The sequence below is a fragment of the Puma concolor genome, chromosome E4 (genome assembly GCF_028749965.1).
Source record: "Puma concolor isolate L17-30 chromosome E4, mPumCon1.1.hap2, whole genome shotgun sequence".
Classification (NCBI taxonomy): domain Eukaryota; kingdom Metazoa; phylum Chordata; class Mammalia; order Carnivora; family Felidae; genus Puma; species Puma concolor.
The window spans coordinates 33,313,121-33,587,635 of NC_141683.1; the positions used below are offsets into that span (position 1 = coordinate 33,313,121).

The 274,515-nt window shown below is 37.9% G+C and overlaps 1 protein-coding gene and 1 long non-coding RNA gene across 2 annotated transcripts; one reads left to right on the top strand and one right to left on the bottom strand.

Moving 5' to 3' along the window:
* Positions 1–750: 750 nt before the first annotated feature.
* On the bottom strand, positions 751–215,825 carry CRB1 (crumbs cell polarity complex component 1). The gene is made up of 12 exons (XM_086694610.1): positions 215,590–215,825; positions 151,265–151,846; positions 130,733–130,928; positions 127,483–127,622; positions 120,274–120,456; positions 54,480–55,436; positions 50,067–50,614; positions 48,475–48,640; positions 42,494–43,400; positions 39,764–39,892; positions 35,319–35,439; positions 751–1,549 (listed from the first exon to the last, which is right to left on the bottom strand). Exons 1-12 carry the CDS (start codon positions 215,657–215,659, stop codon positions 1,334–1,336), a joined length of 4,215 nt encoding a protein of 1,404 aa, XP_086550736.1. The 5' UTR covers positions 215,660–215,825; the 3' UTR covers positions 751–1,333.
* On the top strand, positions 141,656–159,380 carry LOC147572561 (uncharacterized). Its single transcript, XR_015246387.1, has 3 exons — positions 141,656–141,866; positions 143,849–143,939; positions 158,827–159,380. It is a non-coding gene; the product is annotated as an uncharacterized LOC147572561 (long non-coding RNA).
* Positions 215,826–274,515: the final 58,690 nt, after the last annotated feature.

The window sequence follows — 274,515 nt, forward strand, 5'->3', positions numbered from 1 at the left end:
CAGGAATGATCCAGCTCGGTGGAAAAACATGACATGGAAGAGAGAGGGGCAATTTCTGGAATGATGTCCTTCAGTAGCTGAGAAGGATGGATTGCTCTAGAGCAGATTTTAAAATATTCATGTTATTGAATTTTTTGAGCATATACCCCAGATATATATATATATATATATATTCCATATATATATGGAAATAAACATGTTTATTATAACTTTTATTTATATGCTATTTTACTACATACAAACTGTTATCTGTATGCTACTTTAATGTTTTAATTTCAAAACATACATAAAATTCTAACCAAATCGTCGGGGAAAAATATAGAGAGAAATAAAAGGCCTAGTATTTTCCCTCCATACCCCACAGATAGTCTTACACACGTACCCCTTAAAGTGCATACACCTCACTTTGGGGTTCTTTCTTACCTGTAGACAATGTCACTATTTGACACTGACTCTGACTTATTAAAGAACAGTTGGAAAGAAAAAGCTTGATCTTTTAGGTTTGAGAATTCGTGTTTTCCTCTTGTTTTCTGTCTAGGGAAGTGTGTTGACCTTCAGCTATCCCTTATAGAGAGCCATGACTTCAAAAGTAATGCTTGATATGATCTAGTTAAAAGATCTAATTCACAAGAGGATTCTTCAAATGCACCTTGAGGCTACTTTGTGTCACATGTAGTATCACAAAATGCAAAAAAAAAAAAAAACAAAAACAAAAAACAAAACAACCCAACAAACAAACAACTCAGAAAGGAGATTAGCCACATTTCCATTTTTATTAGCTGACGTTAGGTCACTTTTTAAACATAGGTTATTCCCATGGCTTTCTTGAACCCATGATTAAACGGGAAAAGTATACATCTCATTGTAGGTATACATACAACTAAAATCTTTCACCATAGGATAGGAAGAGTGAGAAATGTATTTTGTCATTTTTGTGTTAAAAAAAAAATGCGGTTTCCAGCTAATGAGCAAACTAAGGAAGGTGTCCCCAGGATGTAAGGGGTAAAAAGTTTAAGTGATAGGCACTTAACTATCCAGACACTAAGTGACTGGAGCTTTTCCCAGAAGACACTGCTCTGGAAGATACTTTTGCTAATTATGAGGCTGAGATCACTGGCATGAAAACATTGCTCTGTCACTGGTTAATATAATAAAACAATGATGTCAGGTTGAGCCACCATGAAAGTCTTTAAGGTGGCCAGAGGAATCTTTCCCACTGTTTCAATGAGACCCCAGTTGTAAATTGATATGTTCAGGTATGTCGGAAAGACGCTCAGATACAGTCATCACGTTCACGAGTGTGTAGATCTCTTTCTCGAGGAGACAGATGCTCCTAAATCAGCCTCTCCACTGCAGGGGGTGGCATCATGCTCCACATTTCCACTCGAGAGCCTTCCTTTTCCTGACGGCTGGGGCTGTAGGTTCCCTGAGTTGCCCTTTTGTTGGAGGCAATAACGGAAGCGACCACCGCCAGAAAGAGGATCAACAACAAGGCTGACGTCACTGAGCCGACGGCGGTGAAAATGTCCGAGACCAGGTCATCTGCCAACTGGAAGGATTGAAATAATTGTGATGTGAATGATAGAGAAGAGGTAAGTGTTCAGAGTGATGGAACCACCCTGGAATGAAAACCAACCAGAATGCTGGTGCCGCTCAGTTCTGTAAAAAGACCAAGGTACTAAAGGGAAGTCAGATTTTCTTATTCCCAGGTCCTATGAAAATGACTATATAGGGGCGCCTGGGTGGCGCAGTCGGTTAAGCGTCCGACTTCAGCCAGGTCACAATCTCGCGGTCCGTGAGTTCGAGCCCCGCATCGGGCTCTGGGCGGATGGCTCAGAGCCTGGAGCCTGTTTCCGATTCTGTGTCTCCCTCTCTCTCTGCCCCTCCCCCATTCATGCTCTGTCTCTCTCTGTCCCAAAAATAAACGTTGAAAAAAAAAAAATTAAAAAAAAAAAAAAGAAAAGAAAATGACTATATAGGTAACACCTAAGGTCTAGAGTCAGAAAGTGTGGCATGAAATACCTCCTCTATTCTGCTTCTTAATGTCTGTGACTGAGATCATTCGTAGGACATCAAAGGCAAAAGATAACCACACATATTTGTAGTCATTCTATAGCTATACAAACATTCATAGTATCTTCCCTCCCTTGCCAGAAGCTCTGGTTTTGGATCGAAGAAATAGTTGTTTCACAGCCTTTTGGGGGAAAAGAAGCAAATTAAATCAGTTGGGTCTCATGGGAAAGACCCCGAGACAGAGGAGGAACTGCAATGTGCTAGTCTTGCAGGCAGTTACCAGTCGTCACTTTGATTTGGATTCGATGTGACAATTGAATGGTTGTAAAAACACATGAGCTCGATGTGGAACCAAACACCTAGAAACAGAAAACTGCGCGTAGAGCCCTGTCAGGAGGCGCTGGATCCGGGGCTCTCGGGGGTGTTACTTGTACACAGGGGTGTATTTAACGTTCATTCCACTGTGTTTGCCAAACACTTTTTAGCAGTCGGTAACCCAAGGCTGTGATTTAGTTGCAGAGCAATATGACGGGTAGGAAGCAGTCACTATATGAATTTTTTAACTGATTTTCAAAGAAATATGCCTGTCAGTAAAAGCAGCGTTACACAAGTTTAGCTTTCCATTTAGCTTTCTCTGTGACCCACCGCCCCCCACCCCCCACCCCGTTACCAGACCAAGCTACTGTTATATATGGAGCCTTTGTTTATTTGAACCTCCTAGGGAATTTTAAATATCTTCAGTCTTCTTAGCCTTTTTTGGTTCACTGTGCCTGAGTTTCAACTATCATACAATTATATAATATTGTACATCTTCACAGTGTCGTCTTAGCTGTACTGAATGTCATTCCTGCTCAAATGGGGTTCACTAGCTCGTTTGTTCATTCAACAATATTTATGGACCATCTACTGTGAACCTTTTATTGAGCTAGGAAATAAAAATACAAAGAGAATTCGAAGTTTGGGATCTGGAGCTCAGGTTCTGGTGATGGGAGAAGGCAAGGGGACACACACACACACACACACATGCACAAATGCTCAACAAATGCTCATAATACAATATAAATAAAGATTATGATAGTGTCATAAATGAACTCTATTGGGGTGTAGTTGGAGGAATATTGGAATGAAGCATGTGATTATGCTTTGAAAGGTGAGAAGGCATTCAAATATTTGAAGCAGGAAATTCTGCTTGGACAAAACAATTTGAAATAAGAAGGGCAAAGGGACATAAAAGTCCTTAGAGTTTGGGGCAAGGGTAAGAAATCCAATGTGACCAAAGATAATGTCCAAGAATGTGTGTTTGAATTGGGAAAGATTTTAAAGTTGGTAAGAGATAGAACTATAAAGTAGGTTAATCTTACAAGAAACTTAAGTTTCTTGTCAGTGGGGGGTGGGGGGCACCGAAGGAGTTTAAGCAGTAGAATGATGTGATCCGATCCGTGTTTTATTAATCTGGTTCTGGTTACAGGGTGATGGATGGTCATGGTGACGGTGGGGGAGAAGATGGAGATAGATAAAATAGGAGTGTATCTTATAAGTCATGACAAGCCATGACCTAGGTCTAGATTTACCAACGGAATGAGAATTGAAGGAGAAGAATGGTTGAGGGAGACTTTCGAGGTAGAGTGGCTCCCTCTTAGATTGTGCAAGGCTGGGCAGCAGCAGAGGAGTGATAAGGATGGCTGGTGATTCCACATTAGATGGTTGCGTGGATGGGAGATCCTCAACTGTGACGGGGTACACAGGAGGAAAGAACAGTTTTGTGCAGGAAGACTATGAGTTCAGTTTGAAAAAGCTAGTTTTGGTGCCTGGCAAACATTCAGGCATGTGGTGCTAACAGATACAAATAATTCCTCCCCTCTTTCCACTTTTCACATTGCTCCAAAAAAAAACTCTGGGTTATAAGAGCTTAGGAGTAAAGTCTATAGAGAATTCAAAACCACCGAAGTCTAGTTTTGTTGTGGTTGTTTTTATATTTTTTTTTAACATTTATTTATTTTTGAGAGACAGAGTGTGAGCGGGGGAGGGGCAGAGAGAGAGGGAGACACAGAATCCGAAGCAAGCTCCAGGCTCTAGGCTCCAGGCTCCGAGTTGTCAGCACAGAGCCCAACATGGGGCATAGAACCCACAAACTGGGAGATCACGACCTGAGCCGATGTGACGCTTAACTGACGGAGCCACCCAAGCACCCCCAGAAGCCTAGTTTTTGAGCAAAATAGTTTACCTCCACTACAGGGCAAGTTCTCCTGCCATACTGTGTGGCCATCCTTTTGTGAGTCCTTACAGCTTTTGTCTGCAAAGATAACCATGTGCTGGGAAACATGACTAGAGCCATAGACTTGGCCTTGAAAGGTCAAAAGTCTGAGAAAGACAGAACCCAACCAGCAAAAACCCTTGGTATTATGTAGGGAACTTGAGATAATGTACACTCTTGTTCCTAGATGTTGGCTTAATCTTAATCTGTCCGGTAAATTGTGTCATCTTCAGGAGGAAATGACTGCGCTCCTGCACGAGTGAGTTGGGAGTGTCTACACCCAAACAGAGAAGAGACAAGGCTTTTGATTTGCTTCTCTTGTATGAACTTTTCTGGGCCCTTCTCATTCACCCCAAGTCTGATTACACTGGGGAAGCGAAAGCAACCGAGATCCTCTCATCTGCTGCCTTGCAGGGAAAGAGGGGGAGGGAATTATGGGGCGTAGCCTGAGGCCTTGTGAGAACCACAGTTCTGGCTGAACCAGAGGGCTGATCTACCTCACATACCTTGTGACCCACAAGGAAGCAAAGACCCTTGTCCACAGTGGCTTCACTGTTCTCAGAAATGTAAGAACGCAAGCACAAATTCAAGGCTTGAGATGCCTGTCACCACCTGCTATGGGACGCATGGTTAAGGCTCCAGCTTAGAGAGGCATGTCCCGCGCTTGAGGCTCAGTGTGTGTGAACACTCGCCAGTCACTTCGCCTCTCAGAGACTCATCTGCACCACCTATAAAATTGGAGATTATATGTCAAAGGGTGGGAATAAGGAAAGAAACTGAATGCAAAAGACACAAAGCATGGCCTATGGTAGGTTCTCAACACATAAAAATAAGAGTGGCCTTTCCTATGTCATTTATCAACCTCGCCGGTTCTATGTACTTGTCAAAGGTAAACCAGCACTCCGCAGTACCTTGCAGTATGGCCAAGGGAGCCAACCTACGAACCTAATATTGCAATTCCAAGCTCCAGATAAAGGTTTTGATGAAACAGTTCGCCTAACTATATCAAATAGAGCATGTCATTAAGCTTTGGAATAAAGCTGAATGAGTAGGGTTTTGAAATCGCCTCTTGAGGGCCCTTTGCTTTTGAATTCCCATGGTTGAAAGGCCCTTTTTTGCCCAGCTATTCTTCAACTGTGCTTAAAATATACAGCACTGCAATGGGTCTTTTGATAACTGAGGCTGCTGTGACTGACACACGAGCTGACGGGGGCCTCCAGGTGCCGGACTGTCCTGAAAAGCAGCACGGATGTCAGGCCAGACCTGCCCCGATGGGCTGTGCGCTCACACTGCACCTGTGAAAAACCTTGTTCTGAAAAGACCTACCCCTAATTAATTACACATTTCATGGAAGGTTCTTTGGTTAGTGACATGATGCAATCTGTATTCAGTGATCATGTTAATATCCTTTTTAAATGTATATTTTATATGTGATAATTTAAACTGGAATTACTTTATATTCTGTATTTGCAGAATAAAATAAAGAAGTGTTCTTTTTTTCTTTTTCTTTTTCTTCCCCCAAAGAGGATTCATTCTGAAACACTGACTGGTTGTGGCCTACATATGACCCAAGGCAAGGTGACACTCTGGAATTCTAAGGTGAAACTGTCAAACCTTATTTTGATTCTTCCCACTTGAGAGTATGCTGGAATATGCTGGAACCATACGTTTTTGGCTTTTGTGTGTGTGTGTTTTTTTAATTCTTGAAAAGGAATTTAATACTGTGTTTCTTCTGAAGTAAGACCAGACACAACAGGAACTTGCTAACAAACCAAAATGGGTTTAAATGCAGTGTGGCCACTGGTGTGGCATACATCTATATGCTAAGTGTCCCCACCTGTAGAGTGGGGACAGGAATTACCAGGTCTCCAAATTGTTCTGTACTGTAGCATTCAGGCACGCAGAGAGCTGCTCACAGGGCGTGGACGCAGAAGGAGAACTCATTCTTTGTGGGGAATCTTATTTATTATTACCCAGAGTGAGCATTCCCAGGCTGGTTTCCCTGGTCCTGCTCGGGTTTCAGGACTCTTCCCGTCCACAAACCGTTGTGAAATGTCAGCACCCAGGCCGAGCTCCAGGGTGCTGATGGGGAGCCGGCAGAAGGCTGTGCAATCTGGCCCATTGGGATCCACTGGGCCCTCACTGATTGCTGAACAGCTCACCTAATTTTGAAAACACAAAATGAGCTGGCCTGCCTGGAAAGAGTAAGAAATGAGACCATTTCTGTCCGCAGCCTCAGGATCTGCCTGTCACAATATTTAGGGCTGGTGAGAGCATTTGGAAGAATGTGAGAACAATACACACATTGGAAGGAGCCTGGGAAAAAGATGAAGCATTCTAGAATTTCCCAGGGAAACTCAACCTCACATTTCCAAGCGAAAACATTAAAGCTTTGACTTCAAGTGAGGACAGTCAAGGACTCATGTGACAGTTACCACCTGTTCGAACTTCTTTCTCTCAGGCCTGGGTTCCATAAAAATCAGCAAAAGTAGGTTTGTGGTTAAACAGTGGTGATGCTTGTGGCTTAAAACTGGTTCCTGGAAAACACTATAGGGGTGTGAACTGCTTCAGATCCTTCCTGGAACTCGATTATATAGATTATGTAAACATACATGGAGGCAATTTAAGATGGGAAATTACAATGTTTGAACATGCCTGTTGGATCATGGGTTACATTCCAGCTTCAATATGTGAGTTTTTGAAACTGGTTTGTGGTGTGTGTTTTGTGTTACATGAGGAGCCAAGTAAGACCATTATGTACTATTATGAGAATCTGTGATTAATGTAAAAATTACTTTAAAGATGTGTTTTTTTTAAAGCCAGTTATAATAGTTATCTCCTATCTATATAGCCAAAGCAAAGTGAGGACATGTCTTTAACTCTCATCCCACAAATTCACACACACACAAAAGAGAGAGAGAGAGAGAGAAGAACATTCCATATGTAAGACTGAGGAGAGCAGTTCCTATTAAATATTATTGCAACAAGTAGGTCTTCAATTTGGTGGATGTGAGAAACCTCCCACACAGACTTGAGTCCTTGAACTTTATCACTTATCAGGGAAATGCTGGAAACAGTCATTTCCATAGTAATATTGAATATATGCCAGAACTCTGTTTTTAAAATTAAACTCGCTACAGCAGCCAATTTTCAACCATAAATACACGCACTGTCCACTTTACAGTTGTAAGGGGGGAAATAGGGTCCTGGAAAAGCCAAGAGAGGACTTAGAAAGTGTCCTGGAACAATGAGGGAGTGATTCAGTCAGACGCTCCTTTCCCTGAATAAAAGGCTTAGTGATTGAAGAAAGTGTAGACATCACAGAGTGACTGACCTTTCCCTCAAAGTGGCAGGCAGGCAGGTGGCAGGGCACCGAGGAGGGGCAGAGTGTCCAAACTGCAAGCCGAGTAGCATTTTTCCCCTTGGCATTGCCCTGTCTCTTCTGCTCTGCTGCTCCCAGAAACACTCATGTTCTCCCTGGGATTGCTGGGGACAGAACAATGGTGAGCCCCAGCTCCCTCCAAGGACTGTGGAAGATTGCCCTTGGCGTGTGAAGCCCCTCACTAGAGAAAGGAATCCTGTATAAGGTCTTTCTCATTAATTCTCAGCAAGTAATCACACTCCTTTTGGACCATACTGATTGGAGTTGTCACCAGAGTCTGGGGATGGAAAAACCAGGCTGAGAGGAGAGTTCAGCCAACCACAGCACTGGAAGGTGCTATCCTGGGAACCTTCCCAAGTGATTTCCATACCCCGTCCGTTGAAAAGTCTGGAGTAGCTACTGTGGAAATCTGGTGTGGATACATGGGAGATAAATGAGAAACCGGAACTGGATCCAGCATAAGGCTGCACGTTTGATGTTCTAGCTCTACTTGAAAGCATCAACGTCTTTTATGCCTTAGCCCAAGCACGGCACGGGTCCTCCTGTGGACCTTCAGAGAAAGAGCTCAATTTTTCTGAGCTGTGAAATGCGCTGTGACATTGATCACAAAAGGACACATTTATTCCTGCATTCAACAAATAATTATCAAGCACGTACTCTGTACAAACACAATGCTGGTGAGAAATACACTAGGTGGATGAAACTCTGGCCCTGCTGGTTGAGGCACGGGGTCTCTAATTCTTGCTCTGATGTCTCAAACCTCTTTCTTGCTTAAGACGTCAGATTTTAGGCAGGGGCAGAGAGGCAGTTGTAAGTTTGGAGACATTGCTTTCATATTTTTCTCTCCTTAGGCGGGTGATATAAGTCATAGAATTGTTTTTCTAGGAACACAGGCTTTAAGAATAACACTTCTCTCTCCCTCCCTCTCTCTCTCTCCCTCTCTGTCTCATACAAGAACTAAATCCCAACAGCCCAAAGTCAAGGTTTTATTGTGTTTTTTTGTAAGTTTATTGTTTACAGATAATAGCTACCATTTCTGCCGGCCCTGGGTCAGGGGTTTACCAGATGTTGTGCACACAGAAACCATTTTAATTCTCTTAACAACCCAACTTGTGTGTGTGTGGGTGGGGGGAGATGATCATTTCCCGTCACTTTCTCAGGGAGGCCTTCCCCATCACCCTCTATTTGCAATCGGCTTTATTTCTCTCCATCACATAATGCCTTGTGACATCTAGGTAGTTCATGTGTGTCTCCCTCACTAGACTGGAAGCTCCATCAAGGTGCACGTGCTTGTCTTCTTTGCTCCCATCTGTCTCCCTAGTGCCTGGAACAGAGTGTGTCCCACAGAGACACTGCAATGAGTGCCATTTGACAGAAGGGAGTTAAAAGCGGAAGAGCTTGTCCAGCTGCACGCAGTGAGCTGGAGATTTCGTCTGCACAGAACTTCTCCCTCTTGGGGTTCTTGCCAAATGCAAACCTTAGCATGTGTCTCACCGAGGAACTGAAGGGGCCCGCTCTCACACTCCCGCTAGAGGGTAGGTACCATCCCTGGGGTGCTACTGGCCAACACTGGTGGGGCAGATAAGGAACGACGGAACCCAGGAGCCAGGTGGGCATGAAGCCAGATATTGGACACCATTCCTTTCTGTGAAATTAGCCACAAATAATCTGTTTTTACCTTTTCCTGCCTCTTAGAGCCAGGATGAAATTATCATCCGGGGGCACAAGCAGGGGCCGTTACAGAGGATTTAAAATAAAAAATCCAACCAGCAGCCAGTTATCCTTTTGGACACATGAAACGTTCTTTTTGTCTCTGTCACGTGAACCACTGGACTTTATCCTGGCCTATTTTTGGTCTCAGTCAAACTGAGTGGACAGTCACATTCGCCTTCCCTTTTTCTTCTATTTCTTTCTTCATTCCAGAAAGCAGTGGCTGTTAAGTACGGACTCAGCATGAAAATCACACAGTGTCATGAGCTGCTAACATTTACAGTTTTTCAGTCCCGATGCACTTGAGTGCTGCGTCAGTCCACACCCAGACCTGCTCAGAACCAAGTCCCCTACTGCTCTATTTCTCTTTTCTGCATCCCCAGTCACAGTCTGGTTAATAACCTAATTTTCTTTTACCTGGGCAATTAAACTGTCCTCTAGCCATGGCGTTCCCCCCCCCGCCCACAATCTACATCATCCAGCCAGCCCTATAAACAATAAATTATCAATCAATCAATCACCTTGCTTAGCTGCCTTGGAACCCGATGGAAGTTTACTGCAGCAAACCTTGCCAGTGTCAAACCTAAGTGGCTAAGTTTTAAGTCAAAGTCCTTTATTAACGTCCCCTGTCTCCTCGTGAAGGACAGAATCAGTTACAGCCTAACTAGCACCCTGCATTCTGCCCAGCAACGCTCTCTACCCCTTCGCAACTAGGAATCATCTGCTCCTGCCAATGCCACATCTTCATGTTGAGACGTGCCATCTATCCAATCCCACTCTCCTCTTTTTATTTTATTCACTTATTTTCAAAGTTTACTTATTTATTTTGAGAAAGAGAGAGTGAGAGAGAGAGCGGGTGCACGAGCGGGGGAGGGGCAGAGAGAGGGGGAGAATTCCAAACGGGGTCCAAGCTGTCAGTGAGGAGCCCGAGGCTGGGCTCGATCTCAAGAACCACACAGTGAGATCGTGACCTGAGCCACAATCAAGAGTCGGATCCTCAACTGACTGAGCCACCCCGGTGCCCCCTACTTCTCTTTTTAGAACACCATTGGAAGTTTCTCTGCGACTTGCAAAGCCTCCCCAGGAAGCCCATGTGTCTCTACTCCCAGAGTCTCTTACATAGCAACGCCCAGGGCTCACCATACATGTGAGGAGAGCCGTACCTGGGCCCACACGGCATGTAGCATGCACTTGAATGTGCTATCGCTCGTGGTGGGTTAGGCCACATTCCACACCTCCCCTTAGGACTGTAAGGAATGAGTATCTATTTCCTCTGCAACTTTTCAATAATACAAAGTACAATGCTTTGCACAAAGGGGCTGATTGTTACTGACTCCCACACTTGTAATGCTTGTTGCTCTGTTTAACGCATTATTAAATTCTTTTCAGTCAGTCATAGGAAGAGTTCTATATAACAGCCCAGAAAGTTTACTGGTAGTGAAATTCATTCCCTCATTTTTTCATGCATTCATTCACTCACTCACATAAGTTTTACTGAATGCTTTCAAAGTTTCAGGACCTTAGGTCCTGGACATAAGGTATTCAAAGGCGTAGTTATTGTCTTTAAAAACCCACTATTTAGTGGTAGTGCCTGGGGGTTGGGGTAGCTATACAAGCAACCACAGTTCCATAAGAGAGGTGTTATGTTACAGGTGAGTACAGGGAAAAGAAAACGGGGAAGGAAGTAGACTCCATGATGTCCCTCAAGTTTCTCAAAGGAAGTCAACGGGAGAATAAGGTAAAGAAAGTGTTTAAGGCAGAAGGAAACGCCATGATCCAGTGGTAGGGAGAGCAAGAAGCATGGCTGGGGAGCTGGGACATTTCCTGCTTCCCTGGGGAGATTTAGGGAGGGCTAAGTGCTTACGCAGAGCCACACATGGGGGCAAAATAGAATGAGGAGTAGCAGCTCATTTGTCAGGAAAGTCTTTACCCAACCTGGGCATGGAACCCCCCCTACACACCATTCCACGGAACTGTATTTCCTCTCCCTCAGTGGAGTTAGGAGCCAGAATCACATTAGCAGTGTCATGTATTTTCTCTGCTGGTTCTTCCCTAGCACATATGACTTGTACCCCCTTATTAAAAATGTATCAGCTTCGGGGCACCTGGGTGGCTCAGTTGGTTGAGTGACCAACTTCGGCTCAAGGCATGATCTCACGGTTGGTGAGTTCGAAACCCACAATCAGGCTAGCTGCTGTCTGCCTGTCAGTGCAAAGCCCACTTCCGATCCTCTGTCCCCCTCTCTCTGCCCCTCTCCCACTTGCGCTCTCCCAAAAATACATACATATTTTTAAAAACTATCAGCTTCGGGGCGCCTGGGTGGCGCAGTCGGTTAGGCATCCGACTTCAGCCAGGTCACGATCTCGCGGTCCGGGAGTTCGAGCCCCGCGTCGGGCTCTGGGCTGATGGCTCAGAGCCTGGAGCCTGTTTCCGATTCTGTGTCTCCCTCTCTCTGCCCCTCCCCCATCCATGCTCTGTCTCTCTCTGTCCCAAAAATAAATAAACGTTGAAAAAAAAAATTAAAAAAAAAAAATAAAAAAAAAAATAAAAACTATCAGCTTCAAATGTCTAATTCTCTATTTTTATGCCAAGAGACCTTTACCAGCCTGGGGTTTGTAAGGCAGAAAAATATTTCAGTTTCTTTATACCCCATCTCTGCCATCGTGCAGTTTTTATTTATTTATTTATTTTTAATTTTTTAACATTTATTTATTATTGAGAGACAGAAAGAGACAGAGCAGATCGTGCATAGTTTTTAGAAGGTGATCGATAAATATGCTAATTGATTTTATACGTCATTTCAAAAGCAAGAGAATAGCAAATGAGTTAAATGGCAGATGGACTTTTGAGACTAAAAGATACTAAAAAGACATGATAACTAGCAACTAAAGGCAATTGTTTGCATCCTGAATTAAAAAAAAAAAAAAAAGTCTATAGAAGACTTTATTGAGACAATTGGAGAAACCTGAACATGGGATGATAACTTTCTTGAATGTGATACCAGGATTGTGGTTGTAGAAGGAAGTCTTTTTCTTTGGAGAGAGTTGCCGAAATATTTAGTGATAATGTATTACAACCTATCTTTCTAAAGTCTGCAACCTACTTTCTAAATAGACAGAAAAAAAAAATGTGTGTGTATATACAGAGAGGTAAACAAAGATAGCCAAATGTTAAAAAAAAAACAAAAACTGGTGAAGCTGGGTGAAGGGTATACATGTGCTCATTATACTATTTTTTTTTTCTGATTTTCTTTAGGTTTCAATTTCTCCTACCCCCCCCCACCAAAAAAAAAAAAAAAAAACCCTCTTGGAACAAGAATATTTTAAAGTCATTCCTCCAAACCCCAAATTTGTAGATCTTGCTTCTTCCACTGTCCCTTCCTCTCCTGTTCCAGATCTTGTTGATCTCTCTCTTCTCTATGCGTTTATTACCCAGTAAATCTTGCTCCCAGTGATGGTCTTATCTCCCCTACTAGACACTAAGATATTCATGGATTGCATCAAATGTTAGTTTCCTCATACATCTGGCCCTAGCCCTGCTTCCAGTACCTCGCACAGTGCCAGGCACACGGTGGGTGTTCATGGACCTCCCCACGACCCCCTGGCATCCTCATTCCTGACCTAAAAGCTGTACTTTGGCTCTTTTCTCTATCAGAGTTCTTCCTTCTTTCCAACTGTCTTCAGCTGGTCAGAAAGCTGCTACTAATTCACTCACATTCACATTATGCAGGAAAAAGAGTGCCGAATCCCTGACATCCTTCTGGCTTATCACATCCCCTGTTGGCAAAGGTAATCGAGTCCGTGTCATCGTATTTATAGCCCCCAAATCAAAACCAGTTGCCAAAGTAATGAAGGCCTATTGGTTTGTGTTGACTTAATCCATGTCATAGGAGCTGTAGGAGCATATAAGGATAATTTGACCAGCAAAGGGAAAGCCATAAAAATGATCAAAAAGCCAACAGATATGCTGAGAACACCAAGCTTATTTTACTGAGGATTTATGGCCAACTTATCAGAAAATTATTTGGTCCAAGTCTACATTCAAGTAAGTCCCTCAGTAATTCAGCAAAGATTCCAGCCTCAGGAAAAAAAAAAATCGCCTCCTATAATGAGACGCCCCAGTCACCCCTAACTGGCAGCACATGTAGTTTAATTTTCAACAGTTGTGAGACTGCAGTAAATCCAGCTTTGGAATACCTAGTTCCACTTAAACCTCGGACCTGCACCGAATTAGCAGAGCAGGAAGGCCCGGCTGCACCATCCCTCCTGACATACCTGCACGAGTGTTTATTAGTCAAATAGAACCGAAACGTCCGACATCCCCCAGATGGGCAGCCGGGCCAGCTCCTGCTGTGTCCCGGCAGAAGTGGATGCCAAATCACCAGGCTCTGCCACACTGTCAGCTGTGTCCCAGGCCCGACTCTGGAGGTTGTATTTTATTGACCAAACTAAAATTGGCTTCCCCTCGTGTAGGTGATAAAGTGTGGCTTGAAGTCACCCATGGAAAATATATTACTTTAACTTGGACAGCTTGTCATTGAGGTCCTTGTTTATATAATCTATTGTGCCATTTACTCTATTCTTATTTTAAAAAGCAAACGCAGAAATAAAAACCCTTTCTTCCAGTGTTTCATTGATGGATGTCTACACCCTGCACCTTCTCTTAAATAATCTCAGAAGTAGCAATTTCGATTGTCATTGTCTGTTTACATCAAATGATTGGACTTTCAGTTTCAAAGTCTGTCTTGTGTAAGATGAAAAACACAGAGCATGCTTTAATGGGAGTCCTTTCACTGCACGGCCTTCTCTGTCCAAAATAGTTTGAGACTTGGTATGTCTAAATAGAGACAGATCCTGCAAAACCGAGATTGGTCAGATCCCAAGTGAACACTGCTAAAATTTATGAGCTGGTGGCAACTTAAAACACCAAGGTATCTTACAACCAGCAAAGATAGGAATCTTCACAGTGTGAGGATGTATGTTAAAACAGTTATTTAGTTTCAGAAATAGAGAATCCTTTCAGGAGTCAGGCTTTCAAATTCCAAATAAGCCATTTGGTAAAAGTCTATAGGTTTTTAAATTGGCAAGATTAAAACACATACACACACACACACACACACACACACACACACACACACAGAAAAACCTTATGTTTGACTTTGTTAACAGTTCACCTAAATGTCCAAGAACACAACTGGGGAAAAGGATATGTTTACATTAGTATGAGGAATATAAAGCAATCTTTTTTGGAGGGACAGAAATAAGGTCTAACGCCATTTTCCTATTAGTTTAAAAATATCGCCAAACTAAAATTACCCTATCTCCAGGTGTAAATTTAGCACAGAATTTAACAGCTTATTATAAAATTAGATCAGACAATGTAGCTGAGATGGTTATATTATGTCTTTGGATCTCTAAGTATATACATAATTATAATATTAAAAATGTCTGCATTATCTTTTGAAATAATAGTTTAGGAGATCCTTGCCGAGAAAAGACAGGACTTAGAAGTATTCTGTTCCTTTCCTACAAAAGGTTCAAACGACAAATCACATGAAGATTCTTCTCCTTTTGCCACTGATTTTTAGTGATTTTTTTAGTATTTTAGTAAAAAAAGATCAGATTTTCTGTGTCCTACCCAGTTCATAGGCCTCTTTAAGAAGAAATGACATAACCATAACCCAGTTAAAGCGTTTGATTATATTTTACTTCCATAATTTGCTATAAATATTCTAAAACTGTAAAGGTTTTTTTTTTTCCAGGATAATCTTTGCAGATTACTGCATTTTTCTCATATTCTGTGACATGGACACTGGAATTACATACATTTTTCTCCCTGGGTTTTGAAGTAATTGCTAAAAGAATATTCCTCTTATTAACTCAAATAATCTGAATCAAAGGGAAATTTTGTTTTCTAAACTCCCAAAGAGACTTAGAACTGAGAATTCAAACTATAAATGAAGCTTCTTCAACCTTGTGATGCGGTACATCTCTTTCTTCTTTTTCCCATACCCCAGAATAGCACTTCTCTTCCCCTTTACAAAAAAAATATATATATATTTCCCTTGGGTCTGTAACTTTTCTATTCAATCTACCATTTAGATTAGTTGTCCTCAGGGATATGACTGTGTGAAGAGCCTCAGGAAGAAAACCGTGATTAGTCACTAGGCTTGAAGAACCCTCCCCAGTTCTGTTTACAAGGACAGATGCCAATTCTCCAAACGTGCTCAGTACTCATGTTCTTTTCTGGGTCATTCTGCTTGCACAGCACAGATTAAACACACAGCCTCGGTATTTTCAGTGTTGTAAGGAGACGCATTTACATTCCACTGACAGCGCCCGGTGTAAAAGGAAGCCATCTGCTGCGATTTCACAACACGAGGAGGAGCAGCTACAAGTTGGGGAAGAGAAAAGGAGCCACGACATAGCTCCACTCAGCAAGCACTCCTCCTCGTGCGGGAGACCCTAAGACAAACCACCTCCATGTTAGAAGGTGTCTTTGTTCTTAAGTGGGTCATAGAAGTCGGTCCTCTATCAGATGGTTCCGTTGTTATCTTTTACTGACATTTGTTTGCTACTATTTTTTAGGGCTCTTTTCCTAGTTCCAGGAACCTAGAATGAATACATAATTCCACCGCGTGGATAACAACCAGGTCTTGGATTATTTGTGCATTCCACCCGAGCAATCGATCTTCTCGATACCTAGTTCATTTTCCACAATGGGATTACCTATAAAATACTTGGGATCTAGAATGTGGTACATGGGGGGGGGGGGGGAGGGGGAAGGAAAAGTAATTAAAATCAGAGGATTTAATATGTTCCTCGCATTTTACATGCATCTCATCTTAAATCTTCACAGAAATCTAACAATGCCGAGATGATTTCCCTTATTTAAATTTTTTAATGTTTATTTCTGAGAGAGAGAGAGAGAGAGACAGAGAGAGAGAGAGACAACGCATGAGCAGGGGAGGGGCAGAGAGAGGGGGAGACGCAGAATCTGAAGCAGGCTCCAGGCTCTGAGCTGTCAGCACAGAGCCCGACGTGGGGCTCAAACTCACGAACCATGGGATCATGACCTGAACCGAAGCTGGACACTCAACCGACTGAGCTACCCAGGTGCCCCGATGATTTCCCTCATTCAAAAGATGATTTAAGCAATTTGTCCAAAGTCACACAGCTAACAAGCAGCGGACCTGGCATCCAAACTGTCAGACCTTGTTCAGGGATGCACAGATGCATCCTAGGTCGAGTGCTGTACAGATGCAACCTCCAATCTACCCTCAATTTCCACTGTGGTACCTTTAGTTGACATATTTACACACAGAGAGTAGAATAATAATGGTTATTTTATCTTCCAGGTCTCTTACTATGTATAATGCATATATAACCAGCCATGCGCCCCTGCTTTTCAAAGTTTAATTTTGTTTTTCTTTGAAGACTTTGCATGTGAAAATAAGCCTCAACAGGTGGAGGACTTTGTTTGCGAGCTCTAGGAAGGTGCCTAGCACACAGTAGGTGTCTGGGAGGTAAGCTGTATCTATAAACAGTGCCTGCACAGACCCTGAAAAAATCAGCAGGAGAACAAAGAAAAGGACCCATAATTCACAACTCTCAGTCCTATGCTTTTAACACCCCAGCATGTCTATGAAGAAGTAAACTAACGAAACAATACAGAAAATCTCCCAGGGTTGCGGCTTGTATAAAACAGCCATGTGCTACCCTCCAGTTCCAACACAATGTTATCAGGCGATGATTAAGAAGGTAGCTGTTTCAGTGCTTCACAGGGTCAGGAATCAAGGTATCAAGCCAACAACTCCCTTTTAGGGGCAGCACTTAGATTGCAGCCATGTATTGCTTCCAACTGTAAATATTAACGGTTGGGAAAAGAAAAAGATCTTCATTGGCTCTGAGCTGCCTGAGCTCAGCATATTACATGGCATTATCTGCTGAGATGTAGATAATTGTACTTCTTGTTAACAAGTTTCCATGTATTTTCAACTCCATCAGCAGGTTCTTGAATCAATGCCTAGATTAGGTTTGACTAACATCAGCACAATTTGACTTTGATAGAAAGTTTGAAATTTATGCATAATTAAAAATTATACATCCATTTGCTAACTTCCAAGTAAAAGCAGCTAATCCTTTTGGATGCCACAACATTTATACTTGGTTCTCAAAACACGTTGGTCCCCTTGCCTCTGACTGAATGAAGGAGTCCATAATGTTTTTAAGACGCTGCAGAACATTTAGCAGCAAAGTAAGGGAACCTTTCACATTTCACCCATTGCCTAAGGATTTAAGGTTCCCACAAGCATGGGAGAACTGGAGAGTTGTTTTTACACTGCTTCTGAGACGCTAAGTTTCAAAACGATTTTATGGGAGTTCTTATTTTTTGTAGATATAAAAATGGCCTCAACATTATTTATATGAAAACATGCCCACATATTTCACTATATATAAAGCATTATTTATAGTCCCTGAATTCAATAAATGCCAGTTGATGAAGATGGTGAAACACTAGTCCCTGAAATGCACTTAAGCCGTCTCATTGCAATGGCAACATTACCACCCATATAAAAATTCTGATGCAAAAAGGTTATCCAACACCATCACTAGAAAATCAAGGAAGACAGAGTTGTATATGTATAAAATGTTATAAAATCTAACTACTTTTATTTGTAAGAACACACTTTTATTTTGGATAGAAAAATTCTAATTGGCATATTCTCTGCCATGGATGTCTACAATTCATGGCATACTACACTTCTGCTTTAATGTATAATTTCAAGATCAATACCGTTCTATATTTGGAAAAGTATATGCAAACAGAATATATTGTCTTTCTCTCCTCTGTCAACTTCAAGGGTCACGACATATCATACGTGCTCAAGTTTTTTTGAGCCAACCTGATAAATTAAATGGTATAAAATAAATAAATGTGACACGAATGCAAAACAAACGCAAAAACAGACCCCTCAACACAAACGATGAGCGGCTCGTGATCTATCCAGGTGGTAATCGGTATATTCGCCAGGCAGAGAGGAAAGCTCTATCTAGATCCGTGCATTAAGCCCAATCTGGCTCACGCTTGGAACTAAAATGGTAGTAGCAACTTGTGATTCTGATTCCAATCTGTGTTCCCAGGAATGAATAAATCAGTGAACAAATCCTTAAAAGAGAATTGAACCAAGGCTGGTGTCCTTGGGATGTCCTGCTCTGGTCAACTGCGTTCTGTAAGTCAGTATGCAACACACAGCCTACGCTTTTCTCACAGAGTATTTTCTCCTAACAGGTAGCCACTTAGACGTTTAGCCCTCATGTATATGCACCTTCATGGTTCTCATAATGCATCCGGGCTCTTCACATGGCAGAATGCCTCTTTACAAAGGTGCACACTTTCTCGCTCCAAGGAGCAGTGGCCTGTAGTCCCCAGCCATGGCAGGGATTCTGTGAAATACACCACCATTTCTGTCTCAAGGCAGAAGACAAATTAGACACAGTTCTACAGAACCTGTACCTCTTCAGCTCACCCCACCAGGTTGAATGTGAAGCTCTCTGCTATTATTAAGGTTTGCAAATAAATATTTAATTCAAGGTGCTTATGTTGGTTTCTGTAATTCAAGAGCATTTATAATGGTGATTAAGTGGCAATGGAGCTATATCGGCCCAAATGCACACAACCTTTCACCTCAAGAAGCAGCAAATTAGTATAATTTACATACTGCCAGCTGTTAATATCTTTAGCATCCACAGGACTTAATGGCAAAAATAAATAGATACCGGATCCTACTGGGGGCACAGAACACATTTACAGTCTCTTTCCTCATTTGCTCCCCAAGAACTATTCTTCAAAAGATTCCACAGAGTTCCCTGGGTATAACTGGTTTCATGAAAAACTTGTGTGTTTGTAAATCATTTGTAATGGTCCTTATTTTAACACTCATTTTATGATTAAGAAATATTAACATTTCTAAAATTTTCAGGTAGGGCAGTCTGCTCGAAAACAGTCTCTTAAGTGTTTAGATTTTACAGATTAGGAAAGGAAATAAGATTGTGTATCAGAGAGAAAGATGAGGCTTTGGGTTTAGGAAACTGCATGACTCCTCTTTAGTTAATGATTCATTAATTTGTTTAGGCCTTAGTTTTTGCATCTGTGAATTGGAAATTACACCACTACCAGGGGTTAGGATTAAATGAGGCATCGCGTGCTGGATACTTTTGGTTACTCTGAGAGAAGGCACAACAGGTAGCAGAAGAATCCTGGTCACCTGAGGCCTGAGCAGGGGGGTTTCCCGTGCACTCAGCTGCTGACTCCCTGTGGGCAGTGAATGGGTCACTTTCAGAGTCTTCTGGCTTCCTTAGCTTTAAAAATGGATTGCCTTAGTCACAAAAATGTTCAGTCCACTTACTGCTAGGTATAGCATGCATCTTCTGTGGATCTGCTCAGTGAGGCAGTGCTTTAGGTGAGTAAATGTGTTTCTTGATTTTATATACTTAAAGACAATGAAAAAAATAACAGCATCAATATCTTGCCCCAAAGACTCCTTTTCAGTGCTGTTGGACTAGGGAATCTGCTCCATTTTCAGTGAAGGGAGACTTAATCTGATTATACTTGAACCTCCTCAGACCAAAACATCACAGGCCTGAAAATCCTCAATTAATGAATAAGAACTTTAGAAAGATTCAAATGAAGTTGGGGGGGAAGGCGCTTTAAAGCAAGACTTAGGAACAAAACTATGCCTACAGAAAACTTTTAATAAGCAGAAACACAAAATTGGGCTAAAGCATATCTGTCTTTTTATAAACTAGTTTAAAAAAAACAACCTCCACCACTGCCCCCCAAAATCTGCTCAAGGAAAACTCCCTGTCTGTACAGCATTAAAAAATAAAAAGAATTTCTAGAACAAGGAATAATTCATATCCAATAGGGAAGAGTAAGTCTAAGAGTATCTTTGGGGAGCTTCCATTAATTAAATAAAACCATCACTGAAGAAAGCTGCTTTTTCTTATGGTGTAAGGTCCCTTCTAGTGAAAAGGTGGGTGCCGACTCACATGCAATCCCAAATGATAGGAAATAGCTCAGAGGAAACCATGGTGCAGGCCGAACTCGCAGAATTATGGGATGACTCTTCCTTTTCCGGCTGGATTTGAGCAGACACCTGGGCGATTTAATCTACAATCTAGCCCTACCCTTCATTCATCCAGTTTTATATCCCATTATTTCCCAGCACTGTCTCCCTGTTCTAGGCAGGCCTCTCTACTCTCTGTACTTCATGTAATCCAAGCTTTTTCCCACTAGCACATCTTTACTCATGACCTTTGTCTCTCTTGAATGCTCTCCCATTTTCTGTCCTCCAAATAATCTGTCCCATATTTCATGGGCTCTCTTCATTCCCGTATGTTCCAGGAAAACTTCCCCTCTTATAACAGCTCATAGTGACCAAAATTATGTGAATTCATACTGTGCTTTTCACTCAGGAACGACATTAGGGATTAATGGTCTCCAGTATGTCTTATTTTTCCCTCTGAAACTAGATTGTAGTTTCCTTGAAATGATTGCAGTTGGGATTATATATTACATTGACCTGATTCCCTGCTCTGGCCCTCTCTCCCTGTGTCCTACCCATTGTCAGACACGTTGTTGAAACAAATGTGTGGGCGGAGTGGTTACTTTGGGAAGATATTCTCCTTCTTACAGTTGCAGGGGATGGGTGGAAGGGGTTGACGCAGGCAGCTCTAGGCGCCACCATGGGACTTGTGAAGACCGAATACTGGAGAGGCCCAGAACATGGGCTCATCCCACAGGACAGTTAGTGCAGGGAAGGTGGCTTAGCAGGAGGATGAATTGGCAAGGAGGAGGTGGGAGTGGACAGCACAAATCCTTCAGGCTCAGTTGAATTTCGAAAAGGGAGAACATTTGGAGACGTCTTTGTAAGGCTTTTCTGACAAGAGGTTTTATAAAAAAAAAAAAAAAAAAAAAAAAAAAGGTAAGTTTTGGTCTCATTGATGGTGCTCTTGGGGAAAATACCATTTAATTCTGTCTACCTCCCTATGCTCCTGTGGCTGCCGCAGGGCTCTTTCTACTTATAAACTCTTCTAGCTCTTTCCTGGATCCTCCTTTTTCTCCTGGCACCAATTTTTCCTAAGCATATTTTCGTCTCTCATTGCTTAGGGCCTCTTCAACAACCTGGGTGATGTTGATTATCTTTTTGGGGCCAGTGCCATCAATTTCCTCCCATCTCTCCTGTCTCCAAGCCTTGCTCACTGGTCCCTATGGAAGTGTATGTCCTGACAGTGGTTTTCCAGGTTTCCTTTTCAAATATAAAAACTCAGTTGTGTAAAGAACGAATAATCAACCAAAGCAGTGGACAATTATATACGTAATGTGGTATTTATAGTAGGAATAAGAACCTGGGCATTCGGAGCTCTCTTTGCTAACAGGCACACAACTTTATCTGTGACTTAATTTCTTCAGTGAAAATCAATATAATTAACAATTTGGTAACAAACAAACAAAACAAAACACAACAAAAACACATCAAGGGAAAATGTGTGTTTTGTTTTGCCAAGAAAATTGCTGCTTATTCTTTAAGACTTGGATCGTGAATACTTTTTTAATGTTTATTTATTTATTTGGGGGGGGGAACAAACAGGAAAGGGGCAGAGAGAGAGAGAGAGAGAGAGGGAGAGAGAATCCCAAGCAAGCTCCATGCTGAGCCTGGCTCAGGGCTGGATCTCACGAGAGCAAGATCACATCCTGTGACGATATCCAGAGTTGGAGGCTTAACTGACTGAGCCACCCAGGAGCCCCTGAGGATCATATATCTTCTGTGTGAAACTTCTTTTCTCCCCACCCCTGGCAACACCAGAGTTTCTCTGTTTGTGCACACTACATACCGTTCATCCATCCATTTACTCCTTCAGTAAATACTGAAGCACCTGCTCTATCAGGCACTGAAATTACAAAGTTAAACGAGACATTCTGTCCACCTTTCTGTAGTTCCCAGGATGGAGGACAAGGTGACAAGTAAATAAAGACTTTTGCCATATTGCTTACTGGTCAGAGGTACACATACCCCACCAATGTGAATTCGTGTCCTTCAACTTCTGAACTGGATATTCTTGGGAAACGTACTTGACCGCTCCCTGACTCTGTGCTCTCATCAGTAACATGGAAAATACGATTTCCTAAGTCTTGGGACTTTTGTGAATGATAAAGAAGACAATGTGTGTAATGAATGACCTGTAATGAATGACATAATGCCTGGCTCAGAGTGAGCCCTCCACAAGTATGAAGCGTTATGATAGAGGTGTGCTTAGGATGGTGTAGAAACATGAAGACACTCCCAGCACTGACTGGGTAGGGGAGAGAAGCAAGGAATGCTTCCCTGGCGAGTTTTCAGAACATATACATTTGACCAGGCAAAGAGGAATGAAATAAGGATTTAAGGCTCCAAAAGAAATGAGCAACATATCCTTTAAAATGTCTTTTTTTCAGGGCTTCTGAATGGCTCAGTCGGTGAAGCATTTGACTCTGGATTTCAGCTCAGGTCACGATCTCATGGGTATGAGTTTGAGCCCTGCATCAGGCTTCATGTTGACAGTGCTGAGCCTGCTTACTTAGGATTCTCTCTCTCTTCCTCTCTCCTTGCGTCCCCCTCCTCTTCTTCTCTCTCTTAATAAACTTAAGGAAAATAAATAAAATGTCATTTTTTCAAAATTGCAACAGTGGTGGGCTCTTACTTGCTTTAGAGAAAATGAATTAACAGGACATGATTTTAATAATTCAACCGTATCTATCTTTGAAGAGAAATGACGCTTCTCTTCTCAGTCGCTTAGATCTTGAGGGGCTCTGTCCATCTGATAGAATGTAATGCTTTTCTAAATGCAAAAAGAAGTCAAATTAAATATATCCCTGCGGGCTGCTCTGAGAGCGTCCTTGGGTGTCCAGATGATTATGTTACAGGTGTAAGTCCATGTCTTTATGGATCTAAACTTCCTCGGGGCGCCTGGGTGTCTCAGTCGGTTGAGCCGCCGACTTCAGCTCAGGTCATGATCTCGCGGTCTGTGAGTTGGAGTCCCGCGTCGGGCTCTGTGCCGGCAGCTCAGAGCCTGGAACCTGTTTCGGATTCTGTGTCTCCCTCTCTCTGACCCTCACCCATACATGCTCTGTCTCTCTCTGTCTCAAAAATAAATAAATGTTAAAAAACAAAAAAACAAAAAAAACCTTCCTCTGGGATTGGCTCAGGAAAGAGCCGATCTGTATCAAATTCCACTTCAGCATAAATAATAGGGCCTCTGCGCATTTGATTCTTGGATGGAAATGTTCCCCTAATGGAGAGTGTGGCTCACTTATCCTTAAGACGATCTCATTACCAAAGTTCTTACTAATGACCAAGACTTGCCTTTTTCATTTTGCAAAATTGGTTGGAAAAAATGGGCCAACTTTCTGTATGTACCATGTACTATCACTTTCATTAATTTCAATAACTATGGGACAGGTTGAATATATACCCCCACACACAATTCTCTAAGTGAGAAATTGCCACTTTGAACTTACCTCAAAAGCACTTTGCTCATTATATCGGTAAGTTAGTGAATATTTATTTAGTATCTATTATATACGTAACATGATGCTGGCTGTTAAAAAATTCAAAGCAACATTTTAGTTTTAAAACATAACTTTTGGGGCACTTGGGTGGCTCAGTTGGTTAAGCATCTGACTTTGGCTCAGGTCATGATTTCCCAGTTCATGGGTTTGGGCCCCACATTGGGGTCTGTGCTGACAGCTCAGAGCCTGGAGCCTGCTTTGAGTTCTGTGTCTCCCTCTCTCTCTGTCCCTCCCTCGCTCACACTCTGTCTCTCTCTCTCTCTCTCTCAAAATAAACATTAAAAATTTTTTTAATTAAAAAAATGTAATTTTTCCTGTTAGATATCAACTAGTGATTTCAGTCATTTATCAGGCATTAAGATGTATTTTGCAACTTTTAATAACAAATATACTGGTACCTCAGTTTTCTTTTACAACATAATCTTGCTATCTGCATAGGATTATCAAAGAAATATTACAGGAAATGGGTGTAAGGAATACATATTCAGAGCCACATGTGGAACTAACTTACACTCAGGGAGACAATGAGACAATCATGAATGTGCTTTCCAAATGATCAAATATACTTTACTGTAAATAGCCTATTTGTTTTTGGATGAGTTGTATTTAATATATTGCTTCTTTTCTGTATATGATTAGTTTCTGATAGATTTCTACAGTTTACATGAAACACTCTGTGATTCAGAAATTATCACTGTGAGTAAAAGATAACTTTATGCCCTTTAGAAATAAAGAATTCTTCTTGTCTTCATGAAAGTTAAGAAAATAATCTGCATATATCCATAAATATATATTATGAGTCATGAAAGTTTTAAGTAGAAATAATATATTAAAAAATTACTAATTTTAAGTCAGTTTTCTTGATATTTAAATTTCTTCATATATTAAATTCCCCAGAGTGTACCTAGTTTTCTACAAGTCATTCCATTTAGTCTTACAGAAAAGATCAGCAATGGATTCAACTAGCCGAAGTCTCATTTCCTAATGACAATATAAGTCATTCAAGAAGAAAAGCCATATTATATAAGAATATACATGCCCCATTAATGAAAATGAAGAAATAGGAAAAATTAAATTTGTGCCACGTTCAACTAGACAACAGCATGGTATTCAATTGCATACCAGAAATTTTCAGTTTGGTTGATCACTACTCTTTTTTTTTTTTTTTTAACTTTTTTTAATGTTTATTTATTTTTGAGACAGAGCGTGAGCTGGGAGGGGCAGAGAGAGGGAGACACAGAATCCGAGGCAGGTTCTAAGCTGTCAGCACAGAGCCCGACGTAGGGCTGAAACTTACAAACCATGAGATCATGATCTGAGCCAAGGACGCTCAACTGACTGAGCCACCCAGGCACCCCATTCTTTTCTTAATATATCGAGCCAATGCCAGAGTTCTTCTTGAGTATAGAACAATGGAGAATATTCAAGAAAATGATAACTAACAAGATGCAATTGACTTCATTGTTTGCTTTGAGTCACTTGGCCAACTAATTGGTTGTACCATGTACACGTAATTTCTGAAATTACCTATCATAAATTTCAACTACATTTTGAAGAGAATGGAAATGTATCCAGTGAAACATAATGCATTCCCCACTGGGCAATAACTAGGATATAACTCAGTTTGCACAGAACAATATCAGTTTAGGTTGTTGTCCCAGCATGATTATTAATAGTTCTTGCTTTCACTCTCATAATACTCCAGTCAAATAATAAATAATGCAGTCACCCTTGTCATAACCAACATACATCATTAAAGGAACATGTCAAGTATCTTCATGATCTACAAAATTATAAAACTATATGGGCGGAGCTACACACGGAAGTCAGTTCTCCTGCCTAAGCTCTTGGAGAGCAAGAACACAGCTTTTGTGTACATTTTTGGTTGCTCCCCATGCTCGCTCAGAGCCTTGCCTAGAGTGGACTCTTGATAAATAGTGGACAAATGGATAACTAAATATTTTAAACACCAATTTCCACAAAGTCCAGTATTATAGCAATGCAGTGATCCCATCAGGGAGATTTAAAAGATGATGAGATTAATTTGACAGGTACCTAAAAAAGCTGTTTGATTTGGTTAGCTAGTCAATTCAGTGACAAACTTCAGCCTGGTTGTTTCTCACAGTTGTCTGTGGCTTAACCAATCCAGTTGTACTTCTCATCCCGGAGCCCCACTCTCCATCACCTGTTTCTGTTTTATTTTGGACACATGAAGAAATGTGCGCTGAAGGTGAAAGTCTATGTTACATGAATTCTGTGAAGCTGGTGGTGATGACCTCACATTAAGAAATGAAGAGCATTAATTATACTTGGTGAAGCAGAAGTCTTAATAATGTGTGAAAAGATGAAAGGAAAACAGATTAGTGAACTGAATCAGACCTGATTTCAGTGATTGAAATACATCAAAATAACATTCCAGAACCGTTTTTTATGTTAATGCTATATTTACTCCTTCCTGAATGCTAATTAGTGGAAACTCAGCGATAAGTGACAGTGCTTTTTAAAATAATAATTTGTAGAGAATGGCGTTCTGGGTACCTCTTTCCTGAAGGCCAAATTGAGAGCACAAAGAAACTGCTAGAGAGAGGAAGCCTCCTGTGCCACTGGCCAGTGCTCTGTTCTTACAGAAGCCTGAGGATGTGGGCCAGTTGGCATCATCCTTGACATCAGCCTTTATGATCAAGCACGGCTCTCACCCTCTCAGAAACCATCTGTGACTCTGTCATTCACAAATGACTCCAAATCCCTGCTGAGTTTATTTTTACTTTCTGCTTTCCTCTCTTAGTTTAATGAGTTCTATAAATTTTGTAGTGTGAAGGGGAATTTCCTATTACTTGCTAGACTTACAAGGTCTCAATGAATGCTTCCCATCCCGGAATTCTGGGACTTTTTGAACAGGTTCCTTCAATCAGGCCCTCCATCAGTTTGCACTTATATTCAGACCCTTCACTTAGCCGAGATAAAGAGTAACTTTAACGATTAGACATGTCTGCTCGCTCCTCAAATCTTCTCTCTCTGGGTATTCTAGTTATTCTCACTATCGTCTCTATTTGTGACAGTTCCTTCGAGAGATGTGGCAACAAGCTATAGGCACCAAAAATTTAGGGTCGTATTGGAAAGGAGTTGTTACTTGGTTTTCCAAACCATTCTTGACGACGGCTAACATATTTTTTTGACCAGTTTGGACCACAATAACAGGGAAATTCCTGCTAATTGCCACAACATCCCTTTCTTGGCTCCTCACTCAGAGACCTCAAGCCTTTCTTTAGCATTAGACTTGGAAACAAATAGTGTGGATACACCCCAGTTCTGATGCTTCTCGGATACTTGGTCCAGACAAATTCAGGTGACCACTTTAAATCTCTATTCATTTATCTTTAAAATAAAGATAATAATGCCTCTCAGAGTTATCATGAGGGGGAAAAACTGGACTTACAAATATGAGAGCCTCTAAAATTGAAAGCTGTGCAAGTGCGTCTCATTATTAACAATTTCAACAGTATCATCTATTCCTTTTCTACCTTTCACAACAATTATTGGGGTGGTAGAAATGTGGTAACTTAACCTCCCAACAAAGAAAGCCCAGGACCAGATGGCCTCCCTGGTAAATTCTACCAAACATTTTTTTTAATATGAAATTTATTGTCAAATTGGTTTCCATACAACACCCAGTGCTCATCCCAACAGGCGCCCTCCTCAATGCCCATCACCCACTTTCCTCTCCCTCTCACCCCCCATCAACCCTCAGTTTATTTTCAGTTTTTAAGAGTCTCTTATGGTTTGGCTCCCTCCCTTTCTAACTTTTTTCTTCCTTCCCCTCCCCCATGGTCTTCTGTTAGGTTTCTCAGGATCCACATAAGAGGGAAAACATATGTATTCTAACAAACATTTAAAGAAAAATTAACTGCAATCCTTCTCAAACATTTCAAAAAAAAGTGAAGTGGAGACAAATACCCAAACTCGTTTTATAAGGTCAACATTACCCTGACACAAAAGCCAAAGACATCCCAAGAAAAGAGAACCATAGGCCAATATCCTTGATGAACATAGATGCAAAAATCTTAGAAAAATACTAGAAAAGAAAATTAATAGCATACTGAGAGGAATATATACCACGATACAGTGGAACTTACCCTTGGGATGCAAGGACAGTTCAACATATAAAAATTAATCAATGTAGGATGTATGGACGCCTGGGTGGCTCAGTCATTTTAAGTGTCCAACTCTTGATTTCGGCTTAGATCATGATTTCATGATTGGTGAGATCAAGCATGAACTGGGCTCTCTAAATGAATAACTGGTGTAATACATCACATTAGCAGACTGAAAGATAAAAGCACTCAATTGATTGTTTCTTTTGCTGTGCAGAAAATATGAAGTTTGAGGTAGTTCTAGATATATATTCTTGCTTTTGTTATCTGTACTTTTGGTGCCATACCCATGAAGTCATTGCCAAGACCAATATCATAAAACTCTTTCCTTATGTTTACTTCTAGGGGTTTACAACATACAAAAAGCAGCTGTGCTTCTATATACCAACAACAAACTATCCGAAATTAACAAATAATCCTATTTACAATAATATCAAAAGTAATAAAACACTTAGGGATAAATTTAACCAAGGAGGTAAAAGACCTGTACACTAAACACTATGAAATATGAATGAAACAAAGTGAAGAAGATACAAGTAATGGGAAGATATTCTGTGCTCATGAATTGGAAGAATTTATTTTGTTCAAATGTCAAGCCTAAAGCAATCTACAGATTCAATGCAATCCCTATCAAAATTTCAATGACATTTTTCGTAGAAATAGAACAAACAATCCTAAAGTTTATATGGAACCACAAAAGACCCTGAACAGCCAAAGCAATCTTGAGAAGAGAGAACAAAGCTGGAGGCGGCATACTTCCTGATGTCAAACACAATGGGCTTGGCATAAAAACAGACACATAGACACATGAAAAAGAATCCAGGGCCCAGAAATAAATCCACCCTTATATGGCCAATTAATTTCTGACAAAGAAGCCAAAAATAAGGATTATTTTTTGAATAAGTGGTGTCGGGAAAACTGGATAGCCACACACCAAAGTATAAAACTGGATTCCTTTCACACACCATATAGAAAAATCAACTCAAAATGGATCAAGACTTGAGTGTAAGACCTGACACTGTGAAATTCCTTGACAAAAACCTATGGTGTAAGTTCCTTGATATTGGTCTTGGCAATGATTTTTTTGGATTTGATACCAAAAGTAAAGGCAATAAAAGCAAAAGTATTCAAGTGGGACTACATGAAGCTAAAAAGCTTCCACACAGCAAAGGAAACCACCCATGAAATGAAAGTCAACCTATGGAATGGAAGAGAATACTTGCAAATCATATCTGATTGGGGGTTAATATCCAAAATGTATAAAGAACTCATACAACTTAATGGCAAAATACCCCTGATCTGAGTTAAAAATGGGCAGAGAAACAGAATGGACATTTTCCCAAAGAAGACACATCAATGGCTAACAGGCACATGAAAAGGTGTTCAACATCACTAATCATCATGGAAATATAAATCAAAACTATAGTGACAATGTCACCTGTCACAATGGCTGTCATCAAAAAGACAAGACATAACAAGTGTTGGGGAGGAGGTAGAGAAAGGGTGACCCTGATGCATGCTGGTGGGAATGTACATTGGTGCAGACACTATGGAAACTAGTATGGAGATTCTTTAAAAAATTAAAAATAGAACTACCGTATGATTCAGCTATTCCATTTCTGGGTATATATATCCAAAGGAAATGAAACCCTTATCTCAAAGACATAGCTGCACTCCCATGTTTATTGCAGAATTATTTGCAATAGCCAAGGTATGAAAACAACCTTTATGTTTACTAACAGATGAATGAATAAAGAAGATCTGGTATGTAAGTGTAATAGAACACTATTCCACACAAGAAATAATTAAATCCTGCCATTTGGATCTTGAGGGTATTGGGCTAAGTGAAATAAGTCAGACAAAAAATAAAAAGGACTGTATGATCCCACTAGTATGTACAATCTAAAAACACCAAACAAAACACAGAAGCAGAGAGTAGAATGGTGGCTAGGTGCTGAGGGTGAGGAATGGGGAGATGCTGGTCAAAGGGTACAAACTTTCAGTTATACGATGAGTGACTTCTGGGAATCTAATATTCAGCATGGCATCTAATAGTGCATAATACTACTGTACTGCATACTTAAAAGTTGCTAAGAGGGGCATCTGGGTGGCTCCGTCAGTTAAGTGTCTGACTCTTGATTTTGGCTCAGGTCATAGTCTCATGCTTTGTGGGATCCAGCCCCTCATGGGGCTCTGTGCTGACAGCGCAGAGCCTGTTTGGGACTCTCTCTCTCTCTCTCTCTCTCTCTCCCTTTCTCTCTGTCCCTTCCCTGCTCACACATAAGCTCTCTCTCTCAAAATACATAAATAAACTTTAAAAAGTTGCTAACAGATGGTAAATGTTCTCACCACACACACACACACACAAACACACAAAAGAAAAAAATGGTAATTATGTGATGAGATGGAAGTGTTAGCAAAGGCTATGGTGGTAGTCATTTTGCAACATGTAAGTGTGTCAAATCGGCAACTTGCACATTCTAAACTTACACATGTTCTATGTCATTTATATCTCAGTAAAACTGGAAAAAATACTAAGAAAAAAATGCAAGTGCATTATAGATATGGAGAATGGAATACAAAAGGTCAACAGATCTATAATATGACTCCCAAATTTATACACCCAACTCAGCTATATCTCTTGAACTCCAGACTGGAATATTCACACTGATTAATAACTGTACTTGGATAGCCCACTGAACCTTATACATATTCATTTATTAAATTAACAAATATTTTTACTTTTTTATTTTTTTAAAAAGTGTATTTATTTTTGAGACAGAAAGAGAGACGGAGTGTAAGTGGGGGAGGGGCAGAGAGGGAAGGACACAGAATCCGAAGCAGGCTCCAGGCTCTGCGCTGTCAGCACAGAGCCCGATGTGGGGCTCGAATCCACGAACCATGAGATCATAACCTGGTCCAAAGACAGACACTTAACTGACTGAGCCACCCAGGGGTCCCTTAAGTCAACAAATATTTTTAAATAATATTCACAAAATTTAACTGGAGTATCCCCTCAGAACTACACCTTCTCCGAACAATCATGAGGTAGGTCTTATAGATTCAAATTTTGTTAATCTACCCCTCTTCTACATTGCCTTTGTGTTTACTGCAACAGCCTCCTAAATGTGTCTTTTTGGGCCCAGTCTTGCATTTCTTTTAACTCATCTACACAGAAGCCCGGCTGATGTTTCTAAAGTGCAAGTATGATCATGCTACTTTTCTGATCAAACCCTATTAAGGACTCCCCACTAATTTTAGAGAAATGCCACAGTGAGTGATTTGACTTCCAAGGACTCACTTCTTCTATAGCCTCAGTTTTACTGTGTTCCCACTGCACTTCAGGCTCCAGCCACCCTACGCTCTCTGCAGCCCCTTCTGCCAGAAACAAGTCTCTACTGTTCCATCCCTCCTGCCACACCTTGACACTTGTTTACCTTTGAATCCCAGCTTAGGTTTTAGGCTTTCTTTGACCTTCCACATCCACCTGTAAGACTGGGCAAAAAAGCCCCTCCTAAGTGCTCCTTTACAGCTGGTGCTTAGTTTCATCCCAACGCTGATGCAGGAACTCTCCTTCACTGTTTGTCCACAAGCTCAACCAGACCTTCAATTTGTTGTGAGCAAGCACTGTGTCTAATTTACATGTGTATTCTCAGTACCTAATCCAGAGCATCACACATGGGAGGTATTCGTTAAGTTATTGTTGCATCGATTAAAAAAATAGAGAAGTGAAATAGTCCATATTAGTAATAATTTTGGTAATTGAACAACACAGATTTCTTTTCTTCACTGGTTTCCCACCTACATCACTAAACTCAAGTTTTATGTCTCACCATTTCCAAAAAAGACTCCATTTTCGTTCTGCAAAATTAAGCTGAATAACTTCTATTTTAAAACTCAGAAATGGCAAAAGGATCTTTAAGCACAATTTGGTGAAGATTTTGGAAGGTGGGAGATTTTGATTGTCCTCAGTGTTACCTGAATTTAATTATTTCTTCATGTTGCCAAAATGCTAATTTCTGCAAACGTTCCTATTTTCCCTACTTCCCTACTCCCTAAAAAGGAGGGTAATAAAAACCATTCTTCAGGCACACACACAAAGAAGGAAGAGGCACGGCCAAAAACAGAGACAGAGCCTTGTTTAGTTCTGATATCAAATCTTAAAAATAAGGAAAAAGAAATTATCTGTTATTCAACTAAATACAGGTTCTGTTTCAGAAACTTGTTGTAGAGGAGTTTGTGTGAATTTCTATCATTTAGGTGAGATAGCCCCTCCTGGGACCCAGGTTGAACCAAGTCTACTATGGGGGCAAAGTAAACCAATAGTAAAAATAAGTAGGGATATGATCAATTCTAAAATGTCAACTAGAGGAATACTAACCAGACAGGGAAAGTACATGGGACCTTGATTTTGATGGCTGAAGGTATTTACTTGCAGGGACACGTGTGGGGGAGGAAACCTAAATTCTGTGTTCATTATGTGATGTGTGTGTGTGTGTGTGTGTGTGTGTGTGTGTGCGCGCGCGCACAAACACACATATGCGCATGCCTGGCTTGTGGACATCTTTCCATGCAAGACACAGTCAAGGAAAATGAAGACAGTTGTCAGAGGATGAGAAGCAGAGCTACAGGAACCAGTTTTATTTTTCTGTGTAAATATGTAAAAGCCATAATCACACACAATGCAATTAAAAACACAAAAGAATAACAAGATAAAGGAAGGTATTTTTGTTTTAAGTCAGAATCTCATGACAAGACATTTGGAAAATAGAAAAGCAATTGACAGTTACAGTGACAACAGAGATCAGAATTTTACAGAGAGTTTGTGAATGACTCAAATATACTTGGAAGGTAACAAATCACATTGTAATGGCCTATAAGTACATCCTTACAGGAATGTCCAAAAGGAGTCAATGTGAAAACTGTATGTATGGGTTTTGGCCATAATCTACTTTATGTTTACTTCAAATATTTGGGAATGCAAATATTGATAAAGGTTTTCCCCAAGTCTCTTGTCACAAAGTCTAACTTTGGAACAGATCCATCTGAGACAGCAGTCTGCATGCTGCCTGAATGTGAGGGAAAGGCATAGGGATTAAGGAAAGACTTCAAAATCAGTTGCTTCTAGTTTGAAATGACTGCCAGTATTCTACAGGATAGGAATTTTCTGCATAAAACGTTCTATTGCTATTGAAAAATAAAATTGAACACATCTCATTTGCTTTTAGAGTATACCATTTTGGCTTTTTTGTTTTGATTTGTTTTGAGTAGTATATTTAGGTTTTCCTTGGTCATTTCCACAGAAAAACAACTTTTTTTAAAAAAAACAATTGGGAATAAATGAGTATTGGCTATCACCCGATGGCTAAATCACCCTCATGTTTTCAAACCAGGGCAGCTCCTAAAGACATAGACACATTTACACAATTATATTTATCCGGTCACTGTTACTGTAGTCGCTTTCTAAATTAATTCGTAGGGTCAAACCACTTTCCCTTTAAATGAACACAATGTCTCCTTTGGAAGGGGACATCCATACAAAGATATTTAGCAGAAATGCTAACATGCCAGTGGAAGCAATTAAAAATATCAAATAAAGCATTTTCTAAATTACTATTTTATTTACTCTATGAAAGCTAATAAATAAATAATTTTTGCATATGTCATTAGTTAATTTACTAACTTCGTAGACTTAGTAGATCCATCATTTCAGGTATATATTTACAAAACATAATGCCAAATATATTCTAATTATGGAAGGTACTTTCCACACCTTCCATATGCTTTTATTATTTTTTCAGAAAGATACTCAAAGATGACACATTTACTTGTAAATTTTAGAAAAACATGCCTCCAAGAAATCAAGTTTTATAGTATATATTTTTGGTGTATGGATATACAATAGTACTTTTTAAAATTAAATATGCCTTGAAAAACAATTCGAGTCAGTCCATTTGATAGAAATGTCAGCAAGCTCATAGATTTATAAGCAATTAGCAGAAAGTTACTCTATTTGAATAGAAAGTATTGTAGGAAAAAGAATTTATGCATCATTCTATTGGAGGAGAGGTTTTGGGGAATCAGAAATCATACTGGTGAGCTATCACTTGAGTTTTGATACCAATTATACCAGAAAAATTTTATTTCTATATTTTAGGGATTTCGTGTGATTTCCTTCTTTCTATATATATATATATATATATATATATACATTTTTTTTTAACTTACCAGAGGGTTGGCAACATTTCATTAAAAAAAATTTTTTTTCATGTTTATTTATTTTTCAGAGGGAGAGAGGCAGGGAGTGAGTGGGGGAGGGGGCAGAGAGAGAGAGAGGGAGACATAGCATCCGAAGCAGTATTTGAATAACAACATACTAAAACATAGACGGGTATGAAAAGCAGTTTAATCGGTAATTTTAAAACTGTCAGGTCATGAATAATAGATGGGAATGAAAGAATATAAATGACTTAGGATCAGGGTGAATGAGGCAACTAACATTACAGAAGTCCACACAGCAGTGGAATGGGGGAGAAAATGTGGTCTTAGTGTAGTGGTCATTCACATATGGAAGCACTCAGAATCATAATGTATCTTACTGAGTACACTCAATGATGAGATGTTTCTGGTTATATTAAGAACAATATTTTTGGGGCGCTTGGGTGGCCCAGTCAGTTAAGAGCCCAACTCTTGGTTTTGGCTCAGGTCATGATCTCACAATTTGTGGGTTCAAGCCCTGAGTTAGGCTCTACACTGACAGCACAGAGCCTGCTTGGGATTCTCCCTCTCCCTTTCTCTCTGCCCCTCCCTTCCCAACACTCTCTCTCTCTCTCAAAATGAATAAAATAAACTTTAAAAAAAGAAAAATTTTTACATGTATAGCTGAAATAGGTAAACACTTGCTATTCTCATATTATGCTCGTGATCGCTTAATTAGCCCTTGAATTTATTTTGATTTTCAAGGTAGTTAGTTTTTTATTTTCTTTTTCAGAATCTAAAATGAGTCAAGGCATTTCTTGAAATTCAATTTCTTGAAATTTTAAGTTTGGGAATGTCCAGATGAATGTTAATAATCTTCCGGTTCACCCCACTCAATAACTGCCTCATCATTCATGCGCAGAATGAGGTAAGAAAGAAGCTGAAAGAGATTCTGCCAGAGTAAGAGAGAGACATAAAAGGAGAGTCCGCTCACATCTACCTCACAGCGTTCACCAGCAAAGGCGACATCACAGAGGCACTGGAACTTGTTGACCAGGTCCTGGCACAGACCTCCATTGAAGCAGGGATCAGAGGCACACTCATCGATGTCCTTTTCACACCTTGAAAATAAACAGAACCAGCAGAAGCCTTGGTCTTTGTTGAACAAACTGGCTGTGAAATGGGGAAAGGAAAAAACTCGCCTCACCTACTTGGAACAGTGCAGTCTCATTTACCAGTCGCCACACAACTTACATATTCCTAATAATGGGGGAGATATTCCTTAAAATTCCCGTAACAAATTTTGTTTTTAAGGGAAACGATTTGTAGACACACACACACACACACACACACACACACACAATTAGAATGAGAAAACAGGTGCAAATATTTAGAAACCAAGAAAAAACTGAAGAAACCAGTTTGTCCCTGAAGAGCATTAGGGTCTTTGCCACTTGTGGGTCAGTTTATTGGGGGCACATAGGAACCATGGGTGAGGCTGAATTTGCCAACCTGGAGGATACAGAGCAGGCCCAGGCTCCGGCTGCCAGGATGCTAATGAATCCAGCCCTTCAGGCTGTGGGGAGAAAGAAAGTCCTTCAAAAATAGGGGGGAAATTGGTTTATTCTGGGAGATTTTGGATTATTTTCCTTTGGAATCCCATTGTTTTTTTTTAACAAAAAGCAAAAGTAGATATTTAGAAAATTTCAGTTGCTAATAAATATGTTTCATAGCTAAGTGTCATTTTTAAATAGTCAGAATGACTCAAAAGCCAAGTTTTCCCAAACAAGTGATATAGTCACTCTAAAAAGTGTATTGAAATTTTCCTCTTCCCTGGGATGCTGTCATCTTTCACCTACTCTTGTTATTTATGGAACAACTTGTTCTTCCGTATATTCACCGATTAATTCGCCAGCCACTCATGCAGTCATTCAGTAGATATGTATTTAGCATTTGCCATTCGCCAAACACGCTGTTAGGCCTCAGGATAGAGCAGTAAGTAAGGCATCTCTTTTACTTTGGGAAATTCATATCAAATGTTAGCTTCAAGGATCCCTAAAGAGAAGCTTACAATGTCGAAGCGTAATGTCAACAATTTTTCATTCCCCACCTCCCAAAAGGTACCACTTGCATGCATGAATCATCCGCTAATCACTAGGCTTAAAATGAAGAGAAATGAAGGGGTGAGTGGGGAAGCCGAACCCAAGGTATAAAGGAAAAAAGAAAAAGATTTCTTCCCAGAAAAACAGCTCCTTATCCCGTTGGATACCAAGCATAGCTGAGACATTCTGTTTTCCCTTTTTGGCTCCAGCTTCTGGCCTGGAAGGAGACTTCTCCGATTAGATCTGAACAAAAGCTGACAACTTGTGAGAGCCTGCCAAGCACATCCTGGGTGGACCAGAGTGTCCACACCATTCATCATTTACAACCTGCCAGGATGACACTATAAAGTTGGGGGTTTAGCCAGGCAGAAGAGGAGGCAATTTGCAGGAAGACAGCTTTTCAATATCTTTTGGCGTTATGGAAGTCACATTCCCCTAGGCCTTCAGAGATTGTCTAGTATTTTCCAGACCTCTTCCAGCTACTCTTTCTCCATTTCTTATCTATTTCTCTTTGGAACTAAACGGTGTATCACACATGCACATTCCTTATAAACATTATCGGAGCTTTCATTAGAGGTTAATTAATACATGAAAAATCAAAATAAATAAATCCATTAACATGCAACGAATTAACTAACGATGCCTAAGGACTTTGAAAAGTACAGAAGCTATTGAGCACGTGTTCACTCTTTTAGAAACCCATTTGCCACAGAGAAGTTTATCCAGATGAAAGAGTCTCGGGAGAGGAAGGAAAACTTGGAGCTTCCTTTTCTTACCACATTTTAAACAAATACTTTGCATTTATTTATTTATTTATTTATTTATTTATTTATATACAGAGACAGTGTGCACTGTGTGTGTGTGAGCAGGAGAGGGGCAGAGGGAGAGGGAGAGAGAGAGTCTTGGATAGCCCAACACAAGAGTTTGATCTCATGACCATGAGACATGACCAGAGCCGAAATCAAGAATTGGATGCTGAACTGACTGAGCCACCCAGGCACCCCAATAATTTGCATTTAAATGCAAGATTTTTTTTTTAATTTTTTAGTGTTTATTTTTGAGAGAGAGAGACAGAGCATGAGCAGAGGAGGGGGAAGGGGAGAGAGAGAAGGAGAAACAGAATCTGAAGCAGGCTCCAGGCTCTGAGCTGTCAGCACAGAGCCTGATGTGGGGTTCAAACCCACAAATCGTGAGACCATGACCTGAGCCGAAGTCAGATGCTTAACCGACTGAGTCACCCAGGTGCCCCATTATTATTTAATGTTTATTTATTTATTTTGAGAGAAAGAGAGCATGAGTAGGGGAGGGGCAGAGACAGAGGAGAGAGAGAATCCCAAGCAGGCTCCGTGCTGTCAGTGCAGAGTTCAATGTGGGGCTCGATCCCACGGCCCTGGGATCATGACCTGAGCCAAAATCAAGACTTGGATACTTAGCTGACTGAGCCACTCAGGTGTTCTCTCCCCGCCCCATTTTTAAAGATTATTCTTTTAAACAAATGTGGGAGGAAAAGAAAATGTTTGTTGTAAATAGGCATAATGTGTGAATAGCAGAGGAAAATCATCCAAGGCTTTGGATGAGTCTATGCATTGTGCCATTGAACATTAATGTGACATTAAGTTGTGACACTGAGGCAGGGAATAACCAGCACTTAAATATAGTGAAAGAATTCTTCAAAATTTAGGATAAGGAAATATTTGCACTATTTCAGAGGTGTATGGAATTGGAGGCCAATTGAATGGTCTCTGTGTTAGCAATATGTGGCATGGTAAAAATTGGTGCCATAAAAAGTAGAATATGATCCAAGGTTATGTCTTTCGATGCACATATATGCTTGGACTGCCCATGCCATCGAGAGCCAACCACTGGAAGCAGGCCGTAAAGGCAGGAACTCGATTTGTCATTGAACGCTGAAAGGGCAAAATGTAAGTATATCCTAGACTGCCTGCTGTTTTGTAAAAAGACAAAAGAGCTGAATCTGTGTAGTGCCCAAAGAGCCAGCTGGAAAAGAGAAAATTCAAAACTGTAATTGTCACGGAGCACAAATATATCTATTATTTTATTAACTACTCTTTTGAGAAAAATTAATCGGTCAAAATCTCATTGTCAAGTGCTTTGTATTCTAATTTATGCAATCTGTTCAATGCAGGAATTCTGGTCAGAAATTACTATCTTATCCTGAATGGCATATGAGATGAAGGAGCACTTTTTCCATTTTCTGTTAATTGTTGCAAACATAGATTTATTCATTTAGGTGAGCACATTCAAAAGATGAGCACAGGCTTTGAAGGCAGCTCAACCCTTCTGCAGCATATACCTGGATACGCCTGACCTGTAACTTAATCTCTCAGCCTCAGTTTATGTAAAGGAAAAGTGGAAATAATAACACCTAGAGATAGAAGTGCTTAGGTGGCTCAGTCAGTTGAGCATCTGACTCTTGATTTCGGCTAAGCTCATGATCCCAGGGTCGTGGGATTGAGTCCTGCATTGGTCTCTGTGCTGTGCATGGAGGCTGCTTAAGATTCTCTCTCTCTCTCTCTCTCTCTCTGCCCTTCTACCCCACTCACGTGCTCTCTCTCTCTCTCTCTCTCTAAAATAAAAATAAATAAATAACAAGTAGGGATAACACTTATAAGATGCACGACTTAGTGCTCAACAAATGGTTAATTATTATCTGCTTCTATAGAGGTCTGCATCTATATCCTATAGAACCCTGGTTTATAATCATTTTGGGGACACTGATCCTTTTGAGAATCTGATAAAAGCTGTGAAGTATGTCCCTTTTTCTTATCTTTGACCTCATCTTCAGCTAGTCAAACACATATCTAAATTTGCCTACATTTTCAGCCAGCCACAGACTGTCTAAAGCCATTGTCCAACTCCGTATCACCAATCCTTGTATTATGTGAAGAACTGTTGAAGGGTTTCTCTGGGAAAGACAGACTCTTATGGGTAAGGTATATATACTTGTAGGGTTCTAGGTAATTCTATGAGGCAATCTTTCAGGTATATTTTTACTTTACTTCAACAACAACTATATTTGCATCATGTATGAGAGGTAGTGGGAAAGAAACATGAATCCAGAAGTACTTATCAGAAAGAAAAATACCACATTTTTTCAAAGACATATTTTCCTATTTGAAGTTGTGGCTAATAAAGTGTTCTTTACTTTGACCTAAACTGTAATTTTTCTTTTTTTTTTTAATTATTTGACTCTGGTTGGACCCATATTTCAGCATGGATTTTCCTATGGGAACTGAGATGAAAAATTAGAGAAATCAACTTTGAATAATCCCCCTGTTCTTCAGCCCAGAATTTTCTTCTATGAAGTTCTAATGTGACTCACCATTCCCCAGTAAAACCTGGTGGGCACAGACATTTTAATTCACCCTGGAACTCTGAGCAGTTGCCTCCGCTGTAGCAAGTGAGATTTGTCTTCTCATTCCCACAGACTGTTGAGGGTAATCTGGTGTGTCTAGAGAGATAAAAGTAACAGCCACAGCTGTTCATCTTGTTCATTTCATTCAAGAAAACTTTTTGGAAAAGTTCATATATGGAGTCAATGCCAAACTAATTAAGTGCTCAGGCTGGCTGAGCTACAGATGCTTAATGGTGCTACATTATACCCAAATCTCTTTCTTTTAGTAAACAGCTCCTGCTGGAGGGTGCTAGAACAAGCATAGCTATATATCTTCCATTTCTACACAGTTTTCATTGGTGAGATAAGATCTGTGCTGTGGGGTGGCAATAAATTTAGGAGTGGGAAGAAACTTGCTCTAGCTTGTTTTGCTGCTGCTTTGCTAATAAATCAACACAGGCCAAAGGAAAACTGCATCTCTGTAAAGGCCAGGAAAGCCAGGACAGCAGTCTGGTACCCACGCACTCATGCGATTTCTCTGTAGGCTTTCAGAGCTGAACTCCTGTTGCCCTGCCAACACTTGCTGTTCCCTATATAATGATTCATAGCTTAGTGGAACGCAAGCCAAATCCATCTGGGAGGATTGTGTATGGCACTCAGTGGCAACTACATGCGAATGCAGAGTGTGGCTCTTTTGTATAACCACAAAGCTGTACCTGTTAAGGAATCCTTATGAAAGGCAGAACAAATTGTTAGAAGCTAAGCAGAACTTGACGGCAAGGCACAAGATCCACGGATGTGAAGGGATTGATTAAAAAGATTTTAAGGGTATTGTGCTGGTCCTTTGACCCACTGTGCATGGTATCTGATACATAATTAATGTTCAGGAGATATAAGATGAATTTAATTTTGTCGTGTTGTGTGTGCGGCAGCTAATATGGAGAAATTAGCCTGTATGACGGTAAGTGTGTCTCTTCCCATAAGAGCTAATCAATTCGACTTTAAAAAGAAAATATCATAAGGACTTTTCAAAAGAACCAAAAATGTCAACCAGCTTTGAAAGAGGTCAATTAGCAATGCAAATGTGAAGCTTTGTATACATCTTACATTTAATAAAAAAGGTTTGAATCTCATTAGAAGGTACTTTTGAGAACTTTAATCTTTGAGAACTTGACTTTGATAAATTAGGCAGGAAAAACGTACTGGAGAACTAGTTACTGGGGCATGTATGTTTACTTTACTTATCCGAAGTCACTGTGGCAATACTATTAATTTTGATCCTGAATGTCTTTTGCTTTTAAGCAGGCAGTTTGCCTGTTGGCAAATGAGTCCTTGTTAACTCATGGGAAGTGACATATAACTGGAATGTCAACACTTCACACCTAATACAGTGCCTTGCCTTCACAGGTTCTGAACAACAATAAATGTTGTGGAGATAGATACATTTTCTTACAGGTACGGCTACATGTTCTGTCTGCTAGGAGATTCATCCCATTAGGGTACCACCTCTGAGTTAGTGTAATGCCTACAGGCTGCCAACCCACTCCAGGTGTTCTTGCCAAAGTCTGGGAATGTATTACTTGTTATTAACAACCTTCTCACCTCCCCATAATGACTCAATTGTTTAGTGAATTTAAAAGCAGTATGAGTTAGAAAAACAATAATGAAGTCTACTTACGTGGAAATATTGAAGCAATGTGACTTAGCTGGAAAATATTGATTCTTTTTTCTATTTATGTAACATGAAATGGAGGTAGTTACTAGAATTAAAACACCGCTTTTGTAGTTTTAGAAGAAATTGTGAAATACGTCGAAATGGGCAAAAGATATTACTGAGTATTCTTTCAGTGGAGTGTTGGGCGTTATATAAAGGACCCTCTAACTTTCTTTGATTTTATAGTCTATATGTCTTAGATTTTCTTTACTAAACTATTTTACAGCTCTGTAAGCTGCAGAAAATGACATTAGTACAAATGGATCTTGGTCATTGAAATGCAAATGAATTTGTCTGTAGTGCTACAATTGTCACAATATAGAAAAGATAGTTTCAAATATTAATTGTATTGCCCTATAGGAGATTAGTTTTGCATTTATTAGTAACTTCATTTCCTCCTCTCTATTTATACACATATTTATGTTTATGTGGATTATAATAATATATATAATTATTATATATGTAAATAATTAGGTTGTCATTTGACCCGGTTTTTATATCTTACTGGTTTTCCTTATTAATTAATGACTTAAAAACACGAAGACATGTTCATTTACATTTGAGAGTCATGATTTCACCTTCTCGAAATGATAATTTAGCATAGTCTTTTCAAGATCATACAAGGTTTTCCTGCCTGAAACAGCCAAGGGCATTGTTTCAGGGGTAGGAGTCCTGCTTCCTCAAATAATACTAAAACTGAACTTTTGGATTTATTGTAAAAAATATTTGCTCCTTGAGGCCTTAAGGCAGCCAAACTCTGAGGCTGCAGTTCATGAAACATATTCTAACAAAGATGTCTGGTCAAAACACTACCATTCTTCCTCGTAGAACATCCCGGCATGTGAGATCCTGTCTACATGACCAAATTGTGATGGAAAGGACTCATGTCATTCCTGCTCAGCACAGCCTACATATGCACAGCTGAGGAAAGAGCTTTCCAATTTGACGAGGAAAATGTAGAGCATAGCTCCGAAGGCCAAGCCTTCTATGAACTTCATGCTCACCTGCAAAATTTTCCTGTGAAGTTTCCAAAACAACGGCAAGAATAGCCATTGGTGTCGCTGATGCAGGTGGCCCCATTTGCACACTGGTGACTCTGGCAATTGTCTATATCCATTTCACAGTTCACACCGGTGAATCCAGGCTCACACCTGCAGTGATAGGCTGCCACTCTGTCGGAGCAGTTGCCATGGATACAGGGGTTTGAAAAGCATTCATCGATGTTGAGTTCACAGCGTGTCCCTGACCATCCCAAGGGACATAAGCAGTGATAAGAGCTATAGATGTCTTCACAATTTCCTCCATGCAAACAGGGGTTGGAGTTGCAGGCATTTAACTGCAAACAGCCAGTAACCACTGAATTTATAGAGATTTTGAGAAACTGCTCTTCTTGGGGTTTATTAGTGAAACCATGAACATTTTCAAAGTAAGAGAGATAAATGCCACTGATTTCTATTGTACTGAGACACCCTTTCAGGCCCTGTGTATTGCCAACAGCTCGGTCACCCACATAAATGTCTGTATCATCCTTCAGGAAGTTGAGGCTTCCAGTAGCAACTGCACTGGTCACAAAAGGTGCTTGGTTATCCACTTCCATTTGCCACCTGGAGGCCTGGGCCAGTGGGTCTGTCATGGAAAGAGTCACTTGGTGCCATATGCCATCATTCACGGACTGCATACTTGTAAGACTCAACATATAAAAACTGTTGTCACTTTGCAATTGAAATAACAGTCTGGAATCTTGAATGCTAATATTAAGAAATCCAGGCTCCTTCTCTGCGTGCAATATGACCACATTTGCATCCCTTGTTCTGAAACCAAATGTGATATTGGTGAGTTCTCTGGTAATATTCCCATTGCTCCTGAATAATATTTCACTGCTTTGTGCATTAAAAACAGCATTTGCAATACCTAAAGAGAGAAGGCAACACCAATCAGCAACTTTATAAAATCTGTCATGTTGGCTTCATTACCTTTATTAATATTAATGATCATCCTGTTACTACCATCATGTATTGATTTCTTGATATGTGCTAGGCACTGTGCTGGTTCTTTTTATATTATTTCTAATACAGAATTCTGGAGCAAAAGTTTATTATCATCATCATCATCATCATCACCCTCATTTTATAAAAGGAGATATTGAGACTCATAGAAGTTAAATAATCTTTTCATAGTCATGTGGCTAATAAATAAGAAGACCAGAACGCCAGAACTGGACGGTTTGATACCGAAACCCAAAACTACATTTCTTTTCCATCGAAAAGAGGCTACATGTTGAAACAATGTCTAAGAAAGGTGACAATGAATGGGACCCAATGCGCAACGAGAAGTGGACCTTGGATGGGGTGTTGGAAAAACCTACCCTTGTTCACTTGAGTAGAGAAAACCCAGTTCTCCACCTCCTGGGTGGTCTCCTTTCCTCTCACATGACCTCCACATTCACAGCACTTCTGACATCAGATGTGTGGGGCTTTCCCCCCACCAAGAGATTCTGTGCCTCATCATTTTCCCTCCCTTTTGGTTGTTTCCCATCAGCATGGAAATACACTGTAACTGCTCCAATCTTACAAAATAAAAAATTATGCAAGACCCAAAAGCACTACTCACCTCCCCCTCACCCCACTGTTTCTTTAATTCCCTATCCCTTTCCCAGCACATCTTCTCCAAATAGTTCTATATTCTCATTGTCTCCATTTTCTCATCTCCTGTTTTCTTTTTAGTTACATGCCACTTGGCTTTTGGTGCCAGTCACTTCACTGAAGCCACTCTTGTCAAAGTCACAATGACCTCTGGGTTACTCAATGTAGTGGTCAATTCTTGATTCTCACTTTCTGGCGCTCTTTGGTAAAGATTGACCTTAAAATGCTGTCTTTGCCTCAATTGTGGGGCACCACAGCCAACTGCCAACTTTTTTGATATAGACTATTCCTTTTGTTTGTTTGTTTGTTTGTTTGTTTGTTTATTGAGACAGAGAGAGAGGGAGAGAGAGAAACCTTGAGCGAAAAATGGGCCTCGATCTTGATCTCACAAACTGTGAGATTACGACCTGAAACAAAGTCTAGAGTTGGATGCTTCATCGACTGAGCCATCCAGGAACCCCAGATTTAGGCTATTCGAATTACTTCTCTGTGTCTATGCTTCTACATTCTGCAGATCAATAGAGCAATCACTCCTTAGCTCAAGACCTCCTTTGGTTACCATCGCATCTAGAAAGACATCCTAAATCCTAAACGTGGCCTGCAAGAGTGTCTGTGATCTGACTCTTGATTAACTATTCAATTCCATTTGCTAGCACCCTCTTCCTTATTCACGTGCTACAGCCACAAAAACTTCTTGCCATTCTTTGAAGACATCAAACTTGTTCCCAAATCAGGCTTTTTACTTGCTGTTACATATACTTGGAGTATTCCTTCCCCAGATCTTCCCATACATGGCTTTTCCTCAACATATGTGCTCAAATTTCACCTCCTCTGGGAAGCTTTCCCTGACTGTCCACCTTAAAATAGCTCCTTCCCTGTAGTCACCCTGTTCCATTAACTCCTACTTTATTTTCTTCACAGCATTTATAACTATTTGAAATTATGTTGTTCATTTGCCTACTTGTTCTTTGACTTTCTTTCGGAACTAGAACATGAGCTTTATGAGATCAGGGACCTTCTCTATTTAGATTATCACTAAATCTCAATGCCTAGAACATTTGCCAGATATATAGTAGGTAAATTGTACCAAATAAATAATCTGTAAAAATAACTCCTTCATCCTCCATTCTGTAAAGTGAGATAATGATTAGAAATGACTGCAGGAGAAAATTCAAGTGTTACCATTCAAGTGTACAATTCAAATATATTATTTGGATTAAAATTTCACTTGGTTTTATAACTTTTGACTGTTGTGTTTTTCCCACCAACAAAGTTTGGGGTTGGGATTAGGGAGTAAAGGAGCAACAAGTGTCTTATTCCATGTTTTTAAATAAATATTAAAATAACAAATCTCATTAGCTCTCCAACTCCTACAGGACGAATACTGTCTACAATGCTAAAGAAATTCATTTTACTAACACCGTGGAGCACACTGAAATCACTCCTCATCTGGGTGAAATCACAATACACATAACAATATTTGTATTTCACGTTTTTTTTGGGGGGGGAACTTTATCATAAGAACACACACCTGTATATAAGATGGGTTGTAAATTTTAAAGTCTTGGTTTTTTTGATAGGATGCCCTACAGGCAAACTCAGGGTGATGCATGAGCTATGCTCTCCAGAGTATGTTATTCTATTAGGCCTAATCTTCTCAATATATCTTACTTGAAAGAAAATACAATAGGGTCATAAGATCACATAAAATTAAAATTACATAAAGTAGCAGAAGCATGTTCTAGGGTTCACACCTGTCAATTAGTAAAAACTCACCCCTCCTATTGATTTACATTTTCTTCCTTCATTAAGGTAAGTCATGCTTTTAAAACATGTTGAGACTTTTTGGGAAATCAGAGGCAAACTTTCTACTCTTTCTGTAGTGGGCATGCAGTAGCAATGAAGATTCACTTCACTCCTTTCTGATGCAGCGTGTCCAAATCCTAAACTGCTTTACATCAAAACGAAGACAATATACACCAGGGGTATGGTTCTTGGTCTGCACTGTTTTTAGCAATCCTATTCTTTTTTCCCTGTGAAAATACTCCAAACGATTCAAACCCTTTTGTAGAACATAACTGGGTCCAAGACCTTTAATATTTCTATCAAACAATTAACAATAAAATTCATAATACATTATTTTAAATAAGCAGTTCAGAGATAGAACAATGGAAAGGTTGCATTTAAACTTTGGTGTCATGGGGCGCCTGGGTGGCTCAGTCGGTTGAGCGTCCGACTTCGGCTCAGGTCATGATCTCACGGTTTGTGGGTTCAAGCCCCGCGTCGGGCTCTGTGCCAACAGCCTGGGGCCTGCTTCGGATTCTGTGTCTCCCTGTCTCTCTGCCCCTCCCCTGCTCATGCTCTGTCTCTCTCTGTCTCAAAAATAAATAAAACATTAAAAAAATTAAAAAGAAATAAATAAACTTTGGTGTCATATTAGAAACCAAATAGCATTCTTTATGCCAACTCATCATACTTTATATAGCATATATATCTGCCTTACTATACCATAATTCAGTTATGTATATTTAAAATATGAAACATGTAACTATATTTATTCTAGAAAACTTTCCCAAGTATATACATATAGTATAACACATTTCATATATTCTTTAAATATGTCTTGACAATACAGAAACAGGGGCGCCTGGGTGGCTCAGTTGGCTGAGCGTTGGGCTCTTGACTTTGGCTCAGGTTGTGATCCCATGGTTGTGGGATAAACCCCGTGTTGGGACTAAAGGTTCTCTCTCTCTCCCTCTGCTCCTCTCCCCTGCTCACGCTCTCTCTCTCTAAAATAAAAAATAATGATAAAAAAAGAAAGAAAGAAATACAGAAACAGAAAAGTAAACATATTCTCTTTTCCTCAGTTGCTGCAGCTCAGTCTAAACAGACTGTTGTTGAAATAAATTTGAGGTCAAACTATTCTCTGGTTCCATTCCATTATTTTAGTGCAATGTTTTCCAAGGTGATATATATCACTTAAAGTCTGGAGCATTTAAGTGAAATACTGAGTCCACTTGAAGAAAAATAATGTCCTTTTATTCATTTAGCAAATACTTATTGACAACATCCTATATGTTTGGCACTCTTCTAAGTGCTGAGAATAATGTGAGAAGCCAGATAGGAAATTTCCTTCCCTTGAAATGTATATTCCAGTGAGGAAAGGGATGATGAACAAGTAAACAAGTACATATACAACAGAACATGAAAGAATCATAAGAGATATGAAGAAAAATAAAGCCAGATAGGAGGACATTTGGGTTGGAACCTGACTGAAATGATGAAGACCACCTTCCCAAGCTCTGAGTTGAGCGAATTCAAGACACGGGTAGGGTGTGATGGCCCCTGATGGAATGGGGTAGAAGAATAAACGGGGTAAGACATCAGAGGCAGATTGAGGACACCTCTTTCAAGAGTTTATCATGTTATAAAAGGAAGCAAAAAATGGGATGGTAGCTGGTGGCGATGGAGGGTGGCCAAGGGAAATTTGTTGTAATGAGGAAATTTGGCAGTGTGTTTATACGCTGACAGAGATGTTAATGGTGCTGAAGAGCAAGGGAAAAATTCCAGAAGCAAAATCTTCAGATAAAGGGAAGAGACTAGAATTCAGTGCAAACACGAAGATTTGCTGTTACTGATTAGACCGCATTATTTGATGTAGGAAAGGAGAGAAAATATAAATAATAGTGTGGTGAGTATGTAGAAATGTCAAAATCGTGAATATAGTATTCAAATTCGGTAACATTTGGAAAACCATGGTCTTTAGTACTGAAGATGGTCAAGAAAACATTTCAGATGGAGGAAAATACTCAGAAAACAACAGAATGCCTACTGTGTTTCATTGTTTATACTTAAGGTTAAAAATCATCACATACACACACACACACACACACACACACACACACACACACAAACTTTTAGATGTTTTATCCCCATTTTACAGAGAAAGCTTTAGATTAGGGAGATCGGGTCAACTGCCTGAGGCCTCATAGTTAACAAAAGTCCATGAGCTTGCACTAGGACTTTATTCTGTATTCCCAATAAGGAAAGGAGAGCCAAATATTACTTGGTTAATTTCTTCAGAAATTAGCCTTAAATCATCAAGTACCTAGGTTTGGTGTTGCTCTGACCTCCATTTACTCCCCACCCCTCCCCTCCCTGCCCTCAGGGGCAGGATGGGGCATGAAGCCAATCTGGATATTATTATTATATTAGGTTTATTGTACTACTCAAGTCAGGGAGAAAGAGCCACAGGTTTCCTTGAGAAGCAGGTTCTTTTCCTGGGTTGCCTCGTGGAAGTGAAATACCCAATTGGATGGATGATAACTTTAAGCTCTACCTACATTCAAATCCTCGAGGCACCAACTGGCACTGGGCTTTGGGAGGACACGGGCTGAGCTGACACCACTGAACTTCCTCGCAGGCTTTCCCAGCTGTGTTCGCAGGGCAGGAACATGAGAAGTCATCCCACAGGGAATAGCAAACACCTCCATTGTGACAGGGGTTGGACTGAGGAGACAAGAAATCAAAGGTATAAAAAACTCTGGCAACTAAATATGGAAACGGTAAAGGCAAGACCCCATAGCTGTTATTTTTACATCTTCACATCGTGAAGTTTTTATATTCATTGGGTTATCAAATGGAATAAAACTTACTGCTACCATTGCCAACTCTTTTCTGAAGGAGAAATGGGGAGAGAAAGAAACAGAAGGAGATGAAATGAGAACTAGAAACGACATGGCACTGGTTTTCTACAACACAAAGAGGATTTTAAAAGGTATAATAACATTCTATGGAATTTCCAAATTACCAGGCATTTTCAATCACACCAATTACCATTTGAGGTAGAGGTTATTACTTCTCTTTTTACTAATGAGGAAAACACCTTCCTGTTACTCAAGATTTTAGTAAGAAGTGAAACTTGGTACCTAGATCCTCTGGGTCCAGATACAGTGACCTCTTCAGTTGCCCTGCCTCTCAATCAAAAACATACTATTATTATTTGAGTTCTTAAACGATTTCTCATAAAATACTCAAAGTTAAAGTATTTAAGAGAGAATTTCTAAGAGCTGAGACTATATTTATCCCATTCCCACTGTTAAGATGTGATTTTGGCTAGTTACATAGGCTATCTAAACTTCAGTTTCCTTATCTGTAAATAACATAAATGGGGCTAACACAGCAGTCCTTCCACAGAATTAAGTGGGTTCATCTATGTAAAATAGTACCTGGCATTTTGGAAGTGCTCGTCTAGTAATGTTAAGATGATTCATTTTTTTACATTTAGAAGTAAGCCCAGTGCATGGCAATAGTCAAGCTCAATAAACGTTCAACAGATATAAATGTGTTTCCTTCTTTTTCTTTGAAAGGTCATGTAGAGCTGACAAGTTCATATATTTAAATAGCTTTTGGAAGAGCATACAAAATACAAAGGAAGTAAAACATAGGTTCTGGGAAAATCGATTTCAGAGAATTTCAAATCCAACTACCAGAAGGAAACTACCTACCACTCAGGGTTTGTGTTGTTGTTGCTGTTGACTTAATAGTAGTTCCAAACAATGGTTGTTGGGCATTTAATATAAAGTTAATGATCTCTTCCACAATGAGTTAATCCAGTTAAACTTCTGGGATGCCATTAAGAGTTTGGGAATTAAAATACTGTTATCCTTAGGTAGTTTGGTTGTTGTGGTAGTAGAAGCACGTGTCTAGAGTTATTTTGGATGATTAAATAGACCATGATGCCAACAAGGTCAAGGTGATTTTTTTAATGGCTCAATATAAATCCCCAGTATTGCTGAAAAAATATTTATGAAGTTTTATTCTGTGGCTGGTGAGTCAGTAACATTATCTTCACATGCAAAGAATGGTTATAATAAATTATTTAATGAAACAATTTAGCACACAATATAGACATAGTTGGTTTGAATAATCCTACCTTGCACATGTTGTCTCCAGGACAGCCTTGGGTCACATTGACAAGAACTGGATTGTGGGATGCATTGTTTGTTGAATTTGGGAAGAATTCAAGATTTTGGTTGTTTAATCTTATATCTTGGATACAGCCTTTGAAGAAACCACCTTTAGCTTCAGTCTCTTGTATGTCAGGCAGGCCACCAATGTAGATGACATCTCCTTTTTGGATTTTCCATGTAGGGGCAGAAATAAATCCTAGGTTTCGTGAAGACTGGTATAGTTCAATTTTATTTGGCTTGATTTTCAAAGATATCAAGTGGGCATTTCCATCACTAAGAACAAATTTTACTACTAATTTGGAAGAACCTGGATGTAGCATTGCTAGTCTGCCATGCTCTAGCCAAACACGGATGTATTGATAAGTCCTGTTTTCCAAAGCTAGAAGTAAGCCTGATGGTCGATGTGTTCGAACAAACATGGAGATGGTGAAGTTGTCTCCATAACTCTTGTCAAGATTAAAAACAGCATATCCAGTGGAATCATCCTGGCCAAATCTGCCTGCTACATACTCTTCAGTGTCAAAATAGAGGAGGAGAAACAAAGAAGAAACATTTTAAGACTCACAAGTAAGAAGGGCCAGAAGATGAAAATACACACACACAAACACATACATATTTTTTACAATTTGACCCCTTTTCTGGAAACTTCCAAATTTACTGAAATTTACTGAGTTTACTGAGTTTTCTAAAAATAACTACATTTTGGTTTGGAGTTTATAGCCAAGGCCCATTGATTACAGAAGAGAAAGATCTCTGTGACAATAAACCTAAGAACCTCTCCTTTACTGCCTTAAAATGCTGGGGCTTAATGGTAGAATTTCAGATACTACTATCTTCCAACTTGGTGGAAGAAATTCAGAGAAAATGAGCTCTTCCTGTAACATCTCTAAGCAGACTGTTCAGGAGGCTATCATCTTTGCTATTTGAGGACATACTGAAGCAAATGTCATTAAATCGAATCAATCTTTCTAAAGAAAGAAATCAAGAATTAGATTCACAAATCCTCCTTGGGAATGATACTCCAAATAATAATAAAAGGCAAAGGAGTTGAACAGAGAAGTCTTCCTTCTATGGTCCTGGTTGGCAGAGGCATGGGAGATAGACAAGTAGGGGGCAAAGCTGAGCACTGAACTCACCAAGAATTTCATGTGGTCAAAGAAGTTATTAATGCACGAATGTGTCAATATTATTGGTGTACATCAAATGAAGCAAACTCTTGAGATGTATAAAAATGAACCCTTACCTGCCAAAATATTGATATTTAGGCACTAAAGTCCCTGTCTTCTTAAAGCCTAGTTGGCAGTTGCAGACCAGACACAGATAAAGAAACAAACGATATGGTATGTCAGATAAATAAATAAATATAAATCAGGTAAGGACAGGGAATAGGGAGTGCTGGGGGTAGGAGCAGAACTGGAATTTTTTAATAGAGTAGTCAGAGAAGTACTCTCTTAGAAGATAACATTTGAACAAAACCTCCAAGAATGTAGAGATATTTTTGCAGAAATTCAAGAGAGAATTAATGGTGGCTTGGGTCAGTGGTAATGGTGAAGGTGATGAGAAGTAGTCGGATTTTGGAAATATTTTGAAGGTAGAATCAACCTGATTTTCTAAGGCAAGTTCATCTCCAAGGTTTTTTTGCCTAACCAACTAGAAGCATTAAATTTCCATTCGCGCAATGAAAAGAAAACAGGAGGAGGGCACCTGTATGGCTTAGTTGAGTGGCCAACTCTAGATTTCCGCTCAGGTCATGATCCCAGGGTCATGGGACTGAGCCCTGCATCAGACTCTGCGTGGAGCATGGAGCCTGCTTAAGTTTCTCTCTGTCTTTCTCTCTCCCTCTGCCCCTCTCCCCAGCTCATGCTCTCTCTTTCTCAAATAAAATTTTGTAAAAAAAAAAAAAAAGGAAAAAAAGAAAACAGGAGGAACATATTTGGGAGAAGAGTGGGAGTCTATATTAAATTTGAGATGTCCTATTGATATCCAGGTGAAAATGTCTACTAAGCAGTTAGATATAGAGGTGCAAGGGAGACATTCTGGGATAACTATAATAATTTTTGGATTTGTCAGTGTAATTAATGCTATTTTAAGCCACAGGACTAGATGAGATCACCAAGAAACAGTAAGAAACAACTTGGGGCAGTTTCTGGCAAGACGGAGTAAATGAGTTCTTCATTCCTAAACATGTGTAAGCAGGAGTTAGACCACTACCCTTGGCAGACACAAGAATTTAAAATATAGTCACTGAATAAAGTCCCTTCTATATCTAAGAAATTGCAATTCTAACAGGAGAAGATATTCAAAGTCCAGATGTATGGCTGAAGACACAACATATGTACATTGCCTCTACAAATCAAATATTCTGTAGAAGGCAAGAGGCCTTCATTCCGAACAATATCTTGGAAGCTCCATGTTCTTATACACAGCCAGCACAAGATATGCTGAGGCAACCTTCTATACAGTTCTGAGAACTAAGCTTTGAGAAACCCTTTCCAGAACTTCCCTTACTGAGACATTTAATTATTTTTAAAAGATCAATATGAAAATATTGGAAATCTCCATGTCATTCATGTTTAGTCAGCCGATTAAATCTATCCATTTCTGCTTGTTCATTGCAATGTGTACCATGATTGGGAAACATGGAAACAAGATCACGAACTGAATGAAGTTTGCCTTTGTAATTTTTAGCACCTCTCCTCCCTCTTGTACATATATGCACGATGATAGAAAGACTCCATGTTCTCATTACAGCTTGTAAGCCTCTTTTGTAACAAGAATAAGCTCCCCAGCAAATATCACAGATAACAGCAAATACAGAGTATTTTAGTTTTATGACTGAGGTGATATGAAAAATATAACTTTTCTTAAACTTATACCAAGAATCTGAAGAAAGAGAAGATTTTACAGAATTCCCTCCTTACGAAGACAATTTTTGAAGCCAAGCATTTTCATGAGGGTTAAACAGTTTCAAATAATGTAGGGGAATCAGGAAGCTGGGGGAGGTGGGGCAGGTAACCAATTCAGGAATTTGGTTTAAAAACATCATAACTTTCCAAGTTGGAAAAAATAAACTAAAGAAAGCCAGAACCCACTGGCTTGGCATCCCTTGAAACTATTTACCAGGACAGTTAGCATCACCATGGTCAGTATTAACCTCATGGGTCGCTGCATTTGGAAGCCAGTCAAAACGAGTCAGCATCTGTTTGTTATTTTGTATATGTAGTAAAAATATTGCCTTGGGTCAATTAATTTTTTCTTCAAAAAGTGAACATTGCCTCAGCATAATATCTCCTTTTCTCCTTAAAAAAATTCACAAAACAACTTGCCATTCTACTTAAAATATTACATCGAGCTAGTAGATGCCATACCTCATTGTCAAACAGGTCCATGATTTGTAATGAATATTGTGGTTAGGGGGGAGACCCATGAATAGTTTCTAATAACTCTTAGCCATTCATACATGGAATAGGGTAGAGGCTAAGACTGGTTTTAATTTTACTTCATATAAAGCAGAGAAGACTATTTACCAGATGTTGTCCTATTTCAAGCTGCTCTACAATCTTAGGGTAAATTACAGCTAAACTTCAAAGCAGTCTGTTGCAATTACCTCTCAGACATTTTCAAGGCATGATAATAATAATAAAAAGAAACAGGTATGTATTGATCACTATCAACAGCAGTCTTTGGAACGATGTTGGAAGTTAAGGAGTTTGAAATAATTTCAAGGTGTGATTTGGTAGAAAATTTAGATCAATTAGTGTATGGTCTCTCTAAAATTTCACTGTTGTTACCATCCACATCCACATTTTTCCCCCTTAGGATGCCTAGGCAGAATATCAGTTTTCTCCAATGCAGCCCTGGAAAATATACCTCCGAAAAAAACTGGTGGTCTATACAAATGCTAAGTGGTAGCATTATTTTGGAGCAAGTGTGAATCGAACAGAAAGGATAGTAAGGGAGTAAATATTTCCTAAGAGTCTACTATGCACAAGACATTGACTAGTTCCATGTCTAATGGTTTTTTCCCCCAAAAAGATTGTTTCTCTTTCAAATAGGTTTATAATAAATTTCTGACATGTAGCAAATGGTAAAATTGTAATAGCACTTTGTAAACTCATCAAGATGAAAACTCATTTAGATAGGAGCTCTCAGCTTATTTTTTTTTACTTCTCTGCATGAGTGCCCTGGCATCTAAAGAATTCACTCAAAATTAATTAATGCACATTACTAGCCTCTTCGTTTTTCTCATCAGTAGGCAACCAGAAGCAGAAGTACTGAGGGGTCATTATGTTTCCTAACAGGAGAAGCAGACTGGGTATTTTTGTTACTGCTCTGCTCTCAGGCATAGCATTCCTGGGTGCCCAGCCATCTCTCACCTCTCAGGCAATTCAGGCCTTTGTAGGGTCGGTAGCAATCACATTGGTAATTAAGCCACAAGTTGATGCAGCGTCCTCTATTTTGACAAGGTTGTCTTTCACACCAATCCTTTCTCACGCAGCCTGTCTTGACATTTAATGATGAGCTAGATGAAATGTTCCCTGGAGTAATATGATTTGAATCAATTTTAATGTCTTGGAGACAGCCTACAAATGAAGGTGTGGATGGTATATTATAGATGTTAAGCAGAGCAAGGCCATTGCTGCTCGTTTCCACCGGTAAACCACCCAAAAAGGAGTTTTGAAAAGCACATGTTGATTGATCGTTTTCAAATGGAGAAGGAGCTTTACTGATGCACTTCTCCTTACAAGAGTTGTCAAGTAAAGTAAGGGTCACAGCCTCTGCAAACATCACCTCCACTGAGTGCCATTCTCCATCACTGGTGTTATGGGAAATGTACAGGAGCACCTTTGACTGATTATTGGCTTGAATTGACAAGTGAACATAGCCACTTAGCAACTCCAGCATTATAAACATGTCCCCGTTGCCTCGGAAAAGTAGAAGTGCCATTGGCTGAACAGTCTGAAACTTGAGGGCTATGTTACAAACGAAGCCCTTGGCTGTAACTGGGCCACTTGTGATCCACAGGAAGCCATTGCCCTCAAAAGAAAGTGTGGTGACAATTTCACACAGCGATCCGGTAAAGCCAGAAGGACATAGGCAGCTGAATCCATGCTGGCCATTTTGGAAGTGAGGGATACATATTCCATTATTTAGACATTGGTGATGGGTACAGCCCAGGAAAAGATCAGAACAGTTCCTTCCTCCGTAAAATGTTCCTGACTGGTTATCAAATGGGCAATGGCAAGTATAATCGCCAGGCAAATTCTCACAAGTACCACCATTTTGGCAAGGGTTTGAAGAGCATTCATCAATGTCTTCTTCACAGTGGATTCCTGTTAAATAACAAAGAATACGTTGAAATTCCATATATTCAGATCAGAAATAGAAGTTTCACATAATGTTCATGTATAATCTCTGGAAGTGGAGAGCTAGTTTAGGCTTTTGACGTTAATGGAATAAAATGTGAATAGTTATTGAGGAAGCTAAAATTGATTATATCGTTCTGTGTACATTGTGCAGAGAAGTGCAGTCATGGGAGATCTTGAATTCTTCCTCCAGAAATAAGTTATTTGCCAAGTATAGTGGTTGACTCAAACCATTATTGTCAGACATTTTTGTGGAACTCAATATCATAAAAATGATAAAAGAGGAAAAGGTTGTTCTTGGCAGTGATGCTTGGTTCATACTATTTATTTGGGGACTCTATTCTCTGATATTGTTTATCCTGTCCTAGGCTGCTGATTTTACTCTATTGTACTTGAAATTGGTGATTTTGCCTTTTATCTTGTTTTTACCTCTTCATAATCCCTAAAACCAAAGTTTGCCAGATATATAGAAAGTCTAGACAACTCTCACCATGGGTAGTTTCTAAGGTGAACAGAAGCCCCCATTTCCTCCTTTCCATAAGTCTAGTATAAACCATGAAATACTTCCCATAACACTCTGTCTCATAGTTTTAACTTCACTTTCTTTTACTTTTTTCTGATTCCAAGTCAAAGAAAGATAATTAGAGAATTCTTAGAATTCATGTAATCAAAGTAGCAAGAAGAAATACACCTTTCAAGAGTGATGGCTATTGCTTTTCCTGTGAGGTTCAAATGAACAAACAGGTTAACAAAAATTGACGTGTGTGTATAGCACAGTATGGTTTCCCCAACACCTTCATCCACATAACGTATCTGTGCCTACCACGGTCTTCTGAGGTTTTCAGTGCAGATATTCTTAGCTCTCTTTCACAGAGGATACTGAGGCTTAGAAAGACTGAAGTCTAAACTCCAAAGCACTCCCAAATCTGGTTTCTGGGTTTTTAAAATCTAATCTGACACACTCCATTCTTTCACTGATAATTTAGTGTATTCTCATTTACTGTTATTACTAATGTGTGTTCTTATTTTCCCACTTAATTCCATGCCTAAATGTATGTGTTAAGAGTACAAAAATGTAAGATAACTTAAAATATTAAATATTAAAATTAAATTATAAAAATTTAATCAAAGACTCCTATATTGACAGGGTTAAAGATCTGAATCCCAGCTATGCTGTGAACAGGTTACATTTACTTTTGTGTCTCCATTTTCTCATCTACAAAATGGTGTTAATAGTAGTGCTTACCTCAGAGGGCTTTTAAATGATTGAATTCATCTCACATCATATAGGATGATCATATAACATGATCATAAGATGATCATAATATCGCTTGATATATAAGATGATCATAACATTCCTTGATATATAATACATTCTCAATAAGTGTTGGTTGTTATTAGAAAGTAATAAACAAAAGAAATACCCTCTAATGACAAAATTCAAAGAGTACTATAGTCATTGAGAGAGACTGTTTGGAAGGTGTGGGTATAGGGAGTGACCCACAAATTGCATAACTTTCCATAATGAGCATATTAGGCTAGAATCTCATTATATTGTGTTCTTCACAAAGGAAGGGATAATGTCTGTTTTATTCACCAAAATACATCTAAACCACAGCATAGTGCCTTGCTCACATTTGATACCTGGTACTTAATTTTTGAATCATTTAATTAATGATGACCTTTGTAGGGTGATTAAAGTATTTATAATGCATTTAATCTAATCCACTCCAAACCCTAAGGTGTTTTTTTTTTGGGCATATTTTCAGATGAATATATCCAATGTTTATCTTTGCCCACCGCCATTATGTATGCAATTTAGACTCTTGAAAGGATCCTGTTGTACTTACATTTTACACTACTTGGATTGCTTTCACACAATCTTTGTTAATCCAAATATATTTCAAGCTCCATAAAAAGAGTGAACGTCTTATAAACTCAATTAGAACCAGCCACCGCACTTTACAATGCTGAGCACATATGCGTTATGAAAAGCTTGATGAGCAGAAAAAATAAAACCAAATTGAACTGATTTGTTATGTCCTCATCCTTAGAGGTAAAAAAAAAACTGATATAGGAGATACATCCTAAAAGAGTGTTCTGATGCAAATTTAATTTAACTGAATTTATGAAGAGTCTAAACTTTTATATTAGAAGATATTTGACTTAAATTTGATTTTCACAGGATTTTGAGAACAAAAAAAAAATTCATCAGTAATCATTAATTAAGGAGACTATTGAACAAGTCATGGGTTATAATCAAAGCAAAATACTTTGTTTTTTTTTCCCCCACAGTGCCTTTAAACATTTAATTGAGGGAAGACTTTTCCTCCTTTGCTCTGTTCCTCCACCTGATGCACCAGAGACCCTGGGGGAAGCAGGCATTACCTCTCCTTTGACCAGCAGCTCCCACACTGCCGGTCCCCAACCCCTTCACTCTTGGTTTACTGAGACTGACTCCTTTATCAACTCTCTCCATTGGGGTTCCTTCACCTTCTGACAGAAGCCTATAGGACAGGATCTCTTTCATACTGACCACTGACTGATATTCCTACCATGATTTCCATGTGGGCCTTACAATTTGTGTGCCTTTGACCTGTGGTTGGAGGCGGGCACATTTACTTTCCAGTACAACAGGGCAGCACTTCTTTCTTTCTCTTTCCTGCTGCCTTAGGTGAAGAGTCACACCCTTTCTTCTGTAGATTCCTCAGAGAGCTGGAGAATCCAGTCTAAGTTGACCATTCTTGTGACCCCTTCTCCACATTTAGGTGAGACCAGATTTCTTCTTGAAGCGCCTCACTCTGCTTGGGGTTAAAATATAGCTTCCAACCCCCAAAACTGAGTGGTGGGGTACAAGTCACAGCACAGCAGCAAGACTCTCCAAAAAAGTCTCTTCACAGACTCATTCTTTTAAACTACCTCTCAAGAACTTTCACATATGCTTAAAATGCATAAACATTTCAAAGCCTGAAGCCTAGTATTTATTTTGACATTCTGCATTAGAGTCTTTCTCATAATTCACTTCAGTACCTCACAGAGACCGTATCTTGACCTCTTATTTGAAACTTCAATTTGTTGTTTTGTCAAATTTACAAATATCTACTCCGTGCCCTATCCTCACATAGGACTGCAAAGTAGAGGAGACAGACATGGCCTCGATATGCCTACAGTGATAATATTACATTATAATTACATTATAATAGCAGTACATATTTATGAAAATACATTGTACATAGTAGGTTCCCAATGAATGGTTAACATGTGAGGCTCAAATTCAGGCGACAGCAGAGAAGATCTATAAAGTTTTAGGGGAAATGCATTGAATCAGAAATAATCATAAGTCTTTAGCTATGAAAACTCAACATTGAACATAGTGATTACATATCTACCATATGTAAAATACTGTAGATAACATGAGGTAGTAACTTGTTCCTGTCCTCAATGAGTTTACTGAAGAAAACTTTGTAAAAAATGAAATGATAGTGTAAGACAACACTGAAGGGATTTCACTAAACAGTATATGATGAATTCCAAGTGAATTGTGTAAGCAGTAACTTAACAGTGATGATTCTCCCGAGGGAGATTTCTCCTCAGGCTAGGCTGGGCTAGGCAGGCTTGAAGGAGAAAGGATTTAATACAAGTTTTCAAGTATGGATCAGACTGACAAAAAGGTATGTGGAAATAACTGAATAAACAATAATTTATCATTGGAAAAGTATTTAGAGGTGATGGTGGATTTGTCAATCTAGTTGGCATGGAGAATTTATGTATAAAAAATTAAGTCAGAAAGATTAAAGATAGACTAGAGAAGCCCTGGGGATATATCATTTTTATTGTTTTGCTTTATTTATTTATGTGCTTGTTCATTTATTTTCCAAATGCAGTGGAGAAAAATGGGGAATTGTTGAATGAAACACCAACATGGTTTCTCATAAAGATCAGTGACACAAGGATTTGTCACAGAGTAAAACAAGAAGAAACCAGATACAAGAAGACACATAGACAGCTACTAAATTTGTCCACACCTAAGATTATCAGGGTCTGCTACAAGACATTTCAGTTCTTACAATTTACTGTCTTACCTTTTCATTTATCCTTGGTTAGCAAGTAAGTACAAATGTTAGTCCTTTCTTTTGTTGCTTATTGTACTTCTTTTTATGAGTCCTAAAGTTTACACATTTGATCTTCCGTACAATAACTACCAATAACATTTTTTTCCTTTAAATACAAGCAGAGAAGCTAGTTTCACATTTTACTATCATGAAAAATCCCCAAAAACAAGATAGGAGAGGAAACTTGTGTTAAGGTCAATAGTCTAAAGGAAATAAACAGAATTAGATATTAAAAGCAGAATAATGAGCAGTAGTCTATGCTTTTTGCCCTGTTTAAAATCAGTTCTATTAACATCTCCAATGTAAAATAAGATCGGAAATATTTATTGGATGAGCCCAACACAGTGAAAGTGGAAAAAAGATGGAAGCTTCTTTTATTGGCTACTGGACCACTGGCAAAGAACGAGATCTGCTGTCAATCAAGATAAAAGGATTAGGGATTACCTGTGTCATTCAGTCTTCCTAATTGGGTTTTAGTTGACAATGAATTGGTTATTTATGTCCATGTATTTATAGTATGAGATGGCTTGCTTGAAGTTTACTGTTATTTTGTTTATGTGAAGGCAGTTTATTTAATTAACTAAAACCTGTCACTTCATTTTATTTTTCTAAAGTCCTTTTAGTTTAGTGTCTAGCTCTATGATAAGACTGTATTTCAATGATATTCATGATAGGGAAACTTTTTACTACCTGTTATATCCCATATTTTCATCAGAACATATAATATTAATGGATCAAAGAGACACAGAGTTTGTTTAAGAAAAATATCTTTGACTATTAAAATGACTTTCGCTTTCATTCCCCTTTATTGAAAGTCACAGATAACGAAATATCTAATGAAAAATTATTTCTACAAAAAGTATAGACAAATAAGTAAGTTTCATCTTTCTCTATTGTAATTGACTTAGATTTTTTAATTTTAATAAATAGAAATCCAAGAAAAAATTAAGTATAAAGACGAAGGGCTCAGTGCATAAACATTTCCTTTACTCATTGTTTTAAGTAACTTTCTCTTACTCAAAAGTTCTAATTTTCATTTGATAGTAATATCTGTTATAGCATTAACATAAGTTTTTAAATAAACACCTTAAAGACTCTAACAATGACACCAATTAGCTCATACAAGTAACAAGAAAAGAGGGGGTTACCTATGAGCATCGCCATTAAAATGTGAAAGCCTTGTGTCTTGGATCCAAACATTTTTCTGGACCAAAAGAGAGATCCATCCAAACACCTACTGGGTTGACAAAGCCAGTTCCTGAAGATCTCATACCATTTGCAAAAGTGGGGGCATGTGTTTCAATGTCACCTTCTTTCTCTCAGGTGGAGTGTGAGGACTTAATCTTGACTAATTTCCTCCCCAAGCTGGATCACTGGGGCTTAGTGTAAGACCCATTTGTGCTGCTTACCAAGTAGATTTGTTGTATTTTTAGAGACTGTTTCTACTCAACACATGGTACCTCCCCTTTTTAAGTCACACTAGTGAATGTTAATCTGTTCCTCCACTGAATATTGACACTATTATCATGGAAAAATTAGTTTTGGGGAATCTAAATACAGATGGGTGTTTTTGGTAACTTATTATTATGGAAACTTAGAGCTTGATTTCAGTTTTCTTTACAACAATGGAAATGCTGGTGGGTTTTTGGTTGTTGTTTTTTTTTTAAAGTTTTTCCTCTCGTGCTTTTAAATGAGTAGTTAAGAAATTCATGGCAACTTCAAATCTATTGAATATCTATGCAGGGAATGGAAAAGAAAAATTAAGAAAACAGCAGGAGTTTTCAGTAGACTTCACTGATATTGTGCCAAGAGTTATTTGTGTGGTGCTCTCCGACTTAAATTCCACCCCCTATGAAAGAATAACTAGTTTCTATTAGTCTTAAATATAATGGTATTCGATTTTTATAAAGCAGGATAATTTGAATAGGTAAGGTGTTTGGGACATAGAGTAATTGGTTGTTGACTTTTTTTCTTTTTTTTATTTTTATTTTTTACATTTTCTGAGAGGGGAACCTGAGGACTGCCAGAAGTTTCACCTGGGCAGTACAGGCTGAGAGGCCACTGAGTCCCACAGACTACCACAGTGCCTGAACTTTTTACCATTAGAGCAATTTCTTTAGGTTGAGACCTCATCTTTCGGAAGCCTTAGAAAAGATGCAAGTACTACCTGAGAGGGGTGGTGACTATATCAAGAGGCAGTCACTGGTGCTTTATCATGGACTAGCATCTCAGCTTAAACATCTGCCCTGCAACTGAGGTCAGGTAAGTTGTGATGGAAACCAGATGATAAGGCAGGAAAGATGTAAAGCAGAAGGCACTGCGACAGTGTGTTTCTTCATTCATGTATTACTCATTCATCCTTTTAACAGGTGCTGGAGCTGCAGATAGGATGGGGAGTGAAACTACACATAGTCCTGCTTCATGCGGCCTGCAGTTTTGCAAGTGTACGGTCATAGGGGATCTTGGGCAAACAGGGACCTTGGGGACTGAAGGAGGAAGTTAATCCACAGGGAGGCCAGCTGTTGAGGGTGGGGTAGGGAGGAGAGGAAACATATTCAGAGCTCTTATTAATAGATCATCTTGCAGAGAGTTTCTAGTAGTTCTCAGGAAGCCAGAATGAAGTAGAATAAACATGGACCAAGGGTCACACACACAAAATAATGTGTTTCAAATCCCAGCTTTAATGCTCACAAGGCTATGAGAATTTGGGCAAATAGCTTTCTTTAAGCTGCAGTTTCTTCATCTATGAAGTGGACATAATAAAGCACATTTTTTAGCGTGTATTTAGTTTTGAAACAGAAAGAGAGAGAGAGAAAGAGAGAGCATGAGCAGGGGAGGTGCAGAGAGAGAGAGGGAGACAGACAATCCGAAGCAGGCTCTGCACTGTCAGTGCAAAGCCTGACATGGAGCTCAAACCCACAAACCATGAGATCATGACCTAAGCCTAAGTAGGACACTCAACTGACTGAGCTACCTAGGTGCTCCAAAAGCACATTAAACAGTTATTTTTATGTAAATGTATTTTGTGGAATGCTTGGAGCATAGTAGTCACTCCAAATAATTTCAACAGTTTGTTTGTTTGGGAGTGAGCGTGAATACAAACTATTTGGATTAAAATATAAAAGGCTTGCTTACCAAATTTGTAGGCAACATGAACTTGTTGAAGATCATGACTACCCTGAAGCAGAAATGATGGTTACCTACCCAGCAGTCTTTTCCCCAACCCATCCTACCTCCCTTCCTTATGGGCAGAACATGCCTCCTACTACAAAGGGTGAAAATGACAAATATGTGTTTTCATAACCTCCTTTACCAGCTGGGCCATGGGCAAGTGATTCAGTTCTGGTCAATAGGATCCTAGAGGAGTTCTGTTAGGGGAGTCTGGGAAAAGCTTTATTCCTAATATAAGAAAGATATGCACTTTTAGCCTGATATTGTCTTGTACAGATGTGTTCCTGGAACTGCATTAGCTATGCTACAGCCCTAGAGGTATAAGTTTAAAAATCATGCAAGATACTGAGAATGGGATCTTTGTTAAGTAAGATAATAGATTTTCCTCCTATGTAAGCTAGTTTCAGGTGTGGATTTTCTTTGTGATCCAGAAGCATCCTAACTGATGATGTTATGGTTATCAGGATCAAGAAAGGTCTTTATAGGCTTCAATGATGCACTCTTAAAGGAATTTTATCAAAGAAAAAATTTAAATTTGTACATTTTGTCCTTAAATTTTATTAGAATTTAAACAAACTTGGAGAGAGTACATAAAAATTGGGTAGGACATGAGGGCATGGATTAAAAAAAAAAGGTAGGATGTACAACCTGGAAATGTATACTGCAATTAGAAACAGACAGGGACGGGTCGCCTGGGTGGCGCAGTCGGTTAAGCGTCCGACTTCAGCCAGGTCATGATCTCGCGGTCCGGGAGTTCGAGCCCCGCGTCAGGCTCTGGGCTGATGGCTCAGAGCCTGGAGCCTATTTCCGATTCTGTGTCTCCCTCTCTCTCTGCCCCTCCCCCGTTCATGCTCTGTCTCTCTCTGTCCCAAAAATAAATAAAAAAAAAAAAAAATTAAAAAAAAAAAAAAGAAAAGAAACAGACAGGGGCACCTGGGTGGCTCATTCGGTTGAGCATCTGACTTCAGCTCAGGTCAGGATCTCATGGCTTGTGGTTTTGAGCCCCGCATTAGGCTCTGTGCTGACAGCTCAAAGCCTGGAGCCTGCTTCAGATTCCATGCCTCCCTCTCTCTTTGCCCCTCCCCCACTCACGCTCTGTCTCTGTCTCTCAAAAATAATAAATAAACATTAAAAAAATAAAAAAGCTAAAGAAAAAAACAAACAGATGTATACCCAGCACCATGGATAGAGCTAAATAACATGATGCCAAATGAAAAACAGAAGAAAATGAGAACTTTAACACAATACATATGTATTAACAACACAATAATTTATATGAATACATGCATATTGAAGTATACATATTTAATATATTACTGAGGTTTCCAAAAAGAGGAGAAAATATGAATGGGGGATTAAGGAAATGAATAGAAAAGAATAGAAATAAACAGGTAAGCCAAAATTCTCACTTGAACTAAACAAGACTGTTTTCCATAACCTGAGAAGACTTAATGTTTTTCACTTGAGATGAAGCAACCACAAAACTGGATGGAGACAGTTTATCAGTTAAAGGCACATGAGTTTCAGTTGACAATAAACTTAATTAACAACCAATAATAATTAGCATTAACATTTGTAGAATGTATTAGTTTATAGGTTACTTCCATGTCTATTATCCCAATTTACCTTTGAAGTGTGGATCCATGTTGATGTTCCCCCATGGGGAACATCATGGAGAATAATGGCATCAAGGGTAAAGGATTCCATCATGGGGAATAATGGCATCAAGGGTAAAGGAAATGATAATCCCTCTGTTACTCTAGTCTTGATCTCAAGATATTCTTATTAAGTTTTGAGTCCTTTAAGAGGACAAGATGCACACTCCAATAAGGAAAGCTAATATTATACTAACCTTCCTGAAATCATGTCATTAAAGAAATTCTTGAAGAAAATGAAGAGGTTTAACCTGGAGAAAAGCAAATACCGGAGCACATCAGAGGGGTCTTCACGTAGCTGAAAGCCCATCCCATGACATCTCATGTTTTATTTGGTCCTGCCAGGGAAAACAAGCATCAATGGTAAGATGCCATAGGATTTATATTTATGCTCACTTGGCAGAATCTTCTCTTAATTGATGCTGATCAAGCATAGAATCAGCTGTCTTGGGAGACAGGAAGTTTCTTGCCATTGAAGATGTGCAAATTCAGAAAGGATGTTACAGACGACATTTAAGAAAGGGTGGGTTGGGGCGCCTGGGTGGCGCAGTCGGTTAAGCGTCCGACTTCAGCCAGGTCGCGATCTCGCGGTCCGTGGGTTCGAGCCCCGCGTCAGGCTCTGGGCTGATGGCTCGGAGCCTGGAGCCTGTTTCCGATTCTGTGTCTCCCTCTCTCTCTGCTCCTCCCCCGTTCATGCTCTGTCTCTCTCTGTCCCAAAAATAAATAAACGTTGAAAAAAAAAAAAAAATTAAAAAAAAAAAAGAAAGGGTGGGTTGTTGGGCGCCTGGGTGGCACAGTCGGTTAAGCGTCCGACTTCAGTCAGGTCACGATCTCGCGGTCCCTGAGTTCGAGCCCCGCGTCAGGCTCTGGGCTGATGGCTCAGAGCCTGGAGCCTGTTTCCGATTCTGTGTCCCCCTCTCTCTCTGCCCCTCCCCCGTTCATGCTCTGTCTCTCTCTGTCCCAAAAATAAATAAACGTTGAAAAAAATTAAAAAAAAAAAAAAAAAAAAAAAGAAAGGGTGGGTTGTAGAGTTCAATGGCCTCTACTGATTCTTGCGGTCCTAAGATTCGGTCATCATTTCTAAGTAAAGAATATGCTGTATGCATCATTTCTAAGTAGATAATAGAAGCAGAGACTTTCTAAGTGGAGAATATGCAGAATATAATAAGCTCCACCATCTTCCTAACTTTGTCACAGTTTTAGAAATCTATGAAAAGGGGAAGGCACTAAGCTCCTCCAAGGACTGCTGTAAGGTTTCAATGAGGAGACTGTTCAAAGCATGTAGTTTCGGGTCTCTGTAAATGCTTATCAAACACCACCTATCTTGCCATAATTTCCTACCTCCATTTTTAATTGCTTAAGAGGACAGTTAGGTTTCATGACACTCCTAAAGTTTCTCCATGTTGATTACAGTTAAATTTCACTTTTTTCCAGAGGTCAATGTTAGTGATCTCAACTATCCAGGACATAATCAAGAATAGATAAATCCTAAAAGTTTCTGTGTTTAAAAATAGAAATTGCAGGGCGCCTGGGTAGCTCAGTCAGTTAAGCTTTGGACTTGGGCTCAGGTCATGATCTCGTGGTTCATGAACTCGAGCCCCGTGTTGGGCTCTGTGTTGACATCTCAGAGCCTGGAGCATGCTTTGGATTCTGTGTCTCTGTCTCTCTCTGCTCCTCCCCTGCTCACACTCTGTCTCTCTGTCTCTCAAAAATAAATAAACCTTAAAAAATTAGAGATTGCAAAATCTATTAACTACTTCTTCAGGCCCTAGTTCATCATTTGTTATTATTTTAGACACAACTAATATAAGCTTGATTACCAAATATCAGAGCTTGCAACGAAATAGAATCAGTAAAGGAAAGGGAAAAGGGGGAGCGACCATGTATATTTTCAAGCAACAGGAAATGATGGTTGAAAGATAGTTGAAAGTGAATGTGAGTAGATGGAACTAACACTTACTGAGTCCTAAATCTGTGTCGAGCACTATGTTAAGGACTTCATCCTTGTGGTCATTTAATCACTTCAATAAATGATAAAGAGTATGTTGCTACCTTCATTTCACAGATGATGAAACTGAGCCAAGTTGCAATCGGTGCCCCAGTCTATTAACTCCTGCGATGAGCCATTGTATTTTTCCTACAACACACTGTCTCCAAGGGAAACAATAGCTGGCATAAAATAATATTAGAAAGTATAACAGTTTGAAGATATTGACAAGAGAAGCAAATCAATGTCTATTTTACAGCCCCATTGCAAAACAACATAGGACGACATAAGTTAATAATGTAAGTCATCAATTAAATACAAATTGCATGTAATATTTTTTAATCCAGAAATGCAAGAAAATTTGAGACATATTTCTGAGGTATTTTAATACAAAATTATTAAAAGAAAACAAATTTTCCCACAAGAATTATAAAAATGTACTCTTTCAAAAGCTCTTTTATGTGGGCCACTCCCAACCTGAATGATATCAGAAAAATGTGGTATGATTGGTGATTTGTTTTGTTTATTAAGATTGTGTATGTGTGCAGCATAAGCAAGAGATTGTTTCTTCCATATCCAGTCTTTTGTTCTATTTTGTTATTACACTATTTTAAAGTTATGATTCCAGAGACACACACACACACTCTCCAGACCTGACATTTGTTCAGAACCATATGGTAGCTCAGATAAAAAATTCTGAGCCCAGAGGAAGATTTGATTCAGTCTATTGTGTGAAAAGTATTCTGAGATCTTCAAACGAAAGACAAAATAGCTGCAACAAAGCTTTGCATTTCAGTTCTACGTTGTACTTGATTTTGCACTTCAAAAGTCACACTTTGAAGCTCAGTGTATATAGGTAAGTGATTTTTAGCTTTTTTTTTTTTTTTTTTCCGCACTAACAAGTAGAAAATACAGCACGGCACAGGCTCACTCTTGTTGTCTTTACTTTGAAAAGTAATTTCAGAGAAACTCAATCCAGTTCAACCAGAGCTATCCTAATTGGCTTTGATCAGTAAATCATCAGAAACGGCTCTGCTCTTGCTTGGTCCTTTTTTTCCCTCTTCTTGTCAAAAGTGAATGATTAAACACTGGAGTTATGGTGAATTACAAAAACCTGCTTTGTATTGGGTTGGATGTGTTGCTGTTCCACGCAATGTTTGCTTTCTCTCTGCCACGGTAAGAACTGGCTTTACATTCTTTAGCAGAACTGACTGTCATTTCTCACAAATTTATTAATATTTTTGCTCTGCACAGCCACAAAAATAATGTCAAAGGCCAAGTAAATTACTGACCTGGTAAGACCTGACGTTCAAGGCTCTCTACAATCTGGCTTTTATTTATTCCTCTTCCCCACCCCGCTCCCGGCCCCTACCAGCACTATTTTCCCCACTGTTCACTACATAAATGGTCTGTATTAAAATATTTTTAGAAAAGTAAAAATTAAAGCACTTTCAAAGTTCTCTCCCTCTCTTGACTTATTCAAAACCCAACTTTCTTTCAGGGTTCAGCATGGTTGGCACTTAACTCTGTGGAATGCCTTCCCTGATAACTGTCAGACACGCTCTGTCCTCAAACATCTGAGGCTTGTCCAAATGGAACTCAGCATAGACTACATTGTATTGCTATTTATTGTTTAATATTTGTGATGTGCTTTTCTTTAACAGTATTATAAGGTTTGTAAGTGTAAATGCCTCTTTCTAGCTTTACTTTCTAATATACTTATTATTGAATACAACACTGCATACTATAAACTGTACTGTAGAATAGTACAATGTGTATATGTTTGAAGTGTAGGCAATACTGTCATGGGTTTCCAAAATTCAAGCAAATATGCATCCAGTCTCCTCCTGCACAGAAGTAGAGTCTAAGGCATTAGAAGACAATTCTAGTTTATGAGTAAGGGTTTTGGACCTGACATTCATAGATGTCGAAAGCATCCACAAATGGACATTACAGATCTATTAATCCCTTGAAAATATATGAAATATTTTGTGATTTGTTGTTACTGTATTTTCCATATTTTCTGGGTACAGAATTTATAGTAGTGACTCTCTAATAAGAAATGCTTAGTGGAGATATGTTAAAAAATGTGGATTCCTAAACTACATCTCCAGAAACTGATTCTATAAATCGGGATTAAGCCTATGTGATAAATCACCCGATATGTGAATTATCAGGTAATTCTGATAATGATGCTCCTCAGACATGGTCTAAAATTCCAACAAAATTTCAAAGGGATATTTTATCCCCAAAGGCCCAAGAAACTCTGTTTGAAAGAAACAAATTGTATCTACCCATTAAAATGTATCAATTTGGGTAAACTGGCTTTGAGTTGACATTTTATTTATTTATTTATTTACTTACTTACTTACTTACTTACTTATTGGGGGGTTGACATTTTAAACTGTCCTTAATCAATGACAGTGATTTTCAGAACAAATAAGTTGATAAAGGTTTCTTGTTAAAAAATCTGGAACTACTTCACCAAAATATTTCTTTAAAATTACTATTTAGCCAAAACTCAAAGTCTTTAACATTCCATGGACCATCCATATGCTGCTTGTTAACTGATTACATCTCATTACATCCTTCATATGATAAACAGAACATATTCAATATGCACCAGGGCATTTCCCTCCACATTTTGTCTTTTTCCTCTAATCCTTTTTCCATTTCATACTTAGGACATTCTTAAAATTAAAAAAAAAAAAAGTTTTTGTCAAAAAAGCTATTCGTACAAGTGGACATAATTTCTTAGCTGTTTTACATATATTAATGACTAGACTATTCAGCAAATAAAGAAGAGGAAGGAGGTGTTTGGGGTCAAGTGTTTTAGTAATGGCTCTATTTAATGTGCATTCTACAGGAGATCATTTAGTTGCTTTGAGTCTCAGCTTTGTCAATAGCAAAGGGGAAGTGAGCTCATTGTACTGCTTACCTCTACACGTTGTTGTGAGAATCAAATGAGCAACTAATACGTAAATATTTTGGAAAATATAAAGTACCATACAACTGCAGGGTAACATGTTTCTCTAAATGCTTTAAATTTGTTGCTTGGTTAAAAAAACAGAAATCCCATTTTTTTAATGTTTTTTTTGTTTTGTTTTGTTTTTGAAGGAGAGACAGAGATAGAGCGTGAGTGGGGGAGGGGCAGAGAGAGAGGGAGACACAGAATCTGAAGCAGGTTCCAGGCTCTGAGTTGTTAGCACAAAGCCTGACGCGGGGCTGGAACTCACAAGCCATGAGATCATGACCTGAGCTGAAGTTTTGGATGCTTAAGAGCCGCCCAGGCGCCCAGAAATCTCATTATTTTAAAAATTAAACTAACAAAATAACTATTTGAAATGTTAAACTTATGTTAGAAATAGGTTTTATAAATATAAATTCTAAAAGCTATTTAATTAAAATATGCAGCATACTGAACACACTATTAGCAATGCCTACTATACTATGTTCAGATCATTGTGCTCAGTGTTTAAAGATTACTTATTTATAAGAAAAAAACACTGGCTATTTCTCACAACCTCATAGTGAGATAAGTATTATGAAGCTGCATAAACTGCATATGAAACTGAGCTTATACATTTTTCAAGATCACTGAATTAGCAAGGGGCAGAGCCAGAATTTAAAGTCAGATCTGGCAGTGTCCAAAGACCATCTCATTAACTAGGATGTAATTTTGTCTCTCAAAGTTTTCTTTCTTTACACTTTCCATATATCTGTCATACATTTAACTGTATATTGATCGCAAGAAATTAGTTTTAAAACTGTAAACACCCATGACAGTAATCAACAATTATAACAATATGGCATTTTTTAGCAGGTGTACCATCTGTATATCATCTGTCTAATAGCTCCTATCCATGTCCCACTAAAATATATATGAAGACATGAAAAATATGGGGACTAACAAATTACTAAAAAATAAAATTAAAAGATAACCTACTGTCTGAACTGGGAAGAATTCCTAACTACAAAACAAAGGAGTGGAATTCAACAAGGCCAATATAATATATAAATATTAAACAAAACAGAAAAGTAGCAACCGAACTGATAACTGACCTTATTTCATAAGCCCCATCACCCGAAGGGACAGTGAGAAGACACAGTTCTCCTCTGTGGTCTGTCCTAATGAGAAAACCAGGCAAACGCCACCCAGCTGCTTTTTCAAGGTAGCCGGAGGACTATTTCCCTCTTCCAGTCTTATATTTTGTCTTCCTACGTGCCGTCAGAAATTACAACTTGCAGAGAAGATAAGGCAACAGTAAAGACAGACAACCATACTTTATGTATGCCTCCCACAAGTGCCATTGGTATGCCCGCCTGAGAGAGAAAAACTCTGGCTGGAATTGGAACTTTGCCTATATTCCACTGGTCTAAGGGATCTCTGTCAGGTAGGTAAAAATCCCTCTTCAGCAGTCTCGCAACAGAGGAGTACCAGCTACCTGAAATTGAGCAGGATCTGTCTTCCTACTGCCATCTGAGGTGGAGCTTTGACTGTTACCCAAGGTAGTCAATGAACATGTGCCATGATGGCTCACAAATGTATTCTGTAGGCAAACACTGGGTGTAGCTGTTGCTAGCCCTTGTTATCTATCCTTGCTAAGGAAGGAGGAGGGGAGAGGAGGGGGAGTGGAGGTAGGTGGAGAAACCACTACCAATGTCATATTGAGGTCATGTATAGTTAGGATGATCTGGCATCAAACAGTATAAAACCTAAATGAAACTTGCTTAAATAATGTTTGTTAGTTCATGAAAGAGGAAGTGCAAGAAAAGACACCATCGTGGTTGCTTGACCCCAAAACTCAACAAAGTTAGGGATTCGGTTATCTACCAGCTCTGTACTACGCTGGGTGAAGGTTCAGCTTCATCCCAGAGCTATTCTCAGTTATAGGATGGATGAGAGGGGCACTCTTTCTACATGCTTCCTCATTCACATCTTTCCCATAGCTCTTCCTTAAGAACAAATAAGAACTCTCCTAGAAACCATCAGTAAATCCTGACTCATACCCATTACTAAAGGAATCAGTGGCAGGTAGGGAGAGGAAATAGGATTACCCTTTGGAACTGAGAGTGGAGTCAGCTTCCCTGAGATAGCTAGCTGCTAGGAAAAGAGGGCTATTAAATAAATTAATGCTCTTTTAGGAAGGAGTAAAGAAAAAAGGAATGCCTGGTGCTTAAGATATATCATATATCCATCACATATCCCTTGTGCTCCACAAAAGAAAGAAAACATCACTCTAAAAAGTCAAATAACTTCTCTTTTTAAATTTTGATTTATAAAGGGATATGAAGAAAATTTTAGGAGATTGCACTATTTTTGTGATAATATGCATGAGAACTGGTTGCTATGTGTGACATAATAAGAAAGATGTATTTGGTCTCTAACCCCAGTTTCTACACAGAGCTCCTAAAACCCTTGTAATTTCCTGACTGAAATTGGAGATAGTAGCGTCCTACACAGAGCTCCTAAATCCCTTGGAATTTCCTGGGTGATAAGAAGGTCTTTTGTTCTGAGGCAACTTTGGTGGGCTCCTGGATGGCTTCCAGAAGGGAGCTGGTCACCTGTGAGACCAAGCCAACCTTGGAAGTTTGGAACTTTCGTCCCCACCCCACATGCTTCAGGAAGGGGAGAGAGGGCGGAAATTGTCAGTAGTTAATCATATCTATGTGATAAAGCTTCCATAACAATCCCCAAACCATGGGGTGCAGAGAACTTGTAGGCTGGTGAATATATCAAAGTTCAGGTAGAGTGGCGTGTGTTCAGAGAGGGGAGGGAAGGTCCACACGCCACCACCTTATGCTCTCTTCCATTTTGCTGTTCCTGAGCTGTGTTCTTTATATATATATATATATATATATATATATATATATATATATATAAATGAAAATGAAAATACAACAAAATACAACATATATATATAAATAAATGAAAATGAAATATATATATAAATGAAAATGAAAATACAACAAACTACAACATATATATATAAATAAATGAAAATGAAATATATATATATGTATAAATGAAAATAAAAATACAACAAAATACAACATATATATAAATGAAAATGAAAATACAACAAAATACAACATATATATATAAATAAATGAAAATGAAATATATATATAAATGAAAATGAAATATATATATAAATGAAAATGAAATATATATAAATGAAAATAAAAATACAACAAAATACAACATATATATAAATAAATGAAAGTGAAATATATATATAAATGAAAATGAAAATACAAAATACAACATATATACATATAAATGAAAATGAAATATATATATATAAATGAAAATGAAAATACAAAAAAATACAACATATATATATAAATGAAAATGAAATATATATAAATGAAAATGAAAATACAACAAAATACAACATATATATAAATGAAAATGAAATATATATATGAAAATGAAAATAAAACAAAATACAACATATATATATAAATGAAAATGAAATGTGTATATATATATGTGTGTATATATATATATATATATATATATATATATATATATATAAATAAAAATACAACATTCCAAAACTCATGGGATCAGCAAAAGCAAGATTAAGAGGGTAGTTTACAGTGATAAATGCCTACATAAAAGTTAGAAGAAAGATTTCAAGTAAATAACCTAACACTTCAAGAAACTGGAAAACAAACACACTAAGCACAAAGTTAGCAGAAGGAAGGAAATTACAAAGATTAGAGTAGAAGTACGTATAATGGAGAATAAAAACAAAAAAAATTATGAAACTAAGAGTTGGTTTCTTAAAAAGATAAATAAAACTGACAAACTCTTAGCTAGACTAGCTAAGGGAAAACACAGAAGACTCAAATAAATAAAATTGCAAATGAAAGAGAAGCCATTACACTCAATGCCACAGCCTTAAGGGAGAAGGAAATCCTATACCAAATGGGACAACTCGGATGAACCTGGAGGACATGATGCTAAGTGCTAAGTGAAATAAGCCAGAAAGAGAAGGACAAATACTGCATGATCTCATTTGTATGTGGAATCTAAAATAGTCAAACTCACTGAAGCAGAGAAAAAAATGGTTGTTGGCAGGGGCAGGGGTGAGGGAGAAACGGGAAGATGGCACTCAAAAGGTACAAAATTTCAATTATGAAAACCGAGTATGTCCTAGAGAGCTACTCTAGAGCATTATGCCCATAGTCTATAATACTATATTCTACTTAAAAATTTGCTAACAGGGTACATCTTAGGTTAAGTGTTATTAACACACACACACACACACACACACACACACAGTAAATAGTAAAATATGTGAAAACATTTAAAATAGTTAAACCTGTTTTCAAAAGCAAGTCATAAACACATAATAAAAATAACTACTGTTCTAATTTTAAGCTTTGGAAACAGAAAATAATAAAAACATCAGCCTAAGTGGTAAATCATATAAGGGCAGAGATCAATGAAGGAGAAAGCAGAATATGCAGTGGAATTGAAAGATTCAAGAGCTATAGGTTTATATTTCCGTGGAGGGAAAATGATAGACATAAAAATAAACAACATATAAATACACAAATAAGTAAATAACATAAATTTTCTCAAGAAAAAAATTTTAAATCAAGAAGAACAAATACAAATTTCTTGTAAAATCAGATACAAAGGAAATGGAAATATATGGAGAAATACAATTTGGAATTTGGAGTCAGATATTTAAAATCTGAAAATACTGTAAAGAGAGTATATGAGTGATATAATAGCTAGGAGAAATATTGCAAGAGGTTTCTATCGACAAAAGTTTCAGGCACTAAACAGTTTTTATAAATTAATAATAATTCCCACGCTCGATAGTCTCTTTGGGAAACAGACAGAAAGGTATTCAGTGCACTATAAACCTAGCATACAGCCAGCATCTAAACATAGTTTTACCCAAAAGAAGATTATAAACCAATCATATTTATGTATACTGATCAAAAGTACTAAACGAGATATTAACAAACTAAATTAGAGGTGCATTTTTAAAAATCCTGGCAAACATTATCTTTAGGACACAACCTTTAAGATATGTGATCAAGGTTAACATCAGCTTGATAAGTTCTATTGATAGCATGTTCCCTTGACATGATGTGATGAAATGGCACTTTACCTCTGTGGTCTTCATTCCAAAAGGAAGGAAGTTTAATTAAGAGAATAGCATCAGCCAAATCCTAATTGAGGGACATCCTACAAAATACCTGAGCAGTACTCTGCAAAACATCAAGGTCATCAGAAACAAGGAGTCTGAGAAACTGTCACAGCCAAGAAGAGCCTAAGGAGGCGTGCCAACTAAATGTAATATGGTATCTTAGATAGAGTTCTGCAACAGAAAAAATACAACAGGGAAAACTAAGGAAATATGAATCAAATATGGACTTTAGTTAATAATAATACTGTATTAATATTGGGTCATTAATTGTGAAAGTAGCAAGCTAATGTAAAAGGTCAGTAATAGGGGAAATGGGGTGTATGATATAAGGGAACTCTGTACTGTCTTTGAAATAATTCTGAAAATATAACACTATTCCAAATAAAAAGTTTATTTAAAATGCATTAAAGGAAATGTAAATAAAAACCATGTGACATAACACCCATTAAGATGGCTATTACCAAAAAAAAAAAAAAAAAAAAAAACATACCCCATAAAATAGCAAGTGTTGGGGCACTTGGGTGGCTCAGTCAGTTGAGCATCTGACTCTTAATTTCAGCTCAGGTAATGATCTCAGGGTCATGGGATGGAACCTTGCATCAGGCTCTGTGCTAAGCGTGGAGCCTGCTTGGGATTCTCTCTCTCTCTCTCTCTCTCTCTCTCTCTCTCTCTCCCTCTTCCCCTCTCCCCTGCTTTCTCTCTCTCTCTTTCTCTCTCAAATAAAAAATAAAATAAAATAAAAATAAAATAAAATAAAATAAAAAAGTAGCAAGGTTGGTGAAGATGTGGAAAAATTGGAACGCTTGTCACCATTGGTGAGAATGTACAGTGGTGCAACCACTATGAAAAAGAGTACGGTGGTTCCTCAAAAGCTTAAAAACAGAATTACCATATGATCCAACAATCCCACATTGGGTGTATACCAGAAAGACCTAAAATCAGGGTCTCAAAAAGATATTTGTGCATCCATAACATAGCAGCATTATTTATAATAGCTAAATTAAGGAAGCAAACCAAGTGTTTGCCTTTGGGTGACTGGATAAACAAAATGTAATATATATACACAATGGAATATTATTTAACCTTTAAAAAGAAGGAAATTTGGACACATGCTGCAACATGGCTGAAATGTGATATATGCTAAGTGAAATAAGCCAGTCAGAAGAAAAATACTGTATGATTCCACTTATGTGAGTTGCCAAGAAGAGTCAAATTGATACAAAGTAGAATGCTGGTTGCCAGGGGCTGGGCAGAAGGGGGAAATGGGGAGTTGTTTCATGGGTACAGAGTTTCAGTTCTGCAAGATGAAAAGAGTTCTGGAGAATGCACAATAATACGAGTGTACTTAACACTATTGAAGGGTCTATTTAAAAATGGTGAGGAAGGAAAGTTTTTTGTGTGTATTTTATCATAATGAAAAATGTAAAAAATGAGAGTAAGAAAATGTTTTTTTTAAAAAAACACATTATAGGAAGCAATTCAAAATTATGATCATTCCAGAAATACAGATACTGCTTAAAACTGGAAAATTTGTCAGTGGCCTACATCAATATGTATAATAACAAAAACATGATACTTTCAATAGGTACTAAAAGTCAATAACATACAACCCCATATCTAGAAAATACCATTCTGCTGGAATAGTGAAATGGAAGGAAGCAAGATCGACATGATAAAGTGCATCCTTTACCAAATGCGCAAATAATGGTAACTGAGTAAAGTAAAATTATGAATCTAATGAGTTAATATTTAATTAACTTAATTATAATCAGTGACACATTAATCTGAACGCATAATTACATTTAAATGTACCTTTTGAGATTTGTCATCAGGTTTGGTCATCTTAGTAAGAGATAAAACAAAAATTGTAGCTATTGGAAAGAAACTATTTGCAAACAAAATATAATACATTTCATGCAATATTTAAAATTGAGGCACAGGGCACCAGGGTGGCTTAGTCATTAAGCCTCTGACTCTTGATTTCAGCTCAGGGAATGATCTCACAGTTTGTGAGTTCAAGCCCTGTGTCGGGCTCTGTGCTGACAGAGCCTGCTTGAGATTCTCTGTCTCTGTCTCTCTGCCCCTCCCCTGCTTGCATTCTCTCTGTCTCTCTCTCTCTCTCTCTCTCTCTCTCTCTCTCTCTCAAAATAAATATATAAACTTCAAAAAAATTAAAAAAATAAAACTGAGACCTGTACTAGGTCCTGAACATTAGCTCATTTTATCCTTTTAATAACTCTAGAAAATAGACATATTCACATATTTGGAAACTTGAGTCTTAAAAAGGTTAAGTTCACACAAATAGCAACTGGACCCAGTTCTCACTTAAATCTCTGTCCATCAAATCCTAAAGGCCACTTTCTTTTCCTTCCTCGTGCTTTTTCATTTAAATTTTAGCTCTGATTTACAAAACCAGAGATTTTTCTACAGAGCTACAACAGAGTTTACCAAAATTACAGTTTTAGAAAATATTCCAGAGGACAGAGACAGAGAGGAAGGCAGAAGAAACACACAAAAATATTTTTGGGTGAGATTAGAATTATTTTTAATTTTCCTTATTCTTTTTTGGATTTTCCCAGTTTTCTACAGTGATCATATTTTACTTTGCTTTAGAAAAATGTAATAGACATTATATCTGAAAACAGACCCACAAAAGTTTCCAAGTCTCTGAAAGCCCAAGTAAATGAAAGCCCAAGCCCAGTGAAAATTTAAAGCAGGGCTGGATGAGTATCTGAATGAGAAATCTATCAAAATGAAGCTGAATGGGATTTTTGTTTATTTTGTTTGCATCGTTTATGGTTTACTCTAGAAGAAAAAGGCATGATAGATTTTGGAAGATCACTAGAGATTCAAGAGTCTTCATTAGGTGTTTAACATCTCTGTTTTAAAAATGTATCTTTGTTGATTTCATTGTTTGTAAATGTCCTTTTACTTCTGGTTCCGCTGTTGGCTCCTGCCCTCAAAATCGCTGACCCCACTTTAATGACACAATGCTACGAAGGTTGTACCACCATCTAGTGGTGACTCAGGCTAACTGCAGAACCATTCATTCATTCATTAGTTCCATTTGTGTGTGAGATAAAAACAGCTGCTTGCGAGGGGCGCCTGGGTGGCTCAGTGGGTTAAGCGTCCGACTTTCAGCTCAGGTCATGATCTCGCGGTCTGTGAGTTCGAGCCCCGCGTCGGGCTCTGGGCTGATGGCTCAGAGCCTAGAGCCTGCTTCTGACTCTGTGTCTCCCTCTCTCTCTGCCCCTCCTCCATTCATGCTCTGTCTCTCTGTGTCTCAAAAATAAATAAATGTTAAGAAAAAAGTTAAAAAAAACAACAGCTGCTTGTGTACTTGCTATGTATTAGACACTTTGCTAGACCTTTTGGTTTTATTGATTCAGCATTCACACATGGTAGGCAGACTTCTAATATGGCCCCCAATGATCCCCATCTCCTGGTATCTATACTCTTGTGTAATCCCCTCTAATTGGTTCTGGAGTGGAACTAGTAATTTGCTTCTAAAAAAAACCCAAAATATGGCAAAGGTGATGGGGTGTCACTTCTGTGATTATGTTAAATAGATTGTGACTTCCATCTTGCCAGATGGCTCTTTTGATGACTTTGATCAAATTATCATTGTTAGAGGGTCCATCGCCATCAAGGAACTGAGGCTCTCTGTCCAACCACCCTCATGGAATTGAATCCCACCAACAAGTACATGAGTGAGCTTGGAAGTGGATTACTTCTCAACTGAACCTTCAGCTGAGACCCAAACTCTGGCTGGCACCTTGATTGCAGCCACAGGAGAGACTCTGAATTAGAGGGCCCAGCTAAAGATATCACACATAAGCCATGAAGTAATAAATGGGTGTTATTTTAAGCTGCAGAGTTTTGGAGATGACTTGTTAAGCAGTAGTAGATAATTAACACGTCACAATAAGTCTCTGAGGGAAGTAGCAGTACAATCCTTGTTTATAGGAACTTAAATCTCAAAAGAGATTAAATAATTTAACCAAGCATGCATACTAGTAGATACAACATGTGGAGTTCAAAATAAGATGTTTGATTTACTAAACTATGTTCTTACCAAGTCTTTAATACTGCCATCCTGTTTAAACATTTCCCACAAGCCAGGCACTGTACAAGGGACTGGGGATGCAGAGAGGAAAGATATCAAGAAGCTCACAATCTTACTGTGGAAAAGTGACAACTAAAGTAATCAACACTTGGATTAGAGTAACTTAAATGTTACACCCATTAGAGTGTTTAAATGTGAAATTGTGATGCACAAAAGATGTGCATCTGACTGCATGAGAAGGGGATGAAGGTGCACCTTAAGGCATGAGGTAAATCAAGGAAAGTTTCTTCAAGATGACACCTGAATTAATAATCATGGAGGATGAATTAGAAATAACATTGCAAATGGAAAAAAAATGTATGTGGAACTACATAGATAATTGAATATTTCCTGACTCCTGGAAAAAAAGACATATTTTTATTGTATATATGCACATATATGTTATACATAGTGCATATATATGTCTGTATTTTATAGGAATGTATGTATATACTATATATATTACACATATAATATATATGTAATGACTTGATTCCTTTCCTAAAACGTCGACCTATTTTTTAACTACCTTTTCTCCACTTACTTTCTTTTATATGTTTGTCTAAAATGAATTGATCATATATCTGTGTTTTTATTTCTGGACTCCATTTGGTTCCATTTACCTACATCTATCCTTTATCAATAGTACAATGTCTTGATTCTTGTGCTTCTACAGTAGATCTTGAAGTCAGGTACTATGACTTCTTCAACTTTGTTCTATTCCAAATTTGTTTTGGGTATTCTATTTCCTTTGGTTTTCTATTAGATTTCAGATTCTCTTTGTCAATTTGTACCAAAAAAAAAAATCCTCCTGGTATTTTGATTTGTATTACATTATATGCATACATCAAATTTCAGAAAATAGATATCTACCCAGTATTGAGTTTTCCAATCAATGAACATTTCATGTGCATTTATTTGGGTGCCTATGATTTCTTGCATCTGTGTTTTATAGGTTTCAACATGCTAATCTTGCAAATGTTGTGTTAGATTAATACCTAAGTATTTCATTATTTTTGTGCTACTGTAAATGATACTTTAAAAAAATGTTTCCATTTCAAATTCATATTCAATATTAGTATATAGGAACACAATTACTTTTGTATATTTACTTTGTATTCTGCAACCATATTAAACTCATTAGTTCTAGCTTCTTTGTGGCAAATTCTTTGAGATTTTCTACTTAAATAATCACGTCTATTAATAGAAAGGATTTTTCATTATTTTTTCCAAGCAGTATAACTGGGCTTTTGTTTTGTTTTATCATATAGCACTGGCCAAGGCCAGCAATACAATATAGAATAGAAATGGTTGAGAGTGGACACCTGTGTTATTCTCCATCTTAGAAAATATTCAGTCTTCCAAAATTACATGATGCTAGTAGCTAGCTCTAGGTTTTTTGTAGATGGCCATTATCAGATTGAAGAAGTTTCCTTTATTCCCACTTTGCTGAAAGTCTTTATTTTTATTTATTTTTTTAATGTTTATTTATTTTTTTAATGTTTATTTATTTTTGAAAGAGAGAGAGAGAGAGAGAGAGAGAGAGAGGAAGACAGAGAATCAGAAGCAGGTTCTAGCCTCTGGGCTGTCAGAACAGAGCCGGACATGGGGCTCAAACTACAAACTGCGGGATCATGACCTGAGCCGAAGTCAGACACTGAACCGACTGAGCCACCCAGGTGCTCCTGAAAGCTTTTATAATGAATGAATGTTGAATCTTATTAAATATGTTTTCTGAGCTTATTGGAGTGATCACATGAATTTTTACCCTCATTTTGTTATAGTCAATTATCTTCATTGAATTTTGAATTCTGAGTGAACCTTACATTCCCAGACTAATTCCACTTGATCTTAATGTATTATCCTTTATAAATATTGCTGGATTTGAATTATTCATATTTTGTGTAGACATTTTATGTCTGTGTACATGAGGGATATTGCTTGATAGTTGGGTTTTTTTTTTTTTTTCATGTACTGTCTTTATTTGGTTTGGGTATCAGGCTAATGCCAGAATTATAAAATTAGTTAGAAAAGGGGCCCCTGGGTGGCTTAGTTGGTTAAGCGTCTGACTTTGGCTCAGGTCATGATCTCACAGTTCATTGAGTTCGAACCCCGTGTCGGGCTCTGTGCTGACAGTTCAGAGCCTGGAGCCTTCCTCAGATTCTGTGTCTCCCTCTCTCTGCTCCTCCCCCACTCATACTCTATCTCTCTCTCAAAAATAAATAAAAACATTAAAAAAATTAGTTAGAAAAAAATTCCCTCTCTGCTAATGTCTATAAGAGTTTGTATAGAATTGGTATTAATTCTTCCATAAATAATTTATAGATATCACCTGCGAAGTAATCCCAGCCTTGGATTTCTTTATTGACAGAGTCTAACAATGAATTTGGTTTCTTTTTTTTTTTTTTTTTTTGTTGTTGTTGTTGTTGTTGCTTTTCAGCCCCCTGTGGAAGAGGTGAAAGAGCTAATGAATATTCAAATTATCTATTTCTTCTGGAAAATTTTTGACATTTATGTTTTTCAAGGAATTTGTGCATTTCATCCTGGTTGTCCTAAATATGCTTTTTATTACGCTGTTTTCTTTTTTCTTTTTTAATTTTTTTAACGTTTATTTATTTTTGAGACAGAGAGAGACAGAGCATGAATGGGGGGAGGGTCAGAGAGAGAGGGAGACACAGAATCGGAAGCAGGCTCCAGGCTCTGAGCTGTCAGCACAGAGCCCGACGCGGGGCTCGAACTCACAGACCGCGAGATCACGACCTGAGCCAAAGATGGACGCTTAACCGACTGAGCCACCCAGGCGCCCCTCTTTTTACCTTTCTAATATAAGCATTTACTTGGATAAATTAGGGATCCTTAAACTTTTTCTGTAAGGGCCTGACAGTAAACATTTTAGGCTTTGTGATCCATGTGGCCTCGTGGTGTGAAAGCAGCTATAGACAATAAATGAATAGGTATGTTCCAGGAGAACTTCATTTACAAAAATAAACCGTGGTATGAATTTGACCAGTGCGCTACAGTTCACCAATCCCTGCTATAAATTTTTGAGATTAGGTTATAAAAAGACAGTGGCTTCTATCTTGGGTACACTGTGTTGCTCTCTCTCGGACTTCCTGCTGTAGGGAACCAGCTGCCATGGGATGAAGCAGTCCTGTGGAGAGGCTCACATAAATCACATTGGTAGCAGATCACTGCAGACTTGCCAAAGGCCATGTGAGTGAGTTTGGATTCTCACCCATTGGAGCCTTGAGATCATTGTAGTCCTATCGAATACGTTGATTGAAGCCTAAGGAGAGACTCTAAGCCAAAAAACTCAGATGAGTTGAGCTTTGATTCATGGCTCACAGAAAACATCAAATTAAAAAAAAAAATTATTGGTATAAGCTGCTAAATGTTGGGTTGCTACATAGCAAATTAAATAACTGATACAAATGGATAGTGTAACTACCTAACAGCATGCTTCTAATTGCCCCCTCCTTTGTGCCGTTGTTATTATGCATTTTACTTTTATGTATGTTATAGTATCCCATATATCATTACTATATTAGCTTTAAGCAATTAGTTGTCTTTTAGAATGGTTAGAATTAAGAACAAAGTGTCTTTTACACTTACCTTGCTTGAATCTACATTTTTTTTTTAAATTTTTTTTTTCAACGTTTTTATTTATTTTTGGGACAGAGAGAGACAGAGCATGAACAGGGGAGGGGCAGACAGAGAGGGAGACACAGAATCGGAAACAGGCTCCAGGCTCTGAGCCATCAGCCCAGAGCCTGACGCGGGGCTCGAACTCACGGACCGCGAGATGGTGACCTGGCTGAAGTCGGACGCTTAACCGACTGCGCCACCCAGGCGCCCCTGAATCTACATTTTTAATACCATTTGTCAAGATCTTCATTTCCTTGTATTGATCCAAATTTCTCTCTGGTATTCTATTCCTTCCACATGAAAGCCTTCACATAAGAGTTAGGCTACTGGTAATGCATTCTCTTAGCCTTTGTTGTCTAAAAATAGTCTTTGTTTTGCCTTCATTTTTGAAAGACATTTTCACTGGGCATAAAATCTCTGAGCTGACTTTCTTTTTTTTTTTTTTTTTAATATATGAAATTTATTGTCAAATTGGTTTCCATACAACACCCAGTGCTCATCCCAAAAGGTGCCCTCCTCAATACCCATCACCCACCCTCTCCTCCCTCCCACCCCCCATCAACCCTCAGTTTGTTCTCAGTTTTTAACAGTCTCTTATGCTTTGGCTCTCTCCCACTCTAACCTCTTTTTTTTTTTTCTTCCCCTCCCCCATGGGTTCCTGTTAAGTTTCTCAGGATCCACATAAGAGTGAAACCATATGGTATCTGTCTTTCTCTGTATGGCTTATTTCACTTAGCATCACACTCTCCAGTTCCATCCACGTTGCTACAAAAGGCCATATTTCATTTTTTCTCATTGCCACGTAGTATTCCATTGTGTATATAAACCAGAATTTCTTTATCCGTTCATCAGTTGATGGACATTTAGGCTCTTTCCACAATTTGGCTATTGTTGAGAGTGCTGCTATGAACATTGGGGTACAAGTGCCCCTATGCATCAGTACTCCTGTATCCCTTGGATAAATTCCTAGCAGTGCTATTTCTGGGTCATAGGGTAGGTCTATTTTTAATTTTCTGAGGAACCTCCACACTGCTTTCCAGAGCAGCTGCACCAATTTGCATTCCCACCAACAGTGCAAGAGGGTTCCCGTTTCTCCACATCCTCTCCAGCATCTATAGTCTACTGATTTGTTCATTTTGGCCACTCTGACTGGCGTGAGGTGATACCTGAGTGTGGTTTTGATTTGTATTTCCCTGATAAGGAGCGACGCTGAACATCTTTTCATGTGTCTGTTGGCCATCTGGATGTCTTCTTTAGAGAAGTGTCTATTCATGTTTTCTGCCCATTTCTTCACTGGGTTATTTGCTTTTCGGGTGTGGAGTTTGGTGAGCTCTTTATAGATTTTGGAGACTAGCCCTTTGTCCGATATGTCATTTGCAAATATCTTTTCCCATTCCGTTGGTTGCCTTTGAGTTTTGTTGGTTGTTTCCTTTGCTGTGCAGAAGCTTTTTATCTTCATAAGGTCCCAGTAATTCACTTTTGCTTTTAATTCCCTTGCCTTTGGGGATGTGTCGAGTAAGAGATTGCTACGGCTGAGGTCAGAGAGGTCTTTTCCTGCTTTCTCCTCTAAGGTTTTGATGGTTTCCTGTCTCACATTCAGGTCCTTGATCCATTTTGAGTTTATTTTTGTGAATGGTGTGAGAAAGTGGTCTAGTTTCAACCTTCTGCATGTTGCTGTCCAGTTCTCCCAGCACCATTTGTTAAACAGACTGTCTTTTTTCCATTGGATGTTCTTTCCTGCTTTGTCAAAGATGAGTTGGCCATACGTTTGTGGGTCTAGTTCTGGGGTTTCTATTCTATTCCATTGGTCTATGTGTCTGTTTTTGTGCCAATACCATGCTGTCTTGATGATTACAGCTTTGTGGTAGAGGCTAAAGTCTGGGATTGTGATGCCTCCTGCTTTGGTCTTCTTCTTCAAAATTGCTTTGGCTATTCGGGGCCTTTTATGGTTCCATATGAATTTTAGGATTGCTTGTTCTAGTTTCGAGAAGAATGCTGGTGCAATTTTGATTGGGATTGCATTGAATGTGTAGATAGCTTTGGGTAGTATTGACATTTTGACAATATTTATTCTTCCAATCCATGAGCAGGGAATGTCTTTCCATTTCTTTAAATCTTCTTCAATTACCTTCATAAGCTTTCTATAGTTTTCAGCATACAGATCCTTTACATCTTTGGTTAGATTTATTCCTAGGTATTTTATGCTTCTTGGTGCAATTGTGAATGGGATCAGTTTCTTTTTTTGTCTTTCTGTTGCTTCATTGTTAGTGTATAAGAATGCAACTGATTTCTGTACATTGATTTTGTATCCTGCAACTTTGCTGAATTCATGTATCAGTTCTAGCAGACTTTTGGTGGAGTCTATCGGATTTTCCATGTATAATATCATGTCATCTGCAAAAAGTGAAAGCTTGACTTCATCTTTGCCAATTTTGATGCCTTTGATTTCCTTTTGTTGTCTGATTCTGATGCTAGAACTTCCAGCACTCTGTTAAACAACAGTGGTGAGAGTGGGCATCCCTGTCGTGTTCCTGATCTCAGGGAAAAAGCTCTCAGTTTTTCCCCGTTGAGGATGATGTTAGCTGTGGGCTTTTCATAAATGGCTTTTATGATCTTTAAGTATGTTCCTTCTATCCCGACTTTCTCAAGGGTTTTTATTAAGAAAGGGTGCTGGATTTTGTCAAAGGCCTTTTCTGCATCGATTGACAGGATCATATGGTTCTTCTCTTTTTTTTTTGTTAATGTGATGTATCACGTTGATTGATTTGCGAAGGTTGAACCAGCCCTGCATCCCAGGAATGAATCCCACTTGATCATGGTGAATAATTCTTTTTATATGCCGTTGAATTCGATTTGCTAGTATCTTATTGAGAATTTTTGCATCCATATTCATCAGGGATATTGGCCTGTAGTTCTCTTTTTTTACTGGGTCTCTGTCTGGTTTAGGAATCAAAGTAATACAGGCTTCATAGAATGAGTCTGGAAGTTTTCCTTCCCTTTCTATTTCTTGGAATAGCTTGAGAAGGATAGGTATTATCTCTGCTTTAAACGTCTGGTAGAACTCCCCTGGGAAGCCATCTGGTCCTGGACTCTTATTTGTTGGGAGATTTTTGATAACCGATTCAATTTCTTCGCTGGTTATGGGTCTGTTCAAGCTTTCTATTTCCTCCTGATTGAGTTTTGGAAGAGTGTGGGTGTTCAGGAATTTGTCCATTTCTTCCAGGTTGTCCAATTTGTTGGCGTATAATTTTTCATAGTATTCCCTGATAATTGTTTGTATCTCTGAGGGATTGGTTGTAATCATTCCATTTTCATTCATGATTTTATCTATTTGGGTCATCTCCCTTTTCTTTTTGAGAAGCCTGGCTAGAGGTTTGTCAATTTTGTTTATTTTTTTTCAAAAAACCAACTCTTGGTTTCGTTGATCTGCTCTACAGTTTTTTTAGATTCTATATTGTTTATTTCTGCTCTGATCTTTATTATTTCTCTTCTTCTGCTGGGTTTAGGCTGCCTTTGCTGTTCTGCTTCTATTTCCTTTAGGTGTGCTGTTAGATTTTGTATTTGGGATTTTTCTTGTTTCTTGAGATAGGCCTGGATTGCAATGTATTTTCCTCTCAGGACTGCCTTCGCTGCGTCCCAAAGCGTTTGGATTGTTGTATTTTCATTTTCGTTTGTTTCCATATATTTTTTAATTTCTTCTCTAATTGCCTGGTTGACCCACTCATTCGTTAGTAGGGTGTTCTTTAACCTCCATGCTTTTAGAGGTTTTCCAGACTTTTTTCTGTGGTTGATTTCAAGCTTCATAGCATTGTGGTCTGAAAGTATGCATGGTATGATTTCAATTCTTGTAAACTTATGAAGGGCTGTTTTGTGACCCAGTATATGATCTATCTTGGAGAATGTTCCATGTGCACTCGAGAAGAAAGTATATTCTGTTGCTTTGGGATGCAGAGTTCTAAATATATCTGTCAAGTCCATCTGATCCAATGTCTCATTCAGGGCCCTTGTTTCTTTATTGACCGTGTGTCTAGATGATCTATCCATTTCTGTAAGTGGGGTGTTAAATTCCCCTGCAATTACCACATTCTTCTCAATAAGGTTGCTTATGTTTATGAGTAATTGTTTTATATATTTGGGGGCTCCGGTATTCGGCGCATAGACATTTATAATTGTTAGCTCTTCCTGATGGATAGACCCTGTCACTATTATATAATGTCCTTCTTCATCTCTTGTTACAGCCTTTAATTTAAAGTCTAGTTTGTCTGATATAAGGATGGCTACTCCAGCTTTCTTTTGGCTTCCAGTAGCATGATAAATAGTTCTCCATCCCCTCACTCTCAATCTAAAGGTGTCCTCAGGTCTAAAATGAGTCTCTTGTAGACAGCAAATAGATGGGTCTTGTTTTTTTATCCATTCTGATACCCTATGTCTTTTGGTTGGCGCATTTAATCCATTTACATTCAGTGTTATTATAGAAAGATACGGGTTGAGAGTCATTGTGATGTCTGTATGTTTTATGCTTGTAGTGATGTCTCTGGTACTTTGTCTCACAGGGTCCCCCTTAGGATCTCTTGTAGGGCTGGTTTAGTGGTGACAAATTCCTTCAGTTTTTGTTTGTTTGGGAAGACCTTTATCTCTCCTTCTATTCTAAATGACAGACTTGCTGGATAAAGGATTCTCGGCTGCATATTTTTTCTGTCTAGCACACTGAAAATCTCGTGCCAATTCTTTCTGGCCTGCCAAGTTTCAAAAGAGAGATCAGTCACGAGTCATATAGGTCTCCCTTTATATGTGAGGGCACGTTTACCCCTTGCTGCTTTCAGAATTTTCTCTTTATCCTTGTATTTTGCCAGTTTCACTATGATATGTCGTGCAGAAGATCGATTCAAGTTCCGTCTGAAGGGAGTTCTCTGTGCCTCTTGGATTTCAATGCCTTTTTCCTTCCCCACTTCAGGGAAGTTCTCAGCTATTATTTCTTCAAGTACCCCTTCAGCACCTTTCCCTCTCTCTTCCTCCTCTGGGATACCAATTATGCGTATATTATTTCTTTTTAGTGTATCACTTAGTTCTCTAATATTCCCCTCATACTCCTGGATTTTTTTCTCTCTTTTTCTCAGCTTCCTCTTTTTCCATAACTTTATCTTCTAGTTCGCCTATTCTCTCCTCTGCCTCTTCAATCCAAGCCGTGGTGGTTTCCATTTTGTTTTGCATTTCGTTTAAAGCGTTTTTCAGCTCCTCATGACTGTTCCTTAGTCCCTTGATCTCTGTAGCAAGAGATTCTCTGCTGTCCTGTATACTCTTTTCAAGCCCAGCGATTAATTTTATGACTATTATTCTAAATTCACTTTCTGTTATATTATTTAAATCCTTTTTGATCAGCTCATTAGCTGTTGTTATTTCCTGGAGATTCTTCTGAGGGGAATTCTTCCGCTTGGTCATTTTGGATAGTCCCTGGCGTGGTGAGGACCTGCAGGGCACTTCCCCTGTGCTGTGGTGTATAACTGGAGTTGGTGGGCGGGGCCGCAGTCAGACCTGATGTCTGCCCCCAGCCCACCGCTGTGTTCACAGTCAGACTGGTGTGTGCCTTCTCTTCCCCTCTCCTAGGGGCGGGATTCACTGTGGGGTGGCGTGGCCCGTCTGGGCTACTTGCACACTGCCAGGCTTGTGATGCTGGGGATCTGGCATATTAGCTGGGGTGGGTAGGCAAGGTGCACAGGGGCAGGAGGGGCAGGCTTAGCTTGCTTCTCCTTAGGTGATTCACTTCAGGAGGGTCCTGTGGCAGCGGGAGGGAGTCAGATCCGCTGCCGGAGGTTTGGCTCCGCAGAAGCACAGAGTTGGGTGTTTGCGCGGAGCGAGCAAGTTCCCTCCCTGGCAGGAACTGGTTCTCTTTGGGATGAGCTGACTTTCTTTTAAAGTATTTTAAAGATGTCACATTGCCATAGTGCCTGATAGTCTGCTAAAATTCCTATCTTTGCTCCTCTATATGTAATATATCTCTCTTCTTTGGCTACTGGTAATATGTTTTTCCAAAAATAATGATACAAATGATGTATCAAGGAGTGTGTGTGTGTGTGTGTGTGTGTGTGTGTGTGCGCGCATGCGAATTTCTTCTTAGGGTTCTCTGAGATTCCTTAGTTTGGGATACAATGTCTTTCATGATCATTACTTTTAGAGAATTTTTAGCTATTTCTCTTTGTCTATTTCATTTGTTTCATCTCCTTTCTTGCTGCTACTTCAATTACAGATATGTTAAACTGATAATATCCCAGAGCTCTTGGATGAGTTTTTTTTTTTTCCCCTCTTCATTTTCAGTTTGGTTAATTTCTATTTACTTATCTTCAAGTTCACTGACTCTTTCTTCAGGTGAAGTTGAAATAATTCTTCATTTCTGATACTGTATTTTTTAAATATTTCATTTCAGTTACATTTGACACTTACTGGAATTTTTTTATCTCATTGTTGGAATTAACAATCTATGTATGTATATTGTCTCTTTTTTCTCTAGATATTTTGACATATTGATCATAGTTATTTTAAAGACCTTGTCCACTAGCCCCAACATCTGGAACATCTCTGGGCCTTAGTTTTTAGCTGTTCCTGTATGCCTGCAGCACAGAAGTCATTTCTCTGTTTGTTCTTGTGGTGGTAAACTGTTGTTTGTCATTACATGCTTGCTAGGGTGGTGGTAAGGGGCAAGTGTATTCTCTGTTGTGCTGATAAACCTCAGTTTTAGGTAGGCTTCATGTGCTTAGCTCTTGGAATTGGAACTTTTCAGCTCTCCTGTCCCTCTTCCCCATGGCAGCCCAATTCTGGCTTGTGTCTGCAGCTGATCTTGTGCAGAAAAGAGTTTCTGATCTCTCTTCCAGTGATGGAAGCCTCCAATGGTGTAGGAAACTGAATACAGGATTCTTTTCTGCCTCTCCCACAAGAAAGAAGGTTTTCTTCTATTCTTCTTCCAGGAGCAATGGGTCTTTCCTGTGCTCTGAAAGTGACAAAGTCTGCTGTCTCTTCCCCACTGGCTTAAGATTTTTGCTCCCTATGAGAGAATGGTCTGAGTAGACGGGTAGGTTTTTTTCCTTCTCTGCAGTGGTTGCCGATCACTTCCTGCAGGCCTGAAACAAGAAGGCAGTTCTCTCTGGTCTGCAGCCCTGCTTCCTCCAGTCTTTCTAGGGAGTTCTTATTGAAGGTCTGTGGAAAGGAACTGCAAATGAGCGCAAATTCCCACTATGTCACTTGTATATTGTCACAGAAGCCTACACTTGGCCATTAGTGACTTAACAAATTTGATTCCTTCTTACTCTTTTGCATGATGACTGGTGTCTCTTCCTTTCATGCCCTGCCATAGTTGAGCCAATATGGGTGATACTCCTTAACCTGTCCCTCCTTTGAACTCAATCTGTTTGGTTGTCTTTTACCTCAATTCTGTGATGAGTCCAAGAAGAGTTATGATTTTATATTTTCTTCGTGTTTGTCTTATAGATTGGGTAAAAGTGATATTCTTTCCAGAATTCTACATTCTAGACAAAAGCACAGCCACTTTTAACTTATGAAATTCCTATTATATTATAAAATGAAGAACTACAAAAACAGAGCTGAAGAACTGGATTATGAATTAAGTGTTTATATTAATCAAATTAACAGTTTAAGACCAACCAATACACGCAGGAGACTCTTGGTGGTAACTTTAAAAATCTAAATTTAAACCTTTCTTGAAAGTGAGGCCAGGTCTCGGCTGTGATGTCACCAGAAACCCCAAATGTGGGAAATTGGAAAGGAGAGAAAGAGGGAGAGTAGCCAGGAGAAGTGCACACTTGATAAAGTTTTGTTTGTCAGGTTGTTGCTTTGCAGCATGAGAGATGGGAAAAAGAGAGGAAGTGAATGATAATGAGACTTTTGGAGAAGAAACTATAATCAAAGCCCTTGTGGAAATCAGAGAAGAAAGGCAGATTTTTCAAATGCTGGTCTATGAATGAGTGGCTAACACAGATTTTTTCTTTCCTTTATCACAGGTCCTCCCTGATTACCCCAGTATAAGGTAACATTTCATGCCCTAGAACACTTCTCTTGTAGCATACCACATATTACCACTGGCTGTGCATGGCTAGCATTTTGTTTACATGAGCCTTATTATTTTAATTAGAATAAAGGTTTTATGAGAGGAGAAGACAAGTCCCATTATTATTTATATACTCCTTAGAACTTAGCATAGTATGATTATACTAAGTACATTTTTAATTGACAAAAGGCAATTGATTTTCTCTTCAGGGATATTAACCATTTATTTAGTTTGTCTAGGTATATCATGATACTGGTCTCTTGATGTTCTCTGACCAAACTCTATCAGGGACTCTGATAGAAATGGATGAGCCCAGAAAACACCGTTGTCTCTGAAGTTTTCTTGAGACCACAGAAATTCTGCTTATAGGCTAAGGGGGCAGGAGACATAGATGTTCCTAAGACACACCTCTGGTCCCATGTTATCTATTTATTCACCCATCTACCTGTATATAACTTCATAGTTTATCATTACGAGTTTCAGAAATTGCTCTTTTCCATTTGTTTGAAATAATCTTTTGGTGTCTCTCAAATTTTTGTCTGATTTGGTTTTCTTTCTGGAATTTCCTTACATGGCGAGCTACCTTTGGGTTGTTGACTACATTTCAAAAACTGGTAACATCTCCTTCAGATCCCTGAACTAGAACATAAAGGCAAACAACATCCATGGTCTTTTGTGTCCTGTTCAGTTCTGCATTTCCCAGTGAGAAGGAAGCAGGCACACAGGATCCTTTTACCTAGTCTTTGGACCATCAGCAATATCCTGTTTTACTCCACGCAGTTATCTGGCATCAATCAAAGAACACAAAATTCACACAAGCTGTGAGTGTGTGCCTGTGTGTGTGTGTGTGTGTGTGTGTGTGTGTATGTGTGTACAGCATGGAGGGTTGATGCCAACAGAGAGAGGGTGCTAGGTAGAGGGGGTAAGGAAGGAGGATCAGAATACAGGGAAGATCTAGGGGTTCTATAAGGATGAAAAAAGAAGGGGGTGTAGAAACAGAACCTGATTTATTTTACACAGAATTTCTCTCATGTTCCAACTTGGGGCTTTATTTGAGGTAGTCATTTTTGTTTTTACAGTTCTTTAGTGAATATTATGCAATCTCCTAAGCAACTCACCAAAGGCGTGCACCTAAGGTGGGAAAATATTTCTGGCTTATGAATAAGTGTTTCTTGTTTCCATTTACAGAAAATTTCAGAGTGTCAAATAGTTTCAGCTATAATGTATCTTTGTTAAGGTCAGAAGAAACCTTTTTAGAAAGTTATTTCATTCAACTATCACCCTAAATAATGTTGGATTATAACAAAGTTATTAGATCATTTTCATTTATGAAGTAGGAATAGTTATTTCTTTTTAATAATTTTTTTCAATGTTTTTATTTTACTTTTGAGAGACAGAGCATGAGCAGAGAAGGGGCAGAGAAAGGAGAGACACAGAATCTGAAGCAGGCTCCAGGCTTTGAGCTGTCAGCACAGAGTCTGACACAGGGCTTGAACCCCCAAACTGTGACATCATGACCTGAGCCAAAGTCAGACACTTAACTGAATGAGCCACCCAGGTGCCCCAGGAATAGTTATTTCTTTTAAATAGTTCTGCTGCATAAGCTCTGGAGACATCCATTAGTATAGTTCTCTTCAAATTCTAGCTTTTCATGGAAACTCTAACCTCAAGAAAGTCACTAAACCACTGAGGCCCAAACTTTCTTCTCTCTACAAGGCTGATAATAATAAACACACTACAGGTTTCATATGAAAACAAAATGGTGTAAACAATGTTCCTTGATAACTTGGAGATACTCCGTTCTCATCTGACCACAACCTAATATAGATGCTTTTCTGGTATAAAATAGGGATTCTGTGAATGGTTTAGATAACCCACTGAATAAACCTGTTGTTACCAAATCTATAGAAATAGTGACAGCTACTCCTATCACTGACCAGAACGACGACCCTGCATTAAAAGTGACTTAATAAAACTGAAATAAGAAAGATTCCTTGAAAGGAAATAGCAAAAAGCAAATTGAAGATTAAGGTTATTAGGATTTTTTAATTACCTAAATTATAATTTATAATTATAATAAATTAATAAATATAATTATAATTTGTTTTAATTAGTATGAAGTAAGTACTTTTATATTATCTACATTATATAGATATTAGATATAATACCACTCAAAACTTCATAAATTTTGTAGGGAATTTTTTAAAGGATGCATGAACACTCTTCATATGTAGTTAAGATTTGAAAATTGGTCTTAAGACCTTAATTGTAGTTTTGAAAGAAAACTATTTTAACAGAAGCACCTTTTATTACCATATATTCACCTTCCTTTATTCTGTTTTCCAAAGTACATTTTTTAGAAGTAAGTAGTTTGGAAAAAAAAATAAAGTGAAAAAACACACCAATGTGATTTAATCTTCATAAAAATTCCATTCTTGCTAATGGAAGTAGAGTTTATAAAGGGCTATGATTAGAATAATATGTCATAACCCAAACATTTTAAATTCCATTGGGTGAAACATGATCTGTAGTACTAGTCTGAACTGTTTGGGCAATACTTTTTTGTAAGAGTTTGATTACTAAAATCCCTAAATCCTTAGACATGTTTAAAGTAAAATAATACTATTTTTCCCATTCATTTCACCTTTTAAATAATGAATTTTTATCCTTTGAAAAAAAATGAGCACTTTTTAAGCAATTAGTAGTGCTGAGGGTACCTGGTACATTCATCTAGATTTGCACAAGAAAATTGAAAACAGCCCAGCTATTTAACTGAGAATATTAGCTACTGAGCAATGTTAGCCACTCCTTCTCTTGCTATGCTATTGCTAGGGTCCCATGCTCTTTACTATGGATTCTCTACCTAGCACATTGCAGAAGTTGAGATCCTATTAATTTAGCAACAGCAAGCCTAGCTTTTAAGAAACAATGGTTTCTATTAGTTCCCATGACTCCTTCTAGAAAGGATGATAAAATGTTGAGAAAGCAATCCTATTTGGGGTGGGAGGAGGGGGTCTTGTGTTCAGTCCTGTGCTTCTTTTGCATGTATTTTCAAATTTTAATCTGTTTTTTAATTGTATTTGTAATGCTTTGAAAGAACTTTAACTTGATTTACAGTCTTAATTGTATTTATGTTGTAATAATTAATTAGCTGTTGTATGTTGGATACTATTACACAGCATTTATGCATATATTGTCTGAGATACAAGAAGTACCTTCTCCCTGTGCCTTTTTCATCTGGTGCCAAGTTTAAAGACTACCTGCATTTGTAACTCGATTCCCTACTTGGCTACTGTGGTGGCAGCTCCAGAAAATGAAATTTCCAAATATGCAGTTGCACTTTCTCATTTCTAACAGGACCTAATTTCCTTGTGAGAGCAATTTCCCTGGTCCACTGAAGATCTGTCGAATTTCTATCCAGTTGCACATCTTATAGCTGATCCACAGCACTTTTTAAAGTTATATTTTATTACAAGCATTCTGTAGTCATATTGATTCATTTAAGTGAGGATTTCGAGCTCTGCTGTTCCACATTTTATGAAGCAGTAGTTGCACTGGAAACAGTTCATCCTATTTCTCTCTCCCCTTTTAGTTCCTTTGGTCCTTTCTTGGCATTCAACAATATTGCTAGCAGAGTTTGGAAAATGAACATCTACTAATAGTACCAGGAGAAATCATTAGTATAACGAAGAGAAGCTAACAGTCCAAATATCAGTGTGAAGTGTATTTTTGCCGATTGGGACTATTTTCCAAATAAGAAAAAAAAACTATACGTATATATGTGTGTGTATACACACACACACACACACACACACACACACACACACATACATATATACACTTTTCAATCTGGCCAACTCCCAAGTTGGTATTATTTTTACATTGTGCTTAAACAAATAATTCTGTATATTTTCTATATAATCTATTTCTTTACTGCCTAGAGTCTCTGTTCAAGTGGAAAGTCTGAAATATGGAAATTGTGAAACCAAATTATTTGAACCATCTTCATAGCTTCATTCCCTATCCAACCCAAGCCTTCTTCCGACTGTCTGTAATTAGGATCCTGTTAACCTGCAGGGCTCCTCACCCAGCTATGCAGTCTCTGTGGTCTTACCTAGAGCAAGATATTAGGTGCTATCTTCCTCACTTGCAAGTGGGAAGATATTATTCCCACTTGCAAGTGGGAAGATTATATTAAATTTAAATACATGTAATTGTATGCATGTATTCTTGGTGTCTTGCCTTGTCATCAGAGAGAAAAATTAGAACCACAGGTGTAGAGTAAGAGTAGAGGAAGGCCCTCAGGTGTTGGTCACACCATCCTGGTACCATCCTGGTTAATTGAATGTGATGAAGTGCCAGCAGGATTCTTGAGTTCCTTACTCCCTGGGATTTGGGCACTACAAGATGCCATACCATGTACTAGCCTTGGAAGTCCTCCCCTGGCTCATCCCTAACTTCTTGAATACACTCCTCAGAATAAATTGTGCCTTTGCACGGGGACTCCCAAATTTCAGCAGCAAACTCTATAAGCAGAGGCCCCGGCATACACAGACTTGGACTCTCTCAGATACTACTCTATCCAAGACTTGAACTTGACTTATCACCCTGCTAGGAAGGAGGGTCTACTGCTTCCTTCTTCACATTTTTCATAATTCTCGTTTTTGTCATCCACAATCGGACTCAGCAGCACCTCATGGAAAAACTTCCATTATGGCAATACACTTCTGGGAACTGGTTAAGTTCAACTGTAATAAACAAGAAGTCAGCCACTCAGATGTGCAAAACCCAAGAGTGGAATTTATTATAAAGTTTCAGGATGCAACGATCAGAAGTAAAGATACTTGCTAGTCTGTGGAGTTACATATGATGCTCACTTCGCTTGTTAACAGGAAACTACAAGGCAACTACAAACATTCTTTACCATTTGAACTTCCTCTGATGTAATCATCCTCCATTACAGTGACAACTTCACAGCAGAAACTTGGTTTGCTTTTTTATTCTCTTCGAAATGATATCATTAAACCACTCTTCTGAAGGGATCAGAAGAAACTACAAGAAATTTATGAGACTCTGTCTGGCTGTAGACCCTTTGCCCCTCTATCAAAGTTGGGTGAAATTAGCCTATGGGATCAATAGTTATTATAGCAGGTGGACAGGCCAACAAGGCAGATGATTTTCTAAGGTTTCTTTCCTGAGGATACCACACTAAAAACAAATTTGTTTTCACTCCAACAACCTCTGAAGGGGATTTCAGAACGTTAGCTGTTTGATGAATGCTACTATTGAGACAGATTGGGATGTTTCTAATATGCCATAAAAGGGATTGTGTTTCTGGTCTCTAGGTGAATTCTCTTGCTCCTTCTAATTGCAATTGGCATGTAATCCCTTGTGCTGTCTACCACAGAACTGTTTCTGCCTTCAACTCTTGCCTGGGGAAATAGTTTCTTGGGAAAGTATTTCAACAATTTCTAGGGTTTTTTTTTTCTAATTTCACTCTAAAATATATGAATCTGCAATGGATAAATGACTATGTTTGCATAACCTTATTATTAAATCCTATCACAGAATATTCTTAAAGGCCTCAGGCTAGAAAATGATGGTTTTAACAGGAAATGTCTGTCTAAAAAGACATGTGATCACTGAGAATCATGAAGAGACTCTCCTGGGTTTTCTTTTTCATGAGAAAAAAAAAAGGAAACTTAAATATTTTAATTAGCTTTTTTTCTTTTTTTTTCCAGCTTTACTGAGATATAAAGAACATATAACTTTGTATAAGTTTAGGGTATAAAACATGATGGTTTGATACACGAATATATAGTGAAATGATTACCACAAGAAGGTTAGTTAACACATCCAGCTCCTCACATAGTCACTTTTCTGTGGCAAGAACTTTTAATATCTACTCTCTCAGCAACCTTCAAGTATTCAATCCACTATTGTTAAGCACAGTCACCATGCTGTACATTAGATGGTCAGAACTTATTCATCTTATAACTGAAAGTTTGTGCCCTTTGACCACTTTCACCCAATACAAGAGAATTAAAAGTTGCCTAAAAATTATAATAGAATAATAAAACTAATGGTATCAATGGTTATAATAGCATATAATTAATAATTAACATTATACTTAATAATGTTATAATTAATTAATATAATCGATATAATTAATGCCATGAATTAATGTTAACAAATATTAATACTAATACGTTATGTAGAGAATATATATTATTACAGTATAATACCTTCTCATACATGATTGCTATCACTATTATAAATAACCTGTTGAACTTGACACCGTGAAGAGTTGGGGTGATATGAGGAAAAAAAACTAAAGAAAGGAGAGGAACCTGAAAACTTACTTCCTATTTCCCAATTTTATCTCCTACGTTATAGTCATATACCTTCTTGAGAGAATATCAAAGAGAATAACAAAGATCAGTTTCAAGAAATGCCTCCTTTATCTACTTGCAATTAAAAAAAACATTATTTTGGGAAAAACAATTCTCAATTGCTTTTTTATTTAAATTACAATTTGGGAATCAGGAACACGATTTTAACAAATGATAAAGTACAATTGTACAACTAACTCAACTAATTAACAACGGTGGTTTGTCTCAGGGGCTGGGAGTTGTGATATAGAGAGAGGGAAAAAAAAGTTCCGCAATAGCAGCATTTCAGAGGAAAATTCCCTTTTTAGAAACAAGTTACCTGAATTAATGAGCTTAGCTGACTCGCTGACTAAATCATATCCTTTCCTCCCTGGAAACTCCTCAGACAGAAAATCCTTCAAAGGTTTCTGCTTATCCTCTGAAGTGCAGAGCAAGTCCCATTTTATTAAAAGTCTCTCCACCGTTAATGAAGGAGATTAGTTTCACTTTCACTTTTTTTCCATCCAAGAATCTTTACCACAGAGAAAAGATAACTGACAGAGAACAGGTGGCATACAAATCCTTCTAAAGCAGTGACTACTGCAAACAGGGCAAATGGGCAATATAAATATGCAAATGTGGTCATTCATGTCCTTATTATCCATAAATGCGAAACAATTAAGTGTGAAATGCTTTGGGGAATAATTGAGGTGAAATGGCTTGCATGTGCTGTGCGACAGTGAAGTGTATTTTGGTGCTCAGTTGCCCACTTCGTTGTCATCCTTGAGGGTTTCACAGAAAGCTCTGCAGGCCTGTGGGACTCATGAATGTTAATTAACCCCGAGCAAAGACGACACCTACCAATGTAGAAAATGCATTTAAGATGCAGCTCCCCTCTCAAGCCTATATGCTCTAAACTTAGAATTAAGGCAAGGGTCATAAAACGAAAATGCCTACAAACACCAGGGGATCATCTGAAGAGGCAAGGCTGTTTTCAGTTCTGGCTACTGATGCCAGGTCGTCAAGTGGGAACGTGGGTCCAGGCCTTTGGATCTCTCTTTTCAGGTAACATATCTGGGAGGGTTTGGAGCCTGGTGGTCCGTGTTCAGGTCCCAGCTGGGCTGTTAGCTGTTGTGATCCTACTGAATCTCTCTGTGCCTTAACTTCTTCATTTGTGAAATTTGGATAATAATATCAGTAGTATTTCAGAGGACTTTTTAGAAGATTAAATATTAGAACAGCATCTGGCACAGACAGAATGTAATTACTGTAAGCCATTAGTATCATTTAAGACAAGTCAGAAATCCAATTTTGCATTTGGGAGTCTTCTAACTCTTAAATGCTAGTGACTTGTTTTTCTTTTAAAAATTATTGGGTCTGCTATAAATCAACCCCATCCAAAGTGAAAATCTGGACCAAGGCCCTCAGTTTGTGACTTCTGCATTAAACATTTGAGCCCGTTGAAAAGCTCTTATGAATTTCTGCTGGTTTTAAGGCTTCATGGCCATTGTTAGGAATTATTTATTTGCTTGTATATTCTCTTTCCATTTGCAAAAGAACTTATACTTTTGATAGCTTACATTAAAAGCCACAGTCTCAACTATCCTGGTTGTCAGTAAAGCAAAAAATACACAGGTCATTTTAATAGCATGAAAATGTAGAAGGAGGAGAATAAGTGTCCTAGACAACTAAAGCTTGGAAACCTTATTGACACTGAAGAGAAAATGAACCCTGAGCTTCATGACAGCCAACACAAAAAGGGAAGCATCATGAGTTTGTAGCGATCACATGATCCAACAGAAGGAGATAGCATATCACGCTGTCAAAAGAGATTTCTTTCAACTCTGAACTCTAAAATTTCTTAAAAGGGTCTTTGTAAAAGGAACATTGGGCAATTTAGCAAAGAGTGACTTAAGTAGCACTTGCATTGAAAAAGTAGAGAATTTCTGTATGTAGTAGCTCCTTAAGCCAGCCCTCTGGGCATGCTTATTCATAGCCATGTAAAACTATTTCCAAGAGGCAGAAAGAGAGGATAACCTGCCCAGATATATCTGGACCACACAGAAATGAAGCTTAGAAAATGTTGAGGTAAAAGTTGTTAATATGATCCTTATTTTTTAGCTTTCCCAAGTATCAACAATTTTAGTGTGGGTCCATATGGAAATGTTATAGCAATATAGACATTTATGTGTTGACTAAAAGAAGATCCATTTACTCCACAAGCCAGGGATTTGTATGGATTGGGGGGAGGGGTAAGCAAGTAGGAGTGGAGAATCGCACAGAAGGGCCAGGAATTCTCAAACTGTAACTGTGGGCCCATTCAAGTCCTTGAAGGATTCTGGAATAGAGCTCCAGAATTCTGCAGCAAAAACAGCAGGCAAATAACCTCAGCCTAGGAGATTTTTGAGAGCAATTACCAATTTTCTACTTCTATTATAGAAGAACTTTAGAAGAACTTTAATCTAACTCCTGTAGAATGGCTGGTGTGGAACAGGCCTGCATCCTGACAGGTCAGCAAGGTTTAAAAAAGCAGCAAAATAGACTCTGAAAATGAGTTCTAGTAAACGCACCTTTATTGTCTTTTCTCCCTCCCGAGACTATAAGCTACGTGATGGCAGAGATCATCATCTGTTTAGTATTTTCTGGGCATGCAACGATGCCTGGTACAAAATCTGCTCTTAATAAATACTGGTTGAGTGTATTATCAGTTGTTTGTTAGTGTACGTTCAGAAACATACATGCATGATTTTTTTTAATGACGATATTCGCTTTGGCAGATTTTCTACTTCATAGCTTCTGCTGGATACAACTGAGAAACAGGATCATTTGCAACTGAAAATAGGCTGCTTTATAACACAGAGCGTTCTTTATAAAATGTTTTACCATCCTAGAATGATCATTGTAGTATCTTCTCTGAGATTTACTTTCTTATACTAATACGTACATAAAGTATTTGACTAGATTAACAAATTTGAAATGTCTATATATCCTTAAAAGAAGTAAGACTTTTTCAATTCATTCATCCATTCTTTCACCAGTCACTTATCACATACTTTTGGTGGTCATTAAGTCTGCACCAGGCATGGTGCAAGGTATTGGAAAGAAAATTGTGAGCCCACAAACCCCTGGGCTCAAGGGGGATACGTCATGATGGAAAATACTTATATTGGGCTTTCGGTACACTAGAGGCTGTTCTAGGCTTTTTGTTTATATTATCATTTATTCCTTACAACCACTCTGTAAATTAGGTTACTATTATTATCTATATTTTGTGAGGAAATAGAAGGACACAGAGAATAGTCTTCCTTTACACCAAGGAAGTCTGGCTCCACAGCCCATGCTGCCAACCACGGTCACAGTTCACTTCATCTTGCCCGATAAGGAATGCCTAGCATAGTGCCAGGCACACCGTGTGTATCTGAACATGGCATATTGAATCAAACCTCTTATGGTCTAAAGGAGGAAAGCTTGTTTGGAAAGCATCAAACACATCCGAAGAAAAGAGTTTACTCCTCAAAGCCCATCAGTTATTTGGCTCCCTCACAACAGAGAGCGCAGAACATTTTTAAGAAGTTCAACTATTCCAGTGGTTGGTATGTATTTGACTTTCCTAATCGGTATGTAAATTTCTAAAATTTTTCATATGAATTAAGTGGCTGTGGAAAGTTTTTCTGTTAATTTCAGACAGTGACAATACTCATTATTACTATTGCAATGAGTTGTACTATCATCTGAAAAATCAAAGGCTCTAGGCACAACCTCTTGTGGCTTTAATCATTTTCTATGGGTTCTTGGTTTGACCAAATCAATTTAATACATGACAGCTAGAGGATTTATGACAAAGGACAAAATATAATTATGCTCATTAGTTGCACATATACAAATTAAATTTATGTCTAAATTTTCCATAGAGAAAATCTTTGGAAGACATCACTGTATTTCCTAAAGAAAATAATTACAGTTCACCCTTGAACAACATAGTTCTGAACTGTACAGGTCCATTTACATGAGGATATTTTTCAACAAATAAAACACAGCACTGTAAATATAATTTCTCTTCCTTGTAGTATCCTTAATAATGTTTTCTTTTCTCTAGCTTACTTTATTGTAAGAAGACGGTATGTAATACATATAACATAGAAAATATGTGTTAATCAACTATTTATGTTATAGATAAGGCTTCTAGTCAATAGTAGGCTATTTAGTAGTTAAGCTTTGGGAGTGGGAGGACTTAAAAATTTTATACAGGGGCGCCTGGGTGGCGCAGTCGGTTAAGCGTCCGACGTCAGCCAGGTCACGATCTCGCGGTCCGTGAGTTCGAGCCCCGCGTCAGGCTCTGGGCGGATGGCTCAGAGCCTGGAGCCTGTTTCCGATTCTGTGTCTCCCTCTCTCTCTGCCCCTCCCCCGTCCACGCTCTGTCTCTCTCTGTCCCAAAAATAAATAAACGTTGAAAAAAAAAAATTAAAAAAAAAAATTAAAAAAAAAGGAAAAAAAAATTTATACAGGTTTTCAACTGCATGTGGGGTTGGTGCTCAGCCCTACAGTATGGAAGGGTTTTAACCGTACTTATTCTGTGCAGCTGAAAGAATACTGTATTTTTATTTTTCTCAGCATGCTTTCTGCAATCTACACTTGCCTGTGAAATATGGATTAAATGGGGATTATGCAGTCTAAGTGACTCAAGCATAATCATAGTCTAAGATCCTCTCATTTCTCTATTACAATATAGTCTTTAAAATCACTGAAAAATCCACTGCTTTCTCCAATGTACATTGCTTAAATAGGCTAAAATATTAAAAGAGGGAGAATGACAATAGACCAGAACAAGGAACCACTTAATGGAAATTGACTAAAGGTCCTAGTAAGGCATTGCTTAGATGAAGACTCATAAAGCTGATATTAATTAATGATCTTTCAGGATCTAAGAGTAATAATTCACACAGGAATGGTTCTCAGATGAGACAGTGGGGTCATGAAAGGAAATATATCCTTCACTAGAAATAGGGAGGAGCCGAGGAATCTCTTCCCTTTTCCTACTGCTTTTAGGTGCATGATTTGCATGCTAAAAATCCTCACCAACGAGGACAGTTCAACTAGGAGAGATGCGCCAGACGCGCACTTGTGCTGGCTCCTGGGCCTTGTCAGTCCTGCTGGGCTGCTTTGTGTAACTTGGCATGGTGATGTGTTCAGACAGGATGGATCAAAGCGCCCAAGAGCCCACTGTGAGAATTCAAAGGCAAAAGGCTTCAGATGATCTGGAATGTATCTTGGTGTAAAGCTTCCCGGTGTTTTAATTTCTTGTAACATTTTACCTTTTGGGGCTTTGCAGAATTTAACTATGGTTGAAGTTAAGTGCTCAGCTGGGTGCCTGCTTCTATCATTTTTCCTAATGAATGCACTATGAGCAATTGGATTATCTTACTTGGATTTTCTTACCTATTTGTCTAAGCTGTTCAAATCTTTTCACTGGAACAAATTCACTGAGCTTCTTCCTGCTTCTGTGGGGGAATGTGAGATACAAGGATGCCCTTAACTGCTAGATAAATCTAGCTACTTAAGTGAAAAACCACAGCTGGATGGCTGCTCTAAGCAATATTATGAAAGTGGGTTAAGACAAGAAATATAGGGCCTTATTAAAATTTCAAGGTCGATTGAGACAGGCAAGATATAATGAATGGTATTGGAGTTCGGCCAGGTCAATGGTGTTAAAACTCACTCAAAGACATAGATAAATTTGAGGCCCAGGCCTTTGTTTAACCTCCCATCCAAAAAATGATTCTTCTTTGCCAAAACTTTTGATGATATTCCAGAATATTTGTTTAATAGGTGACTTAAAAGCAATGCTGCTTTCAATTTAATCACCTTGCGCTCTGCAGAACCCAGGTGTTAAGAAGAAAATCAGTCAATTCTTATCTTTATTTCCCTCTTTTCCTGTTTATTAAATCATTGAAACAAAATAACATATTAAAACATTTAAAACACAAAATGAAATGGTCACATACAGAAGGATATTAAAGAAACAAATGTCTTCATGATGGAAAAGTACACAAGAATGAAATCTTAATTCTATTGTTGAATTTGGGATGCATAGTTACGAAAAAGTTTTATAGTCATCACCTAGGTACCATCTTTGTGTTAAAATTATGTTAGCTTTAATAAGAAGAGACACACAAATTTCACTATTGGTCAAAATTCACCCAGAAAACAGGATTAGATATACATCTCCCACCTTATGAAACTTACACTAACCTTTAGCCCCAGATCTCATTGTTAGTATTCTTCTTTTATTTTTACTTATTTTTGAGAGAGAGATAGAGAGAAAGCAGGGGAGAGGCAGAGAGAGGGGGCAGAGAGAGAATCTCAAGCAGGTTCTACACCACCAGCACAGAGCCCAATGCGGTGCTCAAACTCACAAACCATGAGATCATGACCTGAGCCAAAACCAAGAGTCGGACGCTTAACCAACTGAGCTACCTAAGTGCCCCCATTGTTAGTATTCTTAGCTTACAATAAAATATTCTATGAATATGGAAAAAAAACCCATCCCACTATTATTTCAATGAACTTACTAAATGGGACTTAAAAAGTCATTTTTAAGGATCTTCTAACTATCATCTTCAATGATACTTAGAAACTAGAATTTCATTATGAATATTTACAATTGCCTTGATGCTACTTACTTCTAGGACACTGATCTTCAGTTTGTTTTTATATACATTCTTAGAGTTGGAAAGAATCAAAGAGGTCATCTAGTCCTTTCTATCACAGTCCGTGGAAGACCTCATCTTTCCTACTCATGAAAAAAAATTCCAATCACGTGTAACCTTGCTTCCTTACAAGGATGCCTGTCCATTTGTAGATAGCTTTAGTTATTTGAAAGCCATTCCTTTTATTGAGCTGAACTTTGTGTCTGTTATGACCTACACAGGTTTTAGTTGCCTTCTTCAGAAGAAGGTAGCTAACAAATTTATTGAGCTATGAATGGATGAAGCATACACTTTTCTGCCTGTGTGTTATACTTCAATAAATTATTTACATGAACCAAATAAGGGAGGTGAAATCACCATAACTGAATTATCACGGTTTTTCAATAGAAGGTAGACCACAATTTTGAGAGAGATGCTTTTAAAGAAAACCCATTGAGGAAAGAAAAGAACAGAGATAGCTTTTAACAGTTGAGTATCTGTGACACTTTTAATAAATGTTTCATTCAGATCTTCCTTTTTGGAGCCAGACTACCATCAGAGAAGTTAAAAACAAGTCTTAAACTTACATAGGTGCATCTCCAATGCATCAAAAGTGAGTCTAGTTCCTCTTTTCTCAAGAAGTTGTGACAGAGTTTTGGATTGAGGAATCCTTCATATAAAATTTTAGTGAATTTATTAAGAGCCATCATAAATGAGAGAAAGAGAGAGATGTGAGGAAGAATGAGCAAGAGACAGAAAGACAGATTAAGAATGGAGAAAGATGACAGTAAAACAGGCTAATCTCTATCTACAAAATAGCTATATAATAACTACCTGGAAAAGTTCAAATAATAAAGCTATCTTGATCTACACTGTGAATCCAATTTAAACAAAAATTTACTTCTTTGTAGAGAGCAGACTATTTTGCTTGGTTAGATTTTTAAACTCTTAAACAGTTGGCTAGCACCTACATCATTGTGTGATACTTGGAAAGTACTAGAAGTTTCATATGTGCCAAAAAGGGCCTATCCACACACAGCCTTATCATATCGTTCCCCCACCCACACACACACGCTATGAGAAATAAACCAGGGAAGTCAAAATGCAAAAAAAGAATCCAAAAACATTGTTATATGTGAATAAAACCTTGTGCTCCTCCCTTGAGAAGCCAACTCCACCAGAGTAGCTATATGATAACATCTAACCAGTGAAGTTACTTTTGTCATAAACCAATGAACTAAAAATACTCATTTCACCCAATGATAATGCCAAGGAAAACAGCAGGCACAGAGATAGAGCAACCTTGCCTTAAGCTATGAAGTGCTTATAATCACATTTCCAATAACTCGTACAGAATTGGCATGATCCATTAAAAAAAGAGATCATGATGGGGCGCCTGGGTGGCGCAGTCGGTTAAGCGTCCGACTTCAGCCAGGTCACGATCTTGCAGTCCGTGAGTTCGAGCCCCGCGTCGGGCTCTGGGCTGATGGCTCAGAGCCTGGAGCCTGTTTCCGATTCTGTGTCTCCCTCTCTCTCTGCCCCTCGCCCGTTCATGCTCTGTCTCTCTCTGTCCCAAAAATAAATAAACGTTGAAAAAAAAGAAATTAAAAAAAAAAAAGAGATCATGAAATCATAAAAAAAAATTTAAATTTTAAAAGATTTAATTTTTATTTTTTTGATTTTATTTTTGATTTTATTTTATTTTTGAGAGAGAGAGAGAGAGCGCACACGCACATGAGTGGGAGAGGAGCAGAAGGAGAGGGAGACAGGATCCGAAGCAGGCTCCATACCCAGTGCAGAACCCCAAGTGGGGCTTGATCTCACAACCTTGAGATCATGACCTGAGATGAAATCAAGACTCAGACGCTTAACTGACTGGGCCACCCAGGTGCCCCAAGACTTCATTTTTAATAAAAGTATTTCTCACTAAAGTACAAACTCTTATAACACATTTGAGTTTTTATTTTTTTTTAATTTTTTTTTTTAACATTTATTTATTTTTGAGACAGAGAGAGACAGAGCATGAACAGGGGAGGGGCAGAGAGAGAGGGAGACACAGAATCTGAAACAGGCTCCAGGCTCTGAGCAGTCAGCACAGAGCCCGACGCGGGGCTTGAACTCACGGACCGTGAGATTATGACCTGAGCTGAAGTCAGACGCTTAACCGACCGAGCCACCCAGGCGCCCCGACATTTGAGTTTTTCTTTGCAAATTTTTAAATTCCTGATACGAAGAAAGTTGGAACTGTGAAATTTAATGATGTTAGATGCTTCTAAAATTGAAGATCAATCACAAATCTACAGAACACATTTTTCAAATTATGATATATCGACTTGCATGGAAAACTTAATTTATCAAAATTGGCATAGACCATAATTGGGGCAAGAATTCTGAACCTCCACTAATTATATTTGGTTAAGGAGAATGAAGGAGTCCTCCTAGGATTCCTTAATGTTTTTAGCTGCTGAGAACAAAACTTTAACTGATAGGTGGACTGATGAGCAATACTTGCTGCTGGGAGTCCTGCGATTTGACTGAAGCTTCCACTGAATGGTGTTAGCTTTTATATTCGACAGACATTTGTTGGGCCTCCTATTATGGGTTAGGCACTGGACTAGGTCCTGGAGCTATATAATCAGCAAGACATTCAAAGCCTCTTTTATGGTGGACAATTCCAGTCAGGGCTGGGAGGGGAGAGCTAAAAAATAAACAGGTGTGTGTGTGTGTGTGTGTGTGTGTGTGTCTTTGTGCGTGTGTGTGCGCGCATGCGCACGCGCACGCACATGCACACACATGCATGTGTGCACTAATCATGTAGTAATTAATAATAAGAAGTTAATGAAGGTAAGGAAATAGAGTATGTATATGTATATGGTGGGGTCTAGAGTCAGGGCATCTTATTTACTGAAATCCAAAAAGACCTCTCTGGAGAAGTGGCATTTGAACTAGTATCTAAAAGAGTAAATGAGGCGTGCCTGGGTGGCTCAGTCGGTTGAGCGTCCGACTTTGGCTCAGGTCGTGATCTCGCAGTCTGTGAGTTCGAGCCCCGCGTCGGGCTCTGTGCTGACAGTGCAGAGCCTGGAGCCTGTTTCCGATTCTGTGTCTCCCTCTCTCTCTCTGACCCTCCCCCCATTCATGCTCTGTCTCTCTCTGTCTCAAAAATAAATAAACGTTAAAAAAAAATAAAAATAAGAGAGTAAATGAAACACCATTATGGTGTCCTGGAATCTTCGAAGAAGAGAGGCAAAACCTAGAAACAGAATGGCAGTGAGTAGGAAGAAAAGGAGACAGATGTAAAATAAAGAAATTAGACCCAGAAGATGGGAGAGAACACTGGTAAAATGGTACCGAGAGGTCAAGTAACATGAGGACTGAAAGCTAAGCTTTGAATTGGCACAATGGGAATTATTGACAAGAAAGTTTTCACTGAAGCTATGGGAGCAGCTTGACATTAGAGGGCTAGGGAGGGTAAGAAAGTAGAATAAGTATAGACATCTCTCTGGAAGAGGTTGGCCTAGAGAAGTGGGGTGACACCTGGAGATGCATTCTAGAGACCATTTTTATTTCAGATGGGAGACAGCCAAGTTGATGAGAGTGATTTAGAATACAGTGGAAATCAATGATGCAAGATACAGAAGAAATGATTGGTAAATGAAATTCCTTGAGTCACTGAGGGCCCAATGCATGAGTGGAGGGCCTTGGGTGAGAGTGTAATATGGAAGGTAGTCCAAACATGGGCAGGTACTGGGATGTGGTGAGTAATGAAAAACAGGTAAATTGGCAGGTGTCAGAGTGTCAGTCTGCCTTGAACATTCAGGATCCCAGCAAATTCTTGCTGGCTGTGCCAAGAATGCAAGACCTGACCATTCTTTACCTGAGCCAATATTCGGGATTTTTTCTTTTCCACCAAGCAACTTTGAGGTGACATCTCTCTCTGGGACCAAAAGCAGACTGACTTACTGCTTGCTATGAAAACAGCTCTTAGGCTATGGATAATGACCTAGGCATCTGGTCTGCCACTTGGAAGACAACAGACTACAGATTAAAGATCCTTCTTTTTTTTTAATGTTTATTTATTTATTTTGAAAGAGAGAGAGCACACAAGCAAGGGAGGGGCTGAGAGAGAGAGAGAAAGAAAGAATCCCAAGCAGGCTCCACACTGTCGGCACAGAGCCCAACACAGGGCTCCATCTCACGAAGTGTGAGATCATGATCTGAGTTGCAATCAAGAGTCAGGAGCTTAACTGACTGAGCTACCCAGGCATCCCTAAAGATATCCCTCTTTAGGGCCTCGAACTATGGAAGCAAATTTCAACTGTCAATCAGACAGTCTGGTTCAATCACACAGATGACTATAGTAAGAACCCATTGTCTAATGAGACTGACTAGAATCAAGCTGCTCATCAAATTTAAACCACCCAGATCACTGCTATTACCACCATCACTGCTGGATTCCATTCTCATACTGGACAAAACAATACATTCACCATCATGGGCGATAGCAAAAAACTGTATGTTTGTGATCTAGAAGCCACCAATGCCTGTGACTCCTGCCAAAATTGGTCTAACTGTCTTTCAGTGAAGGGGGCCACATTCCATGGAGCATTTCCTCTGCCTTATATTTTTCTAGAAAATTGAGTACATTGGATCTCTGAGAGTCTCTTTCAATCTCTTTTTTTTAATATGAAATTTATTGCCAAATTGGTTTCCATACAACACCCAGTGCTCCTCTCAACAGGTGCCCTCCTCAATGCCATTCACCCACCCTGCCTCCCTCCCACCCCCCATCAACCCTCAGTTTGTTGTCAGCTTTTAAGAGTCTCTTATGGTTTGGCTCTCTCCCTCTCTAACTTTTTTTTTCCCTCTCCCTCCCCCATGGTCTTCTGTTAAGTTTCTCAGTTTCCACATAAGAGTGAAAACATATGGTATCTTTCTCTGTGTGACTTATTTCACTTAGCATCACACTCTCTAGTTCCATCCACATTGCTACAAAAGGCCATATTTCATTCTTTCTCATTGCTAAGTAGTACTCCATTGTGTATATAAACCACAATTTCTTTAACCATTCATCACTTGATGGACATTTAGGCTCTTTCCATAATTTGACTATTGTTGAAAGTGCTGCTATAAACATTGGGGTACAAGTGCCCCTATCCATCAGCACTCCTGTATCCATTGGGTAAATTCCTAGCAGTGCTATTGCTGGGTCATAGGGTATGCAAACTGGTACAGCCACTCTGGAAAACAGTGTGGAGGTTCCTCAAAAAATTAAAAATAGATCTATCCTATGAGAGTCTCTTAAGCACATGCATGACTAACATTGGTATTTTGCCACTATAGACATATTTTAAGGTTATATTGTTGCTGTTCCAGTGTGATCAGCTGACTCTTATTTTCAGTTTTCCAGGCTATCTACAACCAGACAAGAGTGTGTTGTTTTTCTCATAAAGGCCAACCAACAATTGGCAGATATCCAAGAAATTCAACAGCTATTCCATATCTGCTTATCATTCATTCTCTGGTAAGACTTCTGGCATCACTGAGATGTGAGGCAGGCTTTTGGAAAATCAAGCCCAGAAGATTTTTGACTATATCTCCTTTACCTCTTCCTGGTCCACATACTTTATTGAGGCAGGCCACAAAACACAGCCATCACCAGAAAAGAATTATCTCGTGTAGGCCACCTCCTAGGCAATGATCAGAATGAAAAGGGTGAAAGGTCATATAGATTCCTTTGAAAATTCATGATTCTGCCCCTACCATTAATAACCAGGCCACCTTGGTTTGTATATACTCTGAGTGGCAACTCACCTAAAGGGGAGACTAAGGAATTGAGACTTTGATTCAGCTACCTGGATTCTTTTATTGAACTAACATGGTCCTAGATCATAAAGAGAATGACCACTTGGTTGAAAATACTGGCCACCAATTTTTACAGTGGCCCACTTGCACCAATTTGAAAAATATAATGTACCACTGCAAATTTTTTAAATGACCTTTTCATATTTATACTTGACTCCTTTCACTGAAAGGTACTGGTTCAAGCAGATATTTGGAGAAAAGGTAATGATATAGCTGCAAGGAGGGAACACATCAGTTACATAGCCATGAAAGGGAGAACAACAATCAGCACTTGAAGGTAGGACACTTTAGACTCTAGGTGGTTCAGGGGAAGGTGGAAATTTATACTCTCCTTGTCCCTTAGACCCAGCATTGACGACTGGAAAACAATAACATGGTCTAACTGAATCCAGCAGCATCTGTAGTTGACAACTTATTTCACTACTGGATTTGTCGACATGCTATAAAAACTCTGTAGTCCTGGAGATCCTAAACTACTCTGCCATGCCTGACACCACCGATGGCATTCCTAAACCTGTCCCCTTCTCAACCTTGGATGTGTACAAACAGATGGACACCTATAATATTGTATCAATCCTAATAATGCAAATTTATATGCTCCTCCTGATGCCCAAGCAGCTTTGAGTTGTCATACATAGTAACCAAGGCTGCAACTACTCAGTGACACTGCCCAATGTACCACATTAACCAAACCAACATAACCATGATCTAAATCAAGTTTAGCAACAATTTCCAAACTGGAGTGAAGTGTGTTCCTCTGTATTATATATTTGTATGTGAAAGAATGCTTTTCCTTGGAGAGTGAGGGTTACTCATCTATTACCCCAGAGATTATTAGTAATGACGTCAAAGAATTGCCAGGTGGGTCTAAACACCCTTGCATAAGTCACAGACTGGCTTTAGACTATATCTTGGCTATCTGAAATAATGGCTTCCCTGGGATTTACTCCGTTTGCTGAGTTCAGGAACTTGGGGAGTAGAACTGAAGTCAATATTACATGCTGACCTTATCCTATTGCTTAGAGTCTTGTTGACAGTATCCATTAAAAAAAATTTTTTTTAATGTTTTATTTATTTTTGAGACAGAGAGAGAGACAGAGCATGAGCAGGGGAGAGGCAGAGAGAGAGGGAGGCACAGAATCAGAAGCAGGCTCCAGGCTCTGAGCTGTCAGCACAGAGCCCAACGCGGGGCTCGAACTCACGAACTGTGAGATCATGACCTGAGCCGAAGTCGGATGCTCAACCAACTGAGCCACCCAGGCACCCCGACAGTATCCGTTGTATGAGGCAAATAAAACAGATTTGGTCCCAATCTCTGACAGTCCAATTAATCAGGGTGGCTAATAGAGTGGCATATTCATATGAAAAATCAAGTTTAGCCAAGAACGCGTATGGCAATGGGATGGTTTGCTGGAAGAAGCAATCCATCATGGGCCTGTGTATCCTTGCAGGCTCTTGCTAAGAATGCCAAGAATGCATGGCCCTGACTGTATGGCCCCAGGTCATTCCTTGGGGTTGGTTTGACTGCAAGTTAATGTGAAGGATGAAGTAATGTCTCGCTCTCAAAGAGTAGGCTCCATACTGCTTTCTATAAAAACTGGATTCCCCATCTCAGTGTTCTTCAGTTGTGCCTCTGTCATACTCGTCTGGTCCATATATATAGTGTCAACTCTGTGGGACTTGTGTGCAAGAGCAATTGAGGTAAATCTGATGCTCATGCTGTTTGTTGTGTGGGCCTTTTTTTTGTGACTCAAAAGTCTTATGTCTTCTGCCAGCATCCATGAAGCATTCACATACTAAGTTACGAGCTTGTAATTAGGATGAAATCAAATCTCAGATCCAACAATAGGTTTAGTAGAGAGAAGATCAGGTAGTTCTTCTTTGACTGAAATCAGAAATCTGAAAATCAACTTAGAGTAACAAAGAAGGGAGTATTGGAAGTTTGAAGGAAAAGAAAGTATAAAAGGTCATTTTGGGAAGTGGAACTTCCAAAGGATTGTTTTCTAGTGCTAAGGCCCTCCTTGAGATGTGGGTCATAAATTTAAAGTGATACTCATCAGTGCAGTGGGTGACTTGTGAGATTTTCTCCAGCCACATTCAAATTGCTTGTAGATGTGGAGAAGGTCGAGTGTTAGGTCTAATCATAAGAGTACTTTTGCCAGGTAAGTGCAATGGAGAGAGACAGGGTCAGGGTTGCTGACAGTATATGCAAGGGAATAATTATAGGATTAGACTATGAAATCCAAGCTGGGATAAGGAATGAGGTAATTAGTAAAGAAAAAAATATTAGAACAATTGACTAGGAACAATGAAAAAAGTCTTGGAGTTAAGAGAACTGGAAAAAATAGAGGTTATGGTTAGAGAATAGAATGATTGAAAGTGAGGTTTTTTTTGGTTTTTGTTTGTTTTTTGTTTTTGTTTTTTAGTGAGGTTACTGGTGATGAAAAAACTGTGATCATAGGGTAAGTAGAAGTTGTGGGGTGGCAGTCATGGTGTTTAGAAATAAGTAGGCCAATGGGACATAATGGGTGCATGGACTTTCTGCATGGGTGTTGAAGCCTCTGAGAATGATAAAAGTACAATACTAAGATCTTCAGTGATGGAGGGGAAGGTACCAGGAGGAAGGAAGAAGGTTGCAGTGAGGACAGGAAGTAGGTGGCATCATCCAAAGACACAGGCTTTAAAATAAGTTGAGCGTTTGAATGAAGAGAGAGGAACGACTGCCTAGAAGTAACAATGAAATGACAGGGACATGTAGCTTATTTTCAGGACCAGTTAACTGGGATTTGGGAGAACAGAAAACTGCCTCCATGTGAGAGAGCTGCAGAAGAAATAGTATCCTGAGAAGATAGCTGGATTTCAGCTAAAGCAAGTAGGTGAAAGAAATGTTTGGACAAGAGCTTAAGGTTATTGGTAACTGAGCTTAATAATAATGCTTGGGATCTTTAGCACATAGTGGGCAGTCCAGAAAAAGGTGGGAAATTGGGTGAAATTAGGCAATGCACAGAGCATTTTGGCATAAGAGACCGAGGCCCAGTGGACCTGGCATGAAGGGACTTGGGTGCTGGGGCATCTAGAGGAGACTGAGGTATGTTCACCTGTAGGTCATGGTGAGATTACTTCTAAGAGACTTTAGAGTAAGTTATAGTCAATTATGATTACATACTTTTCAGGAATTCTTATGTAACGTCTAGGAGGAGGTGAATAGGATCACTACAGAAGTAGGAGTGGTTTTTACCAAGAGCAGGTATAATAATCTCTTTTGAGTAAAAAGAGATCCGACTCTTCTGTAAGAGATTTGGTTGATCTAAGGCTTTGAATACTTTCCCTAGGACTGGGACCTGAGCTGCTCAGGGCTCAAGTAAAATTCCAGGTGAATGTAATTTGAAGATGGTTGGGGAGAAGGAAGCGGGGGTGGGGGAGAAAGGTCTTTCTTAAGTGTCTTCTGCGTTACTGTCAGAAGGCAGACTCTAAACAACTACAGCAGTGAACTTCGGTATAAGGGTTGTAACCATTGATTAGGTCAGGTGAAGGTCACTAATATTGTTCTTCCCAACGATTGCCATGCTTAAAGAAACTTTGGGGGATCTTGGGCAGCTAGAAAATGACATGTGGTGTCAATATGGCCACCCTCACAGGAAGCAAACATGCAGGTGATGATGTCATATGAGGGTTTGCATATGATGGTCCACTGCAAGCACATATCCTAGCATCTTCACCCTCTTCTCTGAACATTTTGTCCAATTTTTTGCACTAACAAACACCTTTATATGATTAGAACATGTTACTGACCTTACAGCTTTTTTAAATGGTGGTAGCCCATACCTCTCACAGGAAAATAGGATTTCAACATGAAAATGTACCATTCAGGTCCTTGAAGTTGCAAGGACAGCACCTATAACCTATAACAATGTGAATTATTGAGAATTGAATTACGAATTTCCTAGTGAAGAATTTATAATGGTGTTATTCCTTTGTTTTAGAAAATTAATCTTTTTCTAATACATGGCCAGAATATTTGATTTGGAGAGTTGGCATCTGTCTACTGATTATTCATTTGAGAGCTTTTCCTTAGGTCATTTGACTTCAAGTCAACAAAATGATGCTTACCTGTAAAGTAGCCAAGACCCTTGATGGCATGGTTATCTATCTCTGTCATTAGGGTACCACAGATATGCCCATTCTCTGTATTTGTTCTAAATTTGGTTTACCAAATCATAGCCGTTACATTTTCCTACTAGCTATAATATCTTAGTAGAGCACGGGTAGTAAGTACAAAAACATGATTTTCAAAATTAATCTATGTACAAGGAGGTGGCACACTTTTCCTAATTATTGTAGTTACCATAGCAAAACCAAAAGTAGTTCAAGCAAAAATGTGCTCATACACAATACAAACAGTTTTTCTGTATAGAGGTTAATATGCATAACAAAGGCAGAGGAAGTGAATTAGATGAATCTATTGGAAATATTAATACACATTTTATTAAGTAAGTAAAAACTGAAGCAACACTTGATCTTTTAGAATAATAGTCTTATATGTGTATCAAATATATTTAAGTTATTTAGGACCTGAACTCTCAAAATTAAAATTGTAAGTAAGAAAAACAATGAATCTCTCAGAACAACAATAAGCCTAAAACATAAAGTCAGCAAATGAACAAATCTTATTGAAAAATCTCTCTTTAGACAGGAGATATCAACTGTCCCATATACCTCAATACTTCATGAATACGTGACACTTTCAATGCTACATGTTTGGCTCTATATGCCGATTTCAGTTGGATTTAGGTAAAGTGACAGGTTTTAATTTTTAAGGAAAAGTGAATGCTTCATTTTTAGTAACATTGTGCTTGAAGCAGATGAACCTGAGAATTGAGAGCTCCTGTAGACAGTCACTTTGCCAGGTGGCTCTCATCGGGGTGTTTATTGTTAAAAACCCCGCTATTTCTGCCTGAGGTTTGAAGCCAGGACTTCACAAGATCCCCTGCTGCACTCCTCAATTCTTTCCACGCAGAGAGCAGATGGGTGAAGCAGAATAAATCCCAGCCTCAGAGGCAATAATGTAGCATTCCAGAGACCAGTGATGGTGTTGCTTTTAGTTGGAGTAAATGCTAATTGGAGTTGGGAGTGAAATTTAGAATGGAAAATTGGACTTGCTTTATGAGACAGTTGGGAAACTTGTTAAGGGTATTATCACTACCATATTTTGATAAACAGAAACAAAATGTTAACATTACAAACTTTAGTCAATTGTTTCCAATTTAGCTTGGTTGGTTAGAACAGGACGCTTCAAGGATAAGCACACAGGTCATGGGATCCTGTCTTAATCTTTAAACTAACATGGTCCTTTGTATTAAAAAATGCTAACTTACCAAGTCATTTGGATTCTTGTAACTTCTAATAAATTGTATGTGACAAAAATAGCATAAATAGGTCATCTCTTCTGATCTGTCTGTATCTTTTTATGGTTTCGCTGAGGCAGTTATGACACTGCCTTGTATTTTTGTGCATCTTTTTCATCATGGTTTTTCCACTTTTGGGGGGAAGAGATCATGTATTTTCATTATTATATCCCTAGAACTGAGTCCATTGCCCCAAACTGGAAAGCTAAAACATAATAGAAAGAAGCAGCCAACATTCCTTCCAGTAACGGTCAAGGATGGTCATACAAAATAAAGTTAATTTACTGATTTTGGAATGGACTGAACAGTGTTATGCAACGACAGGCTTTCTTTGATTATAGGTTTATTTAACTTACCACTAAAATTATGTGACTATGTGGGTTTAAACAAATGCATCGACCTGTAAATCAAGTGTTTATGCACCATTATTATTTCAATTTGAGTGCCGCAGCTATGGGGACAAAACAGTCATGACAGTATGTGAAGACATTTTGCCAAGGAAATTTTATTTAATGATTTTGGGGAATTAGAGGATAGTAACCACTATTGCAACCAGACCCATGAGTTTCCAAGTCATTAAAATACCTAAATGGATCTTCATATTTTTCTCAATTATAACATTGAATGAGACTTTTGGTCTCTCTGGGCCATGATAACTTGCTGTACTTGTTGGAATTCCCAGAGAAGCCACGGATAAAAGCTAGTCTTCCTTCAGAGGGGCTTGGATCTTGTCACCAGAATTCTCTGCCTCCTTGTTTTCACTATTTCTCACTTTCCCTAACCGCAAGCTCTCTTTATTTCTATCTCCCTGCATATTGTCTTCTGGGGCTCTGAGTTAATTTCTACTCTAGTATATTTCACTTTTTAATTATAAAAAAGTTAGAAAATTACATTGCATATGCAACCATAACCATTTTCAACACAGAAGGTAACTCTATATATAGTGAAGAGTAACAAACACATCCTTAATTATAATAAAAAAGAATAGTTTGGGGGCGCCTGGGTGGCGCAGTCGGTTAAGCGTCCGACTTCAGCCAGGTCACGATCTCGCGGTCCGTGAGTTCGAGCCCCGCGTCGGGCTCTGGGCTGATGGCTCAGAGCCTGGAGCCTGTTTCCGATTCTGTGTCTCCCTCTCTCTCTGCCCCTCCCCCGTTCATGCTCTGTCTCTCTCTGTCCCAAAAATAAATAAACGTTGAAAAAAAAATTAAAAAAAAAAAAAAGAATAGTTTGTAGCTATATTTAACAACTCCAGTGGTTTCTTTGAATGGTGATCTGTCACTAAATGTATTATAAAGAGTTGCATTTTTTACCATGATAGAAAAAAATGTTTTAATCTAATAAGTGATAGAACTGTAAACTTTTACAGATGTATAAAAAATAAATTTGTGTCATTTATATCCTTAGCAGAGGCCAGTGGGAGCCCTGTGGCACCACATGAACAAAATAGACCAAAATAATAACAATGTAACAGCTCTGAAATTTAACTTATCATTGGACCCATAGCCCACCAAAGTAGGTCAGGACTATTTTCCAAAACTAAGCAGATCACTGCCTGCTAATTTTTTTTTTTAATTCTGATAGGACTCAGAATCTCCTAACATAACATCCAAAATGTCAAGGATTCAACTGAAAATCATCCATCATTCCAAGAACCAGAAAAACCACTAACTGAATGAGAAAAGAAAATAAACTGGCATCAACACTGAGCTGCATCAGATGTTGAAATTATTTGACAAGGATTTTAAATAAATCATCACAAAATGATTTAATAAGCAATTAAAAATTCTCTTGAAATAAAGACTTCCTATATTTGGCAAAAGATATAAACCCACAGATTTGAAAAGCTGAATGAAACCCAAATAGAACAAACTCAAATAAACTGACACCAACACATCATAAATAAAATTCTGAAAGCTAAAGACAAAGTTGAAGGTATTATCACTACCATGTGTTTTCTCTTCAAGCATCCAGAGAAATGATGCATTACCTATATGGCAACACCAATTTCAGTGACACCAGATTTCTGATTTAGATTGTGATTTAGATTGTGATTCAGATTCTGATTTAGAATGAAATGGTGTATATTTTTTCAAATGCTGAAAGAAAAGAACTGTCAATTCTCTGCACGAGTTTTCTAAATTATATGTAGTGATTAAAACAAGAACTATAATACCATCTGATCTTCAAGACAATGATATTCTGAAATGGGAAAGATAAAGAAATCTAAATGGAAATAAAGTCCCTCTATTTCAGTCAAAGTGTTAATGTTAATACCAATAGGCTGTAATACCCAGAACCTCCACCATGAAACTACACAAAACAATATACCCAAAAGTGCTATAAATAAATCAAGATGAAATCCTGAAAAACGGTCAAGTAACCCACAGGAAGGCAAGGAAAGAAAAACAAGGGAATCCAGAAGAAAACAAAATAAGAAAATGAGATACTTCAACATGAACATATCAATGATTACTTACACTAATTAAAAAGGCAGAAATTGACAAGATAATTTTTTTAAAAAGCTGACCCTACAATGTGTGTTTAATATACTGTTTATAAGAAATTCATTTCAAAAGCAATTACAAGTATGGGTTGAAAGTATAAGGATGGAAAAAGATACACCATGCAAACATGAACTTTTTAAAAGGCAGGAGCAGTAAATTTCATATTTAAAAAAAAAAAGAAAATCTGAAAGAACTGACCAAAAAAAAAAATTCCTAGAACTAACAAGCCCATATAGCAAAGCTGCAGGGGATAAGGTTAATATACAAAAGTTGATTGCTTTCTTGTATAACAGCAATGAACAAGTGGAATTCAAAATTAACAACACATTTACATTAGCACCTCAAAAATGGAATACTTAGGTATAAATCTAACAAAATATGTACCAAATCTATATGAGGAAAACGACAAATCTCTGATACAGGATATCAAAAAAGAAATAAATAAGTGGAGAAATGTCCCATGTTCATGGATACAAAGATTAAATATTTTCAAGATTATTAGTTCACCCCAACTTGATGCAATCCCAACCAAAATTCCAGCATATAACCTCATAAATATGAACAAACTGATTCTAAAGTTTATGTGAATGGGCAAAGGACCCAGAATACAACACACAATACTGAAAGAGAAAAAAACTGGAGAACTGACGTTACCCAAGTTCAAGACTTCCAGACAGTAACCACATGTGGTATTGGCAAAATATACACAAATAAATAAATAGAACAGAACAGATAGCCTGCAAATAAACGTATGTAAATACAGTCGATTGATCACATACAAAGAGCAAAGCAATAGTCTTTTCAGTGCATGGAGGAACAAAAGATAGTCTTTTCAATACATGGCAGGGGAACAACTGAACATTTACATACGGAAAAGTGAATTTAGATAAAAACCTTACACCCTTCACAAATATTAACTCAAAATGGACTGCAAACCTAAATCTAAAATGCAAAACTATAAAATGTCTGGAAATAACATGGGAGAAAACCTAGATACCCTTAGGTAAGTTGATGACTTTCTAGATACAATACTAAAGACATGATCCATGAAAGAAATAATTGATAAACTTATTAAATTTAATAAACTTATTAAATTTAATAAACTTATTAAAATTTAAAACTTCTGCTTTAGGAAAGGCATTATCAAGAGAATGAGAAGACCAAGTGGATAATTCCTCACGAAATCTCTCTTCTCTTTAAGTACACAACAAAACTAGATTTTTTCAGTCTGTGCTGTAGTTAAATGTGGTCATATGACTAAATCTGACCAGTGAAATATGAATAGAAGAGATAGCCACTGCATTTGGTATTGGTCCCTAAAAACCTAGATGCCATGCTCCATTTTCTTTCCTCCTGTAGTGGCTTGCTGCAGAAGAGCATGAGAAACTTGGAAACCATTTTTGAAGATGGAAAAAAAGAGAGAAGAGCTTATGACCCTGAATCACCATTTAGAGGACAACTGATCATGAGAACCCATTTTTGGAATTTACATCTGTGAAAAATAACTGATTTCATTAAGCCATAGAGATTTGGGACAGCCACGACTTCTTTATTCATATAGTCATTCTTGGCAGCTTGTCAAAAATTGAGGCCAACACACTTTTCCAGAACATTCAAGTGCCTCTCCTGTTTGGATCTGCAGATTCATTGGTCAATTATGTCCTTTTGTCTAATGAGGCAATATTTACAATGGCCTCTAACTTCGATATAATTTCCTCTTTATAGCCCTAAATGTAACATTGAAAAAATTTATAACTCCCCTAACCTGTTTCAAGAAGAATTTAAAATAGCTGACAAAAATACATATACTATACCAAGATCAAATATTTTTTTTAAAAAAATAAGAAAAAAAAAGGCATCTATAAGAAATAGGAAAGTTAAATAATCCCAGGTAAGGTAAATACATAAATATATTCCAGAAAAAAACTGTATGCTTATAGAACTCACATTGGCTGATAAGATTTCTAGCAGACTGTATGATTGGCAAATATGATGCATTCCACAATTTATTTCATGCTTTTTATCAAGATTTTTTTTGCATGCTTTTTACTAAGGGAAAAATCATGCAAGGTAGAAGTTGTTCAGGAAAAATATTACTTCTCCTGACATTGACACTGGGGAGATTTTTCTCCTATGTGTTCTCATAGAGGGGACAGTGATTAAGGAAATGTCTTCTATAGCAAACTTACAACAAACAGTGCCATGAATCAAAGATCATTAAACTTCGCAACTGAAACTCTAAAAGGGAACAGTAAGTGAAAATAATAAGTGAAAATTTTCCCTTGTTTTCTTATTCCTTATTTACTTTTTTCAGAAATCCTCAATAACAACCTAAATGTTTTCCTCAGGTATCAATTAATCTATTGAAAAAGGAGTAAGATGGAAAAGTTAGATTGTAATTAGTTTTCTCAGTGGTGTCTATGCAGTAGTAGGTCAGCCGCTACTCATTACCAAATATGGAGACTGCCTTCAAACTTCTGAAAATGTTCAGAACACGGAAGCAGACACAAACACAAGTGCTCATTGGGAAACACACACGCAAGCCTCCTCTGGGTTTCAGCGTAAGAATGTTCCGCAGAAGAGAAAGATAAAATCGTTTACATTTGACATACATGAACAACGTTAGCTATAAAGTAGGGGAGGAATATTCCTTGAGACTAGATAATTGTTCTCAGTGTAAATATAAATAAGTGCATTAACCTTTTACAGGCAAATATGAATAACACAAAAAGTTAGCATCATTATAAAATTTAGCAACATAAAAATTTCAACATTTTCTGTTTACAAAGTAAAGGATTTGAGTCAGGCTCCGATTCCCAGTATAATGCATAAAAAATATTTCCCCTTTATACGCCTCTTTTATCCTTATTTTTAACATTTTCCTCATGATTTGAAGAATTATGATTTATGAAATACGCTGTTTTTCATGCCCACAAGGGGGACCCTTTGCACCATAGCAGCAGAGTTTATACAGCACGGATCTTACTGCTATTACACCATTTGGTTAAATGCATGATCTGCCATAAAGTGCTAAAAAGTCAAGGCATCTCCCCTCCCCTTGTCCTCACCTGTGAGTCCAGGGGGACAGATACAAACATAACCTGAGGCTTCAGGGTAGCTGAATGAAGAAGGCAGCTGAGCAACGTGTCCGTATTGTTTCTCTGAGGACAGCTCCACACACGCCCCACCAGAGTGGCAGGGGTTACTGTTGCATTCATTGATGTGAGTCTCACACTGGGCACCTGTGTATCCTGCAGGATAAAAGTTCAGAGAAGCTGCTAAGTCAAAGATCCTCAACCGTAGAGTTTAATGCCTGAAAGGAGGCCGATCACTGTGCTGCCACCAATTCACAAGACAACGTGCTGCTTTCAAGGAGGTAGCAAGAAGAAAATGGTAAAGGAAGGCTTCCTTTTTTTTTTTTTTTAAATTTTGCAAGTCCAATTTTTAACATTTTATTTATGTATTTTTCAACATAATTTATTGTCAAGTTTGCTAACATACAGTATGTACAGTGTACTCTTGGCTTCAGGAGTAGATTCCCGTGGTTCATCACTTACATCAACACCCCATGCTCATCCCAGCAAGTGTCCTCCTTAATGCCCATCACTCATGTTTCCTGCTCCCAGCCCCCCACCCCCATCAACCCTCAGTTTGTCCTCTGTGTTTAAGAGTCTCTTACGGTTTGCCTCCCTGTCTGTTTGAACTATTTTTTTTCCTTCTTTTCCCCTACGGTCTTTTGTTAAGTTTCTCAAATTCCATATATGAATGAAAACATGATATCTGTCTTTCTCTGACTTATTTCACTTAGCATAATACCCACCAGTTCCATCCACGTTATTGCAAATGGCAACATTTCATTCTTTTTCATCACCAAGTAGTATTCCATTGTGTGTGTGTGTGTGTGTGTGTGTGTGTGTGTATGTATGTATATATATATATATATATATATATATATATATATATATATATATATACCACATCTTCTTTATTCATCAGTTGATGGACATTTGGGCTCTTTCCATAATTTAGCTATTGTTGATAGCACTGTTATAAACATTGGGGGTGCATGTGCCTCTATGAATCAGCGCTCCTGTATCCCTTGTATAAATTCCTAGTAGTGTTATTGCTGGGCCACAGGGTAGTTCTATTTTCATTTTTTGAGGAACCTCCACACTGTTTTCCAGAGTGGCTACACAAGTTTGCATTCCCACCAACAGTGCAAAAGGGTTCCCATTTATCCACATCCTTGCCAACATCTGTTGTTTCCTGAGTTGTTAACTTTAGCCCCTCTGACTGGTGTGAGGTGGTATCTCAATGCGGTTTTGATTTGTATTTCTCTGATAATGAACAATGTTAAACATCTTGTCATGTGTCTGTTAGCCATCTGGATGTCTTCTTGGGAAAAGTGGTTATTCATACCTTCTGACCGTTTCTCCACTGGATTATTTGTTTTTAGGGTGTTGAGTTTGTTAAGTTCTTTATAGAGTTTGGATACTAACCCTTTACCCAATATGTCATTTGCAAATATCTTTTCCCATTCTGTTGGTTGCCTTTTAGTTTCGTTGATTGTTTCCTTTGCTCTGTAGAAGCTTTTTATCTTGATGAGGTTCCAATAGTTCATTTTTGCTTTTATTTCCCTTGCCTTTGAAGATGTGTACAGTAAGAAGTTGCTGCGGCTGAGGTCAAAGAGGTTGGTTAAGGCCTCTTTGAAAATAGCAGTAGCAAAGGAATCACTTGTATAATAGTGATGAATATTTTTTAAAAGACTTGATTAATAAGGCTAGAAATAAAAATAGGACTTCAGGATAACCCTGATTTCCCAATTATCTTAAAGACTCCAATTCCTCAAATACTGAATTTTTAGCAAGAAAAAAATATGTAAGAAAATAGCCAAAAAGTCAGCAATATGCACATAGCCAACCCTAAATTCTTTTCTTAAAACTCAAAGTACAGGTAAATGATTACTTCTGCACACTGAGTAAGACAGAATAAAAAATTATTTTGTATTTGAATGGATTTAGCTGACTCATTTTATTACAGACAAGAATAAAAACAACAGAACATTAATTATTTAGTACTTTATAAAAATATTATATATAATATATATATTAAATATTATATATAAAAGACAGTTCATGCCAGAACTCTTTCTTTGGTTTCACATACATGTGCACCTGTTTAAAAAAACTACATATATTCACATACATAAATATACATATACATATAAATATAATTTGTGTGTGTGTGTTGACATAAGTGCAATTCCACTATATACCTGCTTCTGGAGCTTACTTTTTTCACTCCTTTGAACAATCTATCCATGTTAGTAATATATATCTAACATAATTTTTAACTATTGCCAAGTATTCTGTAACATCAAAGTACCATAATTTAAACATGCGCTTAGTGGACTGATACATGTTTTGCTAGTACAAACAATGTTGCAGTGGATACTATCATTATATATTCATGCTTGAGCAAATATCTGAGTATAACACTGGGGTCTATGCCTAGAGGTGGAATTTCTAGGTTATAGGTTATATACATTTATTTTAATAGATACGGATAAAAACCTGGAATAGTTTTACCATCTATGTACTTACTAGCACTGGATGACTGTGCATATAGCTCCAAGTCCTTGCCAACATTTGCTATTACCAAATAAATTTTTTTAACAGTTGGTTAGATAAAAAAATAATACTTCATTGCTATTTGGGTTTACATTTTCCCCAGTTACTACTGAATTTAACTTTTCTGCAAATTAAAAAAAATCATTTCATGACTTTTTCTTGTTTTTCCCATTAGACTGTCTTTCCTATTGATTTATAAGATTATTTATATAGCACTATACATATATAAGCTGATATACGAAGTTCTTAAAGGAACATAATTTGATCTATAATACAAGTGACTTCACAGTCAACTAAAGATCTTTGTAATGTCACTTAACTCCTCTGAGAAATATGTTTTTAAATTTACAATCCAAAATTATAAAACTTATAAATCTGATCATGGTATTTCTTTATTTTAAAATCATCCAATGGCTTCTGCTTTCACACAAAATAAAATTCAAAATCTCTAACCTAAAATGCCTTTTATTATCTGGCCTCCATCCCATCTCTAAATTCCTTCCCTAGAATGTCTTCTCCCCCAGGGCCTTTATGACACGGTTCCCTCTACTAGAATATCCTCCTCCAAGACCATGGTTGGCTAATGCTTAGTTTTGAGACTTAATCTTGTATGACTTTTCTCAGAATGACTTTTCCTCATGAACAGATCTAAGTATGATCCCTTCATTTTCTCTCATATCACCCAGTTATTTCTTTCATTGCTCATATAATAATTTTTATTATTTTTGTTATTTTTATGTATAGTTGCTTCCCTCAATAGACTTTAAGCTCCACAAAAGCAGGGACTGCTTTTTATTTATTCACCCTTCCAATACTGAGCAATGCATAAATAGTAGACTTGCAATCAACGACTGAATGAGAGTCAAATAGCAATAACTATTTAAATTATAATTCTAGTTTTTCAAGTAAATTAGAGAATTGACTATTAATAAGTAAATAATCAAAACATGATATAATTGCTCATTTTGTAATTTTAATAAAAAACCTGAATGGGTTCATATGTCAAATCATAACCACAACATAAATTCTGTTGCTCAACAGTATAATACATATGTCACATATGACCCTTGGGGTCTGTCTCAGTCATCTGAAGAAGACACTTAGATGAAAAAGGAAACTAAAAGCACATGTCAGATCACAATCCTTTGTGGTGACCTCCCCCCAAGAACCCTATGTCTCTTAAACCTGAATATCTACTTTTTTACAAGTTTTTGTAAACTGGTATTTGTTGTGCTACAGTGAACTTATTGAAGAACGTTCCAACTATTTTCAATTTTCTTCTCAGAGTCTCAAGACTCATGTGCAGGCCAGGTTAGGAAGTAATTTAAAGCCTTCATAAATCTTTTTTTGCTTTCTGACTCATATATTATCCTATTCCTACAGTGAACATTAGGAAGGTTCTGATTTACGGTCTTCCCAGCCCTTTCCCCACCACTGGGGCCCTGTGGGAATTCTGTCTGCTGCTCCCTTTAACTATGTATATAAATAGATTCCTTCAGCCAAGGCTATATTCAATAGTTTTAACAAGTTTCTCCATAAACTTTGTATGAAGAAACAATATGATATTGAGTCAAGTCCCCAGGGTTCTTATGTTTTTCTTTTTTTAAACAAATCCGATCTTACTTGGGTAACATGAAAACTTTTAAGATAAGCATTTAAAATGAATGACACTTCTTGTAATTAATTACTTTTGACATGAGGACCCCAGGCAATTACAGTGGTGGGTTCTTGCCATTGCCTTCAGTTGTGGTGGTCTTGTTTCTTAGATACAGGGTAGCTTGTAGCATCAAATCTTCTCTTTATATGTAACAGTAAGAATAGGGTATAAGGAAATTCTGAATTTTCTATCTGGGCAAAATCACCATTGTTCCACTCACCCAAGAAAGAAACTCAGATGCAGACCTGCCCTAAGTCTGTGCCCCTTTCTTAATTTCCACATCATGTCTCTCTTGACATGAAGTTGTAGTTCTGGCAAATAGCCTTATCTCTTGTTTAAAATAGTGCACAACATTTTTTAAGCTAGACTCCCTGCCTTTCATTTTATTTCTCTCAATCATCTTCCACTAAAGTTCCAAAGAGTTCTTTTTAAATCAACAGGTCAGGTTATGGTATCTCTCTGCCCCACAGTGTGCAGGGCAGACAAACAGTATGTGATCTGGCTTAAGCCCTGTCTTGTCCCCCAGCCCCAGCTGTCTACCACCAGCCAACCCTATGTAGTCCAGCATTTTGGAACAATCATTTAAAGTTCTACAATTGGATATGCTCCTTTCCATGTGTGCCTGCAGCCCTTTCTTCCTTCTGTCCTCCTTTTCCTCCTTCTCTTCTTTCCCTAGACAAATAATGGGCTGCTATGTGCTAGCCATGGGGGTCTAGAACACTCAGTCTCCTAATTTTGGTACCTAGTTAACATTTACTGAGTGCTTACTATGGTCTAGGCTGAGCTAGGAACTTTATATATATTACTGGATTTATCTCTAAAGCAACTCTGTGAAGTGGATGTCATTATCATCTTTGCTTTGCAGATGGGGAAACTGAAGCTCAGAGAAGTAAAGTTTCTTGTCCAATATCACACAGCCAGTGAGTACATTTCTGGAATATGCTTAGTGATCTTTTAAATTTTCTAAAATGCTGCCTATTGGGTCAGGCCATCTCTGTACCTCTCCCTTTATTCCCTGTTACAGAATTTATTATAGCTTTTTATTGTACCAAAAATCATACTATACACATTTTTTCACACTGTCTCCCAACTAGAATTTAAATTCCTTGGAAAAAGGGACCATGTCTTTTTGATTCCAGACCCCTGATATATATAAATTATACTGAACTCCATGTGGTTTAAATGATTGAATCCATGAATGAGTGGAACACATATTGACTTGTCTTTTTTAAGGTAGGTCTTCTTAACTGCCTGACTTCATTACAAACCCTCTAGAGAACAGAAAATATTCTCATATGTAATTCCTACCTCCTGTTGTAGAACCTGGTACGTAATAATAGTTGCTTTTTTTTTTTTTCTGAGTACCTAATATGTTCCAGGCTCTACTTTTATAATTTTATTCTTCTTAATACTACAAGTCATTTTTCATCCCTCATTTACAGATGAGGAGCTGAAGAATGAAGAGGTGACCAACTAGGTCACTTAGTTAAGAAGTGATGGATTTGTTCTATTCCCAAACTGTCCATTCTACCTCTGCTTCCAGATAGAGATCCTTTACAGGGCGTTGTGTGAATGTTGAGTGCTGACTGATGACAAGAATGTGAAAAACACATTTTGGAATATTTTGAGTATGTAAATCAAGCCAATGACCAAAGGATAACAAAACATGCCCCGTTCATTACCTGGAAGTGGGCAGACACAACCTACAAAGATTTCCGAGCCACCGAATTCCAAACTTCCTTTTACATTTTCACGTTTACTTGTTTGTTTGTTTTACCTATGAAATACATTTAGCCAAAGCATATTAAATGTCCCTTAGGTAGTGAGATGCCTTTCAATAGGAAGCTACTAACAACTTGACCCCAGTCTCCATGCTTCCTCCCCAACCACAGGATTACTTTTTCCTGAGACAGTAAAATGAAAGGCAGAAGGGGATAGATGATTAGTAAGCTTGTAACAACAAGATTTTAAATAATCATATGTTTATCATTATTTTCCAGTGGATCAAGAAAGAAGACATGAAATGCTCTCTTATTTCTATCAGTGAAATCCCAGTGAGAATTAGATTAAAAATATGTTAAGCAGGTTTTTTTTGATAAAACTAACAGCAATATTCACAGGTGACTGGTTGGCTCAAGTGTTTATATAATGTTTTCTACTGATTCTGGTATTACCTCTACATTCTAGCCTAATTACCCTTTATGTGTAATTTTCAGTTATGGTTTATGTATATTAAACTAATAATCTCAATTATATTATAAATGCTGAGGAGAATACACCTATTTCTGGAATAATCATTCTATACCCTCTATGGGACCATTGTAATTATGTTGACTATGAAATATAATACAGTCTCCTAGGGTTTTAATATTGTTTCATGGGTTTCAATATATTCTAGGTATCAGTGAAAATATCTTGGAAGAAAAGGAAGCATCTTCAAGTGAATTTTTCTCCATGAAGACCATGCTAAAATTGATTCTTCTATTCATTTTTCCCTCTCTGTTTCCTCTAGATGGTTCTAACGATTAGGCGCATGGTAACCTACTTTAGACAATGCATAGTGTAGCAGTAGGTATGTGTGAGCAATGAAGAATTCAGTTGAACAATGATAACTAGTGGGATGCCTGGGTGGCTCACTCGGTTAAGTGTCCGACTTCAGCTCAGGTCATGATCTCGTGGCCCGTGGGTTTGAGTCCCACATTGGGCTCTGTGCTGACAGCTCAGAGCTTGGAGCCTGCTTCAGATTCTGTGTCTCCCTCTCTCTCTCTCTCTCTCTCTCTGCCCCTCCCCTGTTCACACTCTCTTTCTCTCTCTCAAAAATAAATAAATAAAAAATAACAATAAAAAACAGAATCTAGAAGAAAGAGTTGCTTTTAAACCTTTAACAGTAAGATTTTTTTTAGTTTACATTTGCCATAAGTGGTTTGTTTCTACTCTAAGCAAAAAAAAAAAAAAAAAAAAAAGTTGGTGGAAGATATTTTGTCACTTACCAGGCCAGCAGTGACAAGTGTAATTGTCATCACTGTCCTCACATGTAGCATTATTGTGACAGGGTTTTGACCAACATAGAGGCATCAGGGTCTCACAATGTGTCCCTGTGAATCCACTATCCACGCAGTTACAGCTATAGCTGGAGAGTAAAATGAAATTTTCACATCAACTCTTGGTCATATTGAGATCAAGTACCTTTATCCTGTCTCTTCCCCTGTCCATCAGTCTGAGACCCCGAGCATGGCTTTAACACTTGTCTCAAAAACTCTGGGGAATTATCTCTACAAACCTGAACACGTTATGTATTTCCATACTGGTACCTGATTATCTTTTAAAATTTATGATAATCTTTAAAAATGTCATGCAAGGTTATTTGGAAACCATGATTATTTGCTTCAGTTTCCTCATCCATAAATTGAAGACAATAGTACCTATGTCACAGGGTTATTGTGATAATTGAATGTGCATAGAAAGAATAGACACGGTATCTGAAACATCAGAAAACACTGAAGAAATTATTACTAAGTAGTACTAAATAAAGTTGTTAATATTTGTGAAGGCAGTAGAGAATGATTTATACCACTGTGGTGCTCTTTTATATTTACAGCCCATTAATAAGGTCCCTTATGAAAAATGAAACAATAAATTATTTAAAAAAACAGGAAAAGCCCTCATTATATAAATTGTGACTTACGTTCTCTTATTTTTAGATTACAGGAATATTTTAGTCTTGCTATTTCTATCCATTCATTGGTTGAGTGAGATCATCTGAGAGACTCAAAACACAAATCTGATGGGGATACTTGTCGACTTTATCAAGAGGAGCTTATAATTTATATGGGATCTCCTCAAGGATTTAGTATTATAAAAACATGGGGTTGCACACTCGGCTTTGATGAAATGAAGGTCTAGGGGAAAGAACACCTATGAACTTATAAAGACTTAGAGTTCTGTTCACTATGGCTTGTGTGAATGTTTACCACCAAACACAGATAAGAAGATTTCACTAAGGAAACTGAAATATTAGCAAATGTAATAAGTCACTATAATTTGTTATGTATTGCTAGTGAGAAATCCTCTTACTAATTAAAATTCTTACTAAAAATCTACTATATATAAGACATTAGAGACAAGAGCCCTGTATTAGAGGCTGGCTAGTGGGCCCCAATTCCTGGAAACTCTATTTGAATATCCCTTTGGTCTACAAGAAACTTGTTTGTTTTTTGTTTCTTGGGTGTATAGTTTCTGACCTTCCCATAAACCTCATAGAAAATGTGTTCATTTTTGTTGTGGGAAACTAAAGTCAGGTTGTATTTGTTGACCTTGTACTCATCTCCCCAAAATTTAGGTACTAAGAGAGAGAAGGGTAAAACAGAAAAATTATCCACGGCACATTACACAAAGAATTGAAAGGTGGCAAGGTTCAGTAGCCTTGTTTTGTTTGCATCTCCATAGGAAGCAAAAGCTTTGTGTACTTTCTGTCCTGATGTTTTCTGGAGGCAGTAAAGCATGGATGGGGGGACCTCCTGCTCTTCCTATGCAGTACATGTGTGGAAACTTCCATTCTGGTCAGTCTACATGTTGGTCAGTAATCTGCCTTGGGGAATATAGATTCTTGTCACTGGAGAATGGTTTGGGTAAAACTGAAAGTCAGAGTCAAGACGTGAAATGTGATTAAAAGTTATACTTTAGAGTTTACAAAAGAAACACACAACTACATTGTTCTATTTAAAATCACATTATTTTGCTGGATATATTTGAAGTACATGTGCCTTTTACTCCTCCCCTTTCGAGGCTGATTCTCTTTGAAACTTAGATTTGGGACAAACTGGATCTTACTTATTAAATAAAGAAGAATTGGATTCTAGTCTTTCTTCTACAAAGAATTAACTGTGTGAACTTGTGGGAGTCACCTAACTTCCCTGAACTTTGGATATCTAATGTAATGTGAAAATATGAATGCTCAGCTTGCCTTCCACTGAGCTGCTGAAGGATCCAACAAAACATTAAATACTAATGTTGTTAAAATTGCCATGCATTTGATAATTCGGTATTTGTGGTTTAAAGAGGTATTCGAAAGTTATTTTTAAACTATTTTCTACAGGGGCACCTGAGTGACTCAGTAGGTTAAGATTCTGACTTTGGCTCAGGTCATGATCTCACGGTTTCTAAGTTCAAGCCCCGCATCAGACTCTGTGCTGACAGCTCAGAGCCTAGAGCCTGCTTCAGCTTCTGTGTCTCCCTCTCTTTCTGCCCCTCCCCACTAGCTGTCTCTGTCTCTGTCTCTGTCTCTCTCTCCCTCTCCCTCTCCTTCAAAAATAAACATTTAAAAAAAATAAAATATTTTATATATAATCAATTACCATCACCTACATTTATTATTTATATTGCAGTAAGGTTTATTTATTTATTTATTATTTTAAATAATAAATTAAAAGCCAATGATAGAATCGGCTGAAAAGTCAATGATAGAATCGACTTCGGAGCAGATTCACATAGCTACTTCTCGCCAGTCTACTCCCTCAAAAGTATTCACCCAAGTCTCCAAACACCTGGACATTCAAGATACAATCAATTTGATATCACTGCCTTTTCCAACACTGTTTATATACAATTTCTAAAGGACTTATTTTTCATCACTTGATTTATATGCTTGTAATTATGTAAATACCACCTTATATTCACATATAGAATAATCTATAACTTTGTTTTTGCACTTTCCCTATCTATAACAAGTTTAGTGGAATTGAAAAGTTGGCATTTTTTTTTTGTAATATAAACAGTCCTAGATTACCAGAGTGACTTGGAAAATTCTCACTCTTGGGACAAATGACCTCTAAAGGATGAATTTTTGAGTAAAATCTGAATGTTACAAGTTTTTGTCATTTAAAGTGCAAAGCAGGGATTCCTGGGTGGCTCAGTTGGTTCTGACTTCGGCCCAGGCCATGATCTCACAGTTCATGGGTTTGAGCCCCCTATCGGGCCCTGTGCTGACAGCTCAGAGCCTGGAGGCTGCTTCAGATTCTGTGTCTCCCTCTCTCTCTGCCCCTCCCCTGCTCACGTTCTGTCTCTTTCTCTCTCTCAAAAATAAACATTAAAAAATAAAAATAAAAAAATAAAGTGGAAAGCAGTGTGAACATCTTCAGCTGAGGACATGAGCTCTCCAAAATCCCCAGAGAGGTACAGTAGTGGTTGGTTGGTCAGTGAGTTCTCTCTAAGCCAATCGCCCAAACACAGGAGAAAACGTACCTATTGTGTCCATCTATGCACAGCCCTCCATGGAGACACGGCTGACTGGCACATTCATCGGTACTGAGTTCACAGCGATCACCAAGGAATCCAGTGGGACAGTCACAGAAATAAGCCCCCAGAGCATCATGACAGGTTGCACCATTTAGGCAGGGCTGGGACCAACATTCATCAACTTCCATTTCACAGTTCACACCTTTTAAGAAAGTCGGCACAGAAAAAAGGAAAAGTTTTAGCACAGCGTTAATATTTTAGCTCTTTGCCAGTGCTTTATTTACCAAGGCTTTTTGTCAAATGTTACATTACCCAAAATAATTTTCCTCTTTAATTGTAATTGATATTAACTTTCTGGCATGCTTGTGGGAAGTTGCACAATGCAGAGCAGCTGTTACTTACAAAGAACTATTGGATACAACAGCTTGTGGCTTTTTAATCTGTTGAAACAAGTCATTTTTAGAATAAAGTTATTGTTAACTGTACTTTTGTTGAAGCTTTATAGGGACCGGTCAATTTTCTTCATTATTTTTAAGCAGTTAGTTAGGCATCGTAAGGGGAGTGGGTGCAAGCTCAGACTCCAAAGCCAAATGACCCACTGTGGAATCCTGGCACAGCCACTTATTGGCTGTGTGATCTTTGGCAATTCCTTAATCTTTCCATATCTCAGTCTCTGCACCTGAAAAATGGGACCACTACTTGTAATTACCTCATAGGATTATTATTACAATTACAATGTGTTCTGAAATGCTTATGATAGTAGGTGGTACTGAATGCTGCCAGAGGGAAAAAAACAATACTTGGTCCTTCTATATTTATTGTACAAATATGATGTGCAATTATTTCCTTAAGTGCTCCTTCTGCATAGACATATTTTAAATTTAAAATTTCCATAGTGTTGTAAAATACTACTTTTAAATAGGAAATCAGTTTGTGACATAATATAATTAGTATAAGCTACTTCATTTTGGGGCACCTGGTTGGCTCAGTCAGTTAAGCGTCCGACCTCAGCTCAGGTAGTGATCTCACAGTTGGTGAGTTCGAGTCCCGCATCGGGCTTTGTGCTGACAGCTCAGAGCCTAGAGCCTGCTTCAGATTCTGTGTCTCCCTCTCTCTCTGCCCTTCCCCTGCTCGCACTCTGTCTCTATCTCAAAAATAATAAACAAACGTTAAAAAAATGTTTTAAAAGAAGCTACTTCATTTTAAGGTAATTTACATGAATAATCTCTATTTATTCTCCCCAAAATTGTAAATGAGTATTTACTATGCAAAATATGTTTAAGACTTATAAAAGTAGTCACATGGAGATAACAAACCACCTTACTGACTCTATCAAAATAATATTTGATATACCATAATCAAATTTGCATACATGTTTTAAAAGACACAAAAGGGGAAATATCTATATTTACCTATCTTTATTTCTATTCCTACAACCCAGGATAATAGATTATGTATTAAAATGATATTGAGGGATTTTCAAATGACTCAGAAGTTGCTAGTAGTCTGAGAATGTGCCCTCTTTCCTGACAGAAAAAAGCAGTAGCATATCCTAACACTGCTGACCATTTACAACTGTGACTAGATTCTATAAATACCTAAGTTGAAAGGGATCCCAGCATATTAAATTTAATTGTTTTTTGAGAAGACAAAAACTTAAAAATTAAATTTTATATTGATAAAAATATAAAGCTGTGGAACAGTATTTGTTGCTAGGTAAACGGCTTGCCATTTGAGGCCAGGCTATTTCTTACCCAATCTGGGATTGAGATCAATCATAACAATTTTACTTGGCATAACTAAGGTCAAGGGAACAAACACTGAACTGGCCAGTGGAACACGTGTATTTTCATTCTCATTCTCTCTCTGAAATGGCTTTTCAGCAATGTTTTAGCATCTTCATTTCTGCCATGTAAAATAATACAATAACATCTCTGTTTTCCAAGATGTAAGACAAAAATAAATTTGTTAAAATATTTTTTCTTACAATTATTTTTTAGACATATATAGCAACTAAAATGATAATGAGTTAGTCCTCAGTAACTACAAGGCACAAAATTACCTCCCCTGAAATGACAACGATCAATCATAACCTTTTTAAAAAAAAATTTTTTTTAATTTATTTTTGAAAGAGAGACAGTGTGAGCAGGGGAGGAGCAGAGAGAGAGGGAGACAAAGAATCCGAAACAGGCTCCAGACTCCAAGCTGTCCACACAGAATCAATCATAACTTTAAGCAAAGTGAACTATGCCCACCCAGGAACGTTTGGTCGATGTGGATTTCCATAGTGCTCTGTGAGCAGAGGGCAACTGCTACTTACTCGACACCTGCCATATGCGGTGTCAAGGCAAGGTGATTTTACGTACATTCTTGTGTTTCATTCGAACTCCTTTAAGGTACATTGACTTGTCTGTGTCCCATAGCTCTTCGATGACTGGGTTTCTTCGACTCCTATCACCACCTATTCCCGTCCTTTTGCCAATCCACTTTTCCATAGTGCCTTTGCCTATATGACATTAGACTAATACCTTTGGTATCTTAGCCATCTATATTTGCTGCAAAGGATTAACATACAAAGCCAAACCAGTGGTTTAAAACTTGCTAAAACTTTTCCAAATTTTATTTCATAACTCCAATCAAATTCATATATTCATCTGCAATACACCCGGATCACTTCCTCGTGCTTCAGAAATACATTATAAGCCATTATTTTAATTTCTGAAGCTCCTCTTATAAACTGTAGCCCAAATAAAGAAATTGCGATGTACATACAAGAATGTGTTTCAATAGTTTAGATATAATTTCAAATTCAACTAGTGACTTTCGGGTGATTTATTTGTATTACCTTAATATTACTTAACAACATGATTTTTATTGCAGTTTATCACTGCTCCTGATATAGACAAACATGATTTGGTCTACGTCTGCATGATGCCAAAGTAGTCGGATGAAATGTGGTAAATACAGCCAGTCATCCAGATGTTTTTGTATTTCCAGATGCTGGCTTCATAGATAAAACATCTGGATAACTATGATTTTGATTTTTCACTTGGATGCTTACTGTCACATGCTTATAGCCTTTCAATATACAATTAATCAACATTCAAAACATACCTGTACTTGTAGTCCACTCCACCTGAAAACATTCATTTTATGCCTAGTGTTTTTAAGTAGTGCACCATGTTATTATAACTATATGTAGCAACAGCAATTGAATACAGTTACAGTGAGTAGCACTTCTATGGCTGATTGTCTAAGAAATAGAAAATTCATAATTCTAAAATTCTTTCACAAAAATTCATCCAGGAACCAAACCAATGGTTGCAGTTCATTAATAGTTAGTAATATGAAACATAAGAAAATAGAAAGGGTATGAGAAAAAAAAAAAAACAGGGTAAGGAGAACTCGCACCCAAAGAAGAAAAAGTATAAGACAGGAAAAAAAAAATCCCCTGATGTCATTAGCTTTGGTGACTCACCAAAACTAATACTGTGCTAAAATCCAGAGGCTTCCCTACATAAATACAGGTGACCTAAGGTGTCATTAATTCCTGACAGTCAGGGACAGTTTCACTCTGAACTACTCAATCTGCACAAACTGTCAAAAGTTCAGAAAAACCAAGTATTTAACTCATATTGGCAACAACAGCAGTATCTGTTTTCAAATAAGATCACATTCTAAGGTACTTCAACATAGGGTGTAGAACTTCAACAGAGGAATTTGTGTGTTGGGAGAGGTCACAATTCAAACCTCGCAGACTCCTTCTTGGTTTGCTTTTCTGTCACCATCTCGAAGTTCTTAATGACTTTTGAACTAGAGGCCCCACATTTTTATTTTACAGCAGAACCCACAAACTATGTAGCCTTTCTGCATATAAGCCCTTAATTCCCATTTAAACTTTTTATAACTGATATACGTAGAATGAGTTCTTTTTTTCCTGACCAAAACCCAATTGATACACATACCCGAGAGAGGAAAGATTTGAGTAGAATATTCAAACAAGCAGACTGTTCAGTTTTGGGTCCAGCCCTCAGGCACATAGTTAAAGATATAGCAAAAATGGGGGCGCCTGGGTGGCTCAGTCGGTTGAGCGTCCAACTTTGGCTCAGTTCATGACCTCACTGTCAGTGAGTGTGAACCCCACGTCAGGCTCTGTGCTGACAGCTCAGAGCCTGGAGCCTGCTTTGGATTCTATGTCTCCCTCTCTCTCTGCCCCTCCCCCACACTCTCTCTCTCTCTCAAAAATAAAATAAAAACATTAAAAAAAAGATGTAGCAAAAATGAAGCTGGTGCAGAAGTTCCACACTCTTCAGTCTTGCCATAGGCGAGCTGGGAATTTGGTATCACCCCAGATAGGTGTTGGGATCCCAGGAGAGAAGCTGTCTCCACTTCCCTTATAGAACTTTGGAAAGACATCAGGACACACATAATTCCCAAGCCACTGTTGTACAGGATGGTAGAACAGAGAAAACTACACAGGACCTGGGTAGATGGAAATTAAATGGCTTTAAAGAGAATACTTATTGAAGCAAGCAAGGCAGCCAAATGTGCTCTCCAATTAGTCCAACACACACTCTTTGTATCATGTTGAGTTAGGGAATTATAAAAATTGTACCTGCTATTATTACTTCCCTTCTTCCTCTTTTCCTTTGCCATTCATCATGGAGAGTAGAAAGAACATGGATTTTGTAGACAGACCACTTAGGACTAAGCTCTGCTCTGCCACGGCTAATACCAAGGTTGGATTATAGTAAATGCTCAATGAATGGGTATTACCTATAATCTATTTGTTCTTTCCTATTACTTCTTCAATTCCTCTGGGTAGACAGAATTGTAAACGTTTTGAAGTCTTTGGAAACAAACATATCCCTGGAAAGGAATTTGGAATAGCTTCAGACTCAGTTAAAACAAATACAGATGGCATACTGAGAGTATAGGAGCCAGAGATGCACAAATTTGGAGCTGTCACTATACTAAATATGATTTTAAAAGGGGTGGGGAGGGTATAATGGACATATAGGTAGCTAGTGAGCAATAGTAAATATATAGCCCGAGTTTGGTAGTAAATATTGGGATGGATCAATAGAGTTTAAATTAGGACAAAAGAAAGTAGGCAATAGGGGGCTTTTCCGGGACTGGAAAACTGCAACATAACAATTGCAGGTCAAGCACGAGAAGGTTTAGAGAACAATGCAGGCACATCAGTAGAAGAGCTCTCCACAAAGTCTAGGCCTATAAGGAGATACCGAGATAGAGAAGGAGATTTTGGACAGGAGGACTATGGAGAAGCCAGATGGCTAATATTCTGCTAAAGATGAGGTAAGAATCCAACCGAAGCAAAGACATCAGAAGCGCAGGTTGTAGTGAGAACTTTGGTGGTAAAGTAGTTTTGGATGATGAGAGGGACTAACTTGAAGCTGCATCGGCATGTCGCTGTGGCAGAATAGATGGAGGTCACTGAAAACAGGAAGCTCAAGAAATTCTAAAAGCATATGGGCCATCAAATACTCCGGTAGCTCCTAATTGGATTTGGATAAACTGAAAACTTCTCATCGTGGCATCAAAAAATCTTTGTAATACTTACAGTTTCATTTCCTATCACGAATCTGTCATCACTCTATGTGCCAGTCTTATCAGATCATTTTCTTTTTCTCAAACCCACCATATCCCCCTACCCTCTAAGAGTTTGACATACTGATCCTTTCTCTCTCTCTCTCTCTTTCTCTCTCTCTCTCCCTCTCTCCCTCTCCCTCTCTCTCTCTTAGGTTCTTTCTTATTTGTCCATCTGATGAAGTCATCCTTTAAGACTTATGTTAAATGTCCCACCTTCAGTGAAGTCTCCCCTGATTTCCTTACTGGTTCCACCCTCTTGTGTTTTCATAGCACTTACAGCATTATATTTTATTATTTGTTACTTTCTTATCTCCAACAACTGCTTTAAAGACAAGGATCCTTGCTTTGATATTCATAGTAATAACTGACATTTTTTGAGAGCTTATTTCACATCAGGTACTGTGCTCAGCATTTTATGTACCTTATTTTATTTTGTGTGATCTTCAAAAAATTATCCATGAGGTACTACCATTATGCTCATTTTCTTCAGGATGAAACCGAAGCACAGAGAAGTTAAGAAACTGATGCAGACCAACAGGCTAGATAGTGGTAGGGCCAGGATTAGATTACAGGCAGTCTGAATTCAGAGCCTGTGCTATTGGCCATGAGGCTACGCCACAGCCCCGTACATTATGTTCTTCAAGGATGTACATCCTTGGTGTGTAGAAACACCTGCCCCGTGACAGGTGTTTAGCACAGTTTGCTGAATTGAACTGAATGTGAAGAAGTTGTCTGGGAAAGACAAGTCACTGAGAATACTGAGAGTGTCCTGGAGGAGGTAATAGCTTACAAAGAAAAGAAAAGAGAAGCGTAAGTGGTAAGTGAATGATGCACCAGTGGTCTTTCAGAAGCAGGGGGTTAGTGAGAAAGCCAACCCTTCCTTCCTTGACAATCAAGGAGAAGAAAAATCCTTTAATAAGGGTGGCATAGAAAGTGGTTTCATCAGATAAATGCCAAGTTCAAGTAAAGTCCAAGGAATTAAAGACACATTGGGAAAAAAAAATAAAATGTTGTGTTTACTTGTGTTTAAGAAAAGACTATGGATGCAGCGCCTGGGTGGCTCAGCTGGTTGAACGTCTGACTTCGGCTCAAGTCATGATCTCATAGTTTGTGAGTTCAAACTCCACATCGGGCTCTGTGCGGACAGCTCATATCCTGGAGCCTGCTTTGGATTCTGTATCTCCCTCTCTCTGCCCCTCCCCTGCTCATGCTCTGTTTCTCTCTCTCTCCCAAAAGTAAATAAACATTAAAAAATAATAATAATAAGGGGCGCCTGGGTGGCGCAGTCGGTTAAGCGTCCTACTTCAGCCAGGTCACGATCTCGCGGTCCGGGAGTTCGAGCCCCGCATCAGCCTCTGGGCTGATGGCTCAGAGCCTGGAGCCTGTTTCCGATTCTGTGTCTCCCTCTCTCTCTGCCCCTCCCCCCGTTCATGCTCTGTCTCTCTCTGTCCCAAAAATAAATAAACGTTGAAAGAAAAATTAAAAAAAAAATAATAATAATAATAAAGACTATGGAAGCAGGGGCCATTCTAATGAATTTCAGGAAGCTTTTCCTGTGACATTTTCACATAAACTATACATTAGCAGTCTAACCCTAGGCCAGATTGCTCTTCTGAACCCAACTATCTATAGGTTGTCTTCTCCACGTATCCCAACAGACATCATTCTACAATTCCAAATACAAACTCTCTCTCCTCAATCCACCCTCTCTCATCCCTGCCAAACTTCTTCTCTCAGTGAATGATATTATCTCCAAATAACCCAAGCCAGATTTCTAGGAGTTACCATTATCTTGGTATTATTTCCCACATTAGTCACCAAATCCTGTCATTTCTCCCTGGGAAACGGATCTAAAAGGCCATTGCTATTGCTACAACCTTATTCAGACCCTCAACATCTCTCTTCTTATCTTATTGCTTACTGGCCTCTCTCTTTCCAGGCATTCTCTACATTTCTGAGAGTGGTCATTATAAAATACAAATCTGATTATATCATTGCCTGTGCAAAGTTTGTAAATAGCTCCTCTTGTCTCCAGGATAAAGCCTTGGAATGTGGCAGAAGATTCAAAAAGATGAGGACTCTCCTGGTACCACCTACAATGACTCTCTTGCAGCTCCACTGTCTCATGTCTTTAGGCTGCACATAGGTGCCCCCCTTGCTTAAAATGCCCCATTCCTCATTCCTACTTCCTCCAGCCAATTCTAATTAGTTCTGAAAAACTGAATTTGAGCATGATGATGCCAGAAACTATACTTAACCACTTACATCTGCCTTGGGTGCCACTCCACAGTTCTTTCATAATTCCCTGTTACATAAAAGTATGTATTATATATTTGACTGCAAATGCTTATTTGTTTATATTATCTACAAAACTGTCAAAGTGATTTTTTTTGTCCTTTAACACTAAGATCTATAGCACATGGCACATACTCTTGAATATAGAAAATGCTCAATGAATTTTAAATGAATCATCCAGTCCTAGGTATAGATTAATTCACCCTCTCTCCCGAAAGGCAATCTGGTCTGCCAGGACAGCGGTCCTCAATGCTTCTGCGAGCCTGAGCCCACTCTCAATCAAAAACCGTAAAGGCAAATTCATGGCTTTGGCAAGCGTTTAAAACAAAACGTTGTTTCTGAATGACTGTGCCCTAAACTTCTGATCAGTGTTTAGAGACTGTGCCCCTCAATATGCATCTTTCAGCAATTACAAATCAATGTTAACATTCTGTGCCACGAGATAACGCACATCGTATGTTATCAGCCTGGAGCAGGTCTTGTCACTGATGTTGTCCTCGTCACTCATTACAGTGGGGAGAGAGTGCACAACATGTGCCGTGTGGCCCTGATAGACTGCTCTGAACACCTTTCTCATTATCTTCAGAGACCAGGCTTCAGAAATAATTGTACTCTCATTTTTGGTTAGCATGCTAAGTTTCAAAGTCTCCCGAATATATTTAATATCTAACAGGCCTCTATGCATATTTCCTTTTGAATAAGAATTATGTACACTGCACCTGAGTCCTTAAAGAATGATGCATTCTTACAGTTGTATCAATTACAACAATGATCAGTGCAAAGAGGTGCACTAACATTAGTTTCTATTACACGTATAGATTTATGCTACACTTTTCTCCTGTATATCACATTCACATATTTAACATCCTAAAGCAAAGAACGGAGGCCAAAGACTTCATTCTCTGATTAACAGTGTCAAACAAGCATTATATTGATTAGCAAGATGCTAATCAATGGGAAATTAAAGGCAGATTTCTTATTTTCAGTGGGAACATCTTTGGGGTTTTATCCAGTAAGATTTCTGGCTTGTGCATTTAGATAGACCTTTTCTAAGGAAACCAAAAAGTACCAAATACTTTTCACAAGACACTCACTTGAAGTAGACTTTACAAGCCTAGGATTTGCCTCTGAAAGACACCTGAATTTTTTCAATTTGAGGACTGCTCTTTTCTCCGTCATAAATTTACCATCTAGGAATTATGATGCACTTTATAATCAAGAATGTCTTGGTGTTGTACTATATTTTAGTTGCAGAAGTTTTCTTTCTTGGCCTACATGAAATCAGTGTAATTATCAGTGATTAATTCTGATGAAATATGAAAACAGTTTCGTATTTTTTACATTATTGTTTTACAATATTTATTGACTATATCTATTTTATTACTATTATTTATAAATATTATTAATAATTTATTATTACCAAAAGAATCTCCTCCAGCGTCCTGGCCTCCCTCTACCCAGGGACCAGGGCTCCCTGGTCTCTCACTGAAGGATCCCCCACACCGGCCCACCCACCTGGCCAAGGCAAGGCAGTCATATTCCCAACAGATGTGCCTTCTGGGGAACAGACGCTTATAGCTAGGTTAGGGATGGAATCCCACGCTTTGTTCCCTAAAGAGCCCACTCCGAGGAACTGGCATCTCTCCACGGTGGTCTTTCTGCAATTCTCTGGCTACCCAGAACTGCACTGCACCAGTATGTGTAACATGGCCTTCTCTCCAGGCCTTGGGCACCTGGAGGCCTTCAGGCCTGAGGTCTATGGCCCAGTCTCACATCTGGATAGCTTCCTGCGTGGAGGGGGACGCTCCTCCCACAAGACAATCTGATACTATGGCTACAGAGAAGAAATAGTCATTCCCCATTTGGAAGTGCTGCCCGATAGGGACCCAGGCCTCTCCAGGAATGAGGGATCCCAGATATCTCTCATTCCAGGGCACCAAGGCTTCAGAATTTCCGATGTGTCTGACTTCGGGGTGATAGGGTTCCTTTGTGAAGGTGCAGCCTTGGACGTTGGCAGACGCCTGGTTTTTCCCATAGAACACCATAGGGATCCAGCCTCTCCTGAACCTGGTCCTGGTCGGGTTCTGACCAGGGCTGGACGGGATTCCTGCTTGCTCCAGACAGCTGAAGTGGACCAATGTGCCCGATTAGCTCTCTGGCACCAAAGCCCCAACAGCCAGGCCTATCCAGGTAGTAGGACCTCCTGGTATCTCTTGCTGGAGGACCAAGTATTAGTGCAATGAGGTGCACTAGCACTAGTTTCTCTTACAGCTATAGATTTACGTTACATTTATGTCTCTTGTTGGAGGACCCCCAAGCAAGCCTGCCCCGCCTGGTCCTGGCAAGGCAGTCGAATTCCCCCAGATCTGCCTTCAAGGGGAACAGTCATCATTAGGTTGTTTAGGACGCGGAATTAGGCAGATGTCTATTTCCTACAAGAACCCGCTGTGGTGACCTGGCCTCTCCAGACCCAGGATGGCTTTCAGATCCCTGACCTCCCTGAACCGCACCCTTGGCAAGCCCAGTACATACCCTTTCAGCAAGTCTTGAACAGCCAGGACCCTCCAGGCCTGTGCAGCTAGGGCCTGGCGCCAACCACCTGCACATCCCCGGGGGGCAGGGTTGCCCAAACCCTGTGAGTCACTCTGAGGCGGGGAGCTGCATATTGGCGACAGTCCTCATTGGGACGTGATAGGGACCCAGGCCTTTCCAAGAACCAGGGATCCCAGGCGTCTTTCATCCCAGGGTATACTGGTGCCACCAAGCACGGCTTCAGAGCTCGCGACATAACTGGCTTTCGGATGTCAGGGTTCTTTCTGAAGGTGCAGGCTTGAACACTGGCAGATGCCTGGCTTTCCCCCAACATCCCAGGGTAGGGAGCCGGCCTCTCCTGATCCAGGTCCTGGCCCGGAACGGAAACCGGGATGGGCAGGATTCCCGCTTGCCCGGAGCGCGGAGCAGGTCCCGCATGCGCAGTTGGCTCTCCTCCGGAGACCCCAGGGGCCACGCCACGTGCGGCAGCCCTCGCTTCCGGGGTCTCCTTTGCGGGGGGATCCCCAGGCCTGCGCGCCCCGCCCGGCAAGGCAGTGGGGTGCCCCCACGTCTGCCTTTGGGGAAATAGGGCACCACTGTGGATGGCGGGGCTTGCAACTGGGCAGTTGCCTTGTGTCTCCACGACCCTCGAACTCTCCCGTCTGTGGGCGCTGGTAATGGCAAGACACCCTGGTGCACAGTATGTAGTGTTTCTTTATGAATTAGTTTTATTAACTTGCCGTTAGAGACCTGGAAATCAATCTCTTCCGTTTCTACGGGCTTTACTTTCCCAGAGAGACCTCCCTGGAATAACATCTGCCTTCAATCTTGACTTGTTTTTTGCTGCTTTTCTTAATTCCTGTCTTATTTGTCCTCTTGTCTGCTTCTATCAGCCGTGCAAGTTGAAGAATGTTCTTGGCACCATTTTAGCATTCCGATCTTTCTAGAAAAATCTTAGAGGCTAGAACTAGTTCTAGGACTAGAAAGACTGGCTCTTGTTTGTCAGCCCTAAGAGCAGAGAGTGGGGAGTGCATTCTTGTGCTTTTTGGTAGCAGTGATAATTTCAGGGGTAAGGTTGTCTGTTTGCGGAAATACTCTGCTTCCCCACGCCTGCTGCTTCTCCCAGCACTAACTCACCCTTCCTTCTTCTCCACACATTTTTTTTTTCTAAATCCACCTGGATGCTCTTCCTCCCACTTTACTCCTATCATAAATCTCAGAACATGTCAAAAGACATCATTTTATTTTAAAACACATCCCTGGGGTGCCTGGGTGGCTCAGTCGATTGGGTATCCTACTTAGGGTCTCGCGGTTCATGAGTTGGAGCCCCATATGGGTGAACTTGAGCCCTGCCCAGGATTCTCTCGGTCTCCTTCTCTCTCTGCCCCTCGTGTGATTCTCTCTCTTTCTGCCCCTCGCTCACTCACGCGCACGCTCTCTCTCTCAAAAGTAAATAAATAAATAAGATATATTCCTAGTTAATATGCATGACTTCCTCAATAGTAGCCTATATTTAATATGTATGTATATGTGTATTTTTAGTATGTAACATTGGTAAGATATATATAAAGCTTAATTCGGAGTAACTCATTTCAAAGTCTCCAAGATGCTATGTTTGAAAAACACTCTACTTTTATAAATGGTTTCTATCTTGCTTAATTTTGAAGTTCCTTGGGATCATAATAGGAAAATCGTAATAGTTGCATTTTGTGCTAACTATGCCAATGTTCTACATTTCACACTTCTGTCATTATAATGTTTTAATCATAACAAATATCTTTCTTGTGTTTTTGTTTATTAGGATAATTGTCATTCCTGAATATTTGAGATGTTATAGTATTAATACATTCTTAACTCCTTGGTTTTATGATATGGTGGCTTCAGAAATTAAATCCTTGCCTACACATATGGCAACTTTCCCATTTAAACATGTAAATAGAGCACAGAGATTATGATCTCAGTTAATCTGTTACTGAGTATGGTTCTAATATATTCCAAAAAGAAAGCAATTCAGTATAAGAAAAGGATACCTATAAAAAGTATAGGTAAAGATTGTTAAACACTAGCATTTATACTAGCAGCAATATTTGAAGATATTAAAATAGTGACAGCCCGCATTTTCATGGCTTCATAGTTTATGGGAAAACTTTCAGTAAATCATTTCATTGCCACCGTGACCCTGAGAGTTAGTTGATATTATGCCTGTATGTTAGAGTGAGGACCCAGAAGCTCAGAACTATTTATCAATATCAAAGCACTTTCTTAGAAACCACTAGAACACATCAAAGCTGGGACTGGGAGCCCTGTCTTCTGCTCTCAAATTCCACAGCCTTTCCACTACACCCATTCTTCATATTACTACATATATTTTGGCTCATCCCCTCCTCACTCAGACCTGCACACCCACCCTGCTGATGGCTAGGAAATCACTAAGAGCAGTAGTCAGACAGAGGGGGTTTAAAATGGAGCATGCCATTCACAGCTACTCGCTAAACCACAAACCAGCCGTCAAAGCAAAGATGACAGAAGAGACATTCACACCTCGCTAAACCCTCTGCAGTCCTTCTCCCTTGCTCTTCAGCTCGTTCTTATTCATACAATAAAAGTACTAATAAATGTAGTCAGAGGGCAGAAGTTTCAGTTGAACATTCTGAACGAAATGCATTGCTGCTCTGCTCGTAGGCCACCTTTTCTGTGAAGATTTTCCTGATCCGAAGCAGCATCATTGGCTCCTTTCTTTGTGCTGCGTCAGCATTCTGGTCAGAGAGCGATTGTAAGTTTTGTTTGCCTGCCTTCTCCCTGGGTAAACTGTGAGTATTTCGTCAGGGATAAATTTTGTCCTCGTCATTTTTATGTCTCCGTGGTCTGGCACAATGTCCAGTGCCATGGAAGCATGTCCTGAATATTTGCTGAGTGAATAGTATTTGTTACTTTGTGCGCTCATTCAACAAACGCTTGTCAAAGCCAGAAACTTCATTTCTTCATAAAACTGTTTCAGATGGCTCTAGTTCTGAGCAAAAGCCGGAATACGTGTGAATTTTCTTTTATATGACACTACAGAAATGATCAGTTTCATCATTAAGAGCATATAGAAAAACAGTCATTTTCCTTTGATAACATGAAGATACAACCCATGAAATCCAAATGTTTTCTTTTGCCTGCTACCCATTATTTGCCTTTTGGGTGTGAAAGATATTTGTTATGAATATATATATTATGTGGTGAGTAAAATGTGAGGTATTTAGATAGATGCTCACAGAAACAATATTTAAGTGTCCTTTAAACTCATGTCTTACAGCGGGGAAGCCTGGGTAGCTCAGCTGGTTAAGTGTCCGACTTTGGTTCAGGTCATGATCTCATGGTCTGTGAGTTTGAGCCCCGTGTCGGGCTCTGTGTTGACAGCTCAGAGCCTGGAGCCTGCTTTGGATTATGTGTCTCCCTCTTTCTGCCCCTCCCTGGCTTGTTCTCTGTCTCTTTCTTTCTCTCTCAAAAATAAACATTAAAAAGATTTAAAAAAAACTCATGTCTTACATATTGTATATCTTTATATAAATATGGACTGTTAATAATTATTCCCAATAAATTGACTTAAGTTCATCAAATGGTTTATTTGTTAACTTTGTAATCAGCAAAAACTTTCAATAATAATGGTAATCATAATGATAATAACAATTTTTCTCATGAAAAAGCTTATATTTTATGATACACAGTACTTTTATTTCCCCCAAATTATTTTCATCACCATTAAGTTATCTATATGAAATTGTCATAGAAAAATGGTATTAAAAAAGTATTTAATTGATCAAAAATATATTTAGAGAAGATAGAACATTAAGCCTAGATTCAAATCTCCTCATTGCCTGAAATTCAAATTGTGCTTTTGATAAATGCTACTGTAATGGCAGGGTTAGTGCCAATGACTGTCAGAGTTAGTGACATCATGCCTGTTAGTCTGTCAGAACGGATGAGGAATATTGGAGAAGGCACAGAGAAGAACATAAAAAGTTATTAATAGAAGAAGGTATGATAGGAAATTATAAATGAGTAATTTATATGTAATTCAAAGGCGTAGAATAAGTTTCAAGTGTGCCTGTGAAAGACTGTATGAAAATATGGTTGATACAAACTACTGAGGAACACTGTTGGAACTATTCTGAATAGACCTGTCCTGAATAATCTAGACCTCCCACCAGAGGGCAATAGAGAGCAGGTCAGGGAAGGTATGCTCACGTTTTCTTTGCATGATCCATGATCCTTCTGTGTTCATTCCCATCTTAATTAAATGTTAAAGGGGGGAAAGGTGTTAACACTTGATACTTTTATTTTGTTCTTTCCCATGTAATAATAGTCCATTCACTTGGACTATTGTATTATTGGGCGCTCTGATTCTACCCTAACAACCCCCTTCAGTATATACTCAACATAACAAGGAGAGTGATTTTCTTAAAATGTAAGTCAAATCATTCCAGTCCTCTGCTCAAAACTATCCAACAACTTCCCATCTTATTAAGAGCAAGAGAGAAAGTCCTTCCAGCCGCCCACAAGCCTCAATAGTCTGACCCTATTATGTCTTCTCCTTGCTCGCTCCATTCCTGTCACATCAGCTTCATTGCTGCTTCTCAGACTTTCCAGTACTCTTTACCTAAGGGCCTTCACATCTGCTGTTCCTCTGCCTGGATGCTATTCCACAAGACATTTGCTAACTCCCTTCCTTACCTATCTAGAATTTTATTCATGTGTAACCTTCTTAGTAGCGCCTTCCCTGGTCATTGTACCTGAAGTTCAGTTCCTAATTCCCCTTATTTGTTTTACTTTTCTCCACTGTGCTTATCACCACCTAACCTACTATGTATTTTATTTATTACTATTTTATACATGTCTGTCTCTTCCCTCTAAGATGGAAGAGGACTTTTTCATCACCTCTTTATTCTTATATTTACAGAGCCTATAACAATGCTTGGCACATTGCAGGAACTCAATCTATATACACACCTGAGTGTATACGGGTGTCTGTGTGTTTTGACAACATTAATGGCTGGGTGAATTCAACAGATATTTATTTATTTTTTATTTTTTTAATATTTATTTATTTTTGAGAGGGAGAGAGACAGAGTGTAAGCCAGGGAGGGGCAGAGAGAGAGGGAGACACAGAATCCGAAGCAGACTCCAGGCTCTGAGCCCAAAGCAGGGCTCGAAAACATGAACTGTGAGATCATGACCTGAGCCAAAGTCAGATGCTCAACCTATAAGCCTCCCAGGCGCCCCTCAACAGATACTTATTTTTATCCATATCATCTATCCAGGACTGTTACTAGCAAAAAATACTACACACATACACACACACAGACACCTTTGTGTTGTCACATGAAAATGCACATAATTGTCTACATCAGTGGTTTCTCAAAGTGTGGTCCCCAAACCAGCAGAAGATCAGCATCAATATTGCATGGGAACTTGTTAAAAATGCACGGACCCCACCACAAATCTACTGAATCAGAAACTGTATTTTTAAACTTTATTTATTTATTTTTGATGGGGGTGGGCAGTGAGAGGGGCAGAGAGAAAGGGAGAGAGAATCCCAAGAAGGCTCTGCACTGTCAGCCTGGTGTGGGGCTCAATCCCAAGAACTGTGAGACCATGACCTGAGTTGAAATCAAGAGTCAGACGCTTAACTGACTGAACCACCCAGGTGCCCCAGAACCTGTATTATAATAAGCTCTCTGGGTGAGTCTGATGCATGCTAAAGTTTGAGAACCACTGATAGAAATAAGTTTATTGAGCTGGAATAGGCAATTGGACTTTTAATGCATTCTTATTTTTGATGTTAGAGATTTCAAGTTTTGCTTGGATAAAATAAGCTTGGAAATATTCTGGCTTTAATACATGCCAAGTGAGCCGTCTTCTTAGTGAGCCCTACACCTACCTTCCCATTCATCCCTGCAGTCACTCTTCCTGGCCAGGTCCTAATGTCTTATCCCTGGTCTGGATGGCTTTCTAACTGAGTAGTCTCTCCATGTGCTAACTAGTCTTCTAACTAGTCTCCATACACTAACACATTTTCGTGAATATAAAATGAATTTTTCGTATGTTGTCATCCTTGAAATAAAGATGCATCTTGCAATCAATAAGTAAATTTAATGGTGTTTCTTTTCTTATTTTCCAAAAGATTATTTTTATGCCAAAGACCTATTTTTTAATGAAGGAAATAAGATATTTTCCTACACTGTTTTGCTTCATCATGCATCAGATTGGCCTGGTCCTGCCCTCTTGTAGCCCCATTTTTCTCATGCTTCAGGCACCCTAACATGAAAACTGTTCATTTGTCAATCTGCTAATTTTAAGAAAGCCCTCAGTGAAAGAACGGTACACTGCATAAACTTGAACTAAAAGCAGCTACGAGCTCATGTATTCTTTCCATTCAAAAAGTCTGCAGCTGCTTCCTTTCTGCTTAAGTTGGAGTTTTTGCTTATGCCTGGCATTTTCTCACCAGTTCTGCCTCTCTCTGAGCCTATTTCTGCAGTTCATGAATCACCACGTAGGAAGCACAGTGGCGTGCACAGAGAAGGATTCCCGCAGTGTGAACCCCCTCTCTGCGGGCTACTGCTCTTTTCCCTCTTCTCCCTCTCTCTGTCTTTTAGAATTTATTATGTTTTCTTACTTTGCTGCACTGAGCAGCACAGGCTTTTTCCTGTAAGCCAGGTTCTTTATGATCCTCTAAATTTGGATGTAGCACACGGCAGCTGGGTTATTATAGTAGTTTCCAGGATTCATTGGGAGGTCTGGGTTCAGGCAGAGCATCTATGCATCCATGCTGATTACTAATAGTCTTCTTCCCTTCCCAACTCCAGCTTTTCCCTTGGTCCTAGAGACCTTCTTTGGGTTTCTCATTAATTGGCCTTGGTCCTATAGACCTTCTTTGGGTTCCTCATTCATTACCACAAACACTGGGCGCCATGGGATAGCACTGAAGCAAAGCAAGCCTCTTTGTGGGTCTAAATGATGGGATATTGCAAGAAAAGTTTCTAAATTAAGTTCACATAAACCAAACTCCTGGCTCCCAGCCCTACCTATACATTAGAATCGTCAATTAAATTTGACTCTCTGAAGGTGGAATCTGAGCATCTTTGTTTCAGATCTCCCTGGGTAATGGCTAATGCCTAGTCAGGGCTGGGAACCACTGATGAGCTCCCAGAATGCAGGCTATTTTACTTGTGGAGATTGGTGATCAAGACGAAAATCACACCTTTGTGTCCGAATAAGCCTAACCAGCTAATATCAGACATAATTCTTACTGCCTGATGAGTCTGTCACTTAAACTCTGCAAGCAAGTTATATTTATGTCAACAGAGCTAAAATAATAAAAGTTAGTTGATTTCTTAGAGGGCAAGAGAAGAACATAGTCAAATAGGGAACAACTCTATTATACCAGGGTTTGGACAAGGGAGGTGACCTCATTGTGGGCTTTGAGCTAACGTTATGGTGAGAAAAAGGCATTGATTTTCATTGGGCCCAGCAGGGATACGATTTATCCACAGTATAAATTAATTCGTTGTAGAGTAAAATGTCTTATAATGGAATTTTACTATATTTCCCATTTGGAATATACTCTTGACATCTTTTATGCCTAAATTTATGCCACTGAAAGGATTCATTACAATCCAATTAATTGAAATGTAAAAAATAAAAACATACCTTGTAAAACATCATTTCTCAAGCTGTGTTTTGCCATTATGAGACTATTTAAGAACACTGTAGCTAAAATGGCTGAAACATTTCTTTGATCTCATGTCTGTTTCTTTCAGTCACCATTCGCAATATTGTACTAGCAGCAGGAAATAGAAGATACTATCTCAATTAAACCATAGTGGGTTTTAAATGTGTCCATTATAAACAAAAGCAATCCCACACCAGCCCCACAAAAGTTTATTTTTTTTAATCAAAAATTTTAAACATTGAAATTCAATTGCTGTAACTCAGTTTTAAAAAAATAGACATGATGATTTGGCATATAGATAAGGAGCTTTTCACGTATGAGTACTGTTTTATAACCCCCTTTACTGTTCCTCATAACTTTTAGCTTAGTACTGTAATTAAAGGCAATCAATAAAATAATTTTCCACATAACACAGCATTCTACCAACACAAAGCATAGAGAAGGTAAACTCTTAATATGTTTACCTCAGTTTCGTTACCACACAGGGTGTCCAGAAATATATGGAAAAATTAGAAAATTAAAACAATTCAGTAACAGTTTATTAAGCAGCCATTATTGGCTATGCTGGGCACTTTGGGAATAGTGCCTTCTCTTAATACAATGACTGACATATAATAAATACCCAAAAAGGACTGATGAGTTAAAGCATAAACATAATACATGACTTCTGTCCTTTAGGAAGTAATACTTCAGTGGGACGAGACAAAAACACAGATCTCTGAAGAACAGGACAAAGTTCACGAATAGAGGCGCAAACCACTACGGAAGTAATAAATAATTACTATTGCAGTTAAAAGTGTTATTTCAGCAGATGGTAAATCAGAAATGCTTCTTGAGTTAGGCGAGAGTTGAATGAAGTATTGAAAGTACAGAACGTCACAGAGTGGACACTGAATTGAGGGAGGGAGGGAAACCATTTGAACAGAAGATGAAGACAATTCAGGAAGTGGAATGCTCTGGTGGAAGGAGGTGTGGAGATACGATTACAATGTCAGGGACAAATTGTGGAGGGTTTTTAATGAGACATGAAAATTATTCTCGTGTGGTGGGAAGCTCTCAGGTTTCTTCAGCAGGGAATGGCACACTCAGATCTATTTTAGAAGGATGATTTCAGAGGCACTGTTCAGAACAACCTGGAGAAGGCAGAGGCCGGAAATAGAATCTAGGAGGTTGTATAGTAAGTATACACAAGATGATGAGGACATGAGCCAAGGTACTGTTAACAGAGTGGATAAGCTCAATTTGGAAGACATGTTGGATGTCCAGATAGATTTTGAATATTCGTTTTAGGTGAGGATTGAGGGAAAGGGAGCAAATTTCATGTCAGAGCAACTAGGGAAATGGCTATTTTATAAGAGATGTTTCCAGAATGTGTAATATTAGAAAAATGACATACTGGTATACATTTTGAAGAGAAATACTTTACAAATAATTATATTGCTTAACATACATGGAAAAAGAATGACAAGAAAAAGAAGTGTGAAAGCGTTGAGAGAAGGCAAGTTGAAATTCAGGTACCACGGGAGGTTATAAAAGTGGCAAGCGATAAGGGAAATGTGGCATTAAAATGTGAAAAATGTCACAACGAGGTGAGTCAGGAAGCACAGAAGAGTGGCGAGCAGAAGTCAGAATGAATGAATGGGAGAAAGCATGGATTAGTGTAGAGAATCCAGAGAGTGAAACAGTGCATCAGAGATGGTCACCATGAAGAAATGACCTAAATGGGTAACTGGTTCTGGAGGATAGGGAGCAGAGAAGGTAATAAATAACATGTAACCTTTTAGTGAATGAATGGTCAACTCGTTACTCTGTACTGAAATACCACCTCAACAGAAACTTGGTGAATAGCTATGAGGTACTATTATTTACTGTTTCCAAGAAATTAAACAAGAAGTGACTTCTTTATTAATAAAATTATGGTTTAACTCATTTACCGTATTACATCAGCCTTGCCATCACTGATCTGTTGATCACATCTTAGAACCCACTAACATGTATCCGTTCCATGGCCTGCTTTCCCGGTTGGCTGCAATGTCAGGCTTTGGACATTAGCTGATAGGCACACTTTAGCTAAGACAAAAGGAATCTTCTCTTGACGAAACTTGAAGTGCCCTGACCTGGAAAGCTAGGCCTCATAGGGCCCACTAATTCTAGACTGAACTTCAGATTTAAATAATGTAAGGGCTCTATTTAAAACGACAACAGTGACATCTGGCAAATGGTTAAGCCCAGTGGACTTTTAGTAGTCTAGGATGCTTTCTAATTCCTGCCAAGACCATATTCATAAACAAGCGGCTAAGACAAAAAGTCACCTCTGCTTCTGTCATATTAAAGAAAGGGAAAGCTGATTACATCCTCTGGTATTCAAACGTGATAGCACTTACCAGAATAATCACGGGGGCAGATACAAGTGTATCTTCCTATCTCATTGAGGCATGTAGCTTCATTCTGGCAGGGATCTGAGACACATTCATCCACTTCCAGCTCACAGTGCCTGCCCTGATATCCTGGGACACAGAAGCAGGAATAGCCATTCATTCCATCCTGGCACACGGCTCCGTTGTGGCAAGGGCTAGAAGCACACGGATCATGACCCTTTTCACAGAATCTTCCAGCATATCCTTCTGGGCAGATGCAGACGGGGTGAACAGGGTCCTGATGGCAAACACCTCCGTGTTGGCAGGAGCTTGTGCCACAGAAAACAATGGCAGTTTCACAGGTTGTCCCACTAAAACCAGGAGGACATTTGCAGAGAAAGCTCCTTTCTCCTGGGGTATTCACACACGTGGCATTTCCTTGACAGGGATTGGAGAAGCATGGGTCTTTCGTGTTGTCACAGTCTTTGTCCAAATCAATCGCTGTGTCCGAACAGTGGCAACCGTTGTCCTTTGAAGTATTACTGCAGGTAGAATTGTTTCGGCAAGAACTTGCGAGGCACCTGGTGTCATTTTTATTGCCAGAGGAATCTAGAAGGAAATAAAAGATGTCAAGATGTTTACAAATAAATGGCTGAGGGTAAAAATAAAGATCTTCTTTCTGCTTCCGCGCACCTCAGAGAAACTCATTAATGAAATACAGTTGGCTGCATTCTAATGATGAGTTTTAGCAAATGATGTCCAATGATGAGGTCTTTCATTAATGATGGTCTGTCATATAGTTGGTAATGAGAAACAAAAGTAGCTGGTTTCAGATTCTTTGCTTTTCCTCCACTTCCCTTTCTCGGGGCCAAGTGAGCAATGGAATGCATTGAAGCAACTGTTAAGTTGTCTCACACACACACATTTTTGAAATTCACATTCTCCCGTGGAGGATCCTGGAATATACTGGGAAATGACGTACAAAATTGTCTCTGAATATATGGCCTAACTAAAACTAATATTCAAATGAATGACTCAGTTTATGACTGCTTTGTCACAGTTACCCTTTGTATTCTAAAAAGAAAAGCATAGGAAGATGAAAATAGTAAAAGAGGATAGAGGGCCAACTATTTATTGAAGGCTTGCCAGGTATTTCACATATATTATTCTAACCCTCATAGCAACACAGTGTTACTATGTACAGTTTACAGATGACAGATTAAATAAATCCCTCTGCAAGGAAACAGATGTAGTCAAGTTCATGCACTTTTATTTTCCTATGGACTTGTGTTTTTATATGCGTCTCTGTTCTAGGGATACATTTTTTTGAAATTCTAATTGGAATAATAACCAACAGAAAAACAATAATTCTTTAATTTGTTGACAAACTCATTAGCTATGTATATGCATATAGGTTGTCCCCAAATATAAATAGATTATGATCACAGCATAGTTATTTTCTCAATCGTGTATACTGAGAAGCCTTATGATTTCTCAACTCAATTGTATTTTCCCATGAAACACTGTCTTGCATGTGGATTCATCTACTATATCATTCTCTTATTTTTACTTTCTTTTTCTCAGTATTGCTCACAAATGTAAGAGTGGCAACAGTACAGGCTTGTAATAAAAAAAAGTTACAAAACGGGGAGTTTGCTCTTAGGATATGAGACATAAATCAACTGTTTCTGGGAGAAAATAGTGTGCAAACTTTGAGAAATATGGAATGACAAATCTTTTCCCTCTCTTCCTGCAAAAGAAGAGGTGATTCTTGTAACCTGGTGTGGCCACAAGCAGGGTGATGAGGAGATACTTAAAAGAAATGATGGACTGGTGTGTCGTACAAGAGTGAGAATATTTTCATAATTATCTTCTCTGGAGTCTTTCTGGCAGCCAACAATTTTCCTCCAGTGCCTACACATAGAAAGTTAACATATGCTTATAAGGGCACCTGGGTGGCTCAGTCAGTTGAGCGTCTGACTTCGGCTCAGGTCATGATCTCACCGTTCGTGAGTTTGAGCCCCACATTGGGCTCTGTGCAGACAGTTCAGAGCCTGGGGGCTTACTTCACATTCTGTGTCTCCCTGTCTCTCTGCCCTCCCCTGCTCGCACTCTGTCTCCCTCTCTCTCTCAAAAATAAACAGAGAAGAAGAAGAAGAAGAAGAAGAAGAAGAAGAAGAAGAAGAAGAAAGAAAGAAAGAAAGAAAGAAAGAAAGAAAGAAAGAAAGAAAGAAAGAAAGAGAAATTAACATATGCTTATATATTATCAGGAGGGTTGATCAGAGAGCCAACATTTTCTACTCCCTATGAGAAAACTCAGCTAATCATCCTTTTACTTTAGTTTTAGTCTTTTTGTTTTTTTCAGATGCTGGCTTTCCTGTCACATCTTCAAATGTGATATCTTAGCTGCAGTGTCACTTCCTGAGAGCTTTCTCTGAACTCCTTTTCTAAATTTTGTTGTTTTATTTGCTATGTTACATATGCTGTTATTTTTTTCTGTATATGTTTGTTTTCTGTTTTCTTCATTAGAATGTTAGTTCTTTGGAGGAAAGGAGGAAACCTTGTCTGTATTTCCTGGGTCTGCAATATTACTCATCACGTAACAGGTGTCCATACATATTGGAAGGAAGGGGGAACATGTCACAACCGAAACATGGAAGGGTGCTGTGAAATCACATGTGTCAGGGAAAGCATACCAGGAAAAGCCTCACTGAAGAAAGGGTACTTGAGATTTTTTTTTTTTAATGAATGCAAGGGGAGGAAAGATATTATTTGCACACAAAAGAACTAACGCATGAGGGGTATTGGCATTCTTGGCAATACTAAGAAAATTGTGAGAGGGTGTGGGGCATGAAATGGGGAGGGATATGAAGAAATATTTAATAAGTTCAAACTTTTGGAAGCATTTAAAGTTCTTGTGTCCAAGCTGAAAAAACTCAGTTGAATACTCCAGCTGTCCTCTTAACTGCACCAGCAAGGGAAGGCATTGACGAAATTTGGTTTTCCATTTATTTTTGTTTTGTTTATTTTGTTAGTGGTGATGGTGATGCTGTTGGTTGTTTCCTTCATTAATCATCAAGCATTATCACTGAAGCCATGAAATAAAGAATTAGTGTGGGAAGACAGCGAAGGAAATTGGCATTTATACCCAACGCCTTTCCAATGCAACTTTTAAAATAGATTTCTAACAATATTTGTGTAAAGCGTTTTACAGATGGAAAGTTAAGCTTTGTAAGGACTAAGTCATTTGAATGGTGTCAAAGAGAGGAAGGATTTGAATCTCTGATTTGTTTGGTTCTAAAGTCCATTTCTTTTTGCTGTATTATTTTGGAAGTTAGGATACTTACTGGGTAGGGTTTCTGATGTAAACATGATGATATTCGCATTAAGTGTTTTATTCTGTTCCTTTCCAAAATTCATGAAAGACGTGAAGGATAACAAATAAGCACATTGAAAAATACTCAACATTATTTGCCATCAGGGAAACAGAAATTAAAAACAGTGTCACTACTTACCCACTAGAAAGAACAAGTGACAAAAATTGGCATTACTAGGTGCTCACAGGGTGTGGAAAAAATGGAAGTCTTATTCAAGTCCTCTCTGTCTCTCTGTCTCTGTCTCTGTCTCTATCTCTCAGTAACTAATCATTCTTGCCTGTGTGTTACCAGTTATATTAGTGTTTTCAAATATTGGCCTTTGACTTTGTATAGTTTCTCCAGAAGATCTTTGTTTTCTGTCCTAGATTTCTGCTTTTACATTTTTATTTTCTTAATTCTACTAAGAATTAAGCAGTTTAGCTTGTTATTTACTTTTTCAGGCATTCTTTCTAATTTATTAATTTAAGACAAAATTTCTGTGTAAGCACCGCTTTACTGCATTTCGTGTGATTTCTTTTCAGTGTTATTCAAATAAAAATATTTTCCGATTTTCATGGTGATGTCTTTCTTCTTTGAACTATGGAAAATCTGTAAAACTCAATTATATCAAATTGCTAACTGTGTTATTCAGAACTTCTATAACATTGGGGCTTTTTCTGCTTCTCTTCGTTGAGATTGATGCATTGAAATCTCTGACAGTGAATATGAATTTTTCTATTTCTCATTTTAGTTCTGACAGTTTTCACTTCTATATTCTGAAACTATATTCCTGTGTCATAGAAATTTAACATGGTTACATTGTCCTGCTGGCTTGACCCTCATAGGCATAAAATATCCTTTTTATCTTTAGTAATGCATCATACCTTAAAAGACTACTTTTACTGTTGTTGTACTGCTCTATCAGTCACATATCTCATGCGTGGCTGGAGGGAATACAAAATGGCATAGCCACTTTGGAAAAAAGTTTCAAAGTGTCTTATTAATTTAAACATACACTTATTCAGGAATCCCACACCTAGATATTTCCCCCAAGAAAATGAACACATAATATCCACACAAAACCTTGCTTGCAAAATTCATAGCAGCTTTATTCATAATGACTGACACTGGAAAAACCCCAAATGTTTATCAGTTGGTAAGTAAATTTTAATATATCACACATTGGACTACTACTCAGGAATAAAATGGGCAAATTACTGACCCAGTGAACAACATGGAGGAATCTCTAAAGTATTACGTTAATTAAGAGAAACCAGACACAAAGACTATCTGCTGGATGATTCAATTTTATGAGACATTTAGACATTTTAGAGAAGGCAAAGTTATAATGATGGAAAGCAGCTCAGTGGTCACCAGGGAATGGAGGTGGGTGAAGGAAACTAATTGTAAAGAGTTTCTGTGGAAACATTCTATATCATGATTGTAGTAATAGCTATTGACCATATGTGTTTGCCACTGAAATTGGGTTAATTTTATTGTATGTAAATTATACCTCAATAAATAACACATAGAAACAGTCCTAGGGGGAAAAAAAAAAGGACAAGAAGGAATGAAATCGTCATACTCACAAGATCCAGAAGGAAGGTTGAGGGGACAGCAATAAATACACATATACATACACTCATACATATAAGTGGAAGCTCGTCTGTAGATGGATGAGTTGGAATAGACTTAGTATACCAGAATAAGCAAATCCCAGGTGAGAGAATCCCAGAAGCAAGCCAGTTGATGCTGTGGAACCCCAGAAAGTTTCAGGAATTAGGGGTTCCAGGTACTCAAGTGGTGCTGAAAATGGGAAGGTTGTTTGGAAAACTTACCAAAAGTACAGTTAGATTCCCATGTTCCATCTTTCATCCCAGGAAACTACATGACTGCCCTTCCCCCATGAAGGCGATTCAAAGCCAAAGGCACAAGTGCTGGTGATGTGGGAGTGGCTGGCTCTGGTCTGATAAAAAGGGGGGAAGTGAATATCTACATACAGAATTGTGAGACCCTCCCCATCCTCATTTCTAATTCAGTTCTAAAATGCCAGCAGCCAGATTTACTCCCTAAGCAGGAAATAATTATTTCTCTTGATGAGCCCAAAAGAAAATACTTACAGATACTGGTATTGGGTGTCCCCATTGAAATGACCCAGGCCAATCACTCTAGAATAAATTTAATAAGCTAGAAAGTCCTGTAACATGAAATAAAAGAACTTTCTAATAGCTCTGTTTAAACAAATACATATATGAGTATATGTAAAGTGTATATATGCATATAGGGAATTGCTATCCTTTAATTATACTTTAAATGTTATTACAATTATACTTTAAATAATAATGATAAACAAACATCCTTGTATCCACTAATCAGCTTAAGAAACAGTAGTACCTCTTTATTTAATATAAACATATTTTTATGAGATTACCAGATGGAGAAAACCCTTTAAGATAAAACACTAAGAACAGAACACACACACAAAAAAATATTTTTTAAGTAACTTAGATGAGACAAAGACAATTTAGGGAGTGGACAAAAAATTATGAAACTTTGAGGTTTAACATATTCAAAGAGTTAAGGGAAGATATTGCGGCAATGAAATAAGTATAGGAAGTTATTAAAATAAACTTCTAGATAACAAAAGAGGTCTTTACAATTAAAAATACAGTAGTAGAAATGAAAAACCCAGTTGAGTTACTTGAAAGGTAATTTTGAGGAAAATCTACGAGATGCTAGAAAAAAAATACTAACATTGGAAAGGGGAGGTAGAAGCAACAGGGAACCAGAGAGTGACTCAAGGAGGAGTTTCAAAATAAGAGAACAGGGGTGCCTGGGTGGCTCAGTTGGCTGAGCATCCGACTTCGGCACAGGCCATGATCTCACAGTTCGTGGGTTTGAGCTCAGAGCCTGGAGCCTGCTTCAGATTCTGTCTCCCTCTCTCTCTGCCTTCCCCGGCTTGTGCCTTATCTCTCTATCTCTCAAAAATAAACATTAAAAATATTAAAAAAGAAAAACAAAATAAGAGAAGAAAGGAAATGGGGTGGGAGGGGGAAGGAGGCAAGGAGAGGAGGGAGAAGGAATTTAAAATTATGACAGAAATACAGAAATTGTTGTCATAATTAAAAACAAGTGTATAGATTTAAAGTTTCTACTAAGTGCTGTAGGAAGATAATTTTTAAAAAATCCACAGCAAACCTCATCATTTTTCTGTGGAACAGAGAATAACTCATTTACAAAGCATCAGAAATCAGAATAACATCTGATTTATCAGCAGAAACATTGGAAGCCAGGGGACATTAGAAACATGCCTTAAAAATCCTGAAAGAAAATAATTTCTAAATTGGAATTCTATGCCCAGCTAAACTGTCAACCAAATGTTAAGGGAGAAGAAAAATACTTACAGAGATTCAGAAATTCAAATTTTCACCTCACACACTCGCTTTTCAGGAAGATTCTAGAAGATAGGTTCCGTGAAAGTGGGAGTGTAAATCAAGAAAGAGACATGGAATCTAGCATACAAGCGTTCTAATAAAGAAACAGAACATTTTACTGAAAATTGCCGGCTGTACTACAGGTATTCTACCAGCGTAGAGATTAACCAGTGCTGAAAGAGAAAGCAGAGCTCCAAGAAGGAAAATGCAGAGTACCATATAGAGAAGTAATGGAAAACTAAACTCTTTTTAAAAATATTCCTAGTATTAATTCTAGGGAAAAGGTTGCACAAAATGGGAAATGAAATCATAATATACTGTGTAACTGCAGAGTTCTTTGTGATACCAATAATGATAATAATATATGATTTAACCAAAGCAGTGGAGCTGTGGGGTGTGTGTGTGTGTGTGTGTGTGTGTGTGTGTGTGTGTAGTTGAAAACTACGGGAAAATTAAATCTACTTTTAGCATAGTAGGATTCCAATAGATTATGCCAGTATCAAAAGCAAGGGAAAATCTCAGCCTAGTATTTACAAGTATATAAATAAAAACCGTAAGAAAGAACTGAAAGAGTTTTAAGTAGTTGCTTCTGGAGAATGCACATTGGGAGTAAGAAGCAGGAATGGGGTTGGCAAAAAGTGGACTAGTGTTTCCCTTACAACGCTTAGAGACTTTTAAAGTATTACAGAATACATTTGATAAAGATGTTTTTAAAAGCAAAAATGGATATTTATAATTTGGTCATGCACACTGACCCCCATCGCTTTGTTCACACATACACTTTGAATTATGTTTTCAGTACTCGTTCTGGACAAGATCATCTATCAAGCACATGCTTTTCCTGGGTCTCATCCAGGATGAATGGGAATATTGGCACCGTTTGCACACTTGCTTCCTGGGTTTATGGTGTGTCCATAGGTAAGATGCTAATGGGACCTCTTGGAAATGCCCCCCATGACCCAGGCGTTATTAACTGACACTTGAGCAGACTGTAGTAAACAAGCAAAGACAACTGCCTCTCAAAAAGAAAATTATAATTTTTCAAACTTACAAAGGACTTGCAATTTACTGCCTTATTAAAAATAGCTAAATAGCCCATTAAAGAAATAAAAATAACCTATGCATAGCCCAATGAAGTCATGAAGTAAGGGTTATAATTATTCCAGTTTTGTGCACCTAATTGAAAAAATCTGTCATCTATATATATTATTGTATTGTGCCTAGTATATTGTGCGAACACTTAGTCAACAATGAAGTAATTTTCGTTGTAATAATACCTTAAGAACAAAACTTATAAAAATACTTAAAACTATAATTGGAGGAGTTTAATTCCCAGGGAAATGGCCATTGAGAATTTTGTTCCCCACTTTCATATAAAATTTAAATCCAGAGCAAGAAACTACTGGATATGAAGTGCAATTGGTATTTTCAGACCAATTTAGATTGTCTGCCAAACTGTTTCCTTGCAGTAAAGTTTGCCATCTACTGGCTGTTATAAGAAATTCTAGAATTGTGGGTTTCAGACTTTTCTTTCTATAAGCACAACAGTACTCTTTCAAGGAAAATATGAGTAATCCCAGTATACAAAATCGTAATGTGGACCAGCTCAGGTTGAAGGAGACCTTGTGGCCCAGTTACATAGCCTCCTGCCCTTTCTAAAGACAACTCCAAGGAACCCTAGGGGCTGAGAATAGCAATTTGAAAATCTCTGTTCAGGAGAAAACAAGAAAATTTGTATGGTTACCATAATTCTTATTGTATTTGCTATTTTGGTATTGTGTATATCTATACATATATATGTGTGTATATACTTATATATATATATATATACACTCTATTATTATATATAAATTTACATGTTTATATATATATATAAATATTTTTCAGAGAAGTAAAAACTAATTTGACCAGTTTCAAAAGAGATGAATGCCCAAGCATTAAATGTATTGTGTATGTGTGTGTGTATGTGTGGGTGTATTTTCTAATAATTCAATGTACTTGGAAAGCAGCCATTTTGGTAAGTTAGCTTAATTATAGGGAAGAATATATTTATTCAGAGCAAAGAAACACTACAAGGTGATTTCGGGGAAGAGCATTTTAGTTTCCCAGAGATTACTATAAATAATATTTGTTCCTTTGTTTTTGATGATTTTAATGCACTTACCTATGAAACAGGCAAGTGTTTCTCTAATTTAAAAATCATCATCAAGAATCTGAAATTTTTGTCAAGTGTTTGGGTTTTTTTTATCAATATGTTTGGCAACTTTTGTATTAGCCAACCATAGGAGATTTGTCACAAAGAGGACAGTGTAGTGGTGAGGAACAAAGTCCCTGAAGTAAAACACACCTACACTAAGTCGAGCTCACGGCCTGTTTCCTCAGCTGCAAAAAAAAAAAAAAAAGGAGAAAAGAGTAAAATTTACTTCTTAAAGTTTTTGTTTTCGTGAGGATTCACTAGCTTAAATGGTTGATGGACATATCATAAGTGCTCAATAAATGTTAGCTCTTATTGTTATGTTTAGAGATAGTTTTGCATTCCTAATAGAAAATTCACTAGATTAGTACAAAATATAGCAATAGCAATAACAAAAAAAAAAGGCGGGGGGGAGGTGGGGAGTATCATCCACAAACATATTTTCACTGCAGGAATTTTATTTTGGAAAACAAACAAACCCAAGCATATCCTTATAGGGAGAGCTTGTCGATGAACTAATTCAACATGCCAGAGACATTTTTTCCCATAAAGTACGCAGACTTGCTTAGGATCAAATGAAGATAAACATCAGTTAGACTTAGAAAAGATCTTTTCTCCAGGGTTTGGTTTTCACAAGAAGATATTTAACATCTCCCTATATATTTTGAGTACCACAAAATTTTGGCTCAGGGAAATACCTCGCAAAGTAAGCATTGCACAAGGCTTTCCCTGTTCATAAGACCTGCTCTCCTCAGTGCCTGTTTATGCACAACAAATGCTCAATGGATATTTCTTGGGGATTAATTGTCAAAGCCAAATCCTTACCTTAAAGATTTCCCTTGCTGTGTAAACTTTGTGTATGTATATGCACACACACACACACACACACACAGAGGCATGCATGAGTAATGACTGACATTTTTTTCCTTTTTTTTTAAATTTAAATACCTTCTTATCACAACTATACTTAGTCTTTTCTTAGGATTTACTAACATAATTCTCCCCATTTGCTCTCTAACCACCTCTGTCTCTAGTTCTCATTTTTACTGATACTAACTTTGAAGTCAATGTCAGCAGAAGGGAAGGAACAATTGTTAATGCTGAAATCGAATTAAAATGGCAATTTTTAATATGCCTCACATGAGTCAGATCAAAACACTCCCCAGTGTACTCCCAACAGTACAAAAACAGCTGCTTGCTCTCATTGCTCTCAGGCATATATTTTACTGTATTTTCCCCTGAAACTACTGAGAGATGGGCAGGGATTTGGGGAAGCAGAAGCCTGGGATGGGGAAAAGGATATGCTAGCTGTGGTACAGAATGATGTTTCAAACATACAAAGTCATAGGGTTTTTCTATTTTAATTCTGATTTTTTAAGTGTATTTATTTATTTTGAGGGAGAGAGAGAGAGAGAGTGAGCAGGAGAGGGGCAGGGAGAGGGAGAGAGAGGATCCCAAGCAGTCTCCGCACTGTCAGCACAGAGCCAGACATGGGGCTTGAACTCACAAACTGCAAGATCATGACCTGAGGAAAAACCAAGAGTTGGATGCCTAACCGACTGAGCCACCCAGGTGCCCCTATTTTAATTCTATTTTTAATATATGTTTAACCTAATTTCATTTAAAAATGAGACAGGAAAAGAGGAATTGTAAACATAAAATTTGATACTTCCAGCAGCAACTACTGAGTGGTTTCTGATATTGTTCCATATAAAATATCTTTTCCTACAGATGAATTAATAAACATTTGCTAATAAGTTATTTTATTGTATTTTGTATTCACTTTGGATTTGCTTTTATTAAAACAACAACAAACTCGTGCCTTTACATAGGCTTTTTGTTTATATCCTCGGTATTTTTAGAAAACAGTTTTTTATATTTTATGAAGCTACCTTTCAAATGCCACAGTTGATTTCTGTAAATTGAAACACCATTGACTTAATAAAGAGGACTTAATGAAGCTGTCAAAAAAAATTTATTCTTTATTCAAAGTTTACTGTATCCTCAATTCCATTCAAAAATTTGACAGATTGCATGGCTCTTTTTGGTGAACCACCTAACATTTTCAATCATAGTTTAGATTTTAAACAGCAAATATTTGGGGTGTGCCAAGTTTTATTTTATTTTTTTGTGTGTGTTATTCATTTATTCTTTAATTCTTTTTTGTTTCTTCTTTATTTTCCTAGTACCTTATTTTAAAGGAAGAAATTTGATGTTCAAAGACAAGTCTTTTCCAAAAGCTTCATCTTTCTTCCTTTTCTATTTTTTCATGAATCAAAAATTTATTTATATCCATAATGACTTGCTAAGGCAGAGGGTGTAAACGATGCTACTGGCGATAGAATAGAAATTTCCACATCTGAGAATTTCAATTTCTAAGAAGAAAGTGGCCTGTTGAATTTTCTTTAGCCAGGCTTTCTGCAGAGAACAATATTTCATTCCAGGGATGGGGCCAGATCGCAGGAGAAGTGAGTGCAGGAGACCTACATCTTTATTCAGGGTGTAACCAAAATGGCTTACACATGGTGGGTAGTCAATAAAACTCGTTGAATAATGAATGAGTGAGCAAGAAAACCTGAATTTTCATTTAAGCCTTGCTGTGAAGTTCTTACTTTGACCCCTTTTGATAAAATCAAGCAAATCTTTGGGTAAATCACTGACTTTGATGTACGGTGTGATAGGATCCATGTGGAACAGCTGAAATAAGAAGTAGATGAACTCTATAAGGCCATTCCTTTTCTTTGCTTTCCTATGGCCTCAAAAACTAGGCAATCGTTGTTTTATACGTGGTCTTCAACACCAAACTAAGGCCAATTTTATGTAATGTCAAGAGTATAATTTTATGGTCGCATAGATAGAGGTTTAAATTTTAGTTCTGCTGTTTGCCATATGTGTGGTTTTAGCAGAATCAGTGTCGCTGAGACTCAGTGTTCTCATTTCAGAAGGAGATGCATGGTGCTTAAGAGCATGAACTTTGGAGGGAGGTTTAAATCTAGGCTCTGCCACTTTCTAACTCTATGGATTTTATTAAGATACTTAACATTTCTGTGCCTTAGTTTCCATTTCTGTAAAAATTATAACCACCCCAAGGTTTACTCTGGAGATTAAATCAGTTAATGTACATAACATGCCTAATAGTGCTTGGCACAAAGTGCATATTAGCAGCCATTACTATTGTGATCATTATTGTTATTATAGTGAGGGGTAAAAAATATATATAGCATACATAAATTTCCCTTGTAAAAATCTGCAATAAAGGAATTATTTAGTCAATATTATTTCCTTTCAATGCAAAGTCCAAAGTGTATGTAGCTTGGGACCATCCTCTTGACAAGCAAAGTACCATGTACATAGTTGGTGCTTTGTAAAAGCATGTCTAATAAAGGAATAAATCCAAGAGAAGGGAGACTACACAATATTGTAAAGACAGTCTCTAGTTTTTGTAGTTCCAGGAAGTACAAGTTTATTGTCAGCACACATTTTCTGAGAATCTTGTGTCACAATCCTGGTAGGAACCCAATATTGCCAACTATGTATTTACCACAATTAACTCACATGCAAAGGCTGAAACACGCCTTCCCTGCTCCGGTTGAGAAGACTATGGCCAAATCTCATTGGTGTCACCTGTATCTCAACAGGTGTCACCTGTATCTCAACATCCTTCACTATTATCTCCTCTACAGAGTCCATGGAATCAGTGAGAAACTTTTCCACAAAGATATTTTAAATGCACTGTACATGACTGACATTCGGCTGGGTGCTTTTACATAAAACTTCTGATCATCAATATCATCACTGATGAAATCAGGGGGCTGCTTCTCTAAAGATTTCTTTTACTCTCAACACTTTCTCATGGGAATCAAACCTTCTGGGTCCTCATCTACACAGCCCACATACTTAAGTACAGGGTCTAGACTGGATCTGGTCTCCGTCCTTAGGGTTAGAGTGCTGGACCAAATGCACACTGCAGTCACACACAACTCAGAGAAGATGCCCTGCCCTTTGTCATCCTTACAACATAACTAAACAATGCAAACCGTGAAGGTCATTTTTACTGAACATCAATCATTGAAAATGTTAATGAGGATCTAATCATGTTCCTTTGATTTAAACTCATTTAAAGCTAATCAGGCCTAGACTCTTTATTAAAATCCATGTATACTGTAATAATGACTGGATTTTCAATGACCTCTTCTACTTATGGAATAGACTTAAATTTTACTAGTTCCTTTGCCTCTAGCAAATTAACAATCCCACAGTAGAGTTAAAAGTATTCTTTTAAAAAAAATTTTTAATGTTTATTTTTGACAGAGAGAGAGAGAGAGAGAGAGAGCAGAGCACAGCGGGGGAGGGTCAGAGAAAGAGAGAGACACAGAATCTGAAGGAGGCTCCAGGCTCCCAGCTGTCAGCTCAGAGCCCCATGCGGGGCTCGAACTCACGAACCATGAAATCATGACCAGAGCTGAAGTTGGACGCTTAACCGATGGAGCCATCCAGGCACACCAGAGTTAAAAATATTCTAAATAAAAAGATTTTTCCCACTTTATAAAGCCATCACTTTTTTCAGTGCTCAATGATTAACAAATATAATAATTTCAACATTAATTATAAAACCAGTCAGGATAATTTAGCTATGTCACATTTTAATTCTAAAAAGTCAGCCTGAAAGTCTAATATTTTCCTTTAGATTTGTACCAGAACATTAAGTAAGTATATTATACACAGTTAGGGTTAAAGAAAAAAAAAACACACAAAATTGGCAAAAATAAATGAAAACAGCCCTTCAATCTTTAGCCCATTGCACAGTGTACCAAAATATAAGAATGAAAAAAATGAATAATTTTTCAATTTTATTATTGATATTATACAAATGTCTCCAATTTATTGGTTCCTAGGGATAAATGTATCACCCTTGGTGTTTCATTTAACCCCTATAGAAAAATTGTGGGGCTGGAGGTATCACATCCATTTTATAAAAATTGAGGTTCAGGAATGTTAAATAACTTCCCTAGGTTATGCAGTTAATATATGGTAGATTAGTGTGCCAAAAAGACTTCAAAACATCTATTTGAAAAAATAAAATAAAAAAAAAATAGAATCCAGAAAAAGAAACACCTTAAAAGTATCTAGATCAGCACTTCCTAAACTCTATCATTCATGAGAACCACTGAGGATCTCATTAAATTGCCGATTCTGATTCAGCAGGTCTGGGATGGAGGCCTGAGATTAGGTATTTCCAATAAGCTCCCAGGGGATGTTGATGCTGCTGCTGTTGTTTTAAATAGCAAGTTCTGTCTAATAGAAATGTAATGTGCGTGTAATGTTAGGTATTAACACCTATATTGTTAAGTCTTCTAGTAAAAAGTATAATGAAAAATTACATTAAAAAGTAAAGATAAACAGGTAAAATTAACTTGAATAATCTAGTTTTAACTAAACATGACTAAAACAGTATCATTTCAGTATGTAATTCATGTTAAAAATTCATGAGACATTTACTTTTTTTTCATACTAAGTCTTTGAAATCCTGTGTGTATTTTACCCTTGTAGCACATCTCATTTCCAACTATTCACATTTCAAATACTTAAAGCCACACAGGATGGTGGCTACTATATCGGACAATGTAGATCTCAACAGTTTTTTTTTTTTCATATTTTTGTGCAGGAAACTGAGGCCTAGAAAAACAATGTGTGGTTACAACTATGAGTAAGACATTAGTCTTGAGGATTTAAATTACCTTCTTTTATGACATGATTATAGTAATAGCCACAAATAAAGACATTTCAAAGTACTTTACAAGAGTTTATTAATTATGATGTATATTCGAATTGTGATATCCTTGGAAGTCTACTTTTTCCATGAATCTTTTCCATAACTTTGTATTCTTTGGATCTCTTGGCCTGAGATACAACTTTATGTTTAGCTGTGTACCTCCTTAATTTTTCTCTGTTAGTAAATGAACTCTTTAAGTACAGGAACTGTAATATACGCTTCTTTAGTATGTCTGCATATACAGCTCTGTATATTGGGTCTCAATCCCACTTTCAATATAGCTCCTGAGCGGTGTAATAAATACGTGCTGATTGTTTGCTGATTAATTGGTTTTACCCCAACGAAATTTATTCTGCTCACTTTATGGCTCACTACACTTGAACAGAGAGGGAATGATTTATTTCTGCCAGGTCACTCTACGTTGTGGACTAGATTTGGGGAAAACCCAGGTTACTGTGGTTACTGGATAACTTGGAAGACATTGTGAATATATTTCATTTTCTTTTTATTCAGCTAAAAACCCCGTGGTACTGAGCGCAGCAAGTACAATGCCGCTGTGCCTTTGGTCTGGATAAGACTTCGAACAGTTTATGAATGGCTCCCTGCCCAGTATGTTCTGGCACATGCTGTACTGAGCAGGGCCTTGGTGTATATAGACATGCCCCAGCTCATCTGCACAGCCCCATGACACGCATGGAGAATGGGTCTTGATCTCCCAGGGACCTATTTGGCAGACTCTACCCCAGAAGGCTATGGCAAGTGCATATGTAATGAATTCTGAGGCTTCATTACTGAGCACAGAACACCGGGGAAATGAGAATACCGCAGCATTGTTTGAAAACTCAGAGGGAGACGCGTGGTTGCTGACATCTTTCTGAGAGTTGAAATAGAATATGTCATATTTGGAGTTGGTAGCCTAACTAAATAGAAAATAATAAAAGTGTAAGGATAGCTCTATTGTAGAGAGTGCATGCAAGTATCATCCCTTAGATGAAATCACCCGTGCTCATATATGCCAATAGTCGTCTCTTTCAGGAAGGCATGGATATGCCTTTGCACTTAAAATATTTGGGGGTAAGTGGGGAAATAAGAAAGATGAATCCAAGCAAATAATTCATTAATTTCAAATCAATAAATTTAAAAAGTCAATCAATATCTTGTTTAATAATACAAAGTGTCGTTACTTGATATGATAGTTTAGTTTTAAACAAAAATACCATATTTATTCATCATTATGTATACCTTCAGTGTCCAGCTTAGAGGAGATCATCAATAATTCATTACTGAACTGAACCAAGCAAGTTTAATCCCCATATCCCTAAATTTAACTGATCGTGTGACTAAATTTAAAGCTTCCATATTTTTTCTCCTAAAACGTTAAATCCAGCCTTCCACCATTCCTTTTTGTATGGTGTGTTTGTCATACATCCCCAGCAATCTTTCACTAACAAAGGGCTCCTGAATGACATTTATGTATGAAATGTGGGTCTTCATTTTTTCCATGTTATATTTTACTATGTTAAAAGTTAATAAACTCAGAAAAATTCCCTAACCTTCCTGTTATAATACTTAGTGACTTATAAGTTAGAAAGGAAACATGTCTAATGTGAAGTACACTAGATAGCATAACAAAGGAGTAATCGGGCTCCATTTGTTAGAGCAGAAAGATCACCACCAATCAGGGAACCTAACAGGTATAATAATAGTGTATACAAGATTTCGCTAAAACAAGAGGCTGCAGATAATCTGTGAGAGAATGAATACATGTTATAATGAGGAATATTTACCACTTTCCACATTTTAGGTCAATACAATGAAAGAAATAGCTTTAAGATTGTTTCAATGTCATCATGTAGAAATAAAGTAAGAATGCTATCAATTATTTTCTGAAACGAAGGAGCCTAAGATCCTATCAGCTAAAGCCAGGTCTTTAAAAAAAATGTAAATGTTTAATCTTTACAAAATAAAAGCAGTATTTTTAAGGCCTCCATCAAATAAGCCAACTAATATTTATCCTTCAAGAGGATGCTAATCTTATGGAATAAAAGGGGTTAAGAGACCCTTAAAGAATCTATTTACCTCAGGACTATTTCTAAAGCACCCTATCATGTTGTTATAGAAACCACTTGCAGCTGAAAATCTCCCATCATGATTATTGCTATAGTAACCACCAAAGACAAGACGCTAGTTTTTCATCCATTGGTATCATCCCCCTCCCCAAGATAGTTTTGCTTTTAGATGCTCCTATGTTGCTAGAAACAAAGCAGAAAAAAAAAAAAAAAGGAGTAAATAAATTTATGGGGGAAGAAAAAGAGAAACAGAGACAGAGACAGAGGGAGAGAGAGAAATGAGGGCAACAGTCCAAGCAATAAAGAGATCCAAGTTATTTATACTTTATAGAAAAAAGATATTATTAATTAGACAACCAAATCAACCTTTAAACTGGTGACCAAATCTCTCTATTTTCATCTTTTGAAACTCAAAGTAATGAAAACTAGATGCAAAATATTGGTGTTCTCAATATTTTAAAGCCATCATTGAGAATTTCCCGGTTGAATATATGCCTTTGCCTAGTGTTGTCTCTCTTAATATAAATCAAATTAAATATATAAAATAAACTTCTTGTAATAGTTTCTTATATTATTAGTTTCTAATATGCTATATCATGTTTAAAAAGTCATGTTTTGGTAACAATAATTAATCTCTTTCTCCCCAAGCGTGAAATGAATTTTAAAATTCTAAGGTGATACTATCTTTTGGCATGGTTTTATGAAAAACTGCTCTAAATAAATAAAACCAAACTAAAGGATTTCTTTACTTTCTTGCCTCAGACTTTATCTTATCATATTGAATTGCCTTGTCTGCTAATAAGTACCAAATCTCAGTTGGATTTTATGGTTTATAGTTTTTAAAATTCTAGCAGACACATACATAAAACTGACTTTGAAATAGTTTGAAATCAGAGTTTTTTGGAACAAAACTGTGTTGAGAAAGTGACACAACGATGGCGATAATGTTTAAAATCTGTCACCCCAGTGAAGGTCTTAGAAATTAGTATCCCTTGGGGCGCCTGGGTGGCTCAGTCAGTTGAGCGGTCGACTTCGACTCAGGTCGTGATCTCACGGTCCGTGAGTTCGAGCCCCATGTCGGGCTCTGTGCTGACAGCTCAGAGCCTGGAGCCTGTTTCAGATTCTGTGTCTCCCTCTCTCTGACCCTCCCCCGTTCATGCTCTGTCTCTCTCTGTCTCAAAAATAAATAAACGTTAAAAAAAAAAAAAAAAGAAAAAGAAAAGAAAAGAAAAGAAAAGAAAAGAAAAAAGAAAAGAAAAGAAAAGAAATTAGTATCCCTGGGGCACCTGGGTGGCTCAGTTGGTTAAGCAGCCGACTCTTGATCTTGGCCCAGGTCATGATCTCACAGTTTGTGAGTTCAAGCCCCGCATCGGGCTCTACACTGACAGTGCGGAGGCTGCTTGGGATTCTCTCTCCTTCTCTCTTTGGCCCTCCCCTGCTCATGCTCCCCCACCCTGTCTCTGTCTCAAAATAAATAATAAACTTAAAAAAAGAGAGAGAAATTAGCATTCCTTCTGAGACCAAAACCCGAAGCAATGATGTATTCAGTAGGAAATGATTGTTGCCAAATTCGAGTACATGAAGTCAGGATAAACATTGTATACTATTAAATCAATGTACTGCTATTAACCTCAATCCATAATCTAAGATTATCCGTTTAGAATGTCTAGTACAAGAAACAATTACTATCATTTTCTAAACATTTTATATGGAAATGAATAATTTCAATCATTCAAAGGAGTGTTGGCCGTCTTCACTCTATCAGAGTATACATATAACACACATAAAACTGCATCTAATTAATCTCTCAGATAAGAGCAAGGTACTTTGTACAAACCGAACAACCTAACTCATTTTACTGAGAGTTGATTCAAATGTGTCATTGATTCAGCTGGTTGTCTTTGTTTGGGTATTCATGAAGTATAAGTGAACTCTCTTAGAGAGTCCATATGAATGGAAAAAATAAATGTCACTTATGATACTTTTCTTCACACTTGCATATTTTTGTAACCCTCAGCAGTATTTGTTTCACATCTGTTTATTTTAGCTTTGTTCAGGCATAGCCTTGGAGACAAAAGGAGAAAATTCTCTGAAACCCTGTCTGGCTGAGTTGTGTTGACATGGTACTTAAAATCACCTCCAGGCTTTTTCCAAAGTAGTTACAATATGATAATCAACAATGTATATGTGTCAAATAATAGGTAACACACAGACACACAGGAAACATTTAATACCACTTTGTGTATGATCAAAGACTACTTTAACCATTTTGATTGAGTCAGTTAGGTACCAAATGCTTTTCTAAGATTATTCAAACTGACTTAAAAAATCATACCCACTGTGATCATAGATAGTGCATATATCTTTCTTATCTGGTCTTGAATTACATTCTTCTTACACCTGAACATATCATTAAACCAATTAGGTTTTGTTGTTGTTGTTGTTGTTGTTGTTGATTAAGCTGCTATGGAATATCTAATAATTTCAAGAAATAGCTGCCTTTCACCAACATCCACTTCTGCCCAACACAGAGTAGCTGGCATATGACCTATCCTCCTGGTATGAACAACTAAAAAAAGGGAGAAATATATGAGCTAACTATTTTCAGGCACTGAGCACAGTGTAAAACCATAATTTTTGTTAGAAATGAAATAAAGGTACCTATGATCACCTGGGATTTATATTTAGAATCACTTTAATGCTGGGGCAGGAGTATAATCAGACAAGGAGCAGGGTTTCTGAGCTGTGGAGGATGAGATCAGAGTCATGGGCTGTAGAAGCAATTAGAGTTTGCAGGTCAGAGCACCAGAGAACAAAAGGACACTCGTGATGAGCCAAAAGATTCATTAATCATCACAGGTTTTTGGGAGTCTTACCAGAAATCGTCTGCTGAGAGACTGAGATAAATTGAAACACCAAAAATTGTGCGGTTGGAGTTCCATTCCAGCCAGAGTACAAATATTTCACGGAATATCTCAAGCATTGAGAAACCAGAAAGCCCTTGCTTTAGGAGTAAGGACTATACCATGAGGGAAGAAGATGTTATAGGATAAGGCAGCTATTCAGAACCAAAATAGAGCCGCAAAGAATAAAAGCAGGATTTATAAGAAAAACCCCTTTTTAACTGCCTGCCAGAACAAAATTCCAAATCGTTCAGAGGAAGCTCACATAATCAGGCATCCCTACACTTATTATGTGAATATTCAGCATCTGATAAAAAAAATTAGCAGACATGTGAAAAACAGGAAAATGTGACCTATAATCATGAAAAAGTAATCATTAGAAATAGATGTTGAGATGACTCAAATGTGAAAATTCATAGACAATAACTTAATATTTTCAAGGGCTTACAGAAAAGGGTGAATGTGAGTAAACAAATAAGAATATCAGCAGAGAAAGAAAACTATGAAAGCCAAATGGAACTTCTTCTTTATTATTTTTTAAAACTTTTTAAAAATGTTTATTTATTTTTGAGAGAGAGAGAGAGAGACAGAGGGCGAGCAGAGAGGAGGGGCATAATGTAATTAACAGAATCTGAAGCAGGCTCCAGGCTCTGAGCTGTCAGCACAGAGCCCCATATGGGGCTCGAACCCATGAACTGCGAGATTATGACCTGAGCTGAAGTCGGACGCTCAACAGACTAAGCCACCCAGGCACCCCCCCCATGGAATTTCTAAACTGAGAAGTGTATTATCTGAAGTGATGAATATTATTGATGGTCTGAACAGCATCCTGGGCCAGAGAAGGAAGGATCCATGAATCTGAAGATAATTAACAGAAGTTATACACTCTGGAAAATAGAAAAAAATATTTTTAAAAATGAACAGAGTTGCAGAAAACTATGAGGTAAGTCCAACAGGCTCTCATATATGTGGTTGGAGTCCCAGAGGGACAAGAAAAAGAATAGGGAAAAAATATCTGAATTAATAATAAGCAAAATTTCCCCATATTTGGTGGAAAAAAAACTACTTAGAGATCCAAGAATTTTAGCAAACCCTAATCAAAGTAAATACAAGGAAAATCATGCCTAAGCACATTATATTAAAACTACTTAGAAAAATATAAAGTGAAAACTCTTACAAGATGCCTAAGGATTGAGGAGAGGAGAACTACATTGCATGCAGATGAATGCGTTGATGACTAATTTCTCATTAGAAACATACGGAGGTCAGCAGGCGATGGAATGGAATTTTTGACATTAAAGAAAAAGAACTGTCAAGCTAGATTTCTATACTAGTGAAAATATCCTTTCAAAGGGAGGATGAAGTAAAAACACTTTCAGGTAAGCAAAAGCTGAAAGAATTCATCAGTCACCAGTGTATCTCATTCCTCAGGCTGAGGAACTGACATCAGAAGAAAACTTGCATCTACAGGAAGGAATGAAGAGACTGGAATTCAAATACATTTCAGTAAATGCAAAAGGTTTCATATGCTTTTCTCTTGATTTTTTGGAAACAAAATTTACTGTTTAAAACAAAACTGATTAAACTGTGTTGTGAGGTTGACACATACATAAATGTAAAATGCATGTCAGAAATAGTGCAAAAGACAGAGAAGGCAAATAGAATTTTACTGTTGTAAAGTTATCACATTTTATGTGAAGTGGAACAATATTAACTCTTAAGTTGAGAGGGATAAGTTAAGGACACATGCTGTTATTATGAGAGCAGCAATTCTCAAAGTGTGGTATATGGACCTCTGAGGTCTTGAAATCTTTTTTAGGGAATTTGCAAAATAAAAATTATTTTCACAATGTAATTAACATGTTAATTTCCTTTTGCCCTGCATTATTATTTGTCCTGAAAGTTTACAACCAGACAAAACTGATCAGAACAATGATCACCTTTGGATGTAGGGACTGACTAGAAGGTGGTATGTGGGATATTTTTGGAGTGATAGAAACATCTATTTTCTTTGTTGTGTTGTTGCTTATCTAAAGGTATATAGTTGTAAAAATTCATCAAGTTATACACTTAAAATTTGGGTTTTTCACTGTAAGTAAATTTTATCTTACTAAAAGAATATGAATATTTAAATACATCTAAATATAGACCAAGGAATACAGAAGTAATTTTTTAAATGCTATTAATTTACTGTATTTCTGCTTAACATTCAATAGTAAGTTAAAATACAACATTGTCTTTTCTAAATGATTTCATGTTCTCAGTTTAAGCTATAGTTGACAAATAGCTTCCAGAGTCTATAAAAGAATGGTCTCAATGTTAGTGGGCATTTTTAAAAAAATACTTAGTGTTTTAGAGTCAAGTAAGATCTCTATTTCAAGACCTTTTTCATACAATATGATTCTTTTATTTTTATGCAAACATTTTTATAGTAATGGAGATGAAAGCAAATATAAAATTTAGGGTTTTATTTTTGTATAATATTTGATATAAAAATAATAATATGCACAGGGGCGCCTGGGTGGCTCAGTCGGGTAAGGGTCCAACTTTGGCTCAGGTCAGGATCTCGCAGTTTGTGGGTGCAAGCCTCGCGTCCAGCCCTGTACTGACAGCTCAGAGCCTGGAGCCTGCTTCGGATTCTGTGTCTCCCTCTCTCTCTGCCCCTCCCCCGCTTGTGCTCTGTCTCTCTCTGTCTCAAAACTAAATAAAAAATTTAAAAAATAATAATAATATGCATATAGGATATATAAATATGATGCTAAAACATTTGTGTGCCTATTCTCATTTTAAGAAATAAGAGTTTTGGTCCGAGATGGTGACATAAGAGGCTCCTGAACAGCCCTCCTCCAATGGACTCGCTAAGTGTACAGGTGCACATGAGGCAATTCCTTGATTCCATTAATATATTAAAGAAAATGAAAAATACAAGAATGTTAAATGTGGCTATGTGTAATTTTTGAAGAAGTCCAGTATAAAAGCACTTTCTTTTCTTTTATTTGAATGGATAATGACCCCTATTTTGTAGCCATACTGTGTTTTTCCCACCCGCATAGTGTATCATTAATGACAAAGGTTACATACTTTGTTTGGTGTCTGTAGAGGTTTTTTGTGTTTTCTTGAACAGTAACTAATAAACAGTATGTAGTTATCCTTCCATCCTAAAGTTTATTTTTATCATTTTGTAGTTTTTTTCAGGGAAGTTAAATTTTTTTTTATCTTATCAAATCTGAAGCAACATGCCTAAGTTATATTGTTTATGGGAATGCTAGGACATGATCATTCAACTACCTTTAATTATCTGTAATTGCAGATGATAACTATTAATTAATAATTATTCTTATAATTAATTGATGATAATTCTTATTAATTAATTAGAATCAATAATTATATAATTGCTATAAAGAAGAGCAGCCAGTATGAGAAAATCCTTAGCTTTTACTCAGACTTGCATTGAACATCACTACATAAATAAATTTAAACTTATTTTTTAAAACTTTCAGTGGGAAAGCACTTACAATATCTGACAGAATTAACGCCAACAACAAAATACCTCTAAAGCTTCCGGTCATTAAAACAACTTCATCTAAAATAATCATGCCCTGAGCCAAAGTCTGACACTTAACTAACTGAGCCACCCTGGTGCCCCTGTCTCATAACTATTTTAAAAGAAGGAAAGACACATTTGTTCCTTATCTGAAATTAGCCAAGGCAGTACACTGGATATCATGTGAATTATTTCATAGATGTTTGCTTAGTTGAACAGCCAATAATCAAATGCTAGATTGCATAGGAAAGACATAGTCTAGGGAGTTAAGAGAGATCTGCATTTGAACCCCTATCTCTGCACATGGCCCTGACATGTGACCCCTGAGCCTTCCCATTTGTGGATGAGAAAGTTTTAAGTTACTTAATTAAGTAGATTGCCCAAGGTCTTATTGCCAGCAGCCAGTTCATAATTTCCTCCTCCCAAGCGTGTTGTTCTACCACTGCAACCAACAGATCCCTTGGCCTCTCCATTTTAGCCATGACAGCAACAGGGATGTATTGCCCTCTAACATACAGACTCTCCACACAGTGCTCTGCATATGACATGAACTCCAAATACTAAATGCTGCTATATTTCTCCCAACTTTAGTGTTGTTGTTTTTTTTTTTTTTTGTCTAAGCCTTTAAAATCAAACTTCTGGAATTTATGAAATTTTACTGAATTAGCACTTGCCAGAGGAAATGTGTAAGCCATAGATTCAGGGAAATATTTTAACAAAGCTAACAATTTTGTCAAACATTAAAATGTATGTGTGAATCTAAACAACAATAATGATAATTCATTCAACAAATGTAACAAGGAATAGCTTTCACTTATTGAATATTCCTGGTTTGATAGGCACTGGACTAAACACTTCCCGTACGTTCACTCTTTCAAACTTTCCAAAAATCCTTGGAGATCAATGCAGTTATAATTTTCACTCTACAGATGGAGAAACTGGATGAAAGCTGAAATTGGTAGAGCGAGGACTCAAAAGGGCTACCTGACTTAGAAATGTGATTATTTCCTCAAGCCACAGCGCTTCTTACAGTCTGGATTTTGCTGATTACCCCTAGGTAGTGTCATTTAGTATGTTCTCTGTGCCTTCTAATTCTGAAATTACTGTTAAGCTAACAATTAAGTAAATAGTTAACCAAAATGACTGTTCTGTCAAACTGAGAAAACTCATTTGATACAGGTTTGATTTTGAGGGGGTGGCAAGGCCACTTCGTAAGTGGTATTTTATACTTTCGATAGGAGACACATCATTTCTGGCGGCCGCTCTTTTCATGTTGTTGTTTCATGTTTCATGTCATGTTGTTAGCAGCCATTAATTCCTTAGAAGTTGCATAATCTTGCTACTCCAGTCCCACCGCTTCTTTCTTATTTATTGGTTGGAATACACATATACTGAGAAACTTTCCTCGTTATCTATTATTGGCTACCCTGAAGTACACCTTGCATAAAAAAGAAGACATGCTTTGTTTTTTCCTTTATTCGCCCCTTTTCGAAATGAATTGATTCCCTAGTAGCCTCCAAATTTGGCCAACATATCGTTTGTTTCTTTTCGTAGGAATTTCCCTAATTACCAAATGCTTATCTCTTTCTTATTGGTCTGTAGGAACTCTTTATCTGTTGTAGTTGCTGCCCTCTTTTGCTTGGTTTTCAATTTCTGAATGATGTCTCTTTTTTTCTTCAGAAGTCCTTACACTAACATAGTCGAAACTTGCTGCTAATTTGCTCACAACTGCTCTGGAAGCCTCATTCCTTTTTTTTCTATATAATCTTATTTAAAAATTTTTTTTAACATTTATTTGTTTTTGAGACAGAGAGAGACAGAGCATGAACGGGGGAGGGTCAGAGAGAAGGAGACACAGAATCTGAAACAGGCTCCAGGCTCTGAGCGGTCAGCACAGAGCCCGACGCGGGGCTCGAACTCACGCACCGCGAGATCATGACCTGAGCGGAAGTTGGCCGCTTAACGACTGAGCCACCCAGGCGCCCCTATATAATCTTATTTAATAAGTATTGGTCCTGGTCCAAAGGATAATTACATGACTACTGCCTAGCTAGTGTACCACGCACCCAGAGAGTGCAGAAAGGAATACATACCCCGTGCAGACCGATCACAGACCTCTTGAAAAGAAATTTATATTTAATACCCCCTACTGCAGTTGAGAGTGATAAGGACCCCAAGTCTTTAAGAACAAGTAGCTCCCCTTGCTGCCATGTGGAGGATGCCAACCATCACTGTTCTGTCCATTTCAACAAAGGCCCACTATGCCGTTCAAATATCTTCATAGAAGTCCAAACTATTATAACGAATGAACAACAAAATGTGAATACCAATGGGAACAGAATAATCTGTCCTGTTTATCTCTGTGATATTATGAACATCAGTGAGTATGCATCTGTACATTATAACATAAATATAACATATTTATTTATACATATTTACATATTTTCAGATTTATTATATATAAAAACATTTGGTGTATTATGAAATGCTAAAGAGATGTGGGGAATTGTTTCTCTTAATAATCACTATCATCACAACAGCTCACATTTATTGAGAACCTATCATATCGAACACTTTGAAGTTTCATCTTTATAACACCAGTAAGAGGTAAATCTTACCATTCTCCCTATTTTATAAACAAATATGCCAAAGATATCATCGCCATTAAAGGTAGCATTAGCAAGGCTAAATAACTTTTATTGAGCCCAAACTATTTGCCAATATTTTTTAAAGCAGTTAAATAGATTATCTCATTTAAACTTAGCAATAATCTTATGATGTAGAATCTGTTGTTATTCTCATTTTATAGATAAGAAATAGCAGAATGGAGAGTTTAAGTAAATTGCTCAAGACTATGTAGCTGGTCAATGGAAGGGGCCAGGTAAAGAGGATCAGAAATATTCCCCAGGCCATGTAGTTAAGGGAGGATAGGCCAGGGCCTGACATAAATCTGGGGGCTCTTGCCTGCTGCGCCATAAAGCTTATAGTACTATTAGATTAATGAATAACCTGGGGCACCTGGGTGTCTCAGTCAGTTAAGCATCTGGATCAGGTCACTATCTCACGGTTCATGGGTTTGAGCCCCACATCGGACTCTGCTCTGGCAGTGTGGAGCCTGCTTGGGATTCTCTCTCTCTGTCCCTCTCTCCCTGCCCCTTCCCTGCTCACATGCTCTCTCTCTCTCAAAATAAATAAATTAACTTTAAAAATAGATTCATGAGTAACCCATCATCTATTAGCGTAAACCAACTACCCATCATCAGTGATCATTTTTGGATATTTCTATTTATTGTTTTTAAATTGTAAAACAAGTTTTACAAACAAAAAAGAATCAGCATGTATTGAGCACCAACTGTGGTCTAGGTATGGGCATTATTTAGTCACCCTCATGCAAGTCTTCTCCTCTCTGCCCTCGCAATTCCTGCTGCTTTCTCTAATGTTAGTGAGGTATATTGGTCTCCTTCAGACTCAAGATCTCAATGAAAGAAATCACAGTTTATTCTCCTTAGTACTCCCAGGGACTTGCATGCTGTTTGGTACACTTTATTTTGTTAATAAACATTCATTAAACTGAGCTGCACATATAAAACCCTTTTATCCTATCAATTTTGTAAAACATCTTTCATAATCCTCAAGTAGCATTGTGAACACTGGTGACTGGGGAAGTAATTTGCTTGAGGTTTCTGCCACTTAGAAATAGGTCCGAAACTTGAACCCTCAATTCTGACAGTGAGTCTAAAACTCACTACTACTCAGTTCTATGAGCACTTGCTGAGTTCTATGAAGACTTCTGCATTAAATATTGTATGTAAAGTCCAAGGCAAATAAAAAGTGCCTAATAAATATTAGTTATTTTTCTGGCCTCTGGGTACCACATGGATTCAAAAGAAATTTGAACCAAACAAATAAAATCAAGGTAAGTGGTCCTTCCTTTTTACATTTCACAGTTACAGGGAAAAAATAGGCTGCACAAATCAAGTCTCTTTTGTTAGTGTAATGCTAGGGAGCAAAACTGACAACATGATGCGTCTAGAATACAGAACATTCTATTGAGTTGTAATGGTTAATTCCATTTGCCCTGCTTTAGAAATGATCATCTGTGAGCTTTGGTGAGCAGTGAAAATGACTGCGGATGGCAAGAATACATAGAACAGGATCTCTATCTACTTGACTTTGGGTGTTTACATCCTTTTGGTGTCAGGGAATTTTCAGCAATGGACCCATTTCTTTCTTCCTTGACCCTGTGCCTTGAGACTTCGTGCCCAAGCCCTGCTCTCAGCACAGAATTCTCTTCCTGCAATCTGAATGCCCCACATAACACCCCATCAAAACTTTCACTTGCCACCCACTGGATGTGCCAGCCCCTTTGCCTCGAGACATATATTCAGTTTCTCAACAGAGTGCTTTCAATTTTCTGGTTAGCCTGGACTGTCCACTATGGGATACGTTCTTCCCTAGGCTTTAGAAAAACCCTAAATCTCAGACAGGAAATCTACCTTAATTGTCAACATAATTCTCTTTCCTGACACTTCAAGTATGCTCTCTGCTGTCTCCTAGTTTCTCCTGATTATTGGTTGGAATTTTTTCACAACTTCCCTTCTTTGACCATTTAATTTCCCTCAGGCAACCCGGGACCTAAATGTATTGTCCTACATTTTGAACTCTACACCAATTTGAACCTCCTTGTTTTGGAGCATCCTGGCCAAATGCTTCCTCTGAAACACGTTCTTGCACATGCCCAGCCCAGTTGTTTTCCTGGGTCTGACCTAGTCCTCTGCTTACATTCCCAGATGCTGTTCATTTTCAGACACTCTTTATTAATATTAGGACTGAATACTGTTCTTCTTTTTTTTTTTTTTGCCCCTATACATCTTTGGTTTCATTCCCCATAATTCAGTAACAAAAATATTCCCAGAATTGAGCCAAAGACTTGCTCAGTTTTCGTTTTGTTTACTTGATTAGATCCCAAAGATCAGTTTCTAAAATGAATGATTCATCACCTGCATTATGTAGATCTTAAAATATAAACCTTGCAAGTTAGAGGAAATATTCAGAAAGATTGACAGTATTTGAGTGTTTTTAAGCTCAAGAAGAATGTAAAGTGTTCAGGTACTGATTATCAAGGACATTAAGAAGCTGATTGCAAAAGGCAAATAATTCTTCAGGTGCCATGATAGTTAATCCAAGGTAAAAAGTTGTAAAAGGACCCTGGTGAAAATTTGCAGATTATTAGCAGACATTCATGTAATCATTATTTCTCTTCTCTCTCTCTCTGTATACACACACACACGCACACACACACACACACACACAGATTTTAATAAATATTTTGTATTTATATATACATATATATAATTTATTTACATATACATATACATATTTTATATGTATTTATATATGTATATATATAAATATTGTCATTATTGTAACCACCAAATTTGTTTTACGAAAACACTGACTTACATATTTTAAAATCTGCTTCAGACATTTTAACCGACAGTAGTATAACCCACAAATTTTTTTTCAAATACATGCCTACACTTTTTATTTTCAATTACACCCCATAGTTACCCACTCTCTTTACTTTAAAGGCTATTGATTCATTACCAAACAGATTTATACATTTGACACCCATATACTCAAAACCAACAATTATATTACAGATAGACTCCACACAGAGAGAAACTGAAATGATTTAAGAAACTTACCAAAAAATTTTAGAGACTGTGTGTTAGAAACATGAGGAAAGTGAAGATACTAGACTCAAAGAACATTAGAGCACAAAGAAAATTTAGATAGTGTATCAGGGTTCAGTAGAAGATACAAAAATCTGCTCTAAATATCTTTAGTACAAATAGGTTTAATATAGAGGATTAGAAGCAAACATCTTTGGAAGGCGTCCAGAGTGGGCTCCAGCTGGGCTTCCCAGAACATCTTCCAGAACACTAGAGAACTACCGTTGAGCCTGCCACTGGAATTGGAATTGTTGAGTTTAAAATGCAGGGCCATGACTATGATCTAGGGATTAGGATGGCTTGGTTGTCACTCTCACCACTGTCATGGTTTTCGGACAGCCAAAAGGCAGGTGGAGAAACACTAGATGTGGGGGGTTGTCACTGCTTTGCCACAACTGTCTCTCGACATCGAAGCAGCTGGAGCGTGAACGATGGAATGCTATTGCCAAAATCCCTATGTCTTCATGGCTGCGTGAGCCTATAGACGTAGCCAAAAAAGGGAAGATGGCTTTCCCTTCACTTCTGCCTTCCAAGTGCTTTTAGCTGGTGGAATCTAATTCACCTGTAGAACCCCACCGTCATGGAAACTGAGAAATGTAGATTTTTTTAGCTTCCCAGCCTCTGCAATACAGAAAGACACATAGAAGGAGAATAATATAAAGGATGAGCAGGTCAAGACACAGTATCCACCACAGAGGTCACCTATATGAACTACCCTAATTTATAAGCAGTGAATATGAGAATTATAGAAGTTAAGCAAGAATATGGCTCGGCTAAGACATAAATTTGCCTTTACTGACTAAACCCAATATTCTTTTTCACTACACCCCACTGTCACTCGCACAGATCAGTCTCTCCCAAATGTTTAAACATTTAATGCCATTTGAAATTAATATCAATATTTTTTAATATGGCCATTAGAAAAGCAAAGGCCAAATCAAACTTGAATTTTAAAAGTTAGATAAAATTATTGAAGATCATATTATATTCCATTTTTGAGAGCTGTGCTTTGAGAATTTTAGGACAGGATTGTCTTAGTTGGTACTACTATATATCAGAAACTGGAGTTCCTAGTATTTCCTAATCCACCAATAGCACTAACACATATCAACACATAACATCTAGTTTTTAAAGGCATGCTGAAGATTTGCTGAAAGATCTCTAGACTACTGCCTTTCTCTTTTTCTAAACCACAATGTCTAATTTTAAATATTTTTAAACAGTGTTTTCCCGAAATATATGATGTTCCTTTTTTAATGTTACAATAAAAATAAATTTACCTATTAGATAAAGGTAAATAGACATGGGAAATTTAAAGTGACTTACTTAGATTTTATCCAAGGAGGGTATGAATCAAAAGGTTTAAATTTTAGTTTGGTTGCTATCATTAACCTCACCAGGAAAAGTCACTTATTTTCTCAGGGTCTGAATTTCTTCAGTTTCAACCTTGGGATGATTTGCCAGTTAGTAGAGGGGTTGAGAAAATACAGCTAGCGAATAGCTACTTTTAAACCACATCCAGAGCTATATATAAGTATAAGATGGCACTCTTATTTGTGAGGAGTCATAATTCTTTTACTTCAGGGTAAAAAGAAACAGAAAAAAATGAACAAGTTTTTTTCTTCGTTAGGAATAATTGACCTAGACATTTGGATTTGGGATTCATTTTAGCGAATAACTGATAATGAGAAAGTAGGAGGCTGGAGACCAAGTTAATAACATACAAAATGCTTGTATTTAGTGCAGCCTCATTAAAGATGAGAAATTTAGAAAATGTGCATGATTTAGGTATGCCTTGAGAATGTATCTTTAGCCATTAAGAACTTCACACACCTTCCTACTTTGCTCATGTTGCTCAGAGGGGCACTTAATTTCACTAACACATTCAATGCTTCTGATTTTAATTTGATGTGGTTTCTAACACTGACAGATTTTAGTTCAAGCTGACCTGAAGAGGCTTCTATGCTCCAAGTTCATATCCTTCACTTTCTATCATGAGATCTTGTCTTAGACATTTTTACTGTGGCCTATGACATGTGTAACCTTCTCTGGCTTCTCCTGGATTTTTAATTTTTCTGTCAATTATTCAGAGACAGACCAGCAGACTCAGACTTTGCTCTTGACGTTTAACTCAACGTTGGCCACTTCTGTCCTCAATTTGTGTGCTTCAGACCCGTCTTAGTCCTTTATTTTGCTTACTTTTTTGGTTAATTTTGAGCTTTGTACCTATATCATCTTATAGTTATTGGCATCATGCTTCTTGTATTCAATTTGAGATTTAAAAAAATTTTTTTTTAACATTTATTCATTTTTGAGACAGAGAGAGACAGAGCATGAATGGGGGAGGGGCAGAGAGAGAGGGAGACACAGAATTGGAAGCAGGCTCCAGGCTCTGAGCCATCAGCCAAGAGCCTGACGCGGGGCTCACACTCAGGGACCATGAGATTGTGACCTGAGCTGAAGTCGGACGCTCAACCGACTGAGCCACCCAGGCGCCCCCAATTTGAGATTTTTAAAATTCATGCAGGTAGTTGCCTGTTGGTGTTCATTCACTTTCAATATTACTTAATCAGTTATATAAATATATCATAGTTTATTATTTCTCTTCCGGTCAACACATTTTCTTTTCAAGATCTTTGCTATGAGGAACAACACTGCATGAACATTTTTACACACATTTCCCATTACACATACACATGGAAGATTTTTCCTTTGGTCTGTTTTCCTAGTAGTGGAATTACTAGACCATAGACTATATTATGTTCAAATTTGCAAACTAATGTCACACTGCTTTCAAGAAAGGTAGTTTTTCACTTCACAAAGAAGTAAAATATGTAATAAAACCCTCTTAATCTATCTTCATTTCCCCGTAGCTACTACGGTATGTCTGTCCCTCAACCTCTCAAAAACAGTTGTCTATGCTCACCATCAATTCTTACTCAGCTTTTACTCGGTACTCAGTCAACTGCCATCTGTCTACTGTCCTCACCACTCCATGAACCTACTGAAGTCAGTGTCACAGGTAATGCACTTGGAGTCATGTTCTTACTTGAATTCTTGGCATTTGAATTCTCTGGCCTCTCCTTCTTGAAAGTTCCCCCTCGAGTATTTTGTAATTCCATACTTGTCTGACTTCTCTCTTAACCCCTATAAACACTGAAGGCTCTTTTGCAAAAATTTTCCCCTCGATCTACCACTTAAAATGAATATTTCTCGATGGTCCTCTTCTCTTCTCCCACACACTCTCTCTGCCTATGCAATCCTGAACCATCATGACTTTACTTGTTAAGTATAGTTTGATGTCTCCCAAATCTGAATCTCCAGGGCACCTGCCCTTCTTCAGCTTGAGGCTTTTGGATCTAACATCCTATTCAGTTTGCAAACATGAGAACACCCCTCACCATTATTTCTCCCTGCACTTCCCACCCAACACTTCTCCTGCTATAATCCAAGATCTCAGTTACCAAGTTGATGGAAGCACTGGCCGCACAATTGACTAAGCCAGATCTTGAGTGCCATGTTTGACTCTCCTCTCTTTTACCAACACATTCAATTAATCATCAAATCTTGTAGACTCTAACTCCCAAAGACGTCTCATACCCCAATCAGTATTCTCTTAGTCTAGGAAGGGACACAGGATCAGATGGTAAACATTAAGGAAATAATTTAAAAGAGAAAAAGGACACTTTGAAGAGCAGGACTGTTGGGCAAGGTCCAAATAAAGAACATAGTTGAGATCATTGTAACTGGTGATGTTTCAAATGGTCCAAGTGCTTATGGTAGAGAATCATGCCACAAGATTCAGTGATCCAATCACAGAGAAACTCGATATTAAAATGAGAAAATCCTGATGCTGGGGAGACCAAGTTAATGGAATTAAACTCATCTATCGGGAGTGAAGAACAAAGAGTATAAATCAATCAATGGAGAGAGTCTTGCTTACTGGGAGAAACCAGGTCCTGAAAGCCCGGGGTTCCAATGTCAGCTAAATGGGGTCTCAGTAGTAAATCATTTGGATTACTAAGTGCCAGGCACTGTTCGGCACTGTCGGAAATCACTTACTCTAATGATGTCAATGAAACTTTATAAAAACAGGTTAGTGTAAGTATAATTATTATTCCTATTTTACAGATGAAGAAGCTGAGGCTTAGAAGGGTAATTTTCTCAAGCCAAACGTCTGATAAGGGGTGGAGCCAGGACTCAGCCCCAGCAACCTGGCTCCAAAGACTCTGCTCATATCTTCTATGAAAAAAATATTTCTAGGGGCGCCTGGGTGGCGCAGTCGGTTAAGCGTCCGACTTCAGCCAGGTCACGATCTCGCGGTCCGTGAGTTCGAGCCCCGCGTCAGGCTCTGGGCTGATGGCTCAGAGCCTGGAGCCTGTTTCCGATTCCGTGTCTCCCTCTCTCTCTCTGCCCCTCCCCCGTTCATGCTCTTTCTCTCTCTGTCCCAAAAATAAATAAAAGTTGAAAAAAAAAATTAAAAAAAAAATATTTCTTTTTATTACAGGTATGGGCATTACTTACACCTCTATTTTGCATAGGGGAAAACAATCCCAGAAGATTAAGCAATTTGTATTTTATAGTTTAGACAGTTCTAGAACTTAGATCTCCGAGTCTGATGTTCATAATTGTCATAAAATGCATTCATGAAGGAATATATTTTGTCTTGTCTGAAGGGAAAACCAAAAATCTCAAAAGGGTTTAGGTGCCACCTCTCTTAGAGCCAGCAGGCAGAAACAAAAGAAGCTCCCTTCCAGCTACATGATGCCACATTTTATGATCTGCCTGGCTTTTGTCTTTATGAAGACACAGTATGTTATTAGGGTCATCTTAGGTACACCAGGTCTCAGACAGAAATGAGATTAGTCCCTCAGCCATGTGTCACACTTAAAAGAAAATCTAATTCACAGTCTTATACGGTCCGACAAATACCTCCATTAACAAATCTTAATCATGTGGGTAGAAGAGGGAGGGTGACTAAAATAAAGTTACTGAAATACATAGCAAGTAGTAGATGTAGCTGTGCCACAGATACGAAGGCTTGAGATTGAGCCATTCCGTTATCACTGAAATGCAACCTACGAAATGTAACATGATGAGACACAAACCCAATGAGATAGTAAAGTCCTTGAGTGACTGGTGCCAGGCTTTGGCTCAAAAAATCTGTATCCTTGGACATCTGTGTCCTATAATAAGACACTCCCTCCAGCCCCAAGTGACTTCTCCAGGTTTAGCTGCTCTAACCTGGATATCCCAAGCTGCTCTCAGTTGTCCCTACTTTTACATCCGGCCCATGTTCTTACCTGCCTTTTGGGATTTAATACATTGCTTTGACATCCAGCTTTGGTCCTATAGTACTGAGATATTCAGTACCAAGATGACACCGTCCAGTGCCACATTCACGCAAACCTTGGACCGACTGGAAGCTAGAGGGCAAGAGAACAGCATCTACAGACCACTGAAAAAGATTACAGTCAAGGATCCTATACCTGCCAGTAGGCTGAAAGATGTTTGTAGTTTTGTAAGAATTAAGAGGATGTCTCTCATATCATTTACGAAAAATTACTTCCCTCCCAAATACTCAAAATAATCTGAGGTCTTGATCTAGCACGCACCTCCCAGGAGAAGATAGATTAGAAAGAAAAGAGTGATACATAATGAAACTTGCAATATTACATACGCATACATGTATTTATATTTGTAGGAATTAAATATAATATCTATATAATGTAATATACATAATCTAAAGTGTAAATGAATAAAGACCAGCTGTCTGGGAATTTAGCACTGAAGAATCTGGGAATAGGAAAGAGCCATAAATGAGCCCTCTTGAAATGGATATAAAATCTCTGGTTAATTCAGTTTTTACTCTACAAATATAACAGCATGAACTAATATCCAACAATGTTGCATATTTTTAATAATTGAACTGATATAAAATCAATTCAATGGGATTTTACCATATAACTTGAGGTTATTTTGAGTGTGGGATGTTTGCAATAACCAAGAACATTAATTGAAAAACAACATAAAATCAAGTATTGCAAAAATAAGGTAATAGTACAATATTAAATTCTCTAATATAATGAAAAGCTACAGTAAACTACTTGGAAAGTGTCTTATGATCATTAGCCCATAGTGAAAGAAAAGTAAAACTCATTTCATTAGAATGGAAGAAAAAGACATACATGTCCATTCTCTTACATATTTTAATTTTTTTAGTAATAACCCCATTAAAATGGAGTTTTAAACAGTATGTTGTTCAAGAAATGAATTATCTTGCACAGATACTTAAATATTAAAGATTAACATCTAAGATGTTAAGTGATTCTAGTTCTTGAATGACTACCTTTACTTAGAACCTAAGTGCAAACGTACGGAAGTAGCCAATTTTGAGATTGGCACATGTGAAAAAATAGACATGGTTAATGTTCATGGTGTATTTAGTTTCATCTCTTCTTTTGAAAGGTATTTATTTTTAAATGCCTTCTTTCTTTTTTTGTTTAAATGTTTATTTATTTATTTAGAGAGAGATGGAGAGTGAGCAGGGGAGGGGCAGAGAGAGATGGAGAGAGAGAATCCCAAGCAGATTCCACACTGTCAGTGCAGAGCTGGTTGCGGGTCTTGAACCCACAAACTGAGATCATGACCTGAGCCGACATCAAGAGTCAGACGCTTAACTGACTAAGCCACCCAGGAGCCCCAAAAAGCCTTCTTTCTTGGTAAGAGTCCATTACAATTAAAAATGCATTTACAGGGGCGCCTGGGTGGCTCGGTCGGTTAAGCATCCAACTTCGGCTCAGGTCATGTTCTCACAGTTTATGAGTTCGAGCCCCACGTTGGGCTCTGTGCTGACAGCTCAGAACCTGAAGTCTGCTTCAGATTCTGTGTCTCAATCTCTCTCCCCCCTCCCCCACTCGCACTCTGTCTCTCTCTCTCTCAAAATAAATACAATAAACATTTAAAATTAAAAAAAAAAATGCATTTACATCTACTACTAGGAGCCCAGCACAAGAAACAGTTCCCTGTAACAGCCTGCCATTTCAACAGATACTTGTACATTTTTTTTCAAGTTTATTTATTTATTTTGAGAGAGAGAGAGAGAGAGAGAGAGCAAGAGAGAGGCAGAGAGAGAAGGAGAGAGAGAATCCCAAGCAGGCTCCACACTGTCAGCACAGAGCCTGATGCCGAGCTCAAGCTCACAAACCGTGAGATCATGACCTGAGTTGAAACCAAGAGTCGGACACTTAGCCACCCAGGTGCCCCAGATATTTTTACTCTAATAAATGGATAATTAGCATTTATTTTTAGCAGGATGGCAATGAATATAAACTTAATATTCTCCCACTACAAATACTCAGGAAAACCAAATCAAATAAAACAAATGTGTAGGTGAAGGAAAGAGAGATCACCGGGTTACCCAAAGAAAGAGTTGAAAATCAGCAGGATAATTATGTATAGCAACTTTGTGTGGGTGTTCATCAACAGGGGGGAGAAGTGAAGAGGGGAGTATTGATCTTGTGTATCAGGAGCTTGTTTTTTAATGCCCATGGAAAGCAACTGGGGGATGTGCAACCCAGCGTTCAGTGAAAAGAAGGCCTAACAAATAATCTTCCACTATTGAGGGTTTGAGGGGGCAACAGTGAAGATAATGACTGTCTAGCCTTTGCACATCAGATCTCCAAGGAATCGAGACTCTGAGATTTTGCGTCTATTCCATTTACAGTATGCATTTGACCTGATGTCACCCTCCCCTAAGTGTGTGTGTGTGTGTGTGGGGGGGGGGGGAGTTGATGCACATACACACAAACACTAGAAAGGGAACATGGAAACTGTTCCTGATTCAATGGCACACTTGGCCTCTTGGCAAAAGCAAATAAAAAAGTATTCAGAGGGAAGCTCCCATAATTCTGATCACAAAATGTTCTCATAGAATAAATAAAAAATAGTTCTTAAAGTAACCTCTCAAAGAAAATATCACAATAAAAAATCATAAGTCATGGAAGAAAACAAAAAGCAATGAGTTAACAGAAGCAATAAACAGGAGACTAGGGGTACCTGGGTGGCTCGGTCGGTTAAGCAACTGACTCCAGCTCAGGTCATGATCTCACAGACTGTGAGTTGGGACGCTGCACTGAGCTCTGTGCTCACAGCTCAGAGCCTGGAACCTGTTTCAGATTTTGTGTCTCTGTCTCTTTCTGCCCCTTCAATCCCCCCCTCAAAAATAAATAAACATTTTTTTAAAACCTGAATATTAAACAGGAAACTAAACCACAATCCTTGAGATAATAGACTGACAAATATGACTTTTATATAACTGGATAAAAATAATTATATATATAGCCATTTAAAATTCAATGAATTAGGGACGCCTGGGTGGCTCAGTCAGTTAAGCATCCAGCTTCAGCTCAGGTCTTGATCTCATAGTTCGTGAGTTTGAGTCCAGCATCAGGCTCTGTGCTGACAGCTCATAGACTGGAGCTTGCTTCATATTCTGAGTCTCCCTCACTCTCTGCCCCTCCCCCACTCATGCTCTGTGTCTCTCTGTCTCTCTCTCTCTCAAAAATAAACATTAAAAAATTTAAAAATAAATAAATAAAACTGGATGAATTAAACACAGCTGAAAAGAGAAAGAGAAAATATGTTAGCAAGGTTAACAGATAAGAATAGAAGAAAAAGTTCCCTAATCATTTAAAAAGGTTACACAGACAGAATAGAAACAATGGGAAAGAGATAGTACCCAGGTGATAAAAGGCTCGATTCCTCAAAACCCATGAGAGTTGTGAAGCTTCAGATTCAAAAAGCTCAAAAAGTCTTGAGTGTGCTAAACAAAATGAAATAAAATAAAATAAATAAAAATAAATAAATTCCCAACCAAGGCACATCACAGCCTACAGAGGATGAAGAGAATGTGTTAAGCAACCAGAGTGAAAATAGAGACACCAACAAAGGAACCAAAATTAGGGTAAGATCACAAGTCTCTACAGAAATAATAGTGACCTGAAGACAAAGACATAATACCTTCAAAGATAAGATAACATTCAAAAGTTAAGGAGAGAATAATGATTTTTCAGAAGGACGTTTCCCACCGATTGACAGTACTATGGAATACTAACACATATACTTAAGAACGAGAAAAACAAATTGGATAGAAAAGATAATATGTTAAAAGCTTACAGTCAAAGAAATTATTAATATATAAACACTAACTGGATAAAAATAAATTTATGTGTATAAAACAAGGAGACACAAGGAAAATACACAGCACAATAAATATATTTCAAATGAAATATAAAAACAAAATTTAGCTATAGTTCATGTGCAAGAAATTACCCTAAAACATGATGATACAGAAAGGATGAAATGAAACAATAAAAACATCACTCTAGGAAAATTATAAACCAAAATAAAACTGATATACCTAACTTAATACCAACCATCCTTTATAGAAAAAAAATGTTACTAGGAGTAAAAAGGAATAATTTCAAGTGGGACAATTTACCAAACAGAGACAATAATCACGAACTCGTATGCACATAAAATAAAGCTTAGAAACCCAAAAGTAGATGAAATTACAAAGATAATTTTCTTTATTCTTTGCTAACCCATGTGAAAGATTTTTAGTTCAGTAATCTCATAAACTGATAGGTAAGGTATTTTAAAAATCTCTAATAATTAATATGATGTGTTACTGGTACGGGGGTAGACAAAAGACAAGTGGAACCAGAGAACTTAGAACCACATATATATGCAGAAGTATAACGACAAGTCACTGGGAAAATAATGGACCATTCAATAAATTATAATCTCTCAGAAAAATGATTTTAGTTGCCAACCACAGAATCCTCTCTGTGTTAAATATAAAAGAATTTTATGAAAGAACTTTGGATAGCCCAGAGCCTCTCTTGAAAGTCAAACATCTTGGCTCTGAAGGGTGCAGCCAAGAAAAATGGCAGCCCTACCACAAGGATTTCTCTAAGGGAAAGTCCGTTCCTACTGCATCTTGGCCTCAGTATTTTTCAGCACCAGATGCCAGAATTCCACCAACTTGCCTTTGAAGGAAAACAAACAGTTCTATCATCATGCTTGCCGAATATTGTTATGCCAAGGTCTACCGGGCAGAGCTGTCACTTCATCTGCCTACTTCAAAGTCCAAGTGTCATGTATGTCTACCTGATTGACGGAATGTAGGTCTCATACTTGTGTTCTAGCTATCAAGGAGTCTGACTTTTACCTTGAGAAGATAATGCAAAATGGGAAATTGTGCAACTATAAAAACGGTTTTCAAAAATTGTTGAGTAGAAAAATCATGTATTACTGTGCATGCCTACTAGTCATCAACATGCACCGTTGTTCCATATGTAAACTTCAAAAATAAAACAATAGACTCCCACCTAATATAATAAAACTCTTCATCTTCAAAAAGAAAACACCAGGACCCTTTCTCCTCATATGCTCATTATTATAGATGTTAAATACAAAATGGAGACCAGACTTGGAAATTCCCTGACTGAGAAAACCACACAAGTGAAACTTAATTTAACTCATTCTGCAAAACAAGTGAAACTTAAGTTATTTCTTGTAAATGTCTCTGATAATCATACAAGAAAATTAAGTCATCTTCCTAAATATCGTGCAAGATAATAATTTTTAACCAATCCCCTGCAATCTGGAAACCCCCATTGAAATAATCAGTCATTGTCAAGGTTAAACAACGTGCTCATTTTCACTTTATAAGCCTTCCTGTAAGCCTTGAGATTCATATCAGTATTTAAATTTAAAAGCTTCCAGTCCATGAGCTTTCCTATGTGTACCATAAACTCTTACTAAATACTATTTATTGATTTGGCGCTTTTAATTTTTCTATTTCAGAATTTTTGACACATCATTCTCCAACTCTAGGATCTCTGAATGTAGTAGTTATCTATTGTCATATAATAAATCACCTTCCAAACTTAGTAGCTTAAAACAACCAACATTTATTAACATGTAGTTTCTGTGTCAGTAATCTAGGCACAGTTTAACTGGAAATTTCTGTCTCAAGGCCCTTCATGTGGTCACAGTCATCCTGTTGGCTCGGGTTGCACTGCAGTCTCATCTGGAGGCTTAACAAGGGGACAATCTGCTTCCAAAGTCACCGGTGCAGTTTTGGACAGGTTAGTTCCTTGCATCTTTGGATTGAGGGCCTCAGTTCAGCACTGGCTGTTAGCCTTAGGCAACTCTTTGCCATAAGACCCCTCCATAGGGAAGATCACAATATGACAGCTGGCTTCCCTCAGAGCAAGCAAACAAGTGAACAAGAGTAAGCACGCCAGGTGGAAGCTACTGTTTTTTATAATCTAATATCAAAAGTGACATCCCATTACTTTTATATTATTTATAATAGGAACTAGGTTCAGCCATAGTCAAAGAGAAGGGGTTTCACAAGGGCATGAATACCATGGGTGGGGTAGGGGAGATCATTGTGGGCCATCTTAAGGATGCCTACTATACTGGGCATTTCTTTCCACATCTAGTCAAAATTTTATCCTGACATTTTATACCCTATGAAATAACTATAATATTAAACATCAATAATAGTCCCAATATAAGATTGGATAGCAATAAGAAAAACCAGAAACAATTTTGTATAGAGTAACACGATATGATTATAGCATTTAGTAGTGTATGGATTGTGTTGTTTTGATAACTATGGTGGGTAGGAGAAACAAATCCAAATGTAGAACAATTGTCCAATTCAGTTGGAATAAATCACATCCCCTCCATATTAAAAGTGGTATAATATAATCAGCCTGCCACGAGATGCCTCGCTAGTTATGTATTTACCCAAGGGGAAATGCTCTCATTCTTGTCATTGTTCCTCTGTATGTCATATGTCTTTTTTTTTTCCTCTGGCTGCCTTTAAGATTGTCTCTGTACCATTTATTTTGAGCAATTTGATTATGATGTGTTTTGGGGTAGTTTTCTTTATGCTTGGCATATGTTTTTGGTGTTTTGTTTTGTTTTTGTTTTTGCAAAGGAGAAGAAGGCTTGAGGTGCTTTGAAGGTTGTTTTTTTGTTGTTGTTCTCTGTTTTGTTTTCCTTTGTTTGATTTGTGGGTTTGTAGATTTTATCCCCTTGGGAAGTTTGCCCGTGATTCCTTCAAATATCTTTTCTCCACATCCCCTTGTTCAAGGACTCCAATTGCATGTATACTAGACCTCTTGAAGTTGTTGCACATCTCACTATTGCTCTGTTTTTAGGTGTGTTTTCTTGCTTGTTTGTTTTACTTTGTTTTGTTTTTAATCCTCACTTCTCTGTGTAGTTTAAGTTTTGGGTAGTCTCTATTGCTATGTGTTCATTTCGCCCATCTTTCCTTCAACGTATAATTTCTCATTAATCCCATACAATGTACTTTTCATTTAGTATATTGTTGTTTTCATCTAAGTTTGATTTGAATCTTTTGTTTTATATCAACTATGTGCCTATTTAACTTTTTAAAACATCTGTAATACAGTTATAATAATTGTTTTAATGTCCTTATCTGATAATTCTAATTTCTGTGTCAGTTTGTGATCACTTTTGACAGACTGATTTTTATCCTCATGTGGGTCTTATTTTCCTATTTCTTTGCATGCCTTTTCCATTTGATTATGAATTTTACATTCTTAGGTGCTGGTTATTTTTATATTCCTATAAATATTCTTAAAGTTTGTTCTGGGACGCAGCTAAGTTATTTGGAAATATTTGATCTCTTTCATATTTGCTTTTAAGATTTGTTAAGTAACACAAGAGTAGGCTGAGTCTAGAGCTGGTTGTTCACCAATACTGAGCAAGACCCTCTGTTTACTCTATCCAACGTCCTGTAAATCATGAGGTTATCTAGTCTGGCCAGTGGAAATAGGTACTGCTCTCAGCCCTCTGTGAGTGCTGGCCACTACAATCTCTAATCATTTCAGGTCATATCCTTTCCCAGGCCTTGGGTAGTTTCATCACATGTATGAGCTGATCAGCACTCAGCTTAATACTCAAAGGAAGCTTCTGCAGATCTCTGGTATTCTGTATCCTTGCAGAAATCTCCTCCAGTACTCTGTACTGTGAATTCTTTGGATCTCCTCAAAATTCGACTTTGCCCCTTCAAGTCAGTGATTTACTGAGCTCAACCCAGGTGCATCCTTCCTATGCTGTTACCTGGAAACCTTCTCAACATAGTAAACTCAGACAATTGTAAGGCTCACTTTGTTTGTTTCCCAGTCCTTGGGGATAACTGTCCTTCATTACCTAGTAGTCCACATCTTGAAAACCATCATTTCATATATTTTGTCAATTTTTTTTATGCTTCAGACTGGAGAGTAATTCCAGTCCTTGTTATTCCATTTGCTCAAGGAAGTGGAAGTGTCCTTCAGAATATGACCTTTAAGTGCAATGGATTGCTTTTCATTTTTACCTAAATTTATATAGCTAAGAAGGAAGGCAATTCCAGGGAGATAATTTGATTAGTTAGTTGTATTCCTTCTTCCTTCTTGAGAAGAATGATTCTTTCTTTCTCTTTTTCTTTCTTTTTCTTTTTTTTTTTTTTTCAAGTAAGCCATAGGTAAACTGAGCATGAGTGAATGTTGCATTGTTACTACCTCCAACAGCTTTCTTCAATACTCTGTCCTTACGGTAAGAAGTCAGTGTACCCATTCTGCATTAGGGTCAGTGAGAATCCCCATCACAGGGTCCACTATAACCAGTTTTGCATGCTTAAAATGTTTTCCAAACTCTTCCACAGTTGATCTATTTAGGTCTTCTTGCTTCAAGTGTCTAAATTAGTGAACCGAAAGTAAATCTATGTTGATGAGTTGATGGATTAATGTAGAATTTTCTTTTAATAAGTGAGCCTTCTGTACAGTCTTAACTAACAAAAGCAACAAACTCTGAGGAGAAATTTTAGGTACTGTGGTAGACTATTTGGATTTATTAGGCTAGTTACAGTAGCATGAAGTTCAAAGGGCATGAAGTTCAAAGTTCAGTAGTTCAAAGGGCTAGAACCACCTATGTTATGTCCTCCCAATTTAGGGTTTATCAAATTCAGTCTCTTTATTATCAAGTTCTGCCTTCCCCTTTCTAAAATAGAACTACTTTATATTTAATTATATTTTAATTATGTTTCTTAATTAACTCCTACTTATTTGGACTATATTCCAGAAATTCATTTTACCCCTCCTGTGACCTATGAATGTGTGAATACTATGCAACACTATGTGAATTTTTGGAATTCCAGAAGCACATAAATATTACATAATAATCTACCAACCTAAGTTTACTTTGAGAATTCTCTGATATTTATGAATTTTTATTCATAAATGTCCAATGATCCATGAAGAAGACAATTAATAGAATTCAAAGTAGTGTTCCTTTACCCTTGAACCAGAAACAAAATGATCCAAATGTTTAAATAACCAAAGCAAATTTTAATTATTCCTGTTGACCATATGGCTTTGCTTGAAATTACAGATACAAACAATGTGTTTATAAAATTATAATGCAAAAAATGAGAACTGTGTCAGTAATTTCTTTTTTTAATTTTTTTAATGTTTTTATTTATTTTTGAGAATGAGAGAGACAGAACGCAAGCAGAGGAGGGGCAGAGAGAGAGGGAGACACATAATCCAAAGCAGGTTCCAGGTCTGAGCTGTCAGACCAGACCCCAAAGCAAGACTCGAACTCACAAACTGTGAGATCATGATCTGAGCCGAAATCGGAGGCTTAACCTACTTAGCCATCCAGGTGCCCCAAGTGATTTCTTCTTAAAGCTGGATGGTGCATTAGGAGGTCATCCAAGATATCCAGTGGTCTTCAGGCACAAATAACCTGTGATAACACTGAAGATTAATTGTAACAAACAGTGACTTTACAGTGCTGGCTAAGAAGTCCAAGAAGTACACATAGACCCCAAGAAAACGTGTGTGTGTGTGTGTGTGTGTGTGTGTGTGTGTAATATTCTCCTCTAACTCAGAAAATAAGCAAAACTAAATTGGTAAGAAAAATGATAATTTATTGAAAAAGTTTCAGTTCTATCTAGATGATTCTTCTCATTACTTAATCAGCATGTGTCTCTCCCCTGGCATAGGAGGAACTTTGGGGTGCCTGGGTGGCTCAGTCGGTTAAGCATCTGATTCTTGGTTTCGGCTCAGGTGATGATCTCACAGTTCCTGGGTTTGAGCCCCACATCTAGCTCTGTACTGACTGTGTGGATCCTGCTTGGGATCCTCTCTCTGTCTCTCTCTCTCTCTGCCCCTCCCATGCATGCACACTCTCTCTCTCTCTCTCTCAAAATAAATAAGTAAACTTAAAAAAAAAGAAAGAAAGAAAATGGGAGGAGCTTTGTCTCCTGAGTCACGCACCTGTGCTCCACCTCTGCACAGAATGTTTCACCACACCAAGGGCTACTTCTCATTTTGCTGTCAGTCACCACCTCGACTTCTGGACTGTGATCTCTCAGAAATCTCCTGTGCCCATCACATTGGCCTCAGCAGAGAGGCAAACTCGAGTCACACTATATCTACGTAGAGCTCAAGTTCACCATTATTCACCATTCCACTCCCCAAGGCTATAAAAGTAATAAAATCTCACAGAAGTTTTGGAGAAACAGAGAGACTTTAAAATATCGTAATACAGATGAGTTAAAGTTGAGAATTTGACATTTTTGTCTAGTCCTTTGTACATCCCTCAGCGAGGAATGTTTCACTGGTGATTTTCTCTGGAGGTATCAACTTTTTGCCCACTTGACCAATCTCTTCCCTCACCCTCTTATTTCCCACGGTCTCTTTATTTACTCTCTGACCCCCCAAATTCATGGTCATTTGTTATTAAAAGTAATTTAGCTATCATTTTCTTGCACAATCTTCTTAGAAGCCATGCCCTTGGGAGACAAGGAGCTTTGCCTTTTCACTCCCTCCAAACAATTATCCCAACTACCATCTAGTAACTTCCTACTCCAGGGGGACTTCAGTGTGGATAGGAACAATCCTTCACAGTTTAATGACTACCTCACACTTCAATAGCCTTCATCTCCAACCTATTTCAATAACCAGCTCTCAAGACCACAATTTGTCACCATCCCTCAATCCCTGACATTTTTAGTCTCCTATGATAATCATTTACCTGCATCACAATATGATTTGGAGGGCAGAATAGGTTTAAATTTTATTATATGTGAAAGCATTGAGACGGAGACATAGTGAAAACCACTGATTTTAGCAATGATCATTTCAAAAAGTTGTCAATGAGGAAAAGATTCCAACCAAGCAGCAGATCCCCTTGTTTTCTTTCTAAAACAATTATAGTATTATAATGAACACTTGATCTCTCAGCTTTTAAAAGACAAGTGCAACGATTGTAAGATTTTTATTTGTTTACTATGTGTCTCAGCCTTTTACATACTGGAAAAGAAGGGTTAACTCCTGTTTCTTTCATCTTTTCTCTAGAGCCAGGCATGCCTGAAGATTTGACCTTTAGTCTTGCAGCAGCAACTCAGGAATAGTTATAAATTACCCCTGTCAGATACAAGATAAATGAAAGGCCTGTGTACTGGACTAAGCACAAAACTCATTGTCAAGTTTGTTTAATGAGTGATCGGAAACTAATGAAATGGAGCTGCCCTGGAAAGTGGGGGTTAGTCACATAGACCTGAGGAGATTAGACTAAACAGTTATGTTCATATGGCTTGATATAAAAGCTGAAGGGACCTCAGCAACTTCCCTAAGCTGAAGTTGTTTGTATCCAGTCAACTTTGTTCCTCGTGACTACACACACCCAGTGTGCAGAATGATTGGGACATCCAAAGCTGTACTTAGGGATCATGAGACCACTGCTATGTTGTTGTTATTTGTGCCATGATGCTTGACCTGTAAACTTTCTTAAAGATGACCAACCTTAGCGCTTGATGAAGCCTACTGTGAATCCTGAGTTTGACTGTCAATCTGACATTAAGACCACAATTTTTGGTAAAGCAGAGAGGATGTCCACATATATTATTTTATTTAATCCTCACAATACTCCAAAGAAGTTAGAAATATTCACCATTTCCATTTTGCAGATGAGAAAATACAGAGTTTGAGTGAAATGGGTCAGGGTCATATAGCTTACAATTGAAATGAACTATTTCTCATTTCTTACATATTTTCAAAACTGATTTCTCTCTAAGAAGCATATATTTTCAGCATCTTAGAAACAGAAAATATTTACTTAATATTTTTGTCAATAAATAGCTCCTTCTCTTAGCAGGAGCTGTGTGACGTAAAATTTGTTAGAATCACCTATATTATTTTTAAATAAAATTTAGTATCAATAATATTCTGTTTTATGATTATTAAAGATTTTTGCCTACTTTTTCTTTCTACATCACATATATGTTATACCTGACATACAATTTGACATTCTGTATGGTTTTTTTTTTTTCACTTATATTTTGGGGGAGACAAAATTTAACTTTTTTTGAGAAAGAGAGAGAGAGTGTGTGCACGCGTGTGCACGTGCAACCAGAGAGGGGCGGAGAAGAAGGGAGACAAAGAGTCCCAAGCAGACTCTATGCCCAGTGTCAGCCCATTGCCAGGGCTTCAGGACCTCAAGATCGTGACCTGAGCCAAAATCAAGAGTCAGACATGTAACCGACTGAGCCACACAGGCACCCCAAAAGTTACCTTTTGAATAAGTTGTTGACATCCTTTCCCCCTTTCCTGGCCATCTAGAGTAAATTTGGTTTTATTTGCTCATCTCTCCTACTCCTCCCCCAACCTCTGTGACTCGTTTTATCCATTCCAGCTTTATTCCTGGGTTTTTCTGATGCAAAATTAATATAATGGGGAAAGAGAGAAATGAGATTTGAGAATCCGAGACAGGAGACTTTTATTGAGATTTTTTTCAAAGAGGAAGAAAAGGGAGGAAACTATGAGGCTTTTAGGAGGAAGGATATTTGGGAAGGCTGAGAGATTGGACCTGGGGAAGTGGGGAGAGATGGTGAGAACATAAACATGGAGAAAGAGGTTTTTTGAAGTTTTTTCTATGCATTATATTCTGTATTTCTATGTGTTTCTTAAGAGGCACCACAAAATATTTAAATTGCTTTAATTTTGGTTACTGGATTGTGTTTCTATCTTTGAAAGTGACCCTAGATACTGGAGCATAAAGCAAAACAATTTATGTTTCAAATATTTTCTTAGTACAGATGCTGAAGTACAAATGTATCCATGTGCTTGATTGATTTCATTAGTACAATTAGGACAAATGCTGAAGTACAAATGTACACGTATTTTTTATTGATTTCGTTAAGCTGTTTCTAATTTCTCAGTATATACAAATGTTATTTATGGCTACTTTGGCATGTTAATCTTTGCCCTCATTTTCAGTTATTATTTTCCTAGTAGAGTTACTGAGTCATTAGGTATGTACATTCATATTTAAGGCTTTGATCCATAAGGTAAAAATTTTTTATAGACTTTCTCTCTAGACTTTTTCTGTTTCCTGTACCTATCATAGTAAATAGTAACTAGTCCACAGTAAATAGTCCATAGTATGGGCTCAGTGATAGTTATTAGCAAGTGAGAACTCAACTCTTCCTCTCCTAATTGGGTGTTTCCCTTGAACTTTGGAAGGGTATCTCCAACTGCCTAATGGACATCTTCACCTGAATGTCCCCCTTATATTTTAAAATCAACATTTCAATTTCTAAGTATTCATCCTGCATCCTTTACTGCATTTACTATTTGAGATGATGTCATACCATGTAAGATTTAGAAGCCTAGAAATCATCATCCACTATACACCCTTTCCCTCTCACTCATTTCTTGTCAAATGCTAATCTGATTTTCCCCTAAATATTCTATGTCCACCCCTGTTTCTTCCTGTTTACTCTGGCCACAATGTTTCAGGTCCCCGTCACTTTATATGAAGCCTTTCTACCTACAGCCTTGCCCCTACTTAGTACATCCTCATTGTGGCCAAGGCTGAACATTCAGTGCTCCTTTTTAAAGTCCTTCAGTGTCTTCCCATCATCTCCAGTGTCACTCCCCAGTATGTGTGCAGAGAGTAGGTTATAGGACTTCCAGGGCTGCAGGAGGCATCACATGGTCATCTTTGGTTGTCAACCATCCTGACAATGTGAGCAAGTGTGGCAGTCATGTATTATCCTTTCTCTGTGGGCCATGATGGGAAAACACCTGGACAACTCTAACAAGAGGATGACTTTTCCTGATCGCATTTAAAGCCTTTTCTTACATGGACCCCACCCATACCCCCTCATCTCACATCAATTCCCCACTGGTGCATTTTTCTGTTAATAGGTCCCAAATGCACTGTGCCTTGGTGGCTTCTTGCTTTTTCTTACCCATCACTCCCCTACTGTCCTCACTTCTTCCCTCACACCACTCTTTGCCATACTTTGAGAATCAATAATCTTCCAACTCCTGTTTTGTTAAACTATGGATTAGCTATTCCTGGGGGGGGACCCGGGAATAACTGAATCATAACATTTGGACTTGGAACCCATAAAAAATCCACCACTTAAATCACCCCCATGTGTTTATTTTACACATTGTGTAAAACATTACTGTACACAAAACCTCACGGATTGATATAGTTTGCAAAACATGACTAATATGTGCCATAAAATAGCAAAATGAAATAGAGTTAAATAAAAACTTCATTAAAATATTTGCAAGAAAAAGAACAAGAAAGCTACTCTTCATTTAAAAAAATAAACAGCTATGTTGATGGTAGGGATTATAATTGACCCTAAGAATTAATGAGATGTATCTTTGTGATAACCTGTACTGTAAGCAATTCCAATTTTAGAGTAAAAAATGATTACATTTTAGATTACCTATTAGAGTAAATAAAAATGCCTTAGAGACAATGAGAAAGAAGTAAATCATGCCATTTGCAGCAACATGGATGGAACTGGAAGGTATTATACTGAGTGAAATAAGTCAGTCAGAGAAGGACAGATATCATATGTTTTCACTCACATGTGGAACTTGAGAAATTTAACAGACCATGGGGAAGGGAAGGGGAAAAAATAGTTACAAACAGAGAGGGAGGGAAGCAAACCATAAGAGACTCTTAAATACAGAGAACAAACTGAGGGTGGATGGGGTGGTGGGGGAGAGAGGAAAAGGCATTGATGGGTGTTGTATGCAAGCCAATTTGACAATAAGTTATACTTAAAAAAATGCCTTAGAGAAATGGGCCTGATAGCACACATGGTCAGTATGATATTTGGATTTTGTAAAGCCAGTTTATTCCTCAAGTTTGTGGTTCCTTGAAATTCTATCATCATCTCACAACAAATTCCCTTTGAAGATATACAATATGTTGATATTTGAAATTATACTTGTAGCACATGCTCTGGTGATGAATGATGTGGAGAACAAAGGCAAAAGAAATGTAGAAAAAACATTAAATTTCCTTACAACTTACAGCCTATTGACAAGTCCTCGAGATACGCAGGATGACCTTCCTTCAGGAACTCAACTTCCTCATTGTTAATATTTTGCTAAAGGCAAAAGACAACCTTAGCTTGACATTAGCTCGACCTCCAGGATCCTGTGAGTCTTCTTTAACATATAAAAATCCCTTTGGAAACTTCCTTTATCTCTATCCCCCAAGATATATGTTAGCAATCATCCTCTAAACATATGGCCCTCTGATACACATCTGAAGGGTCTCATGACTAAAGTTTTATAAGACAGCAGAAAATGTCCCTTCAAGGTCCTGGAACCTTGCTTCCAAATTCCTTAGAGACTTGCACTATCCCTAACCCCCTCCCAACTTGAAAGTATGTAATCAATCGCTCCACACAAACCCAGTGCAGCTCTTTCTGTCCATGGGTTCTGTCCCCATGCTTTAATAAAACTGCTTTTTTTGCAAAGACATCTCAAGAATTCTTTCTTGACTATTCATTCCCAGACCCCAACATTTTACATCAATGGATACATGATATATAATTTTTATTTAATACCTTTTTAAAAAAATTTTAATGTTTATTTATTTGAGAGAGAGAGAGAGACAAAGTGTGAGCAGGGGGGGGGGGCAGAGAGAGAGAGAGAGAGACAGAATCTGAAGCAAGCTCCAGGCTCTGGGCTGTCAGCCCAGAGCCTGATGTGGGGCTTGAACGCATATTTGCATTAATGTTTTCCTTCACAAAGCCAAAAGTCTGGATGCAGAGCTCTCATGCTATATCTATATAAAGGCTATGTAATTCTGGGGGGACCAAAATTTTTAAATTGCCCAATGTTGAAAAGGTCTCATGAATACTGGAATCAGTATTTCCAAATTCTGACTGTGTGATGTGGTATTGAAAAGTACATTAAACAAACAAACAAACAAAATAGATGTTGAGTGAGCTATTCAGCGAGTGGCTTTACTTTTCCTCTCTAAGCCTTAGATTTCTATGCAAAATGGAATAATTGTCTTTTTTGCAAGCTCTTTTGCAAGTATTAAATGAGATAAACTGTGTAAACTACTCAGTGTAAGGCCTGACAAAGAGAAGACCGGTAACTAAGTTTAATTGTACCTGACATCCAAGGAAAGTAGGATTCATAGAATCCCGTGATTTAAAAATAAGATTCTAGAGATTTATTCGATCCAAACACAAGCAATAGGACAATAAAGGGGTAGGACTTAATGGGTTCCTTCTGCTTTTGACACTGAGTCCCTCAATACGGACACGTTTGCATCTCTTTTTTTTTTTCTTCCAAGCCTAGAGAAACAGCAAGTTCATGCAAACTTGCCTTAGTTGGAGGGCTTAGTTCAACACCTCAAGTGGTCCCAGCAGCTAGTTAGCTGGCTCCTGCAGCTGAGCAGAAAATTAAATAGCGCATACATGCCCTGGTTTCAGTGCTCCATAGAGGGTTGCATAAAGGAAGCCAGAAGACAAAATAAATTAGATATAATGAGGCTAGTTAGGAGAAGAAAATTTCTACTTATTCCTACAATTATTTAGGTTAACAAACAGGGAAAATAATTCTTTAATTATTTTACAATTATCTTAGGAGAAAATGTAGAGATATAGTCAGTAATGTAATAGGCAGATTGCAGCAGCTTCTCTTAAGGCTTTTCATCCATAAAGTATTAATTAAACATGAAGGCCCCTGCTGAGGTAGCCCAATGCCTTAGCAAGCCTCCATAAGCAAACCAAAACCTACATCTGTAACGCCTCAAAGTTAAGAAATCAAAACCTGGGTGGCTCAGTCGCTTAAGCACCGATTTCAGTTTAGGTCACGATCTCGCAGTTCATGAGTTCAAGCCCCACATCCTGCTCTCTGCTGTCAGCATGGAGCCTGCTTTGGATTCTCTGTCTCCCTCTTTCTCTGACTGTTCCACCATGTTCTCTCTCTCTCTTTCTCTCTCAAAAATAAATAAACCTTAAAAAAAAGAGAGAGAAATCAAAACCTGAGGCCCACCAATCACAGTCAACTGGGTTTTCCCAAATAAAGGCAACAGCTTAAAGTATTAGCCAATCAAACAATTTCCTTACTTTGCTTCCACCTGCTGTCTATAAAAGTCCTTCCCCAGCTCTTGTCAGGGAAATGCTCCTGTTTCCCATTTGGCATGGCCTGATTCAAATGGATTTTCCTAAAATAAAATTTTTATTTGTCTCAGTTCTTCTTTTAACAAACAAGACTTCTTATAATAGTGTGTTTGTTGCAGTTTTTAGGCATTGATACCTAAAATGTAAAGCCTTGCATTTTTATTTCTCTTCTCTTTTGCTACCCAACCTCTGGTAGAGATGTGTGATTTTGTGATATGCCTTCGTCCATAGTTCCCGGCACATAGCTCCTAAAACTCGTGTAATTTCCCAAGAGGCATCGGAGCATTGTTTTTACAATATTTGGGTTTTTGTCCTTGGTTCCCAAAATCGTTTCAAAGCAATAAAGTTGAAAGGAGTGGCTTGTTAAATCGTAGTAAGCCCTCTAAACACACCAGTGGTTGTTAAGTAGGTGATTTTTTGGAAAACCCCTAGATAACCACAGGATGGGGGCTGGTTGCCTGGGGAACCAACTGTGTAATTCGGTGGTTGGAACTTTCAGCCCCATCACCTGATCCCTGGGGAAGGGAAAAGAACTGGAGGTTGATTTAATCAGCAATGGTCAATGATTTAATTGTTGTGACTATACAATGAAGCCTCAATAAACCCTAACTGGAGGAGTTTGGAGAGCTTCCGGGTTACTAAACACGTGGAGGTTCCTGGAGAGGGCGCAAAACCTCTGCATCCTTTTCCACCTTCCATGTCTTGCCCTAGGCTTCTCTTCCATCTGTGCCAGAGTTGTATCCTTGTAGAGTAAATCACAATCTGGTAAGTAAACTGTTTTGTTTTTGGGTTTTTTTCCCTGAGTTCCGTAAGCCACTCTAGCAAATTACCAAACCTGAGAAAGTAGACGTGGGAACTTCTGATTCATAGCCAGTCTGTCAGAAGCACAAGTGACAACTGAACTTGCAATTGGTGTGTGAAGTAGGGGTGGTGGGGGTGGGTGGGCTTGGGAGACGGAGACCTTAACCTGTGCAGGTGGCACCGATCGCAGGTACATAGTATCAGAATTGAACTGAATTATGGGACGCCCAGCTGGTATCCACAGAGAATCGGAGAATCACTTGGTGAGGGAAAACACACACAATTTGTGGACAGAAGGGTTGAAGTATTGGGTGTGAGTAAAGTAGTGAGTACAGGGAGAAACAGCTTTTCCTTTCAAGGTTCTAGTGATAAATCAAGATGAAGACACATAGGAATTTAAAACATACAAACTGGGTGTGCCATTCCCCAAATTTGAATTGAAATTAACATCAAACCATAATTTTACTAGGGCCAATTATTTCAGAGCAAGCTGGATTGTATTCCCTTTCAGAAAACATTTCTTTATATCACAAGACTAGTTTGACCTTTTGACCTAAATTTTCTATCTCTACATCTGGAAAGAATGCCCAGATCAATGCTTAGACATCTGACAATATCTCAAAGTGTGATTATTCTCTTAGACCACAATGTGTACCTTTATACCTCTGTCCACTCCACTGTAGTATGGATATTCTTGGAGAATAAAGGTCTTTTCTATAGTCAATACCTAACTCATATTTAATTGCTTAAAAAAATATTTGTTGAAATGTTTGTCAATGTCATTTAAATCGTATGATTCATTATTCATTCACTTTAAATAATCTCCTCCAATGGTTATTTAAATAAAGTTGTTTAGAAATATCTTCCTGCAGCCACTGGGTGGCTCAGTTGGTTGAGTGCCTGACTCGGTTTCCGCTCCGTTCATGATTTCATGGTTCATGAGCTTGAGCCCAGCATCAGGCTCTGCACTGACAGTGTGGAGCTTGCTTAGGATTCTCTCTCCTCTTTCTCTACCTCACCCCTACTCACATGCACATGCTCTCTCTCTTTCTCTCAAAATAAATTAATTAATTAAAAATATATGTATTTAAAAAAAAGAAAAGAAATATCTTCCTGGAAGTTGGAAACAAGAGAAAAATGAAGTAGACTATATTATTTGCTTCATATATTTTCTGCCATAAGACATCCCTGGTCCAATGACATCAGGCTTAGCCACAACCTGCTTTGGACAGTGAAATGTGAGCCAAAGTGACATAAGCCACCTACAAGCTAAAGGTTTGAGAGACTTTACATGGTTCTACCATTGTTGTTTTCCCTCTGCCTTGAAAACGCCATTTTCTGGAAAGGAATTTCCCCTTCCACTTGTGTGCCCAGATGAAAAAGACACATGAGGTTGCAATCAAACTGTACCGTGGAAACAAAATATAAATCTTTTTTGTTGTAAACCACTGAACTGTTGGGTCTGTTTGTTACTGTAGTGTAACCTAGCGAAAGCTAGTTCATAGGGGATGAGATTACTAAAAATACTCTTCTAAAACTCTAAGATTCAACCATTTAAAATAATCATGGAATCATCAAATGTAGATCTCAAAGAAAACTTGGTCATTATATAACCTAACCCCCCTCACTTTACAAATGAGCAATTAGAGACCTGTCGGCCTCAATGATGCATTCATGGACAGGCAACTAACTGTTGGACCAGGGCCTGAATCTGAATGTTCTGACCCTCCTTATTTAAAAATTGATGCTGACTGTAAATAATTACCCTTCAACTACATTTACGAGGAAGGATAACTAAAATTATAGAGATAGATGAAATCCCAATGATTCGTTTACTGTGTGAAAAAGTTATTGCCGCTAACTCACAGTTGATTTTTCCAACAATGATACTTGATTTGCTAAGAACTATTTTCATTCTTTCTCCTTGTGCTCAACACTACAAATCTGAGGCCAGCTGACCAGGCCATTACTTGTTGAATAGACTTGGTCTCTGTGTGACGCAGACTGACCCGTACTGAGACTGAACCATAAACGCAACCTCATTAGCCTCCTGCTCTCACCAATTTGCCTAAAGTAGACTTATTTTAAAGGGTCACAGAATTTTGAATTTAGAGAAAAGAATTATTCAATAGGAATTATCAGGACAATTATGTAAAGTACCAAAAAGACTCCAGTGAGATTAACCTAGGTTACATAGGAGCAATTCCTGCCTCTACAGAAATTAGTCACAAGAGTGGGATAGCAGTTGAAACTGTAAACATGTTTAATTTGGAAAAGCTTTAAAGGTGAAATGGATACTTAGTTATCTAGGAATAATTAAAAAAAAATAAAAAGCTTCTGACTTGTAACATTTGCCAAAATCCCTGTGATGCGATTACTTCCGCCATTACTCATTGCCGGCTAGAGTGGTTTAGTGGAGGACTTGCAAAATCCTAAACGTTTGTTTACCTTGTGGCTATTGTGAGCTAGGGTGAGTAATAGAACCTGAAAGACCTGAGTTTAAATCTTTGTTTATCACCTCATAACTGTGTTTTAAATATTTCACATAAGCTTTCTTGGCCTTCAGTGTCCTAATTGGCTTAATAATAACTTGCTGTGTAGGGTCACTGTAAGAACAGACGCAGATAATAAACTGCTGACGCCTCTCCTGGTACTTTGCTCTATTTTGCTTAATCCACTCCAGCGGTGTTGAACACTTTGCAATAGCTCAGACACTATAGGCACATTCCTGCCTCAGGACCTTTGTACTTGGCTGTTTCTTTGCCAAAATATTATTCACCTACATATCCTTATGGTTTGCCTGCTCTCTGTCTCTCATCCTTTGCCTTTCTCCAAAGCACTTACCGCTAGCTCACAAGGACACATTGTGCTTGTTTATTTGGTTTTCGTCTCTCTTATTCCATTAAAATATAAACTTTACTATAGCATGGATTTTGGTCTCTTTGTTGACTACTGCATCCTCAGAGCCTAAAACAGTATCAACCATATAGACTTAAAAATATTTGTTGAATAAATGAAGTCATTGGATTAAAAAAAAAAACCTTGTAATATTTATTAATTATCCTATCTTGAGGCTAGGGACAACTAATCTTACCTTGATTTCCCTCTAGAACCAGTAAACTTGCTGTTGCACCCAGCCAAAACCATTCAGTTCTAGTCATGCCCATTCCTACCACAGTGTCCTTTCTCATTCTGTGCCCCTTTTATTGTTATTATTGGCTTGAATTTTCCATTTAATAGAGAACAAAGGAAAAGCTAGGGAGTATATGAAAACCTACCTAACACATTGCTGTAAAACTTTGGAGAAGTTGCTGCATTTTATTAAATTGGGAAAGAAATTCTAGAAGATTGATTTAAAAGCATTAACATTGTCAACAAATAGGATCTAGGGGCACCTGGGTGGCTCTGTCGGTTAAACGTCTGGCTCTTGGTTTCGGCTCAGGTAATGGTCTCACAGTTTTGTGGGTTTGAGCCTTGTGTCGGGCTCTGCACTGACAGTGTGAAGTCTGTTTGGGATTCTCTGTCTCCCCCTCTCTCTCTCTGCCCCTCCCCCACTTGCACTGTCTCTGCCTCAAAATAAATAAACTTAAAAACAATAGGATCTAGAGCTAGATGACTGAGTTGCTTTCCTTCTCTAATTTCACTGTTATGCAAAAACATAAGAGGAAAATAAAGAAAGGCATGTTCATAAACACAACAAATAATGCGTGCAGAGTAAAGTAATGTATAACCAGTGTTTTAAACCAATAATGGTAATATTTTGGTGCCCCAAATAACAAATACAGTTTCTGAAAGAGAGCAGGTAAAGTAACAAACATTTATTTAGGTAAAAGAGCTAGGCTCTTTGTCTCAAGAAAATATGGAAACACATTTATGCCCAATCCTAGTGCCATTCTCTATATTAGTCAGACTCTAACTTAATTTCATAGGGCAAATCCATGTAAGAAAAAATTTCTTTTTTTTTTCTTTTTTTAAACTGTTTATGAGAGAGAGCGAGAGAGACAGAGTGCAAGCAGGGGAGGGGCAGAGAGAGAGGGAGACACAGAATCTGAAGCAGGCTCCAGGCTTTGAGCCATCAGCACAGAGCCTGACTCGGGGATTGAAATCACGAACTGTGAGATCATGACCTGAGCCGGTCAGAGGCTTAACTGACTGAGCCACCCAGGCGCCCCCTGTGGGAGAAAATTTCTGAGCACTCAATTCAAACCAAAAAGTTGACCATGTAGAAGGTGGGGATAGTGTCAAGAAAGATGAAAAAAAGAGCAAAATATGACCCTACTGTATTGACCACTTGCCATGTTTTAAAAATCCTTTTATAACTCAATTCACATATATGAAGTTACTTTCACCCAATAAAAGTGGAATTAATCAAGCAAGTTCATCATATATCAGAGTTTTACTCATAGTAGATACTATGGGATGAATTGTGTCTCCTGAGAAGGTATGTTGAAGCCCTAACTCCTAGGACCTGTAGTTGTGACTTTATTTGTAAATAAGGTCTTTGTAGATATAATCAAGGTGATGTTATTAGGATGGGTCCTGATCCAATATGACTGATGCCATTATAAGAAGAATAAAAGAGATACATATAGACAAAGGGAGAACAGCAAGTACTTAGAGATTGGAGTGATCAGCTGTAAAACCAAGGGATGCCAAGGACTAAAGACCACCACCAATGCTAGGAAGAGGCAAGAAAGGATTTTACACAAGAGCCTGCGAGGAAGCATGGCCCTGCTGACACCTTGATTTCAGACTTCTGGCCTCCAAAACCATGAGAAAATACATTTCTGTTGGTTAAGCCACCAGGTTTATGGTACTTTGCTACAGCTGCCCAAGGAAATGAATACCCTAGCCCAAAACTGGAAGAACCCAAGATAACTTTCACTAGGTGGCTGAATAAACAAACTGGTACATCTATACAATGATAAAAAAAAAAAAAAAAAAGAAATGAGTCGAGTCACAAAAAGACATGCAGGGCCTTAACTGAATATTGCAACTTGAAAGAAGCTAGTCTGATTTTATGATTCTAGTTATATGGCATCCTGTAAAAGACAAAACTACAGACAATAAAATAATCAGTAGTTGCCTGGGGGTTGGGGCAGGAAGGAAGGGTCAAAAAAAGTAAAGCACGGGGAAGTTTTAGAGTAGTAAAACTATTCGTATAACACTGTAATGAATTGTCAAAACCTACAGAACTTAAGAGCACAATGGGAGAACCTTATTGCATGCAAATTTTAGAAATCATTTGGAAGGTCAGGGGATTCCAGGAAGGAATGTAGAGTGTGACACAACAATCTAGCTGTACTACAAATGTATGAAACAATCACACAGAAGGAGGTGAGGGAAAGGGCGCTGACGTAAGTAGCATTGGAAACATGTAGAGTGTTAAGATTAAAGACAAAAGGAAATGTACATAAGTACTGTACTCAAATTGATAGTTATTTCTACAGGATTGTGGGTTAAGAATCTGATGCTGCTATATACTTTATATACTTCTTAAACTGTATTTCCTGAATTTAAATAAGTAAATGGATGGCAGATGGTAGAAACCAAATTTCTCACTGTTAGAGTAGGAATTTACAGATAAGCAAGGTGAGGAAGCTAGAATAATCCATGTGATAATAAAGTTAGAGGCATTAGTATTAACTCGTATTTAACTTATTATGTACCAATGTACATAAAAGTATATTTATAAATAAATTGTATGTAAATATATATGCAAATGTGTATATATGTGTATACATCTGTACACATGTGTTAATACATACACATTTACTTCTATGCTCTGTCAGCTAAGGTGGTCTAAACAAATGATACCCCAGTGGCAACAAGCATACCTTTAGGTCTTGGCATACATTTAGCATACATTTAGCATACATTTAGGTCTTGGTTTGTATTGTCATTCTCTAGTACAAAGGAACCAGGGCCTGTTGGAATAAGAGCTTAGGCTAGGGCTGCCACAGGAAATATATAAGATAAGTCTGGAACATCCTGTAGAGCCAGAAAAGTAAGGTAGTTTTCCAAGAGCACGTCATATGGACAGAGCTTAAGTTAAAAGAGGACAGGAACCGATGGAAAGAACTCTGAGTGGACAAAGCTGGGACATTTCAATAACAAAGTATTATCAGATTATAGCCCAGAATATGTAGTTAATAACCATGCGTCCATGCTGATATCAATAAATCTTTGAGGGGCACCTGGGTGGCTCAGTCAGTTGAGTGTCCGACTTTTGGTTTCAGCTCAGGTCGTGATCTCACGGTTTGTGAGTTCAAGTCCCGTGTTGGAATTCACACTGGTGGTGGCATAGAACCTGCTTGGGATTCTCTCTCTCTCCTTCTTTCTCCGCCCATCCCCTGCTCTCTCTCTCAAAATAAATAAATTTAAAAATAAATATTTGAATAAATGTTTGGATGAATAAATGGAGAAAAAGAATCAAATCTCCCATGCAAAGGAATCCCAAATAATTTATGTCGATATTCTGCCCTCCAAGATGGGGAGCAGAATTCCCCACTCATTAGGTGTGGGCTCTGCATAGTGATGTCCTTCCTAAGAGTACAGACAAATACCACCTCCCAGGTGATGAAGGTCAATATCGACAGTCAGAAATCATGTTGACTGTACATATCCTTGATATGATGTAATGAGAACGATGCTTTAACTCTGTGGTCTTCCTCTCAATGACCAATAATTCCAGTCTTACCATGAGAAAAACATCAAGTAAATCCCAATACTGGAGGATCCTATAAAATACCTAATGCCTTAAGAATTGTCAAGGTCATCAGAAATAAGTAAGGCCCAGGGAACTGCCGCTGCCTGGAGGAACCTAAGGATACAGGACAACTAAATGAAACTAGTATTTTGGATGGGACACCAGAATAAAAACAAAAGATATCAGATAAAATCTAAGGAAATCTGAATCAACCATGGACTTTAGTTAATAATATGACTACTGGTTTATTAATTGCTGCAAATCAACCATACAGAGGTAAGAAGTTAAGGAGAGTTTGGGAAACTAGGTGTGGGATACAGGGGACCCCTCGGTATCATTGCTTCAATATTTCTGTGAACTTAAAATTATCCTAAAATAATAGAATCAAAAAAATAATAAAGTCTATTATAAAAAAGTTAAACAATGTAAGAATATTAAAAACCAGGCAAAAGTGTCACGAAAACGGAAGCTATTCAACTCTTATAGCAAATGCTATAAAAATTCCATCATTAACTTATTTATTTAATGACTATTCCATGAGTGACTACCCTGAGTTAACTCAGTTGCCTCCCACTGATTTAGGATATATAGATTGCAAAACACCCATGATTCCTAGAGTCATGTATTACAGTCTCATAACTAAAAAAGAAATAAATCAACACAAAAATGATAATTCCAAACTTTGATACCATACAAGATAAATACAAACTTCAATGTAAGTACAGATCACAAAGCTTAAGCGAGTATGAGCAAAGATGGTGTGAATGGGGAAGAGTTACACTCTGAATTTCATTTTCTAAAAGGAGAAAATTGGGCTTCTTGGATTTCCTATAAATTAGCAGTGAAATTTAAAGGAGACCTAAGAACTGGGGCACGTGGGTGGCTCAGTCGGTTGGGTGCCGACTTCAGCTCAGGTCATGATCTCCCGGTTCCTGAGCCCATGAATTCCAGCCCCGGATCGGGCTCTGTGCTGACAGCTCAGGGCCTGGAGCCTGCTTCAAGTTCTGTGTCTCCCTCTCTCTCTGCACCTCCCCCACTCACACTCTGTCTCTCTCTCTCTCTCAAAAATAAATACACATTTTAGGGGTGCCTGGGTGGCTTGGTCGGTTAAGCGTTGGACTTCGGCTCAGGTCATGATCTCACGGTCCGTGAGTTCAAGCCCTGCGTCGGGCTCTGTGCTGACAGCTCAGAGCCTGGAGCCTGTTTCAGATTCTGTGTCTCCCTCTCTCTCTGCCCCTCCCCTGTTCATGCTCTGTCTCTCTCTGTCTCAAAAATAAATAAACGTTAAAAAAAGTTTAAAAAATAAAGGAGGACTAAGAACTGATTTTTCTTGTCCACTTGAATTTCAAAATATGATATTGTAATACCATTAATAATTTTTGAAAATCACCAAAAATGAAAAAAGAATGCAATTCTCCCCAAAAATACGATTCCCCTAGAAGCTAAAATTAATTCTGCTGTATTATTTAGGGAACAGTGAGTAATCTTCATGAAGTATTGACTATTTTATTATAAGCTGACAAGATAATAAGTTTATGAAGAAGAAGATATATCTTTTTCTCTAATAATTATGTAGGCCATTTATAACATGTTGTTGCAAAGCTGTTAACTAGCACAGTGAATACCAAACTTTTAAATGTCTCTACATGTGCAGAATTTAAAGAAGAGTAGGCAATTACTCCCTAATGAATAATACCAACCTCTGACCTCAAGTATTTCCTGATAATGACATTAAGATTGGATAAATCAGACCATATCTTTATAGATTCTATTTGTTCTTTATACTTGAGATAGATTGAAAGGAAAATATTCTTTATTTTTTTTTTCAACGTTTATTTATTTTTGGGACAGAGAGAGACAGAGCATGAACGGGGGAGGGGCAGAGAGAGAGGGAGACACAGAATCGGAAACAGGCTCCAGGCTCTGAGCCATCAGCCCAGAGCCTGACGCGGGGCTCGAACTCACGGACCGCGAGATCGTGACCTGGCTGAAGTCGGACGCTTAACCGACTGCGCCACCCAGGCGCCCCAGGAAAATATTCTTTAAAATAACTCTATTCAGAGGTGCCTGGGTGGCTTAGTCAGTTAAGCGTCTAGCTGCAGCTCATGTCTGATCTTGCAGTTCATGAGTTCAAACCCCGCGACGGGCTCTGTGCTGACAGCTCAGTTTTGGATTCTGTCTCCCTCTCTCTCTGCTCCTCCCCACTCACGCTCTGTCTTTCTCTCCTTCAAAAATAAATAAACATTAAAATAACTCTATTCAAATTCAGTTACTTAATAATTGCTGAGGGGTTCTAGAAGACTGGATAGCATCCCCAAAGTCATTGAAGTTATTTAATAGCTTTAATAATAGTTCTGTCAAACCACATTTTATTTACATTCTTGACTGCGCTTTGAAGTTGGGTTAAAACAATTACTTTTAAATTAATCTAAATGTGGCATTTGCATAGGAAATATTCAATTTGCCTCAAATTATATAAAAGATTAGTGAAATATTGCTACAAATGACTTTTCTGATTCATAGTTGCTTCATTGTAGTAGTTTCTTTAAAGCCCTTCATAACAGATTCATATATCAAGGTTGCACAGAGAATTATTACAAGGTGCTCTCATTATTTAAAACAACCCCCAATAATGGACTATAGAAAAGTCTCCCTCCAATAAAATTCTCTCTTGACACATCAGAAGCAAAAAATAATGGCTCTTTGTAAATTATTATAATCCAGTTGATTCCATACATGAGAACCAGTTTTGCAAATTGTGGAACATATAAGAAAACAACCGGGAGAATAATAGGAAATTCATTGCAACTCCATGTATAGGGGAATATCTACATGCTCAGGAAGAGGAGGTGAATGTCACTTCTGGAACTCTGCACTAATACTCTTCATGTCCCACTTGCTCCTCCAGAAGGAGATAAAGAGCATTGGACACTGGACAAACAATATAAATGGCATGCCCCTGGTAGGCAAGCAAGGTACCACTTTTATAAAATATACATATATATATAATATAACATATTATATTAGATATATAATATAACATATTATATTAGATATATAATATAATATATGTGTATATATATGTATATGTATACATATATATATATATATATAGTTTGGAGCCAAAGGTGACTCTTTTCCCTCAAACTCAAGAAAATATATTTCAAAATTCAAAAGGAGGAATCATTGATTCATTCAACAAATATGAACCTAATAACTAAGATTTTCTGTGTGTTTATTATATCGGGAGTGTTAAGCCTCTTCCACATTATCCTTTCAAGGGAATCCCTAAATTTAAGCTAAGAGCACAGGAGGCAGAGCCAGACCATTGGATTCTAGTCCAATGTTCTCCATTCACTAGCACTCGCCTTGGGCAAGTAAATAAACTTGAATGTGCCTCAGGTGCTTCAGCTATGAAAAGGAATCAATGACGAATTCTACTTGATAGCTACGTTAAGTATATTAAATGGGAATAATTCTTGGAAGGCTTATATTGCTTACCTTCTCTCCTAAAGAATCCCTTTGAGGAGAGAGAGATGTTTATATTTTTACAATTTTAAGGATTCCTAGCATCATGATGTTCTCAGTAAAGTTTTCAAGAAAGATTTATCGGGTCGTGCAGAACTGGTGAACACCTGGATTTGAAATAAGGAGCTTGATCAATTACAGGCTCCTAGGATCCACCCAGACATACTAAATGTCTGGGGCTGTTCTCGAGACTGCATCTTCAACGAACATTTCAGCTCTCTGATGTGCACCAAAGGCTGAGGTATACTGATACAGCCATCTGAGGCTTGCTCTCTTATTCTATAAAATGTGGATGATTATAATAGTATCTATTTGTATAGTTGTAAGAAATAAATGGAATATAGCACATATAAAATGCCAGCACATTAGACACTTCTAATAGAAGGTAGTGTTTTGTTCATTTGGCTGACATATTTTCAAGAGTACCAAGAGATGCTATAAAATGTACTGTAAACTCACTTCACCTTGCATTTTATGTCTTACTTCTTGTGCTCCCTTTCTTCTCCCACCTGTACATCTCACCATACCATTTCTCTTCCTCACTTCCTGTTGTATGGAGCCCATTTGAAGTTTCAATAAGGATGAATAACTATTTAAATAACAACTCTTTTCAACAAACACATTGCCAAAAAACAAAAACAAAAACAATCCGTGTGTGTGTGTGTGTGTGTGTGTGTGTGTGCGCGTGCGCGCGCGCGCGCACGTGCGTGCTGTGTATTGCAATCAGGTAAATTTTACTGTTTATTTATTTAAAGTTTGACTTGCATTTTCTGTAATTACCCTCAGCTACCTACCTATAGAATCTACTCCCACTTTCACCCAACCTCTCATATATGCTCAGATGGAAACAGTGTTAAGTAGCAATCTCACAGGCGCAGCTACCGAAGGTGACCCAGATTACACAACGCTGGGCATTAATGCCAAGTCGTCTTGTTCAGTGGCAGCTGCTCTATGCTTTGCCTTATTGATATTCAGATTCAACAGACACAAATCACACAGCCCTTTTGACAAGCACACGCTCTGCCTGTCTTCATTTGAAATGTATTCAATAGCTACTGTCCTCCATAAACACACAGCTGAGGCCATTCAGTCTCCTTTGATTTGCCATACTGTGATACATCTGACAAGATTACCCCAGAAACATTACTTCTGTTTTTATTTGGGGAATGTCTGTGGAATATAATATCTTCATTTATAGAACAGAAGCACACACAATAGAAAGGAAGCCCATTTCTCTCTGGCAAGAGATGCTTTGAACCATTATCCTTTGGGAAAAATTGAGATGATCCCCTTGATTAGGAGAGCAAATGTGTCAATACAAAGTTCTTTAAAAGTGAACATAAATACAGAGTATCGGGAATGAACTGTAATATAGCTCATGATGAACTTCGTTTTAAAGTATATCAATCATAAAGTGCCAAATCTATTTTGTAAAAGGTGTAACCACAACAAAATATCTTCTTTGCTGTGTAGCCATTTCAGCCCCCTGCTCGCCACCACTCAAAGGGTTAACTCAAAGGGTTAAAAAAGAACATTTTCTATATCTAGTTATTAGAATTCATAGAATCGGAATATTACTCACACTGACTGGTACCAATGACTTGTTTAACACAGGACGCTCGCTTACGTCAAATTCTTTGTGCTTCTTTTTTAAGTGTTGTATTCTGTAGAACATGCAACATTAACAACTATTTGCTAGAGACATTTAAGAGTCAGGAAAAGTGCCAAAAGTTTGATAAATGGAAAAGTCTTACTTCTTATGTAGGTGAGCAGTGAGAAACTGAGGTAGAAGATGAGCAGGTAGTTAATTTTCTTAAGTGCCATGGTCTTATTCAGAGGTCATGCTCTGATGTGTTGCTGGTGATCTGTCCGAGTCCGCTGGTGACCCCTGTTTGACTCAGAAAGGAGCGGGTGCCCCAGAGTCTCCTGATGCCATCCCTGCCTCTGCCTCTCTTACAGCTACTTCCCGGGAAACACAGGGACTTCAATTCAAAAAGCTGTTGTGCTTCTAAGCATCTTACACTGGAGGATGGGGTGAGATTTCAAACCTGGTGCAGATTTTTTTTCATGCTGGACTGGATTCATCTACCCCCTCAGGTCTTTTCTCATGGTTTTCTTCCATTGTTTTTGTTTTGGAAGATTGCTTTAGACCATTCTAGAATATAGTTTGATAGATATACAGATGATAGATGACAGACACATGTAAAAATTATTTTTCTTCTCATTTTCTTTCTTTTTAAATAATGATATCATACTGTGTATATCATCACGCAGCTTGCTTTTCTCACTCAGCAATATGTCTCAGATGTTTTGACACATTATAAAATCTATTTAGTTCACACTTTTTAATGCCACGTGGCATTCCATACTATGCATGTACCAAACCATAGCTGTTTTTTTTTTTCTTAACATATATTGTACCACAGCTTATTTATCCTTTTACGGGCATCAGTGATGTTTCCAATTTTCTTCATACAAATAATAGTTCAATAAGAATCATTTTACACACTTGCTTGTACAAATGCAGAAGGGTTTAAAAAAAAGAATTTCTCTAGAGTAAATGCCAAAAAAGTAGAAATTGGTGGTTTTACATTATGTTCATTTTTTAGTTTAGCAGATACTTCACAAAATTTCAACTCTTGTCAGCTGTGTGTGCAGGAAGCTATTTCTCCATACTTTCCTCAACATTTGGTAATAGCAAAGGGCAAAAGATATGTCTAAATTTCAATGGAAAGGGGAGCACATATATAGACAAGATCGGCCATTTGTTAATCATTTTTGAAGCTGGCTATTGGGTACGTAGAGGTTCATCATACTATTTATTCTGCTTTTGTACAGATTTTTAGAATTAATAGTAAAAATTGGCATTTTTAATTTGCATATTTTTCATATTAGAAAGATTGAGCATCTTTTTGACATTTGTATTTTCAGTGACTTGCAACTCATGTTGTTCACTTTCCTATTAGTTTTGTTTTTCATTTTATTGATATAGTTGTAGCATTTCTTTATAAATGTTGGATCTTGATTCTTGGTCAGCAGTAAGGATGGAAAATACTTGCTCCCAATAGCTTGTCTTGTAAATTTTTTATAGGTTTTCTTCATAAAGTTTTAACTTTTTATTTAAAAATGTAGTGTCTTATACACATTTGCTTATTTTATGACTGTGCTTTTTATCTTATTGAAGAAAGCTTTTCTGCTGAAGACTTTCTAACATAGGATCTGGTGTTTTATTCCAAGTTATCTTAATTTTTAAAGTAAGTTTATTAAAAAAATTTTTAAGCTTTGTAACTTTAATCCATATGGGGCATACTTTTATGAATTGTGTAACTTGTGGGTCTAAATTTATTTCCAAATGGATAGCCAGTGGTCAAAAACAATTCCCTGTGGATTTCAAATTTGAAATCTTGTATAAAATTCCCAGCTATATATGAATCTATTTTGGTTCATTAATTTTTTTTTGTATATTTCTTTGCAAGTGAATGTAGTTGACGTTTAAGTTGGGTATCTGGTATGGTACGCCTAATTGAATCTTCCTTTTTCAAGTTTTGCCTTCTCTTACACAGTTTCTCTTCCAGATTAACTTTATAAGCAATTTGTCAATCTCCACTGAATAACTCCTATTTGGATTTTAATGAGGATTGCATTCGTTATATAACTTAATATGGGGATAACATATTTACAATGTTGAATCTTCCCATACCTGAATAATCACACAATATGTAATACATATTGAGTCACCATTCTAGGTCAGACCCTTTCCAAGGCCTTTGTATGCATTCTCTCATTTAATCTCCACCATAACACTATGAGGTAGGTTCTGATTTTTTCTAGTATGCAGATGATAAAAACACAAACACTCAGTAATTTGTCTCAGATGTCAGAGCCTGATGAAGGGTGTCCCTTTGCAAGAGAAGAGAATAAAATAAGAAAGGGAGAAAACCAACAGCCACACTCTAGAGAACACCAATACTCCAGTACTTAATGATAAGAGGATAATAAGTCAGAGGTTGAAGAGGAAGAACGAGAAGAATGTGTTATAATGGTAACAAAGAGAGGACAGTGGCGGGGGGGGGGGGGGTGTGCACCTTGGTGGTTCAGTTAAGTGTCCAACTCTTTGGCTTGGGTCTTGATCTCACAGTTAGTGAGTTTGAGCCCCTCATCAGGCTCTGTGCTGACAGCTCAGAGCCTGGAGCCTTCTTTGGATTCTGTGTGTGTCTTTCTCTCTCTCTCTCTCTCTGCCCCCTGCACCCCGCTCACACTCTCTTTCTCTCAAAAATAAGTAAACTAAAAAATAAAAATAAAAAAAAAAAAAAGAGAGGACAGAGGATCAGGAAGGAGAGTCATAGACAATGAAAATGCTGCTGGAAAGTTGTTTGACAAGTGTCAAAAATTGTCAGTTGTATTTGGCAGTAAGATTTGTGAGAAGACTGTCAATGAAGCATTGGAACAGAATTCAAATTTCAGGGGCACCTGGGTGGCTCAGTCAGTTAAGCATGTGACACTTGACTCAGCTCCAGTCATGATCTCATGGTTTGTGAGTTTGGGCCCCACATTGGGCTCTGTGCTGACAGCACGGTACCTGCTTGGGATTCTCTGTCTCCCTTTCTCTCTGCCCCTCCCCCATTTGCTCATGCTCTCTCTCTCTCTCTCTCTCTCTCTCTCTCTCTCTCTCTCAAAATAAACAGATAAAAAATACAAAGCTTAAAAAGGGGATTCAAAGTTCAGTTATTTTTATGAATGCTTTGAAGGTTAGAAAATAGACACAGTGAATGCAAACTACACTTTCCAAAAAACTTAGTTGTGAGGAAAACATAGGGTGGGAGAGGCAAAGTGAAAAACAGATGCACGTATGGCAAAAGTTTTTTTCTTTTTAATACTGAAATGCATGAGAAATATGGGAAGAACCAGTGAAGTTAAAGATATGGAAAAGATGAGGGATACTTAATGGAGCAAGCTTCCTGAGGAGGTGGGGAAAAGAGATTTCAAATGAGAGTAGTAAGCCTCAAACAGAAGAAAATACGACATTAAGTACTTAAGGAGTAAGAATTGAAGACTCCCTGAAAATAGAAAGGCAGTAAGTCATCTACCAGGTATAATAACAGCAGCAAGGGAAGGGTGTCACTGAATTGCAGTCTCATTCATTGGTAATGCTGCTAATAAATGCACGGGCATGATCTTCCCAGCAGAAAAAGGAGTGCCAGTGTAGAAGCATCGCTGGCCAACCATGGGATTACCCTAGGGATAGGAGTTTTCAGAGTGGAAGGGTAAGTGAGGGAGGGACTCACAAGTGGTTGTGAGAGACAATGGGTACTGAACTGTGTAATGAGGAAAGTGATTAACAGACAGGAAGGAAATAAGGTCCCATTGGATTGGTGGTGTTGATATGATAGAGGAACAGATGATACGGAACTTGAGGTTGAATTTAGGCAACGGGACATTGACGTCTGTAAATGTAAAACAGAATGCTGATCAGACTTGATCTAGGTTATATTGGAAACAATTGGTAGAAATTATAAGAAAATAGATTTGGGGTTATCCTAAGAAAACTGTAAAACAATCAGCTGTTTAATAAAGTTCACCTTGACACGCAGGTATTCAAGCAGCTTATGACCAATTGGGAGGGGAACCAAGTACAGCTTTCTCCACAAAGACTTCCGACATGCCTCCCAAATCTTTTTAATTCTATTTCTGTGACCTGTGAGGAAGTAAAATAGAGAGAGTGAGAAAAGTAGTTTTCTCTTGCTTAGAGAAAATAAAAAATTATATATTAAAAATTTCCTCAGGACGCCTGGGTTGCTCAGTCGGTTACACGTCTGACTCTTAATTTTGGCTCAGGTTATGATCTCATGGTTCATGAGTTCCAGCCCTGCATCAGGGTCTGTGCTGACAGTGCAGAGCCTGCTTAGGATTCTCTCTCCTCCTCTCCCTCTGCTCCTCCCCCACTTAAAATAAATAAACATTAAAAAAAAAATTCCTCAAAAGCATTACAATCTCTTTCTAGTTAGCTTTACACTACCGGAGCACTTTTGCTTCTAGATTCCATTTGTATATCCTTAACAAAATATAACAATTCTTAAATTTTGGAATCAATGGACATTTCCTGGTACATATATTTCTGCTATGTATGAATTCCCTTTTCCTGGATCTGATAAGATCTTGTCATTTGAAAATAACGTTGAATATAGGTCTCAACTAACATAAATACTTTTAAATGGCCAATATTTCTTCCAGATGGTTGATAAATATGCCAAATGGCCTAGGACAATTTTAGATGTAATATCTAATTCTATAAATAATTTTAATGTTATAAATTGTAAAAAGATAAATAGAGTTTGATGATTATCTTAACACTGGGTTTTGATAAAATACCGACAGGAGATTTTTGTACTCGCTTCATTTTAACCCTATTGTTATTATTCGATTTTGGATTCCTACAATCTAATATTTTCATTTTGCATTCTTTTTGTTTATGCAAATGATCTCTGTTATATTTGGGTTGATGAAGATTTCAGTAATATTCTTCCCAAAAAATCAATTATTTTTGTAAGTGAAGGTTATTGGTAAACATCATCCAAAAATAAATTTCAATCAAGAGTTTAAAATCTGTTTATTCAAAGAGCTGGAGCTACATTTTAATCCAGAGAAAGCTTTTAACCTTGACTCTTCCATTCATTTTATTTTCTGATTATATACTACCAATGTTTATAATGTCATTTTCCAATAGTGTTGACTTAGTTAAAGACTGTTCCATTTGTTTTTAAACTTTGTTTCAGATTTGGAAAAGTTGTAGACCATAAAAACAAAAAAGAAAGCTAGATTTCATGAACATATTTTAGTTGCTGGTTCATTTTCTTCTTCAACTAAATAAAATAAGCATTAATTTAATATAGGCATTATCTGTAGTCCATATAAGTAGATATCTGTTTCTTACAAGTACAAGAGAAATAATATAAAGGGAAATGAGACACTCTATTATAAATACTGAACCAGGAGTACCTAGTACAAATGCTAGGGTTTTCTCTTTTACACTATCATAACCCCACAGGGAGTCAAGGACCCCCACCCTCTGTTTGGGGAAACCTTCCAAGCAACCTGGTCTTTTAACAACAAGGATTTGAGGATACATGGGGCAATTAGGACAAGTGTAGACCAGGCCTGCATCAGGGCCTGTGATCCACAGTCCCTAAGCAATTGTAAGAGAAAGGTCTTCTATAATAGCCAGGAAAAACAGCTGGCCACTTCTTTCACACAATTGATGATATATGTTCAGAAAAATGGAGAAGGATGATTTCAGGCATTGGTTCAACATCCCAGATCTCTCTGGTGCTTAGCCATAGTCTTCCCAAGCCAACTCATCTATTTCTAATCTACCCCCACCTCTCCCACCCTCAACCAGGTCCAACTTACTCTTTTGTCTCCTGTCACTGACTTCTCCAGAGTCAAGCTCTATTACCCTCTCTCTATTACTCCAGATCAGTTGACCCTCATCTAATAATCCCCTAAGGTGGATGCTGAGTCCCATATTTTACAAAGCCAAACATACTACAAATACAAAAAATATATATTGATCAAGGAAAGGAACAAAAAGCACAAATAACAAAATTATAAATGAAAAGAGAGATTTAATGATTAAAAGAGAGGAAAGGTGTTAAATTGTAAGAGATTGCTTTTTTATAATTCTATATAAATAAATATGGAAATCTAGATTCAGTGCATAATTTTGTAGAAAGATACATATTACCAAGTCTGAACCCAACACAACAAACACAACAAAATAACTGAACAAAATACTGAACACAACAAAATAATGCTTTTAGTGTGTGACTTAGGAAGCAAGGGACAATTAAGGAAAATACCACTTTATATATTCTCCCATCCTTTTCTGTCTCTCATGTACCTCTTTCCTCGCTGCTTCTGCTTGGGATTAAACCTGCAAAAAAACATTGGCACTTAAGCCTTGCGTCATTGTAGGAAATCCAAGCAAAGACACACAAACACATAACATGTTTAAAAGACACTGTTTTAAAATGTAAGTTTTATTATTATTCAGGTATGACGAGGCCAAAAGATTCGTAGATAATTGCCCCTGAAAAGATAGTTTGTTATTCACAGTGCCCAAGAGGAAGGGAATACCAGGCTATGCAGAGACACACGGGGAAACACCATGGTCAGTCAAGAGGCAGAAGGAGAGGGAGGAAAATGTGGGCAAAAGCCTTTATTGTGATTTCTGCAGGAAGGAATAGGTGAGAAGAGTGTTAATGTGAATAATTTTTGCAGGCTCTAAGCTTTAGAGGCTGTCTCTAGTCTGATACCTAGCCCAGGTTGTCTGATACCTGATACCTGATTTGGGCAAAAGAATAGTGGTCTGGAGTATGAGTCTGATAAAGGAAGTGGTGGGGGTGTGTGCTCTGAATTAATTAGTTCACATGGGAGAGGCATGCTTGCAGGGGAGTCTCATGTCTCTAGGAATTGGATAGTCCTGGGAAGGATAGTCTCTCAGTCTCTCCAAGGTCAGAAAAAGGTCCCAGACAAAGCATTGGATATACAGAAAATAAAAAAGTGTGATTAATTGAGGCACTCAGTAACATCCAAAATACTGGACAAAGTTGAAATTTCAAAATGTCATGTAGAATGTTTATAAAGAATATATTTCCTGTAGAATATATAACCATAATTTAAATAATAGTTATAGTTGATAGGTGATAGATAGATAGATAGATAGATAGAAGATAGCAATTCAGCTTCTATGCTTTAAAAAGACCATTATGAACTTTTATGAACTTCAAGAATGCACTGCATCAATACACTAGTTATCACAATCACACTTTAAATATGGAAGACAAATGGTTCATGCAATAGTTTGGGAAGAATAAATGCCTTTAGTTCATCCTAGTTACAATCTCGTCTTTAGTTCATGATGAAGTCTTTGTTTGCACTGACATTAATCTGGACTTGATTTATACAAAACAGTCTCCTTATTACTAACCTGATCCTTTTCACTAATCCAACAGATTTGCTTTAAAAAAAAATTGAACATTGACTACCTGGCTCAAAATTACTGCTCTCATAGAAGTAGGAAAAAATAATAAAAATAAATAAATACATGATAAATATATTTCAGGTGGTAAGCCCTACTAGAAAAAAATTAACTGGGATATGAGGAACAGCATGTGCTAGGGAGGTAGAGGATTACTATTTTATGGAAAGTGATCAAAGAAAATCTGCTGATAGGTGGGATGAGCAGAAACCTGAGGAAATAGAGGAATAAGCCATGAATCTTGCTTTGGGAAGTAATCCTATCCCTAACCCTAATGTTTTAGGAGGTAGGGATATCAACAAGGGCATCTGAGTTGAGAGCATGCTTGATGGGTTTGAGGAACAGCAAGGAGGTCACTTGGTTGCTGAATGAGCAAGGAGAATGGTTGAAGATGTCGGAAAGGGAAGAAGAAACTGGTTCTTGGAAGACGTTTAAGCCATGGTAAATGTTTGGCTTTGACTCTGAGTGAAATGTGGAGTTGTTTCAGGGTTTTGAACAAAACAGTAGTAACAGGATCAGACATTTAATTTAAAAGATTACTCTGGCAGCCATGTGGATAACAGTCGATGGGGCAGGATGGACGCTGGGAGACCAGTTAGTGAGTTATTGAATAACCCAGGCAAGAACTGGTGGTGGTGACCAAGGTGGTGACCAAGGTGATAATGGTGGAGGTGAAAACTGGTCAGATTCTGAATATACTTTGAAGGCAATGCCAATATGATTTTTTTTTGATGAATAGAATGTGGTATGAGAGAAAGAGTGAATAAACATAACTCAAAGATGTTTGGCTTGTGTAACTTAAAGATGAAGTTACCTTCTTTTTTTTTTTGAGGTGGAGGAGGATATAAAAAATGAGAATTTGATGAGGAGGAAGAAGCAAGGATACAGACTTAGGCATGTTAATTTTTGAGAAGTCTGTTAGACATACAAATAGGTATGTCAAATGTATACTTACATAGGTAAGTCTGGAGCCCATGAGAGAAGTCTGCATAATGATGGCTCTGACGCTAGTTGGAGAGATGATGACACTTAGGGAGTAAAGAGTAAACTACAAGAAAAGTGACTAGGACTAACCCATCAGGCTCACCTATATTGGTGGATCTGGAAGAAGACCAAAAAGAACCAGCCCCAGTGGGTAGAAGAAGAATCCAGAGAAGATGGTTTCTAAGAAGGCCAATAAACTATTTTGCCAAAAACAGTGATTAATTGGGTAATCTACTACTGATAAGTGAAATGAAAGGACAACTGAAAGCTGTTAGTTTAGTGACATGCAAGTCATCGATAACTTCAACATGAGAAATTGCAGTGCACTCAAGAGAAAATGCAAGGAGAGAAAATGCAAATAGTTTTGTTGGGAGGGAGAACAAAAAATTGGTGTATAGCTGTGATGTAAGAGATAGATGCATCCATATACACTCATACAATACACACATATTACTGAGTATATATGAACACTAAGGGAATGATCCAGCAGACTGTGAAATTGCTGACATCTTCCCACTCTCCTTCTACTACCCAGAACAACTAAAGAAAAGGAGATTTTTTCATGATCTGTATTTTTAGGGCTTAGTCCAAACCTGTGCTAGACACTCATGCAGTATTAGACTGAATCACCCAGTAAACCTGCTTTATCAACTCCATTCCAATCTTTCAGACGTGGGTGTGGCTTTGTTTCGAAAGGGAAAGTATGCATTAAGTACAGGCCTCTCCATTTGCTTTGTACACTTGGGAGGTTCTGCCCTGTGTATAGAATCCTTCCTGGCTTTTTAATTCTTTTAAGCACAAATGGTTTAATAGTTAATATTCTACGCTAATATGCTTGGAGGTCTCTAGACAGAAAGGTTTATTGAAACCAAATACCATTACAGGGACAGCATTAAACTCTTTGCCACATGCTCATAGCGCTTTTGATGTTTGCCATATTTTGGCTTTTCTATAAAATTGTCATTTTAATATTCAGTATTTCAAACAATAACATATAATGCCAAACAAAATAGAAATGAAAATGAGATTGTCTTTTATACATTGACAGTAACTGAATTAAAGGAATGTTGATTTTAGGCAGTTAATGATGACAATTTATCAAATGCTTATTAAGTTCGTGCTTACTATATGGCAGATTTTGTGCTACCTGTAAGATTCAAAGATTAATTTTAAAAATAGCCTCTGCCTTTGTTTGGTGAGAGAGATGAGTAAACAAAAGCATTTAATACAATAACTTTAATTTATTGGTTACTTTATAAGTTCCAGTGACTATTGTAAATGTGTTCAAGAATTTATTTAATCTTTACAATAACCTTAAAGTACAGGTACAATTGGTACTTTTATTTAATCAAGGATAAAAATGAAACACTGAGAGTTTAGGGACACCTGGGTGGCCCAGTCAGTTGAGCCACCAACTTTTGATTTTGGCTCATGTCACGATCTCACCTTTGAGAGATCTCACTGTTGAGAGATTGAGCGCCTAGTCAGCTTCACACTGGGTGTGGAGCCTGCTTAAGGTTCTCTCTCTCCCTCTTCCTCTGCCCCTCCCCGACTCGTGTGTGTGTGTGTGTGTGTGTGTGTGTGTGTCCATGTGCGCGCATGCACTCTCTCAAAAAAATAAAATAAAACATAGTTTAAATAACTTGCACAAGTCCACACAACTCACAAGGGGTGGAGCTCTTACTCCCATTAAAGAGGCAGGCATAGCCTTGTGGCCCATGCTGCCTCCAGTATAATGTGTTACATATCAAATAAAAGAGGTACAGAAGAACACAGTAGGTATAGAGAATATGCCCCTAAGCTCGCTTGGGAAATGGCCCCTAAGATAAATCTTAAAGTATGAACCACAATTACTGATCTGAATGAGGAAGTGGAAGAGAGGTGGGGATGTCCTAGATCAAGAAAATATAACGCGAGATGTAGTGTTCTAATGAGTGTAGCAATCTACAGTTAACCTTATTGTAGAATGAAAGTGGGAGGATGAGAGGGAATAAAGCTGAGCCGGAATATAGTAGTCAAGTCTCAAAAAGCTAAGTTAATCAGGTTGGACACCACGAAATGGAGCAGCTATCTCCAACTGGCTGTTCTGTATTAGGTTTTCTGGGGTAGGGCCAGGAATCTGCATTTTCAATGCATCCTAATAGATTCTGATGCAACCCATTTACTTCAGGGAGTCTCAAGATCTAAGAATTTTTTCAAGCAGGGAGCCAAATATTGTATATAAATTGGTCACTGCTTAGGGGGAGGATAGCTTTGCAAGGGGACAACTGAAGGCAGAAAGTCAAGGTACGAGGCCAGCACATTTTTTTCTGTCTGAGATACCAGGGTCTGAACTGGGGTACTAGGCACTCTCAAAGAGGAAAAGTCAATTCAAGAAATACTGGCAGGACTTAGTTATTGATGGGCAGTGAAGAGTATGGGAGAAGGAGACACCAAGGACGATGCCCAGGCTTCCGGCCTTGCAAACTGGGGTATTTAATGAAGACAGTAAAGCCAAAGAAATATGGAATTATTTTGAGTCTCAATGCTAGGCAATGTGGAAATGTGAAATAATCTAAAAATATAAATTGATTGTCATATACATAAAAATATTTTGCTACAGAAAGCATAGGCACATGCACATCTAAAGGGAGGGAATGGATTGGATACAAATAAAATACATAGCAGAGCATATGTTCCCACAGACTTATGTGGTGGATTGCGTGGTGCAACCGCAGTGCTAAATAAAAAAATCATGCCCGGAGTCAGGCAGTTTCAAGTTGGTCCATTTAGAACAGAAGTACAGCCAGCGGTCAAGCTCTAAGGCACTGGTCTAGATAATGGTGGAGAGAATATAGACATGATGTACTTAGGGTATTCAGGACTCCAGGCCCATGGGCTGTATTCATAACAGAGACTCAGGCCCGGAGGGAGAAAGATAAACAGATCAGCAAGCTCAGGCAGAAATTCAAATGTGCTGAAAAAAGTATGATGTGAATTAAAGTGCAAGAACAGTTTCGTAATCATGTGAGAGAATGTTCCAAGGACAAACCAGATTAATTCCAGTTCTAATGCTAATTCCCACGTCTAATGCTTTGACAAAAATGTCAGCAGCTCTATAAGGCTCGGTCTACAGTCTGAAGTTCCCCTGTGACTATAGCTGAGCAAACTGGAATAAAGCAATTAATGGACAGGTACGAGAGTCTTTGTTTCTCCAAAACATGCATATGTGACAGTAACTGAAATACATTCAATTTATGGGCTTTTTCTTACAGTTACTAATGCTCGTTTCTGACCAGGATGTGGACCATTGAAAGGTATTGACTCCTTAAATATTTTCCTTGGCTAGATTCATATCTAAGAAAGAGTTCTTAGATTATGAGTAACAGATTACCTTAAGAAACAAAGAATTTATTAGCAGAGTACTTAATGCCCCATAGGAAAGATATTTTCTGAGCCTGGGTGGCTCCTGAGTTCAAGCCCCACATTGGGCTCTGTGCTGACAGCTTGGAGCCTGGAGCCCATTTCAGATTTTGTCTCCCTCTCTCTCTGCCTCTCCCCCTACTCACATTCTGTCTCTCTCTCTCTCAAAAATAAATAAACATTTAAAAAAGTAAAAATAAAAGATAACTCAAGAGAACAGTTTTGAGTAGAGTGGAGCCATGGTAGTGTAGAATCGAGACAATAAAAACCACATAATTTTATCAGGGTACTGTCACTCAAATGGATGAATTTCATTTTCTAGTCTGTCAAAGTCCAGGGAGAGAGAATCAGAGGAGCATCCCTAAGGTAGGTCAGTGCACATTGATTTGCTGTGAAGTACCACCAAACTACGCCAAATGGAAGGGATAAGTCATCCAAAGGAATTTAGAATGTTGCTATCGAAAGAAGAGAAAGTAGGGGTGCCTGGGTGGCTCAGTTGACTTGGGCTCAGGTCATGATCTCCTGGTTAGTAGGTTCTGGCCCTGCATCTGACCCTCTGCTGCCAGTGTGGAACCGGCTTTGGATCCTCTGTCCTGCTCTCTCTCTGCACCTCCACCGCTTGCTCTCTCTCTCTCTCTCTCTCTCTCAAAAATAAACATTAAAAAAAAAAAAAAAAAGGAACTGGATGCAGGCAGCCAAAAGGAGCAAATGCCCATTATGAGCCTAAAGAGAAAAATTAATTAAGAATCCATGACAAACTTGAGTATCCTTAAGAGGCTTTTAAATTTGAACAACGAAATCCCAATGAACAAATCATTTTTACATTACGACATGTAAAAAAATCCGTCCACACTGAAGGAAATTCTCACCGCAAATATATTGGAGATTTTTAAAATGTACTTATTTGTGTTACTCAGAGTTCTGCAAAAGTTTAATTGAGAGACATTTTTCAGAATTGTAGGGAGAGCACAAATATTATAAATTTGAAAAGTCACATAATAAGAAAAAGCAATTATTTGATTAATTTATCGGCTATATGAACTTACCTTTGAAAAACTCTATCATTGCCTTTGGAAATTATTATATTTCATTTAAAGATATGTGAAGACACATTTTTAAAAACTGATTTACTGAGTTCAGGTGGCGTTCCTGGTTCTAGTTAATCTATGTCCCTACTCAGAAATTAAAACAGATGAGGCCTTTTTGTTCTCTCTCTTCATTCAATTATCACCACTACAGAGGAGCAGAAATAGCAACAGAGCCTGGGACTCAGGTAGGAAAGATAAAACAGAAAAAAAAAAAATTCTGTTCACATCATAAATCATCATGACATGATTAAGAATATGAGCAGCTCTGAGTAGCTGTCCTTAATGATTAAATATTAATTTCTAAAATCCTTATGGGCTGAAAACTTGAGCACCCTATAGTAATTTTTTTCGTCTATATTGATATGAATAATGATTGCATAGAATTTTGTGTGCATTGCTCAGGACAAAGGGAGGCAAAGGGATACAGAGGGATTCATGTGCTGATCCTGGTCTCTGAGGACCCTGGGTTGCCAGGCTGGGTGAATAATCACAAGGTGTTTGAGCCTGCAGAATCTCCAGGAAGCTTTTTACCAAACGTGTGTGTTGTGGCTTTCTTCCCTTGAATGATGCTTATATCTATAAATAAACTTATCTAGCCTCTTTGCGGAGGAGAAGAGGGGATGTATGAATTGAAAGCTGAAGAGAGTAGAAAGGAGGCTCAGAATTTGGATCAATAGCCACCTGAAGCTTTTTCATCATCAGTAGCCCTAGGACATTTGGGATGAGCTCTGAGATTTTTCTGGGCCCAAGGACTTATTACTAAAAAAACTCCCCAAATTTCAGATTTCGAAGTTTGATCTCACCAGGTTTCCCTAAAAGTGGTAGGAGAAGCCATCAGCACAAACAGCTGTTATTTCTTTAAAACCTTGATTATTTTAGCAAATGAAAGTATAGCCTTAAAGATTCAAACCCACTAAGAAAAAATTCAAAAAAAACCCCCAAATTTTAGAGTGAATTTAATTTACCATGTGATTCTTTGCTTTGCAAAATGACAAACCCATATGGTACTTTCCTTCCAAAATGTTCTGTGTATCTTTATGTTTCTTCACTATAAAATGAATTTTGTGTGAAGTATGATAGTGTGGACATTCACATCTAATTCTTTTGTGGTAGCATTCAAAGTCATTCATCAAGTGCCAAATATATACCAGGTTTAGAGAAAATAAAAATTAATTAATCTCTTACATTAAGAGCTCGTACTAAAATTGTTATAGGTAATCATGACTGCAATGCATTATAACCGAATGAGATAAATGTTTTAAAACATGTTCAAAGTGCTATGAAAGCATGAATGCAAAAGTGATTAATTCTGCCTGAATATTTATTTTTTTGTCTTTTTAAATGTTTATTTATTTTTGAGAGAGAGAGAAAGAGAGACAAAGGATAAGTAGGGGAGGGGCAGAGAGAGAGGGAGACACAGAATCCAAAGCAGGCTCCAGGCTCTGAGCTATCAGCGCAGAACCCGACGCAGGGCTCAAACTTGTGAATCGCCAGATCATAACCTGAGCCAAGTCAGATGCTGACTGAGCCATGCTGGCACCCCATGCCTAAATATTTAGAAACAACTTCATGAAAGAGATGCCATTTTATTTATTTATTTATTTATTTATTTATTTATTTATTTATTTGTTTATTTAATTTTTGAAATGCCATTTTAAATAGACTTTTAAAGAATAAGTAAAAATATGCCAAGTAGCAAAGTGTGATAAAGGTATTCAAAGCTCAGGAGAGAGTAGAGCATCTTCACGTGTGTGTGGAATTGGCAAATAACTGGGATTGGCTCGTCCAAGCGATGCTAAGAGGAAAATATTAAGATATGTCTAAAAGAAGTAGACTAACAGCAGATTTTGTGACCTGGAGTGCCGTGCCAAGGACGCTGCAGAATCAATTCCTTATGATACTTTGAAGTACCATAAAGAAGGAAATGACTAGTATTTTAAACTGGTATCATGGATAAAGTGAGCTCATCCAGATGATAGGAGTTGTAGCCATCTATGGCAGGAGGACGAGTACAAACCATGGTCTGTAGACCAACTCTAAAGTGCTGCCTGTTTTTACGTAACCTGCAAGCTAAGAACGCGTTTTTATATTTTTAAATAGCTAAACATTTTTTGAATAGAATAATGTTTCATGATGTGTAAAATGCAGAAGTTATATGAAATTCAAATTTCTGTGTCTATAAATAAAGTTTTAGGGGCGCCTGGGTGGCGCAGTCGGTTAAGCGTCCGACATCAGCCAGGTCACGATCTCGCACTCCATGAGTTCGAGCCCCGCATCAGGCTCTGGGCTGATGGCTCAGAGCCTGGAGCCTGTTTCCGATTCTGTGTCTCCCTCTCTCTCTGCCCCTCCCCCGTTTATGCTCTGTCTGTCTCTGTCCCAAAAATAAATAAACGTTGGAAAAAAAAAAATAAATAAATAAATAAATAAATAAATAAATAAAGTTTTATTAGAGCTCAGCCATGTTCATTTACATTCCGTATAATCTACAGCTACGTTCACATTACCGTGACAGAGTGGAGTATTTTGGGACTGAGACCATACGATCCACAAAGCCTACAATATTTCTTACCTAGCCATTTACCAGAAAAGTTTGCTGACCCTTGATCTAGGATATAAACAAACTGGATGGCTAAGTCCAATATGAGTTACATTCAGAGAGATTCTACCACAATTGGTAAAATAGCGGCATCACCTAAAAATATTAATTGCTCTAAATATTAACATAGTTCAAGTTCTGGTAGCTGATAAAAATCTTGAATAGAGAAAAATATTACTACAGTAGAATATTGAGAAACTGGTAACAAGCAGATATCTTGTAGAAAAATATTACTACAGTAGAATATTGAGAAACTGGTAACAAGCAGATAACCTCACTCTCCTTTTCTTTTTAATACCGCAACACCAACTGAAATGGTTTTTTAGAAAAGAACATTAAAATTGGAAAATCCCATATTGCACTGAAAACTTGAGGAGGAAGCTAGCTCTATGGGACACATTTTGAGGAATTTCTGACAGAATGTTTTGCGAACAAGACTAAAGGAAGCCAGAGAGAACCATTAGCTTTGGGAGCAAGCAACAGCTTTGGGAGAAAGTAATATTCATTGGCGGGAAGTAAGTAGGAGAGACCTTTCGAGGAATAACGATTAAAGGCACAAGCTTTGATGTCAGCTGCATCTTCACAATATACCTCTATCTCTGTAACTTCACTCATTAAATATAGATGTATGTATTTATATATGTATGTGTGTGTGTTTATATATATGTGTGTGTGTGTGTATATATATATATATATACACACACACACACACACACACACACACACACCAACTGTATACCAGGCTATTACATATTTTACAAGCTTAACATCCCTAAGCCTGTTTAAACCAGTACCCTATACTATAAAAATCAAATAACTACCACCACCACTCTGCAAACAGAAAAATAGACGCTTCGCTGCCACACAGTGCTTGCTTTGTGCTTAACATCTTTCTAAGCACCTTGTATAAAGTTGTCTCCTCTTATCTGCAGGAGATACGTTCTAGTGGATGCCTGAAACCACAGAGAGTACCTAACCCTATATATCCTATGTTCTTTCATATACATACATACCCATGCTAAAGTTTAACTTATAAATTAGGCACAGGAAGAGATTAACAACCACAATAAGTAGAACAATTATAACACTATGCTGTAATCAAAGTTATGCATATGTGGTCTCTCTCTATCTTAAAATATCTTACTGTATTATACTCACTGTTCTTGTGATGATGCAAGATGATAAAATGCCTTCACCCTGAGATGAAATGAGGTGAATGATGTAGGCACTGTGACGCAATGTTAGGCTACTGCTGACCTTCTGATGATTCACTAGAAAGAGGATCCTCTGCTTCCAGACTGTGGTTGACCCCAGGGAAAGAGAAACCATGGATAAGGGAGGACTACTGTATGGATTCATTTCAGTCTTCATGACATCATTTTATGGATGAGAAGATCAAAGAACAGAGAGGTTAAACAAATTGCACAAGTGTCCACAGCTTGTGACTGCAGAGCTGTGGCCAGAAATCAGTCTGTCTACAGTCCTGCTCTTAACTACTTCACTGTACTATTTCTCCAAATAAAATAAAATATGTAAAGCAGCATGATATCTATGTTTTGTTTGTTCAATAAATGGTGGCTATAACTATAGTCTCTGGAAATCATCTCAATATAGAAGTTATATATAACATATATAATATATATTATAATATATAATAACTATTACATTGCTGAATTGATATAATTTACCTCAAACAACGCTCCAAAGTAAACTCTGAAAGGGGTAATTAACACAATGTAGGTGGACAGTAAGGGAATCTGAACAGAACGTAACCATGGAGGCTTTTGGAGAATACTGGTCTGCATATTCAAAAATGAATAAAGAGGAGAAAAGGCCTTGTATCATCTTTGAAATTAAAGAAAACATTTACTTTATTAAATAAGAGCTAACAGATTAGAGGAATTGACGGAATAAAGGGGACAGCATAAGAAAATGCCACAGGAGAATTGGAAATACTTTTCAAAAGATTTTTCCCTGTTTAACACTATGCATCAAGATAAATTTCTAATGGAAGAGTGATTTAAGTGAAAAAGGTAAAACAATAAATAATGCATAATAGAATATATATGCAACAACATCATTTTGGAATGGGGAAAACTTTCTGTAACTAATACCAAAACAAACACTATAAAGAAACATTTTATATTTGAACCAATTGAAAAACAAATGAAAACCTGACAAAAATAATGGTAATCTATATGGAAAAAGATAAGTCACATAGGCTGCTTTCTACCACAGGGCCTTTGCATATGCTGTTCTCTCTGCTTGTTACTGCTTCTTTATATCATCCTTTAATCCTTAGCTGAATTTTCCACCATTTATTTTAACATCAATTTCAGAAAACTTCCAATGTAAGATAATAATTTTATTAGTATATGAAATAGAGGCTTTTAAAGGCCCAGCACCAGTCTTGACTCCAGTAGGCCCATATTTCTCATGTCATTGATATCTTTTGGTGTTTTTCTGTACAGACACACCTTGGAGATATTGCACGTTTAATTTCAGACCACTGCAGTAAAGTGAATATCACAATAAAGTGAGTCACAATAATTTTTTGGTATCTCGGTGTACATAAAAGTTATGTATACACAGTACTGTAGCCTATCAAGTGCACAGTAGGAATATGTCTTTAAAAAACAATGCACATACCTTCATTTTTAAAATGCTTTATTGCTAAAAAATGCTAATCATCATCTGAGCCTTCAGCAAGTCATAGCCTTTTTGCTGGTAGAGATCTTGACTCAATGCTGATGGCTGCTGACTGATCAGGGTGGTGGTTGCTGAAGGCTGGAGTGGCTCTGGCAATTTCTTAAAATCAGACAACAATGAAGTTTGCCACATCAATGGGCTCCTCTCATGAATGATTTCTCTGTAGCATGCAACGTGGGATGGCATTTTACCCACGGAAGAACTTCTTTCAAATTGGAGTCAACCTACCCAAACCCTGCTGCTGCTTTATCCACGAAGTTTGTGTGATATTTAAAATCTTTCTTGTCATTTCAACAATCTTCATAGCCTCTTCACCAGGAGGAGTTTCCATCTCAAGAAACCGCTTTCTTCACTCATCCACAGCAAGCAACTCCTCATCTGTTAAATTGTTATCATGACAATGCATCAATTCAGTCACACCTTTGGGCTCCACTCCCAGTTCTCTTGCTATTTCTACATCTGCAGTGACTTCCTCCACTGCAGCCTTGAACGCCTCCAAGTCATCCATGAGGGTCAGGACTCGATGTTTCCAAAACGCCTGCTCATGTTGACGTCTGGACCCCTTCTCGTGAATCACAGATGTTCTTAACAGCATCTAGAATGGTGAATTCTTTCCAGAAATTTTTCACTATACTACTCTGTCCAGATCCATTAGAAGAATCACTGTCTATAACAGCTATAGCCTTGTGAAATGTATTTCTTAAATAATAGGACTTAAAAGTCAACATTTCACTCCTTGATCCATGGGTTGCAGACTGGATGTTGTGCCAGCAGGCATGAAAACGGCGTTAATTTCATTGTACCTCTCCAGCACAGCTTTTGGGTGACCGGATGCAGTCATTGTCCATGAGCAGTGATCTTTTAAAAGAAATTTTTTTCTGAGCAGCCGGTCTCAATGGTGGGCCTAACATATTCAGTAATTCATTAGAGTAGATTAGGCATAATTCTTAAGGGTCCCAGGATTTTCAGAATGGTAAATGAGCATTGGCTTCAACTTAAAGTTACCAGCTGCATTATCCCTAACAAGAGAGTCAGCCTATCGTTTGAAGGTTTAAAGCCAGGCATTTCTCTGGGGTGCCTGGGTGGCGCAGTCGGTTAAGCGTCCGACTTCAACCAGGTCACGATCTCGCGGTCCGTGAGTTCGAGCCCCGCGTCGGGCTCTGGGCTGATGGCTCAGAGCCTGGAGCCAGTTTCCGATTCTGTGTCTCCCTCTCTCTCTGCCCCTCCCCCGTTCATGCTCTGTCTCTCTCTGTCCCAAAAATAAATAAACGTTGAAAAAAAAAAATTAAAAAAAAAAAAAAAAAAAAGCCAGGCATTTCTCTAACCATGAAAGTTCTAGATGGTGTCTTCTTCCAAAATAAGACTGTTTGTTCTGCATTGGAAATCTGTCGCTTAGGGTAGTGACTTTCATTGACTTTCTTATCTAGAACTTCTGTATCACCTCCTGCAGCTTCTACCTTAGCACTGGCTGCTTCACCTTGCACCTTTATGTTATGGAGATGGCTTATTTCCTTAAACCTCATGACCCTACCTCTGTTGGCTTCAAACTTTTCTTCTGAAGCTTCTTCAACTCTTTCAGCCATCATGGATTTGAAGAGAGGTAGGAGCTTGCTCTGTACCAGGCTTTAGCTGAAGACAATGCGTAACTGGTTGGATCCTCTACCCGGACCACTAAAACTTTGTCCATATCAGTGGTAAGACTGTTTCCCTTTCTTGCCATTCATGTGTTTGCTGAAGCAGCACTTTTAATTTCCTTCAAGAACTTTTCCTTTTTCACTTACAACTGAATCCGTTTTCTGCAAGAGACCTAGCTTTCAGCCTATCTCTGCTTTCGACATGGCTTCCTCACTAAGCCTAATTATACCGAGCCTGTGATTTAAAGTGAAAGATGTGTGACTCTCCTTTTCACTTGAACACTTAGAGACCTTTGTAGGGTTATTAGTTGACCTAATTCAATTTTGTTATGTCTCAGGGGAATAGGGATGCCTGAGGAGAGGGGAAGAAATGGAGAAATACCAGTGGAGAAGTCAGAACACACACATTTGTTAAGTTCACCATCTTATATGGGTGTGATTTGTGACACCCTAAAATAATTCTAGTAGTAACATTAAAGATCACTAATCCCAGGGGCGCCTGGGTGGCTCATTTGGTTGAACGTCCAACTTCGGCCCAGATCATGATCTCACAGTTAGTGAGTTTGAGCCCCGTGTCAGGATCTGTGCTGACAGCTTGGAGCCTGCTTCGGATTCTGTGTCTCCCTCTCTCTCTGCCCCTCTCCAGCTCATGCTCGCACTCTATTAAAATATATTAAAAATATATATATTAAAAATACATATATTAAAAAAAATCACTAATCCCATACCAAAGCAGGGCTGCCACAAACCTTCAATTAAAAAAAAATGTAATAAAGCACAATAAACTAAAGTGAAATAAAATGAGGCATGTCTATGTTTGAAATATTTACTACATTATTTGGAGTTCGTTACAGTAATTACCATTTACCTAACATATGTTCCAACCCTGTATGTTAGGTAATAATGTCTCATTTTACAGATAAGGAAACTGAGGCCCAGAGGAGTCAGGTAATTATAAAAGGTTCAAAAGCACCAGAGCTTGGGTACTTCCCACTCAGTTATATTTTGTTTTGTATAATTTCTAGTTAGTTCATCTGCTAATTTTATGACAAATTAGGAGTGAGCCCTTTGTAGATGGAAATATTAGCAGTGCTCAGTTTTGTCCTTCATAACACCAAGCACAGCTGTGAGAACTTAATTATTCATAAAATGCTCTTACATGGTAAGGACATATTTTGTTGAAAGTTTGACATTTGGGAAAGGAGCCACTAAATATACATTCATAATTAAAATATGAAAATATACTTTCAGGCTTAAAATGTGCAATTTTGATTGATATTAGCGTAGTAATCTTTCTGGTGTCACAATACTTTAAAGGGGAAATATTTACAAGAGTTTATAACATGTATCATTACTGCAGAGTTAAATGCAGAGTATACTCCTGTGCTTATAGATTTAATATTGACTGAAGTACCTACTCGTGGTCAATTAGATTATCTAAGGTACAGATTCATGGGATGGTTGTTTGTCCAGAGTTCCAAAGTTCAAACTGTTTTTCTTTAAGATGCAAACTTCCCCTGAGCACTTTGCATTTTACAGACCAAACAAACCGACTCAGATAAGATGTTGGCTGCTCTCTAGGGAGTTCCTGAAAGCAATGGTGTGTGATACAGCTCTGCTTACTTTTGATGAATTCCTCCACGAAGAACATGTTTTCTCCGCCTTGCCTGTGGCTGATACCACCAGGGAGCAATTCCACTGTCACTGATGAATGCTAGCTAGGTCAGACCTTGTCAGTGCAGATGAAAGTCTTGTGATTAGTATTCTGTACCTTCTTACTAATGAACCTTCTAATCATGAAATCTGTCTGTACTTATAATGTTCTCCTAACTGCTAAGTGCCCTTGAAAGGTTAAATAAGTGGGAAATAGTACCATTGTTTTTCTTTACTTCCAAATTAGTTTCGGACTTGCTGTTTATGACTCGTAGGGTAAGAACTGGTCATCGCTATGACAGTGGTTATACAATTACAGCATGAAAACAGAAGTTACAAATACACAAAAACATGTGCAATCATAATTAAAAAAATGTTTTTGGAAACATCCACGCTTCTTGGAGAACATTTTGACAGTAGAAAAAATATAGAAGAATATTGTGCCAGACTTTGCTAGAAAAGCATTTAATTGGAAAAATATATAGGTGAAAAATGTTTTGCACCGACAAGAATTTAAAAAGTGACTTCGAGGTCAACGTTTAAGGAAAAATCATTCAATATAACCTGAGTAGCTTTTGCCTTAAACTCAAAAAGGTATATATTCTTTTTTTTTTTTTTAACATTTATTTATTTTTGAGACAGAGAGAGACAGAGCATGAATGGGGGAGGGTCAGAGAGAGGGAGACACAGAATCGAAACAGGCTCCAGGCTCCAAGCTGTCAGCACAGAGCTCGACGCAGGGCTCGAACCCATGGACCGTGAGATCATGACCTGAGCCGAAGTCGGCCGTCCAACCGACTGAGCCACCCAGGAGCCCCAAAAAGGTATATATTCTTAACTGCACAAGGATTTATTTGTAACTGCTGGAGATCATTTGCATATTTCAGTAAATCTAAGACATCATCAATTGTAAGGTATATCATTATTTTATACATGACTAAGAAAGAAAAAAGAGTGTCAATTAAAATATGACAAGATACTGATTGTAAGTCAGATCAGAGATGTTCAAATGTAAAAAAAAAATACTTCTTAGAATTGATGAAATGAGAATAACTGGAAAAAAAAAGAAAACATGGATACTAGATGGTGCAGGAAACCTTCTATGGTGGCATCATCTTTCCTGACCAACATTTCAACCAAAACTTGTACATCCAAGGCATAAAACTGAGTAGAGTCTATCTGAATTTCCACATCCTTGTTTCTATTAGTTTTGTTTGAGGAGTTACTCTACTCAGTTCTGTTAATAAAATGCTAGTAATTCATTCCATTAGGTGATTCAAGGGTCTGTAAATTTCTATAAAAAAATCAGGTGGTAAATATTTTATGGTTTGTGAACCACACAGTCTGTGATGCAACTACCCATATTTAGCCAGTGTAGCACAAGAGCAGCCATAGACCGTTATTTACAGGGGCGCCTGGGTGGCTCAGTCGGTTGAGCGCCTGACCTCAGCTCAGGTCATGATTTCACAGTTCATGGGTTCGAGCTCTGCATCAGGCTCTGTGCTGACTGCTTGCTCAGAGCCTGGAGCCTCCTTCTCTCTCTGCCCCTCCCCTGCTCACTCATTGTCTCACTCTGTTTCTCAAAAATAAATAAATTTTTAAAAAAATTTTAAAAACTTGTTTTACAGACATTAAAATTTCAGTTTCATATAAGTCTTGTATCAAAAAAAAATTTATTCTATTATTTTTAAAAAAGCTCTTAAAAATATAAAAATATTCCTGGGACCTCTTCTGGGAAAATGGAGGAGACGTACTTTCCCCTATTCCTTCTGCTGCTAATTACAACTTAAAACCTTGGGCACTGTATGTAAAGCAAACATAAAGTGACTCTGAAAGATAGAGGGAAGAAAGCAGACTGACAAGCTTACTCAAGCCTTAAGAAATGACACAATGATTAAGTTTCTTGGGTACTTTTGTTTTGTTCTGTTTTGTTTGGCATGATATATCCCAGACTTGGAACTGAAAAAGCCAGCAACTCAGAAATGCCAATGGATGCAAAAACCTGTGGTCCCACTTCTATCTGTTCCAGCAAAGGGCAAATGGGAGCCTCGCCTTCCATTCCATCAGGCTGTAACAAGTCACCCCAACTCTTCTGCTGCAGTTGTCAGAGAAGGCTAAACAGGGAAAGAGGGTGTATACCCACTGCGTGGTAACAGACCCTTCCCCATATTGCCAATGGAGACCGTGTGGGGAACCTGGATTTCCAACCACATTCAGCAGTTATGAAGCATCCCTCCCCACTGGGGTGGTATCATAGGAACCTTACAGAAAAGTTAGAACACTTGCCACTGCCCAGAAGTAATGAGACCACTCCCACTGCTCTAGTGTTAGTGAAGGCCACATGAGAGCAATAAGACATTTCTTCCTCTCTCAGCCAAAAAGGTACAACACTCTTGGATGTCAACGGAGACTGAATGAGTAACCTAGACTTCTACCCACCTGACATTAATTACAGTACACCCAACCCTTTCCCATGCAGCAGTGTTAGAGGAAGTCAGCTAGCACAGGTTTGTTTGTTTTTTTTTTTAAGTTTATTTGTTTATTTTGAGAAAGAGAGTGTGAGCTGGGGAGGGGCAGAGAGAGAGAGAGAGAGAGGGAGAGAGAGAGAATCCCAAACAGGCTCAGTGCTGTTTACGCAGGGCCTGACATGGGGCTCCATCTCACAAACTGTGTGATCATGACCTGAGCCTAAATCAAGAGTCGGATGCTTAACTGACTGAGCCACCCAGGCGTCCCACTCACAGATGAGTTTTAAGTAAGACTCAGAATCTTTTAATTTTTTTTTTAATTTAAAAATAAATGAATAAGACCCAGAATCTCTTAACATAATGTGCAAATTTTGGGGTTTCAATAAAAAAAAAATTACTCACGGGGCGCCTGGGTGGCGCAGTCGGTTAAGCGTCCGACTTCAGCCAGGTCACGATCTCGCCGTCTGTGAGTTCGAGCCCCGCGTCAGGCTCTGGGCTGATGGCTCGGAGCCTGGAGCCTGTTTCCGATTCTGTGTCTCCCTCTCTCTCTGCCCCTCCCCCGTTCATGCTCTGTCTCTCTCTGTCCCAAAAATAAATAAACGTTGAAAAAAAAAAAAAATTACTCACTATAGTGGGAACCAGAAAGATCTCAAACTGAATGAAATAATAATAATAATCTGTGAATGCCAACACCAAGATGAAAGAAATGTTAGAATTACCTGACAAATATGTTAAAGTAGTCATCATAGCAATGCTTCATTGAGTAATTACAAATATCCTTGAAGCAAATAAAAGAATAAGAGTCCTCAGGAAAGAAATAAAAAGTCTTAGTAAAGAAATAGAAAATATAAAGAAGAACTGAATAGAAATTTTAGAACTAAATATACCATAACCGAACAAAAACACTACAAATAAATCAAAATGGAATTACAAAAAGTGACCTACACCAAGACAGAAAAAAAAGGAAAAAGAGAAATAACAAACAGAAAACAAAAAGTATAATGGCAAATCCTAATGTATCAATGATTATATTAAATATAAATAGACAAAATACACCAACTAAAAGACAGAAATTCACAAAATGAATCTAAAATCATGACTTAATTATATGCTCTCTCTATATATAATAATACAGGCAGATTGAAAGCAAAAGACATAAAATGATATATAATGCAAACACTACTTAAAGGAAAGCAGAAATGACTATATTAATTTTATTTAAAATTGACTTCACTGGGACACTTGGGTAGCTCCGTTGGTCAAGCATCCGACTTCAGCTCAGGTTATGATCTCATAGTTTGTGAGTTCGAGCTTTGCGTTGGGCTCTATGCTGAGAGGTCAGAGCCTGGAGCCTGCTTCAGATTCTATATCTCCTTCTCTCTCTGCCCTTCCTCCCACTTGTTCTCTCCTTCTCTCTCTCTCTCTCTTTCTCTCAAATAAATAAATAAATAAATATTAAAATAAAAGTAAGATTGACTTCAAAGCAAATTACCTGAAAGAGGAACATTATATATACCAAAAATAAAAATATAGGCAATCCTAAATGTATATATACCAAAAATCAGAGTTGCAAAATACGTAAAGCAAAAACTGATAAAGCTTTTTGAAAAGACAAATAAACAAGTGTATAATTATAGTTGGGGACTTCAACACCCCTTTATTAAAAATTGTTACAAGAATATACACAGAAAATCAACAAAGATACAGAAAAACTCAACAACATCATAAACCAGCGTGATCTAAGTTACAGATTTACAGAACACTTCACTGAACAGCAGAACACACATTCTTCTCAAGCTCACATGGAATACATATCAAGATAGACCATAATGTAGGCCATCAACAACCTCAATAAATTGAAAATAATTAAAATCATATACCTTATTCTCTAACCATAAACCAAAAAAAAAAAAAAATCAAACTCAAAAAAAAAATCAGTAACAGAAAGTAACAGTAAAGTCTCTATACTCGGACACCATAAAACATCTAATGTTGCCGTCTGGCCAACTGGCTGGTTTCCTCATAGCATGTTTCAGTGTCGTTCTCCATTGCTGTCAGTTGGGACTTGCAGGAGTGGCAGTAACTGGAGAGATAAACTTTGGTGAATGGGAGCTCGTGTTGTTGGGACGGTGAATTGCTTTCATCCCTGTACCCAAGGCTTCCCTATTCCTGCAACCATTTTACTAGCACTGGCGAGGCTGATGACAGAGGCTGATTGATGACAAGTGGGTTGTCATTTTATCTATTCAGTGTTTCTTCAGTAGTGGATCCCTTTAGATCGTGATTTACAAATATATTGATAACCTATTGCTATGTCACGAAGTCCTTTAATACTTAGCAGCTTGACACAACACACATTAATTGTCTTGCCTCATCTTATGTTTGGAAATCCAAAAGCAACTGCTTCTGGTTAAGTGTCCCTCAAGAGATTGCAGGAAATTTGTTGCCTAGGGTTGCAGTCTGGGTACTACATTCACATGGCTGTTGGCAGAAAGCCTTTTTTCCTCACCACATGGACTTTCCACTGTTTCCTGTTTCTTCATGATAAGGCATCTGGCTTCCTCCAGAGAGAGTGGTACAAGACAGAAGAAGCAGAAATCTTTAGTGCCTTTTATAAACTAGTCTCCAAAGTTTTACATCATGACTTTTCCTTTATTCTATTCATTTCTTCTATTCATTTGAAGTGAATCCAGCCCAAACTCAAGGACAGGAGAACAAGGTTCTACTTCTTGAAAGAGAAGAATCAAAGAATTTTTGGATACTTGAAACCACTCTCACAAGTGGTACAAAGATCTTTTTATCATGAGCCCACTTTCATAGGCGCTCATTCTCTAACCTACCCTACCTCTTTGTTCAAGTCTGTCAGGTTCTCTGGGAAGCAGACGCAAAGTTGGAGTTAGGAGGGAAAAAAAATGTTGATGGAGGAGAGATAACATCTGTGAAAGACAAAAGGGACAGACAAAATTTGGCAGAGACAAAAATCATGATGCAGGACTGACAAATTGCCAACTCAATGAGGAGTTCTGGAACAAAAAACTCATTAAAAGAACCCATAAGAGTGATCTTACTTGGGCAGAAATGGCCAGATCTATTTTACTCAGTCATTAGCTTCCCTGAGAAGAGCGTAACTTTGGCTCAAAAGTTGAGGCAGAGGGGCATCTGGGTAGCTCGGTCAGTTAGGTGTCTGACTCTTGATTTTGTCAGGTCATGATCCTAGGGTTGTGGGATTGGGCCCCATGTCAGGTTCCATGCATAGTGTGGAGATTCTCTCTCTCTCTCTCTCTCTCTCTCTCTCTCTCTCTCTCCCTCTGTCCCCCTCTCTCCATTCCAAGTGAATATCTGATCCACTGATATATATATATATATATATATATATATATATATATATATATATGTAAGTTGAGGGAGAGATTGAATAAGTAAGCAGCTATAGATCGTCAGCTAACCATATCCTAGTAGCATCAGGAGGAACATGCTTTACTCCCACCTGGGTGGCTCTTGATAATACCTTGACCTATCTTGATGGTTAATGCGCAAGTGTAACAGCTATGCCCTAAGAAGGGCATGGTGAAGCCAAGGGCTCAAAGCCTTTATAGATGAGGATCTGGGTCTTACCAGCATTAATCCATCTAGAAGAGCTGAGGGTGAGGGTCATCTAAAATTCATAGTAGAGGAGAGAAATTATGAAGATCGGCTCTATCCCTGTGATTAGCTGTAGTGGAAAGTGCTCTGGTTAGTGCCACTCTTTTCTCCTTAAAGATTCCTCCAGAAGAGGCCCCCTAGGATCCTGGAGAAGCTGTTCCTGGAACTTATATAAATATGTGGATCATACCATCCCCAATGCTACGAAAGATGAATTATAAATGACATGGGGTATCTGTGCCCTCTGGCCCTGCTTGTATCTAATCCACAAGGTAACATTTCCGTTTCAAAAGTACTGCTGCCCCCCCAGACCTTGTAAGTTGGTGTTTCTGATGGAATCTTGTTCGTGATGAGCAGCCCTGGAAGCATGATCATTTAATGATTCACAGCCAGATACTCCCTCTCTATCAGGCCCAGTAGCCCATCAGGATTTATTTTCCAGGAGTTGTGTAATTCTCCACTGCAGATGGCCTGACCTTGCTCCAGAACTCCAAAGGCTTGCATTGTGATTCTTTTTCTTCCTTTTCTTCCTCCCTTCCTTTTCCTTTCCTTTCCTTTCCTTTTTTCTTCTTTCTTTCACTTTCTTTCTTTCCTTCCTTCCTCCCTCCCTCCCTCTCTTTCTTTCTTGATTTTTTAATGTTTATTTTTGAGAGAGAGAGAAAGAGAGCAAGGCAGGGACAGAAAGAGACAGGGAGACAGAGGATCCAAAGCAGGCCCTGTGCTGATAGCAGAGATCCCCACGTGGGGCTCAAACTCACAAACAGTGAGATCATGACCTGAGCTGAAGTCAGATGCTTAACCAACAGAGTGGCCCGAACGCCCCTGTGATGCTTAAACCGGAATTTGGCCAGAGAGTCTTTTCCCCATTGTGTATCCCATAGATACATCCAAAATAACATGCTTTGCTGAATTGTTTGGCCCAAGCTGCAGAGTTAGTTGCATCATTTCCTCGGCTTGCTTCGGAACACTTTTCTGCTCTGGGCCCCACTCAGAAGTGTCAGTCTTTTACGACACTTAATATATAGGCTGGAGCCATATTCCCATTTGTCAAATAGTCTGTCCTCAGAAGCCGGGGAGGTCTCCCATGCATTGTACTTTATTCTTCATAATGGAAGATACAAGATGCAGGAATTTGTTCTTTACCGTGGAGAGGATATATTGACATGCCTCAGATGACTGGAACTCTAAAAATATTACTTATGTAGCAGATCCCTTAAATCTCGTAGCATTTATCTACCTCTTAAGTAAATGTATCTTATCAACGCATCTAAAGTACTGGCCATTTCTTGCTCGTCCAATATGATTAGACTAGTGTCCTCTATTTAGTGTACCAGTGTGTTGACACAGTTCAGATCTTTTGGGATTTAAATTATGATAGATGATAAGAGAGTTAATATAGTCCTCAGTCAAAATTGTTAATGCATACTTTTGTCCATTCCAAGTGAATATCTGATCCACTTTTCTTTTTTTTTTTTAATTTTTTAATGTTTATTTATTTTTGAGAGCGAGACAGAGTGTGAGTGGGGGAGGAGCAGAGAGAGAGGGAGGCACAGAATCCTAAGCAGGCTCCAGGCTCTGAGCTGTCAGCCCAGAGCCCATTGTGGGGCTCGAAATCATGAACCGCGAGATCATGACCTGAGCTGATGTCAGACGCTTAACTGACTGAGCCACCCAGGCGCCCCTGATCCACTTTTCTACTAAGGATGCAAAAAAATTTGTTTGTCTAATAAATCTACCTAAGTTCTTTTTTTCTCCTGTCAAACATTTTTTTTTAATTTCTTTTCTATTATCATGTTTTATTTCATGTATAGTGTACAGTTAACATACATACAGTGTTATATTAGTTTCAGGTGTACAATATAATGATTCAACACTTGTAACAGTCCTTAGTACTCATCACAAGTGTACTTTTTTTTGTGTGTGTGTTTTTATTATGACATTTTTTTTATTTATATATGAAATTTATTGTCAAATTGGTTTCCATACAACACCCAGTGCTCATCCCAAAAGGTGCCCTCCTCAATACCCATCACCCACCCTCTCCTCCCTCCCACCCCCCATCAACCCTTAGTTTGTTCTCAGTTCTCAACAGTCTCTTATGCTTTGGCTCTCTCCCACTCTAACCTCTTTTTTTTTTTTTTTTCCTTCCCCTCCCCCCTGGGTTCCTGTTAAGTTTCTCAGGATCCACATAAGAGTGAAACCATATGGTATCTGTCTTTCTCTGTATGGCTTATTTCACTTAGCATCACACTCTCCAGTTCCATCCACATTGCTACAAAAGGCCATATTTCATTTTTTCTCATTGCCACGTAGTATTCCATTGTGTATATAAACCACAATTTCTTTATCCATTCATCAGTTGATGGACATTTAGGCTCTTTCCATAATTTGGCTATTGTTGAGAGTGCTGCTATGAACATTGGGGTACAAGTGCCCCTATGCATCAGTACTCCTGTGTCCCTTGGATAAATTCCTAGCAGTGCTATTGCTGGGTCATAGGGTAGGTCTATTTTTAATTTTCTGAGGAACCTCCACACTGCTTTCCAGAGCGGCTGCACCAATTTGCATTCCCACCAACAGTGCAAGAGGGTTCCCGTTTCTCCACATCCTCTCCAGCATCTATAGTCTCCTGATTTGTTCATTTTGGCCACTCTGACTGGCGTGAGGTGATACCTGAGTGTGGTTTTGATTTGTATTTCCCTGATAAGGAGCGACGCTGAACATCTTTTCATGTGCCTGTTGGCCATCCGGATGTCTTCTTTAGAGAAGTGTCTATTCATGTTTTCTGCCCATTTCTTCACTGGGTTATTTGCTTTTCGGGTGTGGAGTTTGGTGAGCTCTTTATAGATTTTGGATACTAGCCCTTTGTCCGATATGTCATTTGCAAATATCTTTTCCCATTCCGTTGGTTGCCTTTTAGTTTTGTTGGTTGTTTCCTTTGCTGTGCAGAAGCTTTTTATCTTCATAAGGTCCCAGTAATTCACTTTTGCTTTTAATTCCCTTGCCTTTGGGGATGTGTCGAGTAAGAGATTACTCCGGCTGAGGTCAGAGAGGTCTTTTCCTGCTTTCTCCTCTAAGGTTTTGATGGTTTCCTGTCTCACATTCAAGGTCCTTTATCCATTTTGAGTTTATTTTTGTGAATGGTGTGAGAACGTGGTCTAGTTTCAACCTTCTGCATGTTGCTGTCCAGTTCTCCCAGCACCATTTGTTAAAGAGACTGTCTTTTTTCCATTGGATGTTCTTTCCCGCTTTGTCAAAGACGAGTTGGCCATACGTTTGTGGGTCTAGTTCTGGGGTTTCTATTCTATTCCATTGGTCTATGTGTCTGTTTTTGTGCCACACAAGTGTACTTTTAATCCCCTTTATCTATTTTACTCATCCCCACCCCCACCCCCCAATCTCACCTCACTAGTTTGTTCTCTGTATTTAAGTTTCAGAATTTTTTGTCTCTTTTTTTTTTTTGTTCGTTTGTTTTGTTTCTTAAAGTGCACATATGCGTGAAATCATATGGTATTTGTCTTTCTCTGGTTGACTTATTTCACATAGCATTATAACCTCTAGATCCATCCATGTTGTTGCAAATGACAAGATTTCATTCCTTTTTATGGCTAACTACTCTTCTTTATCTTCTTCTTTATCCATTCATTTCTCACTCAATGGACATTGAGTGATTGAAATAAACATGGAGTGCATATATCTTATTGAATTAGTGTTTTTCTTTCTTGTGATAAAAACCCAGAAGTGGAATTACCACATCATATGGTATTTCTACTTTTAAATTTTTGAGGACAATACTCCATACTGTCTTCTGCAGAGGCTACACCAACTTGAACTCCTACCAACAGTGCATGAGAGTTCCTTTTTGTCTACATCCTTACCAGCACTTATTATTTCTTGTGTTTTTGAATATAGCCATTCTGACAGGTGTGAAGTGATATCTCACTGTGGTTTTGATTTGCATTTTCCTGATGATGAGTGATGTTGGGCATCTTTTTATGTGTCAATTGTCCATCTGGATTTCTTCTTTGAAACAATGTCTAGTCATGTGTCCTGCCCATTTTTCAAATTGGACCATTTGGTTTTCTGGTGTTGAGTTATAGAAGTTCTTTATATATTTTGGATACTAGCCCCTTATCACATATGTCATTGGCAAATATCTTCTTCCACTGCATAGTTGTCTTTTTGTTTTGTTAATGGTTTCTTTCATGCACAAAAGCTTTTTATTTTGGTGTACTACCTCTAGTTTAATTTTTATTTCCTTTGCCAAGGGAGACATATCTTGAAAAATATTGTTATGGCTAATGTCAGAGATATTATGGTCTGTGCTCTCTTCTTGGAATTTTATGGTTTCAGGTCCTACATTTAGGTCTCTAATCCATTTTGACTTTATTTTTGTGTATGATGTAAGAAAGTGGTCGAGTTTCATTCTTTTTCATGTACATACCCAGTTTTGCAAGCACCATTTCCAGTTACCCATTGTATATTCTTGCCTTCTTTGTCATAGATTAATTGATCATAACAGAATGGGTTTGTTTCTAGGCTCTTTAGTCAGTTCTATTGATCTATGTGTCTATTTTTGTGCCAGTATCATACTCTTGATTACTACAGTTTTGTAATATATCCTAAAATCTGGGATTGTTATCCTCCAGTTTGGTTCTTTTTCAAGACTGCTTTGGCTATTCAAGGTCTTTTTTGGTTCCATACAAACTTTAGGATTATTTGTTCTAATTCCGTGAAAAATGCTCTTGGTATTTTGATACAGACTGTATTAAATCTGTAAATTGCTTTGGTTAGTATGGCCATTTTAGCAATATTTGTTCTCCCAGTCAATAAGCATGGAATGTCCTTCCATATGTTTGTGTCATCTTCAATTTATTCCATCATTATTTTCTAGTTTTCAGAGCACAGATCTTTCACCTCTTTGGTTAGGTTTAATCCTAGGTATCTTGTTATTTTTGGTGCAATTATAAATGACATTGTTTTCTTCATTTCTCTTTCTGGTACTTTATTGTTAGTGAATAGAAAAGTAACAGATTTCTGTATATTGGTTTTGTATCCTACAACATTATTGAACTAATTTGTCAGTTCTAGTAGTTTTGTGGTGGAGTCTTTAGGTGGAGACATAGTATCATGTCATCTGCAAATAGTGAAAGTTTTACTTCTTCTTTACCAATTTAGGCACCTTTTGTTTCTTTTTCTTATCTAATTGCTGTGCCTCAGACTTCCAGTACTATAGTGAATAAAAGTGATGAGAGTGGATATCCTTGTCTCGTTCCTGATATTAGGGGGAAAGCTCTTAGGTTTTCACCGTTGGGGATAACATTAGCTGTGGGTTTTTCATATGTTATATGTTATGTTATATCCTTATGTTAAGATATTCTCCCTCTAAACCTGCTTTGTTGAGGGTTTTTATCATAAATGGATGTTATACTTTGTCATATGCTTTTTCAGCATCTATTCAAATCATCATGTGGTTTTTACCCTTTCTCTTGATGTGATGTGGCATGTTATTTGATTTGTGAATATTGAACCACCCTGCATCCCAGGACTAAACCCTACTTGATCAAGGTGAATGATTTTTTAATGTATTGTGGTATGTGGTTTGCTAATATTTTGTTGAGGATCTTTGCATCTATGTTCATGAGAGACACTGATCTGTAGTGTGTGTGTGTGTGTGTGTGTGTGTGTGTGTGTGTGTGTGTGGTATCTTTCTTTGCTTTTGGTGTTAGAGTAATTCTGTCCTCATAGAATGAATTTGGAAGCTTACTTTCCTCTTCTATTTTATTTGAATGTTTTGAGAAGAATAGATATTAACCCTTCTTTAATTGTTTGGAAGAATTTACCTGTGAAGTCATCTTGCCCTGGACTTTTTGTTGTTTTCCCAAACAACAGTTTTGGGATTACTGATTCAATTTGAAAGCTAGTAGTACATCTGCTCAAATTCTTTATTCTTCCTGATTCAGTTTTGGAGCATCACTTGTCTCTAGAAATTTATACATTTCTTCTGGATTGTTCAATTCGTTGGCTTAAAATTTTTCATAATATTCTCTTATAAGCCTTTGTATTTATATGGTGTTAATTGTTATTTCTCCTATTTCTGATTTTATTTGAGTTATATCTATCATCTATCTATCTGTCTATCTATCATCTATCTACCTATCTTTGTGTGTATGTGTGTGAGTCTAGCTAAAAGTTTATTAATCTTGTTCATCTTTTCAAAGAACCAGCTGGTGGTTTCATTGATTTGTCCTATTTTTTAAATGTCTATTTCATTATTTCCTCACCAATTTTTATTATTTCCTTTTACCTACTGGCTTTGTGCTTTATTTGTTCTTCTTTTTCTAGCTCCTTTAGGCATAATGTTAGGTTGTTTATTTGAATTTGGTTTTTGTTTTGTTTTGTTTTACTTCTTAAGGTAGGCCTATATTGATATGATCTTCCTTCTTAGGACAGCTTTTGCTGCATCCCAAAGATTTTGGTTCATTGTGTTTTCATTTTCATTTTTCTCCTGGTATATTTTTTAATTTTCTCTTTGATTTCTTGGTCAACCCATTCATTGTTTAGTAGCATGTTATTTAACCTGAATGTATCTGTGTTCTTTCCAGATTTTTTTCCTGAGGTTCATTTCTAGTTTCATATCATTGTAGTAAGAAAAGATGCATAAGATGATTTCAATCTACTCAGTTTGTTGAGGTTTATTTTGTGGTCTAATATGTGATCTATGCTAGAGAATGTTCCATGTGAACCATGTGTTCTGGTGTTTTTGGATAGAATGTTCTGAATGTATCTGTTAGATCCATCTGGTCCAATGTGTCATTCAAGCTACTGTTCCCTTGCTGATTTTCTGTTTGGATGATCTATCCATTGATGTAAGTGGGGTGTTAAAGTGCCTTACTAATATTGTATTACTGTCAATTTATTCCTCTATGTCTGTTAATAGTTGCTTTATGTTTGGGTCCTCCCATGTTGGGTGCATAAATATTTACAATTGTTATATCTTCTTGTTGGAATATTCCCTTTATCATTATGTACCTTCTTCTTAGTCTCTTATTACAGTCTTTAGTTTTTTTGCAGTCTTTGTTTTAAAGTCTAATTTGTTCAATATAGGTATTACTACCCCAATGTTCTTTTCATTTCCATTTGCATGATACATGTTTTTCCATCCCCTCATTTTCAATCTCCATGTGTCTTTAGGTCTGAAGTGTGTCTCTTGTAGGTAGCCTATAGATGTATCTTGCTTTTCTATCCATTCAGTCACCCTATGTCTTCTTATTGGAGCATTTAGTTCATTTGTACTCAATTATTTATGGGTATGTATTTATTGCCATATTGTTGCTTGTTTTATTGTTGTTTTTGTAGTTCTATGTTCCTTTTTTCTCCTGCTCTCTTCCCTTAGTGATATGCTTGGATTCCTTTCTCTTTATTTCTGCATATTTATTACAGGTTTTGAGTTGTGGATTCCATATAGTTTATATATAACATTCTATGCATATAGTAGTCCATATTAAGATGATTGTGGCTTAAGTTTGAATGCATTCTAAAAGCATTAAATTTTAACTCCACCCACCACACACATTTTGTGTATATAATGCCATACTTTACATTCTTTAATTTTGTCAATCCCTCAACTGATCTTTGAAGATCAGTGGATTTTACTGCATTTGTGCTTTAATCTCTTTATTGGTTTTGTAACTGATTAGTCTGCTTTTATTATGTTTGTATTTACTTATGTTTCTTTTTCCTTTCCTAATTTTCTTACTCTTTGTTATGACTTTTTCCTTCCATTCAAAGAATTCCTGTTAACAATTCTTGTAAGGCTGACTTAGTGGTGATAAGCTTCTTCAACTTTTATTTGTCTGGGAAGCTCTTTCTCTCTCCTATTCTGAATGACAGTCTTGCTGGATAGAGTATTTTTCTTTGCAGGTTGTTTTCTTTCAGTACTTTTAGTATATCATGCCACTCTCTTCTGGTTTACAAAGCTTCTGCTGAAAAACCAGCTGATAGCCTTACATTGTTTCCTTTGTATGTAACTATATCTTTTTCTCTTGCTTCTTTTAAAATTCTCTATTAATCACCATTTTTCGCCATTTTAATTATTAGGTATCTTGACATCAACTTCCTTGGGCTGATTTTGTTAGGGGCTCTCTGTGCCTCTTAGAACTGGATTTCTGTTTCCTTCCCCAGATTTTAGAAGTTGTCAGCTATTATTTGCTCAAATAAATTTTGTGCTCCTCTTTCTCTCTTCTTCTGGAATTCCTATAACATGAATGTTATTACATTTGATGATATCACAGAGTTTCCTTAACCTATTCTCACTTCTTATTATCCTTTTTTTTCTTTTTGCTGTTCAGCTTGAGTGATTTCTATTACTTTCTTCCAGCTCACTGATCCATTCTTCTGCTTCCTTCAGTCTACTATTCATTCCCTCTAGTACATTTTTAATTTCAGTTATTGAGTTCTTCATCTCTGATTTATTCTTTTTTTACATATTCCATCTCTTTGTTGAAGCTCTCACCAAGATCTTCCACTCTTATCAAGTCCAATAAGTACATTTATAACCAGTATTTTAAATTCTCTATCAAGCATATTTCTTACCTCTGTTTCATTTAGCTCTTTTACTCTTTTGCCGTGATTTGTCTTGTTACCTCATTTGGACATATTCCCGTCTGCTCATTTTGTCTAACTCTTCGTGTTTGTTTCTCTATATTAGGAAAGTCAACTATGTCTCCTGATCTGGAAAGTAGTAGCCTTATGAGGAGGAGGTCCTATAGTGTTCTGTAGTGCAATGTCCCCTGTTCACCAGAATCTGGTACTTCAGGGGTATGTCCTATGTGTGTTGTGTGCACCCTACTGTTGTGTTTGAGCTGAATTTGCCTTCATTCCAGTCTAGTAGCCTGCAATGGCCCCTATTTTCCTGTTATGGACAGGGTTTGGTCCTTTTAAGGAGCCTGTCTGGGCTGCCTTGGGCTTGTAGTTGGGTCAGACCTGATTCTTGCACTAAGGCCATTTGCTGGGGCTGCTGTCAACTGCATGGCACTCTCCCTGAGAAGCTTTGGGATGTTCCCTGGATCAGATCAGATGTCTGCCTCCATTCCATTTGCTTGGGTTGCAGTGATCCTGACCTACTGGGATGTCTCTTTGAGCTGCCATCTGTGAAGTGTTTATTGGTAGGTCAGGCCAGCATCAGTTCATATGTCTGCCCTAGCCTGCTGCTAAGGCTGCTGTCAAACTGGGGTGTATTTACCTTCCTCTCTTTCGATGGCAGGAGTCACTTGGGGTGGTGCTGGCCACTGTTGGAGCTACTTGAGGAATGAGATTCATCAGGCACTGCTTTGGAGAGACTCTTGCTGAGTGGGTGGGTTGGATGGGGCAAATCTGCAGGAAAAGGCAGGGCAGAGTGCAAGGTGTTAGCAAGCTATGTGGAAAGTGTTCGTGGTGGTTCCCACAGATATCTAGTTATCTAGGTTTGGAGAAGGTGTAGAGAAATAGTGCCTACCAGCCCTTTTGTTCTTGGAGATGTCACATAAAGATCCCTGACCCCCAGCACATATTTTAAGATCAGCAAATAAATCCTAATGTGTACCCCAGGCACTTTTCAAGTGGCTGCCTCTATGCTGTGTCTTGGTAGGGTTGTTTGTTATGCTGTCCCTTTAAATGCAGGTACTAGTTTCTCTCACCTTCCAGCTGTCCCAGAGCTGAGACTGCTTGCTGATTTATAAAGTACCTGGAGTTAAGCCCCACTGATTATAAAAACTCAAGAAGTTAAACTCCTGGTTTTCAAAACCAAATGTTATGGGGACTCATCTTCCCAGTGTAGGTCTCCCATGACTGAAGTGTCTAGTGTGAGGTCTATTTCTCCCCCTTTTCTGTGTTTATGTGTCCATCCCACTTTTGGTTAGTCTCCCCAGGAGTTTGGTTACCAGAGGGTCTCTTCCCCTCCTACCCTCCTACTCTCTTTGATGGGGCCTCCTCTCTACAATTAACTGTGTAAAGTCCGTTCCACTAGTCTTTGGGTCATTTTCTGGGTTAGGTGCACTGATGTGACTGGTATCTAGGTGTATCCATGGAGGAGGTAAGCTTAAGGTCCTCCTACTCCACCATTTTCCCAGGTTCCTCCACCTAAGTTTTTTTTTTTTTTTTAATTGGCTCAAGAAAAGGCATGTTATATCACATGGAAACTACAATTGGGGCAACTACTTCACAGAATTTGTAGTATCTCCTGGAACTCTTCAGGTACCATCTCTCCTTTATAGAAATCAAACTGGTAGATTAAATGAAAACAGGGGAAACACCACCTCTGTATCCCTTAAGGAAGGTACTAATTTCTGCCAATCCTGACATGGAATTTTGTTTTTTTATTTACTATCTTGGTTATGGCGGACGCAGTTTCAAAATCTTCCACTTAGCTTTCCTCATTATGATTATTTCCTCACCTGCCCACCCCAGGCCAAAGAATCAAACTGAGGGTTGTGGTAATTATCAAGTATGTTCATTGCAATTATACTTTCAAGGACTAATGTAATAAACAGTAGGTATATCTGTGGAACTAGTGGACCCCCTATGAACTGGATCTGAGCCAGGATTCTTTATTGCTTGGTCTTCATACGTCCTTAATATAGTACGGGTGCTGTGGCAAGATTTGGGGCTTCTGAGTAACAATGTCAATTCATATTCTGAGTTTAAGCAATACTTAAAATGTTTGGTTATTCACCTTTGCCTAGAGTATGGTGACACAAATAGTTGGCCATAGGTCCTATTATGGTAGTAACAAAGAAATTATTCCCATATACACTTTTCAAGAGTTTTTCCTATTGGTGATTTGACCTCTCCTTTAGGCAATAGGTTTAAAAAGTAACTTAAATCCAAAAATTGCACACAGAATTATGAATAATTATTGAAGCATCCAGCTTCAACCTTCTGGTCATCCATCCTTGATTTCTTTTCATTTTATAAACTGAATAGTATCCCAGTGGGTTACCCATCTATCTTGCCACTAAAAAAGACCATGTTCTAGGAGCCACAGGCTCTCTATGAGTCACGTATCTTGACTGCCACCCAAACCTTGTTCTTTTTTAGCATAACTTCACCCACCTGACTCTTTACTGTTAAGCATGGCCATTAGCCTCCATAGTATTAGGGTCAATTGCCCCAGTTCTTTAGAAGTGTGGTAGTTTCCTATTGCTGTTGTAACAAATTACCAAAAATGATGGCTTAACATTATGCACATTTATTTTCTTGCAGATCTGGAAGTCAAAGTCCAAAATATGTCTCACTAGGCTAAAATCAAAGTGTTGGCTCAGCTGTATTCCTTCCGGAGACTCGAGGGTATAATCCATTTGCTTGCTTGTTCCAGCTTCTATAGACTGCCTACATTCCAAGGATGTGGCTCATGGCCACATCATTTCAAGGCTGCTTCCAAAGTCACCTTCCTTTCTGTCTCTGACCCTCCTGCTTTTCTCCTTTAAGGACCTCAGTAATTACAGTAGACTTATTTGCATAATATAGGATAATCTGCTCATATAAAAATCCTTAACTTAATCAAACCAGTAAAATAATTTTTGCCATGAAGGTTACATATTCTCAGGTTCTGGGAACTAATACATGGACATTTTGGGGAGGTCATTATTCTGCCTACCACAAATAATAACTCTAACTATCTGGCCTATACAGAAGAGCTACTACTGTGATTCTTTCTGATGCTGGTGCCTCTCTTACCAACTCACTCCTCACTGTACCATAAATCATCTAGGCCTTCCATGGAACTTAAGCATTAGGTTAACTTTTCAGTCTTACATGGTATACCCACCCTAGCAGGCTCACTTTGCCTAGTCTTTTAGTCCCTTCTTTCACCATCTGAGATGCCAATTCTGACATTTCTACCTTGTTTATCATGGCTTACTTTCTCTATGTTACTAATGCCATTTTTTAAACATGTTTGCATTGTTTTTCAGGGTTCTTTCCAGGGTATTAAATTCTATATCCTCAGAGAGTGCTCCCATACTGAAGTTTGTCCGATGTTATGGTACATCCCTTGATTCCAGCACCCTTGGAATTCAGTCCCATGCCTTCTCTCCTGGCAACAGGCAAGTGGAATGCTGCATAAGAGAAGTCTGGCAGCAGACAAATGGCAGACATTCTTAAATTTGAAACGCAGATTATGAAAAACATTGGAAATGAGATGGGGCATTGGGCAAGAGCAATGTCTTCCTTGACATAAAGCTCTAAAAGGCATTCATTTTTTACTTTAAATTTTTTTAAGGCTCTGATTTCTGTTAAAGCCTATCCCAAGGTGCTGTTATTCAGGTAAGACCTCCAACTGAATACATAAAGCATATCTAGTGCTTCATTTATTTTATGGTTGTATTTATGTTTATGTTTATATGTGTAAACTCTGTTAAATCTTCTTAACAAGTATATAAGAAAGTTCCCCTGAACTTTCTTGAGTACTTGTAAGTATCTTTAACACCCCTTCTTATTAAATGCATGTTTTTCTACTTTCCATACAAAATGTCCCATCCATTCCCTTCTTCATTCTTATTTTTAAATCTTGACTATAAAACAATTTTCCCATCAAATTCATTTCATTTTAAATGTGGCTACACTAGAACTAGTTTCTTATTGCCCATTCTAATTTATTTAAGTCCTGCATTGTAGTCGACACAGACTCACTTATCATCAGAGTCAGGTTGCTGAGAAATGAGGACAAAAGCCAAGGAGGAGAAAATTCATCTTTCCTACCTTTACTTCACACATAAATGTTTAATATTCATTCCCAGTATGTTTTTACCTAAGCATCTTCAATACTTGTTAGGCCTCTCACCTTTTCTGGATCTATCGATTCTCCTCACAGTTTAGGCCATTTTGAAAGGAGTTGATCTGAGAAGATGGGAGAGAAGGGCAGAAGAGCAGACTGGAGGCTCTTTTTTTTTTTATTTTTCTCTTGGGGACAACACTGCAAATAGGCTGAACTCTTGTGGTAAGAGATGAAGTGAGGGAGGATGTCAGAAATGAAAACAGAGACCCTGAACTCATCTTCCCTTTGATGTGAGGCTGGCTGCTGTGGGCCCTGGAGAATTTGACTGATAAAATATTCAGAGCTCTTAAGCTTTGTGGTGAAGGATTTCCCCTTCTCACAGAATAAAAGCAGGGTCTACCGTGGCACATGAATATATATTTATAGGTATTATATATAACTTAGTGACTTTGCTTTAGATGTGAGTAATACTTGAACACTGTGGTCACAGCACTGCCTAGAAAGACTAGATCTCATATTTATTTTGTAGTTAGCTCACAGGAGTGTTAAATATAATATTTGTATTGTTTTATACCTAAGAAATCTATTTCAGAGATAAATATCTGAAAGAAGGTCGAAGATTTTTCTGCCAATGAATTTACATCGTAGTCTCTCATCTGCTAGTATGGAAGTGGTATTGTCTCTTTTCGTTTCCCGAAAGCTATTAAAGAATTTAAAAACTGAGATTGGATTTATAGATTAAAATTTTTAAATTAGAAATCATAATTTCACTAAAAATATTTGGAAAGACTTTCTGTGAAAAATCCTTTTGTCATTTTTTTAGAAGACTAAAACAAGATAACCATAAAAATGTTTTTATGAGATTATATAAAAATGATAAACCAGGAATTTAATCTAATTATTACTTGAAGTAATGTCTAAATCTTTGTTCTTGAATTTTTGTGTTTTATTCCAATTGTAAGTCTTTTTTTTTATTTTAATTCCAGTATAATTAACATACATTCGTTTTATGTGTAGAATATAGTGATTCAGCAGTTCTCTACATTACTTAGTCTTCATCCAAATAAATGTGCTCCTAATCCCCTTCACCTGTTTCACCCATTCCCCCCACCACACTCCTCCCCTCTGGTAACTATCACTTTTTTCTCTATAGTTAAGAGTTTGTTTTTTGGTCTTGTCTCTTTCTTTCTTTGTTCATTTGTTTAGTTTCTGAAATTCCACATATGAGTGAAATCATATGGTATTTGTCTTTCTCTGACTTATGTCACTTAGCATTATACCCTCTAGATTCATCCATATTGTTGCAAATGGCAAGATTTCATGATTTTTTATGGCTGAGTAGTATCCCATTGTATATACATACCATTCTTCTTTACCCATTCATCTATAGATGGACACAAGCTGCTTCCAAAATTTGGGAGCTGTAAATAATGCTTCAATAAACATAGCGGTGTGCGTTTTGGAATTGATGTTTTCATTTTCTTGGGGATAAATACCCAGTAATGGAATTATTGGATCATAAGATATTTCCATTTTTTTTTTTTTTTTGAGGAACCTTTATACTGCTTTCCATGGTGGCTGCACCAGCTTGAACTCCTACCAAAAATATACAAGGCTTCCTTTGTCTCCTCATCCTTGCCAACACTTGTTGTTTCTTGTGTTTTGACGTTAGTCATTCTGAGGAGTGTGAAGTGATATCTCATTGTACTTTTGATTTGCGTTTCCCTGATGATGAGTGATGTTGAACATTTTTTCATGTGTCTGTTGGCCATCTGGATATCTTCTTTGGGGAAATGTCTGTACTTATGTTCTTCCCGTTTTTTAAATTAGATTATTTGGGTTTTTGGTGTTGAGTTGTGTAAGTTCTTTATAAATTTTGGGTATTAACCCTTTCTTGGAATTGTCACTTGCAAATAGCTTCTTCCGTTTGTAGGTTGTCTTTTAGTTTTGTTCATTGTTTCCTTTGCTGTGCAGAAGCTTTTTATTTTGATTCAGTCTGAATATTTTTGCTTTTGTTTCCCTTGCCTCAGAAGACATATCTAGAAAAATGTTGCTATAGCCAATGTCAGAGAAATTACTGCCTATGTACTCTTCTATGATTTTTATGGTTTCATGTCTTACATTTAGGTCCTTACTCCATTTTGAGTTTAATTTGTGTATGGTGTAAGAAAGTAGTCTAATTTCAATTTTTTTACATGTAGTGCTCCAATTTTTCCAGCAGCATTTTTTTTTTTTTTTTGCCATTGAGTATTCTTTCCTGCTTTGTTGAAGAGTAATTGATTATATTTTATGGGTTTATTTCTAGGCTCTCCATTCTGTTCTATTGATCTATGTGTCGTGTGTGTGTGTGTGTGCGTGTGTGTGTGCCAATATTATACTGTTTTGATTACTGCAGTTTTGTAGTATCTCTTAAAATCTGGAATTGCAATACCTCCAGTTTTGTTCTTCTTTTTCAAGACTGCTGTGGCTATTCAAGGTTGTAGTGATTCCATACAAATTTTAGGATTATTTGTTCTAGTTCTGTGAAAAATATTGTATTTTGATAGGGATTGCATTAAATCTGTAGATTGCTTTGGATAGTATGGGCATTTTAACAATATTTGTTCTCCCAGTCAATAAGTATGGAATACCTTTCCATTTCTTTATGCCTTCATCAATTTCTTCCATCAATATTTTAGAGTTTTTAGAGCACAGGTCATTCACTTCCTTTGCTAAATTTATGCCTAGGTATTTTATTCTTTTTGATGCAATTGCAAATGGGATTATTTTCTTCATTTCTCTCTCTGCTATGTGGGAAATAAATTTAAGAATTCTGTATACTTACATCAATGGGTTAACAAGGCTTAGGGAGGAAAGCTGCTACCTGGCGAAAGCACCCAAGGTTAGATTATTAGTAAAACAAGGCTTAAGGTGGAAAGCTGCCTCCACAGGACGAAAGCATCTGAGAACAGTTAGAGGCGGAAAGCTGCTATGGGGCAAAAGCGCCCAAGGTTAGCTAGTGAAAAGGGTGCCTTGTTGGCCTTGGGGCAGCATGCTCCAGCAATTTTAAATTTTGGTGATAACAGCTACTTAACTGTATTGCCCACAGAAAAATACTGTCCATCTGGTGTCTGGCACCAATATATCATTGTGCTTTAATCTCAACTTCTAATGCCACTCGCCCCCCCCCCCCAAACCCTTTACTTCTTACACACACACACTAATGGTAACTATCTTATTGTTTTCTTCTGCACATTCAGCACATACGTAAAATTTTAAGAGCTCAAGAAATACAGAGACAAAACCCCTGTTCAGGGTTCTTGTCTCCTCCCGGACTAACCTCTCTTGTATTCAATTCTGTGTCTGCTCTCCTGCTGGACAAAAGAGAACTCCAGACTCAAAGTCTGCAACACTGTGACTTCATTATTAGTGTATAGAAATACAACTGATTTCTGTATATTAATTTTGTATCCTGCAACTTTATTGAATTCATTTATCAATTCTGGTAGTGTTTTGCTGGAGTCTTTAAGGTTTTCTACACATAGTGTTACATCATCTGCAAACAGTGAAAGTTTTACTTCTTCCTTACCAATTTAGATGCCTTTTATTTCTTTCTCTTATCTAATTGCTGTGCCTCAGACTTCCAGTACTATGTTGAATAAAAGAGGTGAGGGTGGATATCTTTGCCTTGTTCCTGATCTTAGTGGGAAAGCTGTTTTTCACCACTGAGGATAACATTAGCTGTGAGTTTTTCATCTATGGCCTCTATTATGTTGAGATATGCTCCCCTCTAAACATACTTTGTTGTAGGTTTTTATCATGAATGGATGTTTGACTTTGTCATATGATTTTTCTGCGTCTATTCAAATCATCATATAGTTTTCATCCTTTCTCTTTTTGATGTGATGAAGCACTCTGATTGATTTGTGAAAATTGAACAACCCTTGCATCCCAGGAATAAATCCCACTTGATTAAGGTGATTGATTTTTTAATGTATTATGGTATGTGGTTTGCTAATATTTGTTGAAGATCTTTGCATCTATCTTCATCAGAGATACTGATCTGTAGTTTTCTTTTTTTGTAGTGTCTTTATCTGCTTTTGTTATCAGGGTAATGTTGGCTTCATAGAATGAATTTGGAAACTGACTTTACTCTTCTATTTTTTTTAATAGTTTGAGAAAAATAAGTTTTAAGTCTTCTTTAAATGTTTGGTAGAATTTACCTATGAAGCCATCTGGTCCTGGACTTGTTGTTTGACAATTTTTTTGATTAGCAGTTCAATTTCAAAGCTAATAATCAGTCTGTTCAAGTTTTCTATTTTTTTTATTCAGTTTTGGAAGGTTATTTGTTTCTAGGAATTTATCTATTTCTCCGATGTTGTCCATTTTGTTAACTTATAATTTTTCATAATATTCTCTTATAATCCTTTGTATTTCTGTGGAGTTGGTTTTTATTTCTCTTCTTCCATTTCTCATTTTATTTATTTGAGTCTTCTCTCTCTCTTTTTTAATGAGTCTGACTAAAGGTTTGTAAATTTGGGTGATATTTTCAAAAAAACCAGTCTCCTGGTTTCACTGACCTGTTCTATTGTTTTTGTTTTTTTTTTTAACTTTTTTTAGTGTTTATTTATTTCTGAGAGAGACAGAGACAGAATGTGGGTGGGTTAGGGGCAGAGAGAGAGAAGGAAACACAAAATCCGAAGCAGGCTCCAGGCTCTGAGCTGTCAGCACAGAGCCCAACTCACAGCTCGAACCCACGAACTGTGAGATCATGACCTGAGCCGAAGTCAGACGCTCAACCGACTGAGCCACCCAGGCGCCCCTATTTTTTGGTTTGTTTTTTTCTTTCTATTTCACTTACTTCTGCTCTAATCTTTATTATTTTCTGCCTTCTGTTGGTTTGGAGTTTGTTTGTTCTTCTTTTTCTAGTTCCTTTAGCTATAAGATTAGTTTGCTTATTTGATATTTTTCTTGTTTTGTGATGTATGCTTGTATTGCTATAAACTTCCCTCTTAGAATAGCTTTTGCTGCATCTCAAAGATTTTGGACCATTGTGTGTTCATTTCATTCATCTCCATATATTTTTCTTAATTTCCTCTTTGACTTCTTGGTTGAGTTCTAGTTTCATTAGCATTTAGTAGCATTTTATTTAACCTACATGTATTTGTGTTCTTTCCAGATTTTTCCTGTGGTTGATTACTATTTTCATACCATTGTGGTCAGAAAGGAAACAAGTTATGACTTCAATCATTTGGAATTTGTGGAGACTTGTTTTATGGCCTAATAAGTGACCTATGCTGGAGAATATTTTATGTGCACTTTTAAAAAAAGGTATATTTTGGGGCGCCTGGGTGGCGCAGTTGGTTAAGCGTCCGACTTCAGCCAGGTCACGATCTCTCGGTCCGTGAGTTCGAGCCCCGCGTCGGGCTCTGGGCTGATGGCTCAGAGCCTGGAGCCTGTTTCCGATTCTGTGTCTCCCTCTCTCTCTGCCCCTCCCCCGTTCATGCTCTGTCTCTCTCTGTCCCAAAAATAAATAAACGTTGAAAAAAAAAATTTAAAAAAAGGTATATTCTACTCTTTTGGGATGGAATGTTCTGAATATATCTATTAGATTCATCTGGTCCAATGTTTCATTCAAAACCACTGTTTCCTTATTGGTTTTCTATTTGAATGATATTTCCATTTATAGGGTGTTAAAGTGCCCTACTGTTATTTTATTAATATCTATTACTTCCTTTATGTTTGCATTAGCTACTATATATATATATATATATATATATGAGTGAGATATATATATAGATATATATAGATATATAGATATATAGATATGAGTGCTCCATGTTGGATGCATAAATATTTACGCTTGTTATATCTTCTTGTTAGATTGTTCCCTTTATAATGTCCCTTTTGTGTCTTGTTACAGTCTTTGTTTTAAAGTCTATTTTGTTCAGTATAAGTATTGCTACCCCGCCTTTTTTTTCACTTCCATTTGCATGATAAATACTTTTCCATTCTTTCACTTTTTTTCACTTTCACTTTTAATCTGCATTTGTCTTTAGGTGTGAAATGAGTCTCTTGTAGGCAGTATGTCAATTGGTCTTGCTTTTTTATCCATTCCATCACCCTAAGTCTTTTGATTGGAGCATTTAGTACATTTACATTCATTTATGGATAGGTATGTACTTATTCCCGTTTTGTTATTTGTTTTGTGGGGTTTTTGTAGTTTTTTTTCTCTTCCTTTCTTCTCTTGCTCTCTACTCTCATAGTTTTCTGGCTTTAGTGACATACTTAGATTTCTCGCTGTTTATTTTTTGCATATTTGTTACTGGTCTTTGATTTGTGTTGCCATTAGGTTTGTATATAACATCCTATGTATATGACAGTCTATATTAAGTTGATGATTGTTTAAATTTGAACCCTTTATTTACTCCTCACCCCTCCACGACACTTTATGTATCATACTTTACATGGTGTCATATTTTATGACCTTTTATTGTGTGAAGTCCTTGGCTGATTTTGAGAGATGTCCTTATTTTTTACAACTTTTGTTCTTCCTTCTTTTCGTATTCCTACACATATTCTTTTTTTTCCACTCAAAAAGCCCCCTTTAACGTTTCTTGTAGGGCTTATTTAGTGGTCATGAATTCCTTTCACTTTTGTTTGGGAGACTCTTTATCTCCCATTCCATTCTGAATGATAGCCTTGCTGGATAGAGTATTCTAGGCTGCAGACTTTTTTTTCTATCAGCACTTTGAATATATTCTGCCACTCCCTCTGGCCTACAAGTTTTTGCTGAAAAAAATCAGCTGATAGCCTTGTTTTCTTTTCCCTTGTGTTTTTAAAATTCTCTCTTTATCACGACTTTTGCCATTTTAATTATTATGTGTCTTGACCTCCTTGGGTTCATTTTGTTTGGCAGTCTCTCTGCCTCTTGGATCTAGATTTCTGTTTCCTTCTTAAGATTTTGTAAGTGTTCAGCTATTATTTATTCAAATAAATTTTCTTCCTCCTTTTCTGTCTTCTTCTGGGATCCCTATAATGTAAATGCTATCATGTTTGAGGATGTCACTAAATTCCCCAAGTGTATTTTCATTTTTTATTTTTTTCTCTCTCATGTTCAGCTTGATTGCTTTCCAATACTCTGTCCTCCAGGTCTCTGAACTTTCTTCTGCTTCCTCTAGTCTACTATCTATTCCATCAAGTGCATTTGTTTTGAGTCCTTCATCTCTGGTTCTTTTTTATGTTTACTATCTCTTTATTAAGGGTCTCATTGAAGTCCTCCATTCTCTTCTCAAGTCCATTGAGTAAGTTTATGACAATTAATCTAAGTTCTCTATGAGGCATATTACTTATTTTAGTTTTATTTACTCTCTTGCTGTGATTCTGTCCTGTTCTTTTATTTGGGACATATTCCTCTGTCTCCTCATTTGATTTAACTCTCTGGGTCTGTTTCTATGTGTTAGGAAAGTCAGTATGTCTCCTGCTCTTGAAAGTAGTGGCCTAATGAAGAAGAGGTCCTATGGTGCGCTATAGTGCAATGTCCCCTGTTCACCAGAACCTGGCACTTCAGGAGTGTCTCCTATGTGTGTTGTGTGCATTCTACTGTTGTGGCTGAGCCACTTCTGCCTTCAGTCTAGTCATTTGCAATGGCTCTCTTTGCCCATTGTGGACAGAGTTTGGTCCCTGTATTAGTGGGCTAGTCTGTAACTACCTTGGGCTTGAGTTGAGTCAAACCAAACTGAAAAAGTCAAACATTTTCCAGTTATTCAGTAGCACTGAAGTGCCATGTACTTTCTCTATGTTGTCCCCTGAGAAGCTTTTGTTGGTGGGCAGGACCTGAAGTCATACCAGATGTCTGCCTGTAGCCCACTGCTGGGGAAGCAGTGGAACTAGTGTACATGTGGTTATCTTCCCCTCTCCCCAAGGCAGGAGTCACTTTGGAGTAGTGCTGGCCCTTGTATGGGCTGCTTGCACACTGCCAGGCTTCTGGTAGCTCTTTGGATGGGCTCTGTCCAAAGGTGTATTGGAGAGGGTAAATCCACAGGAGAACACAGGGTCAAGGGGTGTGATATTAGCTAAGTTTGAGCAGGTCTCTCTCTGTGGGATGGGTTCTGGAGCTGCTTTAGAAACTCCTTCATCAAGGCTAGAGGGGACAAGTCTACAGAAAAGCATGGTGGGCAGGCAGTACCAACAAGGTTAGTACAGATCTTCTGTGGGAAGGAACATGCTGCTGCCCAAACTCCTGCCAAGACCAGCTAGGTTGGAGGGGGTGTAAACCCAGAATAGTGCTGGGGGTGAGGTGTTAGCAAGGTTTGTGTGAGTATGCTGTTGGAGAATAACTAGACGTGAGGCCTGGCTGGAGGTACATGTCCATAGGGAACACAGGGGTGGGGGCAGGGTACACTGTTAGCAATCTAGGTAGAGAATGTTGCCATCATGCTCATTTCTGCAGGTATCTGTGTGTCTAGGCTGGGGGTGAAGGGGGGAAATGGTACCCACCAGGAGGCTTTGTTCCTGGAGAAGCCTCCAAATAATACCTGCCCCTGCTGCACATACTCTGGTATTAGTAAACAAATCACTCTCTGTATCTCCCCGGATGTTTTAAAATTACTGCTTCTATGCTGTATCCCCACAGGGCTGTTTGTTGTGCTGTGTCTTCAAGGGCATGGACTCAGTTTCCTCTTTTCCTTCTAGCTGTCCCAGAGTTGAGCCTGCTGATTTTTAAATTTCCAGATGTTAAAACCCACCAATTGTAAGAATTTGTGAAATTATACTTCTTTGGTTTTCAAAGTCAAATGTTCTCAGGACTTGCCTTCCTGTGTGGGTCCCCTGTGTCTGGGGTGCCTGTTGCAGGGTCTGGTCCTTTCCCCTCTGAATGTCTGAAGTGTCCCTCCCTCAGACAGTCCTGTGAGTCCATTTACCTCCAGATTGTGTCTCCATCCTTCCTGTCCTCTTCAATGTAGCCTCCTGTCTACATTTAGCTGTGAAGAGTCTGTTCTGCTAGTCTTCTGGTCACTTCCTGGATTATTTACACTGATGTGGGTGTTATCTAGTTGTACCCATGAGACAAGGTGAGCATAGGGTACTTCTACTCTGCCCTACTCTACTCTAATGTCTAAAACTTTTACAAAGTGTTTATAACAGTTAGTAGTTTGCAAAACACTGTCATTTATATCTTATCATTTGACCTCATGACAGTTTTATAGATGATATTATCATTAGCTAATTCCACTAGTTAAAAACTTGATCCCTCCCAGAAGTTCAGCAACATGTCCAAGTTTTCTTGATTAATGAATTGCAGAACCAAGATTTGACCTATATCTCCTGAAACTAGAGTGCGTGCTCTTTATATGCTATTTACATTTGCTACCTTTTGCTTGAGTAAATTATCTTGATCAAGTTTTTTGATGAGTCTGGATCTTATTTCCCTCTACAAAATACAGGAACTATTTTATTTATTTTAAAGGGTTTTTCCAGCTCTACATATCGTTTCCTTTTGTATATTCTTAGTATACATGAAAGATAATTTTATTTACCTACTGAGCCAACTATAAGGAAAGAGAACCAGACATAATCAACACCTTTTCAAACTGAGTAATTTGCCACCTGATGATTCTTTCCCAAGACTGAATGTAAACCTGAGTTATAACATTTATCCTAATACCTATATATGGTGAGGTCATAAAAAATAGAAAAAAATACGAAGAATTTAAATGAATGCTATAACTGTTTCCTTTGGAAATTATTTAATTTAGTAAAAAAATAAATTAACAATCTTAAACTATTAATGTAATAAATATTCAAAAGGTGATGTATGTAAATTTACATTTCAGTACCAAGAAAGAGGATCTGAAAAGCCTAGATCATGAAACTATATTTAATATAGTTTTTTATATTTCTCTAATTGTATTTTTGATTTAGCTAATTTAATGCAATAATTATAACAATTCTCTGAATGTATTAATACTTTATAATAATATTGCAAGGTCAAAAAGCACAGGTTCAAGTCTTGATATTTTCATCTTAGCTGAGTCACTTTGAGCAAATTATTTACAATCATTTTGATTCAGTTCACTCAGCTATAAAATATTAGTACCTCTATTAGATATTGTGAAGATTAATTGACATTCCATACAAATCACTTAGTACTGTGCCAAATACATAATTGATACATAAGTATAAGATGGTATTATTAACAAGCACACTATACTGCCACTGTAATTGTTGCATGTGGCAAAATCTTACAACTGTATGATCTTCTTAACTCCCATAGACCTTTGGTCATCGAATCTAGAGTGAAGTTTATGGGTTTTCCCCCCCAGACTTTGATTAAACCACAAGGAAAGGGTCTTAAGACAAACCTCATTATTCTTTTCCCATAAGATAAGAGGCAGGCAACAAGTTTAAGGAGAGGACAGCAGGGGCTCCTGGGTGGCTCAGTCTGACTTTGGCTCAGGTCATGACCTCAGAGTTTGTGAGTTCGAGCCGGCATTGGGCTCTGTGCTGACAGCTCAGAGCTTGGAGCCTGCTTCAGATTCTGTGTCTCCCTCTCTCTCCACCCACCCCCCCAACCCCCGTCCTCTACTCGCACTCTCTCTTTCTCTCTCTCAAAAATAAATAAACATTAAAATAATAATAACAATAATAAATAAAGGGAGGATAGCAGAATCTAGGCTTGTGTCTAAGCAAAGAGGAAATGCCAAGATGAAGTTTATGCATTCCATTATAGAAAATGACTATGTCATACTTATTCTTTATTGCCAAACCAGGTTACTGATCTCAAAGAATACTTATTATTTGACCTCAAGAAAAGTACACCATAGTATTCTTCCTGGTTACAGAAAGGAAAATATATTATAATTATAATATAATATATATTAAAATATTTGAGATGAGCAACAACTTAAAAGCAAGTCACAAACTGTTAACCTGAGTAGAACAATTTTTATAATTAATTTTTAACTACAGGTAGAAATGGTCCTTAAGAAAATAATGGTATAAAAATAAAATAAGTAAACCTATAATACTAGTTTAATAACATATGAAAAATTGATGTAGCATGAAGAGATAGTTGATCACTTCATGGTAGAGTCTCATCTAATGAGTAGGTCAGGGGTCTGGTGTTGACAAGATGAAAAGATACATAAAATGGGCTCTTAAATCATATCAAAATCTGTAACTGTTAATACAATTAAATACACCTGATATAACAGAAAAATTCAAAATAGAGGCTCAAAGAATTCCTTCCCTCTTCTGTCATCCTGTTGTTCATCTTGCCTCAATGTCCAAAATGGCTGCTTAAGCTCTAGCTGCTCTTCATGCTGGTGCTGCAGACACTGGGAAAGAGTAAGGAGGAGTATTGTAGGACTCAGACCTCATTTTTCAAGGAGACTGCCTGGAAATCCTACGCAACACTTATACAACATGTCATTGCACACTTAGTTATGCAGCCATGCATCTCTGAGACTGCGTGAGATTGGACAACGCGGCCTTTGACTCTAAGTGACATGCGCCAACAAAATATTGCTCCTCTGTTAACTGACAGGGGAGATGGGCTGCTGAGGTAGGCAGTTAAGAGTCTGTACCACAAGATCAATTATCTAAATCAGAATTAGAACTGGAGTTCTAACAGTTGAGGCCAAGCAAAAAAATACAATATTTGGTGGATATTTTTGAGACATTAACCCCACAGTGGGAAGTGCCTATCTGCGAGTGTCTAAAATAAAATCAAAACATTACTGAGTAGCAGTGGTTGACATCAACAGGTTTAACATAGTTATTAAACAGTGATTAAGTCTGAGCCACTGCTCCAAGTCACCTATGTTTAGTCCTGGTATTAATTGTATCAGCTTGGGCAAGTTGCTTGATACCTTAGGTTCCTCATCTGTGAAATGGGGGAAATGGTACCTATTTCTTATAAGAATTAAGTGAATCAAAAATGGAAACTTAGGGGTGCTTGGGTGGTTTGGTCAGTTAGGTATACACCCTTGATTTTGGCTCAGGTCATGATCTCAAGGTTTGTGAGATTGAGCCCCTGTTGGGCTCTGGGCTGGCAGGGTGGAGCCTGCTTGGGATTCTCTCTCTCTTTCTCGCTCTTCCCCTCCCCCCCACTCTCTCTCTCAAACAAATAAATAAACATTACAAAAAATAATAAAAACTGAAACTTAATAGAGAGCTCTATCTGACACCTAGCTGGTATTCAATAAATATTGGCTATTATTATTTTCATACTTTATTAACATCATATCTAAGGCATACATTATCTAGTAACCTTCATACTATGTGAGATATACAATAAAAACAAAAATATTTTCAATTAAATGTATATGTTAGTATCGTGCTTATTAAATTTACATCTAATTTTAGACCACACATTATTACTGTGTGTAAAATCTAAAATGGGAAAGTGATTTATATTTTATAGAGAATTTTAATGAATACGTAGACTTCTGGGGACAACTGCAGAACTTTGCAATAATATTGGTAGGATTACATTTTTCTTCATTATGAATTATTAACATACATTTTTCCAATATTAATAATAAGAAAGTCACATATAGTATCCAGAAAAGAGAATAAAAGAATAAAATACACTCAGCTTATAAACCATTTGATTCTAGTTAAATCATAAGTATGTTGTAGAATAGAGTCCAGATTCGTATTAGTGGCATTCATTTTATTTAAAGTTATGAAATCTACTCAGCATTCTACATTAGTTCTTGGAAATAACCAGCTCTCCAATATTATTTGTAAAGTACACTCATTTAAGAAACTGCAGAAATCTTGATACACTGAGAAATTGCACCCTCCAGTGGAAAAAAAAAATCTGTTTTATCCATTAAAATTGAGTGTGTTTCTGCATTGCGGGTTTGTATATTCAAATGTGTTTGTGCCTAAAAATTTTTCATGCAATTATGTTTTATGATCTGCAATAATGTATATCAACCACTATTCATTTTCTCTGCATCCCCAGGAAGTTGCTCTGAGTTTCAGAGTCTGTTATGTAAATAGTACATTAAATGTTGGGAAAGCAAAAAAGCTTTGAAAGACAAATTTTAAAAGAAAAGTAAAAGATAAAATTGGGCCATATATTAAATATCTTCTAGAAGAATATTTTTGACTGTTTATTTAAAACAGTACTACTTTAGATACACCTTATCATCAGGTAAATCTTTCTTTCTATGTCAAAATGTATATTATTTTGTCAACGTAGAAAATGTAAAATACTGTTAGTAAAATTGTTAGTTTTTGGAAAGAACTAAAAGACTGATCATATCTGTATGTTTTTCACTCTAATCTAGGAAGCATAAAAGCTGACACTAACAGGATGTGACAAGAAGCATGTTTTGAACACAGATCAGTTTGACTCCAAGACTAAACTCATTCCACTATATTCTATGCCGATTCTACGGTTATCGTCCTCTTGTGTTACCTTCGGTTGCTTATGAATTGGTGGCATATGATCAAAATCAGCCATAGGTATCACCTAAAACTGAGGTTCTTTTCTTAACTGTGATCTCTCCTTGAAATCCCTTACCTCTTCGGGGTGAGTGGGTGGGGGATGGGCAAAATGGGAGAAGGGGAGTGGGAGATACAGGCTTCCAGTTATTGGAATGAATAAGTCATAGGGACAAAAGCATAGCATAGGGAATATAGTCAATGGTATTGTAATAGGGTAGTGTGACAGATGGTAGCTACACTTGTGAGCATAGCATAATTTATAAACTTATCCCATCACCATGTTGTACACCTGAAACTAATGTAACATTGTGTGTCAACTATACTTCAATTAAAAAACAATTCCTCCCTCTTGGCTTTCCTCTGTACTGCGACATGGCCTCTGAAAATCTCTTCTATTTCCATAATTCTTCTTTAGCTTTCGTCTTACACACTCCAAGCAAAACAAAAGTCTGATAATCCAGGTGTGGCTACTTTTAACCTCAACATACTCTTTAGAGGATTCACAGATCTCTCTCTTGGAGAGAAGTATGCTAAGAAATAACATTTTCCTTCGGTGTTACCACCTTGCCAAACATTTGGTGTCCTTCACAAATCAACTTAAATCTTTCTCTGAAAAGAAAGCAAACACAATATTTATCTCTGTTACCCAACACTCTTATAGCCTCTGGACTAATTCTGACCCCTCCCCTTCTTCTTTCTTCTCCTTTGATCTCGTCTCATCTCCGAAGTCCCTGTTTGGAACCAACCTAGGCATTACCTGTCAGAGAAGGTTCGTTCTCACTCCTCTTGAACACCTTCCTTATCCTAATTCAATGTTTTGATGTTAGTTGCTCCAGGTCTTATTTCCACTTCTTCTAAGTCCTTTATTTACTTCACTGTTCTACCTATTTATAAATGTATCCAATTTATTATACTTAGATCTCACTTTTTGTTCATTTACTTTAAAAAGGTACCCCCTACTTCCTAAACTTTTGTCTTACTGATTTTATTCTTTAACCTATTACTATCTCCCTTTTTCTCTTTTCTATTCTTTACCCATTCCAATTCAGGTTTTGTTTTGTTTTGTTTTTTCCCCTTTTCTTTTCTTTCCTTTTCTTTTTTTCCTATCAACCCCTCCATGTTAGATAGCAGGGTAGGACCACAGTGGAGAACAAAGAAAGAAGACAGTCTCTTATGTCTAGAGGAGGAACCTATTGATCAAAAAACACACAAATAAACTTAAAATTACAGCTGTGTTAAATGCTACACAGGAGAGGTATGTGGTTTTATGAGAGTATATGACTAGGTTATTAGCCTAGTCAGAGAAATTAACAAAAGCTTCGGTAGAGAAGAGATGAAGTAAAGTCTCATGAAAAGATGAATATGTGTAAGACAGTGAGTGTCACAGACAGGCGGCAGGACAAAAACCCAGCAAGGGGAGAGAACATGCAAGTTGATTTGCAAGAAGTAAAACAAGGCTGTGTTCACTGGAGCACAGACAGAGTGAAGCATGGTATGAGATTTAAACACAAGTGGGTTTGAATTATTACAGGTGTTGTTCAGAATTTTGGTGTGTATCTTAAAACCAAAGGGATGGCATTCAAATATTTTAGCAGAGATCAGAGGAGTGGTGTGAAGAGATTCCACGTGAAATCTTATGTCTTAAGTATTTGCCACGCGACATGATTTGGGGCAAGTTTCTCAACTTCTTCTAGCCCCATCTTTGAAACGGCAATAAAATGGGCCTTACAGTAGCAGTAGCATAAACAGAAGTAATGGTAATGATGGTTCAGCTTTATGGAGCATCCACCTTGCACTAGACGCCATTCTCAGTGTCGCAGGCATTGATTGTTTAGGTCCTATTACTACCATCCCTGTTTTTCAAATGAGGAAAGGGAGGTACAGAAATGAAGTGGAACAAAACAGCTAGTAAATGGTGGATTACCTACGTCATAGGATTTTGCAAAGATTGAAAGAATTGATATATTTCAAGCTGTGGCCACAGGATCCAGTACATGGTAAGCATTTGGCAACTATTAAACCTTGTATTGGAGATCCAGTTTCAAATTAAAATAAACAAGATTTTTAAAACGCTAGGTTGAAGTCTAGTCGATGACAGTCTCTCTCTTTTTCTGGCTGCTTTTGACATACCTACTTTTAATACTTTTCTCTTTTTTTTAATTTTTTAACCTTTATTTATTTTTGAGAGAGAGAGACACAAAGCGCGAGCAGAGGAGGGTCAGAGAAAGAGAGAGAGACAGAATCGGAAGCACGCTCCAGGCTCTGAGATGTCAGCACAGAGCCCGACGCGGGGCTCGAACTCACGAACCGTGAGATCATGACCTGAGCCGAAGCCGGATGCTTAACCGACTGAGCCACTCAGGTGCCCCAATACTTTTCAAAACCTTTATTTTTCCCTTTTCTCCACTAGGACTTTCAGCTCGCTTGGACCTCTATACTGTCATTAGCTACATGGATTTTAATCTTCTTACTGTCTATGTCAACTACACTGTACTACTCTGCATATCAAAACTTTCCACTGGGCTTTCCCCTACGTAAATACATTTCTCTAACTTCTTCACTGAATACTCCCTCCAGCTTCTTTTGTTGTTATTGTTGAAGTGTATTTGGTGTACAACATTATTAGTCTCAGGTTTACAACATAGTGAGCCAACATTTATAAACACTATCAATTGATCACCATGATAAATCTGGCTACCATCTCTCACCACACAAAACTGTTACAATATTATTAACTATATTTCATATGCTGTACATTATATCCCTGTGACTTATTTATTTCACAACTAGAAGTTTGTACTTTAACCCCTTCTCCGGCTTCACCTCTTTCCCTGTTCTTTTCCCCTCTGGCTTCTCTGTATCTATGCATCTGTTTCTGTTTTGTTCACTTGTTTTGTTTTTAAGATTTCACATATAAGTGAAATCACATGGTATTTGTCTGACTGACTCTGTCTGACTTATTTTACTTAGCGTAATACCCTTTAGGTATATTCATGTCGTTCCAAGAGAGGACATCATCCTTTTTATAGCTGAGTAATATTCCATTATATATATCCCACGTCTTCTTTATTCATTCATCTTTTGATGGGCACTTAAGTTACTTCTATATGTTGGCTACTATAAATAAGGTTACAAACAGCATAGGAGTACACATATCTTTTCAAATTAGTGTTTTCATTTACTCCTATTCAAAAGCGGAATTGCTAGATTGTATGGTATTTCTATTTTCAATTTTTCAAAGAAACCCCATAGTGTTTTACATATGGCTCCACCAATTTACGTTCCCACGAACAGTGCACAAGGATGCCCTTTTTTACACGTCTTCATCAATACTTGTTATTTTTTTCCTTTTTGGTAATAGCCATTCTGACAAGTGTGAGGTGTATCTCATTGTAGTTTGGCTTTGCATTTCTCTGATGATTACAGATGTTGAACATCTTTTTGTGTGTCTGTTGTTCATCTGCATGTCTTCTTTGGAGAAATATCTATTCATGTCCTCTGATTATTATTGTTTTGTAAATTTTCTCTCTTTAATACCCATCATCCACTTAGCCCACCCCCATCCACTTCCCTTCCAAATCTTCCATTTGTTCTCTGTAGTTGAGTCTGTTTTATGGTTTGCCTCCTCTCTCTTCTTTTCCCTTTACGTTAATTTGTTTTGTTTCTTAAATTCCACATATAAACAGAATCGTATGGCATTTGTCTTCCTCTGACAGACTTACTTCACTTAGCATAATATACTTTAGCTCCATCCATGTCATTGCAAATGGCAAGATTTCATTCTTTTTGATGGCTGAGTAATATTCCATTGTGTGTGTGTGTGTGTGTGTGTGTGTGTGTGTGTGTGTACCACTTCTCTTTACATTTATCAGTCAATGGAAATTTCGGCTCTTTACATAATTTGGCTAGTGCTGCTGTAAACATTGGGGTGCATGTGCCCCTTCAAATCAGTATTTTTGTATCCTTTGGGTAAATACCTAGTAGTGCAATTGCTGGGATGTACGGTAGTTGCATTTGTAACTTTTTGAGGAAACTCCATACTGTTTTCCAGAGTGGCTGCACCAGTTTGCATTCCCACCACCAGTATAAGAGGGTTCCTCTTTCTCTACATGCTGCCCAACATCTGTTGTTTCCTGTGTTATTGATTTTAGCCATTCTGACAGGTGTGAGGTAATATCTCATGGGAATTTTGATTTGCATTTCCATGATGAGTGATACTGAGCAAATTTCCATGTGTCTGTTAACCATCTGGATGTCTTCTTTGGAAAATGCCTACTCATGTCTTTTGCCCATTTCTTAACTAGATTTCTTGTTTGGGGGTGTTAAATTGGATAAATTCCTTATAGATTTTGGATACTAACCCTTTATCAGATATATCATTTGCAAATGTCTTCTCTATTCCATAAGCTGTCTTTTAGTTTTGATGATGGTTTTCTTCAGCATGCAGAAGTTTTTTATCTTGATGAAGTCCCAAAGTTCATGTTTGCTTTTGTTTCCTTTGCCTTCGGCAATGTGTCAAGAAGTTGTTCTGGCCAAAATCAAAGAGGTTGCTGCCTGTGTTCTCCTCTAGGATTTTGATGGTTTCCTGTCTCACATTTAGGTCTTTCATCCATTTTGAATTTATTTTTGTGTATGATGTAAGAAATTGGTCCAGGTTCATTCTTCTGCATGTCACTCTCCAGTTTTCCCAGCATCATTTGTCGAAGAGACTGGTTTTTTTTTTTTCCACTGGATATTCTTTTGTGCTTTGTTAAAGATTAATTGACCATATAGTTGTGGGTTCATTTCTGGGTTTTCTATTCTGTTCCATTGATCTATGTGTCTGTTTTTGTACCAGTATCATATTGTCTTGATGACTTCAACTTTGTAATACAGCTTGTCTAGAATTGTGATGCTCCCAGATTTGCTTTTCTAAGATTGCTTTGGCTATTCAGGGTCTTTTGTGGTTCCATACAAATTTTAGATTGTTAATTCTAGCTCTGTGAAAAATGATGGTGGTATTTCATGAAGATTGAATTAAATGTGTAAATAGCTTTGGGTAGTATAGACATTTTAACAATATTCTTCCAATCCATTAATATGGAATGTTTTTCAATTTCTTTGTGTCATCTTTAATTTCTTTCATAAGTATTTTATAGTTGTCAGAGTACAAATATTTTAACCCTTTGGTTAGGTTTATTCCTAGGTGTCTTATGGGTTTTAGTGCCTTTATAAATGGTATCAATTCCTTGATTTCTCTTTCTGCTTCTTCATTACTGATGTATAGAAATGCA

Coding starts and splice junctions, on each gene's coding strand:
- CRB1 (XM_086694610.1), bottom strand. CDS start 215,659: ATGGCACTTAAGAAAATTAACTACCTGCTCATCTTCTACCTCAGTTTC. Junction 120,457..127,482: donor CACTTGTCACTGCTGGCCTG/GTAAGTGACAAA, acceptor TTTATCCTGCAG/GATACACAGGTGCCCAGTGT. Junction 48,641..50,066: donor CTGGAGACAACATGTGCAAG/GTAGGATTATTC, acceptor TTGTCTCCTCAG/TCCAACCCCTGTCACAATGG.